A 287,290-nucleotide genomic window follows, 5' to 3' on the forward strand; every position below is an offset into this window, starting at 1 on the left:
GTTGCCTCCATCATTCAGTAAGGGGCCCACACTTTCCTTGACTTTCTTCTTGTTGCTAACATACCTGAAGAAACCCTTCTTGTTACTCTTAACATCTCTTGCTAGCTGCAACTCCATGTGTGATTTGGCCTTCCTGATTTCAACTCCTGCATCCCCGAGCAATATTTTTATACTCTTCCCTGGTCATTTGTCCAATCTTCCACTTCTTGTAAGCTTCTTTTTTGTGTTCAAGATCAGCAAGGATTTCACTTTAAGCCAAGCTGGTCACCTGCCATATTTACTATTCTTTCTACACATCGGGATGGTTTGTCCCTATAACCTCAATAAAGATTCTTTAAAATACAGCCAGCTCCCCTGGATTCCTTTCCCCCTCATGTTATTCTCCCAGGGGATTCTGCCCATCAGTTCCCTGAGGGAGTCAAAGTCTGCTTTTCTGAAGTCCAGAGTCCGTATTCTGCTGCTCTCCTTTCTTCCCTGTGTCAGGATCCTGAACTCAACCATCTCATGGTCACTGCCTCCCAGGTTCCCATCCACTTTAGCTTCCCCTACTAATTCTTCCTGGTTTGTGAGCAGCAGGTCAAGAAGAGCTCTGCCCCTAGTTGGTTCCTCCAGCACTTGAACCAGGAAATTGTCCCCTACCCTTTCCAAAAACTTCTTGGATTGTCTGTGCACCTCTGTATTGCTCACCCAGCAGATATCAGGGTGATTGAAGTCTCCCATGAGAACCAGGGCTTGCGATCTAGTAACTTCCGTGAGTTGCAGGAAGAAAGCCTGGTCCACTTCATCCCCTGGTCCAGTGGTCTATAGCAGACTCCCACCATGACATCACCCTTGTTGCTCACACTTCTAAACTTAATCCAGAGACACTCAGGTTTTTCTGCAGTTTCATACTTGAGCTCTGAGCAGTCATACTGCTCCCTTACATACAGTGCAACTCCCCCACCTTTTCTGCCCTGCCTGTCCTTCCTGAACAGTTTATATCCATCCATGACAGTACTCATATTCAGTTTGCTGAATGAGAAACTGAGGGCAAAAATCCATCCCATTGCAGAAGACCTGCACGTGCTTTATGCCCCAAGACTCCTAGTCCTATTTTCTAACCACTAGAGCATGCAACTTCCAAATTTGTAACAGAGGCCCTCATAGCTTCCTCTTGCAAGAAAGCCTGTAGCTGCAGGGAGTTAAACTGGAAATACTTTGTTTGAGAGTTTCCTCCCAGATATTTCTCCCCAATTGTTTAGGGAGGAAGGTGTGGCTTCATGCTGGCTCTGGGTCTCTAGTCAATTCCCGTGCTATGTAGACAGACTACTGCAATCAAAAACTATGCCCACGTATCCCACACCGCACAGATCCTTTAAAGGGATTCCCAGCAAGGCTTGGACTAGAGCTGGGTAAAAAATGGTTTTCTCTATATTTTTTTTGCCATTTTGCATCAGGATGAAACTGAGACCTTTCAAAAATTTTCTCAGTGAGTGCCCTAACCACTGGGTTATTGGCTGTTCTGATCTCTCTCTCACACTTGGTCCTTGTGACAAGAAATTCAATTCTGGAGCTGAGGAACCCTCCCAGAGAAACTGATATATTGCCACAAAAAGTTTTGGTTTTGATGAATCAGCATCTTCCAACAAAACAATATTTTGTTAGAAAATTCCCGACCAGCTCTAGTTGGAACCTGCCCAAAACTGTATTACCTTTTTGCCCTGACTGTTACAAAGGGGAAGTGGGAGGATGCAATGCATCCCCTTGACTTGCCCACTCCTCGTCTGACTCACTTGCTGCCTCCGCTCATCCCCAGAAGCCAATGAATTCCTTTCCAGGGCCTAGGGAAGGGGGAAACAATGAAATAGAGGTAGCTGACCCCTCCAACCTCCACAGAGGAGGAGGAAATTCATGTGCAGAAGGTGCACAGAACTAGGGGATACAATTGGGTTAAATAAAGTACCTTTTAAAACGCTGCATGATTTTCATCTCTTTTAACCTTCTAAGAGGATATTACAAACAATGGAGAGGAAAGCAAAGTAAAAATCTAATAACAAACAAACAAAATAACCCTGATAGTGTCTTGTACATTTATGTTCTTCAGCAGATTAAACTGATCTCAATAAAAAACATGTGAACTTTATATTTTTAGTAATTATAGATTATTATTAATATTATTGCTTACTGGCCTGGCATCCTCTGCTTTCTCTCCCTGAGTCTGCTCAGTCTTCCAGGAATGAAGTGTGATTTTTACAGTTTACATTGCATTGCAATGATTTATATGTGGGTCCTGGCCTGTCACATGATGTCCTTTGACCTGTACAACATGATGTAAGTGTAAGAATCACACCCATTCTCACAGAACCAAAACACAGTTTTCACCACACCACCCACAAACTGGGGTACATGCCTTTTTATTTTATTTTTGGCAGCTCCCTGAATTACTTTTAGGTACCTCTGCACGTTCCTACTTTTCATTTAACGAGGTGCAAACACTCTGTATAAATAAAATAAAAAGCTCCCTGTGGCTAACAGACTGCTGCTGACTGCCACACACTGAAAAATGTTTGTCTCCATTGCTGTTGCTTAATAATTCAAATTTTATAAACAAAGAAATCATTCTCTCTTTCTCTCCCCCTCATCCCTCTCATCTGGTTTTGGGGGTTAGAAGCTTGGATATAGCTGCAAAAAAACCTTCAGCTGACAGTATACAGTGCTATCAATGCATACAATAGTTGTACAGTACTACCAGAGTTTTCCGAGTACCTCAGGCACACAGGCTCCACATCCCTTAGGATCCATATGTCCACCATTGCAGTGCTTGTATGTTAATGCTGCATTGTCTGTCGGATATTTCAGTTCCCTTTACATAAGATTTGCCATCCAAGGCCAGGCACTTTCATTATTGTCTCATATCCTGTTTCTGGCATCAGCTGATGCTGGAGGCTTCAGAAGGTAAAAATTTGCCACAATAACAATGTAATATTACTGAGTTATCGATTAAGATGCCCAGACAGGTTACATGAAGTTACACTGAGAGTCAGTGACACAATCAAGAATAGAATCCAGCTCTTCCGGGCTTCTATTCCTCTAACTACTAAAAACTACTATTTCTCAAATCTCCTCATAGGTGATTAGGGGGACCAGATGTCCTGATTTTTTAGGGACAGTCCAAAATTTTTTTTTCTTATATAGGCTCCTATTACCCCTGTCAGGGTTCCCTCCCCACTCTGAACTCGAGGGTACAGATGTGGGGACCCACATGAAAGACCCCCTAAGCTTATTTCTACCAGCTTAGGTTAAAACTTCCCCAAGGCACAAATTCTTTGCCCTTGGAGGGTACACTGCCACCACCAAGTGATTTAACAAAGAATCAGGGAAAGGACCACTTGGTGTTCCTATTCCCCCAAAATATCCCCCCAAGCCCTTCCATCCCCTTTCCTGGGGAGGCCTGAGAATAATATCCTAACCAATTGGTTACAAAGTGATCACAGACCCAAACCCCTGGGTCTTAGGACAATAGAGAAATCAGTCAGGTTCTTAAAAGAAGGATTTTATTTTAAAAAAAGGTAAAAATCACTTCTGTAAAATCAGGATGGAAAATAACTTTACAGGGTAACAAAAGATTTGAAAACACAGCAGGACTTCCTCTAGGCATAGTTTCAAAGTTACAAAAATGGGAATAAACCTCCCTCCAGCAAAGGAAAAATTCACAAGCAAAACAAAAGATAATCTAACACGCCTTGCCTGGCTTTTACTTACATTTTTTGTAATATGAGAGACTTTTAGGATGGTTTATAGAAGGAGTTTTCTGACCTGATGTTTCTCTGCTTCCCAAGAGAACACACAAAACAACCCCCCCCCCGCCCACAAGATTTGAAAGTATCTTCTTTCCCCATTGGTCCTTTTGGTCAGGTGCCAACCAGGTTATCTGAGCTTCTTAACCCCTTACAGGTAAGGAGGAATTCTAGGCTACCCTTAGCTGTATGGTTATGACAACCCCCTATTCCCATCCTGATTTTTCACACTTGCTGTCTGGTCACCCTATTGGTTATCAAATCTCTCCATCCAAGGACTAGAATCTTTCACAGGCCCTTGTTTTCAAAGGCATCTATTTTCTAGATAACATTTTAATAGGTCTTCAGCTCTTGCTACCATATGTTAGCACTGAGATTGCATTCCAGTTGAAAATTCTGTTTTGTTTTGGTACTGTGTATCTTTCATGTCCATATGTTGTTGAATTTACTGGATGCTGTGGATGCCTTTCCTATTCTTAATGTCACTTCTTTCTTGAGGTCTCCATTCACTAATATAGTAATGACCAAGTAAATGAACTGTTTCAGCCTTCTTGATGTTTTTGCCTTCTATCTTCCCTTTTTGAGAAAGGTTATTCAGAAGATGGTGATTGAGCAGCTTCAGTCCCATCTGGAAACAATTATATTTTCTGACACCTTTCATTCTGGATTAGATCATCCTACACCATGTAGAAAGACCTTAACATGATGGATCACCTTCTCCTAGCAATGGACAAAAGAGATATGTCTTTGCTACTAATGCTATATACAGGCTTCCACGGGAGGTTGTGGAATCCTGTCACTGGAGGTTTTTAAGAACAGGTTGTTAGACAAACACCTGCCAGGGATGATCTAGATATATTTGGTCCTGCCTCAGCACAGGGGCCTGGACTTGATGACTTCTTGAGGTCCCTTCCAGCCCTACATTTCTATGATTCTATACCAGCAAGAGAGAAAATCATAGGGTTTTGATATATAAAGGCTGCCCAATAAGGGGGAGAGAAGGGCTAGAAGGTACAAGTTATGACATGCCCTAACACAGTGGCTCTTAACCTTTCCAGACTACTGTACCCCTTTCAGGAGGCTGATTTGTCTTATGTACCCCAGGTTTCACCTCACTTAAAAACTACTTGCTTACAAAATCAGACATAAAAATACAAAAGTATCACAGCACAGTATGATTGAAAAAAATGCTTATTTTCCCATTTTTATCATATAATTATAAAATAAATCAACTGGAATATAAATATTGTACTTACTTTTCCATGTGTAGTATATAGAATAGTATAAACAAGTCATTTTCTGTATAGAATTTTAGTTTGTACTGACTTCGCTAGTCCTTTTTATGTAGCCTGTTGTAAAACTAGGCAAATATCTAGATGAGTTGGTGTACCTCCTGGAAGACTTCTGCATACTCCCAAGTGTACATGTAACACTGGCTGAGAACCACTGCCCTAACAGATGTGTGCTGGAGATAAAATTTCTTGACAATAAAACAATATGCATGTGTTAGGACATAGTGAAGCCTAGCTTCTTGTTTCCTCCAGATGTGATATGACTCTTTGCATTGCCCAGAGACAAGCCAGGGCCCCTTACCAATGGGACATCCTTAACATTATTATTATTACTAATAATAATACCTAGTTCTTATATACCACTTAAGCACTGTATATTTGCATGTAGCTATATATGTGAATCATCACTGTCGGTATACTGTTCTGGAATATTTAAAAGGTTAACAGCACACTAAACAAGTAACACCTCAATTCTGCAGGTCTGATGGATGATCTTCAATTTAGCATTTTAAAAGAGTAGCAAACTCCTCTTTTGGAGGCAGGAGCCAGGAAGGAATTTTTTACTGATCTTGTTTTTACCCACCCACAGACTGGCGTGCTTATTCTCCTTTGGCACAAAAAGATTTTAGAAGTTTAATAGAATGTTTGTTAAGGACTTAAAGATTTTAAAATTAAAAATGTACAGGATACCATTTAATTACTATCTCATGCAGATGTAAAATTTAATACTTTCTAATGAATTTTTTAAAAATTCCAGGCTGCGAAACTAGTCCCCAAGAAGGCAAATATACATATACACGCTCCCCCCTGAAATAATTTAAATAGTTTATACCTAAACATTGGTGGTCTGTCTTAAGACAGATGGCCAAATCCTGCACACTGTAGTTATGCATGTATTTTGGGGCCAATAGGATTTTTTTTTTTTGCATGAGTAAGACTACCAAAATATAGGCTCCTTTAGAAGGTTAACAAATAGCAAATATCAGGTTTGTTTTATTTCAGTAGCTACATCATTAGTAAAAGAATCAAATGAATAAATCCAAAGAACTCCAAAAGGTTCTTTTTCCCCTTGCTATCATGTTGTACATTAATATCTGTTATATTTAGCACACATTTGCTGTAATAAATAAAGTTATCAAATAATGACATTAGGCCAAGGACTGAATGGGCAGGAAACTGACCTAACTTCTAACCCCTAGTAGTGGTTGTCCTTCCAGGTTAGGTTTGAGACAGCTTGGCAGAGCAATGTAAAGAAGCTCCCTTCTATGTGTTTTCTGTGCATAAATAGAAGACTTCAAAGCTATCAATCAAAACCCTTTGCAAGGATAAATTCACACAAGCCAGAGAGAGAGAGAGAGAATGCTGAGGGAGAGCATTATGTATCTAGATTAATCAAATCCATTCTATTTAAGATATTTCTAGGGCATCCAGCACCAAAGTCTCCTTTGAAGCTCACACACAGAGACTCTTGAGCTTGAGCCATTCCAACTAGACTGTGAAAATAACTTGCTGCAGGTTCAACACAGTAGCAACGTAGTCTGCACTGCAGCTAGGTATCAGCCCCCTTTCATTTACTACACTGGGGGAGGGGGAAGGCAGCGCTGGCCTCCGCTTGCTGTTTCCTCTCTCGATGGCTCTCCGTTTCTCCAGCAGGCTGGCGCGTTCCTGCCCAACCTCACATGTCTGGGGGGGAGGGGGGATCTTAAGAAGCCGAAAAAAACCCATCCCCAAACGAGACTATGAAAAACAACATTTCTGAGCTCTGCTCAGTTCCAATAGCAACACGAAACTATGTGCCGTTTATGTATTTCACGAAATGGCTCCTGGCACAACTGTCAGTCCCTTTCGGTCTGCATCCATTCCTGGGGGCTTCCTTTTAGTCTTATTTGGGCACGTGCTAGGGTGCGGGAGAATAAGGGACCGAGGAGTGCTGACAGAAGCTGCAATCTTCCCACACAAAGCTCTGTGAGTGCCCTTCATTCCCCAGCGGCCCTAACCCGTTAGTCTGTGCATAGCTGGCTGATATACTTCTATCTTGATCTGCAGCCCTCACCCCAACCTCCCCTCCAGACCTCCAGCCAATGCACCTGGCTCCTGACCTGCACTAGCCTCTGCTCTGCCCTTTCAGTCCTGGGTTCCCACACAATTTAATCAATTCACCTCAGCCTGACCTGCAGCATCCCTCCTGCTATTCCAGCCCTAGGAATCCACGGTGCTCAGCCCAGGCACTCAGCCCTGATAACAGCACCCCTTGCTATCCCAGACCTGGACCTCTTCTGAGCTGAGGCTGCCAAACTGCGTGGTGATGATTATGCGGTGCCGACCACACAATCTCCATACATTTGAACCCAAATCTCCAGAGATGAAAGGCCCCTCCGTGAACTCACCACTCACAGCACCACCCGCTATCTAACTCCCCTTCTCCTTTCAGGCAGGGATTTCGCCCGCTTGATGCTTGCAGCTTCCCCCTTTCTCTCCCTCTGGGCTTTTATATTTCTTCCACTCTGACCCATTAAGTATTTACTGACAGCGCCATGTGACTTTTAACACCGGTCCTCCATGTGCACTGCCCTGCAGAATTGGGCCAGATAAAACCGCTCCCCAAACCCAGCTGGCGGGACATTTTCCTCCCCCTCCACTCTCTCACTGTAGCAGCCAAGCGAAGGATTCCTCTTTCTTTCCCTCTTTCTTTTCCCATCCCTCCCTCCTTTCGTGCAAGCCCAACACGCAGGATCCTGCCGAGGAAAAGTGCCCATTGAAATCATCACCACCACCGATCCTGCGCCTGAGGCTCATAGAAGAAATAAAACCCCTTTATAGCCAACCTCCTGCGGCTGAGGACTTAATAGCATGGCAATGGCTCCAGGCTCTAAGAGATTCACACTCACCTTTGTCCAGTACATGGGATCTGTCTGTTTCCTCCTCCAGATCGTCTCTGTTGAGGCTGATGGTGAGTTCAATGCAGTTCGGGCTGAGTTAGTATTAGTGGAATCCGATTGGTATGCTGTTATTGAAACAAACAAAAAAACAACTTAAATATACGCCCCATTCCGGGTTAAGGAACGTCTGATTCTATTTTTTGAAACTCTCCAAATATCCTGGGGTTAAACAGAGAAAGGAATTAAGATCTCATAAAGATGAGATTATGGTATTAGAACAAAATTATGTGACAGGGAACTTGTCCGGGGGAAATAATAATAAAAAGGCAGGATAAGAAGAAGAAGAAGAATTAGTTAAATTTTAGAGAGCTTCTCCCACAACCAGTAATGTCTCCCCAAATACCGAACTTGACATCTCAGTACAGGTCCCTCTGGGTTGTAAGCATCAGGTACCTGAAAAACAGGAAGACAAAACTCAAAGACTTTCCCCTGTACCGTCTTCTCTCCGTTACTACACACGCTCACGACATCTGCCAACCTTACTGCATGAGCGTAAATTGCTTCATTTCACTGCGAGGTGATTTCAATGGAACATGAATTTGGCTGAAAGCACCAGCTACTAGCTACCCTGAAATGATCCGTTTTGCTGTCTGACAATAATCTGAATGCACTGTACGCTTTTCCTTCCTAAAAGCCTGTACAGTTTTAACTATTTCACCTTAATTAATGGTGATCAAACTGCCTTAACAAGAACATGATTTATTTTAAAAACAAGTCTGTTTTCCTGGGAGAGAGCAGTGCTGAATGGCTACGCTTGTTTCTTCATGCTCAAAATCAGGGTAGAGTTATGCCTGATTTCAGTTTTTTAAGTACACTAACCTCATTCCACTGATGTTTGCTATGTGATTACAGAGGATGTTAAGACAAACATTATTGAATAACAAGAATGTTTTCATTTTGCTCCGAGAATATTTCGTCTCAGTTTTTTGTCTTCGATTTTCATTTATTTCATTTGATAATCGAAATAAGAGAAGGAAGAAAAAATGGAGACAAACTTTCCTTGCATGTGTACGTTTATTGCATGCGGTGTATAATAAAGGTTTATGTAGCAGAACCCACTGTCATAAATTTGGTGACAATGAAATTGAGTTAAGAATGAAGAAGGAAAGGTCACATCCTTTCAAAGCACTGCAGCTTGCAAAACTGCAATTCCAGTTTTAGTGAAGGAACCTCTTATAGCAAAACTGCTTTGTGGGGAGAAAAAATACTTCACTATATTTGGAAACATGGAGACAGAGAAAAGAATAATTATTTTGCTTGGTTAAGAAAGCTTTTTCTTAAGTATCCGTCAGTGGTAGCTATCCCAGAGACCTTCTGGTTCCATCCTAAACTGACCTCCTCTGAGATAGCCAAGAGAAAAGGTGGGTGAGATAATATCTTGTATTGGACCAACTTTTACTGGTGAGAGAGACAAGCTTCGGAGCTTTTACACAGAGGAAAAAATGTTGTTGAACAGTATTTCAGTGACCATTTCTAAAGGCTTACTTAAGGGAGTTCATGACATATTTTAATGGGCATTCAATAGTTTGTCACATTCATCTTACACATGAAATGTACACAGATATGGTAAAATAATTAAAAATTACAGGGAAGAAGATGTAAAGAACAATATAAGTGCAAAGCATTATTATAAAATGATAAATAGTCTCCATTTTTATTTAACTTCTTCTAAATGACATTCTGGAAAACTTGTTGGTTCATTATTACCAAGCTATTCAAAGTGTTTTCTTAATATCGTGATTTAAGCCAACTCCTGTAATGCTGAGAAATCACTTTATGTGAAGTTATGTCACTATGTAGAATTGCCAGGTTTAAATAAATCTGAGAGTATAAACCAGGAACAATATTTCCTTTCATAATAGATTCTGAACTGGCCTGAACAGGAAACCATCTTCTCATTTGTGAAAATTATAGATGAAAATTTAATTTTGCAGACAATTCCTGCTCTGTAAGGTTTGCAGATGTGAGTGGTGACATGACAAGGAACAATTCTGGATAACATATATATTTGTTACTTTTAACAAAAAATAACAATGTTTTGCAAACTGCTCAGGGGATTTAGAGTATACTTTGTAAAAACCTCATGAAACCAAGCCTGGTCTCTGTATAGGCAAACCTCAGAAACTTGTTACAATATATTACCCTAAGGGAGACGCTGGCTTTATTCTCTGACATGTAAATAATGACATAGTGTAGACAATATAACTAGAGATCATACAGGCCTGGTAGAGGTGTAAAGCCTCAAGCATTTTTTGATCTCTTTTGACTAATAGTTTTCCACAACACACATGGACGTGGTGTAGCTAGAATCCATGAAGATGTAGGTAGAAGCTAAAATAAAATATAATTTAGGATTTCTGTGTGACTTTTATAAGTTGAGGCTATGTCTACACTGGCAACTGAACAACAAAACTTTTGTCTTTCAGAGGTTTTAAATACCTCCACCTCCAGAAAGACAAAAGTTTTGCTGACAAAAAGCACCAGTGTGAACAGCTCTTTGTCAGCAGGAGCACTCTCGTTGGGGATGGAAGTTTTTTGTCGGCAGGAGAGTGACAAACAGCGGCTACACTGTGTGCCATTTAGCGACACGGCTTCAGTGACACAGCCCTGTTGCTAAAAGCTGTGTAGTGTAGACATAACCTAAATGTGTCTGCTAATGGCACCTGGACTGAGGTCAATCAGCTAGAAGCTTCCCTAAGACCATTTATCCTTTAATTTACACTGGTGTAAATCAGGAGTATTTTAACTCCATTAGAGTCAGTGGAGTTACTACAGAATAAAACAAGGGTAAATAGAGAACTAAGCCCTAAGGCTGTTCATCCATGACAATCACAGGTAGATTCCAGATTTGTACATGGAGGGAACGTATATTCACAAGGATTTACATGGATAGCTTGCATTAGTACAACTACCTGCACATCAAAATAAACTCTAACCCTCACCCTTGTAAAGACGGAGATTCTAGCTATGTCATTATGATCATGACTGGCCTCAGCTATACCAGTATAAATGGGGAGTAACTGGAGTTTGCATTTACACTGAGTTAAATGAATCAGGCCCTGTGGAAGCTGTATAAGAATTAACACTTTTACTCTGTTTTACCTTTTTCAGAGCTGCCAAAATGTCCATATGTACCAACAGTAGTTTTCCATAGAACATTGGTCAGATGAACAAAATGTTGTAACAGTGTGACAATAATTAATCAGTACAATTAATATAATATTGAAGTGAACATCAGTAGTTTACTTTTGGCAAAAGCTTGCAAAATTGCTCCAGCAAGAAATAATTTTATTTTTTAAGTTTTGTGTTACATGCAAAACATTTTGCCCACTCCACTAATTGGGTCAGTACATAGACTGCAAGTGGAAGAAATTCCAGGAATTCTGAATCCATAAAGTTAGACACAATTAGACACTGGCCTGAGCTACAAAATTCTGACCTCAAACCATATCTAATGTTTCTAAAATTAGGCTTTGTGGGACTCAAATATGGGGTTTTGGTTCATTTCTCAAATACAATTGAGAGTATTCTCATCTCAATATGTGCTTACAAAACTGTCATTAATGTTCACACACACACAGAGAGACAGAGTGCAGGTTAGACCCCACTATTTCAAATGTCAGGTTTCTTCTTATGGAACCATCAGTAAACAAAAAAGCCAGAGGAACTAATGGACAGATGAAAAACTGATACATTTCAAAGAATAAGGGGAAAGTAATAAGAAGCAACTTCCTGTACTGAAAATGGATTAAGAAAGCTGTGACAAAGGCAGCTTTCAGTTCCCTCCTGAGCACTTGGTTCCTGTTGCTTTTATCTATTTAGATGGAAGGGGAAATTATTTTTAAAAAAGGTAAAATAATAATAATAAAAAAAGTGACACTGATTCTTTACATTTAGGGTGTAAATCAAACCCAAGAGAATGAATGGGAATTTTCCTTTATCCTATTCTAGATGGTTTAGTGGTCTCTTCTGGCCTCAAACTCTATGATTCTATTTTTGTTTTATTATCTCCAGGCACCTGTGCATGAGCAGCACATGCAAGCAATTCAGGTTTCCATTTACAAAGCACAGAAAATAAGTTTGTCAGCTGCATCAATAAATAAATAAAAATCCAGCCCTTATTATGGTAAAACAGAAGGTAAAATTGAATTTACCTGAGTAAGAATTGCAGAGTTGGTCTCCCACTTTGCTATTTCTCCAATTATGCAATATTTTAAGCAGTTTGAATTAAATAAGAAGCAATCAATCCTTTTAGATCCTTACAGAAATAAACTCTCCATTCATGAACAAGCACAGCTGATAATTGCCAAAATCTTGCTGTCTGTATTTGAACGCTCCACCCTTGCTATTACAGCCAAGGCCATTGTACTCCATAGCCATAGAAACAGCAATAAAATTGCTTTCTCACTACAGATGGAATAATGACCCCCACAAAATGTACCTCTCTCCATTTCCAAATGGTCACCACCTCTGGTTTGGTATATAACTTTAGGGGACCAGTCTGCCGGCATCAGGTCATGGGGTCAGCAAACTAGGTGGGCATTTTTGGGGAGTCAGCAGGTCTGCATTGGATAGGCACAAACTGGGGGTGGGATTGGAGGAATCCATACCACTGGCCTACTGGTTTTTGGAGATTAAGCAGGAAAGGGGCTGTATTATTGTTCAATGGAACTGCTCTATGGTTGGGAACCCTCTATAAAAATGAGCTGCAAAGGATTTTTTGAATGCTAAGTTTTCGGCTTTTCTTGCTTTGCTTTTCTCTAATGCATAAAGAAAGCCTGAAAAGTGTTGGTCAAAGAAACAGGGTTTTTAATTGTTGTTGTTTTATTTTTGGCTTTTTTTATCTTGGAAATGTTAGGAATGTAAAGTCTGTTCTGGCCTTAAGTCATACCCAAAAGAGCTCAATCTATTTAGCTCATCAAAGAGAAGGTAAGGGCAATTTGATCATGTCTGTAATCACCGGCAGAGGGAGAAGATGTCTGGAAGTAGAGAGCTCTTTAATCTATCAGACAGAGGCATAAAAAGGTTCAGTGACTAGAAGTTAAAGTCAGCAAATTTCAAATGGAAATAAGGTACAGTGCATGTAAGGACCATTGGAACAGATTACTAAGGAATGAGGTGTAAATTCTTCATTTCTTGGAGCTTTGAATCAAGGTTGGATGTCTTTCTAGCTGACATATTCTAGTTCAGCCACAAATTATTGGTCTGGAGACAGGAGTCACAGGATGAAAGCTACATTTTGTTACACAGGAGGACAGATTAGATTATCATAATGGTCTCTTCTGGCCTTAAAATCTATATATCTCTGGATACTCCAAGGCATCTTGTCTTCTATATATCAGAATGCATTATTTTTATTGTAAACTATTTGGGGCAGATATTATCTTTACATTTGTGTGCTACAGGGTGTTGAATATATTATTCATGCTAATCAAATAATAAATAATAACTTTCATAAGAACATACATAAGAATGGCCATACTGGATCAGAACAATGGTCTATCTAGCCCAGTATCCTGTTTTCTGATAATGGCCAGTGCCAAATGCTTCAGTGGGAATGAACAGGGCAATTCTGAGCGATCCTCCATTCCCTGTTGTCCAGTCCCAGCTTCTGGCAAAGCTTTTCTTTTTCCAACAGATCAAAAGCTAAAAACAGAATAGTGTAATAATATCAGTACATTTACAGTAGAGGCTAAAAAACCAATGCAATGACTGTGAAAACGACTCACTTACCTTTGCTTTATAAGATGCAAAGTGCAGCAAATTAATCAAGCATCAAGAACACTACAATTGTCAAAAACAAAGGCCATTTACAATACTTAATAATTTTGATACATATGCTCGTGTTTTTGTGAACTGTGTTGTCTTATGCATTAGGACAGAGAAAACAAAAAATCTGAAGCAGAAATCAGCATCTACTACAATGGGATTTGTTATGTTTTACATACACAAAGAGAGACGTACATCACAGAATCCAACAATACCTGCTATCAGGATAGACCTTTACGTGCTGTGAAATTCTAAAGGTCCTAGACATAACACCTTTTCTTATAAAATGCTCCCAACTATATCTAACTGGCTGCTCTTACTATAGAAAAATATTGCCTGTAAATGGAAAGTCATTAAATATTAATGTCTTGCACTGTTTACTAAGGCTAGACTCCTACTGGCTTCAAGAAGGAATCTTGCCTGAGTACTAAAGCACTGAGCCCATTACTACTGATTAGTGATTGGAAGAAGAGACCCAAATTTTTGCCCAAAACTTGAAATCAGCTTTTTGAGGTTAGAAAAAGGTTGGTTTATGTCTCTACTCCTACTGGTTTCAGCTGGGACCTGAAGAGGAAGTACCAAAATACTGCAAGAAAGACTATTCTCACGGTATTTCTGAACTTGCCAGAACCAAGAAGTACATGAAATCTCTTGAGAAAGTCTCACAAGAATTCCAGATCAATTTCTAGGCCAAAGAGGGGTGACTAGTTTGAACAGGCTAAAAATAAGCATGCAAAATTTAGGGAGGGATTCTGTCTCCACACTAGTCCCCCTGGCTAGCCCTGGTGTGGGAGCATGGTGGGACAGAGATCAGATGTGAGGAAGCATGTTAGGGGTAAGAAAGAGTGGGGGAATAGCACCAGAATGCTAAGAGGAGTTCTGGGCTGCTCTAAGTGCACAGAACACCTTGTGGCTAACTAACTGATGCCAGAGCCATATTGATGGCTTAAAGCCACCTTTGCCTCCTCAGCCCATGGGCTATGCCTTTTGTGCTGTACCTCCAGGAGGCTATCTAAAGCAGAATGAACATGTGAACCTCCTGAGGTTATCAATTCAAAAGGATTAACTCCATCTATCTAGTACTTCTGTCACAATATTTTAAGCTCTCAGCCCTAATGTCAGTATACGTGCCCCCAGAACATTAATGTTTTCCTCATTTACATTTTATGTGCATATGAATTTGCCCCTGATAAAAGTGAAGGGCTCATAAGCAGTTACTACACTGGTGTAAAAATCCTCAATGTAGATAAGCCTTTTCAACCAGCAACCTGAAAAAATCAAAATTTCATTAATTATTAATTATTAATTATTATTATTACTCTAGTGCCCAGTAGCCAGAGCCCCGCTGTGCTAGGTGCTGTATAAACATATAACAAAAAGGCAGGCCACGCCTTAAAGAGCTTGCAGTTTCAACAGGTGAAGATGCACTTGAAATTCTATTCATATATATTTTGCAAGCCCTCCATTAGAAATGTTTCTAGGCCAGATTCTGTCTTGGGATATGTGCAAAAGCCATCCACTGATTTAAGAGCTGCAATTTTGTACTTGAGGGCTGAATTTGACCAAAAGCTACTTTTACAATTTTGATTATTCATTTCAGTTATCAAATGACGAGGCTCCCAAGAATGCCCACCTATAAAATAAAATTATATGTTGATAGCCCCAAAAATTTTTGTAACACCATTATAAGACGTGGAATTCAAAATCAATATCGTAGTTTTGATTTATATAAGGGAACTTACCAAGTAGGTGTACTAGTATATTTTTTCTTTCATTCCCCAAAACACTGCTCTAATGTGACACTACTGTGAATGATGTAGACACATTGGAAATGCCAACTGTCTTGCAAGTCAAATACCAGAGGATTAAAGCTTATTCATTTTATTTCATTTTAAATGAGAAAGCAAATAAAACTGAGAACGCTTGTTGCAAATTAGGCAGATAGCCATAATGTTCTTGAAAACTTTAGAAAAAGTATATAGGTCAATCTGGTATCCAGGTCAGTCTTGTTTATTTGTACCCCATCTAACCAAAGCTTCCTAGTAACTTTCCCCAACACAATGGATCAGTCCCATGTCCCCCATAAATCTATTTATCCAAATATTTTGGACATCCACAAAACCTTTCAGACAGGTAGGACTGTATTATATTTAAAAAAAAACAAAAAAACTAAATAGGCTGTCAGAATCTTCAGAATTTTCAATAAAGCCTCATTGAAGAGCAGTGCTTGATTAGCCATAATTACCAGCACACTAATAACAATAAATAAGGAAAGTTGTCCTTTAGCTCTCAGTCTTGGTTGGCGGAAAAGGAAACAACCTTTGCTGCAATCCTGCAAAGCTGCAATTGATAGGGACAGCTGGTAAAAAAATTAACGATGAGCGGCACTACCTCAGATTACATTTTGATGGAGCCTGATCACTTACCAACTTAGTCTTTTCCCTTATTCATTTAATTAAAATGTTTGTGGATGAAAGTAGTGCTTATTAAGGAGGAGGACTAACACTTAGTGCTCAAGCCAGATGCTGCATATGATTGCTCCAGACAACTCTGCTGGTGTACCTCAGTCCTGAACAGAGACCTTCAACTATGCTGACCTGTGTGATGGCTTGTAATGTGGACAAATTCCCTGCTGGAGGAGAGATCCCCGATGGTGAAAACATGCTCTTCTTCCCTTTGGAGGTCTCACTGGAGACATTATCACTGCTAGATTTTCAGGTGGCAGCTGTGGCACCTTTTTTTCAGGCCATAGTTGGTCGCAGGTCTGCCAATGTCTCCTCTGACCAAGACCGTGACACAGTCATCTGCATATTTGTGACCATCAGGCTACATTACTGCCATGCATTCTATCTGTTGCCTTTGAAAAGTATTCAGAAGTTTCAGTAGTAGAAAATATAGAGGCTTGCTGCCGTCTCTGCTCTGCCCTGGCTCCAGCTCATTTCTGATGGGAATTCAAGGTGTATATACAGTGCCTATCACATTAGAGACCAAATCTTTGATTGGGGTCTCTGTGTGTTACCTGAAACATAACTCAACATTTCTCATTGCAGGAACTGTGATCCTGTTGATTGATCTCATTGTCAGTTACTGAGTTAAAATCTCTGCTGCTGATGGCAGGATGTTGTCAGTCATACAGCCACATCTCTGGAAGTTATTCCCGCCAGCAGTCTGCTAGAGCCAAAGTTTCGTTAGATCCAGGTTGGGGTTATCTGTTTGCTAAAGCCAGAAGTGCTTGAGGAAGGTGATGGGCCTGGCATACAATGTAGGATGGATCACCTGAAGGATTCCTGATTTAGTTTAGTCAGGGCCCATGTAATCTGGGATGAGGGAATTTGCTACCTAATGCCCCAATTGCTGTCGAATTGTGCAGCAGAATCTAAGATTTTATTTAAATAAAATGTTACTTACGATAACAAAGAAGCCCTTCCTGACATAAACTGTTGTAATCTGATGTACTGCTGTCTTCCTGGGTCTGCCGACATCCAAAAACAAATGCTCCGAGACTTGCGTTAACTCAGTGGGGTGTTAACTTCAAAACCTAATTATGAAAATGTAAATGTCAACATTGTTAATTATTTTGCTGCTTATCATTTTTTGCGGAATCATCTAGCAAATATGCTTATTCTACAAATCAGTCATGACCTAGGCTGCCTTTGATGCAAAACCCTACCTGCCCTCTGCCCAACTGCTACAACCTCCAGCTACTACCCCGATAAAGTCCACAATGCAGGAGTGAGTTGTAAGAACAAAAATCTACAGTGCACTGAAAATTTAAAGTCAGGGTAAAATAAACTGAGTTTAAAACAAAATCAAACAGTAAGGAATACTCTGCTGATTCTATTAGTCATTTTCATATTTCATTCAATAAAAGCCTTCCACTTTTTAAAAATGTACTTGAAAGTTCTGCATAATTTCCAGTCTGCAGCTCCAGTATGATATGAAAACCATGGTGATTTGCAGCAGAATTTAGGTCCAGGTTATTGCAAAGTATATGAAACCTTTCCTTTCCTAGCAGAGACTGGGAATTAATTTGTTGCTGATATGGAAGAGCGAGTTACATTGCTAGCTTTTTAAACTGGTATTTGTTATTTTATAAATTTGATTGATTTTATAAATTAAGTGTAAGGCATCCAGGTGCCTTTGTAATGGTTTCCGTTACCAGTTCCTATGGGATAGATTCTGACTCTGACTATACACCCATATAAGGGATTAAGAACCCCTATTTACACTTCAAGAGCTGTACAGACTTTGGATCCAGGCATGTAGGAGTAAGGGGAGCCACTCACCTGGATCAGAAATATGTGGAAACTTAGCCCCACTTCTCTAATTACTGACCAAGGTAGCTAAACCAAGCTATGTGTATGTGTGCGTGCACACGCTTGTATACAGGAGTAGTAATTTACTAGTGGTACAGGCCAGAAGCAAGGACCAGATCCTTGAAGGTGTTTAGATGCCCAGTTCCCATTGATTTCAATAGACATTAGGCACTTAAATATCTTTGAAGATCTAGGCCTAAGTTACTAGCTCCCAAGATCAAGGAGCTCAGTTAAAATTAAACTGAGATCATAAAAGAAAATAAGTTTAATTTTGCAGTTGATAGGTTTGTCACAATCCACAATATATTTGTGTATTTATTTAATACAACACTGTGACATGTGACACATTTTGTTGTTATGTATGTCTGTCTTTGGTGCTGCAGGGAAGTTGTTCACAGTTGAATCCAGAAACAGCTCTCAGGGTCTGGACCTAACCGCAGCTCAGAAATTGTGTGCTGACCTGGGCGCTCGCTTAGCCACTGCAGAGGAACTGAGACGGGCTGTAGTGGACTGTTCTTTTGCCGCATGCACCAGAGGTTGGCTGGCCGACGGTACCATTGGGTAAGGAGAATGGAAGCAGCAAAATCCACCCTAACCAGCATGAATGATTGCTCTCAAACAAGCTTTCCCACTTTGGGTAATATTATTACCGAGAAACACTGGGCACAAAGAAATGCTTATGTAACCAAGTCTCGGGTGTTTCATTCAGATAAGCTAACTATGCTGTTACCTTGCACAAAATCAGTCACGTACAGCTGATGCTGCAGAGATGTGAGTGTACATAGATCACCTAATACACAGTTCTAAAATATATTCATCTTCCTTTTAATCTTAGAAATACATTGTTTCAATCAAATTCCCTGTGGCCCACAAAATATCTTGTTTAAATCCAGAAAATATTGAGTAGCTAGCTGTCAATATCTTGGATGTTGTCATTCGCTATTATTTGTTGAATACCAACAGTGTACCAAGCTCTAAAGGAATGTAGGCCCAGATCCTCAATTTAACTCCCATTCTGAGAGTTAGGTTAGGTACCTAAATGCTTTAGAGGATATGAGCCTTACACTTTACAGGCCCAATCCTGCGGCCACTGAAGTCAATGGAAAAGCTCTCATTGACTTCAGTAGTGCAGGGTCGGGCACCCTGTGGACAAAATAAATAACAAACACAGGGTCTGATCCAAAGCCCATTGAAGTCAATGGGGGCCATGCAGCGTAAATTTATTAGTTATTATTAATTTTTATAGTGCCCAAAGGAGTGTTAGGTTCTTCACAAAAACAAATTGAAAGACATGTTCCCGTCATAGGGAACTTACACTTAGAGCTGACGTGATGAGTGCGGTTAACAAACCGGAGGGAATTGGATGAAAAAGGACATTGCTTCAGCTATATGATCACACAGTGACTCAGTTTAGGCATCTTGATGGTTTAGATAACTGTGATAATTGATGGACTTCTTGTGGGCACTGGGAAGAACTACACAATTTTTGATCAGTGGACCAAAATTTACAGGTGTAATTTATCTAGATGGTAAAATTGTTGGGGCAAGGGTGCCAAACTATTGGGCCTAACATAACGGGGACATTATCTCACTTGAGGTCTCTGGGTGTTCATGTTTAAATGGAGTCACTGTGTGATCATACTGCTGAAGCAATGTTCTTTCTCATCCTATCCCCTCCTGTTTGTTACCCTCACTGGTCACATGATATCTAAGTGTAAGTTCCCTATGACAGGACCATGTCTTTTTATTCATTTCTGTGAAGAACCCTAGTACACCTTTGGGCACTATGAAAATAACAAAACAAATAATAAATATTAAGAAGGGTGTATTAGGGAGAGACTCTCAGAAGAATGTTGAATGCATGGTGGATGAGGTCAGGGAGCTGGTCCCAGACATGGGAAAGCCATATGGAAAAAAAAGCACAAAGACAAAAATGGAAGAAGGGGAAAGACTGGATAGTTATGTCAGGGACAGGCAAGCTGATAAAAATAAAATAGAGTTCTCAAGTGTCAAATAAGTTTCTTCAGGAAACAAGAGAGCAGTAAGTTAACACTTCAAAGCCTTTGAATTTCAAGGTGCTTTGCAAACATTCAGGAACCTTCCCAACACATGGTGTGAGGTAAGGAAGTATAGTTACCCTCATTTTATAGTTAAGAAAACTGAGACATAGAGACTTATTTAATGGTACATATCTATGTAGTCATTAGCGACATGGGAACAGAGGCCAGGTTTTTTGGCTCCAAATCATGTGCGTTAAGCACAAAGTCATTCTTTCCTTCCCTCATCTAGTAAACCATCTGGCCTTCATTTTCAGAGGTCCTGAGCACTCACAGTTCCCATGGACTTCAACAGGAGTTGTAGGTGCTCAGCACTTCTGAAAGCTAGACTTTGAGTGTTTACCATCTTCACAACAAGCAAAAAAGTGTATTTTCCTGTATGATGTATGGATTGGGACACTTTAAGTTAGGTTTGGTTTAATCTAGAGTGTTTTACTATAGTTCTATTGTATACAAAAATAACTAAAATTGACACATGGGAACAGGGACCGATGTACCTGACTGAATAAAACAGGCTGGTGTACAGCCAAGGTCTGCATGGTGGAGGCTCCCTAACAATCCCTCCCTACCCCAAAAAAACCCTGATCCATCCTTCACTCACCCACACCCAACAACCTTCAAGTTCACACCCAGGCTCTTTCGCAGCAATTACTTCCCTCTCCCTCAGCTCCTCCATTACCCCTGTCTCCCCTAAGCCTTTGCACTGCTTCTGAGGGGTGCAGGAAATATATTTCTGTATTGTAGTTTAAATGAATTATTACTCAAAGTTCTGTATTAATATGCCTAGGTTGGAATCTATTTGTCAAAAAATATTTCCTGAATCTTTTTTGTTGTCTGTATTGTTACAGACATAGTTGCTGACAGGTATTTTGAAATAAATCACCAAAATGATTGAAACTGGCATAATTATATTGTGCTATTTTGACAAATGAAATATGCAGTATTTTAAAATATTGTGCACAGAATTTTTAATGTTTTGGTGCAGAATTCCCCCAGGAGAAGATATAGGTTAGTCTTATCCCTATTTTACAGATGCAGAAACTGAAGCACAGCAACATCAACATGATAATCCCACTTAAGAAAATGGAAGAGTGCAAAATTCTGTCCTCCTGGACAGAAACATAGCCACATTTATTTTTGCATGTGGCACATATCAGTAGATACAATACTATGGCCAGTGGTGCATTATAACAACATAGGAAAGAAACAGTGACTTGCTCAAAGTCACACAGCAATTCCATAGCAAAGCCAGGAACAGAATCCAGGTCATCTGATTCCTAGTTTTGAGAGTTAACCACAAGAACATCTTTCCAACTTGTGAACTCTGCCTTCAGCTGGTTTCTCACCTCTTTAACCTTGCTCTACTCTACTGCTTCCTTCAATTTGTATTTGCAAAGTTCACTTGAATAAAGTACATTAGCCCATTTACTGTCAGTGTCTAGTGTTGACAAAGTTATGTTTTTCCACAGAATACTGTCCCCTTAAAAATTCTTAAACTTTAGGGAATTATTAGCTTTGGTGACTGTTATTAGTTATTTTAGATAGCATTGGGCTATATGCATTTTTAATGATAAAATACAGTTTCCAATTATTTTTTTCCAAAGGATAGAAAATTTTACTATAAATGAAAAAAACTTCAAATGAAAGTAATTATTTCCGGCACTCTTTTTTGTCCAAATGAAAGTATTTAAAATTAATTTTAAAGTACTTTTGAAATTAAAAAAAAATCCAGTTTAAAAAAAAAAGGAATAAGATAGGTTCCGTCACTCAAACTTTCTCTTTTTTTCTCTTACCAACCCAGTCCCTGAAATAGGTTGCAGGCCTGAAAGCCAAGAAAACTATTTTCATCCCGACAATGTACATGGCAGGATTATTAAACGGGTCCTTTTATACAACTTTTCAGTAGTATTAAATGAGGAAGTGGGGTGCGTGGGGTGGGTGAGACAAGAAGTGTCCCCATTCTTCCCTCTAAGCACTGTCAGCATTTTAAAGGTGCAAGAAGACAAAAATATTTTCTATTTTCTGAGCCACAATAGGCTGACAGGCTGATCTCAACTGCTCATTGAAGACAATGGTGCTATGACAATTTACACCAGTTGGGGATTTGCCCTGAGTACGTGATTATGAAGAATGCTAAACTATTCATAATTAACAGCAGTTTGCTGCAGCACATCAGAATGCAATAGCTCTGTAGGACTGAATACCAGCAGCTCCCATTAAAATTACTAGGAACTGCTGGATCCTCAGCACTTTTGAAAAATTAGGCCACCTGTTTAGATGTTTAAATAATTTAGGCACCAAACCTTGGTCTCACTATGTAAAATATTAAGAATACAAAGAACCCCCAAAACAACAAAAGCATGTCTTGAAGCATGTAACTCTTATTTTATGAGGGAAAATAGGACACTAGGGTCATATGGCAAACCCTGACAGAAAAGTACAATTAAGATGTGTTTCTTAAGAATTAGAGAAAAGAAAACAAAAAATGCAAGTCCCAATGAAGTAAATGGTCGCTCTTAAAACCATTACTCTGCTTTATACCTGAGGGGGGCTCTTTTTTGGTGAGGACTCCCACTGTGTTAGACACTGTATAAAGACATAGTAAAAGACTGCCCCTACCTCAAAGAGCTGATAAGAAAGGGGAAAGAGAGACCCAGAGAGGTGAAGTAACTTGTCCAAGCTCACCCAGCTAGTGAGTGGCAGAGCCAGGAACAGAACCGAGGTCTTCTGCATAGGGCTAGGTGGAGTGGAAAGGGTCTCATTCTCTTCAAGAAGACAATGAAAATTAGGGAAGGAGATGACAGCTCTGGTGGGGATGAAAGGCAGCTGTGGAGAGGGGCTGGGAATGAGTATATTTGCCCTGAGAACTTCAGTACAGAACACCGAGAATGATTATAGGGTTTTCACTATAAAGAATAGCTATTTTATAATATACTGTATGTGAGCCCCACCATGCTTGATCATCAGAGATTCGAGGAAGACAGAATAATCTGTGGGATGTTCATTTTCCAACTTTCAGAAACCTAAAAATAAACACAAAGAAGAGGCTGGAATGAAAACCTAAAGAACATACTGTACCGTGCTGGAGGGCTTCACACAGGGCTTTCAGATTGAATGTTTAAATCCAAAAAGTAGTTGCAAAAGATCATCATGCCTTCAGAAAGCATTGCACCTCTTTCTTCCTTTCATTCACTGGCAGCTCACTTACTGCTTTTATTGGGTCATTAATCTGACAAGCAAATATGTCACAAGAGTGTCATTTTGTTGCAAATAGCTATTAGCACTTATTCCAAGATGACAAATGAGAATTACAGCAGGGAGGCTGGAAAACTTAACACCACTTCACTTCCTAAAATATAAAAATGTATACTACCTTATTTCCAGAAGGTGCTAAATATTTTAGAATTCATTTTAGAAATGTTTGTGAGCTTTTCCTTTGAACCCACCAAACACCACTCTAAATCTTCACATGTGAAAAACGGATTTTCAAAAATTAAACTGACAGTAACCTGAAAAGCATCGGCTTGATCTCTCTTAAAACCAAAGTCCTCTATTTATCCACACAACAGGTAAAAGGCAATGGCAGTGCAAGCTCCCCAATGCTGCCCTGCTGATGTGCCCCAGTCCTAAAAAGAGCCAATTTTGGGAGTGAGAGGGTTTCTGTGAGCTTTGAATCCTTGATACATATCTGCTGAAATTACCAATTTCAATTGTGGACATCAATTTACTCGGAACTGAACTGTGACCACCCATTAAGATTGCAGCATTGCTATCAGATGGCAACAACTTTTGGTCACTACCAACCTGGGCTAAATTTGAAATAGTGATCTGGAGATGAAAGGATCCACATAATATTGCTTGATGTAATGTTCTGGTATGTGTGTGTGTGTGGTAGAAGGAGAGAAGGATGTGTCACGAAACCAATGACTTTTTTATTTAAAATGAAATCAGTCATTCAGACTGTTTCTTTTCTGCTCTGGCTGCCAATATCTAATCTAAGTATTTCCCAAAGGAGCACTAGGCACCAAATAAATATGTAAAAATATTTTCTTTCCAAAAATAGGACCTAGACTTTTCACTCTGCCCTCACATCATGTTCATTGTTGTTGTCTAGAAGGCTAAACCATTTTGTATAGCTCCACTACTGGAAGGCTTGACTATACAGAAGGGTCTTAAAAGTAGTAAGGTTTGGGATCGTCCAGATCTTTGTTGGCAGGGAACACTGCAGCTCGGGCTCCCCCTCGAGAACACCCTGCCTCCAGCATTTGAATTTCATCTCTGGGACTCCCAGCTGCAGTACCTTTCGTGATCAGAGTTATCCCGTGTCACAGAATCAGTGCTGATCTCTGAGACAGATCAGACCTAGACCCACCAGGGATTTAAAGATTAGGACAATACCTTGAATAGAATATTGAACTGGCAGTTAAGAGGGCAGAATGTGTGAAGCAGAAGATCCTCCCGAGACAGGATTTTACAAAGTTGGTCAGCAATAGATTGAGGTGTTCCCTACTGGCTTTCACTATCAAGAAGGACATGGCTCTTTTTGACCATGATGGCACAGTTTGTCAGGAAATTCACATCACCCAGGTGCCCTGTTCCCACACCCCACCACCAGGGAATTCAGTCTTTTTTTTTTAATCCGAGGTGAAGGGATCATGGTTGTTGACACTTCTCTCTGGTTGAATTTCCCAACTTGGAGTGGTCTGTGGAAGAAACAGGACAGTCAATGTGGTGCTCCTCGTCTGATAGATCAAGGAGTGTTCTGTCAGAAGTTTGGACAGGACCAGCCATCACAATTTCTGAGGTCAGGGTCATATCAGCAGATGGTACATGCTGCATCCTCTGACTAGCAAATGAGGATGGCTCCATTCAGATATCCTCACTCTGTCCCCATCTTGGATGTCAAAAAATGTATTTCTCAATATAAGAGTGAGAGCATAACAGGAATAACTGGCAAATAGGTAGTACTCCATCTGATCACCTGCATTTCAACATCATCAAAACTATTCATGGCATCCTACATACTGAAGTCCTCCTCTTGCAACAAGCTCATGCCTGTTCATGTTAGGGTATATGTACACTGCAATTAAAAACCGAGGGCTGGCCCATGCCAGCTGACTCAGGTTTGCGGGACTCGGGCAAAGCGGCTATTTAATTATGGAGTAGACCATCAGGCTCAGGCTGGAGCCTGGGCTCTAGGACCCTGCAAGATGGGAGGGTCCCAGATCTAGGGCTGCAGCCCAAGCCCGAACATCTACACTGCAATTAAACAGCCCCTTAGCTCGAGTCCTGCAAGCCCCTGTCAGATGGAATGGGCCAGCTGTGGCTTTTTAATTGCAGTGTAGACATACTCTTAGTGTCTCAGACCTACCCATTGCTAAACCCTAGCCTCCTCCAGTAAAAGCTGCAAGATTAAATGGGCATTATTTGGCTACACATAATCTTGTTTCAGGGTTAAACCCACTTCCACATGCTTCCTTCTACAGTCATTGATATTACAATACTGTATCTTGTATACTGCATACAACTTAAAAGATTAGATTTCTTTAAATATATAATAAAACAAAGATGAAGTATAATTATACTGCAATATAACATTAAAATAATCATTATTACGTTAATCAAACATTCTTAACTATTCCCAGACAAAAAGCTAAGGCAAGACAGAATGAAGCTTGAGGGTAGTTTGAAGGTAAAAAGATCACCACAGGAAGTTTTCAATTATCCTAAAAGCAAGCATTACTAACCCAGTGAATTCAAAGGTAAGGTTAAACTATTAAAGATTCCAAACATGTTAAAGTATGGAAATACAAAATTAAGATCCTCAAACAATTCTGATTCTCCCCTATAGTGATACTATGAAGGGAAAATATGGTGAAAAAAAGCTGTACTATCTTTAAAAATAAGTTATGTCTAATTTGAGGCCACAAACACTAAAATGTCTTAATCATAATTGTATGATTATTGAATGGCATCAAAACTTACTAGCATTGCTCTTGGGACATTATTTCCACCGGGTTGATCATTTGATACTTTTATGATATACACTACAACACAACCACAATAAAGTTAACATTTAACAAGTAAAAGAGGAGTAGAAAATACATATGTGCAATTTAGCTGAGTTAATACAGCAGAAGCAGCCTTAACTTTTCAATTTCTTGACTTGGGCGTGCTTGATTTCTCAAGCTTAACAATGAAGTATTTTTATATTTAGTTATCTTGTTTCCTTAAAGGAAAAATGAAAAAAGAAATCTGGAGCTATTTGGCATGGGGAGATTACAAGCTGCACTTGATTCACTTCAACATTCCTTGAATAGGGCAAGAACTATAGTTAGCACCACTGCCACTAAAAAGTCTTCATCTCATATGCATGTCTCAGCTAAACTCTCAGTTTAAGGGCACCACTAGAGCTGAAGGGCTGATTGGCAGAAGCAACATTTTAAAAGCTCCATGACAAACCTTAAATAAAAATTCTAATGCCTACGTGTGAAACCGGCATCTCTAAATGCTCGTAACTGTAAAACCACAGAACCATATTTTGTCTTCAAATTTGGCTTGATTTTTTTACTTTAATTGAGATGTACAAGACAACCACAGAGTGAACCTTCTACTTGAAACTATTTTGTTATTTATATAAGTGAGTTAATTATAACATATAGGAAAAATATATTTTTCACATTCGGGTAACTAAGGAACAATTAAAACAACTTTCCTTTGCAACCCAAAAAAGAATTTGTTTGAGAGAGTCATGAGCAACGGAAGAAAGTGGAATGTACATATGGAATCTGGATTTAATCCAATATGTTATTAGTGCCCTCCAGTGATGAGCTGCCAAAATCTGAAGAACCGGTTCCTTCAGTCACTCTGGGTCTTCGGCGGCACTTCAGCAGCATGTTCTTTGCTTTCTCTGGGTCTTTGGCAGCACTGAAGCACCCACTGCCAAAGTGCCGCCGAAGACCCGGAGCGTGGCCGGGTGAGTAAAAATTAAAAAGGGATTCTCAGCCAGGGAAGCCTCCCCAGCCAGGAGCTCAGGCGGGCTGGACAGGACGGTTCTGTGGGCCAGATGTAACCTGCGGGCTGGAGTTTGCCCACCCTTTAACAACCGGTTCTAAACCGGCTTCAAAATTTAACAACCGGTTCGCGCAAACTGGTGCGAACCGGCTCCAGCTCACCACTGGCGCCCTCTATATAATAATTGTATGGATGTTTTTTTCCCCTAATGATGATTGGAGGAACAGTTTTTCTGTATTCATGGTATAGTAAGAGGTTTTCAGAAATAGCTGACATCCAGGTCAGATGTTTACCAAAACACATAATTATTACAGCTGATCAGTATTCTCACTCATTCTGTTCCTTTTATGTATATCTAAGTGTTACACAGACCTCTGCAGAGAGAAGAAAAATTGTACCTACTTGTGAAATAAATGGGTACAATCACACAACAGACTGAACTAAGAAACAGACTAAAGGACATGCTAAAAAGATGTAGAATTCCACATACATCTGGGCTCAAATCAGAACTGAAATAATCCACTCAAATTCAAATCCCACAGGGTATGTCTACACTGCAATAAAACACCTGTGGCTGGCCTCAGTGAGCTGACTCGGGCTCATGGGGCTCAGGCTGAGGGGCTATAATATTGCAGTGTAGACTTTCAGGCTTGGGTTGGATGCTGGCCTCTGGGACCCACCCCCCCTCACGAGGTCTCAGAACCTGGGCTCCAGTATGAACCCAGATGTCTACGCTGCAATTTTATAGCCCCCCAGCCCGAGCCCTGCAAGCTGGAGTCAGCTGACCCGGGCCAGCTATGGGTTTTATTGCAGTGTAGACATATGCAGAGTGACCCCCCTCTTCCATTCTATTCCGTATTCAGAGTGTGGCATGCATTCGATGAAGTGAGCTGTAGCTCACAAAAGCTTATGCTGAAATAAGTTAGTCTCTCAGGTGCCACAAGTACTCCTTTTCTTTTTGTGGATACAGACTAACACAGCTGCTACGCTGAAACCTCTTAACCATTGTGACTCTTAAGCAGCAATAGTTCTAGGACTGGGAACGGTAAATAAAAAACATACTGTGTTTCAAGTTTTACCATCTCCTATGAAAGTGCTGGAGCTATTCCAAAAAAGTGGCAAACAATTAATGGGAAAAGTATATGATTTTCACACTTTCTGGCTCTGATTTCAGCAAAGCTTTGCTGTTTTTGCACAAACCCTTTAAAATAAATTCATATATTTTAGTCCCAAAGGGAAAAGTTTAACAAAGGTACAAGCATCTGAAAATGACCCTTTAGAATTGAGATACATGTACAGCTTTTGTTATCAGCTCTGCTACATGCTTCACCAATAACTGTTTCTATAGCAGTTGGCACTTTACAGACATGTAGAAAGACATATACCCATCTGTGACAGGCGTCGGTCGGTCCTCCGAGCCCCTAGGGGCGATGGAGAGCAATGGTCTCCGTGGCAGGCCTCGGCCCCACCTCCCGGGCATTGGGGAATTAGCGGGAAGGTGTGCCGGCCGGAGTCAGTAGCACGCCCCTCCGGCAGGGGCGTGCCGGCAAGAGTCAGTAGCGCGCCCCTCCGACAGGGGAATGCTGGGGTAGGGGAACGCAGGCCCACCCAACTCCACTGTGTTCCAGCCCAGGGCCCTGACAGTGGCGGGAGGCAAAGGTCCCGCCACTGGGTCAGCGGGGCAATCCGCACCCGCTGACCAAACACACCCACCCCACGGTGTAGTTGGGTCACTGGGCTACTTCCTACCCGGTCTCTCTCAGGCGGGTCGCTCCGGTCCCTCCATCTCCTCCGGGTATTCCGCTGCGGGCAGCTCCGGATCATCCATCTCCTCCGGGTAATCCGCTGCGGGCAGCTCCGGTTACTCCGGGTATTCCGTTGCGGGCCACCCCCACTCCCCCTCGGTATCAGACTCACGCTGGCCCGGGCTGCAGTCAGGCCCCTCCAGGTCCTCTGGGTATTCAGCGGCCGGCAGCCCTGGTTGCCACAGGCCTTCCCCCCGGTCAGGCTCCTCCTTGCCCAGGGCTTCGCCTGGGTCAGCAGCAGGATCGCGAGGGAGGAGCCAGCAGCCTGTGTCTGTCTCCCTCTCTGGTGCTCTCCTCATTGGGCAGAGGGCCCCGCCCTTTGTACTTCCTGTCCCACTCTTCCCCTTCCGGGGATTGGCGGAAGCTTAGCCTGGCCCCGCCTGCTCAGACTCAGAGGGTGGCTCTTTACCCTCTGGTTCGGAGGGGAGCCACCCTGGCTCCCTACACCATCCCAAAGAATTTACAGAAAAGGCCCTGATTTTGCTACTCTCACACAAGTAGGCCTATTGACTTCAAACAGTCAAGTAAGGCTTTATAGGCCAGCTGGATCCTTAAACCCAGTGGTATAAGGTGCTGAGCCCTCTCATTTGAAGGGCTCAGTGGGGGTTGAGTGCAGTCAACACCTCACAGGAAATGCTCAGCACCTTGCAGGATTGGGCTCTAGGCAGGAAGCATACAGACAGAGAATGTGGAGTTGGAAGAATCAAATAGGCTTTTGTTATTTCCCTATTTACATGAGACAGGATTTCTTCATTCCCAGAGAAATTGTATCTGGATGTTTTCAATTTTAATCAAAACAAATTCATAATTCTAATTTTATAATATACAGTACCAAGTTAAACTCTTAAGTGCAGTGTCACTTAAAATCTTGTTTGAAGCAGGAATGAATTAATCTACAGGAAGAGCATTTCATTTTTTAAATGTAATGAAGGAACATGGTTTAGCTATAAATCCAACCGTTTGGATCTTTTTGTAAGGGATTCAAAAGGTCAAACACACTGGAGTCTTACTTTGTGTATAATGGTAAAAATTACTTACTTCATAGCCTTTTTATTAAGTCTTATTTCTATCAACAGTAACTAATAAATGCTATTCTAAGAATTAACAAGTCAATGTACTATATTAGATTTCCATCACCTATATCCTTGCAATAGCAAACCACACAGGAACTTTATATGGCATCTGAAAAAAATTAAAAAGCACTTTGTTTTTTAAACACACAATCCTACATATGATTCACAGCATCCTATTTTGGACATGATAGCAAAATTCCAAGAATCCGTCAGCCAAAGAGAAATTTTTAGTCTATCCCAGAAATAGCACACTGACTAGTAGTGCTTTGGGCTGCAGTAGTGGATAATAGCTAGAACAGAGGATTAAAAGTCAGAAAATGCAGGCTCAAATTTTCAGAACTGGATGCCTAAGATCAGGCATTGAGTCCTTACTTAGGCACACACAGAGTACGCCTACACTGGAGATGTAAGGTGTAATTTCCAGCTGGAGCAGACATATCCGTGCTAACCAGAGTGGTGCAAGTGGCACTAATCACGTGAATATATATCTAGGGTCTTGGATGAGACTGTATTCCGGGCAGTGCCCATCCTGCCACTTGCACCACCACACCTACCTTCTGTTTTTAGTGCTCTAGCTTGATCAGAGCAAGCGCAGGTATGTCTCCTTGAGCTGGAAATTACACCTTCCAGCTCCAGTGCTGTCAGAGCCAAAGGGACATGGATTGATTTTCAGAGATCAGGAGTGACCAAAATTCCCACTACATTTACTGTGGGGCAAATTTTCACTCTCTAATTCTGATTGCCTCAGATTTTGGGCACTAAACTTTAGACACATAGATCCAGACTTTTAAAGATATTTAGACGTTTCGCTGCTCAGCATTGCAAAGCCTAAGTGATTTAGGCAGTTAAATCTAATTTTCGTCCCATTGACTTTCAGTGAGACTCTGTTTGCATATAAAATGATGCAAACAAATTGTTACAGTTGAAAGGAGCAAACAGCTAGGCACAGACGTTGCAAGACTAATTTATTACCATGAGTAATTCCATTTATTTCAATAGTAAAGTTAAGCATGGGCATAAGTCTTGGCAGGACCATGTCCTTATACAGTAGGAGGGAAAATCTAAAGATTTCCTTCCTACTCACACATGCATGTGTGAATGCACATGCACACGCACACATATGAATGCTTTTTATGTAAAATGAGCCCATTAAGTGCAGTATTGTTTCTCCAGGAGGAAAAAATGCATCAGAAGGGTGGGATGTGGGGTGTGTGTGAGGGGGACTTTCTGATGAGGTTTTCCAAGTTTTCATTTTTTTGAACTTCTGTATGATGAAATATTTACATGAACATAACTTGTATTTTGTTTATGGTGCCAGAAATTAGATTCTGATATCAACTCGTAAATGACATTTTTAACTATTCTAGAAAGTTAAAAGGAAGTAATGAGACCATCAATTTTTGTGATGTAGTATATTTGAATAGTTCATTAATATTGTTTTAAGTTTGTAAGCATTCAAAACAATTTTTAAGAATAACAATATTTTGAACACGTAAAAACATATACACATATAAGTATGATAGGAAGACTTATCAGTCTCCCCTCAGGCTTCCTTTCTCAAGAATAAATATAGCCAGTTTTCTTTTTAACCTATCCTCATAGGTCAGGTTTTCTAAACCTTTTAGCATTTTTATTGCTCTCCTCTGGTCTTTCTCTAATTTATCCACATCCTTCTTAAAGTGTTGTGCCTAAAACTGGACACAATACCGCAGCTGAGGTCTCACTAGTGCCAAGTAGAGTGGTACAATTGCATAGCCCCTGCATCTTTGGGATGGAGCATACTCAGTGAAGATGGAGTCTTTGGAGAACTTAGCTGCCAAAGTCTAACAAGTCTCTGCTAAGCATATGGGAAAAGATTTTTCAGAGGCTTTCAACTTGGCCAAATTCAAGCAGATTTTCAAAAGAACGGCAAAAAACAGAAAACAAAACCGACCCCTGCCATCTAGTGTATCCTTGCCAAAATGTCATGTCCCTTCTCTAAAGCATGAAGGTGCTACAGTTTCTCAATGATTTTTTTTAGCTTGGGCAAAACAGTGTATTTTTCCCTAATCTAATCCTTGGAAATGTCTGAACCAATTTTTGCTGAAATTTTCCAAAAAAATTCAGCCTAAGGTAGACACCAGCATGGGAAGTTTCAGCCTGAACAGGTAAAGTTAATCAAAATTATAAGCAACTCAAAATAGGATCTTATAATGGTAAGTGTTGGGTAGCCATAAGTATAGGCAGTGCTAACAGCTTCATCTATAATATACTACTGATTGCTCCTCTTAGTTCTGTAGAGACACCATATCTAAGAGGGAGAGAGATGGATTCTATGCCCTTTTTTGTTCAACATCAACATAATTGTATACTTAGTTCGAATTTGTCACTTTTGTTAAAACTCATTTAAGGCAATAGGATGGAATAGGTGTTACTGAGGGCCTAACTGGAAGATGGTGGGATTGCATAAGTGCCAATGAGGACATAATTTGTTCTACAGAACCTTAATTGTTGGTGAGGAAGATGTATAAGGAAAAAAAGAGATTAGCTTGACTACAGGGTCTCGAGCTGAGTTTTCAAGGCTTGCAGGGAGGGAAAAACAAAACACATATTCTGCTTGTAAATGGAGCATATTTGATCTGAAATCACAGACACTAAAAATGTGGGTGTCAGTTTTCAAGAGTCACTTTTCACAGTAGAAGTGCACTTTGTACCATTTTTGTGCCTATCCACTCACCCAGTAATGGCCCCTAAGCACGTCTTGTATCAGTCTTAGAAAGGTTTATATTGTTTCCCAGATTCACAGCTGCAGTACAATAACAACTACTTGTCTTTACTTTTAAGACCCTCCTTTGACTATTCACCCTATTTATCATTTTTCATATTCTATCAGATGTATATTCCCATCTCCACTGTCTGATGCCAGACTTTATTGCCTAATTGTCTAATTTTCCACTAAGCACCTTCATGCTCTTCTGTCCCCCATTACACTTAGAAAGAGCACCCTGTAAAAATCTGCAAAACCACCACGTTGCTTCCTTCAAATTGCTTCCTAAAACTCACCTCCGCTTCAACACCTACAAAAAACTCAACAATGGTTAGCTGGTGTGCTCTGACTGCTGCTTATCACGTTGATCATAATTGTCTCATTGTTACCTTTTATTCCTCTATTTGTTTGCTTTCTCCCCCTACTGTAGGATAATCCAATAGTTAAAGCATTGCTCTAGGACTCAGGAGATGTGGATTTAATTTTCTACTCTGCCACAGACTTCTTGTGTGACCTTGGGCAAGTCACTTAGCCTCTCTGTGCTTCAGTTCCTCTTCTATAAAATGGGGATAATGGCACTGCCCTACCTCACAAGGGAGTTGTGAGGTGGTCAGATACTACAGTGAGGAAGGCCAGATCTACTTAAGATAGATTTTGACCATCAGCTTTTCGGGGCAGAGATCACATTTTTGTTATGGAGCTGATGCCTTTAGACATTAGAGATTAATTAATCCTCACAACACTTCTGGGATATAGGTAGGTGAGTAAATATTATTGCCATTCTATAGGTGTAGTAACTAAGGTACATATATGCTGCAGCTGGAGGTGTAATCTCCAGTTTGGGTATACAAAAACACACTAGCTATAATCCAGGTAGTGCATTAAAAACAGCAGCTTAGCCAAGGCTGCACAGCTGGTGGCATGGGGCAACCTTGTGAGTATACACAAAGGATCTTGGAGGAGATTATACTTGGGCAACTAGCCCATGCTGCTGCTTGCGCCACTGTGACTACATTGCTATTGATAGCATGCTGGCTTGATCAAGGCTAGTGTATATACATCCACTTGAGCTGAAAACTGCACAGTGTAGATATACCCTGAGACAGAAAATTGAAGTGACTTGCCTACAATGTTGCAAATCAGTGGCAAACAGGGATTAACTGAACAAACATGATAAAATCCTAAAGGTATTATTTTAATAAATTATTTTGAATTATTGGTGATAATAGGAAATCCTGGAATCTTTACCTAATTTGTACTCAGACAAAACTCCTATTAAAGCCTATTAAACTCCCACTTTAATAGGAGTTTACTTGAGTAAAGAACTAAAAAAGACAGAAGGCCAAATTCTGCTCTGATTTAAACTGTTTTCAATCTGGAGCACACTGTGGAAGCCAACATTGTTGCTGTGGATTTACACTGTTGTAAGTGAAGCAAAATATGGTCCTTAGGCAGGACTTGGGATTTGTCCCAATGTTTAGACATACTGTGCACAAACTGAAATGTGCTATCACTCTTTCAAATGCCAGTCCTAAACTTTTAGTGCTTCCTGTGGCCTTGAATTAATATATGACCCGGCATTTTAAAAAATTACTTGTCTCTCTTATCTATTCTTTCCCAGAATGGTCTTTTCCACATTAGTACCCCAGTGCAAGCCCCTCAGAAGTTCAGTGCTGACAATATAAAGACGGATGCAATGCTATTCCCTGACTGAAGTGATATAAGGCCAACCAATTTCACCTATATGTGCAGTACACTTCCTGCAGAACTTCTGATTTTTTTCTCCTTCTTCTCTATTTTAGGACAATGGTGTGCAGTAAGACAGGCAGCAACCAGCAGAGTGTGAAAGCTATCGATGTTAACATTGAAAATGATCCCTCTCCAGGTGGCAGATACAATGCACTTTGTGTGAAAGATCAAGGTCAGCACTAATATGTCATTGAAACAATGTACTGTCACCAGTAAAAAGGACTTTTTTCTTAAATTTTCCTATTAGTGGGAGCAATGATGGGAAATTTTACAAAATAAATCCTTACAGTGTGTCTCCATTAAGTGAGGAATCTGTTGCAAGGACATGAGTTGCATGACATGATGGTCAAACTTATTCTTGCAGGAATTTAGCAGGTTCACACAGCAACAAAGCTTCTGACAGAACCATTTTGGTGTTCACATAACACATCTTACAACCTGAGCTGGGCTAGTTCTTTCTGTCCAAAACTTTTTTCTGCCAAAAAAATTCAGATTCAGCAACACAAACACTTTGCAAAGTAGTTTGCTAAATTGTTCATGTCAAAAAACAAACAAAATCTCAAGAATCTGAACATTTATTTACATTTGCAAAATTAAATGTTTTGATTTTTTGGTTCCTTTAGAAATTGCCTTCCAACTTATTTTTAAAACACTCAAAATTGAAATTACACTTTTCTTTTCAGTATGAACAAAATACCTCCCCCACTTTTTTCTTCTTACTTTTTGATTTACTGAAAATTTCAAAACATTTTTTCTGTTTGACCCAAAATGATTTCCCCCCCCCATTTTTTTGGAATTACCCATGAACAAGGGCTGGCTCCAGGCACCAGCATTCCAAGCAGGTGCTTGGGGCGGTAGTGCAGCAATTCGGCGGCAGCTTCTCCTCTTTGCCGGCTGTGGTGGCAAATCGGTGGCAACTTCTTCCTTTTGCCATCCGCGGCAGCAGTTTTTTTCAGTGCTTGGGGCGGCAAAAACTGTAGAGCCGGCCCTGCCATGAACCAAAACAAATAATTATTCACACAGCTCTACTTACAAGCATGGTTGTACCAATACGTTCTGGGATTCCTGAAGCACTAGTAGTGCTCAGCTGTGTTGTTGGCAGCAGAGGTTTTTGGATAATTTCCCAACACAAAACATTGCATTGTTGGTTGGAGTTAGTCTAGGAAGAAATCATCCAATACTACACAGCTAAAGACCTCATCTCAGGTATAGCAACAAACCAGTACAACTAATATTTATGAAACACTTATGATGGCTATTATGTGTTGGCATGAGGTGCTGCACGCATGTTATGATTACAAGGTATGCCAGTCAGTTGGTATAGACCAGGCCTGCTTTGGGGACTCTGGATGTCATGGTTCATGCTGAATGTGAAACTAAAGTACTGTGCTAGAGGTTAACCTCAGTTGTAGATACTCAGATCCCAGGGCCCACCAGTAAAGATGTATTATGAGAAAAATATTTTTATTGATAGTAAACTTATCATACTTTCAAAAACCAGTTTCCAGAATGGAAATTCAGTCTAATTCAGCAGTACACGGAACTGGATAAACTCAGGAATTCAAATTCTGTGCAGTTGGGAGTCACACTGGCCCTTACAGCTACTGGAAGACTTTGGAAGCTAGGGAGTCAATATTCTGAACTCAGCATGTGGAATTAAATCTAAAATCTGTGTTCCTCATTCAGACAAAAAACTGAGGGACAAATTGTGCTCTCAGATACACCCTGTACATCCAAACTAACTCCATGGATATTAGTGGATTTTCTCTATACATATGCTTGTGTAACAGAATAATTTGGACCAGAGAATTCTTATGTAAAATATAGACTGTACAGTTGAGATGACGGAATAGTGGGGATGACCTGTTAAGCCCACAATGAGGTTTTGTGTGCCACTTCAAAGAAGGACAGAGCTAGGCAGATGGCATTGACTGACACAGTACTTGAAAAACAGTAAACTCACACAGCACTTAGGGTGTTTTAACAAATCTTTAGTAGGGCTATTGATTAATCGCAGTTAACTCACACAATTAACTCAAAAAAATTAATTGCGATTAATCGCACTGTTAAACAATAGAATACCAATTGAAATGTATTAAATATTTTGGATGTTTTTCTACATTTTCAAATATATTGATTTCTATTACAACACAGAATGCAAAGTGTACGGTGCTCACTTTATATTATTTTTATTACAAATATTTGCACTGTAAAAATGATAAACAAAAGAAATAGTATTTTTCAATTCACCTCATACAAATACCGTAGTGCAATCTCTATCGTGAAAGCGCAATTTACAAATGTAGATTTTTTTTGTTACATAACTGCACTCAAAACCAAAATAATGTAAAACTTTAGCGGCCACAAGTCCACTCAGTCCTACTTCTTGTTCAGCCAATCGCTAAGACAAACAAGTTTGTTTACATTTATGGGAGATAATGCTGCCTGCTTCTTATTTACAATGTCACCTGAAAGTGAGAACAGGCATTCGCATGGGACTTTTGTAGCTGGCGTTGCAAAGTATTTATGTGCCAGATATGCTAAACATTCATATGCCCCTTCCTGCATCAGCCACCATTCCAGAGGACATGCTTCCATGCTGATGATGCTCATTAAAAAAATAATGCGTTCATTAAATGTGTGACTGAACTCCTTGTGGGAGAATTGTATGTCTCCTGTTCTGTCTTACCCACATTTCATGTTATAGCAGTCTTGGATGATGACGCAGCACATGTTCGTTTTAAGAACGCTTTCACAGCAGATTTGACAAAATGCAAAGAAGGTACCAATGTGAGATTTCTAAAAATAGCTACAGCATTTGACCCAAGGTTGGACTTCAGTACAAAATCTGAGAGGGATGAGTGTGGAGCATGGTTTCAGAAGTCTTAAAAGAGCAACACTCCGATGCGGAAACTACAGAACCCGGACCACCAAAAAAGAAAATCAGCTTCCTGCTGGTGGCATCTGACTCAGATGATGAAAATGAACAGGCATCAGTCCGCTCCGCTTTGGATCGTTATTGACCAGAACCCATCATCAGCATGGACACGTCCTCTGAAATGGTGGTTGAAGCATGAAGGGACATATGAATCTTTCACGCATCTGGCACGTAAATATCTTGCTATGCCGGCTACAACAGTGCCATGTAAACTCCTGTTCTCACTTCCAAGTTACATTGTAAACAAGAACCAGGCAGCATTATCTCCTGCAAATTGTAACCAACTTTTTGTACATAATTCTACACTTGTAAGTTCAACTTTCATGCTAAAGAGATTGTACTACAGTACTCGTATTAGGTGAATTGAAATATACTATTTCTTTTGGTTTTTACAGTGCAAATATTTGTAATAAAAATAAATATAAAGTGAGCACTTTACTCTTTGTATTCTGTGTTGTAATTGAAATCAATATATTTGAAAATGTAGAAAACATCTAAAAATATTTAAATAAATGGTATTCTATTATTTTTTTAATTGCTTGACAGCCCTAATCTTTAATCAAGCCTGTGAATATAATGACATGACAATATCATGCTGAAGTGACAAAAGGTGTGCAGCATATCTGATCTATTGTTAGACAATAATATATTGCAACATTTGACTTGAAAAGGGTCCAGTTTTCTATCTATTCAATAACTTCTGCAAAGATCATTGTGTACTTCATCACTTTGACCATGTCAATCCTGTCTTTGAATCCTTCCACTGGCTCCCCCTTCTCAATGGCACCAAACACAAACTACATGTCTTCACTTTCAAGGCTCTTCACAGCCTATCCCCAACCTTTCCTATGATTTGTCATGGATTATCACAATGTCAACTTTCACCTGCCGCTCATTGATGCCATTTTCCTCACCCAATTGTTGCATTTTGAAACAAGCACCTTTCTCCCATGCTGCCTGTCACACAGAGAAGCTCTCATAAATATCCACCCAACCATCTCATCTTCCTTCTTCAAATCCCTCCTTAAAACTCTCCCTTGCTGTGTGGCCTATAAAAACTGGGCAATGGTTAAGTAGTTGGGGTACTGATACCACTGCCTGTCATGCTGGCCAATACTGTCTTATTGTTTCATTGTGCTCTGCCTGCCTGTCTCCACCTGTTGTCCCTTGTCTATAGTAAGGTCTGTGGGGCAGGGAGGGACTCTGTTTTGTGTTTGTAGAGTGCCTAGCCTAATGGGGTCCTGGCCTGTGACTGGGGCTCCTAGGCCCTACTGCAATACAAATACATCATAAAAACGATTTTTCAAAACATGGAAGAAATTGTTTTAGGACACTGTGGAATTGCACAATGAAAACTGAGGGAAATGAAATATTTATACAGAAGAGACCATTTCTGAGCAGCTCATTTGTGCGGGGCAGGGAGGCTCCTGATGAGAGAAAGGAGGACTATAACAACACACTCATCTAACAGTGTTTAATTCAACAATATTTCCAGATGACCACAAGGTGCCCTCATGCTTGAATATTCAACAGATATTGGATAAACAGTTTATGTTTTAACAAGCACTCTTAAGTAAAGGTTGGCTGGCCTGAGACCTAAGCCTCTTCATAACAAATTGTTCCACTTGGCTGGTTGCCTGTGAAGTTCTTTTCAAAAAGTTGAAGCCTTTTCACACACAATACCCTTTGTGAAGTATATTAATTAGCATAAAACAGGGCTGCTCACTATATTTCTGCATAACAGCTGTATGGAGCCAATCACTGTTTCAGTCTGTTGCTAATTGTCTGAAATGTAATATCAACATTCTAATGCTTATATGATTTTTACCTCTTTTTGAAAAAATGATTTTAATATATGTTTGCTATGGGAGAGTTACAAAAAAATACTAAAAGACAAATCCTGATCCTATTAAAATAGGGCAAAAGCCCACTGGCTTCAATGGCTTTAATAATTTAGCTCTAACCTGTGGAGCCCTCTTTTTAATCTCCTATCCTGAATATACTAGATGCACAGAGTTGCCCAGAGCTGGGTTTAGTGTTCGTATAGTTTTTTGTGGATTGATGCCCATCAATCCTCATCCCTGTGCTATTTCATGTTTTATCTAACCCTAGGCCCAAACGTATATACTCCGATTCTTTTCTCACTTATGCTGGTGTAACTCAGAAGTAACTCCACTGAATTCACTGGAGTTAGAATGGTGTATAACTGGTGTAAAATGAGAGAAGAATGATGCCTGTAGGATATGGGACCTGAGTACTCACTGACATCAATGAAAGTTGAGCACCTTCTGTCCTCCCAGGAGGCGCTCAGCACTTTGTAGGACTGGACACCTACAATGTAAGATGGGACTGTATCTTTTATTTGCATATAAAGCATTATGCACATCTGTGACACTGTATAAATAATAATGATAGTAGTATTAAGTAACTGAATTATTGCTAAAAGAATATCCTAGATTTCAGAAGCAGCAGTTTCACCCCAGGAGAGTAAAAACACTATATTTATTATATTATTAATTATTATTATTATTATTATTAAGCTCCTACAAATATGCTAGGTACCTCACAGTAACAACTACAGACATGGCCCAAGACCAACCTGTTTTGCAGTTTTGTCAAAAAGACTAACTACAGGTCTAAATGTTTCAATTATTTTACTTTTCACTGAAACCTATTAACTAAGGTTTTGTCTACCCTAACACTTTTGTCGGTCAGAGATGTGAAAAAAACCACATCACTGACTGACAAAAGTTTCACCAACAAAAGCACTGGTGTGGATAGCACTATGCCAGTGGGAGACGCTTTCCTGCAGACATAGCTACCCCCACTCACTGGAGGTGGTTTAATTATGCTGGTGGGAGAGCTCTCTCTCACTGGCATAGAGCAGCTACATGGGAGACCTTACATCGGTGCAGCTGCATCAGTACAACTGTGCCGCTCTAAGGTCTGTAGTATAGACATAGCCTCACTTGTTAGAGAAATATCATCATCACCTTTAATCAACAGGATTTTAATAGTGTTGAGGCAATATAATCATTAATGTTAAATGAATAAATCTGGCAGACTTTTAAGCAGAGTTCAACCTTTATGGATTAAAATAAAATCTTTAAAAATAAGGCATTTTCCAACCCTTAATGCTATATAAAACGCATTTGAGAGAGTCACAACAGATTCCAGTGTAAACCATTCCAAAATTTTCTTCTAAGACCCTGATCCTGCATTCACTTATACATGTGCTTAACTTTAAGCACGTGACTAAGTTCAGTAGGACTGCTCACATGCATGAAGTTTGGCCCATGTATAAGTATGTATTTGCAGGATTGAGGCCTACGGACCATAATGCTCCATTCCTTGCACACTCAACGCTCATTAATGAACTCAGTAACAGTGTTCTCTAAAATTGAAGAGGAGTTTTGAGTGTAGAAGGAATGCAGAATCAATTACTAAAATTTTCTGAATCAGCACCTTTCCCTCTGCACTTCTAGAATTCAGATCTATTAAATTGCACAAAGTCAGGTGGCAGTCTTTGACACTGAAGGTTATGTTTTACCAGTGAGAGATGTAGCTGAAATATTTTAAGAATGCTGTTTTCACAGCAAAGTGAGGTATATCTCATCATTGTGGCATTTGCTGTCAAAAAGACCCCTGTATGGAATGAAAAAGACAAACGTAATAGTTTGAGGTTTACTGCAGCTCTGAACACAAAATATGTTTATGTGTATCTGCAGACAGCCCCAAAAGTAAATTTTAAATAAGTACAAAAAATAGGTGTTAATGCAAGAAAAAATAATATATTGTAATGGCTAGAATGGGAAAGAAAAGAAAAGCCAAGAAGAAACAGAAGAGGAAAAAATTACCACCCTCGTGTTATATTTCTTTATATGTACTTAGGGTCTTGTCTATACTGGCAAGTTTCTGCGCAGTGAAGCAGCTTTCTGTGGTGTAACTCCCGAGGTGCACACACTGCCAAGCCACTTAGTGCGCAGAAACTGTGCAGTTGCAGCGCTGTAAAAAAACCACCCCGACGAGAGGCGTACGGCTTTCTGCGCCGGGCCTTCAGCACCACGGTGCCAGTGTAGACACCCTGGTCGATTACAGCGCTGCGATTGGCCTCCAGGAGGTGTCCCACAATGCCTGTTCTCACCTCTCTGGTCATCAGTTTGAACTCTATTGCTCTGCCCTCAGGTAACCAACCATGAGCCCCACCTCTTAAATTCCTTGGGAATTTTGAAAGTCCCCTTCCTGTTTGCTCGGTGACGCATGCAGCGGTCTCAGCGCATCGTTCCAGGTGGCCATGCCTGTTCCACGCACCAGGCGATCCCCCACTTGGAGTAATGCCGAGCTGCTGGACCTCATCAGCATTTGGGGAGAGGAGGCTGTCCAGTCCCAGCTGCACTCCAGCCGTAGGAATTATGATAGCTATGGACAGATTTCACGATGCATGACAGAAAGGGGCCATGACCGGGACACACTGCAGTCCAGGGTCAAAGTGAAGGAGCTGTGGAATGCCATCCAGTGCTGAGCCCACAAGCTGCTGGTTCTACTAAGAGCTGGACACAATACTCGGTGGCAACCCACCTCCACTGCAAAGGCCACTGGATACTTCAGTGGCTCACGGGCCAGTCAAGGGTTGACTGAGCCAGGAGGAGGAAATCTTGGACGAGGATGTGGAAGGGGACCCAGAGTCAGAGGACAACTCAGAGGTCAGAGATGCATGCAGCCAGGAGCTCTTCTCTACCCTGGAGGAGGTTAGCCAGTCACAGCAGTTGGAGCTTGGTGAAGCGCAAACAGGAGAGGAGGCCCCTGGTAAGTGGCTTTGATTTTAGGAATCGTTGAAGCAAGTTGTTGGAGGCAGGAGGGTTGCAGAAAGCAGGCTTGTGTCTGTATGATGCGCATACCACCACATGCCTAGTTGGAGCGGCGGAACAGGGTGTTGGTTGACTCACTCACTTCACAGGAATCTGCCTCAGAGATCTCCACGAAACTCTCATGGAGATACTGGGCAATCCGCTGCTGCAGGTTCTTTGGCAGAGCTGCTTTGTTTCTTGCCCCATTAAGAGTAACTTTCCCACGCCACTTTGCCGTCACAGGGGTGGACGGTCCATTGCTGCACATAGGCGAGCTGCATAAGGGCCAGGGTGGAAGCCGCAGTCTTGGAGAAGACCCTCCCTTGATTCCCTGCTCACCCTCAGCAGCGAGATATCTTCCATAACGAACACAGCCTGTGGAAAATGTGGGGACAGGAATGATTATAAGGCCCCACCCTACAGTGCTGGCTCTCCCCAAGAGCCATGTGCCCAGTGTACAGTTTGGTCCTGGAACTCTGAGTTCCCCTGCCCCTGCAGTTACTCACCATTTTCGGGGTCTTGTGGCTCATGTGTGCTTGCCTGGGTCAGCCAGTTAGTGACAAGTATGTAAATAGTGGCTGTGTTTTAAATCACTGAATCAGCAGTCTGCTTCTGTAAAATGTTGCATTTTGGCTTCACAGAGAGGACCTTGGGAGCCCAGCCTCCCATTTTGTTATCGCTGGCTGAATGGCTGCGTAGAATTAGAAAGAGGCCACAAAAAACTAAAGAGGACTTTCTGCGTGATGTCATGCTGCATTCTGTGGCCGAAAAACAAGAATCAAAGGAGTGGAGGGACAGCGAGAAGAGAACGCGGCACACCAGAATGAAGCCATGGAGCGGCTTTTAAACATTATGGAGCCCCAAGTGGACACACTCCAGACACTACTAGCACTGCAAACCAAGCAGCTCCGCACCCACCCTCCCCTGCAGCCACCGTTGCAAAACTCTTTCCCATGCGCCCCCCAGACCCTGCCAATACACTCTTATCAACCTCCTGGCTCCAGTCTGTACCCGCTGCATTCCACTCCTCCCCCATCACAGTCCAGCCCTGCGGACTCCCAGTACCTACTGCACTCAACACTCGTCCCTCTGCAGTTTAGCCCTGCTGAAGTACAGTACCTGCTGCACTCCAAAGGACAAGATTGAATATGATCCCTGGACATACATAAATCTTTAACCGTCCCGGGACTCCACCTCTGCCTGGGACCCTCCCTTCCCCCATTCCCCATAGTGCTGATGTGTTTTTTTATTTGTCTCTGTGCTCCGGTTGTTGTTTTTTAATAAAAGAATTGTTTTGGTTTGAAAGCAACCTTTATTCCATTAATTGAAAGCAAACAGAGACCTGCAAAGCAACAGGCAATTTTCTTACACCTTCATAGTGCATCATCTTCACCAATCACAGTCACCTCCTAGCATTACAAGTACTGCACTCCCGAGCAGAGCAACAAATATTAGTGGCTTTCAGCTTCAGATTGCTGCCTCAAGGCATCCCTGATCCTTATGGCCCCACCCCGCGCCCCTCTAATAGCTCTGGTCTCTGGCTGTTCAAATTCAGCCTCCAGGCACTGAGCCTCAGCAGTCCAGCCCTGAGTGAAGCTTTCAGCCTTCCCTTCACAAATATTATGGCGTGTACAGCACGCGGCTATAAGCAAAGGAATATTATCATTGGCCAGGTCCAGCCTCCCATATAGGCAGCGCCAGTGGCCCTTTAAATGGCCAAACGCACACTCAACAGTCATTCTGCACTTGCTCAGCCTGTTGTTGAACTGCTCCTTGCTACTGTCAAGGTTCCCCATGTATGGCTTCATAAGCCACGGCATTAAGGGGTAGGCAAGGTCTCCCAAGATCACAATGGGCATTTCAACTTCCCCTACAGTAATCTTCTGGTCCGGGAAGAAGGTCCCTGCTTGCAGCTTCTTGAACAGGCCAGTGTTCTGAAAGATGCGTTTGTCATGCACCTTTCCAGACCAGCCTGCGTTAACGTCCATGAAATGCCCACGGTGATCCACAAGCACCTGGAGAACCATACAGAAATACCCCTTCCGATTAATGTGCTAGGTGGTCTGGTGCCAGAATTGGAATATGCGTGCCATCTATCACCCCTCCGCAGTTAGGGAAGCCCATTTGTGCAAAGCCATCCACAATGTCACGCACATTATCCAGAGTCATGTTCTTTTGGAGCAGGATGCGATTAATGTTCCTGAACACTTCCATCAACATGAGTCCAACGGTCGACTTTCCCACTCCGAACTGGTTAGCGACTGATAAATAGCAGTCTGGAGTAGCCAGCTTCCACATTGTAATCGCCACGCGCTTCTCCAACGACAGGGCAGCTCTCATTCTCGTGTCCTTCCACCGCAGGGCTGGGGCAGGCTCATCACACAGTCCCATGAATGTGGCTTTCCTCATCCAAAAGTTCTGCATCCACTGCTCATCATCCCAGACATGCATGATGATATGATCCCACCACTCAGTGCTTGGTTCCCAAGCAGAAAAGCAGCGTTCCACTGTGGTCAGCACCTCCGTGAATGCCACAAGCAATCTCGTGCTGTAGCTACTACATGTGGCGAGATGAATGTCAAACTCCTCTCTTGCCTTTGTAGTTTGAGGAATAGCTCCACTGTCACTCGTGATGTGTTAGTGAGAGCGAGCAGCATGTTGGTCAACAGTGCGGGATCCATTTCTGCAGACCAAAGAGGCAGAGTGCACAGTACACAAACCATTGAAAGATGGCGCCAAATGTGGACGGAAGCACAGGGATCGCTCGGATGCGAAGCAATGTATCACGGGGCATTGGGAAAGGACCCAGGATGCCACGCAACCCCCTCCGCCTTCCCACAACTCTTAGCGGCAGAAGAGGAAGAGATGCTCTGTGGGATAGCTGCCCAGAGTGCACTGCTCCGAATACCGCTGCAAGTGGTACAAGTGTGAACACACTATTGCGCAGGCAGCTGACAGTGTGAAAACACAACAGCGGTTTCCCTTCAGCACTCTCTGAGAGGTGATGTAACTGCCAGCGATGTAACTATGCCAGTGTAGACATACCCTTAGAGTACTATTCAGGGTGCTTAGTTTAGTAAGGGTATCTGAATTACATTATTTACATCACTGCAGGTTGCTGGTATTTTTAAAGCTTCAAGGGTCAAATCAAGCTCACACCTCAGTCACTGTTTCACGCTGTCTGCAGACTCAGGATGGCAGCTCATTGATTTATATTCAATTCACATTTGAAAGGTTATCTTCTCAACACTTAGGGATAGAAACTTCTTTATTTTTTTTTTAAAAAGAGATTACATTCTGCGGGTTCCAGATATGCCATGTGATCCTCATGCAGGCCAGATCTGGCCCAGGGGCTGTATGTTAACACAATCTGTTTTAAGCCATTCCACAGCAAAGTTCACAAGAATACACATAAATACAGAAGAAATAAATAAAACAGGAATAATCATCGTAGGGTTCTGCTATCAAGAGGACTTTTCCCCAGGGAAACATAACATGAATTTTCAATATCATATTTAAATAACAGTTTTGGTTCACTCTAACTTTCCTGTGTAATTAAAAAACAACAAACAACAACAACAATAGAAAGACACCACCACCTCCACTACCTCCTATCAATAGTTCCTGAGCTTTACTGGTTCCTTCCTTGTTTGAATCATTGATTTTATAAGCAATGAGTGAGATCTCTGTAGTGTTCCACTGCAGACATGCAAATCAAATTTTGTTAGGCATAACCTCTGACTCCAAATATTCATCAAAAGTTGATGGATTATGTAGTTATTTCAATTTGTTTTTTCTTCTGCAATAAAGGGAAAATGAAGTTTTGGTTGGAATGTTCTAAGGCAAACATTTTAAAGTTTACTTTAAAAGAGTAAACTGTAGATTGCTGTGTGTTCATGCTATTTCATTTTATTTTCTATGCTTTACCGTGAATATGGAGGTTTTTAAATTTCTGTAGTTTTCTTTTCCAAAGCTTTGCATTTAGCTGCCAGTGAATTTCTAGCTACCTGGTGATATCATTTAAACTAATAAATGAAGTTATTTTTACCAGCCATTCTCTGATGAAAGAGGTATTGGCATCCCAACAGCAGTAGCTTACAAGGAACACTTATATTGGTTGTGTTTCGGTTCTTTGCATTTCATTTTATCTCAGTGTTTATCTGGAAAAAGGAAAATTCTCCATTCTTAAGTATCTCCAAGATCAAGAAGGAAAGTAAAGCAGCCACCCTCATCTTTCAAAGAGATTTGGCATCAAGAGTGAGCTCTTCTAAACTCTTAATGATAGGACAACTCATCACAAACCCCAGAGAGCTCTCTGGGAAAATTCTCCTGGCTGATCTTCAAAGAAACCAGAAGACAGATGTTTCATGGTAGCCTCCAGAATCTGGGAATCAGTGAAACATATGGAATGGTAACTGGAAAGATTACTAATCCTCCCAAAAGGAGATTTACTTGTACGAGGAAACTGAGGTTTGTGTCTTTATTGAGTTATTTGTTTGTTTATTTCAGATTGTTCTTTATTTGCATATTTAAGTTTAGTCAAGATGTCTCAGAAAACCTTTACAGATTCAACAGTTGCATCTAATTTAAGTCAAGAAAGTTTCTTCACTCGAAACTTGGGATTTCTTTTACCCTATAGAGACTTACATGAATGCTACTGAAAAATCACCTGCCACTAACCTCTTCCCAGGAATGGTTTGGGGTTAACTTTCTTCAGATGGTCATTACTCCTGAGGTGCAAGTCAAGACTGAGTATGCAGTCTGAAGTAATTCAGGTCTCTTAAACCTCTTTGTAAAGAAAAGGCTACTGAATCTATTGCGTTCTGTAACCAGAGCTATCACTGGCCTTAACTGATTTGTTGGTGCCAAACAAACACTCTTAGGGTATGTCTACACTACGAAATTAGGTCGAATTTATAGAAGTCGGTTTTTTAGAAATCGGTTTTATATATTCGAGTGTGTGTGTCCCCACAGAAAATGCTCTAAGTGCATTAAGTGAATTAACTTGGTGGAGCGCTTCCACAGTACTGAGGCTAGAGTCGACTTCCGGAGTGTTGCACTGTGGGTAGCTATCCCACAGTTCCTGCAGTCTCCGCTGCCCATTGGAATTCTGGGTTGAGATCCCAATCCCTGGTGGGGCTAAAACATTGCCACGGATGGGTCTGGGTACATATCCTCAGGCCCCCGTTCCCTCCCTCCCTCCGTGAAAGCAAGGGCAGACATTCGTTTCGCGGCTTTTTTCCTGAGTTACCTGTGCAGACGCCATACCACGGCAAGCATGGAGCCCGCTCAGGTAACCGTCACCATATGTCTCCTGGGTGCTGGCAGACGCGGTACTGCATTGCTATACAGTAGCAGCAACCCATTGCCTTGTGGCAGCAGACGGTACAATAGGACTGGTAGCCATCATCGTCATGTCCGAGTTGCTCCTGGCCGTGTCAGCCAGGAGCGCCTGGACAGACATGGGCGCAGGGACTAAATTTGGAGTGACTTGATCAAGTCATTCTCTTTAGTCCTGCAGTCAGTCCTATTGAACCATCTTATGGTGAGCAGGCAAGCGATATGGATTTCTAGCAGTCGTATTGTACCATCTTCTGCCAGGCAGGCAAGAGATGAGGATGGGTAGCAGTCGTATTGTACCATCTTCTGCCGAGCAGCCCTGAGATGTGGATGGCATGCAGTCCTTCTGCACCGTCTGCTGCCAGCCAAAGATGTAAAAGATAGATGGAGTGTATCAAAACAAGAAATAGACCAGATTTGTTTTGTACTCATTTGCTTCCTCCCCCTCCCCCGTCTAGGGGACTCATTCCTCTAGGTCACACTGCAGTCACTCACAGGGAAGATGCAGCAAGGTAAATCTAGCCATGTATCAATCAGAGGCCAGACTAACCTCCTTGTTCCAATAAGAACAATAACTTAGGTGCACCATTTCTTATTGGAAGCCTCCGTGAAGTCCTGCCTGAAATACTCCTTGATGTAAAGCCACCCCCTTTGTTGATTTTAGCTCCCTGAAGCCAACCCTGTAAGCCGTGTCGTCAGTCGCCCTTCCCTCCGTCAGAGCAACGGCAGACAATCGTTCCGCGCCTTTTTTCTGAGCGGACGCCATACCAAGGCAAGCATGGAGGCCGCTCAGCTCACTTTGGCAATTAGGAGCACATTAAACACCACATGCATTATCCAGCAGTATATGCAGCGCTAAAACCTGGCAGAGTGATACCGGGCGAGTAGGCGACGTCAGTGCGGTCGCGTGAGTGATCAGGACATGGACACAGATTTCTCTGAAAGCATGGGCCCTGCCAATGCATGCATCATGGTGCTAATGAGGCAGGTTCATGCTGTGGAACGTCGATTCTGGGCTTGGGAAACAAACACAGACTGGTGGGACCGCATAGTGTTGCAAGTCTGGGACGATTCCCAGTGGTTGTGAAACTTTCGCATGCGTAAGGGCACTTTCATGGAACTTTCTGACTTGCTTTCCCCTGCCCCGAAGCGCATGAATACCAAGATGAGAACAGCCCTCACAGTTGAGAAGTGAATGGCGATAGACCTGTGGAAGCTTGCAACGCCAGACAGCTACCGGTCAGTTGGGAATCAGTTTGGAGTGGGCAAATCTACTGTAGGGGCTGCTGTGATGCAAGTAGCCAACGCAATCAAAGATCTGCTGATATCAAGGGTAGTGACCCTGGGAAATGTGCAGGTCATAGTGGATGGCTTTGCTGCAATGGGATTCCCTAACTGTGGTGGGGCCATAGACGGAACCCATATCCCTATCTTGGCACCGGAGCACCAAGCCACCAAGTACATAAACCGCAAGGGGTACTTTTCAATAGTGCTGCAAACTCTGGTGGATCACAAGGGACGTTTCACCAACATCAACGTGGGATGGCCGGGAAAGGTACATGACGCTTGCATCGTCAGGAACTCTGGTCTGTTTCAAAAGCTGCAGGAAGGGACTTTATTCCCAGACCAGAAAATAACTGTTGGGGATGTTGAAATGCCTGTATGTATCCTTGGGGACCCAGCCTACCCCTTAATGCCATGGCTCATGAAGCCGTACACAGGCAGCCTGGACAGTAGTCAGGAGCTGTTCAGCTACAGGCTGAGCAAGTGCAGAATGGTGGTAGAATGTGCATTTGGACGTTTAAAGACGCGCTGGCACAGTTTACTGACTCGCTTAGACCTCAGCGAAACCAATATTCCCACTGTTATTACTGCTTGCTGTGTGCTCCACAATATCTGTGAGAGTAAGGGGGAGACGTTTATGGCGGGGTGGGAGGTTGAGGTAAATCGCCTGGCTGCTGGTTACGAGCAGCCAGACACCAGTGTGGTTAGGAGAGTACAGGAGGGTGTGGTACGCATCAGAGAAGCTTTGAAAACCAGTTTCATGACTGGACAGGATACGGTGTGAAAGTTCTGTTTGTTTCTCCCTGATGAAAACCCCCGCCCCTTGGTTCACTCTACTTCCCTGTAAGCTAACCACCCTCCCCTCCTCCCTTCGATCACCGCTTGCAGAGGCAATAAAGTCATTGTTGCTTCACATTCATGCATTCTTTATTCATTCATCACACAAATAGGGGGGTGACTACCAAGGTAGCCCAGGAGGGGTGGTGGAGGAGGGAAGGAAAATGCCACACAGCACTTTAAAAGTTTACAACTTTAAAATTTATTGAATGCCAGCCTTCTTTTTTTTGGGCAATCCTCTGTGGTGGAGTGGCTGGTTGGCTGGTGGCCCCCCCACTGCGTTCTTGGGTGTCTGGGTGTGGAGGCTATGGAACTTGGGGAGGAGGGTGGTTGGTTACACAGGGGCTGTAGCGGCGGTCTGTGCTCCAGCTGCCTTTGCTGCAGCTCAACCATACACTGGAGCATACTGGTTTGATCCTCCAGCAGCCTCAGCATTGAATCCTGCCTCCTCTCATCACGGTGCCGCCACATTTGAGCTTCAGCCCTGTCTTCAGCCCACCACTTACTCTCTTCAGCGCGCCACCTCTCCTCCCGGTCATTTTGTGCTTTCCTGCACTCTGACATTATTTGCCTCCACGCATTCGTCTGTGCTCTGTCGGTGTGGGAGGACAGCATGAGCTCAGAGAACATTTCATCATGAGTGCGTTTTTTTTTCTTTCTAATCTTCACTAGCCTCTGGGAAGGAGAAGATCCTGTGATCATTGAAACACATGCAGCTGGTGGAGAAAAAAAAAGGGACAGCGGTATTTAAAAAGACACATTTTATAAAACAGTGGCTACAGTCTTTCAGGGTAAACCTTGCTGTTAACATTACATACATAGCACATGTGCTTTCGTTACAAGGTCGCATTTTGCCTCCCCCCACCGCGTGGCTACCTCCTCAACCCTCCCCCCTCCCTGTGGCTAACAGCAGGGAACATTTCTGTTCAGCCGCAGGCAAACAGCCCAGCAGGAACGGACTCCTCTGAGTGTCCCCTGAAGAAAAGCACCCTATTTCAACCAGGTGACCATGAAATGATATCTCACTCTCCTGAGGATAACACAGAGAGATAAAGAATGGATGTTGTTTGAACGCCAGCAAACATACACTGCAATGCTTTGTTGTACAATGATTCCCGAGTACGTGTTACTGGCCCGGAGTGGTAAAGTGTCCTACCATGAAGGACGCAATAAGGCTGCCCTCCCCAGAAACCTTTTGCAAAGGCTTTGGGAGTACATCCAGGAGAGCCGCGAATGCCAGGGCAAAGTAATCCTTTCACATGCTTGCTTTTAAACCATGTATAGTATTTTAAAGGTACACTCACCAGAGGTCCCTTCTCAGCCTGCCGGGTCCAGGAGGCAGCCTTGGGTGGGTTCGGGGGGTACTGGCTCCAGGTCCAGGGTGAGAAACAGTTCCTGGCTGTCGGGAAAACCGGTTTCTCCGCTTGCTTGCTGTGAGCTATCTACAACCTCATCATCATCATCATCTTCTTCGTCCCCAAAACCTGCTTCCGTATTGCCTCCATCTCCATTGAAGGAGTCAAACAACACGGCTGGGGTAGTGGTGGCTGAACCCCCTAAAATGGCATGCAGCTCATCATAGAAGCGGCATGTTTGGGGCTCTGACCTGGAGCGGCCGTTCACGCCTCTGGTTTTCTGGTAGGCTTGCCTCAGCTCCTTAAGTTTCAAGCGGCACTGCTTCGGGTCCCTGTTATGGCCTCTATCCTTCATGCCCTGGGAGATTTTGAGAAAGGTTTTGGCATTTCGAAAATGGGAACGGAATCCTGATAGCACGGATTCCTCTCCCCATGCAGCAATCAGATCCCGTACCTCCCGTTTAGTCCATGCTGGAGCTCTTTTGCGATTCTGGGACTCCATCATGGTCACCTGTGCTGATGAGCTCTGCATGGTCACCTGCAGGTTGCCACGCTGGCCAAACAGGAAATGAGATTCAAAAGTTCGCAGTTCTTTTCCTGTCTACCTGGCCAGTGCATCTGAGTTGAGAGTGCTGTACAGAGTGGTCACAATGGAGCACTCTGGGATAGCTCCCGGAGGCCAATACTGTCTAATTGTGTCCACAGTACCCCAAATTCGACCCGGCAAGGCTGATTTAAGCGCTAATCCACTTGTCAGGGGTGGAGTATGGAAATCGATTTTAAGAGCCCTTTAAGTTGAAATAAAGGGCTTCATCGTGTGGACAGGTGCAGGTTTACATCGATTTAAGGCTGATAAATTCGACCTAAAGTCCTAGTGTAGACCAGGGCCTAGGCCTTGTCTTTGATGCACAGTTGACTGGAGTTGACACTTGACTGGTGCCTCTGACCCAAGTTCCGTCCATACACAAAAACCTCTTGTTCAAGCATGATAGTACTTTTCACTGAACATCAGCTGGCCCAAGAGGCAGTATAGGCTCTAGTACTGCTAACACTTGAGCTATGAACATAACCACTCTGCAGTGTGAACATGGGCCTAAGCCCTCGAGTGCTGTTAGTTCTCCAACGTCTTCCCACAATTCCACCTGAGTTTAGGGTTGCCAATTTTAGTTGGATGTATTCCTGGAGATTTAATCACATGACATAATCTTTAGTTAAGGATTAATCTTTAATTCCTGGAGACTCCAGACCAATCCTGGAGGGTTGGCAACCCTATCTGAGCTGCATTTTCTTGCCAGATATTCACTCCCTACCTGTGCACCAGAAGTCACCTACCAACGTATTTAGCCTGGTTTGGTGTTTGACCCCCACATTCACAGGCAACTCACTGCACCAGTATCATTGCTTGTACAGGAAATGGTGTCCAGGAGGTTGTCTTCCAGCGTGCTGCCAGCTGGTGACATGGGGGTTCTTGTGGATCTCTGGTGGGAGGCCCGCAAAGGCTATGAATTCAGGACCAGTACTTGAAATTCACAGTTCGATTATGTGCTTTCTAGGAAGCTGGCAGAGCAAGGGATCCACCAGACAGGACCTCAGGACAGAAGGGAAATAAATATCAAGTCCATAAAGATCACATATGGGAAGACCAGGGACCACAGTGCTCAGTAACTCACTGAGAACAGGCCAGTTCTATGAGGAGATGGACTAGGTGATCAGCAATGTCCCAAGCACACAGTCCTATTTCAGAACTGCCAGTCAGCATAGGGAGATTCATCGGCTATTAAAATCTGCAACAGCTGTCCCCACTCCTCTATTTCTACATCCATCTTCCATGATCTCCTTAGTAAGGCATATTGCTGCTTTCTCCTAGTGACCCCCATTCTCTCACTGAGACAAGCTGCTGCAGAAACACCCTCTACCGGCTTTCATGCCCTATACCTGCGTCCTCTTTCCAAAATGAAATTTGCATTAATGCCAACATTTGGTACAGACCATTGTTCCAAGTTGAACCCAGGCCTTCCCACCCGCTGGAACAGTGGCCACAGAGAGAAGTCTGAAGCATGCCAAGCTGCAGTGGTTTACTTTAATGAGTTGCTAGCCAAGACCACTTCTGCACAGGTGCCCAGAAAGGACAGACAAGTTATCTCACAATACAATGAAAGAATTCAGAGGAAGCAGCTCAGATTAGTGCAGCTAGAAGTCCTGCTACCTCACACAAATGAGTGCAGCACCTTTATGGATGCAGTAATTCAAGTTTGTCTTTGCAGCATTGGCTCTCTCACTCAAGCTAAGCGAATTTGAGTGGTCACACTCAGATGCCCCATCACTCGAGTGAACTGGCCAGTGAAGGCAAGACCATGGAGCACAGTCTCATTCCAAGGGTTCACATATTCCACATCCAGGGTTTGTGCATCAACATCACCAAGATCTGCCCCTTTTCTTTCCATTCCTACAGCCAATTCTTTCATGAGGGCCCTCATTATACTCCACGTTGACTACTGCCGCCTCCTTTGAGGTCTGGAAACCCTGCTTTACAGTGAGAGATTAAGGGCATGGCTACACTGGAAACTTTCAAAGCACTGCGGCGGGAGCGCTCCCGCGGCAGCACTTTGAAGTGAGAGTGTGGTCGCGCGCGAGCACTGGGAGAGAGCTCTTCCAGTGCTCCTGGTAATCCACCTCCATGAGGGGATTAGCTCAGAGTGCTGGGAGCGCAGGTCCCAGTGCTCGGAGCCTGTCCACACTAGCTCTTTAAAGTGCTCAGACTTGCTGCACTCAGGGGGGTGATTTTTCACTCTCCTGAGCCAGCAAGTTAGAGTGCTATAAAATGTAAGTGTAGACAAGCCCTAAGAAGCTCAATCAATTTAGTTTAACAAAGAGAAGATTAAGAGGTAACTTGATCATGGTCTCTAAGTACGCACACAAGGAGAAGATTTCTGACAGCAGAGGGATTTTTAACTAGCAGACAAAGACATAGCAAGATCCAATGGCTAGAAACTGAAGCTAGACAAATTCAAACTAAAAATAAGGAACAACGTTTTACAGTAAGAGTAATTAACCACTGGAATTACTGACCTAGGGATGTGGTAGATTTTCCCTCACTTGAAATCTTTAAATCATGATTGATGTCTTTCTAAAAGATATGCTCTGACTCAAATCAGAAATCATGGGCTTGATGCAGGAACTACTTGGTGAAATTCTATGGTCTTTTTTTATACCAGAGGTCAGACTAGGTAATCATAAGGGTCCCTTCTGACCTTAAGATCTTGAATCTATTAAGCTTGACCCCCCGTTCTTAAACAAAGAAAGGTGTTTTTGCTGGTGTTAATGTGCTTTAACATCTTGAAAGGCTGGTAGAACTCTCTCTAACTTTACTCTTCAGGAGCAAGGTAAAGTATAGAAAATTTCCCCATAATAAAAAGAGTTACTGACCTGTATTTAAAAAGGTCTTTTAAAGTTATGAATGATTGCTGGATGTACACTCACTTGTATTATCCTTTTCTTTGGGAGTTGGTTACCAACTGCTTAAGGTAGGATGTAGAGTGACATCTCAGTGCATCTATCTTAGGTATTTCTAGGGCACCCATCACTATAGTAATTTACTTTTACATAGCATTGCACTTGGACGATATCACAGCTGACTGTGCTCTTCAAGAACCTTGCCCAGGTTCTTGAAAATTCTCTCCTTTTTTTTTCCTTTTAAATTGAGTGTCGACTAATTCTTTGTTTACGGTAGACAGGTTACGGGAAACAAGCAGACTTTGCAGCATGCTCTGAAGAAGGACAGGCTCCATTTTATCTCCTCCATTAGGCTGTTCTGTAGCTAGGGCTGTTTTTAGGGTTGCCAAACTTCCAGGATTGGCCTGGAGTCTCCAGGAATTAAAGATTAATCTTTAATTAAAATTATGTCATGTGATGAAATCTCCAGGAATACATCCAACCAAAATTGGCAACTCTAGCCCTTCAACTCTATCTCCTGGAAGGATATAGTGTGCATATCAAATATGTTAAGCATAAGGTATATTTAAAGTATGGAGATGCTAATTCTCCCTCCGCCCCATGCCCCTAAATTAAGCAACATGACTGTAGGTTAGGATACCTTCAAATAAGTAACTCTATTACTAGAATGCTTTGGGATCAATTCTTTTCTCAGTGCAAACACATAACTCTCTTCAACATTAATTAATGTAACTACACAAATAGAGTACACCTATTCCAGTGGTCTGTAGCTTTCCCATATGACAGCCAAATATTTTTTATTCCTTTCATCCATGTCAATCTAATCACTCTTATCAGTTCACAGGAAACACATTAGCTGCTAACGGCTCTGTACTTCCTCAGGCGCTAAGCCTAAATGACACAGAGCATAAACTGAGCCTTGTGTGGCTCAAAGAGGTAGGTGTTCCTATCAATAGATGTATATATAATTCCCACTAACTTCTGAAACTTGAATGCTGTATGTGTGTATTATAAGGGAGAATAAATTCCAAAGCTTTAACCTTGCTCATGTCTCCTCTAAATTAGTGGCTGATGGTCTTGCAGCACACCTGATTCAGAAAGATTTAGTGAGGGCCATAAAGCATCCCCATACTGAAAGAAAATGCTGTCAAAGGAGTATCCCTCCACTGAATGCATCTTCATGTAGCAATAGTATTTTCTGTATGACATTAAGTTCCACAATAAGGCTAATAATTCTCAACATAAAAATTATATATCATTAATAACAATGTATTTCCCTATAGCCTGTATCATAACCTGGATAGCCAGTAGAAATACCCATGGGAGTGGATCTAGGGGCAGGAAAACTCAACAAGGATCTTGTGGGATTTTCCTAGGATTGTTGAGGTGTCTTCTCCTGCAGGATAACCAGTGGTCCTGGCCCCACAGGCTACAGGTCCCATAAGATCCTCAAGAACAGTGCCATCTGCACCAGCTCCTTGATAATGTGGTTTCAGAGTAACAGCCGTGTTAGTCTGTATTCGCAAAAAGAAAAGGAATATAATGAGGGCCTGCATGAAAGAATTGGCTGTAGGAATGGAAAGAAAAGGGGCAGATCTTGGTGATGTTGATGCACAAACCCTGGATGTGGAATATGTGAACCCTTGGAATGAGACTGTGCTCCATGGTCTTGCCTTCATTCCACACAAAGATGGACTACAAGCCGTCAAGAACACTATCCCCGATAATGTCACGACTAACCTGGTGGCTGAACTTTGTGACTTTGTCCTTACCCATAACTATTTTACATTTGGGGACAATGTATACCTTCAGATCAGCAGCACTGCTATGGGTACCCGCATGGCCCCACAGTATGCCAACATTTTTACGGCTGATTTAGAACAACGCTTCCTCAGCTCTCGTCCCCTAAAGCCCTTACTCTTCTTGCGCTATATTGATGACAACTTCATCATCTGGACCCATGGAAAAGAAGCCCTTGAGGAATTCCACCATGATTTCAACAATTTCCATCCCACCATCAACCTCAGCCTGGTCCAGTCCACACAAGAGATCCACTTCCTGGACACTACAGTGCTAATAAACAATGGTCACATAAACACCACCCTATACCGGAAACCTACTGACTGCTATTCCTACCTACGTGCCTCCAGCTTTCACCCTGACCACACCACACGATCCATCGTCTACAGCCAAGCTCTGTGATACAACCGCATTTGCTCCAACCCCTCAGACAGAGACAAACAGCTACAAGATCTCTGTCAAGCTTTCTTACAACTACAATACCCACCTGCGGAAGTGAAGAAACAGATTGATAGAGCCAGAAGAGTTCCCAGAAGTCACCTACTACAGGACAGGCCTAACAAAGAAAATAACAGAATGCCACTAGCCGTCACCTTCAGCCCCCAACTAAAATCCCTCCAACGCATTATTAAAGATCTACAACCTATCCTGAAGGATGACCCAACACTCTCACAAATCTTGGGAGACAGGCCAGTCCTTGCCTACAGACAGCCCCGCAACCTGAAGCAAATACTCACCAACAACCACATACCACACAACAGAACCACTAACCCAGAAACCTATCCTTGCAACAAAGTCCGTTGCCAACTGTGCCCACATATCTATTCAGGGGACACCATCACAGGGCCTAATAACATCAGCCACACTATCAGAGGCTCGTTCACCTGCACATCCACCAATGCCATCATGTGCCAGCAATGCCCCTCTGCCATTTACATTGGTCAAACTGGACAGTCTCTACGTAAAAGAATAAATGGACACAAATCAGATGTCAAGAATTATAACATTCATAAACCAGTCGGAGAACACTTCAATCTCTCTGGTCACGCAATCACAGACATGAAGGTCGCTATCTTACAACAAAAAGCTTCAAATCCAGACTCCAGCGAGAAACTGCTGAATTGGAATTCATTTGCAAATTGGATACTATTAATTTAGGCTTAAATAGAGACTAGGAGTGGCTAAGTCATTATGCAAGGTAGCCTATTTCCCCTTGTTTTTTCCTACCCTCCCCCCCCCGACGTTCTGGTTAAACTTGGATTTAAACTTGGAGAGTGGTCAGTTTGGATGAGCTATTGCCAGCAGGAGAGTGAGTTTGTGTGTGTGTGTGTGTGTGTGTGTTCCCCGGGGGGGGGGGGGGCGTGAGAAAGCCTGGATTTGTGCAGGAAATGGCCCAGCTTGATTACCATGCACATTGTAGGGAGATTTCAGAGTAACAGCCGTGTTAGTCTGTATTCACAAAAAGAAAAGGAGTACTTGTGGCACCTTAGAGACTAACCAATTTATTTGAGCATGAGCTTTTGTGAGCTACAGCTCACTTCATCGGATGCATACCGTGGAAACTGCAGCAGACATTATATACACACAGAGGTCATGAAACAATACCTCCTCCCACCCCACTGTCCTGCTGGTAATAGCTTATCTAAAGTGATCATCAAGTTGGGCCATTTCCAGCACAAATCCAGGTTTTCTCACCCTCCACCCCCCACACAAATTCACTCTCCTGCTGGTAATAGCCCATCCAAAGTGACAACTCTCTTCACAATGTGCATGATAATCAAGGTGGGCCATTTCCTGCACAAATCCAGGTTCTCTCACCCCCTCACCCCCTTCCAAAAACCACACACACAAACTCACTATCCTGCTGGTAATAGCTCATCCAAAGTGACCACTCTCCCTACAATGTGCATGATAATCAAGGTGGGCCATTTCCAGCACAAATCCAGGTTTTCTCACATCCTCCCCACCCCCATACACACACAAACTCACTCTCCTGCTGGTAATAGCTCATCCAAAGTGACCACTCTCCCTACAATGTGCATGGTAATCAAGGTGGGCCATGTCCAGCACAAATCCAGGCTTTCTCAACCCCTCCCCCCTTTTTTTTTTCCCGGGGACACACACACACACACAAACTCACTCTCCTGCTGGCAATAGCTCATCCAAACTGACCACTCTCCAAGTTTAAATCCAAGTTAAACTTGATCACTTTTTAACAATGTGGCTTCGTTGAAGCTATTCTGTCAGCGGTATCCCTGAAGCCATCAATGCCTCTGGAGTGAGTGAAGGGAAGTGTGGAAGGGGCTATGGAAGAGTTAATATGTCCTGCGGCTGTATTCACTGTCCATTGTGGTTTTGGTAGGGCTTGGCCCGACACCTTTGGCCTTCCAAGGGGGGCCTATGGAATCTGAAGCAAGAAGGGATGGTGACATGGATGTGACTAATCCTTCTCTTACAGGATGTTCGTGAGGAGGGGAGAATCTGCAAGGAAAGGACACTCTGTGTTCTTATTACTACCTGAATAGTCTGGCCCTATGCTATTGACACCTTCTTAGATTATTAAAACTGTATAAATTTTTAAAATGCAGTTTGCTTTTCACTATGGCTGTTGTTTATTTACTGTTTGCATTTCTCTCAGGTAGAAAAAATAAATTAAGTCAATTTCATGTATGTTTATACTGTATTCATTTTCACTTTCAGGTTCTCAGTGCTGCATACACAAGTACTGTCAAATGAGTTATCCAATTAAATGCATTTTATATTTTATTTCCTGACAAACATGTTGATTTAGCATCTCAGCTTTCTCACAGGAGAGTTCAGCGCTTTTTTAACCCAAACTGTCTTTGTGAATTTGAGAACACAGGTCACTGCTTCACAGGTTAGGTTTCCCCTTTGGAAGCCAATTTGAGATTGTAAATGAGTTCCCGTTATGAGAAGGAAAAGGTTAATGAGAATCCTGTAGATTATGTATGCTGTTTGGTAGGGGACTGGATGGCTCAGAAGACTGCAAGTGGCCTATTGAGCTTGTCATTGCAGGTTTTAACTTGGCTCAAGTCAGATCTCACCAACTGACAACTCTTTAGAGGACTATATAGAATGAACTGGAAGTCTCAGTCCATTTCCAAGACTTTGTCTTGACTCAGAAAAAAATGGTTGAGTTTATGTCAGGCTTAACTAACATGCTATCTAGGCCTGACCAAAATTAGTGTTGATACAGGATAAGACTTTGTAACCTTGATTTAGTTGGTTGATTTATAGTGTAGGCAAAAGCCCTACTAGATATGGGTCCACACACATCGCCATCCCAACAGGTACTGACACGTCCCCAGCAAAGAACCCAAAATTGCATGGACATGAAGATCAGACTACTCTTTTAACTCTACATATGCCTGTCCAGGGCATGACTGAAGCATAATTATGAAGTACTGTGGGGAGCGTGTACCATATGTGGTGAACAGTGTATGTGTTCTGTGGATATACAGGCGATGGTATCTAGACTTACCAATCTAACACCATTCTTAGCAACATACTTCAATATATTACATTTTCTCCTAACGATACTTGTTTCTTTTTCTTCTCAGACAAACCATGTGGAGACCCCCCATCCTTTCCTCACACGATCCTGCATGGTCACACTGGGTTTGAAATGGGGGATGAGCTGCTTTATGTTTGTGCTCAGGGCTACGTCATGGGCAACAAAGAGGCTGCTTTTACGCTGCTCTGTGACAGCTGTGGGGAATGGTATGGGCAAGTTCAGGCCTGTGTCAAAGGTAAGCTTATCTAGCATACACACCAAGACTCCTCTCAACCAAAGCTGTCAGCAAGTCCTGGTCTGGCTGATAGTATCCCAAATGGTACCAGACATTTTCAGTCCCCAGGACTTGACTTCAACTGTTGAAGGTGTCTATAGCACTGCTGTGTAACAGTGCTTCTCCAGCTGCTTATGCACCAGGTGATCCTCCACAACTTGCTCTCCCAGTGGCCCTCAGAGCCTTTAACCATACAGTAAAACCTCAGAGTTACAAACACCAGAGTTACGAACTGACTAGTCAATCACACATCTCATTTGAAACCAGAAGTACACAAATCAGGCAGCAGCAGAGACCAAAAAAAGCAAATACAGTACAGTACTGTGTTCAATGTAAACTACTAAAAAATAAAGGGAAAGTTTAAAAAGAAGATTTGACAAGGCAAGGAAACTGTTTCTATGCTTGTTTCAGTTAAATAAAGATGGCTAAAAGCAGCATTTTTCTTCTGCATAGTAAAGTTTCAAAGCTGCATTAAGTCAATGTAAACTTTTGAAAGAACAACTATTACGTGTTGTTCAGAGTTACGAACATTTCAGAGTTATGAACAACCTCCATTCCCGAGGTGTTTGTAACTCTGAGGTTCTACTGTACCAAGCCAGTCACCTCTTGGATATTTTCAGGGGGAGCTCAGGGCAACTGCTTTCACTGAAGCTGTGCAGCATAATGTAGGTGCTGGGCTGGAGTGGGGAATATACACTCTATACTAATATCAGAAGGCTGGGCTCAGAGCTACATTAGGCAGCAATAGGATACTCCTCCAGAGAGGAAACAAGGGTGTGGGGAGCACAAAGTAAGGGCTAGTGAGAAAACAAATTGAGCACAGCAGGGGTGCTGTGTGGAGGGGAGCACAGAGGAGTGCTATGAGAGAAAGTATGGGAAGCATTTGAAATAATCAAGGGACAGTTTGTCAAATAAGCTGGTGGTCTGGAAGGTCACCTCAGCATTCCACAACACATTGGTTGTTTTCTCTGCCTCTATCACCCTTATACAAGGAATAATTAGGAAAAATGATATAAAATTCCCCAGGATGCACACAAAGGTCTACAGCAACTCCCAGACCCTACCTACCTACCTCAAGACCTCCACCGTATCACTTTATCATCAGACCATAATAAAATGCATCATATAAGCAAGATAAATGGAAAAATGGACTAGTGGATGCACTCAAACTTAACAACATAAAGTATAAGCAGCTAAATAACTTAATTTTCCCAGGCAACACTTTAAACACAGAGTTCCATATCACTTTATAATATGTCAAAAGTTCCAGGGTGACCATGTCTTCTAGTGTTTGTTCAACAACCAGGCACTGTGGGGCCCCCAGTCATTATTAGGGCCTGTGGGAACTACTGTTACACAATTAATAGATAATAACAGTAACAAGGCAGAGTGTTAAATATACTAGTACCAGTATGCTCTGAAGTCATCAGCAGAAGCTTCCTTTACGGGAAGCAAAGACTAATTAAAATTAAATATTTTAATCTTTAGTGCTATGTTTATCCCCGGTGCATAGCCTTTAAAACCAATGGAGCTACACCAATGGTGAATTTGGCCCTACAACTTACCATCTATGTATTTTTTGCAAAAGAGTCTGGATCAAACTCTTCATGCTGTTGCACAGCGAGGTGGAATGGGTGTAACTAAGTGCAGGATTTGGCCCTACATATTGTTGGGATTCCCTCCAAGACATCTTTCCATTCCGCTTCCAAAGAACTCAGTTTGACTCCACCCTTTGTCACTCAGGTATCTTTATTTGGCATACAGCAATGCTACGTTGAGTTGATCAGACTCAAACACAGGGGGGAGGGAGGGTGGCGGTGGATGGATGCAGGGTACATCACAGCTCCAAAGTTACAGAGAAACCTTTTCCCTTTTTATACATTACACATCTCGTTGTATTTACAATACATTGCTTCACACATTTTTGGCTTGGCTTGGTTACTTTGCAGGAACCAATCCCTGTGCAGCACATACTGACCATTATTCAACTTCCTCTTTACCTCATCTCTACATTCCTTGTCCCTTGTTATCTAGTTCATAGTAAATAGTTCCCTGCATGTTCTCCCTCTTATCTTAGGCTATGTTTACACTACAAACCTTACAGTGCACAGTTGTACCTCTGCAGCTGGGCTGCTGTAAGGTCTCCAGGGTAGCCGCTCTATGCCAGCAGGAGAGAACTCTCCCGCCAGCATAATTAAACCACCCCCAACGAGCGGCGGTAACTATGCTGGCAGGAGAGCACATCCCACTGACATAGCGCTGTCCACACGGGCACTTTTCTTGGTGAAACTTATGTCAGTCAGGGGTGTGTTTTTTGATGTTAGAACCAGCCCCTTAGTAGTGATCTGCTGTTTATTATTTTGTATTTGCTACTTCTGATGTGGGACGTGACTCATAGGTCTTTAACATACTTGTTTTATTTACTTAAGGAAGGGAATTAACTGCTGATGTTATAACAAAATCAGAGGTTCATTTTTCAAAGCAGTTCAAGGTAGTTAAGCCCAGAGACTGTTAGTGAGCCAAATACATTGTTTACCAGATACAGTGCACAAGATGTGAATGCAGTGTTTTGTATGTCTTGTGCTATGTTTATTTTCCACACTGAGCACCAGAGTTGCTACAGCCTGGGGTACTGGAATGAAAAACTGGATTTTGCATGTGCCTTTGGATACTTAAAGGAAGTGTACAGTACATATCTGAAAACCCTATATCCTTTCATAGTAAAGTTGCAAGAGTTGCATATATAAAACATGGTTCTCTCAACTATAGATATCGCTGTGTTATCCATACCATTATTATGTTGTCACTGTTCTAATATGACTCCATCTTGAAGCCTGTCAGAAATTTGTGCAGAATTTGTGTGAAATTTGTGCAGAATGCACCTGTCTGCTAATTTTTTTGGCCCAATCCTGCAAAGTGTTCAGTTTCTTCTATAAAGAGCTTAGTGCCTTAGCTCCCATTAATTTTAGAGAGACTTGGGGCCTGATCCTGTGAAGTGTTTATTACCTTTTTATTACTCTCTAGAAAGACCTGGGCAAACTGGAGGGAATTCAGAAATGCTCAGAATTAAATCCTACAGTCTAGGTTTGGAATCGCCAAAGTTGAGCAGATTCTCTCTTTGAATACATCCCAAAACCACATCCATCACATTTGTGGTGTTATATTACATTGCAATTTTATTTTAAATTTGTTGTCCAGTATCACCTCTAGGTTTCTTTCAGGATTACTGATTTCCAAGTATCAACCTTCTAATAAATCTGTGTTCCATATTGTTTTTTTCAAGATTAGCTTGCTTGCATTTGTCCAAGTAAAATCTCATTTTGTTATTTCTTTCCTGTACTTTTACCTCATCTGTGACACTTCACATAATTTCTCTGTCCTCATCTTCCAAATGAGTCTTCACTGCAAAGCTAATTAATACACTTTACTCCTTCTTCCAGTGCATTAATGAAGATGCTAAATGAGACCAGACCTAAAATTGATGCATATCACCCCTCTTTAGACATCTCTCCTGCAAAAACAAAGAGCTCACAGTTAGACCTGGTCTACACTAGGATATTTGATCTAAAGTTTCTCAGGCTTTGTTTACACTGGCAACTGAACAACAAAACTTTTGTCTTTCAGAGGTGTTAAAAAAACATCCCCCTGAAAGACAAAAGTTTTGCTGACAACAACCGCTGGTGTGAACAGCGCTTCGTGGGCAGGAGCGCTTTCCTGACGACAAAGCTAAGGCTTCTCGTTGAGGGTGGAAGTTTTTTGTCAGCAGGAGAGCCGACAAACAGCAGCTACACTGTGCACCTTTTAGTGGCATGGCTGTAGCGACACAGCCGTGTCACTAAAAGCTGTGTCATGTATACATATTCTCAGATATTCAGCTCCACCAATGATAGGAGCACTAGTGTAGACAATGCACCATTGACATCTTAAGCATTTTGTCACATATTTCTGCTTCCAGCAGGCTTAGACAACACAGTTCTTAAAATGCTTGCAGCCCTTTCTACTCTAATGCTTTCATTATTGCCATTGCCAGTGGGAAATTTTGGGGCAATATACACACCTGTAGACAGCCAACCAAAGCTGGGGAAACTGAATTAGTGTTTGGGAAGGCTGAGAAAGAAAGGAGGGTAGAGGCGCAGAGAGAGAAGAACCAGGCATCTTCCACCAATAGATTTTGAATAAAGTTTGCACAATTTTCTGAATTTTAGAAAAGTTATAAAAACTTTAAAACTTGGAACCAAAAAAAGTAAGCTTATCTATATCTGTACTTCAATAAATTGCCACGTGGCCAAAATTTGTTCCTTTAAAATGCTAATTTTCCTGCACCAGAACTAGCACACCCACAGGGTTCTTAATACTATCATACATTTCTCATCAGATGCACACAGAAACACAGAAAAATATACTGAAGAAGTCAGCATCATTGTTAACAACAAAACAAAGCATGTTACCCCCATACATAGGATACTGGGGTTCTAATACCCATAGAACCAGACCAACCAAACACCCCTGCTTCCGTACAATCATATCACGTGAGGGTTCCTGCTATATAAAAATCAAAGTGTTTTCAGGTAATCTTCTGGCACTAAGCTTTCTTTAAACTTATAGTAATAAATCCAAACAAAACGTCAATTGTATTGGTTTTCGTCACTACTTGTTTTCCTTCAATTATACATTGCCTGTGTAGTCTGTAAGGTCTTTAGGGCAGGCACCTTCAATTTACACCAGTCTGTAAAGTGCCTTGCAACTATTGGTGCTAGCCAGATAAGAATAATAACTTACTGTGTCTCCTATGATTTATCTTCTATTCCTTTTCAACTGTCATTCAACATTTTTATTTCCTTCTGTCTCTTCATCTGTCTCTTTCTTTCTGTTATTTTCAGCATTTGTTTTTCTGCTGATTAATTTTTCTGTCCTTCCCTCCATCCCTCCTCTCTCTTGCTGCCCTATTCTCTTCCCTCCCACTAGGTTGCGTCACTGTGGTCTCACTCCATCTCTTTCCTCCTGGAATCTCTCTCTTCACTGACAGCCTCTTACTGGAGTGTCTCCTCTTCTAGGGGTCTGCCCTAAGTCCCCTTCCCCCACCCACTCGGTTTCATTCCTCTCTCCCTCCTTGGGTACTTTTCACCATTTGATCATCTGCTTCACTGCCTCATCCTTGTGGGTCTCTCCACTTCCCTCTCCCATTGGGTGGTGGCTCTCACCTCTCTTTTCCCCCTTGGGGCTCTTTTTGCAGTTGCTCTCTTCCTCCCTTTGTAAGTGTCTCTCCTTAGGTCTGATTAGAGGTTCCTGTCCCGCTCTGGGGTCTCTCTCCACTGTCTTCATACTTGGCTCTCCTCATGGCATTCCCCACTGGGGGCAGGGTCTCTCTTTTCTTCAGTGGAATCTTTTCCCACCCTGTTCCACACACTTGGCGGTCTCCATTTCCCTCTCCTGCCCCCCTATTCTCCTTAGAAGTTTGTTTTATTAGCAGTCTCATGACTCATTCACAGGTGCGGGGAGGGTCTCTATTCCCCTTTCTTTTGCTCCTGAGGGAGGTGTCTTATTCCGCTTCACTGCCTCCACTTGAGAGGCACTAATGCCCCATCAGAGGGTACCCAGCTTCACCTCCACCCCATGGGTCATGTTCCTCAGCTGCTCCCTTGTTGGAGAAGATGGAGAGAATTTCTGCATTTTTCCTCCCTGTTCTCCCTTCCCTCTGGCACTCCCCTACATTTAGCACCCTTTTACTGTGGGATAGGGAGCCTCCCTCAGTCTCTTATTCCTGGGGGTGGGCTCTCAGATGTACCCCAGACTGTCCCTCTTTGCCGGGGGGGGTCACTAGGTCCTCTCGTCCCATCCATTCTTCTCTAGCTGGGAGCAGGTGGTCACCTTGTGGTGCTGGGTTGCCCTTCTCTGCTTTTCACTGACAGGAAGCAGAGGGAAGAGTCCAGGAAGGAGCAGCACCACAATGCCCCCTGTTGCTAGGAGGCCGAGGAGCCGCATGCTCAGTGCTATCTGCAGGACCAAGGCAGCTAAGTGCGGTTACAAAGCGAAGCAGCAATGGCCAGACTACACCCCTAGAGCTTCTGTCATAGGAACAACCGTGCACCCACCTCAGTTTCCCCTCTCAGGTAACCCAAGAGTTCTACACCAGGCTCTCTTGCCTCCACTGAACACACCAGTGCATGTAGTCATGAAAATCCCAAAACATCTCACCCTTTGATGCCTCACGTACCACACATCAGTGCCTCCTACCACACCTGGACTCTTTTTCAGTCCTCTTCTGTCTTTCTGCTAGGGTAGCCTCCCCCCAGCCCTTCCAAATGGAGCACAACCCCACTGGGAACCACCATAGCCTCTCTGCTGGGAGATCATCCTAACCAGGGGAGCATCCCCCACTCCTCCAGCCCTCTTACTGTTACTCTGGGCCCAGCTCTCTGGTGTGAGACATCAGCAGGTAAGCCCCTCCACTGCCCCTCTGCGTTCAGTCCTTTCTGGCCCTCACCTTCAGCCTCGGTATATACGGTAGCTACGCTTAAAATGCATCAGTGCCACAGCTGTAGCACTTCAGCGTAGGAACTTACTACAGTGACCGGAGGGATTCTCCCATTGTTGAAGGTAATCCTCCTCCTCCTCCTCCTCCCTGAGAAGTGGTAGCTAGGTCAACAGAATGGCTAAACTCGAGGTTAGGTCATCTTAATGATCTCTCTCAGGGGTGTGGATGTTTCCATGTTTCTCAAAATAAATGAGTTTTCAAATAATAATAATTTGCAATTATTCAGCACCTTAGATTGGAGGAGCTCAAGTATTAGTCATGCCAAATATTCCTGTGGATATGCTTTATTCCAATTTTATAGGTTGGGAAAGCTAAGACACGGATAACTTAACCTATGTGCCCAGGTCTCACAGGAAGTCTGGGGCAGAGTCTACAGTAAAACCATTCCTATAATACCAGGCCTAGAGAAAAGGGGGGAAAGGGGTGAAGAAACCCTAGAGCCACCTCCTCCCAGGCCTGGGAAAGGGGAGAAAAGCACCTGCAGTGTCCCCCCCTCTCCCTGGACTGGGAAGGGGGTGAAGGACCCCAGAGCTGGTGTGGGGCCTGGGGGGACAGGCAGATGTGGGGGCTAGAAGTGTGTAATTAATTACTGGGCAGATGGACAGATGTGGAGATGACGGGGTATGGACTTAACTAGAATGTTGGGGTTTGAGGAGAAGCTGGAAGCTCTGTGCCATCAGGCAAATAGGGATTGGTCCTGAAGTGGGAGCCAAAGTCACTTTACTCAATACATTTGAGAGAGTGGGCAACACTAATTCTCTCTCTCAGATATAGTGGGTATGGGTATGGGGAGTTCAGAAATCAACAGACACCCCTCATAAAAAAGACAACAGTCTTTTTTTAAAAAAGTCTTGTGATTTTTGGGGTCTGGCTCATGATGTTTTAACTTTTAGGGTTGACAATGCTGCACTAGTAAAAATCTTGTCTTAAGTGGGAGCAGAATTAGGCCAACACTCATCCCTCTTGGAAATCCCATCCTACACATCCTTGCCCCATTAAAGTCATTGGGAGATATGCCATTTACTAGAATGGAGCCAAGATTACACTGTTGGCTTTTAACCTTTAGAAAATGTATGGTGTCTCGTAACTAATACTTTCAACTAGTCTACATAGTATCTTATCTCAACCCCTCCACCATTCCAACATGAAGTTAACATACCCCCACCTGCAAAAATCATGAAATTAGTGCAAAAATCATGAACTTTTTTAAAATTAGGATTCTTTTTATTTTCCTATTTTCTTAAACATTTAGAATAGACTTGGGACATGTTTTCAAAGCTTTTCTGTGCAACCACAAAGGCTAGATATTTCCTTTTTTTCAAAGTGAAAGTGGAGATTCTCACTAAGTGACATTACTCCAGGAATTAGTGCTTTAAGAAAACAAATGAAACATTGTAAAACTCATGATAAAATTATAAGAAGTGCTACTGATTTAATTTATTCTAGCTGAGGATCTGTCCCCGCAACCAGCTTTATTTCTAATTTAGATAAAAATAACTCAGCCAAAGTGACCCACTGCATACAATTTCTGACATAATTTTCAAATGAGTTCCTTTGCTTTTTTTCTCTACTTTTGTACATAATTCCATTCAATAACTAAAGCTTGGGACTGGAACAGTATTCAGAATTTCCTTGTCAACATTTCACTGCTTGTTCAGAGAAGTATCAAACTTCTAAGAAATTATTTCTGGCAGAACTTTCCACTTCTTTAAAAAAGGATTGGGCAGTCATGACACAACTGGGACCAGACAAGTAAAACAGAAAGAGCCTCTCAAAATTCCAAATGGAATGAAAATGGTCTACACTGATTGGCATTACTGTCCCCATTTCAGAATACACATGTCTGGAATGTTTGGGATCTGCTCCGTTATTTAATGTCATGAATAGACAGCAGCAAATACTGGGTAAAAAGGAGGAAAAGTCAAAGCAGTTTTCCGTAAAAGTGAGTCATCACTAGTACTACAGCTGTTACATTTTTGAAGGTGCCCAAGTGATTTGGGAACCCAAGGCCTTGTTTACGTGAGGAAACTTTAGTGAAATAAACTAGGATGTGATTGTAAAGTGCAATAGCTATTCCTCACTAGCTCTGCATGTAGACACTCTTATTCTGGACTGAGTGCTTTCTTGTGGATTAACTTAATTCACAAAGGCTCTTTTACTGTGGAATAAGAATGTCCACATGAGGAGATAGTGAGGAACAGCTATTGTGCTTTACATTCACATACTACCTTTTTTCACAATAGCTTCCTGTGTAGACAAGCCCTTAGGCTCCTATATGCATAAGTCACTTTTGAAATGTAATTTAGGCTTCTGGGATGCCTGTTTTGCAACCTTAGAATTAACTATAAAAAAATTGAGAATTTAGTATAAAGAATTAATCAAAAGAATTGAATTAGAATTAAAAGGAAGCTGGGTTATATGTGGTTGTTGATATTTTCTGGTACAGCAGAGAAAAATAATCACTAAATGTTTTTGGGGAACATGTTCCAGCGGAGGACCATGAACAGAGCTTTTCAGATGCTTTGATGCTGGAAAGTGATTCTATTTCAGTGAAGGTTTACTTTTGGAAACATGTATCACAACTTTTATTGCACCTGATTCCTGTCAGAGACAGGAACCACAAAAAAGATACTGTAATGCATATCTAATTCCTGTGTGGAAAAACTGTTACATTAAAATGACATTTCCCAAACAACTGGCTTGATTCTGAAACTGCTCTGAGTGACTAGATACATAATCAGCCTTAATGCTTTTACACATAGAGGCCACATAGACCAATAGGGAGGACACAGGTCTGATAATCAAAAAAACAGGTTGTTAGTCCCAATTCTGCCAATGACTCACTCTGTGAGTTTGGGTAAATGACTTCACCTCCTTGTGCCCTTTTTTTGCCTCCATCTGTAAAATGAGAATAAATTATTCTCACCCAGCTTTGCAAAACATTTTGAGATTTCTAGACAAAAAGTGCCATGTAAGAGCTACATAATATTATGATTACTCTACAAGCTTTGTTTGTCATATATTACTATTGCCCAGCTTAAAAATAATTAATTAATAAGGGTACAATCTGAAAGATTTTGGAAGAATTAGCACAAGCGCATTGAACAAAATAATCTTAAAGTTTGACATTTGGTTGTCGTCAATGGATTATGGATACAATGAAGTACATCAAAAATTAATAAAGAATATGCTGCAAGAGGCCTAAAATGTTTTACACACTTGAGGTAATGCACTATACTTTTTAATCAAGATATTCTTGAGGGAAAAAATGCTTCTATATAGTTACTGTTTCTTGCCATTTCCCACTATGAAAGGGCACTGTGTTAAAACTGAAAACACAGGAATTTCAACCCAAACAAAGCAACCTTAGGCAGAGAACAGGAAAATACATTTTTGCAGTTTATTATTTTTTCTTCTGCAGTGAAGAGAATGTATTTGTTTCAGAAAATATATCCTGAAGCTTGGGATTGTAATAAGGATCTGAAAGCTGGTATTGTGTGACATACTCTGGCTGTCTTAAAGGGGGAAAAGGAAACCACCACTTGCTAAGTGACAATGTTCCTTTTTTCTGCCCTAAACCATTGGTTTATTATAGACCAGTGGTTCTCAAACTGAGAGTTGGGACCCCAAAGTGGGTCACGACCCTGTTTTAATGGGGTTGCCAGGGTTGGCGTTCGACTTGCTGGGGCCCAGGGCCAAAGCCTGAGCCTATTACCGGGGGTCAAAGCTGAAGCCCAAAGGCTTCAACCCTGGGTGGTGGGGCTCAGGTTACAGGTCCCCTGCTTGAGACTGAAGCCCCAGGCTTTGGCCACCCAAGCCACAGGCAGTGGGGCTCAGGCTTTGGCTCCCCAAACAGGGTGGTTGGGCTTGGGCTTTGGTCCCTCCACCCGGGGCAGCAGGATCTCAGGCGGGCTCAGGCTTTAGTTACTCCTGCTGGGGTCATGTAGTAATTTTTGTTGTCAGAAGGGAGTCACGGTACAATGAAGTTTGAGAACGCCTGTATACACACAAAACTGATACGAGCATTAACATTTACATTGTGAAAGCTCCTAGAGGCCTCATTGTACCTGGCACTGGTCAAACAGAATAAATACCTCCAAAAGCTTATGTTCTAAAAAACAAGTCATAACAGATATATGAGAAATCATATCAATTCCCTGTCCCCAAATTTGAACTAAAATGATGCTTGCCAGCCTTTACTTTTATCCTTTTGCTTGTATATTTTATTGCTTTCCCTGGTCTGTTTTTTTGTCCTTTTAGACTGTTAGCTCGTGAGAGCAGAGATCACATCACCTCTGCTTGAAAAGGACCCATGCTGGGCACTAAAAGAAACATACAAGGTGGGGTTTTCAAAAGCATTCATCTTTGACCTGGCTTTGTTCCCTTTGGAGTAAATTTTACCATTGACTTCAGTGGAAGCCGAATGAGGCCAACACTAAGGGTATGTCTTCACTACCCGCCGGATTGTCAGGTAGTGATCGATCCAGTGGGGATCGATTTATCGTGTCTAGTCTAGATGTGATAAATCGACCCCTGAGCGCTCTCCCATCGACTCCTGTACTCCAGCGCCACGAGAGGTACAGGCAGAGTTGACGGGGGAGCGGCAGCAGTCGACTCACCATGGTGAAGACACCACGGTAAGTCGATCTAAGTACATCAACTTCAGCTACATTATTCACGTAGCTGAAGTTGCGTAACTTAGATCGATCCCCCCCTCTAGTGTAGACCAGGGCTAAGTGTTTTTGAAAATTCCACTCATAATAAATATCTGTAACAGCTTTCATCCCAAAGCACTATGGGCCAGATTCTACAACCTCACCCTTTCTAGCATAGTCCCACTACAATCATTTTTAAAAACTAAGATTGTTATCAATTCACATTAAGGCAGAATAGGATGATGAATAAAAGTCAGTACACTTTTTTATTACTATTATTTTGGGACATGTTGGGACAAAAGTCTATTCCTTTGTGGGGGGGGGTGCATAGGGGGAACAGGGTGGTATAATCTCACAGGCAAAATATTTCACAGGCCTGTCAAAAAATAATGTTATCCATGGTTCCTGTTTTCAGCTCTGCACACCCTCACTTTGTGGCCTTAGACAAATCACTTCACAGCTCTATACCACAGCATGATCACCTGTCAAACAGATATCACTATACCCATTTCAGAAGGATTGTAAGAGACTTAATTCATTAATGTTTGGAAATCAATTTGGGATTTAGATTAAAGGTACCGTATAGAAATGGAAGGTATTAATTATTATGATTTCCATAGGGTGAGATTCTGCTATCCTTAGTCACATTAAGTAGTCCCTTACTCTCATTAGTCCCTGAGTCCCCAGCAGTAATGTGGGGGGCAGGCGTTTGGGACTCTGAATAAAAAAAGACTTGGATCTTGGACCAATGCTTTTCAATGCGAGCATTTTTAAAGCCAAGTCTGCCTAAAAGGAAAGGTACAGCCACTTTAAAACCAGCTGGTAATTGGTTTAAATGCAAGTAAATAAAGGCTACAGCTGTTTAAATAAGGGGTGGACTTTGGTCACTACTCTTCAGTTATGATCCTATAACCAGGAAGGTAGAAAGCTCCAAAAAGTGTTTAGGTAGTGGGCAAAACTGAGTGTAAAAAGTAAGCTCCAGTGCCGGCAACATAGGGCCCACAGCTGCTAAAAAGGCTGTCCTCATAACATTAACTTGCTAAATACCAAATGCAGGCCTCATCTAGAGGTCTAAAACCAAGAAGAAAGAATGGGCTACTACTACTACTACGGGAAGCAATCCAGGACTATGTGAGGCCAAAGCTTCAGGGCAATGCTTCCTTTGATGTTTAAAGAGATTAATAGATCCTTTCATTCTGGCATCCCCTAAGCTAACATTAGTTATGTATATAGTCTTCTTTGCTATAAACTGTACAAACACCAGACACTGCATATGAGAATATGCTATAGCAGCTTTACAACCTGGACCACAATGATTATCTAAGGGCTTGTCTACACTGGCAATTTACAGTGCTGCAACTGGGCCCAAAGAGAACAAATTCTGGGTCCTTGATAGGAGACCAACATTTTATCAAGAGCTCATGCTATTACTTGGCTTAGATATTTCAGTAGGAAAATCCTTCTAAAGAACAGAAAATGTATTTCAAAAGAGATTCTGAAAAGACAGAATTTCACTTTATGTAGCAAGGCCATTTATTACTATTATTTAGCATTGACAAAGTGATCTGTCAATACACAAAATAAAGCTGTTCAATACACAAAATAAAGCTCCTGGCCTGAAGAACTTCCTATCTGAAAAACAGATAATGATGCTACACCACCCACAGAAAAAGAGAGAGAGAGAGAGAGTACAGAGAGGGTGGCAGATGGGTTGGTTAAACACCAACATATAAAATCAATGTTACACCCTCACCTCACCTGGATTACTGTGGTCCCCCTATCTCAAAAGGGATATTTTAGAAATAGAAGGCTTTCAGAGCCAGGTGTGAAGACTGATTAGACACTTGTAAAAATTTCCATATGAAGAGAGATTGGGACTGTTTAGAGAAGAGATGAGTGAGAGGGAATACAGGCTTCCAAAATAAATAATGGCAGACAAGGTAAACTGTGTGCTCCTATTTGCCCTGTTTCATATCACAAGAACACGGGGACATAAAGCGATCAAGCATGCCAGTGGAGCACACTGCAGAAAGAGACAGATTGTGTGGAAGTGCTTCTCTCTCTGTGTGAATCAGAGCCATCTATCTCCACGGGCCAGCAGACTGGGCTGGAAAGAGAGAGAGAAGGCAGGAGGGACTCTGCCTAGCCTGAAACACTGACAGGACCTGCTCTGCCTCACAGAATGGGTGAGATCAGACCGGGGTGGAGCAGGAGCTGCATCTCAGGACTTTTATTTTGCAAAAATCTGTTAATCTCTAGTGCTTTTTAAGAACAGGTTAAGAAATTCCCTTATAAATTTGTTAGTCTCTAAGGTGCCACAAGTATTCCTGTTCTTTTTGTGGATACAGACTAACATGGCTGCTACTCTGAAACCTAATAAATTCTGTGTTCCTTGCCTTCCTACCACACTTTCCCCAAAAGAATTAAACTAGAAGTCAGAGTGGATCTCTGGGGTGGTGGGGGAGCATGTGCAGGCAAAAAGGAGGAAGTCTATACAGCGTTTTGGACCCCCTGGGAGCAAACCTGAGAACCTGCATTGACAGACTCAGATAAGCGGGCCTCTAAAAGTAGTTGCATAGACAACGTTTTGAAGTTTAGTGTTGGGGTAGAGCTTAGACTCTAAAGCCCACACCCTTCCCTATGCTTACGGGTTGCCAACCCTCCAGGATTGTCCTGGAGTCTCCAAGAATTAAAGATTATGTCATGTGATGAAATTTCCAGGAATACATCCAACCAAAACTGGTAACCCTGCTAGGCTTCAGAACTCCATCCCAACCTGCAACTTCAAAGTGCCGTCAATGCAGCTACTTTTAGAGCACCCAGCATGAGTCTCTGGGCTAGGAGGCGCATTCCCACATGCTCCAAAACGCTGTGTAGACAGGCCTAGGGGGCTCAGAAGGTCTGAGGTCCTGGTTCCAGGGTCTGGGGCATGTAGGGTTGCCAAATTTCTGACTGAACAAAACCAAACACCCTTGCCCTGCCCCTTCTCCGAGGCCCCAGCCCACTCACTCCATCTTCCTGCCTCCCTCTGTCGCTCGCTGCCCCTCATCCTCACTGCAGTTGGATTGTGTAGTCTACAGTGGCTTAGAAGCATGTTGGGTCTACTTACAGAGGATGACTGGGCCAGGTTGTAACAGGCATCACACAGAGATTTTTTAGGAGGGATTTGAATAAGTAGGAGGTGGTGACTTGGCAAGCTGGCGTGAGGCATTCTTTCCAGAGGGCACTGTGGTAAAATTCATGAGTGGGAGAAGGGAATTAAGGCATCGAGGCTGGCATGTTGTAGCTGTTTTATATTTTGTTGACAGTTTATATGTGATTTTATTTTACAAACCTGTTGATTAAATATTCTGGTAATCTTCCAAATACCAGTTAAGATATGAAAGATTGCACGAGCACATTTTTATGAATAGTTAGAAGAATTTGTGTCCTACCAGAAATGTTTGTGCTTCAAAGGGCTGAATTCTCCTGTCTGCTAAATCCACTCTGCATCGCATGGAAGTTTTCCCATGTTTTCAACTGACCAGAGAGGGCCATTGGAGAAGTTTCTCTGTCTGGGGAAAATTCTCTGCTGGTGTATCGGCTTCCTACACCAGACACATCCTAACCCTTTGTTATGAGGGGAAGCAGGGAGCGTGTTGGGGGAAGGGGTTCGGGAGAGTGAAGCTACACATTACCCTCATAGTGTAAGTCAGCACAAGGGTGCAGCTCTCTTACATGCTTTGGGTCCAGGGATGGAGCCCATGGAGATTCTGTCACTCAGAATCTGAGAGAGGCCCCAGTCAAGAATCTCACCCGAAATTGTTAGCCTATAACAAGACAGTAAAAACACAAGACTTTGTACATTATAGACTGATGCATTGAAAGTTTCCTGTTATTGATTTCTTTCCTGCCTCTCGCTAGGCTCAGGTTCATTGCTTCAGTATCTCCACTGAAGGTTAAACAGTCTCTGGTTTTTCTGCTTCAGTTTAGTTTCCAGGCTTGTATGCCAGCACGAACCAGGAGCAATTGCATCTACTTTCAGTTGAGTAAAACTGATGTGAGCTCAAAATCAGGCATCCTGCCTAGATAGCAAAATTTTCATTGGACTGTAATTATTTCTCAAATAACAGCAGAAATATAAATAGTAATGCAGTCTTCTATTTTTTGTCTTTAATTGAAACTTTTGTTTAGTGTTGTAAGCCTTGATTATTTCAGGCTGTTGTGCAATGAGTAGTGGGGATGAAAGGGCTGGGGGAGTGTCTCTGTATCAAACTCAAAAATGATGTTATTTCCTCCATACTGCACTTGATTGTTCTTTGGTAACCATAGGTGCTGGAACTAGGAGTGCTGGGGGTGCTGCAGCACCTCCTGGATTGAAGTGGTTTCCATTATGTACAAGCTTTAGTCTGGTTCAATGGCTCTCAGCACCCCCACAGTAAAAATTGTTCCAGCAGCCCTCTTGGTAACAATCTATTTATTGAAATAGATGTGTAGTCCAAATGGTGATGGCTGAGGGTATTATTCTGAATTCTAGGTATCAGTATTTAAATACCTGGCACCATAGTTTTACATCCCAGCAGGCAAGCCTTTCATTCTTCTGAGGTGCATAAATACAGCTCCATATCACATACAGTGAGTGTTTTCCAGATGAGGTCCTGTCTGCTCTGTATTGGACAAAGTCCCATGGCACATATCAGAAGATCAAAGGTTTCTCTGTGTATCCCTAGCCAGAATTTCCCCTACTCTGTTATTGTGCAGAATGCAAAGGGCCCCAGGGCTGCTACCCTTCCACTAAAGAGCTGACTGTATTTCAGTGGCAATATCGTTCCTCTGTGTTTATAGGGCCTAATCTGGTAGTCCTTTTTGAGGCACACTCCCATTGACTTCAATAGTCAAGACTTAGTTTGACTCTTCAGGTCAAATACATCAAATACTACACCTCTTCAAAAGTAGATTTTTAGCAATGTATTCTAGAAATTGTTTTAGTCTTTCCTTGAAGGATACCTTGATAGGAGCAAGCTGTTTTTATACAATCAGCAGTTATATACTTTTTGTTGCATACGGTGGTCTAGCATTAGAGATTCAGAGTGAAATCCTGACCCTTTAGAAGTCAATGGCAAAACTCCGATTGACTTCAACAGGCCCAGGATTTCAACACCATCCCTTTGTCTTGTTGATATTTGGTATAAAAACAGCATCAGGTTTGACTTTTATAAATTTGGCAGTGCTAATCATTGGGAAGCAGTTTCTGACAATGGAATATAGTTCCCAGAAAAAAGCTTTAAAGAGGTATTATGGTTGGTAATATTAAATCCCAACACTAAGAGAACATTTAATTGAAATATCAGTGTTGGCAGTGTAAGGCTTCAAAGTAAAACACTCAGGGATCAGGAAATGCCTGTAAACCTTAACTTTACCTCTTTGCATGTATACATCAGTCAATTTCCAGATCACATATGGATGAGAAATTCCTACCAATTCACATATGCACAAGCACAGTGTCAGTGGAACACTGGGACGTCATTAAAAAAAATGATAAAAATTATGCATAATAGACGACATTATACACACACATATATTTAAACCTTCATAAATTGGGCAAATAAAAATTAATTTTCACCAGACCACTGGAAGGCATGTGTCCCAGGGAATATTTTCCTGTAAATATTTAGGACTATTTTTAAAAATTTGAAACTTTTGAAACAAAAGCAGAACAGTCTCTTTTCCTCCCATTTTCCCCTCTGCTTGAAAATGGCTGAACTGTTTTGCTCAAATTTTTAAAAATGTTGCCCTCAGGGAGCAGAGTTGGAAAACAGTCCAAAAGGTGAACACTTGATAAAATTATAAGCAACTGAAAAGGCTCTTTAGAGTGGAAACATGTATGCAACTTTAACTGGGGGCATAATAAATTGTGTGTGTTTTTTTAAGAGTGTTGGAAAGTCAGTAAATTTAAAGTTAAAATTGTAGCAACTTTATCCACACTGTATATAACTTGCTATAATATATCAGAGTTGTGGTGATCACTTATATTTCAAGGAAAGGCAGAACTACATGTAAAATATGGTAAGCCATGTTTTAAAGGACACCACTGCACAACACTTAATTCAAAGCATAACAACAAGTCCTCATTCCAGGAGCCCAGTGTTTTTTCTACCAAATTAAACTTTTTTAAAAAACTTTTTCAGATGAAACTGAGGCACACATTGACTATGAAGATAATTTTCCTGATGACAGATCGATGCCTGTGGCTGAGCATGAGGAAGAGCATGGCGAAGAGGAAGGGGTGGAGGAACAAGAGCAGGAGTTTTCCCACCCTAAAGATACAGAGGCAGAAAGAGTTGGAAGCAGCAAAGATGTTACTCAGGATATAGATTCTACTGAGAAAGGAAGCAAGGCATCAACTGAATCACCTGTGTCACTGCTGAGCCAAAAACACTTGTTTTGGTTCCCTGCAGAGTCTTTCAATGAGCCTGAATCTGACAAAGACACAAACGATGCCACTAAAACACAATTTTCTGATGGCAACAACCACATTGTAGTGAAAACCATCTATAATGAACCTGGCAACAAAATGATTTATGACAGCAAGGATTTCCCCATTGGACCTGTTCTTGTGAACAATGATACAAAGGCAATGAAAGATACAGTCACCAATACTGATGAATCCTGGTTAGATGGTTACCCTGTAACTCAGGAAGCAGTGGAGGATGACGAAGAGGAGGATAAGGTTGATGGATCGATGGGAACAGAAGATGACATTATCCTTACAACTGATCAACCAAATCATGTTGAAGTTAGAAAAGCAGGCAACAGTAATCCAGCTCCAGACAAGGACTTAACACAGATCATGGCAGCCCCAAAAAGGATACGTGATTATGGGATCAAAGAAGTACCGTTAGTACTAACACCAACAAGTGCTCCCGAGAACGTGAGTGCTAGCAAGGGCTCTGAGGATGTGATCAGGTATCACCCAACTACATCTTTGGGATTTGTGACTCAGGAGTCTACTACAACAACTACACAGCATGACTACCCCACCTTGAAAACTGCTACATTGAAAACCTCTACAACAGTCAGTCCCATTGACCACATTCCATATCCAGAGGCAGAAAAAACAACAGCATACCCAACACAAGCAGCAACCACTACACCAACTCGGGATGTCTTTTCTGACTCATTGTCTAATGAATTACTTGAGCAAGAAAATCTCACTTATGGCACAGGAGAAAAACTTCTCCCCACTTCTGAACCTTGTGTAGGAGAGGATTGTCCTAGCCCAAGTAAAGGTCCCATGATAGCTATCACTGTGATTGTTCTATGTTTATTACTGTTTGCATGTATACTGGCAGTGTGGTGTTTCAAAAAACGGCAACAGAAGAGTTCTGTATATAAATTGAATGGAAAAGGTCAGGCTAGACATCCCCATCACCACCAACAGATTGAAATGCAGAAAGTCTAACCTGCTACCTGTTTTTGGGCAGACACTACAAAGCAAGAAAAAAAGTCACATGAATGGTGGACACTAAAATCCATCAGTGCAGGAAACAGGGGGCAAAAAAAACCCAAACAAAAAAACCTGTGTGGGACATAAGGAAGTTCAGCTGTTTGAAATAACAACTTAATATATCTTGACATTTCAGTGTTAAAGAAACTGTACATTTTTACCACAAGGGTCTTTTTGGAGATCTCAGCAAAAAAGAATGTGTTTGGTAGCGCAACTGGAGATCATTCAACATTTACATTTTGCTCATATTAATTAATAAAAGCAAATTCTTTGTCTATGACATTGTCTGGTTACAAGCCAATGGCGTGACTGGTCAGACCTTTCTGCTTTACTCTCAATGAAACAAAAGAGATGGGGGGCAAAAGTCTCTCTTTGAGCTACCACATATGTTGGCATTTGTTATTTCTTTTAGAACTAACCAAATTTGTCAGGGTAGACCAAAACCAATGATTACATGGCATATCATGTGAGGAAAAATATTTGGTACAGTATGTTAATGTAATGGGTGATATTGCATTTGGAGAGATGATCACTAAGGTACTTTTCTTCAATGTTGTGAAATTTTCTTGAAGCACATTAACCAAACATGTAGGACATTAGGATACTTTGGGGTTGGTGGGTGTTGTTTTAACCTTAGGAAAGAAGTGCCTTTTTTTATATTAATCTTTTTTTGTGGAAGTAATGCTTTCTCACTGGAATTGAGATAATACAAATACTAGAAAACTCCATTCTTCCTTTAAAATAAGTAAGCACTGTGATAGTCAGTGCACTCCTCCTTTCAGGTGCTATGAGTAGCCCCTTACTCATCAAGGAGTCAGACAGGAATAAAGCCCTTGGCAGGAAAATACATCAAAAGTAATTTGTTCTTCTGAGTAATAGTGCTTTAAGACCAACTGATCCAGATGTTGAATTTAAATACACAGTCTATAACGTATGAATTAAAAATGTTATGTAGAATATATTTGCCACATTATTCTGTGGGATGACTGAAGTACACTTGTATATTCAAATATGGTAAAAAAAAAAAAAGATCTTGGGGTCATCACGGATGGTCCTCTGAAAAACTTCTGTTCAATGTGCAGCAGCAGTCAAAAAACCTAACAATATTAGGTACCATTAGGAAAGGGATAGATAATAAGACAGAAAAATAATGTCATGATATAAATCTATGGTACTCCAATACCTAGAATACTGTGTGCAGTTCTGGGCATCCCATCTCAAAAAAAATATTACAATTGGAAAAAGCATGGAGAAGGGCAACAAAAATTATTAGGAGTATGGAACAGCTTCCAGATGAGGAGAGATTAAAAAGACGAGGACTAGTCATCTTAGAAAAGAGAGGAGTAAGGTGGGAGATGTTAGAGGTCTATAAAATCCTGAACGGTGTGGAGAAAGTAAGTGTTATTTACCCCCTTTACCTAATACGAAAACCAGGGATCTCCCAATGAAATTACGAGACAGCAGAGTACTTCTTTGCACAATGCACAGTCAACCTATGGAACTCATTGCTAGGTGATATTGTGGAGACCAAAAGAATAACTGTTCAACAAAGAATGAGATAAGTTCATGGAGAAAAGGTCCATCAGTGGCTATTAGCCAAGATGGTCAGGGAGGCAACCCTGTGCTTTAGGTGTCCCTAAACCCCTGACTGCCGGTAGCTAGCACTGGACAATTCAATAATTGCCCTGTTCTGTTCATTCCCTCTGAAGTATCCAGCACTGGCCACTGACAGAAGACAGGATGCTGGGCTAGACGGACCACTGGTCTGACCCAGTATGGCCATTCTTATGCTTTTATTCTCTGATGAACTGAAGGGGAGTAGAAAGTGGTCAAAGAGATTATGTGGAACAGTGGGAGATACATACGTTCATAAAAACTGCTTATTTGGTTTGAAATATAAAAACAAACCTAGGCAAGAAAGATCTTGCCTAATTGTTACAATGAAAACTCTTGCCTTTTAGATTCAATGTTGTTTCAGTTATTGCAAACATGGAGGCTCTTCCAACATAACATCCTATTTAGAATTGTTAAGAATAAATATGGGAGTGAGAGAGATAGAATATGGTTTCTATCATCCCTGGAATAATTTTGCTTATTTAGGAATGAAAAAAATTTTACTGTTTGTTCTTACTTGTCCTAATGACAAAAGTAGTACTTGTAACTATGAATAATCTGCAGGTAAGAAATGAGCTTGTCTTCTACTCCTTACAGTGCAGTCTCAGCCAAAATACTCAAGTTATTAAATAGATCAAAGCATGAAGGGGGAAAAAGGTGAAATATTGAAAGATTAATCAGTGGAGATCATATAGGACCAAATTCTGTCTTCAGTTACAGTGGTGTATATTCTGAGTAATTTTGGCCCCATGTTGGGTAACTCAACCCCTATATACTGGTAACAAAAATTAAAAACAGGATTTTAAAAATATAGCTACACATTTTGTGAAAGAATATGACTTTATAGAGAGCAAGAGGAGTTGAGTATTGTTGCCTGGATATAGACAGCAAGAACAGAAACTGTGTAAATAGTGTGTTTCCTGTTATACTGCATGATTTTAATGTGTTCTAGAATATGAAATAAACTAGGATTACAGTTGTAAAATATTTTTATGAGGTAACTTTTTTTAAACAATGGATTTAGCACTAAGTAACTTTATGGAGTCTGTTAACTCAACTAAAACATACTGTGTTATCTGTGTGGAAATATACTGCAAAATAAATGCAAAAAACATAAATTTTTAAACTTTTTTTAATCTTAAATTACCAAATCAGTGTTACAGTTTTGCATAGTGTTATTTGAATGAAGTACAGCTCAACAAGCTAAGTAACAAAGTCAATACTGTTAGTGTCAGGAAACGTACATGATGTAAAAATCATACACAAATAAAGTTACAAACACAAACTGCATGGGGCTCTTGTGAGACTCTCAGATGCTTGTTATTCATGAAAAGGAACAAAATGTACATTAACATAGTACTCTGAGGTATCTACAAAGGCAGGGAGGAGAAGGATGGCAGTGTGTGGTGTTGTTCAAATAACTGACTAAACAAATTTGTTTGTAGAGGAAATACTGGTCTATCTATCAAGGATTTCTTGGAGCAGATATTTTGATATTAGAATTAGTCAAAAAGTGTTAAGTCCAGGTCATCAGCCCAATTCTATTCAGCAAAATGGCTTTTCCTCCTGAAATTTACATCCTGAACTAGAATGCTGTTTGCACTTGTGGGTACTTAATTACCAGAGAGATACTGACCAAAATAATGGGGGGCGGGGAGTAGGGGAAGGGGAGGAGAAGAGGAAATCAAACTTTCCTCTCATGTGTAGCTTGGCTGATCAACTAAGGCAGGGTGTGGAGAGCATAATAAATACAAATACTGGAAGGATGAAAAGGCAAAAGTGAGGGGAGAAATTACTTAGCATAGTAAAAGTGTATAACTAGCAGCAATGGGCTGAAATTAAGACAGGGAAAATTGAGGTGGAATATCAGGAAAAACAATGACAGTGATATCTGGTAGCTGGCAGAGCAGTCTGTCTTCTTATGTGACCATCGCTGTAGTGTTTTCCTTAAAGGAAGCTCTACAATTTGACATTTTAAAACTAGATTGGACAAAACACTAGAAGATTTACACAAGGGAAACTGGGAGGGAAACTGAATAGATGGCCTATAAATCAATCTCCCGCCCTCCCTTATCTTTAGACTCTATAAGGGTATGTCCACACTGCAAAGAAAAACCTGCAGCAACAAGTCTCAGAGCTTGGGTCAATTCATCGGGGCTCAGGGTTAAGTGCAGACGTTCCCACTTGGGCTGGAGCCTGGGCTCTGAAACCTGGTGAGGGGGGAGGGTCTCAGAGCCTGGGCTCCAGCCCGAGTTGGAACATCTACCCTGCTATTTTTAACCCCGCAGACCAAGCTCCGTGAAGACGAGTAAATTGACCTGGGCTCTGAGACTCAAGAGCTACAGGCTTTTCTTTGCAGTGTAGACATAGCCTCTGAGATCTACTTCTTGTCCTCCATTCTATAAAAAACAACTCCCAAACAGTAGAGGCAAGCTATCCTGAAAATATTTACCACCACGAAGAGAGGTTAATACTTTGAGGTGTTCCACTGAAATTAATGAGGTTCCTCACAGGAGCAAACCCTAGTTCTGGTAAGGTTTGTGGGATCAGTCTCTTTAGTAGAAAGGGTCATGCTCTCTCCTCCCCTAAACAAACATATAAAAAAACCCCGATCTCTGGACTCTCTCTCTGTAGTTGTCTTAACATTTACTGACCATGTCACAACACATTATTTACCTCATTGCACAGCTTCATGGAGTAGTAGGAATCCCCCAATATGTACCCATATCTACAGAGAGATTTTTATGGGCTTCTTGCTAGGGATGATGGATTGATAAACTGCATCAGTTTTTAAACTGTATAGACCTGGATTTACATATTCACTAATTTGTAATGCTAAGAAACAACATGGTGCTATCAATGGAAGATCATGTTAAAATAGTTAAGACAAAAACTGATGAGGCAAATATATGACTCGTCATTTTACAGGATTATGCTCCAGACTGCAAATAAATGTCCCAACACTTTTTGCAGATAAATGGTAGAGAGACTGACACATAGGAACAAAGCCAATTTTAAAACAGTAGTTAACAGTTATATGCAGTTACAGCTCTGACTCCCATAATCCCATTATTTTAAAATAAGTAAAAATTCCATGGCTTTCCAAATGTAAAAATTAATCATATTAATCACTTAATGCCATTTAAACAGACCAATCCAAAAGCTATATTAAAGGGGGTAGGGAGGAGGTCAAAAATAATCAAAGAAACTTCTACCCAAAGGTTAGCATTTATAAGCTTTAAAAACCAAGAACTCAACAGAATTTTGTTTCCATATATCACCAAACGCTTTTAGAGAGGAGAGGGGGAGGAGAGTCTAAGCAATTTAATATCTCCTTTAAAAAAAAGTCTCCATTTATTACATTTTTCTGTAGGCACTGAAGAGGAGTTAAGATACAAAAACCCGATCTGCTGGTGTGTGTAGTCTGATTTACAAAACTTTTGGCTATTTCTTACTAACATCTCTTTTTGTATGTAGCTTAAACTCTCCACACTAGGTCATTCACGCATTGAGTCACCAGAAAAAAGAAGTCGCTGTTTAAAGGATGGCAGACAACCAAAAGTTCAGACAGCAGCAATGAAGGATTAGTTGTGGGTTTTTCTCACTGCCCTGCTGCAAACTGCATCACAGCTCTATGTTCAAACATTATTAAATGAGTATGTTTTCTCTGGCATCAGCTACTTCTCTCCACAGTTTAAGTATTGAATTTTTTTCTGAACTGAAGTAGTTTTGGTTTACAGCCCACATTAGAACTTAAAAAACATATTTCCATAGTAGCTGGCATATGCAGGCAACTGTTTACCCTCAATTGCAGCCATCATAAACATGAGTACATTTACAGTCCAACACATCTTTGTCTGTTTGTAACTCAGTATTTAGAGCTGTAAGAAGTGCAGGTTATTAAAAATCACTTTTTAATGTAACCCCTTTAAAGGGACAGATTTCCTGTGTTCGCCTTTGCTGTCAATATCCACCAATATTAACTTTCTTGAATGCAGGGATATGCAATGGAGGTTAGTTACAGCAATGGGGTAAGCCATTTAAAGCAGAATGTTCTAATATGGTTTTAGACGGAATAAAGGAATAGTTTGTTTGTGAGGAACATCTTTAGTTATATCTGTGAGTGTGGGTCTATTCTGTAAAACATGAATGTAAAAATGGCACTCTCTTAGTCAGAAGTATTTCCCCAGAGATATTCAGAATCACATCTGCTTTAATTATTAATTAATTTTTTAGTCTTGGTAGCATTGCAAAGCAATACAGCTCAGGGGGAGAGAGAAAGGGAGAGAACTGGATTCTGTTTTGCCTCTGAATTGCCCAACAGAATCATTAATTAAGGTTTCATGGCAGAATCTTTATTGCTGGCAGTGTGAGAGAAAGAACCCAGCTTAACTTTCAGATTCCAGGTTGAATTTGCAGGAACTGACAGTTAGAAAAAGGTTTTTTCCTTCTAAACTGAACATATTTAATACAGAAATCATTGAGACACAGTAAATATGAAATCCATTATGCCATTGTATAGTAGCTTTTCAGAACATAACTACTCTAATGTTTGAACAATACAAGAAACCACCACCACCATTATCTATTTTATTTGAATGAATGTTGAAGCTTATGAAAGTAAGTTACTTAGAAGCAAGTGAGGCACTGTAGTAGCTAGAAAGAGTCCATGCTAGAATACTCATTACAGCTCTGCCAAATAAACTCACTCCCAACTTGCAATACTGCTAATAGTCCAGTCCTGATTCACAGTCTACAGATTAATAGAGATTGTCACTATACCCAACTGTCTGATAGTTTAGACATGTGGACAAATACCCATTGGGAACTAGACTGTGAAAGCCAAAGTCTGTGACCCAATTTGAGCTAAAACTTCCAGGAAACTCACTATCCTGCAAAAGGCCTGTGCAAAGCCCTCTGTCCAACATAAGATCTTAACATAGAGCTTAAGTGGGGCAGAAGGCCTGGTGCTAACCATACCCTCTGGGATCAGTTTCATTCAGCGTTCACCAGTAAATGCTGACTACATTATTATTTGTGTAATCCGCAACAGGCTATTACATAACTGCTTGTGGGCAGCAGGAGGCGGCTCAGAGAGACTAAGAGCAATCATCCAAATATCTTGCTGGGTTATTAGAAAAAGCAAGCAATTATAAAAGGCTTGATACTACAGTTCTGTCACAGGCAAGACCACCACAGAGGTCAGTTGAGTTATGCCCACATATGGGTGGTAAGATGAGGTGCAAGATGGCTATATGCACCAATGCCACATGTTAAAGTGATATGGAACACACTTCTGTCAAAACTCCCACATGTACACAGTAGCTTGAATGAGATGCAGTCCAAGAGAAGGAATGGAGCATAAAATAAGCCTTGAATAAATATTAAAAGAAAATGAAGATAAAACACCAAAATCTCACCAACTAGGCAGAAGCTGCTAGGACAAAGGCATTTGCAGGAATTTTTTGTTGTTGTTGTTGAGAGCAGGAGTGGAGGGAGGGGGCACTGCCCTGCCCACCTCCTGACCCCAAGAAGAAATGCACAGATTTATTGCAGTAACACAGTGTTGGCATTTACCAATAGAAGCAGAGGAAAAATCACTTGAAAGAACATGAGAATGCTGAAAAAAGCTGCATTAAGTACTAAAGGACTGGAAGAGCAGCTATTTCTCATTAGAAAAGAGCTGGAGCTTGAGAACTCCCTGTACTTGTTAAAATTGAACTGGCTTGAGACCATATGTAGTGGAAATTACTAAAGTCATAAAAATGCACATGAACGAAATGAAAACAGATCATTGCCATTTTAGAAGGGTACATGCATTTTTACATACCTAGTTTACAGTATAGAACAACACTCATAGATAAGGCTCAGATTTTGTCATGGATATTTTTAGTAAAAATCAGGGACAGGTCACAAGTTTCCATGAATTGTTGTTTATTGCCCGTGACCTGTAATTTTTACTAAAAGTATTAAGGACAAAATGGGGAGGGAGGAGGGTCTAATCCCCACCTGCGCAGCTGGGCTGCTGTGGAGGAGTCCCCCACTGTGGCTGGACTGCTGCAGGGTTCCCTGCTGCCCGCCATGAGTGGGCAGCTGCATGGGAGCTCCTGCCTCCTGCTGTGGCTGGGCAGCTGCGGCAAGCCCAGCCTCCCGCAGCAAGTGGGAACTGCTGGGGGCCTCTGAGAGAGAGAGAGCTGTTGCCTGCCGACAGCAGTCTAGCCCCGGGGCAGAAAATGCCACAGAGGTCTCTGGAAGTCACGGATTCCGTGACATAATCATAGCCCTACTCATAGATAGAACTAAAGATGTACATCATAAACAAATAAATTGTGGGGAAAGCTAAAGGGAAAAAGACCAAAATGATCACTTAGATGCAAATAAAATTGGAAAAATCAGTCCCAATAAGTCAAATTGTGGGCATCCATTCCTGAAGAGGTCTTTAAGGCACTTTATTATTTATTTATTTTTGTATTACAATAGCACCTAGAGGCTCCACTCAAAGATTAAGGCTCACTGTGCCAGGCATCATACAAACAAGTAACAGGAAGACAGTTCATGCTCCACTGACCTCACAATGTAGGTTTATGAAAAGACAACAACAAGAGGGAGAGAAGAACTGAAAACATAATTAACAAGAACAAGACAACATGCATGGAAGTATCTATCCCAGAACAGCCCCATATGACTCACATGTGATTTCTGAAGGAGAGGCTGAGAATCTCACTGAGGAGAAGGTATTTGGGCAGATGACTTTAACCTTGGATGTCAAGTTTCTAATAGGAGAGATTGGAAACTCTCCTTCCATACATCTTTGAGAGTCAGAGGATACGAGATAACTCCAGAGTAGCAGCCTCTCCTCAAGATCTTGTACTAAGCATACATAAATTTTCTAGGAGATAAAATATCCCAGTAGGGTACAGGCACTCATATACCATCAGGGGTATATTTTAGTGTGGAATGAAAACTAGCTTATAATAAGCTGCTACATATTTTAAAAGCAGAGTTAAATTCATGCATAAACATACAATAAATAAACCCTAACATTGTGAAGCACAAGAAGAAGTGTATGGAAATCTGAAACATTCCACATATGCTAAAGCACCCAGGCAAAGAGTGGGCCAAATTCTGCTCTCTTTACAAGGGTAGCTGCACTGAAATTAATGGGGCTATTACGCTGGATATACAACTGTGTAACACAAAAGAGAACTTGGTCCATTGACTTCAGTGGATTAAATTGGGAATAAGGGATTGCTTAAAAGAACATTCAGCAACAAACTGGGGTATGAATCTACTTCACCAGCCTGCTGTGAACTAACTGTTCATGTGGACCCTGCTGAAAAACTTTGATTGAGTCCTCTTTGAAATGAGACTATATCAAAGTGCATTAACTAACTGTTAATACAGGTCAGCAGGGTCCAAACAACAATTAACCTGCAGCAGATTAGTATGAGGATTCACTCCCCAGATTGCAGCAAACTAAATGTGCTTGTAGAAAAGCAAGAGAAACAGCAGACAGAATCTGACCCTATACATCTTTGGTTATATTTTAAGGGTTTGGTTTTTTTGTTTTTGTTTTTTTTATGACTAGGGATTGCCGGACAATCTAAAATGATTCCTCAACTGTGGATTTCCTTTTTTATTCCTGATACAGCTTGGAGCTAGCGTATAGCTGGTAAATGTGCAGTAATGACTGTTCAGCTAAATAGCAGGGTTCAAGTTATTTTTACTGACCATGCTTCTCCAAATTTACTAGCACATACTGGAACTCCATAGTTGAGTTAGGGCTCAGCCATAAAAGGGGCTGAATGCCCATGCCTCCCATTGAAGTGAGTAGATCTCAAGCACTTGCAGGTTCTAGCCCTTAAAGAAAGACCTGATATCCTGGCTTCACTGAAGTCAATAGGACTTTTGCCATTGACTTCAATGGGGCCAGGATTTCACCTATTATCTTTAAATACAATATTTTTCATGGTCTTCAAAATATTTATTTATAGGGCAGGATCATATACATAACAAGGAAAATACACTAGTGAAAAAGATAGGAGTTCAGTTTCCCAAATAGTCATCACACCTATGGTCAAAAGTTGGTATAGATGTATTCTTCATGATCACATCCCATCTACCATCAACAATGGGTACAGAGATTATGATTACATCTCAAGTTTGCTCTTAATAAAGATAAATGGTTCTTCAAACAGATACCTTTATCTCTACTTCCTTTTGGGTATGAAAATATGCACATTGCCAATCAAACTAAAGAGCATGAAAACCCTTATCTAGATGAGAGAATACAAAAACCATATTTTTTTACCTGATTAGCTCTTACTCACACAAGAAGAACCATTTTAATTCAGTGAAACTACTCACATGGACAAGGACTACTTGTGAGAGCAGAGGTATGCAGGATTGGGCCCTAAAGGAGCAAAAATTGAGAAAGAGAAATTTAACTACTTATTGCATTAATTCTGACTGATCTCCTGCTTCATACCATCGAACCTAGTGCAATTTTCAAGACAGATCAAAACTGCTGACAGAAGGAACTTCTCAGAGCAGTTTTTAAAAGGCCATTAGTTAAGTCAGTGTAGTTGTAGCCCAGTCAGTCCCAGGATATTACAGACAAGGTGGGTGAGGTAATATATTTTATTAAAATAAAAAAAATACTACCTCACCCACCTTGTCTCTCTAACTAGCTAAGTCAGTTAAACAAAGCACATTTCAGTTATTTTTTTATTATTATCATATTGCCTGGGAACGCTAGGTATGATCCAAGACCCCACTCTACTAGGGATTGTACAAACAGAACAAAAGGAGAGTCTTTGCCCAAAAAGTTTACAATCTAAATTATGGAGTAGTCTGTTTGATGCATTAGCATCTTCTGATTCACTGAAATTTAGTGTAAGTTTGTTACTCATCATGGGGAAAGCCATATACAAAATACCATTACATGCCTCAGAAAAATCTGGAGAGTTGGTATGCCCTATTCAATTGCTTGGTCCATATTCTGGCAAAACCTCTTCAGAATTTAGCCAAGCTGTTACAATTTAGCTGAGCAGACTGAAGGAGGCTCAGTGACAGGTGAGAGCATCTGAATAGCTCTCTTTTTTTAAAGTACCATTTTAAAGAAATCAAACACAAGATTATACCACATATGGCTCAACTTTGAGAGCATACAATGAAAAACCACACTCATGAAAAGATCAGTGCAGTGTAGCAGTGATCTCACAGGAAAGACTCATGACATTTGACTGAGGTTAAAGATACAGATTTGAGGTATCTCTAACCTGAGCTACAAATGATTATATGAAGGCACAACAGTGGGTCTTTATTTTTTAAAAACTATGCCTTGTTTTTGTTCATCAGGATTCACTGTTTTCATCCACTTCAAGGAGTTCATCAAGGAATTCCACAACTTCACCCTAAGAGAGATTAAAAGATAGCAGGACACATGTTAATTACTTACAGTGGAATGGATGGAAAAGGCTTTACATCTTAACCTAGAATTAGATTGTAGCAGAAATTGTCAAGAACAGACTGATTTTATATAGTACCTTTCATTTGCTTAAGATAGTGCAAAGAGCCTTCAAAAGTAATGAGATAGCCTATTTAAGTGTAGAGCACATGGCTGTAGTAATGACTCCATAGTTATGTGCCAGATTTTACAAACTCAGGACCCTGAGTAGTCCACTGACAGATCCAGATTAGTTTACTCATTAAGGTCCTGATTGAGCAAAATACTTAAGCATAAACTTAATTTTAAATATGAGTAATTCCACTGACTTCAACAGAACTACTTGCATGACTAAAGTTAGGCATGTGCTTAATAGTTTTTGGAAAGATGGGTAGTTAATTTTACAGTTATATCAATCTTTGGACTTTAGAAAAATACCTCAGATCTTAGCAGAGGTAACAAATTTCAAAAGCCTAGTGGAATTAGAAGCTCTGCCAACCAGACCACTTGGGTTCAGAAAGGTTACAAACCCCTCCGCGCTAAATCATTTATTAGAATACTGTGCCGTCTTGTTTTTCATTTAACATATGTTGTTTTTACACTTGGTCTATAATTACAGCAAAATATAGACCTTATCAGAAGAAAATATTACAGTTCACAGCAAGTTTTCATAAATAGTTTTCTGTAGTTAAACACACCTGGGATACGTCTACACAGCTGCTGAGAGGGTGCTTCCCAACACAGGCTGACAGTCAGGCACTAGCTCTGCTCACACTAGCATACTAAAAATAGCAGTGAAGGCAGTGTAGCATGGGTGGCGGTTTGGACTAGCTGCCTGAGTTGGTACTCAAGGGGTCCAGGTGGGTTTCTACTCAGGTGTCTACTCCAAGCTGCTGATAGACTGCTATTTTTAGTGCACTACCTTGAGTGGAGCTAGTCTGTCTGTCTCTACGTGCACTGGAAAGCATCCTCCCAGCAGCAGTGCAGACACACCCTTAGGAAACTCAGATTAAAAATGCAGCAGAATGTTCTTTAAGGATGCATTAAAATATCCATTAAATTTGGACGGACGCATCAAGGATTCTCATATGCTGCTCCTCCTCCCCACCTCTCTTGCCTTGTTTTCCACCACTGACCTTTGTTCCTGCACGACCTACTCTTCTTTTTACCTACCTGCTAGAGCTGGTCCAATATTGGAATTTCTGTTAGGTGTGAAATTCCAACTTATTTTTAGAAAAAAATATTCCGAATCAGAATGAAAAAGTTGAAATTTCCCATAAAATGAAATTTCCAATAAATAAATAAAAACATAATTTTGGGACAATCAAAACATTTTGATTTTGACTTATTTAAAATTTTAAATACAAAATAAAAAATAAAATAACTTTCTAAACAAAATGTTGTTTTGAAATGAAAAATCTGAACACTTTGTTCTGATCAGGTTGAAACATTTAGTTTCAATTTCCACCTTCTCCCCCAAAAATGAAATTTTGTTGAAATTTACACATTCCTGTGGAACATGGTTTTGATTAATGACATTTTCCAACAGAAAAACAATGAACTGGAAAAAATTCTGACCGGCTGTGCCTCGTTCTCAGTTTTTAAAAATCAGAATTTATAAGATTTGTTTTCAACACATTTATTTGAATTCTCCTCTCTCTTTTTTGTATTCCCATTCTTTGTTCACTATGTTCATTTTCTAGTTTGTCAGATGTAAACTTTAAACTGTTTGGGGCAGGGACTGTTTTTCCTTCTCTCTGTGAAGTGTCATGCTAAATTATGGTACTACAAAATAATAGTTTAAAACCTTAACTAGATTTTAACCAAGTTTCTGTCTGGGAATTTATGCATTGGGCACACAGCACACCCAAGTTTGTTTCTCAGCCTGGATATTGCTGCAATCTTCTGTACAGATGGGAAAAGGGCATTATATCCTCTGTGGTCAGTGAAAGGAATTTAAAGCAGAAAGAGGCTCTGTTTATTTTTAATGCAATAGTCACTGTGGCCAGGATTAAAAAAATATCAAGTTCTTCAGAAGTGTGAATTACTAAGGACAAAAAAACCTCCAAAAGTGGGATGACAGCTAGCTGGAATAACTGCTGCTCCTATTCCCAAATTCACAGTTCCTTCTTACAGCTGTGTTGGCGTTCAAGCAAACTGTGAAGTGATTTCAGCAGCTTCTGAAGGAAGACAGTTTATTTTGCATTTCGCTCACTTGAAACATAAGTATCCAAGTCAATAAAGGTGCAAGAAACAAACATTGCCAGTTCTTTTATATTCTCTATTTGTCTTTCTGTAGGCAAGCAGTTTGGAGTTATGGAAAAGGGCATTAAAAACATCTCTGCATAGCAAGGAACTAGTTATTCTTTGTTAAAAATAATAATTTGCACTTCTGTAGAGCCTACCATTTGTGGACCTCAAGATACTTTATAAATGTGAATGAATAAAGCCCCACAACACCCTTATGGCGTGAGCATTATCATCTTCAATATGGAAACTGAGGCACAGAGAAGTTAAGGCCCAAATCTTTAGGAATGACAACACTACATAATGTATTTGTATCTTTACTGTGGAAAACTCAATAATAATATATAATAAGTAATCTTTTTTAAAGAAAAGAAAGTACTTTGTAGCAAGTTGGCGTTAATATTTTCTGTCACTCCAAGTACATAAAATATTTGAAACAGAGGTTTTCATTTCCTTGTGTAAAAGCATTAAAAAAGTAACATGAATGAGGCAGTATTTCTTGTAGTGACATATGCAAAAATTATTAGTGCATATTCAGGCCTCTAACTATTGCATTATATTGTTAAACAAAACAACATGTTTGCACTTGCTTTACTACTAGGATTTAAGACGTGCTTTGTTTTGGACAGGAGAGCACTGCAGAATCTAAATAAAGAGCTAAACGATTTGAGAGAAAGAGCACAGTCCATCTAGGAAGAGGCCTACACCCTATTAATCCCTTTGGCTGGGAATCATTCACTCAAGGACTGATGAAGTGGTTTTCTTCCAAGGTTACAGTAGGGGGTTGGTGGCTTATAGCTCACTATAAAGACAGCAAGCTTGGTCCAGTACACTTCACAGAGATGTGGTCCATGTCATAAGACACTTGCAGATGAAACAGATGGACAAGCGCAAAAGGAAGATTCGTTCCCCCAGCTCAATTTTTAATATAACGATTTTTCCTGTAACATATCCCTATTTAATGTTGTCTTCTACTTTACAATGTTTGTATAGAATAAACTGTCCTGTCAATACCGGGTGAAGTTTTTGAATTTTCCCAGCCTGCTTGTTTCCAAGTTCTCTTTTTTTTAAGGACTTCCTCACTCCCATCCCAGCCATCCTTAATCAGGTGGGCAAGACATGGAGCACCAGAGGCCTTGCATCTGTCCTGACCAGCTATTTTCTTTAAAAACAGACTGTTTGCAAACAAACTCTTTGGCCTGGATCCTCCCAGAGACCTGTGCACAGAGGGGACTCCCCACATGCAAATCAACTCCTCCTGGCATGGAAGGTGGATTCAGTCACCTGTACCGCACCATCTCCCTTTCTCTAGACCTTGCAGCCTCTGTCCTAGAATCTGTGTAGGTGGAGAAGTGGTGACTGGAGGGGTTGGAAGAAAACATAACCCTCCCCTTGACAAGCAGAAATGCTGTTTTATCTTTTCCATATGATCTCTTCTGGGGATCTCAGAAGCAGCAGTGACCAGGGAGAGCTCCTGGTAGCCAAGGACATAAGGGGTAAACCAGTAGAGGCCAGAACCAATGCAAAAGCAAATGGACTTCATGTGGATGGCCTTGGCCCCCTGTCGGTTCCTCAAAATCTGTAAGGGAAAAAACTGAAGGGTTTCCCGGTCAACCATGGAAGGAAGGGAATGATGGCCCATATTGTACAATGAGGATGTATTCATTTATTTGGGGATAGCGGAGGAAGACATCTTTGAAGTGATCTTCAGAGATCACATGGCCCTTGATGGTGCTGGTTTTTACCCAAAATGTAATGCCCACTAAGAGTTTAAACTAAGGTCCTACTGCACCTGCCAACAAAGATTGGCCTGACCACCTCCTACAGAACCCAAATGCAACCAGAAAAAGGTCATTCACTGTTTTTGGATTCATAGATGTCAGGGGCAGAAGGGACCATTTTGATCATCAGCACAAGCAACAGAACTTCCCAAAGTAAGTTCCTAGAGCAGATCTTTTAGAAAAACATCCAATCTTGATTTTAAAATTGCCAGTGATGAAGAATCCACCATGACCCATGATAAGTTGTTCCAATGGTTAATTACCTTTACTGTTAAAAATGTACCCATTATTTCCAGTCTGAATTTATCTACTTCAACTGTTGGTACATGGGATCTGTGATCAAGTCGCCCCTTAACTTTTTCTTTAAGATAAATAGATTGAGCTCCTCGAGTCTATCACTATAAGGCATGTTTTATAATCCTTCAATCATTCTTCTGGCTCTTCTCTGAAACCTCTCCAATTTATCAATGTCCCTCTTGAACTGTGGGCACCAGAACTGTACACAGTATTTCAGCAGCGGTTTAACCAGTGCCAAATACAGAGGGGTAAAATAACCTACCTACTCCTACTCAAGATTCCCCTGTTTATGCATCCTGGGGTTGCATTAGCCCTTTTGGCCATAGCGTCACATGTTCAGCTGATTATCCACCATGACCCTCAAATCTTTTTCAGAGTCCAGCTTCCCAGGAGTCCCCTATCCTGTAGTATGACCTACATCCTTTGTTCCCAAATGTATACATTTACATTTAGTGACATCAAAACACCATTTGCTTCTGCCCAGCTTCTCAAGAGATCCATATCCCTTGAATCAGTGACCTGTCCTCTATGTTATTTACCACTCCCCCATTTTGTCGTCACCTGACAAACTTTATCTGTGATTATTTTTATGTTTTCTTCTGGACATTGATAAAAATGTTAAATAGTGTAGGGCTGATCCATATTGGACCCCACTAGAAATGCACCTGTTTGATGACGATTTCCTGTTTATAATTACATTTTGAAAACTATCAACCATCTTTTAATCCATGTACTGTATGCCACGTTAATTTTATACTGTTCTAGGTTTTTTAATCAAAATATTGTGCGATACGAAGTCAAATGCCTTACCGAAGTCTAAGGACATTAAATCAACACTTGCCTTTATCAACCAAACTTGCAATCTCAGATTTCAAATTAGTTTGACAAGATGCATTTTCCATAAACCCATATTGATGGACATTAATTATATTACCCTTCTTTAATTCTTAATTAATCGATTCCCATAACAGCTGCTCCATTTTCCTGCCCAGGATCAATGTCAGACTGACACGCCCATAATTACCAGGGTCTACCCTTTTTAAAATACTGGCACAACATTAGCGTTTTTCCAGTCTTCTGGATCTTCCCCAATGTCCAAGACTTATTGAAAATCAACATTAATGATCCAGCGAGCTCCTCAGTCAGCTCTTTTAAAACTCTTGGATGCAAGTTATATGAACCTGCTGATTTTAAAATGTCTAAGTTTATTGGTTGCTGTTCAACATCTTTCTGAATGGAAAGAGTGTTACTATCATCAGTCATATAAACTGCATCATCTATTTTTTTCCCAAATAGAAAAATATTTATTGAACACTTCTGCCTTTTCTGCATTATTATTGATAATTCTACCATTTCCATCTAGCAATGGTCAATACTACTCTGCAGATTCTTTTTGTTCCTGATATACTTTAAAAACTTCTCCTTATTGTCTTTAACTCTGTTGGCCGTAGATTTCTCCTTGTGTCCTTTTGTATCCATTATCAATTTTCTAAAATTCCTAGCCTGATTTCTATTCGTTACTGTCAACTTCCCCTTTCTTCCATTTTTTTTTTTTAATAGCTGCCTTCACTTCTCCTCTAAACAAGGCTGGTTTTCTAATATGGCCTTCTTCCTTTATTGAAGCTTTTTGAGCATCTAGTAAAGTGCTCTTAATCAATTTCCAATTATCACTCACATTTTTCAGCTCATATTCTTCCTCCCAGCTGATTTACCTCACAATTGTTTATCCAGCTTTGTGAAATTGGCCCTTTTAAAGCATAAAGTTTTAGGGGAAAATTTAATGAATATATTACATTACTGAATGAATTCAAGGAACAACAGTCAACAACTATTCACTCCCATTTATTCTATGTACTGTGCCTAGGGTGATAGTTTGTCTCCATAATTTCTGCTCTAAAAACACACCTTGAAGACCATCATGGAGGAATGCTTCTCCACCTCCTTCATTACCCTTCCTTTCAGTTATAGTAGCAGATGCAAAGTGAGAGAGAAATTACAAAAGAAATTTATTTTTATGTCCAACATTAAACTTTATGGGCTAAGTACAGTATTTTACGAGTCAGCTGGGAAACATAAAAAGTGCCCAAATGTTTGCAATCTCTGAGAAAACCAAAAACACTCTACAGATACAGGAAAAATACCTTTTGAAATAATATATTAACCAAGCAAGATCTCTAAATCTTACCTAAACTTAACCCTATAGAGAGCCTTACCAAGAACACATCACAGAGACAGATCACAATAGAACAGTGGTTCTCAAACTTTTGTACTGGTGACCCCTTTCACATAGCAAGCCCCTAAGTGCTTATAAATTAAAAACACTTTTTTATATATTTAATACCATTATAAATGCTGGAGGAAAAGTGGGGTTTGGGGTAGAGACTGACAACTCACAACCCCACATGTAATAACCTCGCAATCACCTGAGGGGTCGTGACCCCCAGTTTGAGAACCCCTGCAATAGACATCTTCTGGGCAGTCTTTTCAAGCTTTCTACAGTCCAATCTTGGAATGGAGCTTTACTTCTAGTACAGGTTTTTAGGTCACTCATATAGGTGGCATTGCTTCTAAGATGTAAAATATTTATCCTTTCCTTTGTGTCACACACAGTCAAAATCACAAGGTAACAATTTCATTTTATAAAATGGTACACCTTCCCTCCATTTTCAGTTCTAATGAGGGCACACCCTAACAGTGGTCATTGCAAGGAATATTTATCCTAGTTATATGATAGGTTTCAACCTAGTCCTAGGCCAAATATTTTATACACTGCATTTATTTTGATGCCATCAGTGGGCCGTTCCCTAACTTTAACAGAAAATTAAAACAAACATATCCTTTCTGCCTGAAGGGTATCTTCTTTAAACACATGATTTATACTTTAATTCCAGCAGTGGGGAAGAAAAAATTGGTCTCTCAACAATTTAGCCATTTTTCCTGCACTGAAGAAAATACATAAATAATTTCATACCTCATAGTAGTCAATTATGTATCATTTGTTCATGAACTCTAAGCAATTAAGAAATAAGACTTGATGACCAAAATTTAATGGTGTAATAAGAATTAGCAAAGATAACAGGACTATCTGCTGAAGAAGAGTTAAATTTTAAAAAGTGGTTATTTCTAGACAAAAATTAGAATAATAATTTTTAAATCTAGTTTTAAGTAGATTAAAAAAGACTAAGAAAATGTCAAGTTTAGATATACAAGCACCAGCGGCGTATTAATGCCTAGGCCAACAAGGCCTTGGCCTAGGGTGGTAAATTTGTAAGAGCAGCCAGAGGCACCAACTTCCCCTGGCAGTGGTGGGTGCTCATGCCCCCCCGGCCCAGCCCCAACTCCACCCCTTCCCTGCCCCTATTGGTCCCCTTCCTCAAATCCCCGCTCCGGCCCCACCTCCTCCCCTGAGCATGCCACGTTCCCGCCTCTTCCCCCCTCCCTCCCAGCTATGCAAAGCTGTTTTGCGCACAAGTGCTGGTAGAGAGCATGGAGAAGCAGGACCCGGCGGCGTGCTCAGGAGAGAAGGCAGAGGCAAGCTGGGGTGGGGAACTGCCGGGAGGTGGGCGGCAATTATTTCAGGGCCTAGAGGCGGCAAAATCATTAATCTGCCGCTGACAAGCACCACTTTTGTGCCCCCTGGTGCTCCTGTTTTGAAGAGCAGAAAATCTTAAAGTCATTTTTGTCTGCTGAACATATATAACTTCTACATTTGTGTCAACAGTGTTACTTTCCCATATTATTTAAAAAGATACATATATACACTAGATTTTCTGGGTCTTTTTCTATTTTCACTTGTCAAAGAACACTATGATAATCTGGATAATTACTTTCTTTACAAAAGAGCATTTTGTCATATCCTATGCATGCCACAGAATTATATCTATGATACCTTATAAATATGTCACATATCACATTTATTTTAGTGTCACTAGTGGTATATATTACTATACCGTCAGTGCTCAAACACTCACCTCATCATCATCCATTATATGCCGCTTTGCAAATTCGTACATTTCTGTCTGAAGTGTGGTTATGTTATAATATCGAACTGCTTCCTATCAGAACAAAATGTCCAGATTATTTTTTAGGGCAATAAGACATTGTGAACTTATTTCTGAATTTCTCCCAAGGCATCAGACATCACCTGTGACTCTTCCAGCAAAGCCAGTTCCAAACTCAGCACTATTCTGGATTAATTTCAAGATTGCCCCATGTTTGTGAAAGAAAGATGGAAGTAATGAATGAACAAATATGCTAAGCAGAATATATAATATTTTCTGTGAATCCTTCAAATTGTGTCATCCTTTTGAATCTTCTTGCTGTCTTAAAAATTGGCCAGTTTGAAACTAAATGAATGAGATCTCAAAGTAAGCAGCTATAGGGTCAGAACATACCTGGCCTTAGTGTACGTGTTCATGAAGAGACACAAAGTGAGTGGTCAGTGCGCTTGACGAAGCCCAGGTCTCCTTCCACATCATTCTATATAAAAAAGAAAAGGAGTACTAGTGGCACCTTAGAGACTAACCAATTTATCTGAGCATAAGCTTTCGTGAGCTACAGCTCAGTTCATCGGATGCATTCAGTGGAAAATACAGTGAGGAGATTTATATACACACAGAACAAGAAAAAATGGGTGTTATCATACCCCGGGGAGGGGGGGAGAAGAAAACCTTTTGTAGTGATAATCAAGGTGGGCCATTTCCAGCAGTTAACAAGAATATCTGAGGAACAGTGTGGCCCACCTTGCTTATCACTACAAAAGGTTTTCTTCTCCTCCCTCCCTGCTCTCCTGCTGGTAATAGCTCATCTTAAGTGATCACTCTCCTTACAGTGTGTATGATAACACCCATTTTTTCTTGTTCTGTGTGTATATAAATCTTCTCACTGTATTTTCCACTGAATGCATCCGATGAAATGAGCTGTAGCTCACGAAAGCTTATGCTCAAATAAATTGGTTAGTCTCTAAGGTGCCACAAGTACTCCTTTTCTTTTTGTGAATACAGACTAACACGGCTGCTACTCTGAAACTTATCATTCTATGGAGTTGGCCAACCATGGAGAGAGATGCATGCTGACAGTGGCTCTGGAACACTTTTTATAGTTGGCGTACCGAAAGCCAGCTAATGAAGCTGCAAACCATGTGTGTTCAAAAGCAACTTGAAAAGCGCAATTCCTGCTCATACCACACGGGTGCAGCACAGCTCTGGGATTCTCAAGAATCACAAAATAATAGTAAAAAGAAAAGGAGGACTTGTGGCACCTTAGAGACTAACCAATTTATTAGAGCATAAGCTTTCGTGAGCTACAGCTCACTTAAGTGAGCTGTAGCTCACGAAAGCTTATGCTCTAATAAATTGGTTAGTCTCTAAGGTGCCACAAGTCCTCCTTTTCTTTTTGCGAATACAGACTAACACGGCTGCTACTCTGAAAATAATAGTAGCTTTGTTCTGACAGCACCAGCAAACTTTTCACAGTGAAACCTGGGGGTGCTGCAGCACCTGCCACACCCCTAGTGCTCACGCCTCTGCATGTTGAGGTATAGTGCACTGCCCTCTACTCAGAGTGGTGGCTGAACATCACAATCTATCTTATAGTAAACAGTTGCTATGTTTGGTGGTATTACCAGCATCTGCAATGTTTGTTCCATATAACTCTTTCAGGCAGGGTAACAGGAGAAAGGATTCCTCCTCCTTCACAAGGGTGTCCAAAGCATAGCGTAAGGTCAAAATGCAGCCCCAGGCCAACTTAACCCTGTGCAACTCCTAGGGGAATGCAAAGCAGGTCAACTGTGGGATTTGCTGCTGGGCAATTCAAACAAAAAGCAATTTCTAATAATTTTTGGAGGATCAAAGTACAAGCACAATGTAGTGGTATACATTTAAAATAGTACATAAACATAGAGGTGCTGCAGGATTTGAGCTCCTGGAAAGCAGTCAATGAATCCTACAGTCTCAAAGTATGGGTGTCTGTGCTTCTTTCTCTGCATTCCACATCCTAAATGCATTTGCAGGTGGCTAATTTCTTAGAAATTTTACTTTTATGGCCATTACATAAGTCACTCCCTATGGATCTCGCAGCCATGTTGAAGACCAATGCTGAAGTTCACGTCTACTTTGAAACGGGACTACATAAAAATGGCACCTTCTCACTCACCAGATCTGTTCCCTGTGTGAGCTGAGACTCATATTTGCTGACTGTAGAGACAATGAGATTTTACTGCATTTTGCTCCTGTTAGCCCTGCAAAGCCAGCACAGTTCAGGGCTTGTCTTAACTACGAAGTTAAGTCGAGGAATAACTCGCGTGTTGTTCCAACTCAAGTCTCATCCACACACAAAACCCTTAAACTCGAGTGGTCATGCTTTTAACTTGAGTTTGTTGACCTGAGAGGAGATATAAGCTCAAAGTTCAAGTGAACACAACTTGTCAGCTGCTAACATGATCACTCTACAGTGTGGATACAGGCTAGTGTCATTTGAATACCGCTTTTCCTCCAATGCCTTCCCACAATTCTCCCCTATGTGCCCAGAAAGGACAGGCAAATTCTCCTACAATTCACGGAGCGGTTCAGGTTATTGCAGTACTAAGAATCATATGACATGCACCTAGATGTCTAAGTGACACACATGAATGAGAGCAGCACCAGTGTGGATGCAGCACCTTGATTGTTGTTTCAGTGTGGCTGCTCTCACTCCAACTAGACTAACCCAAAGTAACTGCAATGAAGACAGACCCTAAGTGAGTGTGAGCCAGATTCTATTCTGGATCATGCATCATCAACAGAAATGTTAACTGAATTCCAGTCAGTTATACATATGCAAACCCACTGAAACTGATGTGGTTGTGCACGTGTCACTAATGATGTATTTTGCATGCAGAACCATTGTACTGGCAAGAAGGCACAAGAAAGAACCAAGCTTCATTCTTGGTTCCCAGGCTGAGTTTGCAGAGCAAACAGTTTACAAGTAAAAAAAAAAACACAACAACAAAGTTTTTTACTTGTAAATTGGGAACATTGGATCTGGAAGTTAAGCTGAAGCTAACAACACAGAGCCCCATTATACCATTTTTACAGAGTCACTTTTCAAAGTATTGCTGCACTTTATCTTGGTTCCTTGCTAAACTGAATTATAACATGGCTTGGCTGCCCTGTTTGGAGGAAAGCCACGTTAAAAGGTTTTTCAGAAGGCATTCTAGGTTAGGTGGCTAGGTGTAATACACCATAGGTATATCCCAGCCACCCTGGCTATAAAACTGCTTTCTGAAAAACCTTTTTAATGTGGTTGTTCCTGTCCACAGCAACCAGACAAATGTGTTCTGAAATGGTTTGTGGAAAATGGTGTAAATATGGTTATTAAATATAGCTACATTCCAGTGCTTACAGAACTTAGAAGAAAAACAGGCAGCCTTCATGACCTGGGAGTGATCTGTTGACAAGCAGTAAGTGACCAACAAGAGTCCCAATGCTGTTGTGGTGCCACTTAGTTTGGAAGTCTCCAGATCTTCAGTGACTGGTTAGGTAGCCCTCGCAGGCAGATAAAATAAACAAGTGTAGATAAGGTGGTAAACATGCATGTTTGATATCTCAGTGAATTAATGTGTACCTCACTATACTCCAGCAGAGAGGGAAGAATTGTAAAATCCCTTCTCTACACAATATACAGATATTTTTACAACTCTCTGATTCTAGTAAGTGAATTGTGTTCGACACAAAAATCTCTAAACAATCCTTCTCTGCCATAACTTCCACTCTGTTGGATTCTGGGTAACATTAGGAGACATCTTGCAAGCAATTTACCCACTCAACTTACTGGTCTGGGCTGGAAATCTTCCTCTGTGAGTCCCCATTTGTCTTTATGGTATTGATAATAGACCATGTTCTGTTTCATCACTTCATCTTTCTGGTCGAAGAGCATGTAGCTAGCAACACAAGGGGCTGCATTCTTCATGTCATTCACTGAATTAACAAAACAAACATAAGCCTGCAGAGAAGGTAAATGAGCAACAGCCCACATTTCCCTTTATTATCCAAACTCAGGAAATTCAGGTGACAACAGGTGCAGTATTTCTCCCAAATCTTCCTTCTCAACTGTATAAAATAAACAACCCCCCATAAAGGACTTAAAACACAAAAACAAAAAAATCCCCATCCTGGCTGACTCTGAAAAGCTTTCACAGAACATTACCTGGCTACAACTTTGCCCAGTAACAGGATGAATGATGTGTACCACTCAGAGGTTATTTCATGAGATGACAATATGCAAGGCATGCTCCAAAGAGCCCACTTCTTAACTCTGGAGATTGTTTGAAAGATTTACAATTCTCTCACCATAAAAATACAAGAGATAATCTTAAATCAAAAGTCTACGATCAACACAGAAAAAACTCTGCCATGATTTGATTTTTATTTTTTAATATTATATAACAACCAAAAACTCTTCCCTGCATTCCAACAACCAGGGCAGTATTGACCCAGTTTGGTCATCTTCCCCATTTTGTGGCATTCTTTATGGTAAAACTGAGTTAAGAGGGTGAGGGAAGAGGAAACAGGAAGGTGGATAATCAAATGGCAAAAGACCTCCTTTTGTCATGGGGTGCGTAGCCCATGCAGATAAGGAATAGATTAATGTGGGCCTGCAAAGCCAATTATACTACCTGTTTGCACCCAGAGGATGGGCCTGTCTTAATTAAAGCTGAAGCTCAGCTGGGGAAGGAGCTGGTCACGGTGATTATAAAGAGTGGAAGCATATCTTAAAAGGAGACTTTCTTGGTGTTAGAGAATGGAGAGACCAGCAAGGTCACAGGTGAAGGCCAAGGGAAGAGTTAGCCCAGGGGATCCTCTCCTGAGTAGCAAAGTCTAGCAAGAGGCCAGGAAACATACAGAGCAGCCATCAGGCTGGCACAAGCTCTGGTGAAGAGGTCTGATAATAAGGCAGGATCTGGACTTCCACACAGAGAGCCCTACAAGGTATCCCACTGAGGAACAAAGAGGGATGGAAAGTCACACCTGAAGAGGGCAGAAGGCGATTTAAGTTGGTACTTTTAGCTTGGGGATTTTGTTGTGGGATTCTGGGGTGGGAGAAAGAGTCCTGCAAGTCCTGGTCCTGAGAGAAGGGTAAACCTGGAGAAGCCTGCTGACAGGCTATGGTAAGAAGAAGTCTAATGAGGCAGCATGAAAGGAATTGGATAGAGCAGACCTTGGCTGCTGGTTACAGGGTCCCTGGAATGAAACTCACAGTAGTGGGAAGGCCTGGGTTCCTCTACCAGGTCCTGGGGAGGATAGTGACAGGCACCTGACAACCCCAAGAGAAGGGTGGTGAGGACTACCAGGGCCCACTGGGGCCAAAGCCCTTTTGTAAGGATGCTGAACTTTTTCCATTGGACTTTGTTACTCTGGAAATGGTGAAACTAAAGCATGACCTGGCTGGAGGGCTGAGTCACAAGAAGAGGCAGACTACTACAAGGCCAGAGTGGCTGTCAGCAATGAGCACAAAAGGAGGAGTCTGCTGTGCCATATCCAGCCATGACTGGGTGCACAGTATGTCAACCCTTCTACACCTTTTCACATATCCACAGCAATAAAAGTTCAGCTGGTCAAATTAGGATTTTGTTACACCTGCCTTCAGAGGGCTGCAAAGGTGTAATTGACTGGAAATTAGTAAACAATTTTCTGAACAAAGAACAGAACCTAGCTCAGTCTCTCAGCTGCATTGTCTCTGCAGAGTTGGCAGAAATTTAAAAAAAAAAAGGCAAGGAAAATTCTTCTAGTCACTGAGTCAGCAGATGTGATTCTGAATACATGCAAGGAGAACATCTGCTGAGAAAGCAGGGGCAATGTTTACAAAATCACTTTTCAGAATACAACTGCACTTTAATAATTGAGGAGTATTCACAGAGTCCTCCAAAGACAAATGAAAAAATATCCATCATAGAAAGTGTGCAGGGAAGCTTCCATACACAATTGCGGCCATATCAGCAGTTCCCATACCAAGTACACCATATGAATACCTCATTTACCCAAATGCCTTTATAAGAACTATCATTCCTGATACACAGTTTTCAATAATAGGTTTCCTCTTTATGCATGTCCCCAGTTCTAGTCAGATGAATGAGGTCCTACTATGAAAAGAAAAATGTATGGAACAGTTTACAGTCCCTTGTGATGGAAAAAATACTACTTGTATAATTAATTTTCAATGGTTTGCATTATATTTGATGCACTGCCTCTAGGTCATAATTTCTCTTCTTCCTAGCTGTAATAGTTGGAAGTCCCTATATAACAAAAAAAGCTCTCTTGTCTTGGTAAAACAGCACATCTCTCTATTTAAAAAGGCTTTGCGAGCCACAGTGTGGGACTGAAGGCGTGTCTGTACTGTATAACTATAATAATCTAGCTGTACCAAGGCAAATGCCTACTGTACATGCGCTGCACCTGTGTAAATAATAGACTGCACTGAGGCAGTTTAACCCAGAATGCACCAATGCCAGCCACTGTACATTAGAGAAGCTTGTCTACAATAGGGGGAGAGGAAAGAAAGGATAGTGAAGTGGTCGGGACAGTGGCTTGACTACTCAGAAGACCTGAGCTCAACTCCCGCTTCCCCATACACTGCCCATACTACCTTGGGAAAGTCGCTTGGTGTCTCTGTGACTCAGTTCCCTATCTGTAAAATAAGGATAACACTATTTCCCCACCTCACAGGGGTACTGAGAATAAATACATTAATGATTGTGAGCTGTTTACGCACATCAGTAATGAGGGCCATATAAGTACCTAAGATAGATTGGTACAGAAGTCCGCAGTGTAGATAAGTGCTGAGAAGGACCAGTAGATTGTACCAACAGGAGTCAAAGGGCTTGTCTACACTGGCACTTTACAGCACTGCAACGTTCTTGCTCAGGGGGGTGAACCCCCTACCCAAGCGCAGCGAGTTTCAGCATTATAAAGCACCTGTGTAGACTGTGCTGGGAGCCGCTGGGAGCTCGTCAAGGTGGATTTTTTACTTTCTCCCAGCGCTCTGCTGCAGCCACACAAGTCACATTACAGCGCTGTCACAGCAGTACTTTAGTGTTGCCAGTGCAGACTAGCCCAAAGGACTGCAGCAGAATGTGACAAATCAAGTCATGCTTATTCTGTAATTGTCTAAGATGCAAGTCTTCATTTCTCTAATAGAAACCTGATTAGAGACCATTAACAGCCAAGCACCTCCTACAATTTCTGTCACTTCAGTGGGAGTGGAGCGGGCTCCGCACTTGACAGGATCAGGCCATAAAATGCTTTTCTCCCAAATCAATTTCATATGGGGGCTATTCACCTCTCCTCACATAGGTTTGTCTCGCATAGATATCAATGGCACTTACACATGCCCGGGGAGAAAGAGGAGACTAGAGGTCTCTGACTTTTAGGTTCAAAATAGATTAATTGCAATTTCAAGATGCTATAAATAAAATATTCTAAACCATTGTCACTGGAGGAGGCTTGCCAGTACCATCCTAAGCTTATTTTTTAAAAAGACCCAAAACACTACTTACATTTATAATAGGCAAACTGTAAGTAATGGTACATGGTTGCCACAAACTTCTCTACAACAAAGCCTCCTATGACCGGAGTCAGGCTACTTTCACACTGCAGTTTGCACTCAAGGACTTCAGTGTAGTGATCTAAAGGAAAACAGAGATAGAACACAGTTAGCTGTTTCAGAAGCACTCCTGCAGCCAGCTCCCCTATACATCATGGCTCCATATCACTCCCCTGGGTCCTGGACACCAAGATCCTGATGTTCAGAGATCCTGAGCCCTCACAATTCCAGCTGAAGTCAATGAGAAGTGTTTGTGCTCAGCACTTCTGGAATGCAGGCCCCAATGACTTCAGACCAAAAGCTTCAGTCAAAGTAAACAGCTATGTTATGTTTTACAGACACATACAGGCAGCCTGTGTTGACACATTTTATATACAATGATATTTATATCTATTAAATTATTGAAATGGAGTACTGCTGTATTTCTACCTGTGACCTTAATAGTGATTTTTTAAAGTAGTTGATACCTTTGCAGTCTTATTTGTTTTGTCACAAAATAAAAGCTGATACTACTGGATATTGTCATGCCAAGGAGAAAGGTAAAAGGTATTCCAAAACAACCTTACAGTTTGTAGCTTTTTGCCTTTCTCCGGTATTTGGTCTCAAGAAAATAGATGCAAATATGGTAACTTATTCACAGAACATCTTTCATCCTATAAGATCCTAAATTCAAGTTCACAAACTCAATTACAAACCACTCAACAGCTCAAAACAGGTTAGAACCAGAAGTAATAAATCATGTTGAGATATACTTCTTACAGAGCCTTTTAAAGGATCTCAAAGTCCCAAACATTAATAACTCTTTAAAACTCAACACCCAGGTAAAGTAGATATTAGCACTTCAGTTCCTTTGTCAGCAAAATGGAAGTGACAGGTAATACAGTGAGTCAATGACAGACGGTAAAAGATCAAGAACTTGGCCCCTCAGTTCCTTTTCTCTATCCGCTAAGCCCCCTTTCCTCCCAGAAGTGAAGACTACTGTATCCATTGAAAATACAGGATGAACATGGGAAGGCAGAATGTAATTACCCACATCAGAAATTGATTAGGACATCAGGGCTTATCACTCCTACTTTCACAAGAGATATGGTATCTCTGAACGCAGTGGTTAGCAATTTGGTGTTATGTCTTATCTACACGACTTGAGGCAATCAGCAAATTGATTTCTGGGGCGCATATCTGTATACAACATATCTGTATGCACATTCATGCATCCGATGAAATGAGCTGTAGCTCACTAAAGCTTATGCTCAAATAAATTTGTTAGTCTCTAAGGTGTCACTAGTACTCCTTTTCTTTTTGTATACAACTATTATCCATAAAGTCCTCCTTTTCTTTTTGCGAATACAGACTAACACGGCTGTTACTCTGAAACCTGTCAATATAAAAGTGTTACTAATAAAATTAGGAACCCACTTTCCCATACTTGTTGTCAATTATAATTCAATTAAAAACGTTATCTTCACTGGTGGTGCTGAGACATTTCAGGATACAAGGTCAAGCTAGCAATCCTTTTGGCAATTTAGAAATTCTGCTGCATTTCTAGTGCTGTTACCAGACACCCACCTTTAAAAAGAAGCATGTCTGCAACCACTTTACTGAGGTTCACATAGCTCTGGGGATGGTATTTATTGCCATTGTTACTGAGAAGCAAGGGAAACTTACATATGCCATTCTGATAACACAAAAACTGTGGCTTTTCTAATTATATCCTGTGAGATGCAGCATTTTAATTTTTTTTCAAAATTATATGAGGAAAAATATTCCTCCTCAATGAACAGTCCATATCTCTACTGCAGAGCATGCAACAGAGATTCACAATACAAACTCGAGAGGAGAAATTTTCCAGGTCAAATGTTGAGGCTGTGATGTTGTCTAGCAGGTTTCCAGCTCAAATCAGAGCTAAAGGTCAATTCACTTGTGTTAGCTGAGTTGAAAGGGAATGTTAATGGCATTGTCTTCACTCATCTATAAGTGGTTGATTGCAATCGCATTACATTATGTATGTCCCTGTAATTAAATAACCCCAGATTAAAGTGTATGTATATTCAAGTGTCAGAACTTCCTGAATGCTAATAAACACTTGTATTGTTTCATTTATCTATCCCTATTATAATGTAATGGCAGGCAACTGCATTATGTATATCACTGTATGGCTTTGTCTATACTTAAAACTTTTGTCAATCAGGGGTGGGAAAAATACACACCCCGACCAACATAAATTCCACTTACAAAAGTGCTGCTGTGGACAGCGCTATCCTGCCAACATAGCGAATGCCACTTGTTGGGGTGGTTTAATTAAAGAGCAGCTACATGGGAGACCTTACAGTGGCATAGCTGTAGCGGTACAGCTGTGCTGCTGAAAGGTCCGTAGTACAGACACAACCTGACTAAATTACTTGTGAATGTCAGGAAACAGAATGTTGACTTGAACACAATGACCCTTGCTTTGAATAATGGAAATTCAATCTGCAATTGCTACTCATCAAAACCCACTTGGGTGAGGACACTGTTCAGGTGGTCTTCTGTGAGCAGAATCTATAAATACTGGTTAAAGGGAATGATACTGCATCTCTGGATTGATGGATTCTGACAGGGTGGAATACTGAGTGACTGGACAGAGATCCCCAAAGTTATTTTGGGTAACCCTGAGAAACTTATAGAAAATTAGCAGATTACTACTTCTCTGCTATCACCTTGAACTTACAAACTTGGACTCACCTATAATGTATTTTATCTGCTTTAACCTCTCAATAATTCTAATTTCTTTTCCTTAGCTAATACATCTTTAGCTGGTTTACTAGAGAAATTAGCTGTCGGTGTTGTCTTTGGTGTGAGATCCAGAGTATCCACTGACCTGGGGTAAGTGACCAACCCCTTGGAGTTAGAAGTAACCAAAATTGAGGTGACTTTTTTTCATTTCAACACAAAGTCTAGTTTGCCTGGGTGGTAAGGGGACTGTCTGTGGTTCCATGGTAAAACTAATATAGTGATCCAGGAGTGCACATTTGTTACCGGCTTGGAGAAATCTAATGATAGAATATACTACCAGTTTGAGGTGTCTGCCCTGTTTCTTGACAGTCTGACCTGAGACTGGCACTCTGAGTTGTAAGCCATACCAGGCAGGGTGACAGAGGCTCAACAGCAAACAAAGTTACTGGTGAGAAATGGGTCTGGATTAATACTGCTAATTAAACAGAGAAATTCCTACCATTTCCTAGAAGGCTACTCAGATATTTAGAAACATCAACACATTTCACTTTAATATTTTTCTCTATATTAACGCCGTCCATTATGGATTTCCTATAGTACCTATGTTTTCCAAGGACAAGATAGCCTATTGATGAGGCCAACTATAACTCTTCTTTAACATAGGCCACAATCTAGCATTGATGAGGCATCATGTTGTGTATGTCACCATGCAGAACAAGGAGCATGAAAAGCAACACCAACGACACTCATTTAGAAACTAAAATACGTATTCAAGACTCCTTGTCTGAGAGCAGGGGTGAACAAACTATGGCCCGTGGGCCAGATCCGGTCCGCAAGCTCCTGCTCCAGTGCTCCAACCGGGGAGCAGGGTTGGGGCTGCTCCACATGGCTCCTGGAAGCAGCGGCATGGCCCCCCTCTGGCTCCTATGCCTAGGAGCAGCCAGGGGGCTCCGCTCTGCATGCTGCCCCTCCCCCAAGTGCTGCCCCTGCAGCTCCCACTGGCTGGGAACCATGGCCAATGGGAGCTGCAGGGGCAGTGTTTGTGGACGGAGCAGTGTGCAGAGCTGCCTGGCCATACCTCCGCGTAGGAGCCGGAGAAGGGACATGCCGCTGCTTCCGGGAGCCGCTTGAGGTAAATGCCACCTGGAGCCTGCACCTCTGAGCCTCCCCCCTGCCCCAGCCCTGATCCCCTCCTGCCCTCCAAACCCCTCGATCCAAGGCCAGAGCACCCTCCTGCACCCGAAACCCCTCATCCCCAGCCTCACCCCAGAGCCCGCACCCCCAGCCAGAGCCTGCACCCCTTCCTGCACTCCACCCGCCCCTGCCCTGTCCCTGCACCCTGAACTCCTCATTTCTGGCCCCACCACGGAGCCCGCACCCCCAGCCACAGCCCTCACCCCCTCCTGCACCCGAACCCCAATTTTGTGAGTATTCATGGCCTGCCATACAATTTCTATTCCCAGATGTGGCCCTTGGGCCAAAAAGTTTGCCCACCCCTGTCCTAGAACTAAGGTGCTGCCGAACACGAACCTGCTATTGAAAGATAAAAGTCTTTAAAATCTTTGATCTCCCGGGAGCCTTCACAGGCTGCAAGGCAGTCTTCATAGGCTTTGAAGAAATCAGGAAGTGCCAGCTCCATATCGGAGATGGAGGTCCTCCAGTTATCCCCATTGTATGCCCTCACAGCCCTGACAAAGAGAGTCTGAAAAACAAGCAGGAGTGAGAAGTAGCAGTTTTTAACCTGTGGAAAAAGTAGTTGCACTATGGGCTCCAGTGAATAAAAAGAAAATGTTGAATTATGGGGATTCAAATACAATGAATGCCACTTATTTCTCAATCTTAATACAATCTCATTTATCCAAGTAACACGTGGGAATAAGTAAGTAAATGTAGATAATCAAGAGAGATTTCAAGGTATTTACTAGAGTGAGGGACATGATCCTATTTCAGATAGCTGATAGATAAGTTTGTGGAAGAGAGATTTCAGTGTGACCCTGATGTTAGAATACAGATCTTTAAGCCTGTTTGTAAAGGCCTATACTTTAAGAATTTAGGTATATGTTTATTATTTAGCTAGTTATAGAGGTATAAAATAGAGAATTTGTGTAAGGGCCTTTTTTTACTGTGACAGTTTGAGGCCCCGTTTTTAGACCCTGTTAGGCTAATCCCTTTGGCCAAGCAGCAGAGGCAGCCATAAGCTGGGAAGTGTATAGTTACATTTTTACATTTTAAACTAGTTATATTGAAATAAGGCAATCTGGGGTTGTTAGGAAGGTGATTTGATTTATTACCTTTAGAGAAAGGGAAGAGCCTAGAAGATGTAAAAGGAAATTTAGTTTGATAGTTTTTTTATTTGGTAAGAACTTACTTATTAATAGACACAGCTGGGAAACCCTATGTCTTTATAGATGTAGTTGTGAAATTTTTACTTTTGTATTGTTTTGTTATTATAGTTTTTACTTTTCTATGTTTATAGTTTTTCTCTGGTTTTGTGATTGTTTTTGTTTGCTGTATAATTAATTTTGCTGGGTGTAAACTAATTAAGGTGGTGGGATATAATTGGTTAGCTAATTATGTTATAATATGTTAGGATTGGTTAGGTAAATTCAGTAGAATGATTGGTTAAGGTATAGCTAAGAATATTACTATATAAATTAGGGGCAAACAGGAAGTAAATTGGGATTTGAAAATAAAGAAAAAGGAACTTGGATTTAAGCTTGCTGGAAGTTTACCCCAATAAACATTGAATTGTTTGCACCTTTGGACTTCAGGTATTGTTGCTTTTTGTTTAAGTGAGAAGGACCAGGGAAGTGGGAGAATGAAAGTATAAGTTCTCTAACACCTGAGCCACAATCAAATTTTAAAAATATATTTTTTCAGCAGGGTCCAAATGACCTAACGAGAGTTCTAGGATATGTCTACAGTGCAAAGAAAAACCTGTGTCATTGTGTCTCAGAGCCCAGGTCAACTGACTCCTACTTGCAGGGCTCAGACGGCAGGGGTAAAAACACCAATATGGAGTTCCTACTTGGGCTGGAACTTGGACTCTGAAACCTGGCAAGGGGGGGAGGGTCTTGGAGCCCCAGGTTCAGCCCAAGCGAGACCATCTACACCGCTGTTTTTAGCCCCACAACCCATGCCCAAATCAATTGACCTGCGCTTTGAGACTCGGTGCTGCAGGTTTTCTTTGCAGCATAGATATATTTCCTAATTGTTTTAGGCCCTGATCCTGCACTTACACACCTGAATAACTTTGCATACTTGCCTAGTCCTGTTGAGTTCACTACTCACATGCACAAAATTAAATGGTGGTTAAATCTTAGCAGGATCTGGCCCTCAGCTTGCACACTATTATATAAAGGCTGCTTTGACTTCATGGTTTACTATAAGAGAGTTGGATGACACTCCTACGGGCATAAAGTTCCAGGTCAAAAGGAGCAAGCTTTCAAATCAATGTACTAGTGTTGTAGCTACATTAACTGTAATGAGGTGAGGGTACGAGACAGCATGCTTGAGATAAGTTATAAAAAGGGATTTGACAGAGGAGAAAGGAGATTTTTGGCAGATGAAAAAAAGGAGACTGCCCCAGACACAAAGGATAATATAACAGGATGTGAGGAACAGAAAGTAGCAAACGGGTGACTGGGAAGATGAGAGGGAATGGGATGGAAAATAGAGATAGAGTTAAGAGCAAGATTATATAGAAGAACGAGAACCTTGAATCTAATGCAATGAGAGAGAAAGTCAATGGAGGTATTCAAGGAGAGCGGACTGCAGGTAGAGAACTTACTTCATATGGCTTTGTCTCCAAGTCTTTAATATGCTCCTCGGCATCAGGCATGCTCTTGTAATAAGCCATATTCCTCTGCATCATCTCGTCATTTGGGTGCTTCAGCAGAAATGTATGAGCTGCTGCAATGGCTTTTGGAAAGTTATTAGCCTAAACAGGAAGAACAACACACAACAAGCTGCTTTTTTAAGTTATTTGATTTTTGCCAGCAAACTTTCCTTCCATCTCATTGTACATATATTTATTTCCACTTTGCAGAATCGATGAATGACCCCTGGAGACTTTTCACTCTGCATGCAAAGCAATACAACTCCAGAATCAGCAAGTTCATATAACTGACTGGCTACGAGAACCAGAAGGTAGATTTAGTGGTAAATACCGAACAAAAAGATGTATTTATTTAAATAAAGAGAACCAACTTCAACTCTGAAGGAGAATAACACACACATTAAACATTTTCTTTGCAGGTCTGAAGAGGAATTGTACCCAATGTTCTTTTTCAACAAAACTGTGTGGTGTGGAGTTACACTATTTAAAAAAAAAAAAAAAAGTGACTGATTCCTGGCATAAACTGGAGGAAAAAAAATGTGCATTTACCATGTGTATTTACCATGAATTCACACCCTAAGTGTTGCAAGGCACTAGAACATGCCATATTGCTCAATTACAATAAATCACTCCACTGTTTGACTGCTTAAAAGCCACGTACTCCAGATCATTAGATTTCTGGATGCTATTTTGTAATTCAAGTTTTACATTTGCTCTGGTGTCTTACTTTTTATTTCTTAAACACCAATAATCTGCTCTACAATCTACTGTACAAAACCCAGAAAAAAAAAAAACACTGTCTATGAGCTAAGGAGCTCACAATCTAAATAAACTGCAGTAAGGTGTTACATTGTAGAACATGAAGAATTTAATCAGACACCCACTATGCAGAGAACAAAAGATAATGGTGGGAAAGGAGGGCAATTAGTGAGGCCACAGCTCCAGTGGGTCTGCTCTGCTACTCGAAAGCATTGCCAAGCATCAGCAGAGTAAAGGTGACATGATTCTGGTGAGTTTTACTGCTACCAACACAGTTCTGAACTGTTCATTCTGTCTTAATGGTTACTACCTATTGTTACAAGTAGCAGCTATGATTATTATAAATCAAAGAGACCGGCAATTTAAAAAAAAAATGTTTTCTCCCAATTCATATAACGGTCAATGCATAACATTAACAGTTTCCTTTGCATAGGGCTTAATCCTGCACCACATTTGTGCATAAATGGATGCTGAATTGGGCTCAGTCTGCCAGCTTCCTTGGCTGTTTGTGTAATCATTCACACAGCAACAGGGGACAGAAAAATATTAAAAAACAAACAAAAAAAAGCACCTAGGAAAATCCTGTTATAAACCCACAACAATTGGGTAGTGGACTGATAGGCCAATACACTACCTGGTCATTTCTTTAATTGACCAGATTTCAAACTGACATTGTCCCTTTGAGCCACATCAGAGATATTTAGCTGGAAATGGCCCACCTTGATTATCACTACAAAAGGTCCCCCCCCCCACCCACCGCCCGCCCAGCTGGTAATAGCTCACCTTACCTGATCACTCTCATTACAGTCCGATGAAGTGAGCTGTAGCTCACGAAAGCTTATGCTCAAATAAATTTGTTAGTCTCTAAGGTACTGCAAGTACTCTTTTTCTTTTTGTGGATACAGACTAACATGGCTGCTACTCTGAAAACTCTCGTTACAGTGTGTATGGTAACACCCATTGGTTCATGTTCTCTGTGTATATAAAATCTCCCCACTGTATTTTCTACTGCATGCATCCGATGAAGTGAGCTGTAGCTCATGAAAGCTTATGCTCAAATAAATGTGTTAGTCTCTAAGGTGCCACAAGTACTCCTTTTCTTTTAGCAAAATATGCATTTGGTACCTAGAACAATTTATATGCCAAGTTAGCTGGAGGCGGGGTGCGGGGGAGGGAATCATCTCACATTTCTGGAAGTGCTAAACCATTTTCTCCCCATCCCATGCTATGATAAGCTAAGATCCTGGCCAGCACAATCCAGTGGGCTCTTCACAATGTCTGAAGTAGCTTATGCAAATATACTTATGAAAAAAAAACCCAAAACAAACATGCACAAAACCCCAACATTTTTGCTTATAGGAAGAAAAATTTCATTCCTACTGACTAAAACAAGAGGAGAAAGGGCACAAAATTGCCAGTCCCACCGTTAAGTATATCCTGGCTGCTGTGAAGCTATAACTGTCAAGGAGCTGGAATGTTGCCAGTAGCATTTATTAGCCTTCTCCACATATTATATGTGTAATCAGGCCAGACATAGCAAAGGCCAAGAATAAACTCAGCTGCACTTTCGTCAAATGTCCAGTTCTGCTTTGTTTCTTGTGCTTTACTCTTCAAACCTGTTTGGTGGTTAGGCTGATCTTTATTTCTCTTTTGCTTAGTCCATGATTTATTTGTAATCTCAGTGTGCTTCATTTAAAAATAAAGTTATATACATATTGAAGAAAGTAAACTCAGCAGAAATGAGAAAGACAAACCTGACCCTTCAAAGGAGCAAATGCGGGAATAAGAATATCTGCTCCCAGGAGCTGAGACGTGGCAAAGTTTCTTTTCTACACTCACATGAATAAATACTAAGTCACCTGAAAAATTTCATCCAAAGTTTCCCGTCAGTGGTGTTATGGAGAAAATAAATGACAAACATTCCTTCCTTAACAATCAGTCAAGAAATGGCTTGTGGGGCCTTCAGTGATCTTTAGCTGCAAGATGCCTAGAATGTAGAAGCCACGTAAAGCTCTTAAAGCTGATGACTGAATCAAATTGCAAATTATAATATTTTCTGCAAATGATCTCTCATATACTTTTGTTGTTGTTTGAGTTAAGGCACTGACGTTCTCTAGGAATTTACTGAATACTTTATGCATAAACATTTTATGAATCAGGCATGCTTGCTATCGTGATCAAAAGCACTTTGTAAAGACTGCATGCTCTGTAAAGGGAATGGGTGGTGAAGACAGGTTGGGGGGACAGGTGGATAAATTAGGCCTGGTATGGTCAGGTATATATTGGTTTGGGAATTAGGAGTGTGAATATGAGTTGAGGGAAGAAGAAAAGGAGTACTTGTGGCACCTTAGAGACTAACAAATTTATCTGAGCATAAGCTTTCGTGAGCTACAGCTCAGTTCACTCCCCATTCATTTTTAAAGAAATGTATTCGGTACCTCATGTCCTGCAACTTGTATCTAATAAGGAGTTACTACGTTACTTCTCTACACTTGAATTTCTGTTTGTTTGTATTAGGTATGAATTTAAATCAACCTAGTTATGTCAAAATAGCTCCCCACCCCTGCATGAACACTCTTATTCTGACATAAGCGTTTTGTTTTTTGCCAGTTTATTTCATGACAATTCGGAAGATTTCTGGTTTAGGTTGTTACTTCACAAGGGGTTTAGCTTATACTAGAAGAAGCCATTCTTATAATGGAATAAGAGTGTGCACACAGGGTGTTATGCTGGTGTAAATGGTAGAAATTTCCCATGCAGACGAATCCTAAAAAGCACTTTATCAGATAAAGAATATGCTTTCAAGCAGCAACCACCAAAAAAAAAAAAAAAATCATATCATGTACTACAAGTGATCCTCCTGAATAAAACATTATAGGGCAGGGGTTCTCAAACTGGGGGTCGGGACCCCTCAGGGGGTTGCAAGTTGTCAATCTCCATCCCAAACCCCGCTTTGCCTCCAGCATTTATAATGGTGTTAAATATATAAAAAAGTGTTTTTAATTCATAAGGGGGGGTCGCACTCAGAGACTTGCTATGTGAAAGGGGTCACCACTAAAAAAGTTTGAGAGCCACTGTTATAGGGTGATGTCTCTGAAAAATAAGCTCCTCTTTTTGATATTGTTGTCCTATTTCCTTGAAATAGGAAACGTGAAATAGCCGCATCTTGCCCAGCACAGGACAGAATGTGAGCATCCTGGCTCTCGCTGTATTTGGCCAAGGGAATGAGAACTTGGAAATCCACTCCCCTGCCCCTGCCCCCACCCCTCTCCTCCCTTGGGCCCTGCAGCCAGGCCTGGGTCTGCTGTGCTGCCTAGCTTGGGGTGAAGAGTGGCGGGGACAGGGATGCCCAAGGGGGTGGGAAATCAAAAATTCTTCAAGAAAAAATAAAATTCTGCGAGGAACATGAATTTTGCACAAAGTCTGCATTGCGCAGTGGTGCAGAATTCCAGCAGGAGTAAGGCAGTTGGTGAGAGAAGACCTGAGTGGTGTAATGCAGGTGGGGTGATTTGGGGGAAGACTGAGAAAATATGGGGTTGTGATGAGAGCTGCATTATATTATAGGGGCATGAGATGGGAGCATATGGGAGTAGTGGGCTACAGGATTTGAGGGTGAGATGGCACAGGGAAGTCAGAGAGTGGGGACAAGGGATAGGATGGCCTGGGGAGCCAGTAGGGAGATAACATGTAGGTAAGGCAGTGAGAAATGGAGCAGGATAACCTGTGGGAGAAGAGAATTGTGGGGACTGGGGTGGGATAATCTGAAATGGTGGGGGGGAGGGGGGAAATGTATGAGAGAGTAGACTAGGTTATTTGAAGTTCAGCTGGCCTGGGGGAGGCAGTGCAAATTGGAATGGGATGGCCTGGGTGAAGGCAGCGAAGAATGAGATAATGCAATAGACGGTAGGATGGGATGGCCTGGCAAAGGCAGTTGGCTGAGATTGAGGTGTAACTGGTAGGATATTGGGTACACATACTTGGCATTGGGGTGTACAAGAAGCCAGTAGTAGGATATATATGGGGAGATAATGGGCAGGGGGTGCAGTATTACCTTCAAGAAGGTGATTGGGTGAGGGGGACAGGCAATAGGTAGGAAGCAACCCAAGTACAGGGAGGGGTGTGTGGGGGTGTGCATCCAGGGGCACATTGAGGTGTGCAATGAGGCGGTTGGACATCCTGGGAGAGGGAATGTACAGAGGGCGGGTGCAGCATTACACTGAAATACAGAGTGGAGTACATGAGATAGGAAATGGGAAGGGAGGAATGTGAGTTCAGGCAGAGTGTGCGTGTTTGGAGGAGGGTGTAGAAGACATTACACTGCAAAATGAGACTGTGGTATAGGGTTGGGGGAGGTAGTGGGGTGCAGGGCCAGGGAGCACTGGGGTGTATGACAGGGTGGGGAGGCAATGGGCACAAAGTGGGGTGAGGGCAGTGGGGACACTAGCTGGATGGTAGGGCAGTAAGTGCATGACACAGCAGCGACCATGGTGTGTGTATTGTGGCAGTATAAGGTGGTAAGCAGCACTGAAAATATGATGGGGCAGTGGTCATGGGCGGTAGTGAGTCTGTGACGGGTGGGAGGCAGTGCAGGCACTGTGGGTGAGATGGGCACTCAGGTGGGGGCACAGTATCTGTGATGGGGCAGAGGGGGCAGTAAGTGTGTTGGGACACTGGGTGTGTAATGGGGCAGTGAGGGACAGAGGGAACACTGGAGTGTCATGGGGCAGCAGGTGTGGGGGCAAAGGAGGGGCCATGGAGGTGCAACAGGGATGGTGGGTGTATGATAGGGCAGTGGGCACTCCAGGTGCACAGGGTTGTAAAGGGGGCAGAAAGTGTGTGGGGCACTGGGTTTATTCTAGGGCAATGGGGCATGGGTGGGCAGTGGGGCACTGGGTGTATGACAGGGCAGTGGGGCACTGGGTGGCAGTGAGGCAATGGGTGTATGATGGGGCAATGGGACACTGGGTGGCAGTAGGGCATTGGGGTATGACGGGGCACAGAGCACTATGGGGTAGGGTAAGGCAGTGAGGCACTGGGTGTATGACAGGGCAGTGGGTCACTGGGGCACTATAGGGTAGGGTAAGACAGTGAGGCACTGGGGGTATGACAGGGCAGTGGGTCACTGGGGCACTATAGGGTAGGGTAAGACAGTGAGGCACTGGGGGTATGACAGGGCAGTGGGTCACTGGGGCACTATAGGGTAGGGTAAGGCAGTGAGGCACTGGGGGTATGACAGGGCAGTGGGTCACTGGGGAGCAGGGGGCAGTGAGGGTACGAGAGGGCAGTGGGGCACTGGGGGGCAGTGAGGGTATGACAGGGCAGTGGGGCACTGGGGGAGCCCCGGGGCGGCCTCACCTTGTAGTAGGCGTACTGCAGGAACTTGTAGGGCTCTCGCCTCTGGAACTCGTCGAGCACCTCGCGGCTGGGCTGGGACTGGCGGAAGGCGGGCAGCCCCTGCTTGCAGCGCTTGAGGCACTGCGCCCGATGCAGCACGTCTGCGAAGAGGCGCAGCTCCGGGAAGCCGTCGAAGCGGGCCGGGGAGCCGCGTGGCGGCAGGCGGGCGGCGCTGCAGTTGAGGTGGCAGAAGGCCTCGCTGTCCCGCAGCAGGCGGTGCAGCCGCATGCTCACCTCCAGGTAGCTGACGCTCTCGGGCCAGTTCTCGCTGCTGTACTGGTCCAGGCCGTAGCGGTACGCGGACTCCAGCGGCATCAGCTCGTCCCGGGGAAAGCTCTTGAAGCTGTAGCGCTCGTACTGCGCCCGCGCCCCGGCCAGCAGCAGCCCCAGCAGCAGCCCCAACCCCATTGCTCCCGGCCGCTCGCAGCCCATCCTGCCCGCCGCCAGCACTGCACCCCGACCCGGCACCACAGGACAGCTACCAGCCCGGGCGACGCTCGGAGAGCGGGCGAGGCGGAGCCTAGGAAAAATGGACAATAGGCCGTCCGCCCGCTTTGCACGGGGGGAGGAGACGGGCCGGTAGGCAGCAGGGGAGGGGAAAGAAGCACTGCGCCTGCCCGTCCAGCGGATGAGGTGTCAGAGCCAAATATGGGAAGGGAGAAGAACCGTCAGGCACCCTACTGCTGATCCTACACAGCAAGAGACACCTTAGCAGTACCAGGTTTACAATGGCACCAGTGGCTCTATGGAGCCTTGCCCATGCTCAGAAAAGGCCCTGGTCTGCTCCACTTATACTGCACCCTGAGACCCTGCTGGCTCCCCGCCCTACTTGCTCCTCTGAGCCTGGCCGCCAGCTGGTCAAGGCCTCCTAATCTCTGCCCCCCTGGCCTCACGCCGCTGCTCCTCTCTGCCCCCTCGCCGGACCCCAGTGAACCTCTGGCTCCAAACAGTCACTGCTACCTACCACTTGTGGGACAAACCTGTCTGCCTGGAGCTGAGCCACCTCGGACTGCTGCAGACGCCTGGCCAGTCTCAGCCAGGTAGCGGGTGGGGGGCCAGTGGACAGTGTGGGGGGCTTGGCTAGGCACCTCCAGGTAAGAGCGTCTTGAGGGAGCTGAGCCCAAAGCAGACCCACGCTCAGACCGCTGCCCGGCTGCAGGTCTCCCTGCGGCACAGGCTTTTGCCGCCTGGTCCTCGCTTGCTTGCGCAGAGGTCTCGCAGGCCGTAGCCACCTCGCTCGCCGCAGCCCAGGGCGAGGGCTTGGGGCGCCCGGCCCCGTGGCGTCTTTGTTTTTCTTACCAGGCGGCGCTCTTGCCCCCTTGGCAGCAGGTGTGGGAGGCCAGGTGGCCGAAGCGGCGGCAGGCGCCCCAAGGCCTGTCTGCCCTCGCGCTCCCTGCCCGCCTCTGGAGGCTGGGAGAAAGGAAAGCCAGAAGCCTTGCCGTGCGGCGCAGCCCGGGCCTTTGGGCTGGCTGGTTGAGGGAAGCCCTTTGCCAGCCTGCCTCCTTGGCAGCTGGCCCTTTGAAAGTGAGGGGAGGGAGGCAGCCGCTGTCCTTTTGGCCGGGAAGGCTGCCTGCGGGCCTGGAGCAGTCCCTGCCTCGGCTTCGGGGCCGGTAAGTGGGAAAGGTGGGTGCTGGTCGCCTCTGGGCTGGTCTCCCTGAGGAGGCGGCGGTGGCCCATCCTGCCTCCCCCGGGGCCTTGCGAAGCGGGAGACGGGTCAGGGGGAGGCCCCCGGGGGGCGCGTCCCGGGTTTCCCGGAGCGAGCAAAAGGCAGGCCAAGTGCGGGAGGGCGTCCCCAGGGAGGCGTGAGAGCTGTGGCGAGGACCGGGAGCTGTGAGGAAAGGCGAGCGGGCTGTGCGGGAGCTGCCCCTGCGAGGTGCGTGCAGGTGAGGGGCGGGAGCGGGCGTGCGGGCGGGCGGCAGCCCCGTCCCGGGCGGTGCGCTTCCCCTGGGGGTTTTGTGTCGGGGTGTGTGCGTGCGTGTGTGTGCGTGCAGTTTGTGAGGGCGTCATGTGAGGAGGGAGTGCGTGGTGAGAGGGGAGCGGGGGTGTATTTGTGGGGGGTGGGGAGGAGGGTTGGTCGCGGTGCGTGTGGGCCGGGGGTCGTGGGGTGCGTATGGTGCTGCGGGGCGTGAGCCTGGGTGTGTGGAGGCTGGGGTGCGAGGCCGGTGTTGCGTGCGTGCGTGCGTGCGCGCGTGCGTGAGCGCGTTGCGGAGCCGGTGTGGGGGCGGGGGGTGAAGGCGTGGAGCAGGCAGGGCGGTGTGTGTGGGCTCGCTTAAAGGCAGGCAAAGCGGCAGGCAGCAGCGTCTACGGCCATACCACCCTGAACACGCCCGATCTCGTCTGATCTCGGAAGCTAAGCAGGGTCGGGCCTGGTTAGTACTTGGATGGGAGACCTCCTGGGAATACTGGGTGCTGTAGGCTTTTGCCGGCCCCTGCCGCTGCCCGGCTGCAGGTCTCCCTGCGGCACAGGCTTTTGCCGCCTGGTCCTCGCTTGCTTGCGCAGAGGTCTCGCAGGCCGTAGCCACCTCGCCCGCCGCAGCCCAGGGCGAGGGCTTGGGGCGCCCGGCCCCGTGGCGTCTTTGTTTTTCTTACCAGGCGGCGCTCTTGCCCCCTTGGCAGCAGGTGTGGGAGGCCAGGTGGCCGAAGCGGCGGCAGGCGCCCCAAGGCCTGTCTGCCCTCGCGCTCCCTGCCCGCCTCTGGAGGCTGGGAGAAAGGAAAGCCAGAAGCCTTGCCGTGCGGCGCAGCCCGGGCCTTTGGGCTGGCTGGTTGAGGGAAGCCCTTTGCCAGCCTGCCTCCTTGGCAGCTGGCCCTTTGAAAGTGAGGGGAGGGAGGCAGCCGCTGTCCTTTTGGCCGGGAAGGCTGCCTGCGGGCCTGGAGCAGTCCCTGCCTCGGCTTCGGGGCCGGTAAGTGGGAAAGGTGGGTGCTGGTCGCCTCTGGGCTGGTCTCCCTGAGGAGGCGGCGGTGGCCCATCCTGCCTCCCCCGGGGCCTTGCGAAGCGGGAGACGGGTCAGGGGGAGGCCCCCGGGGGGCGCGTCCCGGGTTTCCCGGAGCGAGCAAAAGGCAGGCCAAGTGCGGGAGGGCGTCCCCAGGGAGGCGTGAGAGCTGTGGCGAGGACCGGGAGCTGTGAGGAAAGGCGAGCGGGCTGTGCGGGAGCTGCCCCTGCGAGGTGCGTGCAGGTGAGGGGCGGGAGCGGGCGTGCGGGCGGGCGGCAGCCCCGTCCCGGGCGGTGCGCTTCCCCTGGGGGTTTTGTGTCGGGGTGTGTGCGTGCGTGTGTGTGCGTGCAGTTTGTGAGGGCGTCATGTGAGGAGGGAGTGCGTGGTGAGAGGGGAGCGGGGGTGTATTTGTGGGGGGTGGGGAGGAGGGTTGGTCGCGGTGCGTGTGGGCCGGGGGTCGTGGGGTGCGTATGGTGCTGCGGGGCGTGAGCCTGGGTGTGTGGAGGCTGGGGTGCGAGGCCGGTGTTGCGTGCGTGCGTGCGTGCGCGTGTGCGTGAGCGCGTTGCGGAGCCGGTGTGGGGGCGGGGGGTGAAGGCGTGGAGCAGGCAGGGCGGTGTGTGTGGGCTCGCTTAAAGGCAGGCAAAGCGGCAGGCAGCAGCGTCTACGGCCATACCACCCTGAACACGCCCGATCTCGTCTGATCTCGGAAGCTAAGCAGGGTCGGGCCTGGTTAGTACTTGGATGGGAGACCTCCTGGGAATACTGGGTGCTGTAGGCTTTTGCCGGCCCCTGCCGCTGCCCGGCTGCAGGTCTCCCTGCGGCACAGGCTTTTGCCGCCTGGTCCTCGCTTGCTTGCGCAGAGGTCTCGCAGGCCGTAGCCACCTCGCCCGCCGCAGCCCAGGGCGAGGGCTTGGGGCGCCCGGCCCCGTGGCGTCTTTGTTTTTCTTACCAGGCGGCGCTCTTGCCCCCTTGGCAGCAGGTGTGGGAGGCCAGGTGGCCGAAGCGGCGGCAGGCGCCCCAAGGCCTGTCTGCCCTCGCGCTCCCTGCCCGCCTCTGGAGGCTGGGAGAAAGGAAAGCCAGAAGCCTTGCCGTGCGGCGCAGCCCGGGCCTTTGGGCTGGCTGGTTGAGGGAAGCCCTTTGCCAGCCTGCCTCCTTGGCAGCTGGCCCTTTGAAAGTGAGGGGAGGGAGGCAGCCGCTGTCCTTTTGGCCGGGAAGGCTGCCTGCGGGCCTGGAGCAGTCCCTGCCTCGGCTTCGGGGCCGGTAAGTGGGAAAGGTGGGTGCTGGTCGCCTCTGGGCTGGTCTCCCTGAGGAGGCGGCGGTGGCCCATCCTGCCTCCCCCGGGGCCTTGCGAAGCGGGAGACGGGTCAGGGGGAGGCCCCCGGGGGGCGCGTCCCGGGTTTCCCGGAGCGAGCAAAAGGCAGGCCAAGTGCGGGAGGGCGTCCCCAGGGAGGCGTGAGAGCTGTGGCGAGGACCGGGAGCTGTGAGGAAAGGCGAGCGGGCTGTGCGGGAGCTGCCCCTGCGAGGTGCGTGCAGGTGAGGGGCGGGAGCGGGCGTGCGGGCGGGCGGCAGCCCCGTCCCGGGCGGTGCGCTTCCCCTGGGGGTTTTGTGTCGGGGTGTGTGCGTGCGTGTGTGTGCGTGCAGTTTGTGAGGGCGTCATGTGAGGAGGGAGTGCGTGGTGAGAGGGGAGCGGGGGTGTATTTGTGGGGGGTGGGGAGGAGGGTTGGTCGCGGTGCGTGTGGGCCGGGGGTCGTGGGGTGCGTATGGTGCTGCGGGGCGTGAGCCTGGGTGTGTGGAGGCTGGGGTGCGAGGCCGGTGTTGCGTGCGTGCGTGCGTGCGCGCGTGCGTGAGCGCGTTGCGGAGCCGGTGTGGGGGCGGGGGGTGAAGGCGTGGAGCAGGCAGGGCGGTGTGTGTGGGCTCGCTTAAAGGCAGGCAAAGCGGCAGGCAGCAGCGTCTACGGCCATACCACCCTGAACACGCCCGATCTCGTCTGATCTCGGAAGCTAAGCAGGGTCGGGCCTGGTTAGTACTTGGATGGGAGACCTCCTGGGAATACTGGGTGCTGTAGGCTTTTGCCGGCCCCTGCCGCTGCCCGGCTGCAGGTCTCCCTGCGGCACAGGCTTTTGCCGCCTGGTCCTCGCTTGCTTGCGCAGAGGTCTCGCAGGCCGTAGCCACCTCGCCCGCCGCAGCCCAGGGCGAGGGCTTGGGGCGCCCGGCCCCGTGGCGTCTTTGTTTTTCTTACCAGGCGGCGCTCTTGCCCCCTTGGCAGCAGGTGTGGGAGGCCAGGTGGCCGAAGCGGCGGCAGGCGCCCCAAGGCCTGTCTGCCCTCGCGCTCCCTGCCCGCCTCTGGAGGCTGGGAGAAAGGAAAGCCAGAAGCCTTGCCGTGCGGCGCAGCCCGGGCCTTTGGGCTGGCTGGTTGAGGGAAGCCCTTTGCCAGCCTGCCTCCTTGGCAGCTGGCCCTTTGAAAGTGAGGGGAGGGAGGCAGCCGCTGTCCTTTTGGCCGGGAAGGCTGCCTGCGGGCCTGGAGCAGTCCCTGCCTCGGCTTCGGGGCCGGTAAGTGGGAAAGGTGGGTGCTGGTCGCCTCTGGGCTGGTCTCCCTGAGGAGGCGGCGGTGGCCCATCCTGCCTCCCCCGGGGCCTTGCGAAGCGGGAGACGGGTCAGGGGGAGGCCCCCGGGGGGCGCGTCCCGGGTTTCCCGGAGCGAGCAAAAGGCAGGCCAAGTGCGGGAGGGCGTCCCCAGGGAGGCGTGAGAGCTGTGGCGAGGACCGGGAGCTGTGAGGAAAGGCGAGCGGGCTGTGCGGGAGCTGCCCCTGCGAGGTGCGTGCAGGTGAGGGGCGGGAGCGGGCGTGCGGGCGGGCGGCAGCCCCGTCCCGGGCGGTGCGCTTCCCCTGGGGGTTTTGTGTCGGGGTGTGTGCGTGCGTGTGTGTGCGTGCAGTTTGTGAGGGCGTCATGTGAGGAGGGAGTGCGTGGTGAGAGGGGAGCGGGGGTGTATTTGTGGGGGGTGGGGAGGAGGGTTGGTCGCGGTGCGTGTGGGCCGGGGGTCGTGGGGTGCGTATGGTGCTGCGGGGCGTGAGCCTGGGTGTGTGGAGGCTGGGGTGCGAGGCCGGTGTTGCGTGCGTGCGTGCGTGCGCGCGTGCGTGAGCGCGTTGCGGAGCCGGTGTGGGGGCGGGGGGTGAAGGCGTGGAGCAGGCAGGGCGGTGTGTGTGGGCTCGCTTAAAGGCAGGCAAAGCGGCAGGCAGCAGCGTCTACGGCCATACCACCCTGAACACGCCCGATCTCGTCTGATCTCGGAAGCTAAGCAGGGTCGGGCCTGGTTAGTACTTGGATGGGAGACCTCCTGGGAATACTGGGTGCTGTAGGCTTTTGCCGGCCCCTGCCGCTGCCCGGCTGCAGGTCTCCCTGCGGCACAGGCTTTTGCCGCCTGGTCCTCGCTTGCTTGCGCAGAGGTCTCGCAGGCCGTAGCCACCTCGCCCGCCGCAGCCCAGGGCGAGGGCTTGGGGCGCCCGGCTCCGTGGCGTCTTTGTTTTTCTTACCAGGCGGCGCTCTTGCCCCCTTGGCATCAGGTGTGGGAGGCCAGGTGGCCGAAGCGGCGGCAGGCGCCCCAAGGCCTGTCTGCCCTCGCGCTCCCTGCCCGCCTCTGGAGGCTGGGAGAAAGGAAAGCCAGAAGCCTTGCCGTGCGGCGCAGCCCGGGCCTTTGGGCTGGCTGGTTGAGGGAAGCCCTTTGCCAGCCTGCCTCCTTGGCAGCTGGCCCTTTGAAAGTGAGGGGAGGGAGGCAGCCGCTGTCCTTTTGGCCGGGAAGGCTGCCTGCGGGCCTGGAGCAGTCCCTGCCTCGGCTTCGGGGCCGGTAAGTGGGAAAGGTGGGTGCTGGTCGCCTCTGGGCTGGTCTCCCTGAGGAGGCGGCGGTGGCCCATCCTGCCTCCCCCGGGGCCTTGCGAAGCGGGAGACGGGTCAGGGGGAGGCCCCCGGGGGGCGCGTCCCGGGTTTCCCGGAGCGAGCAAAAGGCAGGCCAAGTGCGGGAGGGCGTCCCCAGGGAGGCGTGAGAGCTGTGGCGAGGACCGGGAGCTGTGAGGAAAGGCGAGCGGGCTGTGCGGGAGCTGCCCCTGCGAGGTGCGTGCAGGTGAGGGGCGGGAGCGGGCGTGCGGGCGGGCGGCAGCCCCGTCCCGGGCGGTGCGCTTCCCCTGGGGGTTTTGTGTCGGGGTGTGTGCGTGCGTGTGTGTGCGTGCAGTTTGTGAGGGCGTCATGTGAGGAGGGAGTGCGTGGTGAGAGGGGAGCGGGGGTGTATTTGTGGGGGGTGGGGAGGAGGGTTGGTCGCGGTGCGTGTGGGCCGGGGGTCGTGGGGTGCGTATGGTGCTGCGGGGCGTGAGCCTGGGTGTGTGGAGGCTGGGGTGCGAGGCCGGTGTTGCGTGCGTGCGCGCGTGCGCGCGTGCGTGAGCGCGTTGCGGAGCCGGTGTGGGGGCGGGGGGTGAAGGCGTGGAGCAGGCAGGGCGGTGTGTGTGGGCTCGCTTAAAGGCAGGCAAAGCGGCAGGCAGCAGCGTCTACGGCCATACCACCCTGAACACGCCCGATCTCGTCTGATCTCGGAAGCTAAGCAGGGTCGGGCCTGGTTAGTACTTGGATGGGAGACCTCCTGGGAATACTGGGTGCTGTAGGCTTTTGCCGGCCCCTGCCGCTGCCCGGCTGCAGGTCTCCCTGCGGCACAGGCTTTTGCCGCCTGGTCCTCGCTTGCTTGCGCAGAGGTCTCGCAGGCCGTAGCCACCTCGCCCGCCGCAGCCCAGGGCGAGGGCTTGGGGCGCCCGGCCCCGTGGCGTCTTTGTTTTTCTTACCAGGCGGCGCTCTTGCCCCCTTGGCAGCAGGTGTGGGAGGCCAGGTGGCCGAAGCGGCGGCAGGCGCCCCAAGGCCTGTCTGCCCTCGCGCTCCCTGCCCGCCTCTGGAGGCTGGGAGAAAGGAAAGCCAGAAGCCTTGCCGTGCGGCGCAGCCCGGGCCTTTGGGCTGGCTGGTTGAGGGAAGCCCTTTGCCAGCCTGCCTCCTTGGCAGCTGGCCCTTTGAAAGTGAGGGGAGGGAGGCAGCCGCTGTCCTTTTGGCCGGGAAGGCTGCCTGCGGGCCTGGAGCAGTCCCTGCCTCGGCTTCGGGGCCGGTAAGTGGGAAAGGTGGGTGCTGGTCGCCTCTGGGCTGGTCTCCCTGAGGAGGCGGCGGTGGCCCATCCTGCCTCCCCCGGGGCCTTGCGAAGCGGGAGACGGGTCAGGGGGAGGCCCCCGGGGGGCGCGTCCCGGGTTTCCCGGAGCGAGCAAAAGGCAGGCCAAGTGCGGGAGGGCGTCCCCAGGGAGGCGTGAGAGCTGTGGCGAGGACCGGGAGCTGTGAGGAAAGGCGAGCGGGCTGTGCGGGAGCTGCCCCTGCGAGGTGCGTGCAGGTGAGGGGCGGGAGCGGGCGTGCGGGCGGGCGGCAGCCCCGTCCCGGGCGGTGCGCTTCCCCTGGGGGTTTTGTGTCGGGGTGTGTGCGTGCGTGTGTGTGCGTGCAGTTTGTGAGGGCGTCATGTGAGGAGGGAGTGCGTGGTGAGAGGGGAGCGGGGGTGTATTTGTGGGGGGTGGGGAGGAGGGTTGGTCGCGGTGCGTGTGGGCCGGGGGTCGTGGGGTGCGTATGGTGCTGCGGGGCGTGAGCCTGGGTGTGTGGAGGCTGGGGTGCGAGGCCGGTGTTGCGTGCGTGCGTGCGTGCGCGTGTGCGTGAGCGCGTTGCGGAGCCGGTGTGGGGGCGGGGGGTGAAGGCGTGGAGCAGGCAGGGCGGTGTGTGTGGGCTCGCTTAAAGGCAGGCAAAGCGGCAGGCAGCAGCGTCTACGGCCATACCACCCTGAACACGCCCGATCTCGTCTGATCTCGGAAGCTAAGCAGGGTCGGGCCTGGTTAGTACTTGGATGGGAGACCTCCTGGGAATACTGGGTGCTGTAGGCTTTTGCCGGCCCCTGCCGCTGCCCGGCTGCAGGTCTCCCTGCGGCACAGGCTTTTGCCGCCTGGTCCTCGCTTGCTTGCGCAGAGGTCTCGCAGGCCGTAGCCACCTCGCCCGCCGCAGCCCAGGGCGAGGGCTTGGGGCGCCCGGCCCCGTGGCGTCTTTGTTTTTCTTACCAGACGGCGCTCTTGCCCCCTTGGCAGCAGGTGTGGGAGGCCAGGTGGCCGAAGCGGCGGCAGGCGCCCCAAGGCCTGTCTGCCCTCGCGCTCCCTGCCCGCCTCTGGAGGCTGGGAGAAAGGAAAGCCAGAAGCCTTGCCGTGCGGCGCAGCCCGGGCCTTTGGGCTGGCTGGTTGAGGGAAGCCCTTTGCCAGCCTGCCTCCTTGGCAGCTGGCCCTTTGAAAGTGAGGGGAGGGAGGCAGCCGCTGTCCTTTTGGCCGGGAAGGCTGCCTGCGGGCCTGGAGCAGTCCCTGCCTCGGCTTCGGGGCCGGTAAGTGGGAAAGGTGGGTGCTGGTCGCCTCTGGGCTGGTCTCCCTGAGGAGGCGGCGGTGGCCCATCCTGCCTCCCCCGGGGCCTTGCGAAGCGGGAGATGGGTCAGGGGGAGGCCCCCGGGGGGCGCGTCCCGGGTTTCCCGGAGCGAGCAAAAGGCAGGCCAAGTGCGGGAGGGCGTCCCCAGGGAGGCGTGAGAGCTGTGGCGAGGACCGGGAGCTGTGAGGAAAGGCGAGCGGGCTGTGCGGGAGCTGCCCCTGCGAGGTGCGTGCAGGTGAGGGGCGGGAGCGGGCGTGCGGGCGGGCGGCAGCCCCGTCCCGGGCGGTGCGCTTCCCCTGGGGGTTTTGTGTCGGGGTGTGTGCGTGCGTGTGTGTGCGTGCAGTTTGTGAGGGCGTCATGTGAGGAGGGAGTGCGTGGTGAGAGGGGAGCGGGGGTGTATTTGTGGGGGGTGGGGAGGAGGGTTGGTCGCGGTGCGTGTGGGCCGGGGGTCGTGGGGTGCGTATGGTGCTGCGGGGCGTGAGCCTGGGTGTGTGGAGGCTGGGGTGCGAGGCCGGTGTTGCGTGCGTGCGTGCGTGCGCGCGTGCGTGAGCGCGTTGCGGAGCCGGTGTGCGGGCGGGGGGTGAAGGCGTGGAGCAGGCAGGGCGGTGTGTGTGGGCTCGCTTAAAGGCAGGCAAAGCGGCAGGCAGCAGCGTCTACGGCCATACCACCCTGAACACGCCCGATCTCGTCTGATCTCGGAAGCTAAGCAGGGTCGGGCCTGGTTAGTACTTGGATGGGAGACCTCCTGGGAATACTGGGTGCTGTAGGCTTTTGCCGGCCCCTGCCGCTGCCCGGCTGCAGGTCTCCCTGCGGCACAGGCTTTTGCCGCCTGGTCCTCGCATGCTTGCGCAGAGGTCTCGCAGGCCGTAGCCACCTCGCCCGCCGCAGCCCAGTCGCCCGTCGCTGTCCTTTTGGCCGGGAAGGCTGCCTGCGGGCCTGGAGCAGTCCCTGCCTCGGCTTCGGGGCCGGTAAGTGGGAAAGGTGGGTGCTGGTCGCCTCTGGGCTGGTCTCCCTGAGGAGGCGGCGGTGGCCCATCCTGCCTCCCCCGGGGCCTTGCGAAGCGGGAGACGGGTCAGGGGGAGGCCCCCGGGGGGCGCGTCCCGGGTTTCCCGGAGCGAGCAAAAGGCAGGCCAAGTGCGGGAGGGCGTCCCCAGGGAGGCGTGAGAGCTGTGGCGAGGACCGGGAGCTGTGAGGAAAGGCGAGCGGGCTGTGCGGGAGCTGCCCCTGCGAGGTGCGTGCAGGTGAGGGGCGGGAGCGGGCGTGCGGGCGGGCGGCAGCCCCGTCCCGGGCGGTGCGCTTCCCCTGGGGGTTTTGTGTCGGGGTGTGTGCGTGCGTGTGTGTGCGTGCAGTTTGTGAGGGCGTCATGTGAGGAGGGAGTGCGTGGTGAGAGGGGAGCGGGGGTGTATTTGTGGGGGGTGGGGAGGAGGGTTGGTCGCGGTGCGTGTGGGCCGGGGGTCGTGGGGTGCGTATGGTGCTGCGGGGCGTGAGCCTGGGTGTGTGGAGGCTGGGGTGCGAGGCCGGTGTTGCGTGCGTGCGTGCGCGCGTGCGTGAGCGCGTTGCGGAGCCGGTGTGGGGGCGGGGGGTGAAGGCGTGGAGCAGGCAGGGCGGTGTGTGTGGGCTCGCTTAAAGGCAGGCAAAGCGGCAGGCAGCAGCGTCTACGGCCATACCACCCTGAACACGCCCGATCTCGTCTGATCTCGGAAGCTAAGCAGGGTCGGGCCTGGTTAGTACTTGGATGGGAGACCTCCTGGGAATACTGGGTGCTGTAGGCTTTTGCCGGCCCCTGCCGCTGCCCGGCTGCAGGTCTCCCTGCGGCACAGGCTTTTGCCGCCTGGTCCTCGCTTGCTTGCGCAGAGGTCTCGCAGGCCGTAGCCACCTCGCCCGCCGCAGCCCAGGGCGAGGGCTTGGGGCGCCCGGCCCCGTGGCGTCTTTGTTTTTCTTACCAGGCGGCGCTCTTGCCCCCTTGGCAGCAGGTGTGGGAGGCCAGGTGGCCGAAGCGGCGGCAGGCGCCCCAAGGCCTGTCTGCCCTCGCGCTCCCTGCCCGCCTCTGGAGGCTGGGAGAAAGGAAAGCCAGAAGCCTTGCCGTGCGGCGCAGCCCGGGCCTTTGGGCTGGCTGGTTGAGGGAAGCCCTTTGCCAGCCTGCCTCCTTGGCAGCTGGCCCTTTGAAAGTGAGGGGAGGGAGGCAGCCGCTGTCCTTTTGGCCGGGAAGGCTGCCTGCGGGCCTGGAGCAGTCCCTGCCTCGGCTTCGGGGCCGGTAAGTGGGAAAGGTGGGTGCTGGTCGCCTCTGGGCTGGTCTCCCTGAGGAGGCGGCGGTGGCCCATCCTGCCTCCCCCGGGGCCTTGCGAAGCGGGAGACGGGTCAGGGGGAGGCCCCCGGGGGGCGCGTCCCGGGTTTCCCGGAGCGAGCAAAAGGCAGGCCAAGTGCGGGAGGGCGTCCCCAGGGAGGCGTGAGAGCTGTGGCGAGGACCGGGAGCTGTGAGGAAAGGCGAGCGGGCTGTGCGGGAGCTGCCCCTGCGAGGTGCGTGCAGGTGAGGGGCGGGAGCGGGCGTGCGGGCGGGCGGCAGCCCCGTCCCGGGCGGTGCGCTTCCCCTGGGGGTTTTGTGTCGGGGTGTGTGCGTGCGTGTGTGTGCGTGCAGTTTGTGAGGGCGTCATGTGAGGAGGGAGTGCGTGGTGAGAGGGGAGCGGGGGTGTATTTGTGGGGGGTGGGGAGGAGGGTTGGTCGCGGTGCGTGTGGGCCGGGGGTCGTGGGGTGCGTATGGTGCTGCGGGGCGTGAGCCTGGGTGTGTGGAGGCTGGGGTGCGAGGCCGGTGTTGCGTGCGTGCGTGCGTGCGCGTGTGCGTGAGCGCGTTGCGGAGCCGGTGTGGGGGCGGGGGGTGAAGGCGTGGAGCAGGCAGGGCGGTGTGTGTGGGCTCGCTTAAAGGCAGGCAAAGCGGCAGGCAGCAGCGTCTACGGCCATACCACCCTGAACACGCCCGATCTCGTCTGATCTCGGAAGCTAAGCAGGGTCGGGCCTGGTTAGTACTTGGATGGGAGACCTCCTGGGAATACTGGGTGCTGTAGGCTTTTGCCGGCCCCTGCCGCTGCCCGGCTGCAGGTCTCCCTGCGGCACAGGCTTTTGCCGCCTGGTCCTCGCTTGCTTGCGCAGAGGTCTCGCAGGCCGTAGCCACCTCGCCCGCCGCAGCCCAGGGCGAGGGCTTGGGGCGCCCGGCCCCGTGGCGTCTTTGTTTTTCTTACCAGGCGGCGCTCTTGCCCCCTTGGCAGCAGGTGTGGGAGGCCAGGTGGCCGAAGCGGCGGCAGGCGCCCCAAGGCCTGTCTGCCCTCGCGCTCCCTGCCCGCCTCTGGAGGCTGGGAGAAAGGAAAGCCAGAAGCCTTGCCGTGCGGCGCAGCCCGGGCCTTTGGGCTGGCTGGTTGAGGGAAGCCCTTTGCCAGCCTGCCTCCTTGGCAGCTGGCCCTTTGAAAGTGAGGGGAGGGAGGCAGCCGCTGTCCTTTTGGCCGGGAAGGCTGCCTGCGGGCCTGGAGCAGTCCCTGCCTCGGCTTCGGGGCCGGTAAGTGGGAAAGGTGGGTGCTGGTCGCCTCTGGGCTGGTCTCCCTGAGGAGGCGGCGGTGGCCCATCCTGCCTCCCCCGGGGCCTTGCGAAGCGGGAGACGGGTCAGGGGGAGGCCCCCGGGGGGCGCGTCCCGGGTTTCCCGGAGCGAGCAAAAGGCAGGCCAAGTGCGGGAGGGCGTCCCCAGGGAGGCGTGAGAGCTGTGGCGAGGACCGGGAGCTGTGAGGAAAGGCGAGCGGGCTGTGCGGGAGCTGCCCCTGCGAGGTGCGTGCAGGTGAGGGGCGGGAGCGGGCGTGCGGGCGGGCGGCAGCCCCGTCCCGGGCGGTGCGCTTCCCCTGGGGGTTTTGTGTCGGGGTGTGTGCGTGCGTGTGTGTGCGTGCAGTTTGTGAGGGCGTCATGTGAGGAGGGAGTGCGTGGTGAGAGGGGAGCGGGGGTGTATTTGTGGGGGGTGGGGAGGAGGGTTGGTCGCGGTGCGTGTGGGCCGGGGGTCGTGGGGTGCGTATGGTGCTGCGGGGCGTGAGCCTGGGTGTGTGGAGGCTGGGGTGCGAGGCCGGTGTTGCGTGCGTGCGTGCGTGCGCGCGTGAGCGCGTTGCGGAGCCGGTGTGCGGGCGGGGGGTGAAGGCGTGGAGCAGGCAGGGCGGTGTGTGTGGGCTCGCTTAAAGGCAGGCAAAGCGGCAGGCAGCAGCGTCTACGGCCATACCACCCTGAACACGCCCGATCTCGTCTGATCTCGGAAGCTAAGCAGGGTCGGGCCTGGTTAGTACTTGGATGGGAGACCTCCTGGGAATACTGGGTGCTGTAGGCTTTTGCCGGCCCCTGCCGCTGCCCGGCTGCAGGTCTCCCTGCGGCACAGGCTTTTGCCGCCTGGTCCTCGCATGCTTGCGCAGAGGTCTCGCAGGCCGTAGCCACCTCGCCCGCCGCAGCCCAGTCGCCCGTCGCTGTCCTTTTGGCCGGGAAGGCTGCCTGCGGGCCTGGAGCAGTCCCTGCCTCGGCTTCGGGGCCGGTAAGTGGGAAAGGTGGGTGCTGGTCGCCTCTGGGCTGGTCTCCCTGAGGAGGCGGCGGTGGCCCATCCTGCCTCCCCCGGGGCCTTGCGAAGCGGGAGACGGGTCAGGGGGAGGCCCCCGGGGGGCGCGTCCCGGGTTTCCCGGAGCGAGCAAAAGGCAGGCCAAGTGCGGGAGGGCGTCCCCAGGGAGGCGTGAGAGCTGTGGCGAGGACCGGGAGCTGTGAGGAAAGGCGAGCGGGCTGTGCGGGAGCTGCCCCTGCGAGGTGCGTGCAGGTGAGGGGCGGGAGCGGGCGTGCGGGCGGGCGGCAGCCCCGTCCCGGGCGGTGCGCTTCCCCTGGGGGTTTTGTGTCGGGGTGTGTGCGTGCGTGTGTGTGCGTGCAGTTTGTGAGGGCGTCATGTGAGGAGGGAGTGCGTGGTGAGAGGGGAGCGGGGGTGTATTTGTGGGGGGTGGGGAGGAGGGTTGGTCGCGGTGCGTGTGGGCCGGGGGTCGTGGGGTGCGTATGGTGCTGCGGGGCGTGAGCCTGGGTGTGTGGAGGCTGGGGTGCGAGGCCGGTGTTGCGTGCGTGCGTGCGCGCGTGCGTGAGCGCGTTGCGGAGCCGGTGTGGGGGCAGGGGGTGAAGGCGTGGAGCAGGCAGGGCGGTGTGTGTGGGCTCGCTTAAAGGCAGGCAAAGCGGCAGGCAGCAGCGTCTACGGCCATACCACCCTGAACACGCCCGATCTCGTCTGATCTCGGAAGCTAAGCAGGGTCGGGCCTGGTTAGTACTTGGATGGGAGACCTCCTGGGAATACTGGGTGCTGTAGGCTTTTGCCGGCCCCTGCCGCTGCCCGGCTGCAGGTCTCCCTGCGGCACAGGCTTTTGCCGCCTGGTCCTCGCTTGCTTGCGCAGAGGTCTCGCAGGCCGTAGCCACCTCGCCCGCCGCAGCCCAGGGCGAGGGCTTGGGGCGCCCGGCCCCGTGGCGTCTTTGTTTTTCTTACCAGGCGGCGCTCTTGCCCCCTTGGCAGCAGGTGTGGGAGGCCAGGTGGCCGAAGCGGCGGCAGGCGCCCCAAGGCCTGTCTGCCCTCGCGCTCCCTGCCCGCCTCTGGAGGCTGGGAGAAAGGAAAGCCAGAAGCCTTGCCGTGCGGCGCAGCCCGGGCCTTTGGGCTGGCTGGTTGAGGGAAGCCCTTTGCCAGCCTGCCTCCTTGGCAGCTGGCCCTTTGAAAGTGAGGGGAGGGAGGCAGCCGCTGTCCTTTTGGCCGGGAAGGCTGCCTGCGGGCCTGGAGCAGTCCCTGCCTCGGCTTCGGGGCCGGTAAGTGGGAAAGGTGGGTGCTGGTCGCCTCTGGGCTGGTCTCCCTGAGGAGGCGGCGGTGGCCCATCCTGCCTCCCCCGGGGCCTTGCGAAGCGGGAGACGGGTCAGGGGGAGGCCCCCGGGGGGCGCGTCCCGGGTTTCCCGGAGCGAGCAAAAGGCAGGCCAAGTGCGGGAGGGCGTCCCCAGGGAGGCGTGAGAGCTGTGGCGAGGACCGGGAGCTGTGAGGAAAGGCGAGCGGGCTGTGCGGGAGCTGCCCCTGCGAGGTGCGTGCAGGTGAGGGGCGGGAGCGGGCGTGCGGGCGGGCGGCAGCCCCGTCCCGGGCGGTGCGCTTCCCCTGGGGGTTTTGTGTCGGGGTGTGTGCGTGCGTGTGTGTGCGTGCAGTTTGTGAGGGCGTCATGTGAGGAGGGAGTGCGTGGTGAGAGGGGAGCGGGGGTGTATTTGTGGGGGGTGGGGAGGAGGGTTGGTCGCGGTGCGTGTGGGCCGGGGGTCGTGGGGTGCGTATGGTGCTGCGGGGCGTGAGCCTGGGTGTGTGGAGGCTGGGGTGCGAGGCCGGTGTTGCGTGCGTGCGTGCGTGCGCGCGTGCGTGAGCGCGTTGCGGAGCCGGTGTGGGGGCGGGGGGTGAAGGCGTGGAGCAGGCAGGGCGGTGTGTGTGGGCTCGCTTAAAGGCAGGCAAAGCGGCAGGCAGCAGCGTCTACGGCCATACCACCCTGAACACGCCCGATCTCGTCTGATCTCGGAAGCTAAGCAGGGTCGGGCCTGGTTAGTACTTGGATGGGAGACCTCCTGGGAATACTGGGTGCTGTAGGCTTTTGCCGGCCCCTGCCGCTGCCCGGCTGCAGGTCTCCCTGCGGCACAGGCTTTTGCCGCCTGGTCCTCGCATGCTTGCGCAGAGGTCTCGCAGGCCGTAGCCACCTCGCCCGCCGCAGCCCAGGGCGAGGGCTTGGGGCGCCCGGCCCCGTGGCGTCTTTGTTTTTCTTACCAGGCGGCGCTCTTGCCCCCTTGGCAGCAGGTGTGGGAGGCCAGGTGGCCGAAGCGGCGGCAGGCGCCCCAAGGCCTGTCTGCCCTCGCGCTCCCTGCCCGCCTCTGGAGGCTGGGAGAAAGGAAAGCCAGAAGCCTTGCCGTGCGGCGCAGCCCGGGCCTTTGGGCTGGCTGGTTGAGGGAAGCCCTTTGCCAGCCTGCCTCCTTGGCAGCTGGCCCTTTGAAAGTGAGGGGAGGGAGGCAGCCGCTGTCCTTTTGGCCGGGAAGGCTGCCTGCGGGCCTGGAGCAGTCCCTGCCTCGGCTTCGGGGCCGGTAAGTGGGAAAGGTGGGTGCTGGTCGCCTCTGGGCTGGTCTCCCTGAGGAGGCGGCGGTGGCCCATCCTGCCTCCCCCGGGGCCTTGCGAAGCGGGAGACGGGTCAGGGGGAGGCCCCCGGGGGGCGCGTCCCGGGTTTCCCGGAGCGAGCAAAAGGCAGGCCAAGTGCGGGAGGGCGTCCCCAGGGAGGCGTGAGAGCTGTGGCGAGGACCGGGAGCTGTGAGGAAAGGCGAGCGGGCTGTGCGGGAGCTGCCCCTGCGAGGTGCGTGCAGGTGAGGGGCGGGAGCGGGCGTGCGGGCGGGCGGCAGCCCCGTCCCGGGCGGTGCGCTTCCCCTGGGGGTTTTGTGTCGGGGTGTGTGCGTGCGTGTGTGTGCGTGCAGTTTGTGAGGGCGTCATGTGAGGAGGGAGTGCGTGGTGAGAGGGGAGCGGGGGTGTATTTGTGGGGGGTGGGGAGGAGGGTTGGTCGCGGTGCGTGTGGGCCGGGGGTCGTGGGGTGCGTATGGTGCTGCGGGGCGTGAGCCTGGGTGTGTGGAGGCTGGGGTGCGAGGCCGGTGTTGCGTGCGTGCGTGCGTGCGCGCGTGCGTGAGCGCGTTGCGGAGCCGGTGTGGGGGCGGGGGGTGAAGGCGTGGAGCAGGCAGGGCGGTGTGTGTGGGCTCGCTTAAAGGCAGGCAAAGCGGCAGGCAGCAGCGTCTACGGCCATACCACCCTGAACACGCCCGATCTCGTCTGATCTCGGAAGCTAAGCAGGGTCGGGCCTGGTTAGTACTTGGATGGGAGACCTCCTGGGAATACTGGGTGCTGTAGGCTTTTGCCGGCCCCTGCCGCTGCCCGGCTGCAGGTCTCCCTGCGGCACAGGCTTTTGCCGCCTGGTCCTCGCTTGCTTGCGCAGAGGTCTCGCAGGCCGTAGCCACCTCGCCCGCCGCAGCCCAGGGCGAGGGCTTGGGGCGCCCGGCCCCGTGGCGTCTTTGTTTTTCTTACCAGGCGGCGCTCTTGCCCCCTTGGCAGCAGGTGTGGGAGGCCAGGTGGCCGAAGCGGCGGCAGGCGCCCCAAGGCCTGTCTGCCCTCGCGCTCCCTGCCCGCCTCTGGAGGCTGGGAGAAAGGAAAGCCAGAAGCCTTGCCGTGCGGCGCAGCCCGGGCCTTTGGGCTGGCTGGTTGAGGGAAGCCCTTTGCCAGCCTGCCTCCTTGGCAGCTGGCCCTTTGAAAGTGAGGGGAGGGAGGCAGCCGCTGTCCTTTTGGCCGGGAAGGCTGCCTGCGGGCCTGGAGCAGTCCCTGCCTCGGCTTCGGGGCCGGTAAGTGGGAAAGGTGGGTGCTGGTCGCCTCTGGGCTGGTCTCCCTGAGGAGGCGGCGGTGGCCCATCCTGCCTCCCCCGGGGCCTTGCGAAGCGGGAGACGGGTCAGGGGGAGGCCCCCGGGGGGCGCGTCCCGGGTTTCCCGGAGCGAGCAAAAGGCAGGCCAAGTGCGGGAGGGCGTCCCCAGGGAGGCGTGAGAGCTGTGGCGAGGACCGGGAGCTGTGAGGAAAGGCGAGCGGGCTGTGCGGGAGCTGCCCCTGCGAGGTGCGTGCAGGTGAGGGGCGGGAGCGGGCGTGCGGGCGGGCGGCAGCCCCGTCCCGGGCGGTGCGCTTCCCCTGGGGGTTTTGTGTCGGGGTGTGTGCGTGCGTGTGTGTGCGTGCAGTTTGTGAGGGCGTCATGTGAGGAGGGAGTGCGTGGTGAGAGGGGAGCGGGGGTGTATTTGTGGGGGGTGGGGAGGAGGGTTGGTCGCGGTGCGTGTGGGCCGGGGGTCGTGGGGTGCGTATGGTGCTGCGGGGCGTGAGCCTGGGTGTGTGGAGGCTGGGGTGCGAGGCCGGTGTTGCGTGCGTGCGTGCGTGCGCGCGTGCGTGAGCGCGTTGCGGAGCCGGTGTGGGGGCGGGGGGTGAAGGCGTGGAGCAGGCAGGGCGGTGTGTGTGGGCTCGCTTAAAGGCAGGCAAAGCGGCAGGCAGCAGCGTCTACGGCCATACCACCCTGAACACGCCCGATCTCGTCTGATCTCGGAAGCTAAGCAGGGTCGGGCCTGGTTAGTACTTGGATGGGAGACCTCCTGGGAATACTGGGTGCTGTAGGCTTTTGCCGGCCCCTGCCGCTGCCCGGCTGCAGGTCTCCCTGCGGCACAGGCTTTTGCCGCCTGGTCCTCGCATGCTTGCGCAGAGGTCTCGCAGGCCGTAGCCACCTCGCCCGCCGCAGCCCAGGGCGAGGGCTTGGGGCGCCCGGCCCCGTGGCGTCTTTGTTTTTCTTACCAGGCGGCGCTCTTGCCCCCTTGGCAGCAGGTGTGGGAGGCCAGGTGGCCGAAGCGGCGGCAGGCGCCCCAAGGCCTGTCTGCCCTCGCGCTCCCTGCCCGCCTCTGGAGGCTGGGAGAAAGGAAAGCCAGAAGCCTTGCCGTGCGGCGCAGCCCGGGCCTTTGGGCTGGCTGGTTGAGGGAAGCCCTTTGCCAGCCTGCCTCCTTGGCAGCTGGCCCTTTGAAAGTGAGGGGAGGGAGGCAGCCGCTGTCCTTTTGGCCGGGAAGGCTGCCTGCGGGCCTGGAGCAGTCCCTGCCTCGGCTTCGGGGCCGGTAAGTGGGAAAGGTGGGTGCTGGTCGCCTCTGGGCTGGTCTCCCTGAGGAGGCGGCGGTGGCCCATCCTGCCTCCCCCGGGGCCTTGCGAAGCGGGAGACGGGTCAGGGGGAGGCCCCCGGGGGGCGCGTCCCGGGTTTCCCGGAGCGAGCAAAAGGCAGGCCAAGTGCGGGAGGGCGTCCCCAGGGAGGCGTGAGAGCTGTGGCGAGGACCGGGAGCTGTGAGGAAAGGCGAGCGGGCTGTGCGGGAGCTGCCCCTGCGAGGTGCGTGCAGGTGAGGGGCGGGAGCGGGCGTGCGGGCGGGCGGCAGCCCCGTCCCGGGCGGTGCGCTTCCCCTGGGGGTTTTGTGTCGGGGTGTGTGCGTGCGTGTGTGTGCGTGCAGTTTGTGAGGGCGTCATGTGAGGAGGGAGTGCGTGGTGAGAGGGGAGCGGGGGTGTATTTGTGGGGGGTGGGGAGGAGGGTTGGTCGCGGTGCGTGTGGGCCGGGGGTCGTGGGGTGCGTATGGTGCTGCGGGGCGTGAGCCTGGGTGTGTGGAGGCTGGGGTGCGAGGCCGGTGTTGCGTGCGTGCGTGCGTGCGCGCGTGCGTGAGCGCGTTGCGGAGCCGGTGTGGGGGCGGGGGGTGAAGGCGTGGAGCAGGCAGGGCGGTGTGTGTGGGCTCGCTTAAAGGCAGGCAAAGCGGCAGGCAGCAGCGTCTACGGCCATACCACCCTGAACACGCCCGATCTCGTCTGATCTCGGAAGCTAAGCAGGGTCGGGCCTGGTTAGTACTTGGATGGGAGACCTCCTGGGAATACTGGGTGCTGTAGGCTTTTGCCGGCCCCTGCCGCTGCCCGGCTGCAGGTCTCCCTGCGGCACAGGCTTTTGCCGCCTGGTCCTCGCATGCTTGCGCAGAGGTCTCGCAGGCCGTAGCCACCTCGCCCGCCGCAGCCCAGGGCGAGGGCTTGGGGCGCCCGGCCCCGTGGCGTCTTTGTTTTTCTTACCAGGCGGCGCTCTTGCCCCCTTGGCAGCAGGTGTGGGAGGCCAGGTGGCCGAAGCGGCGGCAGGCGCCCCAAGGCCTGTCTGCCCTCGCGCTCCCTGCCCGCCTCTGGAGGCTGGGAGAAAGGAAAGCCAGAAGCCTTGCCGTGCGGCGCAGCCCGGGCCTTTGGGCTGGCTGGTTGAGGGAAGCCCTTTGCCAGCCTGCCTCCTTGGCAGCTGGCCCTTTGAAAGTGAGGGGAGGGAGGCAGCCGCTGTCCTTTTGGCCGGGAAGGCTGCCTGCGGGCCTGGAGCAGTCCCTGCCTCGGCTTCGGGGCCGGTAAGTGGGAAAGGTGGGTGCTGGTCGCCTCTGGGCTGGTCTCCCTGAGGAGGCGGCGGTGGCCCATCCTGCCTCCCCCGGGGCCTTGCGAAGCGGGAGACGGGTCAGGGGGAGGCCCCCGGGGGGCGCGTCCCGGGTTTCCCGGAGCGAGCAAAAGGCAGGCCAAGTGCGGGAGGGCGTCCCCAGGGAGGCGTGAGAGCTGTGGCGAGGACCGGGAGCTGTGAGGAAAGGCGAGCGGGCTGTGCGGGAGCTGCCCCTGCGAGGTGCGTGCAGGTGAGGGGCGGGAGCGGGCGTGCGGGCGGGCGGCAGCCCCGTCCCGGGCGGTGCGCTTCCCCTGGGGGTTTTGTGTCGGGGTGTGTGCGTGCGTGTGTGTGCGTGCAGTTTGTGAGGGCGTCATGTGAGGAGGGAGTGCGTGGTGAGAGGGGAGCGGGGGTGTATTTGTGGGGGGTGGGGAGGAGGGTTGGTCGCGGTGCGTGTGGGCCGGGGGTCGTGGGGTGCGTATGGTGCTGCGGGGCGTGAGCCTGGGTGTGTGGAGGCTGGGGTGCGAGGCCGGTGTTGCGTGCGTGCGTGCGTGCGCGCGTGCGTGAGCGCGTTGCGGAGCCGGTGTGGGGGCGGGGGTGAAGGCATGGAGCAGGCAGGGCGGTGTGTGTGGGCTCGCTTAAAGGCAGGCAAAGCGGCAGGCAGCAGCGTCTACGGCCATACCACCCTGAACACGCCCGATCTCGTCTGATCTCGGAAGCTAAGCAGGGTCGGGCCTGGTTAGTACTTGGATGGGAGACCTCCTGGGAATACTGGGTGCTGTAGGCTTTTGCCGGCCCCTGCCGCTGCCCGGCTGCAGGTCTCCCTGCGGCACAGGCTTTTGCCGCCTGGTCCTCGCTTGCTTGCGCAGAGGTCTCGCAGGCCGTAGCCACCTCGCCCGCCGCAGCCCAGGGCGAGGGCTTGGGGCGCCCGGCCCCGTGGCGTCTTTGTTTTTCTTACCAGGCGGCGCTCTTGCCCCCTTGGCAGCAGGTGTGGGAGGCCAGGTGGCCGAAGCGGCGGCAGGCGCCCCAAGGCCTGTCTGCCCTCGCGCTCCCTGCCCGCCTCTGGAGGCTGGGAGAAAGGAAAGCCAGAAGCCTTGCCGTGCGGCGCAGCCCGGGCCTTTGGGCTGGCTGGTTGAGGGAAGCCCTTTGCCAGCCTGCCTCCTTGGCAGCTGGCCCTTTGAAAGTGAGGGGAGGGAGGCAGCCGCTGTCCTTTTGGCCGGGAAGGCTGCCTGCGGGCCTGGAGCAGTCCCTGCCTCGGCTTCGGGGCCGGTAAGTGGGAAAGGTGGGTGCTGGTCGCCTCTGGGCTGGTCTCCCTGAGGAGGCGGCGGTGGCCCATCCTGCCTCCCCCGGGGCCTTGCGAAGCGGGAGACGGGTCAGGGGGAGGCCCCCGGGGGGCGCGTCCCGGGTTTCCCGGAGCGAGCAAAAGGCAGGCCAAGTGCGGGAGGGCGTCCCCAGGGAGGCGTGAGAGCTGTGGCGAGGACCGGGAGCTGTGAGGAAAGGCGAGCGGGCTGTGCGGGAGCTGCCCCTGCGAGGTGCGTGCAGGTGAGGGGCGGGAGCGGGCGTGCGGGCGGGCGGCAGCCCCGTCCCGGGCGGTGCGCTTCCCCTGGGGGTTTTGTGTCGGGGTGTGTGCGTGCGTGTGTGTGCGTGCAGTTTGTGAGGGCGTCATGTGAGGAGGGAGTGCGTGGTGAGAGGGGAGCGGGGGTGTATTTGTGGGGGGTGGGGAGGAGGGTTGGTCGCGGTGCGTGTGGGCCGGGGGTCGTGGGGTGCGTATGGTGCTGCGGGGCGTGAGCCTGGGTGTGTGGAGGCTGGGGTGCGAGGCCGGTGTTGCGTGCGTGCGTGCGTGCGCGCGTGCGTGAGCGCGTTGCGGAGCCGGTGTGGGGGCGGGGGGTGAAGGCGTGGAGCAGGCAGGGCGGTGTGTGTGGGCTCGCTTAAAGGCAGGCAAAGCGGCAGGCAGCAGCGTCTACGGCCATACCACCCTGAACACGCCCGATCTTGTCTGATCTCGGAAGCTAAGCAGGGTCGGGCCTGGTTAGTACTTGGATGGGAGACCTCCTGGGAATACTGGGTGCTGTAGGCTTTTGCCGGCCCCTGCCGCTGCCCGGCTGCAGGTCTCCCTGCGGCACAGGCTTTTGCCGCCTGGTCCTCGCTTGCTTGCGCAGAGGTCTCGCAGGCCGTAGCCACCTCGCCCGCCGCAGCCCAGGGCGAGGGCTTGGGGCGCCCGGCCCCGTGGCGTCTTTGTTTTTCTTACCAGGCGGCGCTCTTGCCCCCTTGGCAGCAGGTGTGGGAGGCCAGGTGGCCGAAGCGGCGGCAGGCGCCCCAAGGCCTGTCTGCCCTCGCGCTCCCTGCCCGCCTCTGGAGGCTGGGAGAAAGGAAAGCCAGAAGCCTTGCCGTGCGGCGCAGCCCGGGCCTTTGGGCTGGCTGGTTGAGGGAAGCCCTTTGCCAGCCTGCCTCCTTGGCAGCTGGCCCTTTGAAAGTGAGGGGAGGGAGGCAGCCGCTGTCCTTTTGGCCGGGAAGGCTGCCTGCGGGCCTGGAGCAGTCCCTGCCTCGGCTTCGGGGCCGGTAAGTGGGAAAGGTGGGTGCTGGTCGCCTCTGGGCTGGTCTCCCTGAGGAGGCGGCGGTGGCCCATCCTGCCTCCCCCGGGGCCTTGCGAAGCGGGAGACGGGTCAGGGGGAGGCCCCCGGGGGGCGCGTCCCGGGTTTCCCGGAGCGAGCAAAAGGCAGGCCAAGTGCGGGAGGGCGTCCCCAGGGAGGCGTGAGAGCTGTGGCGAGGACCGGGAGCTGTGAGGAAAGGCGAGCGGGCTGTGCGGGAGCTGCCCCTGCGAGGTGCGTGCAGGTGAGGGGCGGGAGCGGGCGTGCGGGCGGGCGGCAGCCCCGTCCCGGGCGGTGCGCTTCCCCTGGGGGTTTTGTGTCGGGGTGTGTGCGTGCGTGTGTGTGCGTGCAGTTTGTGAGGGCGTCATGTGAGGAGGGAGTGCGTGGTGAGAGGGGAGCGGGGGTGTATTTGTGGGGGGTGGGGAGGAGGGTTGGTCGCGGTGCGTGTGGGCCGGGGGTCGTGGGGTGCGTATGGTGCTGCGGGGCGTGAGCCTGGGTGTGTGGAGGCTGGGGTGCGAGGCCGGTGTTGCGTGCGTGCGTGCGTGCGCGCGTGCGTGAGCGCGTTGCGGAGCCGGTGTGGGGGCGGGGGGTGAAGGCGTGGAGCAGGCAGGGCGGTGTGTGTGGGCTCGCTTAAAGGCAGGCAAAGCGGCAGGCAGCAGCGTCTACGGCCATACCACCCTGAACACGCCCGATCTCGTCTGATCTCGGAAGCTAAGCAGGGTCGGGCCTGGTTAGTACTTGGATGGGAGACCTCCTGGGAATACTGGGTGCTGTAGGCTTTTGCCGGCCCCTGCCGCTGCCCGGCTGCAGGTCTCCCTGCGGCACAGGCTTTTGCCGCCTGGTCCTCGCATGCTTGCGCAGAGGTCTCGCAGGCCGTAGCCACCTCGCCCGCCGCAGCCCAGGGCGAGGGCTTGGGGCGCCCGGCCCCGTGGCGTCTTTGTTTTTCTTACCAGGCGGCGCTCTTGCCCCCTTGGCAGCAGGTGTGGGAGGCCAGGTGGCCGAAGCGGCGGCAGGCGCCCCAAGGCCTGTCTGCCCTCGCGCTCCCTGCCCGCCTCTGGAGGCTGGGAGAAAGGAAAGCCAGAAGCCTTGCCGTGCGGCGCAGCCCGGGCCTTTGGGCTGGCTGGTTGAGGGAAGCCCTTTGCCAGCCTGCCTCCTTGGCAGCTGGCCCTTTGAAAGTGAGGGGAGGGAGGCAGCCGCTGTCCTTTTGGCCGGGAAGGCTGCCTGCGGGCCTGGAGCAGTCCCTGCCTCGGCTTCGGGGCCGGTAAGTGGGAAAGGTGGGTGCTGGTCGCCTCTGGGCTGGTCTCCCTGAGGAGGCGGCGGTGGCCCATCCTGCCTCCCCCGGGGCCTTGCGAAGCGGGAGACGGGTCAGGGGGAGGCCCCCGGGGGGCGCGTCCCGGGTTTCCCGGAGCGAGCAAAAGGCAGGCCAAGTGCGGGAGGGCGTCCCCAGGGAGGCGTGAGAGCTGTGGCGAGGACCGGGAGCTGTGAGGAAAGGCGAGCGGGCTGTGCGGGAGCTGCCCCTGCGAGGTGCGTGCAGGTGAGGGGCGGGAGCGGGCGTGCGGGCGGGCGGCAGCCCCGTCCCGGGCGGTGCGCTTCCCCTGGGGGTTTTGTGTCGGGGTGTGTGCGTGCGTGTGTGTGCGTGCAGTTTGTGAGGGCGTCATGTGAGGAGGGAGTGCGTGGTGAGAGGGGAGCGGGGGTGTATTTGTGGGGGGTGGGGAGGAGGGTTGGTCGCGGTGCGTGTGGGCCGGGGGTCGTGGGGTGCGTATGGTGCTGCGGGGCGTGAGCCTGGGTGTGTGGAGGCTGGGGTGCGAGGCCGGTGTTGCGTGCGTGCGTGCGTGCGCGCGTGCGTGAGCGCGTTGCGGAGCCGGTGTGGGGGCGGGGGTGAAGGCATGGAGCAGGCAGGGCGGTGTGTGTGGGCTCGCTTAAAGGCAGGCAAAGCGGCAGGCAGCAGCGTCTACGGCCATACCACCCTGAACACGCCCGATCTCGTCTGATCTCGGAAGCTAAGCAGGGTCGGGCCTGGTTAGTACTTGGATGGGAGACCTCCTGGGAATACTGGGTGCTGTAGGCTTTTGCCGGCCCCTGCCGCTGCCCGGCTGCAGGTCTCCCTGCGGCACAGGCTTTTGCCGCCTGGTCCTCGCTTGCTTGCGCAGAGGTCTCGCAGGCCGTAGCCACCTCGCCCGCCGCAGCCCAGGGCGAGGGCTTGGGGCGCCCGGCCCCGTGGCGTCTTTGTTTTTCTTACCAGGCGGCGCTCTTGCCCCCTTGGCAGCAGGTGTGGGAGGCCAGGTGGCCGAAGCGGCGGCAGGCGCCCCAAGGCCTGTCTGCCCTCGCGCTCCCTGCCCGCCTCTGGAGGCTGGGAGAAAGGAAAGCCAGAAGCCTTGCCGTGCGGCGCAGCCCGGGCCTTTGGGCTGGCTGGTTGAGGGAAGCCCTTTGCCAGCCTGCCTCCTTGGCAGCTGGCCCTTTGAAAGTGAGGGGAGGGAGGCAGCCGCTGTCCTTTTGGCCGGGAAGGCTGCCTGCGGGCCTGGAGCAGTCCCTGCCTCGGCTTCGGGGCCGGTAAGTGGGAAAGGTGGGTGCTGGTCGCCTCTGGGCTGGTCTCCCTGAGGAGGCGGCGGTGGCCCATCCTGCCTCCCCCGGGGCCTTGCGAAGCGGGAGACGGGTCAGGGGGAGGCCCCCGGGGGGCGCGTCCCGGGTTTCCCGGAGCGAGCAAAAGGCAGGCCAAGTGCGGGAGGGCGTCCCCAGGGAGGCGTGAGAGCTGTGGCGAGGACCGGGAGCTGTGAGGAAAGGCGAGCGGGCTGTGCGGGAGCTGCCCCTGCGAGGTGCGTGCAGGTGAGGGGCGGGAGCGGGCGTGCGGGCGGGCGGCAGCCCCGTCCCGGGCGGTGCGCTTCCCCTGGGGGTTTTGTGTCGGGGTGTGTGCGTGCGTGTGTGTGCGTGCAGTTTGTGAGGGCGTCATGTGAGGAGGGAGTGCGTGGTGAGAGGGGAGCGGGGGTGTATTTGTGGGGGGTGGGGAGGAGGGTTGGTCGCGGTGCGTGTGGGCCGGGGGTCGTGGGGTGCGTATGGTGCTGCGGGGCGTGAGCCTGGGTGTGTGGAGGCTGGGGTGCGAGGCCGGTGTTGCGTGCGTGCGTGCGTGCGCGCGTGCGTGAGCGCGTTGCGGAGCCGGTGTGGGGGCGGGGGGTGAAGGCGTGGAGCAGGCAGGGCGGTGTGTGTGGGCTCGCTTAAAGGCAGGCAAAGCGGCAGGCAGCAGCGTCTACGGCCATACCACCCTGAACACGCCCGATCTTGTCTGATCTCGGAAGCTAAGCAGGGTCGGGCCTGGTTAGTACTTGGATGGGAGACCTCCTGGGAATACTGGGTGCTGTAGGCTTTTGCCGGCCCCTGCCGCTGCCCGGCTGCAGGTCTCCCTGCGGCACAGGCTTTTGCCGCCTGGTCCTCGCTTGCTTGCGCAGAGGTCTCGCAGGCCGTAGCCACCTCGCCCGCCGCAGCCCAGGGCGAGGGCTTGGGGCGCCCGGCCCCGTGGCGTCTTTGTTTTTCTTACCAGGCGGCGCTCTTGCCCCCTTGGCAGCAGGTGTGGGAGGCCAGGTGGCCGAAGCGGCGGCAGGCGCCCCAAGGCCTGTCTGCCCTCGCGCTCCCTGCCCGCCTCTGGAGGCTGGGAGAAAGGAAAGCCAGAAGCCTTGCCGTGCGGCGCAGCCCGGGCCTTTGGGCTGGCTGGTTGAGGGAAGCCCTTTGCCAGCCTGCCTCCTTGGCAGCTGGCCCTTTGAAAGTGAGGGGAGGGAGGCAGCCGCTGTCCTTTTGGCCGGGAAGGCTGCCTGCGGGCCTGGAGCAGTCCCTGCCTCGGCTTCGGGGCCGGTAAGTGGGAAAGGTGGGTGCTGGTCGCCTCTGGGCTGGTCTCCCTGAGGAGGCGGCGGTGGCCCATCCTGCCTCCCCCGGGGCCTTGCGAAGCGGGAGACGGGTCAGGGGGAGGCCCCCGGGGGGCGCGTCCCGGGTTTCCCGGAGCGAGCAAAAGGCAGGCCAAGTGCGGGAGGGCGTCCCCAGGGAGGCGTGAGAGCTGTGGCGAGGACCGGGAGCTGTGAGGAAAGGCGAGCGGGCTGTGCGGGAGCTGCCCCTGCGAGGTGCGTGCAGGTGAGGGGCGGGAGCGGGCGTGCGGGCGGGCGGCAGCCCCGTCCCGGGCGGTGCGCTTCCCCTGGGGGTTTTGTGTCGGGGTGTGTGCGTGCGTGTGTGTGCGTGCAGTTTGTGAGGGCGTCATGTGAGGAGGGAGTGCGTGGTGAGAGGGGAGCGGGGGTGTATTTGTGGGGGGTGGGGAGGAGGGTTGGTCGCGGTGCGTGTGGGCCGGGGGTCGTGGGGTGCGTATGGTGCTGCGGGGCGTGAGCCTGGGTGTGTGGAGGCTGGGGTGCGAGGCCGGTGTTGCGTGCGTGCGTGCGTGCGCGCGTGCGTGAGCGCGTTGCGGAGCCGGTGTGGGGGCGGGGGGTGAAGGCGTGGAGCAGGCAGGGCGGTGTGTGTGGGCTCGCTTAAAGGCAGGCAAAGCGGCAGGCAGCAGCGTCTACGGCCATACCACCCTGAACACGCCCGATCTCGTCTGATCTCGGAAGCTAAGCAGGGTCGGGCCTGGTTAGTACTTGGATGGGAGACCTCCTGGGAATACTGGGTGCTGTAGGCTTTTGCCGGCCCCTGCCGCTGCCCGGCTGCAGGTCTCCCTGCGGCACAGGCTTTTGCCGCCTGGTCCTCGCTTGCTTGCGCAGAGGTCTCGCAGGCCGTAGCCACCTCGCCCGCCGCAGCCCAGGGCGAGGGCTTGGGGCGCCCGGCCCCGTGGCGTCTTTGTTTTTCTTACCAGGCGGCGCTCTTGCCCCCTTGGCAGCAGGTGTGGGAGGCCAGGTGGCCGAAGCGGCGGCAGGCGCCCCAAGGCCTGTCTGCCCTCGCGCTCCCTGCCCGCCTCTGGAGGCTGGGAGAAAGGAAAGCCAGAAGCCTTGCCGTGCGGCGCAGCCCGGGCCTTTGGGCTGGCTGGTTGAGGGAAGCCCTTTGCCAGCCTGCCTCCTTGGCAGCTGGCCCTTTGAAAGTGAGGGGAGGGAGGCAGCCGCTGTCCTTTTGGCCGGGAAGGCTGCCTGCGGGCCTGGAGCAGTCCCTGCCTCGGCTTCGGGGCCGGTAAGTGGGAAAGGTGGGTGCTGGTCGCCTCTGGGCTGGTCTCCCTGAGGAGGCGGCGGTGGCCCATCCTGCCTCCCCCGGGGCCTTGCGAAGCGGGAGACGGGTCAGGGGGAGGCCCCCGGGGGGCGCGTCCCGGGTTTCCCGGAGCGAGCAAAAGGCAGGCCAAGTGCGGGAGGGCGTCCCCAGGGAGGCGTGAGAGCTGTGGCGAGGACCGGGAGCTGTGAGGAAAGGCGAGCGGGCTGTGCGGGAGCTGCCCCTGCGAGGTGCGTGCAGGTGAGGGGCGGGAGCGGGCGTGCGGGCGGGCGGCAGCCCCGTCCCGGGCGGTGCGCTTCCCCTGGGGGTTTTGTGTCGGGGTGTGTGCGTGCGTGTGTGTGCGTGCAGTTTGTGAGGGCGTCATGTGAGGAGGGAGTGCGTGGTGAGAGGGGAGCGGGGGTGTATTTGTGGGGGGTGGGGAGGAGGGTTGGTCGCGGTGCGTGTGGGCCGGGGGTCGTGGGGTGCGTATGGTGCTGCGGGGCGTGAGCCTGGGTGTGTGGAGGCTGGGGTGCGAGGCCGGTGTTGCGTGCGTGCGTGTGCGCGTGCGTGAGCGCGTTGCGGAGCCGGTGTGGGGGCAGGGGGTGAAGGCGTGGAGCAGGCAGGGCGGTGTGTGTGGGCTCGCTTAAAGGCAGGCAAAGCGGCAGGCAGCAGCGTCTACGGCCATACCACCCTGAACACGCCCGATCTCGTCTGATCTCGGAAGCTAAGCAGGGTCGGGCCTGGTTAGTACTTGGATGGGAGACCTCCTGGGAATACTGGGTGCTGTAGGCTTTTGCCGGCCCCTGCCGCTGCCCGGCTGCAGGTCTCCCTGCGGCACAGGCTTTTGCCGCCTGGTCCTCGCTTGCTTGCGCAGAGGTCTCGCAGGCCGTAGCCACCTTGCCCGCCGCAGCCCAGGGCGAGGGCTTGGGGCGCCCGGCCCCGTGGCGTCTTTGTTTTTCTTACCAGGCGGCGCTCTTGCCCCCTTGGCAGCAGGTGTGGGAGGCCAGGTGGCCGAAGCGGCGGCAGGCGCCCCAAGGCCTGTCTGCCCTCGCGCTCCCTGCCCGCCTCTGGAGGCTGGGAGAAAGGAAAGCCAGAAGCCTTGCCGTGCGGCGCAGCCCGGGCCTTTGGGCTGGCTGGTTGAGGGAAGCCCTTTGCCAGCCTGCCTCCTTGGCAGCTGGCCCTTTGAAAGTGAGGGGAGGGAGGCAGCCGCTGTCCTTTTGGCCGGGAAGGCTGCCTGCGGGCCTGGAGCAGTCCCTGCCTCGGCTTCGGGGCCGGTAAGTGGGAAAGGTGGGTGCTGGTCGCCTCTGGGCTGGTCTCCCTGAGGAGGCGGCGGTGGCCCATCCTGCCTCCCCCGGGGCCTTGCGAAGCGGGAGACGGGTCAGGGGGAGGCCCCCGGGGGGCGCGTCCCGGGTTTCCCGGAGCGAGCAAAAGGCAGGCCAAGTGCGGGAGGGCGTCCCCAGGGAGGCGTGAGAGCTGTGGCGAGGACCGGGAGCTGTGAGGAAAGGCGAGCGGGCTGTGCGGGAGCTGCCCCTGCGAGGTGCGTGCAGGTGAGGGGCGGGAGCGGGCGTGCGGGCGGGCGGCAGCCCCGTCCCGGGCGGTGCGCTTCCCCTGGGGGTTTTGTGTCGGGGTGTGTGCGTGCGTGTGTGTGCGTGCAGTTTGTGAGGGCGTCATGTGAGGAGGGAGTGCGTGGTGAGAGGGGAGCGGGGGTGTATTTGTGGGGGGTGGGGAGGAGGGTTGGTCGCGGTGCGTGTGGGCCGGGGGTCGTGGGGTGCGTATGGTGCTGCGGGGCGTGAGCCTGGGTGTGTGGAGGCTGGGGTGCGAGGCCGGTGTTGCGTGCGTGCGTGCGCGCGTGCGTGAGCGCGTTGCGGAGCCGGTGTGGGGGCAGGGGGTGAAGGCGTGGAGCAGGCAGGGCGGTGTGTGTGGGCTCGCTTAAAGGCAGGCAAAGCGGCAGGCAGCAGCGTCTACGGCCATACCACCCTGAACACGCCCGATCTCGTCTGATCTCGGAAGCTAAGCAGGGTCGGGCCTGGTTAGTACTTGGATGGGAGACCTCCTGGGAATACTGGGTGCTGTAGGCTTTTGCCGGCCCCTGCCGCTGCCCGGCTGCAGGTCTCCCTGCGGCACAGGCTTTTGCCGCCTGGTCCTCGCTTGCTTGCGCAGAGGTCTCGCAGGCCGTAGCCACCTCGCCCGCCGCAGCCCAGGGCGAGGGCTTGGGGCGCCCGGCCCCGTGGCGTCTTTGTTTTTCTTACCAGGCGGCGCTCTTGCCCCCTTGGCAGCAGGTGTGGGAGGCCAGGTGGCCGAAGCGGCGGCAGGCGCCCCAAGGCCTGTCTGCCCTCGCGCTCCCTGCCCGCCTCTGGAGGCTGGGAGAAAGGAAAGCCAGAAGCCTTGCCGTGCGGCGCAGCCCGGGCCTTTGGGCTGGCTGGTTGAGGGAAGCCCTTTGCCAGCCTGCCTCCTTGGCAGCTGGCCCTTTGAAAGTGAGGGGAGGGAGGCAGCCGCTGTCCTTTTGGCCGGGAAGGCTGCCTGCGGGCCTGGAGCAGTCCCTGCCTCGGCTTCGGGGCCGGTAAGTGGGAAAGGTGGGTGCTGGTCGCCTCTGGGCTGGTCTCCCTGAGGAGGCGGCGGTGGCCCATCCTGCCTCCCCCGGGGCCTTGCGAAGCGGGAGACGGGTCAGGGGGAGGCCCCCGGGGGGCGCGTCCCGGGTTTCCCGGAGCGAGCAAAAGGCAGGCCAAGTGCGGGAGGGCGTCCCCAGGGAGGCGTGAGAGCTGTGGCGAGGACCGGGAGCTGTGAGGAAAGGCGAGCGGGCTGTGCGGGAGCTGCCCCTGCGAGGTGCGTGCAGGTGAGGGGCGGGAGCGGGCGTGCGGGCGGGCGGCAGCCCCGTCCCGGGCGGTGCGCTTCCCCTGGGGGTTTTGTGTCGGGGTGTGTGCGTGCGTGTGTGTGCGTGCAGTTTGTGAGGGCGTCATGTGAGGAGGGAGTGCGTGGTGAGAGGGGAGCGGGGGTGTATTTGTGGGGGGTGGGGAGGAGGGTTGGTCGCGGTGCGTGTGGGCCGGGGGTCGTGGGGTGCGTATGGTGCTGCGGGGCGTGAGCCTGGGTGTGTGGAGGCTGGGGTGCGAGGCCGGTGTTGCGTGCGTGCGTGCGTGCGTGCGCGCGTGCGTGAGCGCGTTGCGGAGCCGGTGTGGGGGCGGGGGGTGAAGGCGTGGAGCAGGCAGGGCGGTGTGTGTGGGCTCGCTTAAAGGCAGGCAAAGCGGCAGGCAGCAGCGTCTACGGCCATACCACCCTGAACATGCCCGATCTCGTCTGATCTGGGAAGCTAAGCAGGGTCGGGCCTGGTTAGTACTTGGATGGGAGACCTCCTGGGAATACTGGGTGCTGTAGGCTTTTGCCGGCCGCTGCCGCTGCCCGGCTGCAGGTCTCCCTGCGGCACAGGCTTTTGCCGCCTGGTCCTCGCATGCTTGCGCAGAGGTCTCGCAGGCCGTAGCCACCTCGCCCGCCGCAGCCCAGGGCGAGGGCTTGGGGCGCCCGGCCCCGTGGCGTCTTTGTTTTTCTTACCAGGCGGCGCTCTTGCCCCCTTGGCAGCAGGTGTGGGAGGCCAGGTGGCCGAAGCGGCGGCAGGCGCCCCAAGGCCTGTCTGCCCTCGCGCTCCCTGCCCGCCTCTGGAGGCTGGGAGAAAGGAAAGCCAGAAGCCTTGCCGTGCGGCGCAGCCCGGGCCTTTGGGCTGGCTGGTTGAGGGAAGCCCTTTGCCAGCCTGCCTCCTTGGCAGCTGGCCCTTTGAAAGTGAGGGGAGGGAGGCAGCCGCTGTCCTTTTGGCCGGGAAGGCTGCCTGCGGGCCTGGAGCAGTCCCTGCCTCGGCTTCGGGGCCGGTAAGTGGGAAAGGTGGGTGCTGGTCGCCTCTGGGCTGGTCTCCCTGAGGAGGCGGCGGTGGCCCATCCTGCCTCCCCCGGGGCCTTGCGAAGCGGGAGACGGGTCAGGGGGAGGCCCCCGGGGGGCGCGTCCCGGGTTTCCCGGAGCGAGCAAAAGGCAGGCCAAGTGCGGGAGGGCGTCCCCAGGGAGGCGTGAGAGCTGTGGCGAGGACCGGGAGCTGTGAGGAAAGGCGAGCGGGCTGTGCGGGAGCTGCCCCTGCGAGGTGCGCGCAGGTGAGGGGCGGGAGCGGGCGTGCGGGCGGGCGGCAGCCCCGTCCCGGGCGGTGCGCTTCCCCTGGGGGTTTTGTGTCGGGGTGTGTGCGTGCGTGTGTGTGCGTGCAGTTTGTGAGGGCGTCATGTGAGGAGGGAGTGCGTGGTGAGAGGGGAGCGGGGGTGTATTTGTGGGGGGTGGGGAGGAGGGTTGGTCGCGGTGCGTGTGGGCCGGGGGTCGTGGGGTGCGTATGGTGCTGCGGGGCGTGAGCCTGGGTGTGTGGAGGCTGGGGTGCGAGGCCGGTGTTGCGTGCGTGCGCGCGTGCGTGAGCGCGTTGCGGAGCCGGTGTGCGGGCGGGGGGTGAAGGCGTGGAGCAGGCAGGGCGGTGTGTGTGGGCTCGCTTAAAGGCAGGCAAAGCGGCAGGCAGCAGCGTCTACGGCCATACCACCCTGAACACGCCCGATCTCGTCTGATCTCGGAAGCTAAGCAGGGTCGGGCCTGGTTAGTACTTGGATGGGAGACCTCCTGGGAATACTGGGTGCTGTTGGCTTTTGCCGGCCCCTGCCGCTGCCCGGCTGCAGGTCTCCCTGCGGCACAGGCTTTTGCCGCCTGGTCCTCGCATGCTTGCGCAGAGGTCTCGCAGGCCGTATCCACCTCGCCCGCCGCAGCCCAGGGCGAGGGCTTGGGGCGCCCGGCCCCGTGGCGTCTTTGTTTTTCTTACCAGGCGGCGCTCTTGCCCCCTTGGCAGCAGGTGTGGGAGGCCAGGTGGCCGAAGCGGCGGCAGGCGCCCCAAGGCCTGTCTGCCCTCGCGCTCCCTGCCCGCCTCTGGAGGCTGGGAGAAAGGAAAGCCAGAAGCCTTGCCGTGCGGCGCAGCCCGGGCCTTTGGGCTGGCTGGTTGAGGGAAGCCCTTTGCCAGCCTGCCTCCTTGGCAGCTGGCCCTTTGAAAGTGAGGGGAGGGAGGCAGCCGCTGTCCTTTTGGCCGGGAAGGCTGCCTGCGGGCCTGGAGCAGTCCCTGCCTCGGCTTCGGGGCCGGTAAGTGGGAAAGGTGGGTGCTGGTCGCCTCTGGGCTGGTCTCCCTGAGGAGGCGGCGGTGGCCCATCCTGCCTCCCCCGGGGCCTTGCGAAGCGGGAGACGGGTCAGGGGGAGGCCCCCGGGGGGCGCGTCCCGGGTTTCCCGGAGCGAGCAAAAGGCAGGCCAAGTGCGGGAGGGCGTCCCCAGGGAGGCGTGAGAGCTGTGGCGAGGACCGGGAGCTGTGAGGAAAGGCGAGCGGGCTGTGCGGGAGCTGCCCCTGCGAGGTGCGTGCAGGTGAGGGGCGGGAGCGGGCGTGCGGGCGGGCGGCAGCCCCGTCCCGGGCGGTGCGCTTCCCCTGGGGGTTTTGTGTCGGGGTGTGTGCGTGCGTGTGTGTGCGTGCAGTTTGTGAGGGAGTCATGTGAGGAGGGAGTGCGTGGTGAGAGGGGAGCGGGGGTGTATTTGTGGGGGGTGGGGAGGAGGGTTGGTCGCGGTGCGTGTGGGCCGGGGGTCGTGGGGTGCGTATGGTGCTGCGGGGCGTGAGCCTGGGTGTGTGGAGGCTGGGGTGCGAGGCCGGTGTTGCGTGCGTGCGTGCGTGCGCGCGTGCGTGAGCGCGTTGCGGAGCCGGTGTGCGGGCGGGGGGTGAAGGCGTGGAGCAGGCAGGGCGGTGTGTGTGGGCTCGCTTAAAGGCAGGCAAAGCGGCAGGCAGCAGCGTCTACGGCCATACCACCCTGAACACGCCCGATCTCGTCTGATCTCGGAAGCTAAGCAGGGTCGGGCCTGGTTAGTACTTGGATGGGAGACCTCCTGGGAATACTGGGTGCTGTAGGCTTTTGCCGGCCCCTGCCGCTGCCCGGCTGCAGGTCTCCCTGCGGCACAGGCTTTTGCCGCCTGGTCCTCGCTTGCTTGCGCAGAGGTCTCGCAGGCCGTAGCCACCTCGCCCGCCGCAGCCCAGGGCGAGGGCTTGGGGCGCCCGGCCCCGTGGCGTCTTTGTTTTTCTTACCAGGCGGCGCTCTTGCCCCCTTGGCAGCAGGTGTGGGAGGCCAGGTGGCCGAAGCGGCGGCAGGCGCCCCAAGGCCTGTCTGCCCTCGCGCTCCCTGCCCGCCTCTGGAGGCTGGGAGAAAGGAAAGCCAGAAGCCTTGCCGTGCGGCGCAGCCCGGGCCTTTGGGCTGGCTGGTTGAGGGAAGCCCTTTGCCAGCCTGCCTCCTTGGCAGCTGGCCCTTTGAAAGTGAGGGGAGGGAGGCAGCCGCTGTCCTTTTGGCCGGGAAGGCTGCCTGCGGGCCTGGAGCAGTCCCTGCCTCGGCTTCGGGGCCGGTAAGTGGGAAAGGTGGGTGCTGGTCGCCTCTGGGCTGGTCTCCCTGAGGAGGCGGCGGTGGCCCATCCTGCCTCCCCCGGGGCCTTGCGAAGCGGGAGACGGGTCAGGGGGAGGCCCCCGGGGGGCGCGTCCCGGGTTTCCCGGAGCGAGCAAAAGGCAGGCCAAGTGCGGGAGGGCGTCCCCAGGGAGGCGTGAGAGCTGTGGCGAGGACCGGGAGCTGTGAGGAAAGGCGAGCGGGCTGTGCGGGAGCTGCCCCTGCGAGGTGCGTGCAGGTGAGGGGCGGGAGCGGGCGTGCGGGCGGGCGGCAGCCCCGTCCCGGGCGGTGCGCTTCCCCTGGGGGTTTTGTGTCGGGGTGTGTGCGTGCGTGTGTGTGCGTGCAGTTTGTGAGGGCGTCATGTGAGGAGGGAGTGCGTGGTGAGAGGGGAGCGGGGGTGTATTTGTGGGGGGTGGGGAGGAGGGTTGGTCGCGGTGCGTGTGGGCCGGGGGTCGTGGGGTGCGTATGGTGCTGCGGGGCGTGAGCCTGGGTGTGTGGAGGCTGGGGTGCGAGGCCGGTGTTGCGTGCGTGCGTGCGTGCGTGCGTGAGCGCGTTGCGGAGCCGGTGTGGGGGCGGGGGGTGAAGGCGTGGAGCAGGCAGGGCGGTGTGTGTGGGCTCGCTTAAAGGCAGGCAAAGCGGCAGGCAGCAGCGTCTACGGCCATACCACCCTGAACACGCCCGATCTCGTCTGATCTCGGAAGCTAAGCAGGGTCGGGCTTGGTTAGTACTTGGATGGGAGACCTCCTGGGAATACTGGGTGCTGTAGGCTTTTGCCGGCCCCTGCCGCTGCCCGGCTGCAGGTCTCCCTGCGGCACAGGCTTTTGCCGCCTGGTCCTCGCTTGCTTGCGCAGAGGTCTCGCAGGCCGTAGCCACCTCGCCCGCCGCAGCCCAGGGCGAGGGCTTGGGGCGCCCGGCCCCGTGGCGTCTTTGTTTTTCTTACCAGGCGGCGCTCTTGCCCCCTTGGCAGCAGGTGTGGGAGGCCAGGTGGCCGAAGCGGCGGCAGGCGCCCCAAGGCCTGTCTGCCCTCGCGCTCCCTGCCCGCCTCTGGAGGCTGGGAGAAAGGAAAGCCAGAAGCCTTGCCGTGCGGCGCAGCCCGGGCCTTTGGGCTGGCTGGTTGAGGGAAGCCCTTTGCCAGCCTGCCTCCTTGGCAGCTGGCCCTTTGAAAGTGAGGGGAGGGAGGCAGCCGCTGTCCTTTTGGCCGGGAAGGCTGCCTGCGGGCCTGGAGCAGTCCCTGCCTCGGCTTCGGGGCCGTTAAGTGGGAAAGGTGGGTGCTGGTCGCCTCTGGGCTGGTCTCCCTGAGGAGGCGGCGGTGGCCCATCCTGCCTCCCCCGGGGCCTTGCGAAGCGGGAGACGGGTCAGGGGGAGGCCCCCGGGGGGCGCGTCCCGGGTATCCCGGAGCGAGCAAAAGGCAGGCCAAGTGCGGGAGGGCGTCCCCAGGGAGGCGTGAGAGCTGTGGCGAGGACCGGGAGCTGTGAGGAAAGGCGAGCGGGCTGTGCGGGAGCTGCCCCTGCGAGGTGCGTGCAGGTGAGGGGCGGGAGCGGGCGTGCGGGCGGGCGGCAGCCCCGTCCCGGGCGGTGCGCTTCCCCTGGGGGTTTTGTGTCGGGGTGTGTGCGTGCGTGTGTGTGCGTGCAGTTTGTGAGGGCGTCATGTGAGGAGGGAGTGCGTGGTGAGAGGGGAGCGGGGGTGTATTTGTGGGGGGTGGGGAGGAGGGTTGGTCGCGGTGCGTGTGGGCCGGGGGTCGTGGGGTGCGTATGGTGCTGCGGGGCGTGAGCCTGGGTGTGTGGAGGCTGGGGTGCGAGGCCGGTGTTGCGTGCGTGCGTGCGTGCGCGCGTGCGTGAGCGCGTTGCGGTGCCGGTGTGGGGGCGGGGGGTGAAGGCGTGGAGCAGGCAGGGCGGTGTGTGTGGGCTCGCTTAAAGGCAGGCAAAGCGGCAGGCAGCAGCGTCTACGGCCATACCACCCTGAACACGCCCGATCTCGTCTGATCTCGGAAGCTAAGCAGGGTCGGGCCTGGTTAGTACTTGGATGGGAGACCTCCTGGGAATACTGGGTGCTGTAGGCTTTTGCCGGCCGCTGCCGCTGCCCGGCTGCAGGTCTCCCTGCGGCACAGGCTTTTGCCGCCTGGTCCTCGCTTGCTTGCGCAGAGGTCTCGCAGGCCGTAGCCACCTCGCCCGCCGCAGCCCAGGGCGAGGGCTTGGGGCGCCCGGCCCCGTGGCGTCTTTGTTTTTCTTACCAGGCGGCGCTCTTGCCCCCTTGGCAGCAGGTGTGGGAGGCCAGGTGGCCGAAGCGGCGGCAGGCGCCCCAAGGCCTGTCTGCCCTCGCGCTCCCTGCCCGCCTCTGGAGGCTGGGAGAAAGGAAAGCCAGAAGCCTTGCCGTGCGGCGCAGCCCGGGCCTTTGGGCTGGCTGGTTGAGGGAAGCCCTTTGCCAGCCTGCCTCCTTGGCAGCTGGCCCTTTGAAAGTGAGGGGAGGGAGGCAGCCGCTGTCCTTTTGGCCGGGAAGGCTGCCTGCGGGCCTGGAGCAGTCCCTGCCTCGGCTTCGGGGCCGTTAAGTGGGAAAGGTGGGTGCTGGTCGCCTCTGGGCTGGTCTCCCTGAGGAGGCGGCGGTGGCCCATCCTGCCTCCCCCGGGGCCTTGCGAAGCGGGAGACGGGTCAGGGGGAGGCCCCCGGGGGGCGCGTCCCGGGTTTCCCGGAGCGAGCAAAAGGCAGGCCAAGTGCGGGAGGGCGTCCCCAGGGAGGCGTGAGAGCTGTGGCGAGGACCGGGAGCTGTGAGGAAAGGCGAGCGGGCTGTGCGGGAGCTGCCCCTGCGAGGTGCGTGCAGGTGAGGGGCGGGAGCGGGCGTGCGGGCGGGCGGCAGCCCCGTCCCGGGCGGTGCGCTTCCCCTGGGGGTTTTGTGTCGGGGTGTGTGCGTGCGTGTGTGTGCGTGCAGTTTGTGAGGGCGTCATGTGAGGAGGGAGTGCGTGGTGAGAGGGGAGCGGGGGTGTATTTGTGGGGGGTGGGGAGGAGGGTTGGTCGCGGTGCGTGTGGGCCGGGGGTCGTGGGGTGCGTATGGTGCTGCGGGGCGTGAGCCTGGGTGTGTGGAGGCTGGGGTGCGAGGCCGGTGTTGCGTGCGTGCGTGCGTGCGCGTGTGCGTGAGCGCGTTGCGGAGCCGGTGTGGGGGCGGGGGGTGAAGGCGTGGAGCAGGCAGGGCGGTGTGTGTGGGCTCGCTTAAAGGCAGGCAAAGCGGCAGGCAGCAGCGTCTACGGCCATACCACCCTGAACACGCCCGATCTCGTCTGATCTCGGAAGCTAAGCAGGGTCGGGCTTGGTTAGTACTTGGATGGGAGACCTCCTGGGAATACTGGGTGCTGTAGGCTTTTGCCGGCCCCTGCCGCTGCCCGGCTGCAGGTCTCCCTGCGGCACAGGCTTTTGCCGCCTGGTCCTCGCTTGCTTGCGCAGAGGTCTCGCAGGCCGTAGCCACCTCGCCCGCCGCAGCCCAGGGCGAGGGCTTGGGGCGCCCGGCCCCGTGGCGTCTTTGTTTTTCTTACCAGGCGGCGCTCTTGCCCCCTTGGCAGCAGGTGTGGGAGGCCAGGTGGCCGAAGCGGCGGCAGGCGCCCCAAGGCCTGTCTGCCCTCGCGCTCCCTGCCCGCCTCTGGAGGCTGGGAGAAAGGAAAGCCAGAAGCCTTGCCGTGCGGCGCAGCCCGGGCCTTTGGGCTGGCTGGTTGAGGGAAGCCCTTTGCCAGCCTGCCTCCTTGGCAGCTGGCCCTTTGAAAGTGAGGGGAGGGAGGCAGCCGCTGTCCTTTTGGCCGGGAAGGCTGCCTGCGGGCCTGGAGCAGTCCCTGCCTCGGCTTCGGGGCCGGTAAGTGGGAAAGGTGGGTGCTGGTCGCCTCTGGGCTGGTCTCCCTGAGGAGGCGGCGGTGGCCCATCCTGCCTCCCCCGGGGCCTTGCGAAGCGGGAGACGGGTCAGGGGGAGGCCCCCGGGGGGGCGTCCCGGGTTTCCCGGAGCGAGCAAAAGGCAGGCCAAGTGCGGGAGGGCGTCCCCAGGGAGGCGTGAGAGCTGTGGTGAGGACCGGGAGCTGTGAGGAAAGGCGAGCGGGCTGTGCGGGAGCTGCCCCTGCGAGGTGCGTGCAGGTGAGGGGTGGGAGCGGGCGTGCGGGCGGGCGGCAGCCCCGTCCCGGGCGGTGCGCTTCCCCTGGGGGTTTTGTGTCGGGGTGTGTGCGTGCGTGTGTGTGCGTGCAGTTTGTGAGGGCGTCATGTGAGGAGGGAGTGCGTGGTGAGAGGGGAGCGGGGGTGTATTTGTGGGGGGTGGGGAGGAGGGTTGGTCGCGGTGCGTGTGGGCCGGGGGTCGTGGGGTGCGTATGGTGCTGCGGGGCGTGAGCCTGGGTGTGTGGAGGCTGGGGTGCGAGTCCGGTGTTGCGTGCGTGCGTGCGTGCGCGCGTGCGTGAGCGCGTTGCGGAGCCGGTGTGGGGGCGGGGGGTGAAGGCGTGGAGCAGGCAGGGCGGTGTGTGTGGGCTCGCTTAAAGGCAGGCAAAGCGGCAGGCAGCAGCGTCTATGGCCATACCACCCTGAACACGCCCGATCTCGTCTGATCTCGGAAGCTAAGCAGGGTCGGGCTTGGTTAGTACTTGGATGGGAGACCTCCTGGGAATACTGGGTGCTGTAGGCTTTTGCCGGCCCCTGCCGCTGCCCGGCTGCAGGTCTCCCTGCGGCACAGGCTTTTGCCGCCTGGTCCTCGCTTGCTTGCGCAGAGGTCTCGCAGGCCGTAGCCACCTCGCCCGCCGCAGCCCAGGGCGAGGGCTTGGGGCGCCCGGCCCCGTGGCGTCTTTGTTTTTCTTACCAGGCGGCGCTCTTGCCCCCTTGGCAGCAGGTGTGGGAGGCCAGGTGGCCGAAGCGGCGGCAGGCGCCCCAAGGCCTGTCTGCCCTCGCGCTCCCTGCCCGCCTCTGGAGGCTGGGAGAAAGGAAAGCCAGAAGCCTTGCCGTGCGGCGCAGCCCAGGCCTTTGGGCTGGCTGGTTGAGGGAAGCCCTTTGCCAGCCTGCCTCCTTGGCAGCTGGCCCTTTGAAAGTGAGGGGAGGGAGGCAGCCGCTGTCCTTTTGGCCGGGAAGGCTGCCTGCGGGCCTGGAGCAGTCCCTGCCTCGGCTTCGGGGCCGGTAAGTGGGAAAGGTGGGTGCTGGTCGCCTCTGGGCTGGTCTCCCTGAGGAGGCGGCGGTGGCCCATCCTGCCTCCCCCGGGGCCTTGCGAAGCGGGAGACGGGTCAGGGGGAGGCCCCCGGGGGGCGCGTCCCGGGTTTCCCGGAGCGAGCAAAAGGCAGGCCAAGTGCGGGAGGGCGTCCCCAGGGAGGCGTGAGAGCTGTGGCGAGGACCGGGAGCTGTGAGGAAAGGCGAGCGGGCTGTGCGGGAGCTGCCCCTGCGAGGTGCGTGCAGGTGAGGGGCGGGAGCGGGTGTGCGGGCGGGCGGCAGCCCCGTCCCGGGCGGTGCGCTTCCCCTGGGGGTGGGGTTGCCTCGGGTGTGGTGACGGTGTGTGTGAAAATGGCATGCTGAAATTGCCAATGTTTGGAATCGTAGTTTCGTTTCTTCTGGTGTATACCGGGGCCGGAGAGGTCCTGGGTTTGGGAATACCTGTTAGGGGAGGGGAAGGAAGCGAGGCCTTGGAAGTGTGGTGCTGTTAGCAGCTCCCGCCTTCCCTTTCCTTTCGATCAGGAGCTGCAGTGTCCTTTGGGCCACGTGCGGGGAGGTGCGGATCCCCCTGTCCCGCCCCGTGCTGTGCGTCTGTGCCGGGGGCTTTTATAGTCCTGCCCTGGGTGAGCGGCGTGGCGCGGCGCTGCAGGCAGGGGGGCGGCGCAGCCGCGTCTCCCCGTCAGCTGACTCCGGGGAGTCCGGAGACGCGGCTGGGATGGGGCGGGTCCCAGCGGCCGGCGTCTCCGGACGACCATGCTTCGCCTTCTGCTCCGCGCCGCCGCGCTGGTCGTGCTGCTTCCCGTGGGGCTCGGCGGAGCTGTAAGTGTTTCCCCGGGGAGTGAGCGCGCAGAGCTGCCGTGCTGGGGCGCGGGGCTCCCGTCCCTGGCTGGGCTCCTGCGGAAGCGGGCACGGCCCGTGCCGTCCCCTTGCGCTGCGGGAGGTGGAGGGCGCCTTGCGGGTGCTGAGTTGCTTTGAGGGCGTCCGTGGCTGCGCAGGGGGATCATGTGTAGAGACGCGGCTGGGGAGCAGGGGAAGTACTCCCTGGAGAGGAATTTGGAGCCCCATCCCCTCCCATTTCTTTTTATTTACACGCACTGCAAATATGGAGGGGGCTGAGTTGGGGCCTAGGTACAGTTGTTTGGCTCCCCACCACCTCCTCCTCGGGGCTGACTGCAGGAGGTGGGGTGCATGAGTTGGATGTGTGGCAGGCACTCCTCGTGTCCTCTGAGCCCAGATTCCATTCTCTACCTGGTGGGTTGGCTAGAGGGTGTAAAGCATATGGAGCAGGGTAGTGTCTCGGGGCAACCAGGTCTGTGTTTCCCGAGAACAGGTGTGTCTGTGTCTCCCCACTCCTCAAGCTGTGCAAATGTGCAAGGGGCTGTCTAACTCTCCACCCAAGTCCAATAGGGACCTGATGCCTGAGGAGATGGCTGGAGCCTACTGCTCCTTTATTCAGCTTGGTTGGTGGACAGGACAGATGCGGGTTGCTACGGCCTTGTCTACACTGCCACTTTACAGTGCTGCACCTTTCTCGCTCAGGGGTGTGAGAAAACACCTTGGTGAGCGCTCCAAGTTTCCGTGCTGTAAAGTGGCAGTGTAGACCATACCGCAGCGCTAGGAGCTGCTCCCCTTGTGGGGATGGTGTTTTGGTTTTGTTTTCTTACACAGCACTGGGAGAGCTCTCTCGCAGTGCTGGTGCTGCGACTCCACAGCCATGTTAAAGTCCTGCTGTGGCACGGCTTTAATGTTGCCAGTGAAGACATATCCTTAAACACTGTTACTTTTCTTAGTAGAATCCTGCCCACTTTCTCCTCGCTTGGTTATGAAGCTTTGAGGCTGACCTTTTTTGAGGCAGTGTTTGCAATTTTTTGTCTTACAGCAAGCAGATTTTGTGGCACCTTGTTTAGTGATACATTTAGGGTATGCCTACACTGGCAACTTTCTGCGCAACAAGTTATACGACTTTTATGAAAGTGCTGGAATTAAACCTCTGTTGTGTGTCCACACTGTGCTCCTTGTGATGGTGGAGCGCATCCACATTAGCAGTTCTTGCAATGGCAAAGAGAGCAGTGCATTGTGGTAGCTATTCCACTGCGCAACTGGCCCGCAGGGTGCTTTGGGAAGGGTTTCCAATGCCTCATGGGGCAGGCACAGCATCACATGATGCAGGTTTCCCAATCCCATTGTTCCATGGGCATCCGACTACATTGTGAGCTGCTTTTCAACTGAAGGCGGGGCTGGGGCAGAGTGTGACAGGGAGGGGGGGTGTGTGTGTGTACAGAGGTGGGAGGAGAGACAGTGTGTTTTGGGGGACAGTGTGTGTCAGCAGACAGCGGCAGGAAGCAAGCAGTCCTGAGGCAGGGGGTGGGGGAAACCTTGATATCAGCCCCCGCCTCCCTCCCCAGCTTGGGAGGGGTGCAGGTCTCCAGCAGAATTCAAAACAATGAGCAGAGCAACCACAACACTTCTGGAGGCCAATTGATTGCTTTGTGCGCTGTAATGTGTTTACACTGCTAATACAGTGCAAGAGCTTCTGAGCTTTAAGGCTTACAACTCTCATCAAGGTGGGTGTTTGTGGGTGGGTTGTGGGGTTTTCTTTGTTTTGTTTTTCAACGCTGCAACTGAGGAACTTCGGCGCACAAAGTGGCTTGGCAGCGTGTGCACCTCAGGAATTACACCGCAGAAAGTTGCTTTACTGCGCGGCGACTTGCCAGTGTGGACAAGGCCTTAGCTTTGCTCATTGCTTTCTGAACTCTCATCCAGAATAAAGAAAAAATCGAGGATATCCTGAAAGCCATGAATTGTCATTAAAAAAGCCCCCTGCCTCTTGGTAGGCATATTTTAGCCTTTATTATTCAGAATCTATCGTGACAAGTTATACATTAGATGACTCTAGATCTTTAATTGTCTGTCTTGAATTTGTTTTTGTGCTGTTCTGCACTTGTCTGATGGTGTCAGAGTTCTGACAATATACCAGGTAGAAAACATTAATTTACTAGCGTGGGTTGAGAACGGGGAAGGGTATCTGCCTTTTCTCTGCCTTTTTTAACATGCTTTATCATGCTACTTGCTCTTTCTATATAGATTTGCATCAGATTGCATCCAGAGTTACACAGTCTTGCTAATGGCCTATATGAGTTGCAATACTTAAGCTTAAGGCCTGAGTGAAGAGTACTATGGGAGTTCTAATGCAGCATTTCTTCTGGGTTTATGCATTTGAAGTAAACCCTTAGCATTTTTTTAAATAATCGTCTGTTTTAATGTTGTATACATATTCTAAAGAATGTTAACACACAATAAAAAGCAAAGTAACTCCATGAGAAGTTCTGGTTTAAACCGACAGCAGCTTCTAACACAGTATGTGGTCTTTTTAATTATTTTGAAAAAGCAAACACTAGTTTAAAACTTTAAATAATCAGTGTCGTGGCCTCTTGGCTTAAAAATAAAAAGGGGGTGGGGGAGAGACAGAATATCATCAGAATGCATATAAATGGGGTTTATTTATTGAGGCTGCAGGGTATAGACAAGGATGGTCTAGGTCTCAGTAGTTCTTTAGCTCCCAGACCAGACCAGGTTGATACAGAGTCTCCATAAATCCTGGCCTAGAATATGCAGGTGTGGAAGGGACTGGTGACCGTACTAATTATATAATTTAAACTAGCTTTCAAAATTCTGCTCACCATAAATGAGTAAACTATCATCTTGAGAAGTGCAGGGCTGTATATTTTTCGGCCTGGGCTGGCAAATTTTCATAACAACTTTACCAGGCTGTCTCATAGGGATTTTTGTGCATGTGCAGGTCTCATTTTTTCCCCTATGGCTCATCTGAAGAGCAGAAGTAAGGGATGAGCTGTGGGAAGTGGTTTGCATGCTCTGTGTTTGTGCTCCAGTGATCCTGAATGGCTGAAGGCTGGAACTGAATGATTGATGGTTATGTCATTATTCTGAGGTGAATGTAGTCACCATCATGGGTCAGTGATGATTTTTTTTTTTGGTTGGGCTCTTGAGACCGCAACATTATGTACCAGTGACACCTACTCTCATGGAATGGTGTCGTGTTGGAATGGAGATGGTGTTGTGCGAGGGAAGCAGATTAGGTAGTGAGTGCAAAGTGTTAATTAACTGTAGCTGTGTTTCTTGGATGGAGTAAGCAGGGTTTGGTAATATTTTATTGGTTATTGGAAAGCAATCATCACTGTATGATTTGTGAGACAATATCCCGAAATTGTGAGGAGAATTCGTATTACTGGTTTAGTATTCACAGGTTTTTGTGCTAACTTATCAATGGGAATGTTGAGGATGGGAGACTATAGAGATCAGGACTGGGTTGTCAGAGTTCTAGATGCTTTTTATTCTAAGTTGTTAAATCTTTTATAGCTATCCTTGATAGTGATAGTGGTCTCTCCACCAGCCTTGGTGTCCTGGGTGGTGGGTGCCAAATAATATCTCTCTCTGGTTTCTAGACTGGGAAGGGGGGATTGTATGTCTTAATATCAAAAAGCTGTTGTTGGTTCCTGGTTGCAGGCCAAGTTGACCAAGAAGTCCCTTCACAACCACATTCTTACCTACTGGAAACTCAAACAGAACAGGAAGGTGCAGGGACTGTCAATCGGTAGAGATGATCTCCTTCAAGCAATTGCCGCTTGAAGCAAAGGCTGCAGTGGCTGCTGGAGTTGTCTTCTTCTCCATGATGATATCCCAGACCTTCCTGGCAGAGCAACTTGAGTTCGGTACACAGAGGTGGCTGCGGAGATTACAGATGGCACTGTTTGTTAATGCGCTGATGCTCATAGGTTCTCTTTACATCTGGAGATGTATAGTGACCACATTCTACAGGCTTTCAGCTGCTTACTCCTATTGTTTCCTACCATGGAAAATAGCTGTGCTAACGTTTCTAGCTTTGGCACACTCAAGCTTTTTTACATTGCTGTTTCTTGTTGCAGAAGAGCCCTATTTCTTTTCCTTAGCTTCTTACACATGTCTAGGAGCCTATATAATCCTTATTTTCTTTCTCTTCACTCTGGGCTCTGTAGAGCAAGTTTATAAACTCTTGGTCAGCAGAGGTGCTAAGACAAGTGGTATCAATAAGAGTAGTAAAACTGTGATGAAACCTGTTTTGGTTGTTATGGTGACAGTTGCTCTGACTGCTGTTGGGTTGTTGAATGCCTCCCAGCCTCCTGCAGTGACCTCAGTGGTGATTCCTGTTCACAAACTGCCTTTGTCCATGGATGGCCTGAAGGTGGTGTTGCTATCAGATATCCACCTGGGACCCACTGTAGGGAAGACTAAACTTGCAATGGTTGTGCAGATGGTCAAAGCTTTAAAACCCGATATCACTGTGATTGTAGGTGATCTATCAGATTCTGAAGTGATGGCCATCCGACCTGCTGTTGAACCTCTTAGTGAGCTTAATTCCCCATTGGGAACTTACTTTGTCACTGGAAACCACGAGTATTATACTTCTGATGTCAACAGCTGGTTTGAATTACTGAAGTCATTTAACATTCATCCACTCCACAATGAGAATGTGAAGATCTCTTCTCCAAGGAGCAGCAATGATTGGTTCTGTCTGGCTGGGGTTGATGATATTGAAGCTCAGGTTATGCGCTATTCTGGGCATGGCATGGATTTAAAAAAAGCCCTAGTTGACTGCAGTGCTGATCATGCAATAGTACTTCTGGCTCATCAGCCACTGGCTGCAAAATGGGCTCTCCAAGATCACCCAGACATAAATTTGATTCTTTCTGGCCACACTCACGGTGGGCAAATATTCCCTCTGAATGCTGGTGCCTATTTGCTGAATCCCTTCTTTGTTGGCTTGTATAAAGTTGGGCAGAGCACTTTCGTATATGTCAGCCCGGGGACTATGTATTATGGAATTCCAATGAGGCTGGGCAGCAGAGCTGAAATAACGGAGATCATCCTGCACTCTCCCTGAATGGTCTGCCAACTTAAAAATTCTGTGTCATCTATCAGCCAGTATAACTGACGGTTTGATTCATAAGTCCCCAAGCCAAGTCCATCCCTGATGTAACTCCGGGGAAGCCAGTGAAGTTAGAGCAGTGATGGACTTGGTTCTGTAAGTCTGATGCTGATCTTTGTGCAGAAAGCACTGTTTCTTCTGCCACATAGTAGTAAGCTTATCAAACACCCATCACAGATGAGTGGAAGCGATGAATAAATCAATCAGATGAGTTATTTGTGCTATTGATATCCTGCATTTTAAAGAGATCACCATGAGATCAGTGTTTCGTTTTAAGTGTGCTTACTGTGCATGTTTAATATCTGTAATCTGTTATTAGTTCACATTCCATTTTTCACTTGTTTATTGGTGGAGTGCCGCCTAACTCATGATGATGATGTAGAGTTCACCCACTGGGAAGTGTGGTGAAACTGTGGATGCAAATTTTGCACAGTGCTCTACAAAGTCTTCATTGAGGTTTATCGAGTTGTCCTACAATGGGAAGTGAACGGGGTATTTTTAGGTGATAACAAGGATTCTGTTTAAAATTTGTATGGGGTGCCTGTAGGTGCTACTGCAAAATGACCAGTAAAGTACGATGCCTGTGCTAGGGTTGCCAATTTTGGTTGGATATATTCCTGGAGGTTTCATCACATGACCTAATCTTTAATTAAAGATTAATCTTTTAATTCCTGCAGACTCCAGAAAAATCCTGGAGGGTTGACAACCTTAGGCCCTGTGCATTTGCTCCTTTAAAATCTAGATAAAAACCTAAATCATAACAATTGGAGAGACTTTTATAGTGGGGCCGGGTGGAAACAGCTTCCTTGTTTTGCCTAAATGTAACCGGTCATCTAGTGAGTATCTAATAAAGGTCTTATAAAAGGGACATTGTTAACTTAAAACTCCCACTTCAGTGTGAGCATTCAGTACTTTACCATTGGTATGAGTAACACTTACGCCATGTCTACACTAGCCCTTTTGTCGGTCAGGGGTGTAGAAAAAAATACCCCCGACCAACATAAGTTTCACCAACAGAAGCTCCAGTGTGGACAGCGCTATGTTGATGGGAGACACTCTCCTGCCGACGTAGCTATCGCCACTCGTTGGGGGTGGTTTAATTAAGCTGACAGAAGAGCTCTTTCCTGTCAGCATAAAGCAGCTACACAGGAGACCTTACAGTGGCACAGCTGCAGAGGTACAGCTGTGCCACTGTAAGGTCTCTAATGTAGACATAACCTTAAAATCTACAATTGAAAGAATTAGTGGTGGGGACGGGACTTTTTTTCCCCAGTTATATTATTTGGGTAGGTTTAGTTAGTTTCTTTCCATTGTATATAGTAAGTTTCTTCTTTCTGTTTTGGGTAGGTTTTTTTTACCCAGCAACTGGGGAGAGAGAGAACTTAAAAACAAAGCTGCTGTGACTCAAAGGAAAGGTACTTGAAACTTTGAACTTACTTTAACATTATCTAGATTGTAAATTAATGTTTTCCCTTGACCAGAACTAGATTAGATAGCAAGTACAGTAGAACCTCAGAGTTATGAAAACCTCGGGAATGGAAGTTGTTCAAACTCTGAAATGTTCAAAATGAACAAAACGTTATGGTTGTTCTTTCAAAAGTTTACAACTGAACATTGACTTCATACAACTTTTAAACTTTACTATGCTGAAGAAAAATGCTGCTTTTATCCATCTTAATTTACATGAAACAAGCACAGAAACCTTTTCCTTACATTGTCAAATCTTTTTTTTAAACTTTCCCTTCATTTATTTTGTAGTTTACATTTAACACAGTATGTATGGTATTTGCTTTTTATTTTTATGTTTTTGTCTCTGCTGCCGCCTGCTTGTGTACTTCTGGTTCCAAAATGAGGTGTGTGGTTGACTGGTCAGTTCATAACTTTGGTGTTTAGAACTCTGATGTTCTATTGTAACTTCTGTTTGTGTATAGACTTCCTAGCACCCTGACCTCTAATTGTTCTGCTATGAAAAAAATGGCCTTTTTTTGTGTGTCTCTTTAAAGAGCACTGTCTAGAGTTTGAATCCGTACTTCAGTCTGGCATGTTTCTTAGTGCAGTTTAATATAGATAAAAAATTAATATTTGTTTGGTTTTTAATATAAATAAAACCAGGTTGTTTTGGGTTCTCCCACATTTTTCTAGGGCATGAGAATCAAAAATTGAAGTAGAATTAATTTATATTTACTGTCCAAGCTGACTGAAGTGCAAAAATAAATAAGACTTTTTTTCACTGTTTTCCCAGGTATTCTAATCTGAGATGCTATTAGTAAGTATAGATAAGGGATTTTTAATTTTTTTAAAATCTGACAGTGTCCCTTTAATTCTTTAAGCTGATACAGGATTCTCTCTCCTCATATAAACACTGTCCAGCTATTTCTCTATTCTGTTCCCACCCACCAAAACTGTGCACCCTCTTGTTCTTGAAAATTGGCTCTGGGCAAACCAACATCTTTATTAAATGGTTCTGTGCCTCTGTCTAACTCAGATGGCCCTCGTTATTGGGGTATCTGAAACACCTCACAATCTTCCTCACATCAACCCTGTGAGAGTAGAGAAGTTCTAGCAGATGAGGAACCGAGACAGAGGAAACTTGTGGCAGAGATGGGGAATTGAATCCAAGTCCCAAGCTAACCCCCTAACCACTGGACCACTTCTCCCCAGTTTACCAATGTCTAAAACAGTGATAATACACTGCACCTTCACAAAATGCTTTGTATTCATAGATTCATAGATACTAAGGTCAGAAGGGACCTTTATGATCATCTAGTCTGACCTCCTGCGCAACGGAGGCCACAAAATTTCACCCACCCACTCCTGTGAAAGACCTGGAACACCTTTCATCTGAAGGATCCCAAAACATGTCTGGGGCTCAAGTTATATCATACACTTTTTGTGTGTGTGCCTTATGTTTCTCTGACTGCTCTTTCCCTGGCTGACTTAGTGTTGCTGCTACCTGACCAGCATGAGATATGTAGATAGCCCCCAATGATAGCCTCCAGCCCCTGTTGTTTAACTCAGTGAAAGACCTGAGTTAAAATCCATATCTCCCCCTTGGTAGTGCAAAGCATTCTCTCTTGACCACTTTTTTCTAATCATTAAATTATTTGAGGATTATTGCTATGTTATGCAGCTAATTGTCTAGCTAATTACCTCCCATGGGAGGTGGGCACTGTGGTTGTTTCTGTGTTTGACATTTCAGTGCTCACTGAGAAACTGTTTATCTAGATTCCTCTCTTGCCCTTCCCAAGAAAACACATATGTGTACAAAAATCAGTATGGAAAATTGACTCCTACCACAAATAAGTAGGTGATTTTTAAATTGTTCTGTGAATATTTTCACCATTTTTTGAACATTTTTCATCTATTTTTGTTGTTTTTAATTGTGACTGTATTTCTTTGGGGTTTAATTAAATATTTTTGTTGATCTTGATTTCTTTTCTACTAGAATGCAAAATTATTGAAAAGGCTACTCGGAGCACCATTGCAGCTATACCCAAATCCTACAATCAATTTTTGTGAAAGTTATATTAGAAACCATATAAATTGGAGAATCAGTATGCATGTTTATAAATCCATAGTACTGATATAATGAATGCATTTGTTATGCTTATAAAAAGCACACGGGATCTTTTCAGGGGAGAAGGCAATATGCCGCATTTACTGAAAATATAACAGTTCGCATATGCATGCACACGTCCTGCAGATGGTCTTAATAGTTACCAGGCTGTCAATCTAATGGCCAGTTAGATTGGGCACGAGTGAGGAGTTGGGTTTTGTCGGTCGTGATCCAAAGCTCCGAGGCTTTGGGGAACTGAACCCAGAATTTCATGGCAAAACTTCCCATCTTTATAGTTGTAAATTCCCACTTGAGACCATGCATTTTGCAATGTCATCCTGTAACAGCAGACAACCCCAAGATTAACACCATTTAAGGACTAATGATTACAGGATGACATTGCAAAATGCATGAACTCAAATGGGAATTTACAGCTATAAAGATGGGGTGTTTTGCCATGAAATTCTGGGTTCAGTCCTGCAAAGCCTCAGAGCATTGGGTTGTGACGGACAGAACCCAGCTCCTCACTCGTGCCCAATCTAACTGGCCATTAGATTGACTTGAGGTACAACAGCCTGGTAACTATTAAGACCATCTGCAGGACCTGTGTGTGTGATTGAATGCATATGCTGACTGTGTTATTTTCAATAAATGCGGCGTATTGCCTTCTGCCCTGAAAAGATCCCATGTGCTTTTTATAAGCATAACACATTGAATGCTAAGATTGTTACTGTGCCAAGCAATTAATAAAAAGTTAATATTGTTCACTGGTGGAGACAAGTGTCTTCTGTAATGATCATTCAATTTACTTTGGAACTGCCTACTGATATCTATTTAGGAGTTACCTTTTTTAAAAATATTTTTAGTGCTACAATTAAACTTAATCAAGCACAAATGCAAAGTAATGTACCATGTGTCCAGGCCACTCTATGTGCTGAAGGTTTTGATATTCCTGAGTGCAAGTGAAAAGGGAATGTCACTGTATTAAACCTGTGTGTAACATGGAACATCCAAGCTGAGAACAGTGAGTCCAATGTTATCAGGTTGAGGAGATGAGTCATGTAATGTGATTGCAGGGACGGAGATGAGGAAAATTGAAGATCAAGGGGAGGGAGAGCAGAATGCATGAGTGGTTCTTAGTTGGGTTTTATATTTGAGTGGTGGTGGTGAAGACAGGCTGAGGGGGAATCTCTCTGTTGTTAAGGAGGGTATCTAATGTGTTGTGCCTGGAGTTGGATCATATGTTGTTTGATGGTCATAAAAAAGATGGCTGCATCCTCTTACCACACCTCAGAGCATTAAACAGAACAGTAGGAGAGGCAGATCAACATGTCCATGTTGATTGATATGGTAGGGGCCATATTCTGCAGGAAAAATTCCATGGACTTAAATGAGAGCTATGCCTATGTAAGGACTATAGGATCAGCACGTAAGAAGATCGTCCCCATTAATGGAATAGCTCACGTGAATAAGGTTAAGCATGTGCTTAAGTGTTTTCAGGATCAGGGCCTAAATAGCTTCCATTATCCAACTATTCATTGTCTCCTTGTCTATAGTCTTGCTTTAGAGGGAGATGAGGTGGGTGAGGTAATACCTTTTATTGGACCAAATTCTGTTCACATCCTATGGATGGGTTTTTGATTGATAGGAGTTAGATGGGAAAAAGACCCATTTGATCGTCCATTCCAGTTCCCTGTCAATACAGGATCACTTTAGCCTATCTAGTTTTAAATCTTCTCTCAAGTGATGGGGCTTCAGCTACTTCCCTTGGGAGGCTGTTCTAAAGCCTGGTCTACACTGCAAAGTTAGGTTGACATAAGTTACCTTGCGTCATGTTATTTGTGCATGTGTCCACACTCCAATTTGTCTCCAGCTGACATAAGTGCCCTGTTATATCAACACAGTCAAACCACTTCCCTAGATGGTGCGGAACCATGGTTGTCCTACTGAGGTCAATGCAGTGCGAGTGTAGACACTGCATGGCCTGTGTCAACCCTAACAGTCTTTCAGCATCTGTCCCACAATGCCCCATTCTCTGCAACAGTGACCACTCTGGTTACAATTTCAAACTCCACTGCCTAGGGGTCACAGAGACCAGAAGCCACCCCCACCTTTCAACATCCTCCCTCCCCATCCCATGTTGTTGAAATGCCTTTTCCTGAGTGCCGATGTTGGCAAACGCACCTTGTGTTAGCCCAAAACAGTTTAACTGTGGTCTATGCAGATCAGAAGATGGGCTGTCTGCAGATGCCACCCCCTCCTGCATCTATCATTGGGTGATTTATTAAGACCGAGGCAGAATAAGATGTAACACACAAATATTTATTATGCTACTAGTCAGTAAACTAGACAAGGACACCCTTCAGACAAGCTAGCTTGAACTGTGTGGGCCACTGGCTGCCACTCAGATGGACAGTCCTGAGTGACAAGCGTGCCACTCACTAAATAACTTGCAGTTGCGAGGCAGATTATGGCTGTCACATGACTCTAATTTCCCTGACCTTTCCCCTCCTTGATTTGAAAAAGGCTGAAAGGGCACTAAATCATCCGAGGAGAAGGGTATCCAAGATGGAGGCTTAGCTGTCCTTTTTACAAATCCAAGATGGACATTACATAAAACAGATCAGAAACAGATTTTACCCAGCACTAGCAGCTCTCCCTTCTTGTGTGCAGCTACCCAGCCGACTGTGCTGGCCCCACACAGACTGAGAGGTACTAGATGCACTCCAGCCTGGAGTAGACAGGTGCTTTGGATCTCCTGGGCCTGTGGGGAGAAGAGGCTGTGCCGTGTGAAAGCAAAGGAACTTCACGGGATGCCAGAAGCCCAGGGAGCACCACAATAGATCTGGTGCTGTGCCTCAGACCTGCTGCTTCTACAAGTTACTGCATGGCATACTTGGCGGAGACCCCACCAGCATCCCACAGACCTTTGTGGGTACCGCCAAGGAACCCAAGACTGAGACCCATGGTGTGTACAGCATGGAGGAGGAGTGTGGAGGAGACACAGCAGGGGATTCCAGCCATGCCGCAAGCCAGGACCTGTATGAGACTCTGACGCAGTATAGCCAGTGCCACCAGGTGAGCGTTGATGAGCCTGATGACGGGGAAGGGAACTCGGTTAAGTGTGTACATGCATTTTTCTGTGCATTCTTTAAATTTAATGATGGGACCTGGCCCAACCCCAAGTTAACAAGACACCGGTATTGACTTTTCATTTGCTCATACAAGAGCAAGTAGTGGTACAAAAAACATAGGTGGACTTCAGACTAGCAGCCGGGTTAGTCTGTATCCGCAAAAAGAACAGGAGGACTTGTGGCACCTTAGAGACTAACCAATTTATTTGTGCATAAGCTTTCGTGAGCTACAGCTCCCTTCATTGGATGCGTTCAGTGGAGTTATCTACTTGTCATTACCCTGTAGGGTTAGGCTGGGACATGTGGAGCACCTTGGTTTTGTGCATAGGGATGTCCCTTTTATCCCCCTGAGAGATCTTGATGAAACTTTCATGGAGGTACTCTGCAGTCCTTTTCCAGTGATTGCTAGGGATGGCAGCCTTATTTTGTCCTCCATGGTAGGACGTTTTCCCATGCCATTCTGTGATGACTTTGGCTGGGACCAGTGGTGGGCTGGAGCCTGTTTGCTGGAACCGGTTGTTAAATTTGGAAACCCTTTTAGAACTGGAGGGACAACCGGAGCTCCAGCCCCGGAGCACTCACGGAGTCGGCGCCTAAGGCGCCACTTTCGATGTGATCAGTGGGGGGAGCGGTCGCTCCGCCTGCTCCCCCCCCAGCTACGCTCCCCCGCCCCTAGGAGCCAGGGGACCTGCTGGATGCTTCCTGGGAGCTGCCCCAGGTAAGCACCGCCGGGACTCCCCACCTCGCTCCCTGGCAGGTCCCTCTGGCTCTTAGGGGCGGGGCGTGGTGGGCACCCACTACGGTGGCCCACAAGACCCTCCTGCCCGGTTCTGGGGGCAGTCAGGGGACAGAGAAAGGGGGTGGATGGGGCAGGGGTAGGGGGGGCGCCAAGGAATGTGGGGGGTTGGATGGGGAAGGGGTCCCAGGGGACGGGCGCGGGCCACGACCCCCTTGTGGGGTGAGGAGGGAACCGGTTAAGATTTTGGCAGCTCATCACTGGCTGGCACCATTGCAGTAAACAGGCTAGCAACATACGGGTCTGGGTCGCTTCAGGAAGCCAGTAGTAGCTGTGCTCTCTGTGCCTTTGATACCTTCCAGAGTGAGACATCCGCTTAAATCACCACTGCCTGTGGAAAATAGTGCCAGTCGCTCGGTGCCCTATACTCCTACTTAGGGAACAGGGACCAAAATTATATAGCTTTATACGACAGAATGTCCCCCGCCCCTGACAGGCCACTATGGCTGGGATTGGAGAGTGGTGCTGTGCAGAGGTGCTCCACAGCCGAAGGGCCAATAAGCATGTATTTTAAAAATGTTTATGGAGAATAAGGGAAGGGAGTTTTGAAACTTATCTTTCCCTTTCCCTTGTATCTGTAAATCCAGTGGTACATCTGTCTGTTTTTATCAGCACCTTCTAGGGTGGTGGTCTTGAGGAGTTCCCCCTCCACACCTGCAGAACGCGTGATCCTGATGAGGAGGAAAAAGAAGAGGACTGGGGAAGACATATTCTGCAAGATCCTGCCAGCCAGTGCTGCATCGGACCACAAACAAAGGGCTTGGAGGGCTCATACAACCAACAACATGGAGAAAGACAGAGAGGACAGGAAAAAGGCCCAGGAGTCTAAGCAGGATAAGGAGTGGGAAATGCGCTAGGACATAACTGATCTTCTCAGGCAGCAGACTCAAATGCTGCTGGTTGTCCTACAGGTCCCAAAATCTTGGATTCTCCATCCTTTGCACTATTTGGAGAACTCCATGGTTACTGTTCCCTACACCCCACAATGTATCATGGTGCGGATCATTGCCTCTATCTTTCCACACGGGGGAGGAGGGAGGTGGGGCAGCAAAGGAAACAATAGCTTCACATACACTGACCTATGAGAACCATGACTGGTATGCATGTTTCCACAATGGACTACATTTGTGCATTCAAATGGACATAAAATTAAAAAGGAAGTAAGCCTTTGTTTTCACCTCGTTATGTTACACATTTGTATTGCATTGCTTGTGGGGATTTTTTGTACATACTTTTGTTATGTTTTTCCCACTTAATAAATGTTTGTTTTTGGGAGAATCAAATGATCTTTATTAGTTCGCAACAAATATTGCAGAATGCATAGCGGTACTCAAAGCAAACAGTCCTTGTAATTGTACAGCAAGCACCATAGAATTCACAACTTCAGGAAAACACCCAGTCATATTTATAACTATACAGCAAGCACTACACAGTTCTGAGCAGCACCTAAGATTCGAGGCCCAGAGAACGCTATATCACAGAACACCACTGTGACTGATTGCTAAAGGGCTCTTTCAAAGCCACCCTCACTCCATAGTGCCATGTTGAGCTCTTGTAATAGCCCTTGAATCTGGCTGTTCAAATTCGGCATGTAGCTGATCCCCGTCTGTCCTCCACCCTAGCAGCAGCTAATTCCCCTTTGTCTCACAGCTATTATGCCAGACACAACAGACAGCAGTAACCATTGGGATGTTTTTCTCACTGAGATCCTATCTAGTGAGTAAACACAGCCAGCATTCCTTCAATCTACCAAAAGCACCTTGAACTGTTGTTCTCCGTCTGCTGAGCTGGTAGTTGAATCTTACCTTAGTGCTGTCCGGGTGGCCTGTGTACGGCTTCATGAGCCAGGGGATCAAGGGGAAGGCTGGGTCCTCCAGGATCGCTCTTGGCATTTCTGTATTGCCAATGGTAATCTGCTGATTGTGAAAGGAAGTCCCTGCTTGCATTTTTCAGAATAGTCCTGTGGTTCTCAAAGATATGAGCATCATGCCCCTTCCGTGACCAGCCCACGCTGTCAGTGAAGCTCTCCCCAGTGATCCACTTGTGTAACCATAGAAAAGTAGCCCTTTCTGTTGATGTACTCTGGCAAGCTGGTGCTGCCAAAGTAGGCATGTGTGTGCTGTCTTTGGCCCCACTGCAGTTTGAATTCCCCATTGCTGCAAATACATCGGCTGAGTCTTGCACATTGCCAGGAGTCCCTGCATAGCAGGACGTGATGCAACTGTGCAGGGCCATGAATGACAACTGTGTATTTCCCAACTCTAAAAACTATTTCCCACTGACCTGCAGAAATCCAGCACTGCAAGCTTTTAGAGCGCATTCGCTACTCAATTCTCCACTGTCAATTCAGCACTCATTCTGGTGTCCAGACGCTGGGGGGCTGGGGCAAGCTTGCCACACAGATCCAGGAATGTGGCCTGGAATTCTGCAGTCATCCCAGATTTGCATTATGATGCAATCCCACCAATCAGTGCTTGACTCTCAGGCCCAGAAGTGGCACTCCACCCTCTGAAGCTTCTCCATGACTGCCGCCAACAAGCTTCAATTGTTTTTCGCTCTGTCCCTTGGCAAACTGTCCTCAAAGCCATCCTCATGTCTGTGGTGGTTGTGGTACCTCTTGCAGATCTGCAAATACAGGAGAACCATGCGTCCTGTATTTGCAGCCTTCATGAGAATAGCGCAGAGCTCTTCAGGCTCCATGCTTCTGTCAGAGATGGCAGACACCAATAAGTGCCGTGGGGGTTTGTGGGACTTAAAAAAAAAAAAGGGGGGGGGTGCTGAAAATTAGAGCATAGGGATGGCATTATGGAATAATGCATTTTGGAAACTTGACCCCTAGCTTCCAGAGAGCCCTGAGTGAGTCATTTCCATCCCACAACATATTGTGAAAATTTCCCCAAAGGCATTGCACTGGATAGCAGTGTTTGTCACACTGAAATATTTACCTATAGTGCACTGCACTTTACATCAACACAAGCACTACTGGTGGGTAAGCGCAGCAGCAACACAAGCAACAAAATGTGCTCCTGCCCCAGCGATACACAAACTTCAGTGGTTGTACATCAAGGTAACTTTCATCAACCACAGTTTGTAGTGTAGGCATGGCCTCGTTCTGAAGTGCTGCCCGGATGTTTTTCCTCAAGTTCATTTTAGATTTTCCTTATTTGCACTCTTTTATCCTACAGCACCTCACTACATCCTCCCCCACCCTTGGAATTTTGCACTCATCACATTTCCCACTCCCTAAGTGGTACTCTTGAACTGTGTGTGTTTGCCTCTCAATCTTTCCCTTTAGCATTCTGAGAGTTCTTGTTGCTCCTCTGAGCTCCTTCCACTTCATCTTTGTTGCTCAGTTGCACTTCAGCTCATCTACTACATGGAGTTGTTCCTGATTAACTGTGAAAGTGGTTAAAACTAAATGGGAACAAAGCACTCTAATTCCATTTGTGGGCACTCTTTTTTCTGGAGTGATTTAGGAAGAGTGATTTAGGAAGAGCTATTGCACTGTAAATTCACACCCTACCTTAATCCCCGTTAATTGTAAGTGTGGCTAGGCTCTTTTTTCTTTCTAGTAATATTGTGTCCTGCACTGAACATACTCCAGGCGCTGTCATACCAGAGCCATGTTAATTGTTACCTTTTTGGTCTGTGACATGTTGTTTGTGTAGACAGCCTGAAAGCGCATTGCCTCCTTTTGCTGTCATGTTGCATTGCAAATACACATTTAATTAGCTGTTCATTATTATCCCACCCACTGTCTAGCCTGTGGACTCCTGGAAGGTTGGTTGGCTTTTAAATAGTGACATGCAGGGATCCCAAAGTACCCGCCTGCACCCACAACAATGGGATCCTAGAACTGGCCCAGTCCCTAGGTTTCTTTCTCTAGTGCTCCCATCACCATAGTCTCTCAGCAGCTCTGTTTCCAGGTTACTCCTGCCCATTGAATGTACATATTTGACTCATTCCCTTCCTTCCCCTCCCCAGTGTACTAGATTTCATTTGATGCTCTCTCTCTCTTCCCTCCCCAGCCCCCCAAAACCCTTTTCCTTCTTATTTCCTTCACTTCCTGCTACAGTCTTCTCTCAAAATAGACTTTTAGGATTTTTTTATTTAGGTAATATGGTCCCTTATTTCCTGATAGCCGCAGTAGAGAATTTTAAAACACAAACTACACTTAAAAAGAAATTGGTACTGCTCTTGATTGGAGAGAGTTTGCTTGTTGGAGAACTCTAGAGCCAAATGCCAACAGGGAGAAGACAGCAGTAACTTTTGAGAAGCCTGCAAAGGTTAAGAATCCATCAGATATCCACACCAAATGCACTTTAGTTCCCACAGATGTCAGCCATGATATTGACACTGTTTTTGTGAAGTTCTCTGGCAACTGCCCTGTTTTGCAGCATGGGGAAAACCTTAGTACATGCCTACCTGCACCAGACCCTTGTTCTGCCTCCTGCTGAGGTGCTGGCTGCACTTCCCCACATCTTTTCTTTTATGGATTCCTTGTCTGTGGCCACACAAAGTCATGGGACCACCACATTCACCTCCTGGCATTGGCCGGGATGGCCATCTATGTCTGGGAGTGGATGCTCAGTGGGGAGGTTTTCTGTTGCTGTGGGGCCTATTTCTGTTCCCTAATTGTCTCTCACGTCTGGGCAGAATTCCACTATCTCCTTTGTGGAGCAGTTCGTGGTGTTTAGGGTTCACTACTTGGTGCCCCCATCCAGTATCCTTTTTTTAATCTCTCCTCTCTCCCCCCTCCCCCCACCAGCTTTCCTGATCTACCATTTATTGTTCCACTGAATCTGTTTTCTGTGGTCTGTGGCCCCTCCCTCAGTTGAGGGTGTGAGCATTTTGTCCTATGATGACTTAGGCCCATCCTTCCAGAATTAAAGTAGGCCATTGCCTTTCAGCTGCATTAAATTCACTCAATTTAAAAGGTCTGTTTCAACTGGACAAGTATGCTGCTTATTTGTCCATTTTGTGTTTTGACGATTTCTGACCTACTACCTGATGCTACATGAAGATCATATTTTGTGTTTGTGTGCGTGCATGTGTGCAGAAATGTAGAAAGGGTCATGCTTGAAGGTGAATGACCTAAAAACAATACCCTCATGCAAGGAAACTGGTTGAAAGAAGGAAATAGGCGTACGTGGGAACAGGAAAGCGTCTGTCTAGTGGTTAAAGTGGCACTGTTAACTCAAAAGTAATATGTTGTAAACAAATATCTGTATCTTGGGGCTAACAGCTTAGACTATTAAAAGTGAAAATTATAAAAATCCAGTTCATTGGTCAGTTTGTTATCCTCTGCTTAGAGAATGGAAATAAACTCAGTATCATTTTTATGTGCGCAGTCAGTTTCTCTTTCAGGTTCTCAGTGTTGCAGGGTTTCAGACACTCTGGGGAGGCAAAGTAAAGGGGTTGATAGCCTTAAAAATATTTTTAATTGATTCCGCCCCCCCCCCCTCAAAAATACAAAATTTAAAATGCAGTGTCTCTTTACAAGCACAGAAGTAGGATTGTAGAACAATCTGGATTCTGTTCCTGGCTCTGCCAATGACTTCCTGTGTAATCAGTTTTTGCCAAGTCACTTAAGGTCAGATTCTAGTACCCTTTCTGAAGCTGGGTAGCACTTCACTAAAGTCAGTGGAAGCCCTTGAGGAGTGAACCTATATTTATGGAGTTAAGGTATCAGAATCTGTCCCTTAACTCTGCTCTAGTTTTTCTGTCTGCTAGATGGAGCTATTACCATACAAGGGTGTGATAAGGCTAAGCTCACTGCTTGTAATTGCTTCGAGATCCTCAGGTGAAAGGGGCTACAGAAGTACCCAATATTACATGGAGTGCTAGTGGAAATGTATTAGTAATTGTATAATGTAGGGGTTTGGTTGCAATATACATTGCTTTGTCTTTCTAATTTCATAGATAATATATCTTATTTGGCAGAAATTTGCTGTCTTTTTTTGGCTGTGTGTCTGAACAACTCTCCTTCCATCACCTCTCCTGAAAATTGATTAAATTGTTTAATATAGAGACTAATAGAAATTTAAGAGCATGGGCAACTGAACAGCCCCCGACCTATTAGAAACTAAGCTCTTAAACCCTTCAGATAACATATTCTTGCACATGGAGTTTGTGACATGTCTGTGTCAGTACTCGGGGTGGTTGTGCCTTTTAGTTTTCAATGTGAAATTTAGCAGGTGAAGGGTCATTGCAATTTGTTTCCTTTCCAAAGTGTGAATGAATTGATCAGTGACTCGATGTGTTGAACGAGTCTTTAGAAGTCTCTGAATCAGTTCAGGTTCCTTGATCCTGACTCTTACTGTCCTGTACCTTGTGCAGTCCGGTAGACCTGTGCAAAGTGATGCTACCAGCACAGAGTGGTGATGCTTTACGTTTGCTTCATGCAAATGAAAGACTATCCAAGGTGTAAGGCAGTAGTGGAGAACCAAACCACTTCAATGCAGCATTAAATATTGCCATCACTGCTTGGCCTACATGTCTGCTATGGTTCCTTTGATCATGCTTAGCTCAGCTCATTTGGCATGTGCTGGAAGCAAATCTTGGGAGCTTCATATTAAAATTCTGTTGCCAACTGGAAGAGAGGGGTGGGATGGTTTGTCAGCCTCTGAAGCAGTCCCTTGAAATAGTACTGACCACTGAAAGGTCTTAAAATCGTGTCCTACTGAAGAGCAACATCTTGCCTTTTTGAAGTGGATCAAATTGCACCAAATGGGGCGAGTAGTCCAAAAATGCCCCCCAGAAATGGAGACCCAGGAGTGACCATTCCCCCCCCCCCCCCCCGATCTCTGCAGAACATGTGCCCTAACAGGCTGAGTCCACTAGGTGAAAGTGGATTTTTTTTTTTTTTTTTTTTAGCAAAGGTGGGGTGGACAGGATCTTGTATTGTCAATATGCTATCCCTGCAGGTCATGCTTCAGAACATTCCAGAGACCTAGAGTACTGAAGAGTTTAATAAGCAGGATGTTTTAACAGAAAACTATTGTCCTTTTCATGGAGGTTGAAGCTCACACCTGGTAATCTTCTTGATACACAGAATGCACCCCAGAGGAGTTTTGGGATCGATTATGACAACAACTATTTCCTCAAGGATGGGAAACCATTCCGCTACATCTCGGGCAGCATTCATTACTCCCGTGTGCCCCGGTACTATTGGAAAGACCGTCTGGTGAAGATGAAGATGGCGGGGCTTGATGCTATTCAAACGTAAGTAATTATTGACTTTTGGGAGCAGTCTTAAACTAGAACAATGAGGGAGTGGTAGGTAAGCTAAGTGTACAAGGCAACCTCTTTTAGATTATAGCTGACAACACCCTAGAGAAATATGGAGCTGAGCTGAGCTGACAAATGCTCCACTTCAAACTCTGTGTTTTGAGATATGGGTGCAGGCCTTCTGTAGGCTGAATTTTAATTTTTGTTTAACTCAAATATGAGCAATGTTGATCTGGAAAGGAGTAGTTGGAAGCTACATACATTTGTTTCTTATTCCATAATTCTTGTCTGTCCTACCTCGCTAATATTGCCTCCATTGTAGGTCAGGCAAGGTCACAGAACATAACAGGCCCGGGGAACGGGGCTAAGACTTGTGTGAATCCTCAACAAGGGAAGAGGTGTTGTGGAGCGATTTATGGCATTAGGTTAAATCCACTTGAGACTTGCTTAGTTTTGGGGATCATTTGTACCTAGAACTCAAGGATTGTGAGCCCCCTGCAAACTGAAACAAAGTTATATAGCACTCTACTTCTAATCTACAAAGCTTTTTATTATTTGGATCCTGTATCTTAAACTGCTTCTCTCCTTGTATTACAACTTGGCAGTTGAGATAAATTATGACACTCTAGCAGACAGCCAACAGATATGTTCATGAGCAGGCATGGTTTGCTCAGTGGGGAGTGCCTGCATATCTGGAACTTACTCCCTCTCATCTGAGTCCGATAGTTTGTTGACACTGCACAGCTTGTCTGTTTTCTAAGGAGCCCTCTGAGGGGGATGGGTGAATGAGTGTAGGTGAGTGGATGAAAAAAGAGAGGATTTGTTTGATGGTTCCGGACTGTCTTGTTGGGGAGGTTGAGTCCATCTTTATTTTGTGAGTTACAAAAACATGCTTGTGCTTCCAGAGCCGTTGGACTACTACTCTTTTATTAATCTAAGCCAATAGCCAATGACTCCTGTCACGCAAAAAAAGAGGGATTAGTAGAGAAGTTGCTGGGTGGCTCCTGGAGATGTTGCTTCAAGGTGTACGAATAGTTACTTTTAAATTTGGTTCTAAACTGCAATAACAGTAATCTCAAATTGTTAAATTAATCTATACAATGTCAACAGTTGGTCTGATTGCTCTTCTTTTCCTCTGTTTCCTAATCTTGACTACCAACCTAGGTGTAGTGCTATGCACTGTCTCTACAGTTCATGATCTCCAGAGTTTCTTATATGTTCCCCTTTGATTCTCTCTCACTTTTCTGCTCTGTTTCTTTCCTTTAAACCTTTTTGTTTCTTTCCTGTTCTTTCAAATGCTTTCTCTTTCCTGTTCCTTTGAGATCCTTTATCTTCTTTCTATTATTCTGTACAATAGGTCATTGGTTTTTCTGGTGGCTCTTCCTTTGTGTGATGGACTGGCAGATGGGTGGCTCCTTCATACCTCTCCTCATAGACTTTAAGGTCAGAAGGGACCATTATGATCATCTAGTCTGACCTCCTGCACAACGCAGGCCACAGGATCTCACCCACCCACTCCTGCAATAAACCTCTCACCTATGTCTGAGCTATTGAAGTCCTCAAATCATGGTCCTCAATAAGGATAAGTGCAGGGTCCTGCACTTAGGATGGAAGAACCCAATGCACAGCTACAGACTAGGGACCGAATGGCTAGGCAGCAGTTCTGCGGAAAAGGACCTAGGGGTGACAGTGGACGAGAAGCTGGATATGAGTCAGCAGTGTGCCCTTGTTGCCAAGAAGGCCAATGGCATTTTGGGATGTATAAGTAGGGGCATAGCGAGCAGATCGAGGGACGTGATCGTTCCCCTCTATTCGACATTGGTGAGGCCTCATCTGGAGTACTGTGTCCAGTTTTGGGCCCCACACTTCAAGAAGGATGTGGATAAATTGGAGAGAGTCCAGCGAAGGGCAACAAAAATGATTAGGGGACTGGAACACATGAGTTATGAGGAGAGGCTGAGGGAGCTGGGATTGTTTAGCCTGCAGAAGAGAAGAATGAGGGGGGATTTGATAGCTGCTTTCAACTACCTGAAAGGGGGTTCCAAAGAGGATGGCTCTAGACTGTTCTCAATGGTAGCAGATGACAGAACGAGGAGTAATGGTCTCAAGTTGCAGTGGGGGAGGTTTAGATTGGATATTAGGAAAAACTTTTTCACTAAGAGGGTGGTGAAACACTGGAATGCGTTACCTAGGGAGGTGGTAGAATCTCCTTCCTTAGAGGTTTTTAAGGTCAGGCTTGACAAAGCCCTGGCTGGGATGATTTAACTGGGAATTGGTCCTGCTTTGAGCAGGGGGTTGGACTAGATGACCTTCTGGGGTCCCTTCCAACCCTGACATTCCATGATTCTATGGTTTAAAGACTTCAAGGTGCAGAGAATCCTCCAGCAAGTGACAAATGCCCCACGCTGCGGAGGAAGGTGAAAAACCCCCCAGGGCCTCTGCCAATCTGCCCTGGAGGAAAATTCCTTCCCAACCCCAAATATGGCGATCAGCTGAACCCTGAGCATGTGGGCAAGACTCACCAGCCAGATACCCAAGAAAGAATTCTCTGTAGTAACTCAGCTCCCACCCCACCATTGGGCCTATTTACCACTAATAGTCCAAGATCGATTAATCCTCATGCTGTGTCCTGGCAAAATTATTGCATTTTTATCCTGCCATTTTCTCTTTCGTCCGTGTTCTTTTTCCCTACTTATCTTTTTAAAATTTCTCTGCATGTTGGTTTTTTTCGCTGCTTTCTTGTTTTGTGCCTCCCATCCCTCCCTTTTCCCTCACTTAGCAAAAGGTACACAGGATGTTTGGAGTGCTAGTGTCCATTGGTGGCTCTATGAGGCATATGCTCTTAAAGAAAGGGAAGTAGGGCTGCAGAGGTATTGTCTGAGTATGTAGCGGTTGCTGCTAGTTCAGGGATGACTGATAGGTACCTTCTTAAAGTACTTTTCTTACCTGTGCCGCAGGACCACGTTTACAGTGGGATGTGGGGTCACACACAGGTGCTGACTTCTGTTTTTGCCTGTGGGTGCTCCTCTCCGCTCCCTCTGCTCCCTTCCCCCGGTGCGAGTGCAGGCCTCAGAGCGAAGAGGCCGAGCAGAAAAAGAGGTTGGCGGGGCCATGGTCCGGGCTCTGTAGCCCACGAAATATTAATCCAGCTCTGCAGATGCTGAGTACCCCCTGAAGCACCCATGGAGTTGGTGCGTAAGGGGGTCACATAATTTTACTGCTCTTTTCCATATGCTTTCCTTGGACTAGCCTCAGGTGGGTGGGGCTGCTGCCTTTTAGGTTGGAGGATGTCTGCAGTAAGTCCCAGGAACTCTGTTGCCGTTGTCTGTGTGTGTGTGTGTGAGTGTCTGTGTGTTTGTGTGTTTATATATACAATCAATCAGAAACTTTGCAGTTAGCCAGGCAAGCAGATTTTGATTAACGGGACTTGGTGGTAACTTTTCACACTGACCAAGGAAAACTTGGATATGGCTTCTGTGGGTTTTTAGTTAATGGGAGGGTGGGGAGGAAGATTGAGTGGATTTCTTTTTTTCTCCACTAATAAAACTTGGCTAAGATGAGTAAACTTCAAACAGATTTTACAAACTGTCCCCCTGTGAAAATTAGTGCTTAGTTCTAGTTTTACCATTAAGTAAGTACTTTACTGATTTAGTTAACAATGTAGACTGTGTGGAGAATTATTTTTATGGAAGCTCAAATTCTAAGGGATGTAGCTGTCCTCAAGGAACTCCTTGCACGCCCAGCAGAGCTTCCATGTTTCATGGGAGGAATGGCTGCAGCTTGATTCTTGGAACTTCAATATTCCATGGAGATTGCAATTGCAGCTTGACATTGATCCCATAAATTACAATAGGTGCTAGATGTGCTTGTTTTAGCTTTAGGCCAGGGGACTTGGCTGGTCCTGGCTACAGAGCAACTCCTAATGCAGCTCACCAGGGAAGAGGAAACTGAATCCTTGTGCTGTGTGGTTCCTCATGAATCCCTTTCAGTGAAAGTAAAGCAGACCTTCCCTTCTTCTCATTCCTTTCTGCCTCCCTTCAGAAATGGCCAGCCAATCCTTGCTTTCCATCTTGACCATGACTATGCAGGTTAGCTGTCTGAGGCTCTCAGAGAAGAGAGAGAGTTTAGTAAGCCGCTAGTGTACCTCCAACCTGTAAACAATGACAACAGGACATAAGAGAGCACCTGATTCTGCAAGTAGATTGGTCCTGTAGTTAAGGTTTTAAATCTCCATGATAAAATTTCAAAAATGCTTCCAAAATAACTGATTAAAGTTGGATGCTATAATCCTGGTGATATTTCAAAATGTAATGGTGTCTGAAGGGGTGAGAGGGTAGGGAGAGTTGAAGTATAGATTAGTAACACTATAGTCAAAGGTTTAAAAAGGTCCAGTTTAATTGATATTAACTTAAACTGACTATTTCAGACTCTGTAGTGTGATGACTGGTGTGCCATAGAGAACTGCCTAGCCACATGTGCCCATTGTCTTTGTTTCCGGCTGTATTCAAAGACAGCTAAAAATAAATACTTTCCTGACATTGCCTTTCTGTGTAAACTGTTGGTGTAGTTGCCAAAGGGTTGTTAGATGATCGTGAACTGGAGAGAAGATAGCATGTGTATTCATGCATTGGAGAAATATTGGTCCATAAGACAATCTCTCTTACAGTGTTGTTTGCACTATAAAAAACAGGAGTTTGAAAATCCCTGGCTGAGACTACAGGTGATTTTTCTGAAGATGCAGTTAAGTAACTAACCACTAGATGGAGCCAGATATTTACAACACAGGATAAAAGAAAAGGAGGACTTGTGGCACCTTAGAGACTAACTAATTTATTTGAGCATGAGCTTTCGTGAGCTACAGCTCACTTCATCGGATGCAAGGAAACACAGGATAAATTAGTAGCAAAAAGGCTTCTTTGAAGAACCAATGGATACTGTTGGCTGCTCTGAATTTATATGACGGATGTTTGAACATTATAGTCTGTTTTTTTGGGTTTTGTTTAAATTTTGTTAGCTGGTGGGCAGATACATTTATACCTTTTGGAAACTCTTTCTCCAAGAAACAGCTGCCTCTAGGAACCTAAAGTTTCAGTACTTTTTTTTTTTTTAAATGTAGATATTAGTTCTTAAAATAATTCCAGGAGTTTTGTAAAAACCCTTGTAGCCTTTTAAGGGCTTTAATGTTGCTCTGTTGGTTTTTAAAGTGACTACCCCACTTTGTAGGCAACTGGAAGAGAGAACATAGAACAGATATTATGTGGCTGGTTCAGCAACCTGGGATGTGCTACTGTTCTCCACTTCAAAAAGCATATAGTCTAAGCGACAGCAAAGTGTTTTAATGTAGAAAGCAAAAGAACCCTTTTCAGCAGTAGTAGTGACCTTGTAAACGATGAAAAAAACACTGATTCATCATGATAGTGGTGGTGGTGTATGTGTTCTTTCAGTGGCTTTCACTTGTGGAATGGTGGATGTGTTTTAAAAGGAAGGGTGTAACTTTTTATTTATTTATTGTAATTGTCAGCTTTAATGATCCTATCTTAAATGGAAGCAGTCAGCTTGTACCTCACTTGCCTTTAAAATCCAGGCAAGAAAACAAAACTGACATTGAACGTGTTTCCATTCATATTCAAATCCTTGGCTATAGAAGAGCCAGGTAATAAGGATATTGGAAACATTATAGATAGGTTGGGAAGGCAATTAAAATTACTTTGCAAAGCTGAAAGGATGGAGCTCGGCTGCACAGAAAATTGGGCAGATTCCTCCCTTGTGTTACAAATCTGAGAATTTCTGTATCCGAACACAAGACAGTGTCTGTTATAGCATCTGGACACCTGTGAATAACTGCTTTAATTAAAATGCTTGAAATTGTTGAAGATTTTGATATTTTGTAGGTAGCATGTAACTTTTAAATACATACATTTATGTAATCCACGCATGTACTGGTTCTTGTTTTTCCTCTATCGACAAAAGGTATTATTGGCACTGCATTGTTCTCTTGTCTTGTTTTAAAAAACATAAAATCTCTTTTAAACTTTTAAAAAAAAATCCTAGAAGTGCTGTGTGAGAGGCTTTCTGCTTGACTACCTACCACTTCTGTTTCACAATGACTTTTCAGAGTTATGAAGCAAGATAACGAAGCACAACTAATTATTTTTGCCTTTAATATGTTTTTATGACATTGATGCTGTTAGAAAGGAAGAGTGTATGGAAAAAATACATGACTACAAGAAAAAATAGAGACATCTGTTTCCCGTCTAAGTGTCTGATCATACTTGGTGCTAATCTTAGCACCTTCAGCTTCTAGAAGTGCCTTACAGGAGCTAGGTCCTAAATTCATTTTGTATTCCATTAGTTTGGAAGTAAATGCACCTCAACTTTACAGTTCTGTAAAGATGTAAATAGTTTGTTTCCTTGGAATTAGATTAAGTCATTATTTGGAGTTCCTTTTTCATTCTAGTCTAAGTCACTTCTTATGGATGGTGTTTTCTTCACAGGTATGTGCCATGGAACTATCATGAATTCAAACCAGGAGTATATAACTTCTATGGTGACAGAGATATAAAATATTTCCTGGAGCTAGCTAATGAGATTGGCTTGTTGGTAATACTAAGAGCTGGACCTTATATCTGCGCAGAATGGGATATGGTAAATTTGTATTTAAACTTTCTAATTTCTAGGCAGAATTAACATCTGATCTCTGTCTAATGTAAGTGTCCTCCCATTTATGGGGGGAAGTAAGGGGGGTACAGTAGTAAAAGGATTCCCTACCGCTGAACATATGGCACAAGGCAGGATTCTTCATCTAGAATACTAAAAGTTGTGGGTTCAAGTCCTGCTTAAGTGACTTCCCTTAGCCTCAAGCGCATTGGTCCTTAAATTGTGATAATTTTTTAATATGATCTTGGGTACTATAGGTCCCCAATGACTAGTACTTAATTGGTAATATCTATATAGTTCTGGGATAGCTGGTTAAACTTATCCTTCTAATTCATGAAAATGGTAATTGAAATGGTTTGCTTTCCCTTCATAGGGGGGTCTTCCAGCATGGTTATTAAAGAAAGAATCTATTGTTCTCCGATCTTCTGATTTAGGTAAGGAGCTCAAAAGGATTTATAAAAATGTTTCAAGGACAAGCAGACTTGGTGGCCAGACTCTCGGGTCAGGCTGTATTTTCAAGAATGGTATTGTGTTACTGTTTCTACTAAAAGTTTGGGAATAACAAATGTGAATGCTCTCTGAATAAGGTTTTCTTACTCCTTTTGCACTGTGCATAAATATATGGACAGAATAAGGTTGGAACAGGGTGGAAAACAGCAAGACTACTTGTGTAAGGATTTGCAGGGCTGGACCCTTAAATTGTAAAGGATAATGTTCTTGAAGGTAACTGTATATTTTTCTGTTGTGTGGGGACATTACCACCTGTTTTAGATTGTACTATATTGGAATGATTTGGGTGTGGTCTTTGAAGCCACTTGACTTCCCTACATACCGAGAGGCTGAAGTTATGAGCAAGTACAGAATGTCATCAATTCATTTTTTGTTGCTCTTATACACATTGTGCATACCCAGTGTACTGGTTACAAAAATATCCCATTTGTAGTTTGTTTTTGTTTTTAAAGTGGATAAACTCTGGTCTGCCCACAACTTTCTCTTTGTATATTCCAGATTACCTGGAAGCTGTAGACCGATGGATGGGCGTCTTGTTACCCAAAATGAAGCCTCATCTCTATCAGAATGGAGGGCCAGTTATTATGGTGCAGGTAATCCATTTCAAAAATCAAACAGGAACACTAACTATGTGAATGTAGAAGGCCTTTTGGTCACCATTATTGAATTATTAACAGTGCTTCCACAGGTATGTTTCCAGTAATGTACATGGGTGCTCTTTAAAATTTAAATCATATTTGCTCTCCATGATAACTGGAATTAAAATTAGTTTAAACTATATCACAAACAAAAGGGTCTGGTGGTGGTGTGAGGTACCTGGAGATAATATTCAATTTTAGTATGTTATCCTTGCATCTCCAACATTTTAACAAGTGCAGCTTTGAGTTTCAGCTTTTAGTCCTTAGTGTAGATGTCTCTTTACCACTTGGAAAGAGACTGTGCGTGAGGCTGAGGTGAGCATGGCTACTCACACAAGTGATGTATTACTAGCCAACCTGCTTGCCTGTATTGTTGATACATAGCTCATGTTGAAGCAGCTCAGCTGAAGCCAGCACTTCCTGAGACTCAGGGACTCTTGAATCCAACAAATTTCTTAACATCTCTTCTGCTTCCCCCTCTCCTTGTTCCCCTTTTCCTTACTACATACAGAATCACCTGCAGGGCTTCCCTGCAACTCCCCACTGAGAGTATGAAATGCTGGCTCCATTGAAGTCACTGGGAGTTTTGCTGTTCACATCAGTGGACCCAAGATTTCACCCCAGGTCTTTTTCCCCTGAGGCCTGTTGGAGATTTTCTTGCCAAATCTTCTGTGCACTTGCAATCCCTTTATCTTAAGTCACTGTGCAAAGCTGGATTAGTCATGTTATCACCATTCTACAGGTTGGGTAGATGAGGCCCAGAGAATGAGTAGCAGAGTACGAGTAGAACCTAAATCTCCCAGCTTTGTGATCAGTCCACTTTAATGGGTTTGTTTGTTTGTTTCTTTCTCCTCATCTTGTAGTATCTACAACTTTGCTAAGTGCTTCACAGAGAAGACTAAACCACAGCTGCCCTTCCCTTCCCTCTTCCTTTGCCTCCTGCCACCCTCCCATCACGTATTCCCTTGCTTCCTCCCATCCCGCCCTGCATGACTTTGTCATTGTTTGCAAGAATTGGCAGTCCCTGTTTAGAACAGGAGTCAAGAGTACAGCAAGCCTGCCTCAGGGCATGTCTACGCTTACCTCCGGAGCAGTCTATCCACTGGGGGTCGATTTATTGCTTCTAGTGAAGACGCGATAAATCGACCGCAGAGCGCTCTCCTGTCGACTCCAATACTCCACCGGAGCAAGAAGTGTAGGCGGAGTCAACAGGGGAGCGTCAGCAGTCAACCTACCGCAGTGAAGACACCACAGTAAGTAGACCTAAGTATGCTGACTTCAGCTACCTTATTCACGTAGCTGACATTGCGTAACTTAGATTGATACCACCCTCCCCCCACAAAGCGTAGACCAGGCCTTAGAGTGCTGTGGTAAAGCCATGTGGGGAGACAGGTATAGGATAATCCCCCACAATGCTGGGTTCTAACCAGTGCCATCTGTTTTAGTAGCCCCGGCACCACAAGTTACTCAAAAAAAGAGGCTGAAAGCTACACCGTGACACAGTTCAGTGCTTTTTATTGCCATTAAATGGAACATTCTCTTTACTTAGCTTGCTAAAGGTCTAGAGCAGCAGTTCTCCACCCACAGGCCGCATGCGGCCCAATGAGCACACAGCTGCGGCCCAGCTCAGCTGTGTGCTAAAGGTTGCAGGCTCCGGGCTCTCGGCTGACTTGCCGCGGTGCCCTGGCTGCCCTGCCACGCAGTGGGCTCCAGACTCCCAGCAGGGTCTGGGGCCTGGGCAGCTGGCTGCCACATGCTGGGGCTTGGGGTCTGGGCAGCCAGCTGCTGCCCGGTCCCACACAGTGGGGGGGGGTCAGAGTCCCCATGCAGAAGGGTGCAAGGTCACGGTCCCTGCCCTATGCCCAGCTCTCCACACCTGGCCCCACTCTGTGGCGGGGTCTCTGGGTGGAGTGTGCTGGGCATAGGGGTTTGTGTGTGTGGGGCGGGGGTTAGGAGGGGGACACCGTGGTTCTCAACCTGCAGCCCAGCTAATACTTTCTGTGCCACATCTGCATCCCACAATGATAGATAGGTTGAGAACCACGGCTCTAGAGTATCTAGCCTGACAAGACCTGCTGTAGCTAGGAATGAAAGAAGAATAAAATACCTTAAATATTTGGCCCTGGTGCTTCCATTGGTTATTACACTGAACAGATTAAGCATTAAGGTTCAGATTTTGAAAGAAGGTTTCAAAGACTCACTTTCAGGGTGGATTGACTTAAATCAGCAATTTAAATCATGATTTAGCTCACCCAGTGGAAAACCTCGATTTAAATCATCCAATTGAATCAATTTTTCAATTTGTACTTCAGTTATTTTCTAAAGAAAGGTGCATTTTCATTGGTTGATATAACATAAAACATGTTGATTTACAACTAAATTTGGTCCATCTTTTTGCTACCTAGGTGGGTACACTATAACTCTATATATTTATTTATGCAGTTATGTAGCTTAACATTTTCAGATTCTTATTAACTGTACAGTTTTAGTATGTTAGAAAATAGTGAATGATAATTAACTTTTTGCTCATGATTTGTGTTAAGCCGCATTAGGGTGGAAACTGGAATTTAATTAAGGATGCAAAACAGCACATAACATTTATTTTTATTAATCAAAACAACCTTTAGGTGGTTTGGATATATAAACTTCACTTCTCAAAACAGGTTTCACATTTACAACTAAATTATGTTTAATTTACCCTTAACATATTTTGTATTATATTCAGACTTAATTTTAAACAGGTTTATTTTTAAAAATATGGAAACATGGAAACTCTGCTCCCACCCCCCCGACCCCCACTGGCTTCAGAACTCCTCCAGAGCTCTGTTGTGCAGAGGTTTGTACTCCAAGTTGTCCAAGTGTTAGACCTGCAGCAGGAGTCTCCCTACGAGATAGGGGAGCAGGCAGATAATAGATACAGTGTTGGTATATAATCCACAAATACTCTTTATTGCTTACAAAATAAATTACTCACTCCACATTCATAACCCAAGCAGACTACACCAGAGTCTGAAGATCAGAATTGAAGTCCTGATGGCCAGTCGACGTTCAGTCTGATCACAAGATGCGGGGAGCCAGCATTACCACACCTTAATCTAAACAGGGCTCTGGATCCATGAATGACTCCAAATTGCAAGTGTATCGAACATCATTTATAATCCACTCGGTCACGTCATCAGTTTTGTTGGCAATTTCAAAGAAACGGTTCTGGGCAAATTGCCAAAACCCAAGATGTTTAGAAACAGTCCCAGGCCCAAGATGTTCTTCTTTGGTTAGTTCTGCTTTACAACTGCAGCGGATACATTGCAACAGATGCATTGTCATGGCAATACCCCCAGTATTTCCTTATCTGGTATTTCTCCATCTTTCTCATTGTAAAGTTATTTTTCACAAACAGCTCTTGACCACCTAAAACCTCAGATTCTTGCTTTGGTTGTCAACATGCAGCTCACATCAAGCATACTTCATCTACAATAGGCCTATAACATATTACATGGATATATGGATTATGTATATATATATATATCCCAACATTTGGTAACAAAAATTCAAATCAAACTGTTATAAAGAGTTGTTTTTATAAAAAAGGTGTAAAAGGGTGACAAAAATACTGAGTCAGACTAAACAAAAAAGTCTAATACCACCACCCAAGGACTGTGTTAATATCATGATTGGTAAACAAGAGGCGAATGGAACCAGAAATGAATTAACTAAAACTGGTTAGGCCTAATTGGTGAACAAAATCATGAGGGGATGGGTTACTCCACCGTTTACTCCCTTTTGGAGTGCTTAAAAAGAGACTTTGGGGAGGCTCAAATAGGCTAGAAGATGGGTTGACTGAAAGGAGCGAGCTTTGTTATCATGACTGCCAACCCCACCATCTCCAGGGACCCTGGAATGTGCCATGACGCTGTTAGACCTTCACCGTCCTGATTCTGAGAGAGGTCCTGACTAGACCAGGCCAGAGAGGGGGACCCAGATGACATCACCACCTCTGGCTAAATCCCTAACGCTACCTGGCACTAGGAATTTTGGTTTCTGCTGTCACTGCGCTCTATGTGTCCTTTTCCTTCCCCACCTTATTTCTTCTTTTCCCTATCTCTCTCCCTTTGCCTTCTGTGAGTTTGGCTTAGCCAAACAAGACAGCATCTCTTGCAGCAATGCTGTGAGCTTTTTCCCAGTAAGGCAACCAAAAGCAATGCCTTAAACAACCCACTGCTGGTACAAGTTTTCCAGATCTTGGAGTGACTATGTGCTGTGCCTGTGTTTCTCCAGTAGTGAGGTTGCAAGTGAAAATCAGCACCAGAGACAGAAGTTGCATTTTCTATCTTTGCTGTTCCTTTCACTCCCATTTTGCATGTGTGCCTTGTTTTGTCTTTACGAAAACAGGATTGGACTTCAGCAACAGCAGTAATAACAACAGCTGCAGCTCATCTCAACAAGCTTCTCTTTTCCTCAAAAAGAATAGTTGATACCATCTAAAAACTGGCAAATGGGTTTTTTCCCCTATAAAAGCTCTGTACAGGGAATAAGGGATATTGTAAAGTATTAAGTAAGGCTTTAATTTGGACATTTCAAATGCTATTACTTTTTTTTCCTTTCCAGTATCTTTAATACTGAAGATTTTTAATATTGGTGTATTTGCCACAGAACTAAGCAGGCCGAGATCTCTGTACTTGAACCCCCGAACCATATTTAACTCTCTAGTGTTGTGCAGTGACAGGATCGTGTTAACTTCTTTGACTCTCTAGGCCCATTTATTCCATCAAAATTAATACAACATCTCCCATCCCCATGTTAGCAGAACTACAATAGAGCTTTGTCTGTTGTACTTGGGGCACACCGTTTACGAGTGAGATAGTGCTTAAGCTAACATTGTTGAAGCCAGCATTAACTGAGGCAGGGCATTCTTGTGGAACTAGGAGGCTGATGCTTTGGAATACAACCCCTCTCCAGATAGGGGTGGAGCTCCTGCAAGAGAGGCTTCTGGGAGGTGAGAAGAATGATGCTGTCGGTGTGGCATCTTCTCCCCACATCCCATGCATCTTCTCTGGACTTTCTGTTGGGCTTTCATTGTCTCTCTGCAAGGAGGAGGCAATCCAGGTTAGGCTTTTATGGTGTCATGTTGAGTGGCTTTTTCCATTTTCAATACGAAAAGTCTTCTCCCTGTGATGGGTGCAGGCCTGGTTATCAGATGTCAGCTTTGCTGCTGATCTATTATTTTTATTGCATAGGTTGAAAATGAATATGGAAGCTACTTTGCCTGTGATTATGATTACCTTCGTTACCTTCAGAAGCTCTTCCATCACCATCTTGGAGATGAGGTGGTACTGTTTACAACAGATGGGGCAAGCAAATATTACTTGAGATGTGGAGCTCTGCAGGGTCTTTATGCAACGGTGGACTTTGCACCAGGTTAGTGGCAGCGGTTCTGTAGCAAGATAACCAGGCCAATGTTTGTTTGCTTGTAGCAAAGTTGATGGTCTCCCTGACTCCTGGGTTTAAGTGGTGATCTACATATTGCCATTTGATATATTCTTAAACACATAGAAGGAACCAGCTGGTGCTATTCACTAGGTAGTCACCTCTGGGACTATCAGTGGCCAGTTTGGTCTGTTTACAGTGCAAACCTACTGAAAAAATATAGCCATGCTCAGCAGTTTTTCAAGGGCTCTTAGTCCAGCCCAAATTCCAGCTCCATCAGATTATCACCGTGCATTCCTCTGAAGAAAATCTAGAGGCAGAACATAGTTAAAATGGGACACATTGCCTCAGTCTGTGGTACTGTAAGCATGCAGAATTAAGTGAGTGTCGTGCTTGTGAAAAGTGCCCCGTCCGAATAGGGGACTTGATGTAATTTATCCCTAGAAATGGCACAGTGTGGGAGGTTTCCTGGGCCTCAGTCCAACATGAGTGTAGTCCAGTTTCCAAGTGCCTTCAACCTGGGACCTCCCTTGTGAATTGTCCTTTGTAGTAAGGTATGTTTGTAGTCTCAGTCCGTTTATTAATGGAAAAAATCCACATCACACACACCTCCTACTTCCTGGAGGTCATCCATCAAATAGTAATGACTTTCAGTCACTCTTGGCTTTCAGACCAATGACTTAGAGGTGAAACTCCAAGTCTGGTTTGCCAGTTCCCTGACTTTTACACTTCCCACAAATAAATCTACTTTAAACTAAGGCCGACGTTTTCCAAAATCACGAGTGATTTTTGGGTGCCTTCGTTCTTGGTGTTCAGCTTGAGGCTCCTGAAAGGGGCATGGTTTTCAGAAAGCACTGAGCACCCACACTCAGATAACTAGGCCCCTTTCTGGTGTCTCAAGTTGGGCACCCAGAATCATTAGCCTCTTCTGAAAATTTAGGCCCAGATTTCCACCGAGGTTGTTGCTGATACAGGAGGGGAGAGGTACAGCATCCCAGCTTCTGTTCCTGAAGGCAAAGGACTGAAATAGGATGGATATTACAGCTCAGTTTTGTGTTTTATTTGCAGGTGGTAATGTCACAGCAGCATTTTTAACTCAAAGAGGCAGTGAACCCAGAGGCCCCTTGGTATGGTGTTTTTTTTTTTTAAATTTCCATATAGTCTTAATTTTATGATAGTAATGAAAACCGAGGGATTGACAGCAGCAGTACATTGTGCTTCTTGGGGTGCCTGGGTTCATGGGACATTGGAACTCTTCTTGCTTCATGGCGAGGCAGAGGTTGGGGACAGTGTGTACATGTCTGTGCCACGCTGCTGTTCTGTGATCCCTGACTGCTGTTCTGTGGAGTAATTTTTGGCCTCAGAAGATCCCAATTTGTCTTGATTTTACCCAGCCTAGGAAAGTACGTAGAAAGCAGCCAAAGCAGTAGAGTTGCTTAGACGAGTGACTCAAGTGTGTGTGGGAGTGGAAGTTAGAGGCAGAATTAATAGGGTAGGTTAAAAATCTGCATCCTGTTTTTAAGTACTATAGATTTTTACACAAGTTAATGGGATGTGAGCTGATTAGGAGCCATTTTGATGCCTTAGCCGCTCTGAGAGAAGGACTTAATCTTAGCTAAAGGGCTACCTCATCTCCTGTGGGTGGCTAGCTTTTAACATATTTCACTGTATTTATAGTAATTATTTGAAAATGATTCAAATGCACTTAGCTGATTTTTTTCTTATTGCTAGTGACATAAATTGAGTATAAAATAACTTAACCTCTAATTCTGATATTACTTCCTTTTTATATTCCTCCTTCTCCCCCGCTTTTCATGTTCTCTCCCCAACTCTCCACATTTCACCCTGGGCAGGTAAACTCTGAGTTCTACACTGGCTGGCTGGATCACTGGGGTCACCCTCATTCTGTTGTGCCAACAAATACGATAGCTAAAACTCTTGATGAAATCCTGGCACGTGGTGCTAACGTTAACATGTAAGTGCATGTTCATGAGAGGATTTGTTTTTAATGAAAAATGTGAGTAAGGTGGCAGTCAGCAAAGCCTGGTTTGAGTGGCTTTATTTGTTTTTCTTTTTAGGTACATGTTTATAGGTGGAACCAATTTTGCCTATTGGAATGGTAAGAAACAATTAGAGAAAAGTGACTTGCTTTCCAATTACAGGTGAGGCCTACACCTGTCATTTACAGTATATTACAAATTACACACACTCTAAACTTTCAGCCTTTAGGTCTGCCATGTCCTAAATCAGTTCTGTATTCATTTTCTCAAGACACACAGATAAGTATTCTAAATGCCAGTGGGGAAGGAGGATTGGGTGCCAAGGAGCCCTTGAATTAAAAAGTTCCAGAGCATATCACCTCCTGTACTTCAGCAGCATTACATCTCTGCTAATCACCACTTCATTATCCAAAGCCCTCATTCAGGAACACACTTAAGCATATGCATAAATCCATTCCAACTGAGGGTGTTTCTTAAGCATGTGCTTAACTCCAACAGACTTCAATGAAATGTAAGCAGGTGCTTAAGTTCTGTCCTGATTAGGGATGGTTTCCTGAAGGGGACCCAAGCTGAATCACTAGACTTAGAGATGCTATGAACAAAGAAATTTGTGGGTGGAAAGAAACACGTCTAAAAAACTATCCCATTGGGGAGGGGACTGGAGAAGCTCCATCAATTGTTTTTGATTTCTTAATTTTTGATTTTCACAGGGGCAAACATGCCATATTCATCACAGCCTACTAGTTATGATTATGACGCTCCACTGAGTGAAGCAGGGGACCTCACCGACAAATATTTTGCTCTGAGAGAAGTCATTGGTAGGGTGAGTGTTTGTAAAAGACATGGCTTTTAGAATGTTTCTTTAAAACCTCACTAGCTTATTGTGTGAGCTCTCCTGGTTTTGCATTGGTGTGGATTGCCTAATGCATCCTGATTTATTACTAGGTTTGGAAGGTTTAGGTTTTTTATCAGTAAATGTTGATTTCACTGAGCACACACAAACCAATGAAAAAAGATAAGAACAGAAATGTACAGATAGGCAAAGTTAGAAAAGTGCTACTTGAGGACTTATTTAGACTTTGATTTAAGGACGTTTACTTTGCATATTTTGACAGATGATGTTGACGATCTGAGATTTAGAGGTTATAAAGCTTTAACCTTTTGAATCTCAATCTCTGCTGTCTTTAAATAGTTATTGTCTGACTCTTCCAAAATGCCCCCAAGTGTGAAAAATTTAAGTAGATAAAAATGGGGGGAAAATGCTTAAAAACAAACATGGATGTTATCTGTCAAAATTATAAAAAAAAATTCTGCCAATTTATTTATTATCCACTTCAGGCACTGAAATATGCTGCTGGTTTTTGCTGCTGCTGAGTTCTTTGATTATTGTATAAAAAATCACCCAAAGTCTGCTTCCAAACTTTATGTTGTGCACTCTGGTGTTTGGGGTCTCTAAGAGTGGGAAAGCTAACTCCGATGAACAGACTTGCCCTTCATAACTTTACAAACAAGAGATGAGGCTGAGCTGCGGAATTTGAATCTGGTCTTTGAACACCCCAAAATTCAAGACTGTTCAATCCAAGTATTTGCTTTGGGCCCCTCTCTGTGTTTAAGCACAAGTCAAGTTGGGTTTATTTTTGTCTCCATTGAAAGGCTACTGTAGAACATTCTCATAACCTTCTCTATTGTTCCCAAGCTTAACTTGCCAAGTCTCATCATAGTTTGATAGCTTTATATTGCCTCCCTTAGAGTATAGTTCACCTCAGTCCTCACATCTTTGTGGCTTCCCTTGCCAATGAACTTCACAAAAAAAGTACTGCTCTTGAGTTCCTTAATTAAAGCGAGTGCCTATCTGAAATGTGAGCTTTAGTGTTTGCATGCATGTGAACCGAGGGAGATACGACTTCATGCAGAGAGCTGGTTTTGATAGCATCTGAAGTGTTGGCGTAAGCACTGCCAATTTCGGTAGGCCAGACTGGTGTATGCAACTTTTACACTGTGGTTTGTTTAGCTTTTCCCTGCATATCCAGAGCATCTAAACAAAGTCTTCCTGTCTGTGCTGTGGGTTCTAAACCAACAAGAGTCTGTCTGCTCAATCACATTTTGAGGTAAAGTTATGTTTAAAAAGCGAGTTGTCCTGTAATGAATACCTGCTTTCAAAATGATAAGATTTGTTGTAAGCTGTCAAGGTTCCTTCCCCACTCTGAACTCTAGGGCACAGATGTGGGGACCTGCATGAAAACCTCCTAAGCTTACTTTTACCACCTTAGGTTAAAACTTCCCCAAGGTACAAACTATTTTACCCTTTGCCCTTGGACTTTCGCTGCCACCACCAAACGTTTATCTGGGTTTATTTATTAGGAAAGCGTTGTTTGGAAACATCTTTCCCCCCAAAATCCTCCCAACCCTTGCACCACTTCCTGGGGAAGGTTTGGTAAAAATCCTCACCAATTTGCATAGGTGACCACAGACTCAAACCCTTGGATCTTAAGAACAATGAAAAAGCATTCAGTTTCTGAAAAGAAGGATTTTAATAGAAGTAAAAAGTAAAAAAGAATCACCTCTGTAAAATCAGGATGGTAAATACCTTACAGGGTAATCAGATTCAAAACATAGAGATTCCCTCTAGGCAAAACCTTAAGTTACAAAAAGACACACAGACAGGAATATCCATTCTATTCAGCACAACTTAATTTCTCAGCCATTTAAAGAAATCATAATCTAATGCATATCTATTTAAAGGTGTTTACCCTTCCCTTTATATTTATGACATAAGCATAACATGTAGTGAGCCCCTATAGGCTTTTTTGCGGGGGGGAGATCATTGTCTGTTTTCCTGACCTAACAGGCCTCTTTCAGTTTGCTTATAACTTTCTGCTTTTGGACTGAAACGATCCATGTTTGGTTTCTTTCCTAGTGTGAAAATTGTTTGGAGTGGATTTTATGAAAGCTTGAGCAGAACTGGTTGAGCCATTTTCAAGTACAAAGAGTGAGGAAGAATTGGAGTTATGCCATTATCTAGGGATCTAAATAATTCTTTTTTTAACAGCTCTACCAATTAAATGGTTGAAACTTGGCAGGGAGATATGTCAGATGTAGGGATTGCTTTGTCATGGTCTAGTAGACAAGCTGCTTCAGTTTGGCTTTTAAAAACAGGCTACTTGTTCTGACTGTCTCCTGGCTTTTCTGCCCCTGATTCCCTTGGTCTGTTCTGGTGCTTCTTTGCTACCATTGCTGGCCATGTCCATACTATGGTGACTATAGTGGCACAGCTACAGCACCATAGCTGTCCAGCAAAAATGTTATGCTTATAAGAAGAAGCACATGTTTTTTTCAGGGGAAAAGGCAATGCACCACGCTTATCGAAGATACAACAATTAGCATATGCATTCAATCACACACCACACACACACTCTCTCTCTCTCTCTCTACCCCCCCCCCCCCCCCCCGCCAGTCAATATTATACTTACCGGTCCAGAGTCCGGATCAGTGTAGTGGCCAGCTAGGTTGATCACGGGGAGGTAGGAGCTGGGTTCTGTCAGTCGTGACACGATGCTCTGGGGAAGTCTTGGCAGATGAACCCAAAGTTTCATGGCAAGGCCCCCTGTTCATGTTGTGATTTTTCTTCATTGGGACTAATGAGTTTTGCACCAGCATGCTGTAATCAATTGTTGTTTGACGAGTGGTTGTTTTCTTAAATTGTCCTTCTCATCCTTTATCTTGTTGTTTCATCAAGTCTCTCAGGGAGTTATCCCAGGCTGGTTTTGATCACAGCTATCCTGTCGCCATTGATAGGTGCCTGTCTCATCTTTAGAGTCATCAATCTGCCCTCCGCTGACATTTCAACAGGGGCGTGTTGCAGTCTCCTGGCGCCCTTGCATCTGTCTTCAGTTTCTCCCTATACCATCTGGCTCAGCGATGGCCTTCACACTTAACTCTCACGTTCCTCATTGACACACAAAACAGAATTAATTTACACAGAACATTTTGAACAGGAGTATCCAATTGCAGTGCAAAAGAAAACAACCACTGCATTCTTTTGCTTATTTTAAAATGCTAAACCTACAACTAAGTGGTGACCCTAAAAGGTCTGTCACTGCCTTGAAATCAGCACAACCACAGATTCTGGTTGATGCATCTCTCCCAATGACCCATTAGGCCATTCCTTTCTGCTTTCAGAAAGGATGGCTGGCAGGATATGGTCAAATCATACACCAATACATGCTACATTATTATTCTTTATCCTTCATTCTAAATTATACAAAATACTAACATAAAACCCTACTATTACATAACATAGCTGCAGACTGCATGGACGGAAGGAGTTTTTCCATCGCTGTATGAGCTCTGTCTCTTTGAGTAGCAGTAGTTCAATTGACGGAAGCATTCTTTTGTCAATATAGGTGTATCTGTACTGGGAGTTAGTTCGGTTTCAAACCCACTGAGTGCTATAGCTATGTCAACCTAACTTTTCAGAGGAGACCAGACCTTGGTCTCTTTCTGTGGCATTACTCCCGCTCTTTGAGAGACACACAGACCTTCACAGAACAACAGCCAGCGCAGCTTCTTTTGCTTACCTGTGTCTTTGTTTTGGGCAGTAAGGTGTGCCTTTGTGGCGGAGGCCGCCATTGTTTCATTCATCTGGTTCCATAAAGGAACTTAACTGTTTATTACAACTATCTTAAATGAAGGGCAGCAATTCTTCAAGTAATGTCCCTATAGGTGCTCTACTGTAGGCATATGTGCAGGTGCGTCCCCGCGGTTCTGATCAGAGACCTTTGGTAGAGGTGTCTGTTTGGCCTGCACATGCACTCCAAACTCTCCCCCGCATGCTCTGCCTCGAGGCTAATTAGTATTTTGCAGGCAAACCCCCCTCAGTTCCTTCTCAACTGCCCCTGGCTAGAGATGGCGCAATTAGCAGTCCGTTCACGGATACTTTACTTTAGAAATGCTTTCTGAGGTGGTTTTTAGTACTTTTGTTCTTTTCTTACTTTCTTTGTGTTTTTTTCTTCCCCTGTTTAAAAAAACAAACAAACTTAAAATAAGTTATTTACTTTAACACTCCCACCCCCACCCCCCCACCCCATAAGAGACCTTCCCGGTTTAAGAATTCTCTCCAGCAGGGAGGCCATTCCAGTATGGGACAGCCATTCCCCCTGTGTCTTTTGCCTTGTTGAGAGCTGCGTTCCACAGACATGTCAGCAGCTGAAGGCCAAATTCTGAAAAAAACGGAAACTGAAACTGCTCCTTATGGAGGGAGCTCTTCATCCTGCGACTGACCCGCGGCCTGTCTCTCTCAGGTGATGTGAGTGATCTGTGCAACCTTCCACTTCCAAGGACGGTGAACCAAGGAAGAAATCCTCAGATTCCCTATGTAAGACCTCTTAAAAAGAAAGCTTCGAGCCCCCAGAGAGAGAGCCCTGAACCAGCCAGAGGAGATCCCTGGCACGTTCAGTCTCCTTGATACTGAAGGTGTCTAAGCACGGTACCCACAGATTGTGTGGGCCTTCTCCTACGGATGCCGCTGGTAAGCCTAAAGAACCTATGGGCACAGGCACTGAAGCACTGGTACTGCAGGTCAGGAAGAGAAGCCTAGATCATACCGCCTCCGGACAGATGGCACCAGTAGGGACGCCCCCGGTACCAATGACTCCAAGACCATCATAATCGGACCATTTCGTGTGGCCAAGGTTTCTGGTCCCTTTGGTACCATCGACTCAACACCAGCAACTGGCACCAGTTACTGCTGCACTGCAGGAGTTTAGATTCTCTAAGAACCTCATGGTATCTGAGGCACCAGAGTCTCCTCTGCTTGGTACCAGGGCCCCGGCATTGGCTCCACCACTTTCCAGTGGAGATTCGGACAGTGTCCAGGAGGAGGTTCTCTCTCGTCACTCCCACTATGCTCCCTACCCCTACCTGCTGGCCCTTCCCCATCATATCCTCACTCTGGATAACCCCCATGGTATGACCAAGCATGGGGATCTGCCACCCCAGTGGCCCTACTGGGATCTGTGGGTGGCCTATAGGTATCATGCCTCCTGGGCGTCTAGTGGCACACACCAAGAGTCTGTGAGGCGTTCTCCCACAGCCACCACATCTATGGCTTCAGACCCTCCTGAGGAGATCCTGGAGGAGCAGGAGGTTGGACTAGAGGGGGATGTTAATCACATACTAACATCTCTTCCTCCCCTTCAGAAGAGACAGTTATGCTCCCTCCACTATCTATGGCAGATGATTTTAAGCTCTTCCAAGACCTTACGAAGAGGGTGGCAGATACTTTACTAATACTTCTGGAGGAGATAACAGACACTCACCATAAGCTGCTGGATATTTTACATACATCCTCCTCTTTGAGGATAGCTTTTGGACCCAGTTAAGCTTGTATGGCAACCACCAGCATCGGCCACACCAATAGGCAAAAGGGCCAATTAAAAAGTACTATGTACACCTCCTCCCCCCCACCCCCCCCGATACAGAATTTCTTTTTTCCCACCCTCCCTCTAATTCCATCGTGATATAAGCGGTTAACTCATGTGGCTGCCAACATCGTTCCAGATCCACCCCTTATGATAGGGATTGGAAGTGCCTTGTCTTATTTGGAAGGAAGGCCTGCTCTTCTGCTACTTTGCAATTCAGAATTGCAAACTACTAGGCCTTAAGGACAAAGTACGTCTATATGAATTATGCCAAATTCAGCATCTGTATTGACCATCTACCGGAGTCACAACGGGAACAATTCTGAGCCATTATCAATGTGGGGTAGGTGGTGGCCAAAACAACACTGCAGACAGCACTTTATGCAGCTGATACAGTGTCCGGTTCCATCTCAATGGCAGTTGTGATGCGGTGAGCTTCATAGTTGCATCTTTTGGGTTTCCCAAAGGAGATTCAGACAGTTGTGAAAGACCTCCCCTTCAAAGGCTCTAAGTTGTTTGCTGAGAAGACCAATGAGTCGCTCCACACTCTAAAGGACTCCAGAACCACACTTTGGTCAGTGGGGATCAATGCACCCGGACAAAAAAAGACTGTAGCCCTCAGTCTTCTCACAAACTGCGTACACCGCAGTTCCCCACCACAATGCTATTATGAACCACAGAGGAAAAAGGTCCAAGTTTCTGAGGTGCAAACCATCAAGCCCTCAATTTTCAACATTGCAGTCTTCCACCTCAAAACATCAGTTTTGACACCTTGGTCAAGGCCCTGAGAGATCACTGCCTTTGACAGCAGCTGCCACTTTCCAGGTTCTCTCGTCCTTCTGGATACGGCCTTGCTCTGTTCCGTCCCAACTGGGAATCCATCCAACAGATGGGTTTTGGAAGTAATCTCCCATGTGTATTCAATCCTCTTCAGGGATGCTTCTCATGAGAGACTGTTGTGACTGGATCACCTCCTCTGCTTAGAAGCCATAGAATCCATCCCACTGCATCTCTGAGGCAAAGGTTTTTACTCTCGATATCTCCTGATCCCCGAGAAAACTGGAGATTGGAGACCCCTACTGGATCTCAGAGCACTGAACAAATATATCAAGGCTCAAAAAGTCAAGATGTGTCACATTAGTGGTGATTATTCCATCTTTGGAACAGGGAGATTTGTTCTCGGCCCTCAAGTTTCAGGACATGTATTTCCACATATTGATCCTGCCGTCCTACAGACAATTCCTCCAATTTACTCTGGGTCAGGATCAGTACCAGCACAGAGTACTCCCTTTTGGCCTCTTGTTGGCTCCCAGAGTATTTTCCAAGGTCCTCTCCATAGTGGCAACCCACCTGCGTACTCAGGGGATCATGATCTACCCAGTCTTAGACAACTGTCTCCTTCGAAGAAACCCTACGGGCCACCCATGGAACTATGGACGTATTCACGAAACTGGGCATACGAGTCAACATCCAAAAATTGACTCTAATTCCAGTGCAATGCTTGGAATTTATAGAGGGCGATCTCGACTCACTGGAAATGAGAGTGCTCCTTCCACAGCACAGATTTCCCAGCTTGTCGGCACTTAGAGAGACAGTGCAAACTAGCCCTCAAACATCGGCCAGACATTGCCTCCAGCTTCTGGGGCACGTGGCGGGGGGCATGTTTGTAATATCTCCTGCCAGACTTCACTTGAGGTGCCTGAAGACGTGGTTCAGCTCAGTTTACAGGCCAAGCAAAGGCAGGTTAGACAAACCTCTCTCAATGTCTTTCTGGGTCAAACACTCCCTGGATTGGTGGAAAGACTCAACAGCCGTTTGCACGGGGGTCCCACTCACACAGTGCCCCTGATACTACTAGTCACGACGGAAGCGTCCCTGATAGATTGGCATGCACATCTCAACAACCTCATGACTCAGGGCAAATGGTTGCCCATGGAGGCGACTCTCCACATCAACCACCTCGAACTCAGAGCCGTCAGGAACACTTATGTTCATTTTCTTCCACTGATCAGAGGTACACGCACAAAAGTCATGACAGACAACATCGAGTGCACGTACTATATAAATTGCCAGGGAGGCACCAGATTGTCCTCCCTCTGTGCAGAAGTGCTAAAGCTCTGGAACTGGTGCATTTCCCATAATGTTCTATTATCCGTGGCCTGTCTACCGGGAGTGCAGAACGCAACAGCAGACAGTCTCAGTTGCAAGTTCTCACACGACCACAAGTGGTAAATGAACCCAGTAGTACTTCACAGCATATTCAGTCAATGAGGCACACTGACGATATACTGGTTTGCCATTTACCGGAACAAGAAATGCACACGCCACTGCTCCAGGGCTGGCCTTGGGCAGCACTCATGAGGGGACACTCTTCTTCTTCCAAGGGATGAGGGCCTTCTATACACCTTCCTCTCGTTCCTTCTGCTGCTGAAGGTCCTGTCACACATAAAAAGAGAAAAAGCAAACATCATACTGATTGCTCCCAACTGGCCAGGACTGATGTGATACCCATAGCTGTCACAGCTGGCGGCGTGTCCATCAATCCCTCTTCAACCCACTGCTTACCTCCTCTTGCAGAATGAAGGATGCACTCTCCATACCAACCTGTGGATACTCCGGCTCTAGGCTTGGCTTCTTCAGGGTTCCAACACATAGAGAGCTTCTGCTCTGAGGAGATACAGAAAGTGTTACTATACAGTAAGACATTGACTGCCCATTGTACTTACCTGCAAAAGTGGACCAGGTCTCAAGTTTGGTGCAATTCCAGGCAAATTGTCCTGGTATCTGCTACTCTCCTTGTGGTGTTAGACTACATACTCAAGATGTCAGGGTTATCTCTGAGTTCGCTCAAAGTATGCCTGGCGGCCATACTGGTTTTCCATCAACCAACAAAGGGATACTCAGTTTTCTCACACCCAGCTACAAAGAGATACCTCCAGGGCATAGCGAACCTCTTTCCTCAACCCAGACATCCCATATCAACATGGGAACTGAACTTAGCTTTAAAGAGCCTGACTAGACCGCCCTTTGATCCTGTGGCCACTTGTTCGCTTACACACCTGGAAGACAGCATTGCTGGTCACCATCACCTCAGGGAGGAGAAATGGGGGAGATAGCAGCACTGATGGCGCACCCCCGTTTACAGGTTTCTTTCATGACAAGGTTACACTCAGGCTGCACACAAAGTTCATACTCAAGGCAACCTCATCTTTTCACATGAACCGCCCGATTCACCTCCCAACCTTTTACCCTAAACCTCACTGCAATAGCAGAGAGTCCATACGTCACACTCTGGATGTTAGGAGAGCCCTGGCCTTCTACTGGGACAGGATGAATGCTTTTAGGAAATCTAAACTCTTCCTTTCCATTCCCGATAGGTCTAAAGGCACAGCAATATCGGCGCAAAGACTCTCCAAATGGGTCTCGAACTGTATCAAACACTGCTATGAGGTTTGCAGTGTAGTACCTCCATCTGGAATCCCCACACACGTCACGAGGTCACCTTCCTCCTCGGTCACCTTCCTCAAGAATGTCCCTATCTTGGAAATCGGCAGAGCAGCCACCTGGGCATCCATGCATACCACTGCAGAACACTACATGATTACTGGGGACTCTGCTGCCAATGCTAGCTACAGCTATGCGGTATTACTATCCATAACAGACTTGATTCCGAAGCCCCAACCTCCCATCTGGGATACTTCTCGGGAGTCACTTCTAGGGACACTACTCAAAGAAGAAGAAGGAGAGGAAGCTATTCACCCTGTGCAGTAACGATGGTTCTTTGAGATGTGTGTCCCTATGGGTGCTCCACAACCCACCTTCCTCCCCTCTACTTTGAAGCTCTGAACAGAAGGAACTGAGGGTGGTTTGCCCACTCAACACTAATTAGCCTCGAGGCAGAGCAGGGCGGGGTGTGTCGGGGGGAAGCGTATGTGTGGACCAAACAGACATTGCTACACAAATCTCTGATCAGAAGCGCAGGGACACACACCTATGGTGAAGCACCGATAGGGGGACACATCTCGAAGAACCATCGTTACTGCACAAAATGAGTAACTTCCTCTTATGCCCACCCTATACCAACTAGGGTGCCTGGTGTCTGGTTTTCAACAGGAACGCCCAGTCGAAAAGGGACCCTGGCGGTTCCGGTCAGCACTGCTGACCGGGCTGTTTAAAAGTCTGCTCGGTGGCACAGCAGGGCTAAGGCAGGCTCCCTGCAGCTCCCAGAAGCTGCGGCATGTCCCCTCTCTAGCGCCTAGGGGCAGGGGCTGCCTGAGGTAAGCGCTGCCCAGAGCCTGCACTCCTGACCCCCCCACATCCGAACTCCCTGCCCCAGCCCTGATCACCCTCCCGTCCTCTGAACCTCTCGATCCCAGCCAAGAGCACCCTCCTTTACCCCAAACCCCTCATCCCCAGCCCTACCCCCAGCCACAGCCCTCATTCCCCCCGCCACCCCTGCCCCAACCCGGAGCACCCTCCTACACCCCAAACCTCTCATCCCCAGACCCACCCCAGAGCCCGCAGCCCCAGCCACAGCCCTCATTCCCCCCTGCCACCCCTGCCCGAACCCGGAGCACCCTCCTACACCCCAAACCTCTCATCCCCAGCCCCACCCCAGAGCCTGCACCCCCAGCCACAGTCCTCACCCCCAGCCCCAGAGCACCTTCTCGCACTCTGAACCCTTCAGCCCCAGCCTGGAACCCCCTCCTGCACCCCAAATCCCTCATCCCCAGCCCCTCACCAGAGCCTGCACCCCCAGCTAGAGCCCTGATCCCCCTCCCCCGCACTCCAACCCTCTGCCCCAGCCTGGAGCCCCCTCCCGCACCCTGAACCCCTCATTTCTGCCTCACTGCCTCACCCCGGAACCCCTATGCCCAGCCCAAAGTCTGTACCCCCTCCCACACTGCAACCCCCTGCCTCAGCCCAGAGCCCCCTCCCGTACTCTGAACCCCTCGGCTCCACCCTTCAGCCCAAAGCTACTTCCTGCACCCCCAGCCGGAGCCCTCACCCCCCATGCATCCCAACCCACTTTAGACCTCAACCCAGAGCCCCCTCCCATACCCTGAACTCCCCATTTCTGGCCCCACCCCAGAGCCCGCACCCCCAGCTGGAGCTCTCACCACCTCTCGCACGCCAACTCCCTGAGCCAGCCCGGTGAAAATGAGCAAGTGAGCGTGGGAAGAGCAAGCGACAGAGGAAGGGGAGATGGAGTGAGCGGGGGCGGGGCCTCAGAGAAGGTGCAGGGTCTCGGAGAAGGGGTGGGGGAGGGGGGTGTTCAGTTGTGTGTGTGTGTGTGTAGAAAGTTGGCAACACTAATACCAACATTTTGTGCATGTGCAATTATTGTGTTTTTCAAATTCCATGAGCTATTTTAGTATCTCCCAACAGTCTATTAGTATTGTGCATGCAGAAGTAGGTGATATGAATGAATTTTTACCTCCACAAGTGCATAAGAGATGAGGCAGAGCTTTGAGCATGCATCTTGTGCAAGACATAACAGCCTGGTGCTGAATAGCAAATAGGTTCACAAGATGGAATTTTTTATTTAAAAGAAAACAACAAACCTAGGAAACTTAAAAAAAAAAAAAAAGGTATTAAGAAATTTAAAGATGCAAAACTAAGGACTCCAAAGTGAGGAAATGGTTAAGGCTGTGCAGGCAATCGTAATGAGGCCCCCTCGTGCACATGTAAGTATGCATCTCTTCTTCTGGAGTTCTGCCTCTTCAGTGCACAAGACAGGATCTTGTTCAATGAACAAGGCAGGGATACAAAGTGAATGAAACGGGTTCTGCAGAGCTCTGCCTTATTTTTGAACAAAGTCTGTTTGCAGTTGCCACTGTGCTTGTCTGGAGTAAATAAGAACTTGTCTGGTGGCACTGAGAGTGGATTTTGGCCTTTAGTGGACAGAAGGCGTGATGTGTATTGGATGAGGCAGAGACTTATAGAGACTCTGGCAGGCCCAGGCTAGGTATCATAATGTACAAAAACCTGCTCGGAAGACTAGATGGTTTCGCAAACTGGGAATGATTTACATGAGATTTGAAGAGAGGCTGTCTCAGACAACTATTTGTCTATTTATCTAGGTTCTTATGAAGGCTCCCATTTCTGAGTTACTGTTGAAATCATGTGTAGTATGTAACTAAATCAGGTGGATTTTAACACTTCTGTTTTAAGATCTACTGCAAATGCATTCCTACAGCTCTATGAAAAATTTTACTTTTGACCAAATCTGTCTTTAGTTTGCTGTCTTTATTCCCCTTAAGTTACAAAATGTTAGATGAGAATTTGGTTACAATGTGTTTCAGATTCAAGTTTCATGTGGTCTCTTTTATTTTACTAGTATAAGCACTTACCTGAGGGCCCTATCCCGCCAACAACACCCAAATATGCATATGGGCAAGTGGCAATGGAGAAGGTAAATGTTCATTTGTTACCCTGTAGGTGTATCTGTGCATGCATACTTTTTTCTTCGTAAGGAACATTTCTATGAAGTTGGAATGTCCATCTACGGGCACTATATAAAGGAGCAGGGAGGAGAGAATAGAAACTCATAGATAAAAGGCTTCTTAACCCTCTTGAGGAGAGGAGGATATAGGGCATGAGACTAGGAGAAAGGCTTTCTGACTTCTCTTCCTGGCTCAGCCATTTTCTTGCTGTCTGACTTTGAGTAAATCAGTGAACCTCTGCCTCTGTTTCCCCTTCTGTAAAATGGGAGGATGATAATTTTGTTAACCTGTTTGAGATCTGCAGATGAAAAGCGCTACGGAAGTGCTAAGCCATAGGACTAACACTGCTTTGCCAAAATTAGCTGTGTTAAAATCGGGTTTATTCAGTTTGACAAGCATTTTGACTAATAAAATGCAATATTTATAATATACACTGTGCTGTGTGTTAAGTCTCACTAAAATGAGTGATATTTGTATAGCTGTAGTTATCCAGCCTTTGGATAACTCAAAGTTTGGGTAAGCCCTTGGGGTTTATTTCACAGCCTGCTGAAGAGAAAAGTTTAAGGAGAGGCTGCTTTAGCTGCTGGTGGATTGAAAAGAAAGAGAAGGATGGGAAGAGAGGAGGTGCTGTGTGTTGCAAATAAATACTCTATATGCCATAACAGACATTTTTTTTGTTTGGGGGAGTTGGTAAGTTGGATGTAGTAATTCGTAAGTTTGGATGGGGCTCTGTAATTCTTTAGTTTTGGCCAGACAGCATTTTTGATTGATAAGCCTGATCCATTTGGCTATGGCATATGAAGTGTTGCAACATTCAGTACTGATAACAGATAATACAGCACAGCCTGTCTTAAGTCATCCAGCTCAAGTGGTCTGCAGAAGTGAAATTTTTCACAGAAATGACTATCCAGTGAAGGTGAAGCAGAACTGCCCCATCTGTCTAAGCATACTTTAGGGTGGTCCCAGAAGACAAGAGGCTGCCTTATAAGGTTTCTCTGAGCTAGTATATATTCAATAGTGAGTAATATTACACATAGCTATGTGTACATCGTGGCGGGCCGGAGAAGCCCCAGCACCAGCCTCGCCGGCCGGAGCAGCCCCATGACCTGCTGGCTGGCCGGCCAACGCCATGGTGATGTGCATGCCATAGAACTGGTAAATTATAAAATTTTATTGTATGAATAACCCACTTATATCCAGACTACTGTCTTTGAGTAGTCACTCTATTTTTATGTACAAAATAGGCCCAATGGCCTGTGATGGGATGTTAGATGGGGTGGGATCTGAGTTACCCAGGAAAGAATTTTCTGTAGTATCTGGCTGGTGAATCTTGCCCATATGCTCAGGGTTTAGCTGCTCGCCATATTTGGGGTCAGGAAGGAATTTTCCTCCAGGGCAGATTGGAAGAGGCCCTGGAGGTTTTTCACCTTCCTCTGTAGCATGGGGCACGGGTCACTTGCTGGAGGATTCTCTGCTCTTGAAGTCTTTAAACTACGATTTGAGGACTTCAGTAGCACAGATATAGGTGTGAGGTTTTTTGCAGGAGTGGTGGGTGAAATTCTGTGGCCTGCGTTGTGCAGATGGTCAGACTAGATGATCATAATGGTCCCTTCTGACCTAAATATCTATGAATCTATGAAAATCAGTGCTCGCACGTGAATAGATGGTTCAGGTTATCCTATGGCACGTGTAGGAACGTGCATACATAATGTTGATGTTTGTTTTTAATGTTGCATTCTCATCTTTGAATGTGCCTGTGCAAAAGCTTGCTCTTTTCTTATTTTGAAACACCCAGCATTTCATTGTTGTCTTTTTACTGTGAATTTGTATAAAATATATATCAAATTCTACAACATTTGAAGTGCTCTTTTTTGTAGTGGCTTTTCTGCAGCACTACTTGAAAGCAAATACTGACTTTTTGGAAAATATTTGGAATCACCAATGTACAATTTACACTGGGCCCGTGGAGACACTTGTGTAAAATAGACTAAAATTCTGATGCTCTTATTCAAAAAATCCCAAAACACTTGAACCTTTGAGCCTATAGAGGGTATTATGCATATTGTGTGCCTCCTGACTAATACATAGAATCCACAGCAAATGTTGAGAGAGAAACATAGTCTGAAAGAGAGCTCTTATCTCAAAAAGAGATCAGAGGGCACCATAGGTATGTTAACCTGCAGTATAGTTGTGCCTATTGGACCGATTCAGAAAGGTACTTAAGCACATGTTTAACTTTAAACTTGTGCATTGTCTTAATAAAGTCAGTAGACTGATTGCATGCTTAAATTTCAACTTGTGCCTAAACATCTTGCTGAATTGGGGCCTTACTGCTTCAAAAATAAATGTGGGTTCAGTTATTTTAAAAGTCCTCTTAGATGATACTTGACAGAGCCAAATTCTGCTCCGAGCTACCTCAGATAATAAATTTGGAGTAATTCATTGGAAGTCAATAGTTACATCAGATTTACAACAGTGTAACTGAGAGCAGAATTTGGACCATATTGTTGTCTTATTTAGCTACTAATTAAATATTGAATTTTATGACCAGTCTAAATCTGCTTTTCCTGCATTGCAGCTAGGCACAGTAGCAGAGCTTCTTGATGACCTGTCACCCTCTGGGCCAATAAGAAGCACTTACCCCTTATCCTTTGTTCAGCTGCAGCAGGTAAGACTTAGAATCATAGGCTATCAGGATTGGAAGGGACCTCAGGAGGTCATCTAGTCCAACCCCCTGCTCAAAGCAGGACCAGTCCCCAATTTTTGCCCCAGATCCCTAAATGGCCCCCTCAAGGATTGAACTCACAACCCTGGGTTTAGCAGGTCAATGCTCAAACCACTGAGCTATCCCTCCCACAATAACTCCTCATGTAACTACTAAGTGATCATTTTCCAAATCTTATTACATGAAATTTAGCCTTGATATCACTGCATTGGGGTGAAAGGTCTTAAACCAAGTCTGAACGTGGTCCTTTAAATCTTGCAGTGTTGTACTTCTTACAATAGTTGTTCCCAAGTTCCTTGGGTTGGAGACCCCTCCGCATTTGTGACGCCATCTGTTCCTGCGGCCACCATATTTTTGGCTTCACTGCTGAATCTCACTCGGGGTTTTTTGGCTCATTTTCTCTCTCCCTCTTTCTGTATTTTTGTTATCTCTACTTTCCATTTTTTATTCATCCTCACTATCTTCCTCCATTTCTCTTGCTCTTTCTCCCCCTTTATAGTCTCTCTGTGAAGCACTCGGTTTCAAAGATCCCTTCCACCTTGTTCCTCCCTGTTTTCTAGATTTTCCCCACTCTTCCTCTCTGTCTGTTCTTTCTTTCTCTCTGATGTATAGTTGATGCATCAAAACATCTGCCAGGGACAATTTTCTTGATAAACAGGGCAGGAGATCTGTGGGGGCGGATGGGAGGAGGGTCACAAGGTTAATGTTTTGTGGGTATCTTATTCATTTTTACTTCCTTTCCTCTTCAGAATGTAGGTAGAAAAAATTCTGAGAGTAGTCACCCAGAACTCATCAGAGTGCACTCATCCCATTCACCAGGGGGCCTCTACACCACTGGCTGATTTAGAAAAATACCCCTTGAAAAAGCATCTTGCTCCAATCTTCCTCTTCTTGCCATGGCTTCCTCCTCCTCCTCTCCCCACATCTTTTGCCCCTTCTCCCCGACTTCTTTTCTGTTCCCCTCCTGGCTGCTCAGTGGCCCCACCTTTCCGCTGCATGCGTCTGGCTCCCAGATCACCCCTTCTGCTGAGCTATGTACAGATTAGGAGCCAGTTACCTGCAGCTGAAAGAAGCAACCACTAGGAAACGTGTGGTGGGCGGGACTGTTGAGCAGCTACCTGCCCCATAGTCCCAGGACACTGGATGGGATGGGTTCAAAACCCAATTCTGAACGTTAGCTGGGCTGGGTTCAAAACCCAGATCTGCCCTGGCCAAGCTACAACTACTGGCCAGTAAGCTGGATGTCTTTCCTTCTCTGCCTCTACCTGCACATACCAGAGGGATCCAGCCAGGAGAGAGAGGCTCAGGAGCTGTCCTGCTACTTGTGTGCTTATGTGGGAGCAGAGAGCAGGCACTCTAGTCAGCTGCTGAAAGACCCTATGAAAAGAAACCAGGCAGGCGGTTTAAAAGGAGCCCCTGACCAATCAGCTCCCTGGTTTCAGCATCCCCGCTCATGGGGTGATGTTTCAAATAGTTCACCCTCCATGCATTGCTTCTCTTCTCCACACTCTGCTGGACTTTACAGCTGTTACACCCTGTCACCTGCCTTGGTCTCATGGGAACCTCAGAGACACGTCAGGAAAAGGGGCGGCCCAGAATGGTCACAGCCTCCTCTGTTTTGTTTTTTCCTGCCATCTGTGCTGCTGGTTGAATGCATTGGTGGTCACATGTGGCTGGCTCGAACTGCCATGCTCCCACCTCTTCTTGCCCCAGAGGCTGGGAACCAAGTTAAAATCCAATTCATGTCAGACAGTGGTGTTATGTTAATGCTACTGGGGAAAAACCGAATGGTTTCAATGTGTTTGTTTCATTTCTTACAGGAACAAATCCAGCAGCTCTGATTTTATTGTCCCCTGATGGCAATATGTCACATGAGAATATTCCTAATTGTTCCAGTAACATAGCAGCTGGTTCTCCTATACAGGCAGTACCGGCATCAGTTTTTGGCTATAGGGTGCAGTTTTTTAGCTTGTTATCTAAGCTTCAGTTGCAACGTTTTTTCCAGTTGTCATTTTTATCAATTTTCAGTGAACTAATCAATGGATTCAGTTCATGACCCTTTACTCTTATTGAGGTGCAGAGGAGGAGAAATCTTAACTGAGATCTTCATCTTTAAGGTCATGTAAAGATATGTAGGAAACTTTACGAAATTTACATTGAGTATTAAAAATTGAAATCACTTGACAAGGTATTAACTAGGACATCTGAAACCTTTTGTGATTATCGCTCCAGACAGGGTATGAAAATTGAAATTACTCTTCCAGTGTGTAGGCCGAAATTCTGGTTATTGGTTTCCATTGTGTGACCTCAAGTGTAGCCTCAATGACTTGGTTCTCTGATTTTTTTCTTCCAGTATTTTGGGTTTGTGCTGTACAAGACTACCCTGCCAAAAAATTGTAGTGAGCCAACACCACTCTTTTCACCTTTAAACGGAGTCCACGACCGTGCTTATGTCTCTGTAGATGGGGTAAATATTGACCTTACAACTACCGATATCCATGTCTGTCACTTGCCTTCTTTGGGTAACTATGATTAATAATTGTATTGTGTACTTTGTGGCTTTTTTCCCCATGTACACAAATACAGTTTAGTTTATTTAATTTAATATGAAATGTAAAGAGAAAGAAAGGGATCATACAGTTGGTACATTCTACACTTTAGTAAAGTTTTTAAAACATTCAAATCTGTGCACACCATTTCTATGGTCTACTTGAAAGTCTTATAATTCGTATCAAGACAATTGAAAATTGGTCTAGGGTCTTCATACAAGTAGAAAAAAAAATCTGTAAGCTGGGTTTGCTTACTACTGGTTTGATACAAATTAGAAGTTGACTGTATTTGATCAGCTCCTGCAGGTTGTTTCAATTGATTATTGCAGGAAACTTGAGTCTACATCTTTGCTTGTGACATTGGGTTATTGACCACAAATTTAAATTTTTTTTTTACAGGATGTAGATTCCTCCCCCGCTTTCCTTCTTGAACTGTGTACAGCACAGCTTCGTTCCTGCTCAATAAGGAGAAAAATCAATTTATGGACTGTCAAAGCGCAGCTTTCATTCTTTATTCCGGCATATTGCTTTAATGAACTTTGTTTTCTATATAATACATCAAGGATGTATTGTATAGTAAGCAGTAGAGTCTCTATTGGCAAAACCAAATTATTGTTTGGTTTTCTATTCAGAATCTTAGTGTTTTTACAAAAAAAATGCATCAGAGCTTAATCTGAGAATGAGTCATATTTCACCTATAAAGCGTGCAAACTGTTTTCAGTCATCTGAACAGACCTTGACAACTTGAGTTTTTTAGGAATGAGAAGCCTTGCAGAGCTTTGAAATTTAAAAACCAATAGAATTAGTGAACGAAGTGTACCACACTTTTGAGGAAACTGATAATTTTCCATTATTTGAATAACTGAAACACTACTTAGCTGAATATCTTACTGATCAACTTAAATGATAGTTGAAGGGGTTGAGGTGAGCAGGGCAGCAGGGGGATATTTTCCTCTGTATAAGCCAGTAAGTCTCAAAAATGAGTAATCCAGTTTTGTCCTCTGTTTGAGCCTTACATTATTTTCTCCTTTTGGTGTTATGCTTACAGGTTCCTCAGGGAGTCCTTGAACGAGGCAAATCATACATGATAAATATAACCGGGAAGGCTGGAGCAAATCTGGATGTGTTGGTAGAAAACATGGGTCGAGTAAACTATGGTAGATACAACAATGACTTTAAGGTAAATTTAGTCACTAATGATTAGACAATGGAACTTGTCAAAGCACACCAGAGATCAGCTTTTCTTCTATTGGTAAAAGAAAATCTTAATGCAATAGTAAGAGCAAAGGGTTCGGGAATATGCTGGTGCAACTCTACCTAACTCAAAATACAACTAATACTTTTCTTATGAGTCCTGCTCTCATTGAGGTCAAAGTGGCATTAAAAGCAGACAGACACCCTTTAACTTTTGGTGGTTTTATATCACCCACAGGTCTCTCAAGAGGTGTTGAGTCTTCTAATGTATCATCTAAGGATGCATGAACCAGTTCAAATGAATTAAAAACAGCTGAAACATCATCTAGAACTGAAGCTCACTGGAGCAGCTTGATTTTAACGCTGTTTTCTAGTCTCCACGGTTGCAGAGAAAAGCTTGAAAATGTGACCTAAGTGTATCCTAAAGGCTCAAAACCCAGAAAGCAAATAAAAATGAGGGGTTCCTTTAGGGGTTTTTTGTTTTGTTTTTGCTTTTTTAAAGCTAATCCTTAATTTTGGGGGACCTGACACATGCGTTTTGAACACTTGGGGTTGGCAATACTGGTGACTACTGTAGTTCAGCCAAGTTTTTATTTCTCTTATCTGTTTTGTACTCAGGACAGTTGGAGATAAATAACTGTAATGAGATGAGATTATTGATTTTGTTAACACATTTAATTTCTTTGCAGGGTCTAGTGTCAAATTTATCTCTTGGCCAAGTTACACTCGTTCATTGGGAGATCTACCCACTAGACATAGACAGTGTGGTGGGCCAAGGCTTAAACGGCAAAGGTGGTGAATCAAAAATGTCTGGTGGTAATCCCTCAAGCTATGCAGCTCCTGCTTTTTACACTGGCAGATTTTCTATTCCCAGTGGAATACCTGATTTACCTCAAGACACCTATATCAAGTTTCCTGGCTGGACAAAGGTAGGTTTCTTTTTCTAAGATGTTTACCAAAAAACCTGAATCTGATTCTAAAGTCACCTTAAAATTGCTATTAAAGGTCAAGAACAGTCCTTTATTAGGGGTGGAGGACTATATAACAACCGTGTGGTCGTTTTGAAGGGTCACTCACATATATCAAATGATATTCAGAGATGTTGAGATCTTATAAGTGACTAGTCAAGATTTTAACTAAATCTTGAATAAATCTGGGGATAGGAAACTAAGATGAGGGAAGCTCATATTAAGTAGTCATTCAGTGACGTTGGCTAGGCAAATGGTGTGCCACGTAAGTATGCAGCTATTATAGATATAGTGAGTAGGACACAAAGATATGTTTGGTCAGGCCTGTTTAGAATACGGCATTCAGTTTTTGTCTTTTTTTCTTGCGGGAATGGAGAGAGAGCTGCCCTCTGGAGAAGGGAAGTGAATACAGGCTTTTTAAAGGCTGCTTGTTCTGGAGAAAGTGTGGTACTGGAAGTTGGCCTTTTGGGGAAGAGTGGAGTCAGGCTGGCTGAGCAGAAGTAATAAAGGACATAATTGATGAAGTGGTGCTAGGAAAACTCTTCATGCCGAAGAGTGGAGAAAATTAGCCAGTGTCTTTGTATGGAGAGTTTAGCTTTTTAAAAAAAATTAAAAATTGCTCATTAACAAAGGACACAATTCTGATGGAGTCAGAAGATGAGACTTGCTAGCTCAGAGGAAGGGTCCCAGCAGGAACAGTCATGACCTAACTTGTAACAAGGTTGCCTAAATGATTCTAAAACCTGTCGTCCCACCCACAGTACCCACAAAAAAATCCCGTTGGAATGCAAAAATCCCTAATTGTGTGTCACAACTGGACATTGGCATGGCTTCAAGTTCTGAGCCACATTGCTCCCCCTTCCATCAGGTTGGTGATTGCAGCTGGTAAGCTGCTTTATAAGATAGGTGCTGATCCCTTGTTCAATGATCTTTTAGCCCACCACCTACACATCTTTCAATGACCTTTTAGCCCACCACCTACCACTGTGGTTGAGGCTGCCACGCCAAGATGTGACAGCAGAATCCCTGTGGTGGGAAGACTGGTGCTTAACACCAACCAGTTCCTCGTCACAGACCCTACTGCTCGCCTGCCCGGCTTCCACCTGCCAGTCGTCAGGCCCTTCTTATCTGATTCCTGACTGGGCAAAGCCTCTGTGCAGCCAGCAGCACCACTGGGGTCTTCGAGACAGTCCAAGCTGTGGCACAGGTTGAACAATGATACACGTTGTCGAGGAGCGGCCACTAACCAAATTCAGCGGTGGGCTCCGAGAGCTGCACTTGGCCACTAAGAATGCTAATGCTTGGCTCGGTGAGTACACAAAGGCTAAATAAATAAATTGGCATGGTTAAATCTGAATGGGTGGGATTTCCAACAGCTCTCACTGCTGGCTTCTCTCTGCTTCCATTGAAGCCAATAGTAGAATTTACATTGACTTCAAGGAGTGCGAGAGGCCAGTGTTAAGTGTTTATGGAAATTGCACCCATAGCATAGCTGGGCCCTTTTGTTTTGATTACAAGCCCCAATTTCTATAGGGATTTAGAACTCCATTTTAAATCCCCATCTAGCTGAGATTGTATGTGAGCTGGTGGCATGCAGCAGTTATCTATCTTCTCAAGGAAATCACTTGGATTGGTTTAGCATCCTCCCCCAACAATTATTTCCCCCTTCTCCCCCATAGTTCAATTTTATGTCCCCCTCCCTGACTGAGCAGGCCCCTCACTTTAAAAATGGACTCTGCAGATAGTGAGGCTTTCTCTGTACCTAGGAACAGCAGTTCAGTGATCCCAGGACATATGAATGGCCCAGTGTGCCTGCTCCAAGGTTTGGCCCTTCCTGGCCTGCACAGTTGGTTTGGGTTGTTTTGTACCGATTTGTTCGATGTGATATTTAGACTATCCAAGTAGCTGCATCAGACCCAACTCCCTAGTATGGATGCACCTGTAGCTGTATAAAGATGCCTTATACCAGTACATCTGATTCCCCTTCCCATATGGGAATAAGCTATACTGGTATAATCACCTTTATACCACTATAACTGCATCCATGCTAGAGGGGTTGTACCACCTTAGAGGTCTGCCCAGACCTAATTTTCAAGCCTGACCTGGACTTGAACCCAGCCTGAGCACAGCCAAGCCAAACCTGATCCAAAAGGGTTAAGTCATTTTCAGGCCCGACCCACACCCAACTCTCACTCCATCCCGCTCCCGAATCTGTTTCAGTGCTGTCGTGTGGGCTTGGTGGGTCATCCCGGGCCTGCAGTCTGTTGCCAGCCACCTCCTGCCCTTAGGGTTGGTGCAGCAGCAGCTGCGTGAGCTGCTCCTGCCGGCCGCCACCTGACTGTGTGCTGTGGAGTGAGTGTGACAAGGAGTTGCAGCACCTCTTACCTGGCAGCACACAGAGCAGTGAGGTGGCAGGAGCAGGGCATGCAGCTGCCACCGTGCCAACCCTGCAGGCAGGAGGAAGTGATCAGAGCTGACCCGAGCCTGAGAGTGTGGGCTGGTTTCCAACCCAACCCGAACCCCACACTTGTAGTTGGGTCCTGTTGGGTTGCAAGGCTCTGTATCACTTTACCTATATTGGTATAGTTAAAGCAGTACAATTTTGTGTGCAGACAAGCCCAGAATTTCTCCCTAGCTGAGGGGAATGAGTCCTGGGGATGGCAGTCAACTGACCAGCCAAAGTACATAAGGAGAGCCAATAGCCCACTTTGAGAGTGGAGGTGGGGAGAAAGCATGTGCAGGGTGAAGGTTCCCCCTAACTCCCAGGCAGAGGGCCTGGGGAGCGAGAGTGCTGGGAGCAGAAGCCTGCTGGGAGAAGACTCAGCTGAGAGACCCTGGGAAGGGGGTTTATATAGAGGGGAAGCTAGAGGAAGGCTTATGGAGGAATATGGCCTGGGGAAAACTGAAGGACAAGGCTAGAGCTTGAGTGACTAAAGGCAAATAACCCAATTATAAGATGGAACCTTAGGGCATTAGTCCCCTTCTGTGCTGCTACTATGGGATGTGGGAAGATTAATTAGAGGCAGGAAGCTGAGCCTGGTGGAAGGGCTGAAGATTGCCTAAGACCCTCGGGGAGAACTGCTGTGACCTGGAAGAGTGTAGGGCAGAAGACTGTGAGTTGCCACTGGACTTTGTTTTTGATGCTCCGGAAGTGGTGAACTCTGACTTAGCCAGAGAGCGAAGTCACCTCAATGCTGCAATGCAGTAAAGACTCCTGCATGCAAGCACTGCAGCAGCCTACAGGTTTCTGAGAGGGGAAACTGGAGCAGTGGAGATGCCTAATGCTGAACTGGTTAAGCCCCAGCTATCTTGGGATTCAGCCATAGCAACCTGTGTAGCTGCACCAGCACAAGCCCTAATTGTAGTCAAGAAAAACAGTGATTTGCATGGATTGAGGGTTACACAGGCAACTGGTGCAAGTCATGGCTCTCCTTGGCAACACTTGGGGTTTGCACGGATGCAGGTATACCAGTTGCTGATTTGGAGCTAATCTCGCACCTAGAGGAGGGCATGTAGGGTGATATGTTTTCAAAGAAGGAAGCAGAATGACCACAATGATGCGTCTTTATAAAAGAAAATGTGGATCTTCATTTTTCACTCTTCAAAGTTCAGGCCATTCACAGGTTCCAGATCCTTTGTTTATCCCACAAATGGAAACATAGGCCAATTGCTAAATTCTGATTTGGATTCTAAAACCTACTAACTCTCAAATTTTGGATGAACTTAGATCCAGGGTTTTTGTTTGGAACAGAACCATTTAAAAGTGCCGAAACCTAATGCTTCTTAGGTAGTTTCCACAACCTTTCTGTCTTTGCCATTGAATGACATGAATGTGATTTGAGAGATTCCTGCAAATTCAGTAGAATTAGCATCATGGCCAAAGATTCCACATACCCACCCTTTACAATGTCATGGTTCACTATATATGCATAACCGTGAATTTGTTAATGAAGGACTGTAAGGATTTTTTGACATTTTTATCAAGTCCACAGGAGCCTTCAGAATAATACAGTATTGGTAGAAGTTGAAAATAGTTTTCTGCTATGAAATTTTTGTATACTTCAGAGCCATTATTGGGCAATCTTAGTCTGAATGAATAAAATTTTAAAACTTCATTGAAAACAAGTAGCAATTGTTCATCGTGAGTGAGATTTTGAAATCGCTATGAAAATAAGACAAAATAAAAGTACCTCCCTCCAAATGAGTGATAGTTGCAACTCTGTGCTATATCAGTGTACTGTGCATGGTCAATCATCATTACACTGGCAGTCTTTTTCTTTCATACAGTACTCTTGAGAATTTTTTTTTTTAAATGTGTAAGACTAACATTAAGAAACGGATTGCAATAACTGTATTAGTGGCCAAAAGAGTTATTTTGAGAAAATGGCGCTCTGCAATTCCTCAGTCGTACACAGACTGGCTTAGTGAGTTCTCTATTACTGCATTCATGGAAAAGATGACTCTGTCTAATAGAAATGCTTGGAAAAAATATGAGGCTGTCTGGTTACTCATGAAACTATTGCATATTTGTGCAGTTTAGTATATATTAGTCCTCAATACTCATAGGTTATGTTCTCACTTATTTATCTATTTAGTCACTTTAATAATTGATGCCCTGCATGATCTCTACAGGTTGTTTTTGTTTTGTTTTGTTTTGTTTTTTCCCATGTTTTAGAAATAATGTTGTATTTTGTTCTTTATATGCTTGTGCTTGTATTTATATATGTTTGTTTTAATATTTTATATAAAAACAATAAAGATAAAGTTTAAAAAAAGTCTAAGACTGTCAATCTAGCACTGTCAGTGGTATTGAATTTACTCCTAAAAAATTGCACAGGCTTTAATTGACCGAGTGCAAAGTTAAGTTGTTGCTGTGTTGTAGCATATCAAGGGTGCTGTATCTTGTTTAAAAAACAACTACAGTGGTTTAGAGACTCCTGTCTGTTGCAGAACTTAATGGTATGGTCTAAAAAAGGGTTTTCAGAGTTGAGATAGTTCACAACTCAGCAGAAGTTTCTAGTTCAATATCTAGTCATATAAAGGAAGTTTTCTGTTTCTAATTGCTGGTTCTTCCGTTTTTATTTTGTATAACATATTATTTAGTCTATATGGATGTTATAAATTAGTAGATTTGGGGGCATATATGGACATATGATTTCATAACCATGCTGCATAATCTGTAAACTTAAGAACAGCTCCTTGCAAATTAACCTTTGAGCTCATATTTTCCAAGAAATTGTATGAAGTAAACAGTCAGACTTGAAGATCAGAAGGGATCATTATGATCATCTCATCTGACCTTCTGTATAGGTCTTAGAATTTCCCCCACTAAGTCCTGCACCAACCCACAAGTTCTCATTGAGCTAGAGCATATTTTACATTACAGGAATGAATTCATCCTGTGTGTGGAACAGTGACTTATAGCAATTCTCATGCCCTCTTTCACTCTAAAACGATCACAGAAGTAAAGCACTGAGGCAGAATATTTTCTTTCTCCCTGCAGACCGCAAAAACAAGCCACAGAATGAGATTAATTTGATAAAAAAAATGTTTGGGGTTAAAGTTTATTAACACCTTGAGCAAGATAGGATCTTAGGCCACAGAAGCAAATGGAAAGTTGCACTCACCCTCATTTGCGAATTTACCGGCTTTTTGAGAAAAATTATGAATTTGACATAAATTGATTTATAAAGATTTTAAATGAATTTACAGAAACACAACTGCAGTATAACCTTTTTCTTTTTAATATTCTACTAATGATCAATGTTTGAGAGAATTTGCCTTTCATTTTTCATTGCAATTTCACCTACCCTAAGTTTTTCGGAAGCCACCAACGATGCTGTTAAAGTCCTACCTTCCCAATGCCTTATAGAAACCCTTTTATTTAGTCATCATTCTTCCTTTGTGCCGTGCATCTTATATTTTTTCCCCCTGGTCTTAACTTAAGAATATTTTATATGGGGGAAAATTGATGCTTTAATTCACCTGCTCCTGTTGAATTCTCGTCCATTGAAGTCCCAGTGTTCTGAGCCAGTAGCTGACTAACACAGAAAGGGCGTTCATGAGACAGTGGAGCTGGGTGGCATGTTAAACCTCAAAAACACGTGGAACTTTCCTTTTTGTTATGAACTCAAAACAGCCCAGTTCAGTCGAAACGTTCATGAACCGAGATTCAGTTTTGAGTGAATGTGGGTCCATTTACAATTCCAGTGACATGGTATGAAATGTCACAGTTTTAAAGATGACTTACAAAGATTTTTTTCTAAAAATAATGAGCTTGGGGGTATTTTTTTTCTGCTTTATGATGTGTTTAAAAGATGAAATATTTTGAATGGCTTTCTTAAGCTTGTTTTTTTTACGTTAGAAACATCAACAATGTCAAGTCATCCCTCTTTTTGCAAGAGGGCTTCTTGGAGGTCTCAGATGCTTGTGTGAGATCTTGCATTACCAGACGCGGTCTGGGTCTTTCAACTTTAACAAGAGTATTATTTTTTCTCCTAAGTCTTGGTGGTCACTAGAACCTGTCTTTAACCAAACAACAACAAAACCCACCGGAAACACAGTTTAACAGTCTAACTAAAAGTTTAACTTTTTCTTCACAGTTGCTCAGGTTTCTCTTTTGTGATGTTATTTGTCAAGTTCTCCTGTTGCCATAGAGACTTTGAGGGTAGGAAACGTCTGAATTTCTGATATCCAAAACAAGCTGCAAATAAATACTTTTTTTGCACAAAAACTCTCAGACCTTTGTTCATTGCCCTTTTTCAACAAGTCCCCTCCCCCCTCCTTTACCAGTTACCTTTAAGCAAATATAATTTTGTTTTCAGGTTTGTTTTAACCTGAAACTTAAAGCAAAGTCAGGGCTGGGAGAGGGGAGGACATTATGTAGCTCCCTCTTGAAATAAAACCAAAGGGAAGATTTTCCAGAAGCTCCTGACGACTAAAATGTTGAGCTTCACAGAGCTCTGCAGAGAATGGCTTCAGGTGAGACACAAACTCAACAGCCAGAAATTCTGTTGCTCCCAAATGTCTCCAGTTAAACTTGCCAAGAGTCACTTTTTCAAGCTTCCCAAGAAGTATTGGCTGGCCTGGGACACCGTTGTTCTCTGTCTCCTTGGTCTTTTATGCATACTGCTAATTTATTTTCTTGGCTTGCAAGTCTTCATTTTTTAGTAAAGGTAAATTTTCTTTGAACATCTCATTTTTAAATGTTGATGCTGTTTTTAATTAATCAAGGAACTATGATTGTTTTGCCTGTTTTTAAAGTATGTTTTGATCAGGATTTAAATCCCAGCATATTTTATCCTGATCAAAATATAGTGTTTCATTATATGAAACATGAAGGCTCAATTCCTGTCCACAGTATAGTAGAGGTTAAATAAGCTATTAATTTAATAATTTTTATTTGACTTAAAAATTTTTTTGTTTCTCTTTTGGCAGGGACAAATTTGGATCAATGGCTTTAACCTTGGTCGTTACTGGCCAGTCCGTGGTCCTCAAGTGACCCTATTTGTTCCAAGCAACATCCTAGTTTCATCGTCACCAAACAATATCACAGTGTTGGAACTGGAGCGGTCTCCTTGTGGCATTCAGAAATGTGCCATAGAATTTGTAGACAAACCTGATATCAATGCAACACTGCAGTATGAAAGCAACACCCGGAAGCTGTTCACTAAAGATTTATGGCTGGACCCTCTATGATTATTTAGGAATGTGTCCCCTTACCTTCTCCTGTTTTTCTTCCCCACACTCTCAAATCCTACATTCTTCGGGGGGAAAATCAGTGTTAAAAATCGATAAGTATGTTTAACTGTGGAAATTTTTTCAAAGCACTGAAAGAATAGCTGTTTGGTAACAGGAGATACTAAATACAGGGTCTCCTTTAAAAGTGAAGATTCTAGCGTAAGTTGTTGTGCATGAGACTTGACTTAGATGGAAGATAATATTTAACATCAAAGTCTTAGTAAACTGATAGCTTTGGGAACTATGACAGCATGAAAAGGAACCTCTTAAACTAGTCATTTTACCATCTTCTGTGAACATAGAGAAATTTACCTTGCTAAGAACTGAGTGGCCCCACTACCATGCTTATAAACATTTAATGTCCACAAACAAGTATCCAGAGGGTTTGTGTGTGCTAAGTACCATTTGGATTTGACTTGTTTCCCTCCAGGCTTAAATACCTGGTTAGTGTAGCTACTGTTTCAGTCTGCAGTAGCTTACTGCCAGCATGATCAGTCCTCCCCCATTCCCACACCTTTAGAAACCTTCCCAGTGACCTTTAGAATTCTCCCAGAATCTGCTGCTTCTGGGACCTGTGACAGGAATTGTGGGGTAGATACCTAGAGTGCATTGCAACTGAAATGGTGAAACAGCACTGATGTGGATGTTAGCGAGTGGCTTCTGGTCACAGGTCTGCCTCAGTTTCCCCTTGGGCTAACTCACTGACTCCCCTGCAGGTCCCCCAGCTCCAAGTCCTGGCATGATTTAGCTGTTTGGCTAAGTGACAAAGTCCACTCCTTTTGGAATTAACAAAACAAATCCACAAACAGGGTTTTTGAACCAGTTAGTCTTACCTGACCTTAGCATTCAAAAATCATGAGTCAAAAATCATGATATTGGTGTAATCATGAGACTTTAAGAAAAAACTACTTTTTCTCCCCGTTTTGGCTTCTGGTTTTTGACCTTTGAGGTACACTTGAGTCACGTTCTCAAGCTTTTCTCTGCCACCATGGGGGTTAGATATCTTGAAACCTGAGCTTCATGTAATAGTCTCCAGGAGCGGAGGCTCTTAGAAAAATACCCAATAACATAAGAATTGTGATAAAATCACAAGAGTTGGGACTCGCTGGGGCTCAGTAGTCCCCTCCCTGGAACTGGTAGTCCTCCTCCTGGAGGCACTGCAGAGTTGAAGAGGAATTTCCATGCCACCTCTAGTTCCATGCCACCTCTAGGCGTTCTCTCTACTCTGGGTTCTAGTTAGGTGACCATTCGACAAGCAGAGAAAGTCCACTTACACGCCTTGTTTCATCTCCCTGGGCCTCTCTCTCTGTCTTTCCTACTGTCCTTTCCTGGACTTGCTCTCACTGTCTCTCTCTTTCTAGGTCTCCTCCTTGGGCCCACGAAGGGTGGTGACCCCCTCCCAGGTTCTCTCCCAAAGCCTGGTCTCTGCAGGTCCCAGCTGGTTTGTCAGTCAGCCTTCTGCAGTTTTTTCTAGATTGGCTTAGCCTCTAGACAGCCTTTTCCTGCTCCTGTCTCCACCCATGACTATCCCCATACTATCAGCCCCAGATTGTTTGTTATGCTGTTGTAGTTGGTCACCTGACCCACCTCCTTAATCCCTGGGGTAATGAGGTCTGCTTTTAAAGAGGCTACTTGGCTCTGGTACAGTGGACATTAGGAGCTGGTTGGCAAATTATGACCTTTGTCTTGTCAGAAAAATTGACAAAAACAAAATTAACTTTTCTTTGTAAACCCCCAAACTGATTTTTTTTTTACATAAACCTGAAAATGTTGACAAAAGCAGGGGCGGGGGAAATCCACATAGTCAAAAAGGCATTTTCTTTCCAAAAAATGTGTCGACAGAACATTTTTAAGCGGTTTTAATGGGCATGAAGCAAAACTGCAATGGTTCAGAACACAAGTAAACATGGCTAGTGTGAATTCAATAAACTGTTTATGCTTAAACCAGGGCAAGCTGGTCAATAAAAATAGGTTCCGTTCTCCAGGGCGCGCACAGCTTATGGGCCTCTTTCTGGTATCCTTTACGCTGGTTTCATGTCCGTGTAACACTGCTGACCTTAAGGGAGTTGCTTCTAACATACAGTAGTGCAAGGGAGATCAGATCAGGGCCCAAGTGTGTCATTGCTGTCCGGATGGAACATCCATGGCGTTGTGATGAGACACACTGTCACAATGAAACCGATGACTGACTGGAAATGTAAAGAAAGAAATTTTTAAATAGGCCTGAAACGTGATTGTGTTTTCCATAGTCTGATGCCACAGAAGATGAAGATTTTGCGTCCAATAGTTTTCGCTCTTCCTCTGGGAACATATTACAAATCACTTGTTGGGGTCTTCCATTCTCTTCCAGTTAATTACTAATCATGATGTAAGCCCCTGATTTTTGTTTGCAGCCATGCAGAATCTTTTCTTGTTGCTGTCAGTGAAAGCTGGCTTTCTATAGCAGTCTATGTCTCTACTTATTGCTCCCCTTTGGTTTTAATTCAGTCTTGCAAACTCTGTGTGAAAGGAGGAGCCTTAAAGAACAAAGGATTGAGATAGTGACTTTAAATGTTTTAATAAACTATCAACTTGCTTCCTTTGAATTTATCCAAAGTGAGTCAAGTCTCTTTCTTTAAAGAGGGAGTCTTCCCTCAACTGTAGGCATGCTGAGAGCAGAGAGAAAGCAGAAAGAAGATGAGGACATGATGACTTGTGTAATCTGCACAATTTATGAATTCTGGTTCATCTGATGAAATTGCTGTATCATTGAATCCCTCAGTGTATATGAAGTCAGCCATATGGTGTTGGACTGTGTCACATATTCCCTGGACCAGGGACAATGGAGAGTTGTTAAATCTTGATGAGATGGTCACATAGGTAAATCCAATTTTCTCCAGCCTCACTGCCTGGGGACTAGGGTTTGGAACAGTGGAATTTTCCCACAAGCAGAACAAAGAGATCAGGTGTTAACACTGGATCTTAAAAAAACAGAAATTAAGGGTAGGTCTACACAGCAAAGAAACCCCACTGCAGCAAGTCTCAGAGCTCAGGTCAGTGGTCTTGGGCTCCTGCTGCAGGGCTAAATATAGCAGTGCAGCTGTTCACACTTGGGCTGGAGCCTTTTAGAGCACTGAAAGAATAGAACAGCTATTCTTTCAGTGCTCTGAAACCTGATGAGGGGAGTCAGTTGACCCAGGCTCTGAGACTTGCTACAGTGGTGGGGTCTTTTGCTATGTAGAAGTACTCCGAGCAACTTGGATGGAGAGACTCGCAGAGACAAGGAAGCTTGGGCAGGAGCAGAGGGGCATGCTTTCATGGCAGAGGGGTCCTCCTGAACTGCAGGACCATCCGAGGAAGAGGGAACCTGACTGCAGCAGACTCCATAATTGAGAGAAGCCATGTGCAGGAGGAGGGATCCTGGATTCTTTGGACTCCGACCTAAAACCAAAGAATGCTCAAGCAGGGAGGAAACTGAGACAGGGAAATGCATACAGCTGTACTATTGTGTCTAGATTTGTCTATTTCTTGCGCTAGCTAAAGTAAAGAGCAGTTGTATTTTGAAAGTCTTACAAAGCATATGTGTCTGTCTGCTTCCACTATCATGTGTCCTAGAAGAGGTGGAGTGTAAATGCAGCGTACCCACAAGGTTGGAAATGGTTTGCTTACTCTATTGGAGAATCTGGGGGTCAGCAGTGGTCCTGGAGACCTAAGGCAACAGGGTTGCAGGGTCCCGTTTCTTTGAAGGGGTAATAGGCAAGAGAGTCTGGTCCTCAGAATCATGCCAGAGAGACCAAGAAAAGATATAGTGCTATAGCCTACTCAGTTGAAGGGAAGCTAAGGAGCACCCAAGCACAGCAGCCTGGTGAATGTGCAGCTGGGGGAACTCTGTCAGGGCTGTGGCAGGGCCCTTAGAGTAGTGTGGGAGGAACTAGGTTTAGTATATCTAAATATAAGGTGCTCAAGGAACATTTTTGATTAATAGCTGCATTTATAAGATTTGTCTAAAGCAAAGAAGAACAATCAGACTGGGCTGCGGAGGTCCAGGAATGGTTGCTGTGTCAGGAGAATCATAGAATATCAGGGTTGGAAGGGACCTCAGGAGGTCATCTAGGCAAACCCCCTGCTCAAAGCAGGACCAATCCCCAACTAAATTATCCCAGCCAAGGTTTTGTCAAGCCTGACCTTAAAAGCATCTAAGGAAGGAGATTCCACCACCTCCCTAGGTAACCCATTCCAGTGCTTCACCACCCTCCTAGTGAAAAAGTTTTTCCTAATATCCAACCGAAACCTCCCCCACTGCAACTTGAGACCTGTTCTGTCATCTGCTATCACTGAGAACAGTCTAGATCCATCCTCTTTGGAACCCCCTTTCAGTTAGTTGAAATGCAACTATATGCCCTCTCACCTAGTGGTGATGGCTACCGATTTCAGTTACTGTCTTCTCCTCTAGTCAATGGCTCTGTCCTGTCCCTGCCCAGAGATGCATGTGAAGAGAGAGCAGGAACGGAATGATGCGTCTCCTAGTGAAGGTCCTCTAGTCCTCAGTGTTCTAGTTTTGTAACAGTCCTTTTCCCTTCACTAGCAGTTGACCTTCCTCCAGATACTCTGGCCATTGTTGCTTTCAAAGTTCAGAAGGCTCCAGATAAGGTGGGCTGGATAGAGAGTCCCTAAAGTTAACATAGAAGGGGTTAATCCCTTTATGTGCAGTCCTTCATATGCAAAATACAATGGTTTAGGGACTGTTTCACATGTTGGCCCCTGGAGTATTTAATTTTGGGGATACAGTGTTCCCAGTGTTTTTTGTGGCACCTGTGTCTGTACAGGTCTTGGAACATGTACTCTGAGTTAAAGAAATGGTTAAGTGTTATTAATACATCAGAGCCACATTTTGAGAGTACGGAATGGAACAGAATGAGTTTCACACCGGTTGTGGGTTTTGTGGGTACAAGTGTTCACAGAATTGCACTTCCATTTAAATATATTTTCATAGCGATTCAGCACTTTAACTATATGACAGCCATATGGCAAATCATTCCCAGCCATGAAAGAAAATATGTGCTGGGACATAAATGTTGGGAGGCTAATGGTGAATAATTCCAACACCTAGCTCTTGTAATGGTTGCCACTGGAGATACTGTTAAATCTCTCAGATTATTTGGCTTCATTTTATATGCTGTGTGCGAAGCATAATGTAATACCTATTACCTTGTGCCTTTACTCAACATGTGGCCTCACACAGGCATTGCCCCAATGACCTTACAATCTAATATTGACAGATACAAACAAGTATTAGGTGTAAGGGAGGGTATGATGTTTTACATGTAGGAAATAGACATAATTTCAGCTATTTACCTGCCCCACTCATTGCTGTTTTCAGTGTGGACTGTGATTTGTTGTTAAAGAAGGGAACTGTAAAGGGGGGGCCCTGGGTTCTATTTCTACTTCTCTTGCATGTAACACTATTAGGAGACATCAGATGGTGCTGTTACAGATAGTAGTACAAGTTTTATTAATCTGAACATACAGAATTTAGACCGTGATGAAATGCCTATTGTCAGATGTGGTACAGTTTTCCTTTCTAGTGATATGCTCAGAACAGATTTTAGGAGCTGCTTTAATGTCTCTTTAAGTCAGAATCACTTTCTTAACCTATAGGCAGAAAGTATACTTATGTCCACATACATAACTGAAATATTACGGTCCTCAAAAATTACATCACTGGCTTGCTATGTGACCTAGTCCAAGTCCTTGTAGCCTCTCTCTGCCTTTTGTTACCCTTCTGTAATACAGGGATACCTACCTAACTACCTCATAGTGGTGTTGCGATGTTTACTTAATGTGTCTTAAAGCTTTGTGCAACCTTTGGATTAAATGGTGGTTGTTCAAATATGTCTGTGTGCTCCACTTCAGGTGCACGTGTGCCCCATACAACTTTGATCAGAGATTTTTGCTAGCAGTGTCCTTTGAGCCCGCACATGTGCCCTACACAGTCTTGTGTCCCACCCTTAGGCTGTGTGGCAAACCGCTCTGTCCCTTTACAACTGCCGTGGCTTGAGATGGAGCTTTAGTGTGTCTGCTTTGAACCTGCCTCAGCTAAAAGTTTTTTTTCTCCTGGTTGTTGTTTAGTTTTAATTAGCTAAATTGAGACAATCCATTTTATTCCTCTCCCCTCCCTCCAGGAGTCTTGCCTTCATTGGAAGGGCATACTCAGCTCACTGGGGTTGAAATGCTATCTCACTTGCTGGAAGCTATCCCGATTAGTGACACCCACCCCAAGTGCATTCGCTGCCTTAGAGAGTCACACATTCCTCAGAAGTGTAATTTAGGTCCGGCCCTTAAATCCAAAGCAAGGAAAAACTGGGAGATTAAGTTGAAGCTACTAATGGTGGAGCGCTCCCTTAAGCTCACTTCAGAGCCAGGTGAGGAGAACCGCCCTGAACACTGGTCTCTGGGCAGATCCAATATCTCTGTGACCTTGGCTCACCTCTCCCTGGTAAGGGAAAGACTCAAGGGACCTCATAAGAAGAGGAGCTCTGACTCACTTCCTAAGGAACCTCCTCCTAAAAGACCGCTTACAAGCTTAAAACGTCTCACCTTGAACGTCCACCAAGACCCACTCGATCACCATACTCCCATCTATCTCTGGTACTGCCTGATTCACCACCCTTTTCGTCTGGGGCTCCTCCACTGGACAACACATCTAGGGGACAATGATAGAGAGCTCCTTTTGGTCTCTTCTGTCTCAGTGCAGGGCTCTCCTACCTGTCCATACAGGAAGCCACTCTTTGATACCTGCAGAGGGAAACAATACTTTTGGAAAAGACATCATAGGTAGAGGGACTAGCCTTAGATGCCACCTCCTCTCCCATATGGCCCCCCACAATGGCCATACTGGGACCCTGGGTGGCATACAGACAACAAGTTTCCAAGGCTCCAAGTCTTGCCCACCAAGAAAAGAGAGAGATACACAATCCCCCTTCACCCCAGCCCATTCTTCAGGATAAGATATTTGAGGAGCAGGAATCCAGGGCAGATAAAGAGGCTACCACTCCAACTTCTATATTCTTGTCATCTCCATATGAGGTGGTTATGCCTCCACCACTGTTTGTGGCCGATGATTTCCAGCAATTTCAGGTCCACATAAAACAGGTGGCAAATGTTCTGCAGATACCACTTGAAGAGTCAAAGAATCACAACATAAGCTGCTGTACATTCTACAGCCGGCAACATGCCCCAGAGTTGTGTTACCTATCAATGAAGTGTTTTTGGATCCAGCAAAGCCAGTTTTTGGCAGACCCCAGCAACAATACCGCCAAGTTATAAACACACAGATAAAAATATTATGTCCCCACCTAGGACTCCAAATTTTTATTCTCTCACAGCTCCCTCTTCCCCCGACACCTAATTCTTTGGTGGTGGATGAATAAGGGAAGCAACCCACACCAAGGTGACCCTCTGTGAGAAAGACCAGGAGCACTTGAACCTTTTTGGATGGAAGTCCTACTCATCTGCAACCCTATAGTTTCAGAGTGAAGTACAAGGAGATCATGAAAAATGTAATTACATAAGTTAGACAAAATTTACTGCTTTTATTGAGCACCTTCCAGTGGTGCAAAGAGAGCAATTTCAGGCCATCATTGCTTAGGGACGGTTACTGGGCTGGACATCCCTTCAAGCAGCCCTAGATGCAGCAGACACCTTAGCATATTCCATTTCTATGGCAACGGCAGTTATGCACAGGGTGTACTGGCTCCAACTGTCTGGCTTTCCCAGAGAGGTCCATAGCACTGTAGAGGACCCTTTGATGGTCTGAAGTTGTCTTAAGAGGCAACAGATATGGCCCTGCATGCTTTGAAAGACTCCATGGCCACATTATGATATCTGGGAATTTACACCCCTGTGAACAAAAGAAAATTCCTGTCTGGTTCAATTCTCTGAGTTCCAAAGACTCAGGGTCGTTTTCTGGGTTTTTTTTCCTATCAATCTCATTCACCCAAGTTGCCTTCCACTTTCAAAGTCTCAAACAATTCCTCCTATTCGTAAAAATCACATCTAGAACAGTCTTTCCCCTAGTATCTTTCTCCACCTTCTGAAATAAAAAATCATCTCCAATACATTCCAAGAGCTTGTTGGATAATCTGTGTTCTGCTGTGTTATTTTCCCAACAGATGTCTGAGTAGTTGAAGTCCCCCATCACCACCAAGTCTTGTGGTTTGGATGATTTTGTTAGTTGTTTAAAAAAAGCCTCACCCACCTCTTCTTCCTGGTTAGGTGATCTGTAGGAGACCCTACCATGACATCACCCTTGTTTTTTACCCCTTTTATCCTTACCTAGAGACTTTCAACAAGTCTGTCTCCTATTTCCATCTCAACCTCAGTCCAAGTGTGTACATTTTTAATATATAAGGCGACACCTCCTCCCCTTTTTCTCTGCCTGTCCTTCCTGAGCAAGCTGTACCCTTCTATACCAATATTCCAGTCGTGCATATTATCCCACCAAGTCTCTGTGATACCAACTATGTCATAGTTGTGTTTATTTACTAGCATTTTGAGTTCTTCCTGCTTATTCCCCATACTTCTTGCATATACAGACATCTAAGATACAGATTTCCCCCCAAGTTTTCCATTTTCTTAACTTACCTGTGGTCTTTGGTCATCTGCCCCCTTCAAATCTAGTTTAAAGCCCTCCTCACTAGGTTAGCCAGTCTGTATCCAAATATGCTCTTCCCCTTCCTCGCTAGGTGGACCCCATCTCTGCTTAGCAGTCCTTCTTCCTGGAACAGCATGCCATGGTCAAGGAAGCCGAATCCCTCCGAGCAACACCATATTCGCTGCCAGGCATTCACCTCCAGGATTTATCTGTCTCTGTCTCTTCCTGGGCCCCTACCCTTGACTGGAAGGATCGAAGAGAACACCACCTGCACTCCCAAATCCTTCACCCTGATTCCCAGAGTCCCATAGTCATTTCTGATCTGCTGAGGGTCATACCTCACAGTATCATTAGTGCCCACATGGATGAATAGCATGGGGTAGTAATCATAGGGCTGGATGATCCTCGACAATCCCTCTGTAATGTCTCGGATATGGACCGCTGGCAGGCAGCATACCTCTGGGGAGCCTCCGTCCCCCTCAGAAAAGAGTCACCAACCACCACTACCCTATGTTACCTCCTGGGAGTGGTGGCTGTGATCCTCCCAACCTTGGGGGTACATGTCTTCTCCTCCTCCACCTTTGGGGTAATTTCTCATTGCTAGTTGCCAGAGCAGCATATCTATTTTCCATCACCATCGTGGTTGGGTTGGGAGTAGGGGTTGAACATTGCCTGCTGCCAGAAGTAACCAGCAGCTGGTATCCTTCCTGTGACAGAGCCATATCCTCCTGCCCCGGTGGTGTGACAGCAATCCTGGATTGTAGCTGGATAGCTTCCTCATCCTTGGATGTCTCTATGTGAGGAATTCCTCATGGGCATGGATGCTCCTCAGCCTAGCCACCTCCTCCTGTAGCTCTCCCACGTGCTTCCTGAGAGATTCCAGCAGCAGGCACCTTTCATGCTGGATGGTCCGTGTCCCCCTTCCCCCCCACCCCCCGGCTTCCTGAGAGTGGGAAATGCAGGCCACAGTCTCTGCAAATCCACACCAGGATCTGGGTAGAGGTATCCATGGTTAGGTTGTCTGTCTGGATGCAGGTGGAGGAGACAGGAGCAGCGTTGGCACTGGTGATGCGGCCCTTCCTAACCATAGCGATTATATTACAACTCCCTCCTACAAACTCCCTCTCAAACTCCCCTGTTGGCGGTCCCTAGTTGGCTAGTTCCCTTTGGTTGCTTATCCTCTGGCTTTTAAGGCCTTCTCTCCTAGGTCAGCCCTACTCCCTCGTTAATCACACAGGGGGAGGGTGATCACAAAGCTGACTGAAGCTGATCAAAGATGATCAAGGATGATCCAGGGAACAAAGGCTCAAACAGTCCCCAGACACACAATCCCAACTGACCCAGTAACTGAAATAACCTGAAAGAGAGAGAAAAAAACAAACAGCCAAGCAAACTCGCTCACTCCAAAGTTAGTACTTGCGTCTTGTTAGTGCAGCAGGGGGATCTCCTTCTCTCCCTCTCACACGTGCCTGTTTGCGGTCCCCTGTTCGCTCTGTTGAGGTCTGGCCGCTCAGAACTAGGGGCTGTGTCTTGGAGTAGGTTCCAAAGAACTTCCTTTTGGACCTTCCTTTGTGGGACTTTGTAGTAGAGATGAAAGTAATGGCTGTTTGCCTTATGTAGGCTTGGTGCGGGGCACGAGGCTGGGTAGGGCACATGTTTTGGCTAAAGGGACACTGCTAGCAAAGAACTACAGTTACTGCACAGATGAGTAACCTTTTCTTCAAGAAAAGGAGGACTTGTGGCACCTTAGAGACTAACCAATTTATTAGAGCATAAGCTTTCGTGAGCTACAGCTCACTTCCTCAGATGCATCTCACGAAAGCTTATGCTCTAATAAATTGGTTAGTCTCTAAGGTGCCACAAGTCCTCCTTTTCTTTTTGCGAATACAGACTAACACGGCTGTTACTCTGAAACTTTTCTTCAAGGGTGCACACATGTAGGCCCACAACTTTAACCTTTTAAAACCCGTGAGACTTGGCCAGGGGTGACAGAAACTCCCTTAAAGGTGGGAGAGCCACCAGCGCCCGAAACGTGGCCCTGCCCTCGCACTGTCCCTTCTCTCTGAGGCCCTGTCTCTGCCCCATCTCTTCCCCCAAGACCCTGCCCCCCGCTCACTCCTCTTCGCCTCTTTCACCCTGTCGCTCAGCCTTTTGGCCAGTAAAAAGTGGTGGAGCCATGGCCCCTGGTCCCCTGTGTTCCGGTGCCCCTGAGCTTGTCAGTAATCACTGCAGTCCAGACAGATGGCAGCTTGGACACTTAGAGAATGGCTGTTACCAAAACAATAATCTTTGTCAATTAAAAGCTCCAAGCCACATGATGTCAGTATTGCCAAAACTGGTCATATGGAAAGCTGAACACACACATTTTCCTTCAGCCAGTAGTTTTTGTGCCTAGAGAAGTCCATGTGAAAAGGGGATAGCTCACTTTGTTATAATGAGATCACCAGCTAGAATATTGGAAACGTGGGATATTTTAATGTTTTAGTCATGTCAAAACCATAAGTGTCAGAGGTAAGTCAAGTATCAGGGGGTAGCCGTGTTAGTCTGTATCCACAAAAACAACGAGGAGTCCAGCGGCACCTTAGAGACTGACAGATGTATTTGGGCATAAGCTTTTGTGGTTAAAAAACCACTTCTTCAGCTGCATGGAGTGAAAATTACAGATGCAGGCATTATATAATGACCCCCCATGTGTCATTATATAATGCCTGCATCTGTAATTTTCACTCCATGCATCTGAAAAAGCTTATGCCCAAATAAAAGAGGTAAGTCAGCAATTCTCAGTTGTGTATCATGTGAACATTCTGCTTTTTATCCTTTGGAGCCCAGTCCAGACAGAGCTATCTCTGTTTAAATCTGAGTACATGATCCAAATTTTGAGCCAACAGACTGCGTATAGTGCTGATGGAAGCTAATCAGATGCTCTGTGGGTGACTTGTGCTTGCACTGGGCACAGTTCTCTTTACCCACAAGAACGGATATTGCACTTGAAAGTAGTATTTGTTTGTTTTGGTCCTGTGGCTTCATAATCACACTTCACCCTCTCCTCTCCATCATGGCTTACGAATACTACAACAGACCATTTCTAAAAAAAATTAAAAAAAAATACCAGGCCAAAAATGTTACTGAAGCCTTGATTCATGCGCTCTCACGTTCTCCTTTACTGGTGTATGGTGATGTATAACTTCCTCCTTTACTAGTGACTTAGTGTATGTCTACATGTATTGATGTTGAACTGCAAACTCAATTTTGTTTTGTGAGCACCATTTTGGTTGTGGGACTGTCCTGGGCCTTCTCTGATGTCTTTTTGCCTCCATCTTGGACTGGAATTCCACGAGGTGTTGAGAGAGGGTGAATAATGCAGCGTGTTCAAGGTCACTAACGATGAATGACTTTGCCCTGGCAATACGACTATGCTAAAGAGGGTGGCCAAGCTGCAAGAATCCAGTTTTTCTTGTCTGGACTTTAAGTGGGTGGTAATCAAGCAATGAATTACCTGATAGTAGCTTTGGGGCTCACCAGGGGGTCCAAGATAGAGGGGCCTGGAAGTTATAAAAGGACATGGCTTGCTCTTAGTAGGTATCTCTTACCAACCAGAAGAAGGAGGCAAGACTAGGCAGGAGAAGAAGAGAGACTTGGAACTTCGAAAAGACTGACCCAATCTCAAAGGGCTCTTAGAGTGGTGAGGACACTAAAGGGAAGAGTTTTATGTACATTTGTTTATTTTTGCCTGCATCTGTAAGGCTCTCATGCTTTATCTCACTAAAGTGTGTGTTTAGAAATCCGTTTCCAGAATCTGTTACTTGCTTTCATTGTCACACAGTCCCCAAAGAGGGAAACAGTAACCGAGTGGGTCCACAGCTTTGGTGGAATTCAGGAGCATGCCCCAGCTACTAGGGAGGTTTGGGAGAGCTGGCACTAGTTGCAGGACCCAGGCAATTTGACCACATGGTTCCCACTGCCAACAACTGGGTCAGATACAGGGTCTGCACTTGGAATGTGTGCCTAGAGGTCCAGAGCCTAAACTCTGCCCAGCCTCAGTACGTCCCTCGGCCCGTGCCGCTTCCAGCAGCTCCCATTGGCCTGGAGCAGTGAACTGCGGCCATTGGGAGCCGCGATCGGCTGAACCTGCAGATGCGGCAGGTAAACAAACCAGCCCGGCCCGCCAGGGGCTTTCCCTGCACAAGCAGCGGAACAAGTTTGGGAACCACTGCTCTAATGTATTTCTATTAAGTACCCTTACAGTCATTGTAATGGTTCTTAGTCCTGTATTGTACCATATGTTTTTACTCAACATCTTGTCAGATCTCCTACCTTCCTAGTAAATCTAGCTGAGAATTCACAGTGGTTCCTGAGGAACTGAGCAAAGAGAGGGTCTGAGCACAAATTGCACGTCAATATGCCAAGTAAGATGCCGAGCAAAGGGATTAAATTAGTGAAAGAATCAATTGCCAGTGGTCTCTTCTTCCCATTTCTCTTTAGAGAAGCTGATTCTTCCCATTGCTTTTGGGAATGAAAAAACTGATTTGGGAAAAATGAAACTCTTTTTTAATGTTTTTCAGTCCTACAAACTGAAACTGAAGCTATGCCTACCCCTACCCTATCCGTTTGTATTTGGTTGGCTAAAGATCTCTTTGATCCTTTCTCCCTCACTCCCTGCATGCCTGTGGCCCCTTCTTTCACCCTCAACTCAACTCTCAGGTCCTAATATGCATTCTCACAACTCCCCTTACCCCTGGAGATCTCATGGTAAAGTCCAGCATTTGTTAGCTAGTTACTGGTCTCTGGATCTACTTTGGGGTATACAAACTCAGCATGCAAAAAATTCACTCCCTAAGCCTAGTAAAAAGGCTAACCAAGCTATAGTGCTTTGCAATGGGTTTTTCAAAGGTGTATGGAATCTCTAAGTGGAAAGTGTTGAACAGAGGTGGGAATAGTGAAGGTGGGGAATATGTTTATTGCAGGATTATCAGGGGCAGGAATGTAAAGTCGGAACAGCTGCGAGGCATTTCTTGATTAGGAGGAAAACTAAGTGGTTTTAGCTTATTCAGCACTCCTCATGCCATGCCTCAGCTTTCTGGACATGGGATCACTGAGCTTAAACAACAATTCTCTGCTTATTTTCTTCTCTGCATGGAAAATTTGGAGCTAGATACTATGGGACGCTTCCCTCATGGTAGCCTGAATCAAGTTAGCAAATCATGTGCTCTTGTGGACATCAGGAGGAAAATTCATATAGACTTTTTTGGCCATCTACATTTTTATGTAGCACTCACTTGAATTTTAACTCTGGACACTATTTTCCTTTATACCAGGAAAGTCTGCCATTGGATCATTGGTTCAGAGAGCTGGAGAATTGTCCTACCCTCAACAGCCTGTAGGTGGCCACTGCAGACTTTCTAGCTTTTTTTTTTAAAATGGCCTTTCAGTTTTAGGATGTGGTTTGTAGTTCTCATGAATATGCAAGTCTGATAGCAATGGGTACAGCCAAGCATGTGAACCCAGAGCTCAAGTCATGCAAGGTTAGTGCTACTTTCTGCACTATTTAGCTCTACTGGTGAAGGTTACTTCAGGGATTTCTGCCGCAACAATCCCTTCCTATGATACTATTCTTGCACTTTTGATCCACAGCCCTATGCACTTTAAATATGAAGGACAAGGTTGTATAAACCATTTAATTAAAGCCATATTTGGACACCTGAATAAATGGCCTGATGTTGAAAGTTATTGAGGTCAATATAATTGTCTGGCATCTGTTGGGGCAGCCTCTTGTTTAGTGCCTAACTTTGCCCATCCAAGTTTGTCCAGTTTGGTTTAAGCTCCTAGGTATGGCAACATTTTCCACATCTAAAGGGATGAAATATTGCAAAAAGCCTGATTTGAAGGTTCTGATCAGTTCTAGCAACCCTACATTTATCCTTCAACTGTTTGTCATAGACTTTATGGTCAGAAGGGACCATCATCATCATCTAGTCTGACTTCCTACACATTGCAGGTGATAGAACCTCACCCACTCACTCCTGCAATAGACCCCTAATCTCTGGCTGAGTTACTGAAGTCCTCAGATCATGATTTAAAGACTTCAAGTTATAGAGAATCCACCATTTACACTAGTTTAAACCTGCAAGTGGCCCGTGCCCCATGCTGCAGAGGAAGGCAAAAAAAAAACCCCAGGGTCTCTGCCAATTTGACCAGAGGGAAAATTCCTTCCTGACCCCAAATATGGCAATCAGTTAGACCCTGAGCATGTCAGTGTAACCCTTCTGCCCGTCAGAGTTGGCAGCAACAAGGGCCGGGTTCAATATCTAGGGGTTCCATTCCAATAACACAATGCAAACCGGCTCGAGCCCCCACCCAGTGACCTGGGACAAATATATACCACCCCCGCTGGGCGCCTCCAAGAGGCAATACTTCCCCTCTCGCAAGCACATAGTCTGAGTGTAGCAAAAGTCTTTTAATAACAGAGAGAAACAATGTGGCATTATGTTGGGGAAACACCACCAACAGGATTCATAACACAACCCATGAGCAAAAAAAACCCACCCCAGGCAAATTGGGGCATGCCCTTTTCCCTTTGGTTCTTGAGTCCAGCAACCCCAAATCACCCAAAGTCCCAAAAGTCCAATGCCCCAAAAGTCTCTGTCCCTGGTCAGGGCAGCCCCAGAGTTCGAAAGTTTATCTGCAGAGCTTTACCTCCCAACCTGGGTGGAAATGGGACAGGGGTAAGAGGCACCTTACGTGATCTGAAGCTGACCGCCCCATAGCTCCATAGTGGCGCTCCACTCCGCCAGCCGCCCCACAAACTCCTTCGCTCAGCTGCGCTCCGCTCCGCCAGCCGCCCCACGAACTCCTTCGCTCAGCTGCACTCCGCTCCGCCAGCCGCCCCACGAACTCCTTCGCTCAGCTGCGCTCCGCTCCGCTCTGCCAGCCGCCCCACGAACTCCTTCACTCAGCTCCACGGCCCACAAGCAGCTCCTGCCATCCACACACTGCGCCTCATCGAACTGCTCCACAATATATCTTCAGGCTCCCCCACTACTTAACACAACACTCAGTGATTTCAGCTCTTAGGTGAATTCAGCTTATAATAGGGGAGCCCCAGTGCTGGTGCACTGTCAGCCCAAAGCGAGCTCAGCAGCCTATAACTAGACTTCTAATAAAATCAAAATTAGCTCAGATATTCCACAGTGGAGAGAGGAGGAAGTGCAATTAGCATGTAAGGCCCTCACCAAGGGGCCCATGCCACCAAGTATTACTACTTGTCCCCAGCCTCTCTCCATTCACACAGTTTTGGAACCCATGACCCTTGCCTAGCGAGTGCTACTTAGTTGATGGTGAATCCCTCCATCATAACAAAAGGCCACATGCAGTTCCAAGCACAGTTCCCATAATCAGGGTAATAACAATTTATTCTTCCTGCCCCAATAACAGAGACACTGGGGATCCCACAGCAGCCAAAGTGACCATTTGGGCAGCTATGGTCTCATTCTAGGCGTGGTGGGTGTGCCTATGCAAATGAGATCGGCCCCTGAAGTTCTTTTTCACAACTTGCCACACCTCACCACCAGATGTCAGGGTGGAGCTCATCCTGACACTGCTTACATCAGCAAGGCCCACTAGCCAGACACCTGGAAAAGAATTCTCTGTAGTAATTCAGAGCTTTCCCCATCTAGTGTCTCATCAATGGTCACTGGCAATATATGCTGCTAGCAGTTGCAGATCAGCTACATGCAATTGTAGGCAGTCTCATCACACCATCTCCTCCGTAAACATATCAAGCTCAGTCTTAAAGCCAGTAAGGTCCCTCCGCCCCCACGTTCTCCTTGAAAGGCGGTTCCAGAACTTCACTCCTCTGATGGTTAGAAAACATCATCTAATTTCAAATAAACTTGTTGATGGCCAGTTTACATCCATTTGTTCTTGTGACCACATTAAATAATTTCTCTCTCTCTCCCTGGTATTTATCCCTTTGATGTATTTATAGAGAGCGATCATATCTCTCCTCAGCCGTCTTTTGGTTAGGCTAAGCAAGCCAAGCTCTTTGAGTCTCCTCTCATAAGGTAGGTTTTCCATTCCTTGGATCATCCTAGTAGCACTTCTCTGCACAAGTTGCAGCTTGAATTAATCTTTCTTAAACATGGGAGACCAGAATTGCACACAGTATTCCAGATGAGGTCTCACCAGTGCCTTGTATAATTACTCCTGAGGGAATTCTGTGCCACTGTGCACATGCAGAATTCATGTCCCCCGCAGATTTTTTTTCTCCACGGAAAATACATTCTGCCAGAGAGGTGCTGTCATTATGCTTTTTACTCATCAGGAGCTGCTGTGGTGCCAGAACAGAGATGGCTGGAACAGCCAGCAGCTGATAGAGAGGAGGAGAGGCTTCTTTCCTCACAGGTGGAGGATGAACAGGATATTGGCAATACTTCCCAACTTTGTGTCATCTGCAAATTTTATTAGCACACAACCACTTTTTATGCCAAGGTTAATAATAAAAATGTTAAATGAGATTGGACCCAAAACCGATCCCTGAGGAACTCCACTAGTAAACTCCCTCCAGTCTGACAGTTCACCTTTCAGTATGACCTGTTGTAGTCTCCCCTTTAACCAGTTCCTTACCCAACTTTCAATTCTCATATTAATCCCCATCTTCTCCAATTTAAGTAATAAGTTCCCATGTGGAACTTTGTCAACTGCCTTACTGAAATCCAGGTAGATTAAATCTGCTGCATTTCCTTTGTCTAAAAAAATCAGTTATCTTCTCAAAGACGAAGATCTGGTTGGTCTGGCATGATCTACTTTTTGTAAAACCATGTGGTATTTTATCCGAATTACTGTTCACCCTTATGTCCTCAACTACTTTCTCTTTCAAAATTTGTTCCAGGAACTTGCATACAATTGAAGTCAAACTAACAGGCCTGTACTTTCGTGGATCACTTTTTTTCCCTTTCTTAAAAATACGAACTATATTAGCAATTCTCCAGTCATAGGGTACGACCCCCAAGTTTACAGATTAATTAAAAAGCCTTGCTACTGAGCTTGCAATTTCATGTGCAAGTTCCTTTAATATTCTTGGATGGAGATTATCTGGGGCCCCTGATTTAGTCCCATTAAATTGTTTGAGTTTAATTTCCACCTCAGATGTGGTAATTTCTACCTCCAGATCCTCATTCCCATTAGCCATCTTGCCACTACCTCTAACACTTAGCCTTATTAAAAACTGAGGCAAAGTATTTGTTTAGGTCAGTGGTTCCCACACTTGTTCCGCCACTTGTGCAGGGAAAGCCCCTGGCGGGCTGGGCCGGTTTGTTTACCTGCCGCGTCCGCAGGTTCGGCCGATCGCAGCTCCCAGTGGCCACGGTTCGCTGTTCCAGGCCAATGGGAGCTGCTGGAAGCGGCGCGGGCTGAGGGACATACTGGCTGCCACTTCCAGCAGCTCCCATTGACCTGGAGCAGCGAACCGCGGCCACTGGGAGCCGCGATCGGCTGAACCTGCAGACGCGGCAGGTAAACAACCCGGCCCGGCCCGCCAGGGGCTTTCCCTGCACAAGCGGTGGAACAAGTTTGGGAACCACTGGTTTAGGTGTTGGGCTATGCCTAGATTATCTTTAATCTCCACCCCATCCTCAGTGGTTAGCGGTCCCACTTATTTCCTTGTGTTCTTTTTATTTATATGGCTATAAAACCTTTTACTATTGGTTTTAATTCCCTTTGCAAGTTCCAACTCCGCTTGGCTTTTAGCATTTCACACTTTATGACCTCCAAGAGGTAGCTTTCCTTGCTGATCCATCCCATCTTCCATTCCTTGTAGGCTTTCTGCTTTCTCTTAATAACTTGTTTGAGATGCTTGCTCATCCAGGTTGGTCTGCAACCCTTCTCTATAAATTTTTTCCCCTTTCTTGGGATGCAGGCGTCAGATATTTTCTGCAACTTTGACTTAAAGTAATTCCGAGCCTCCTCCACATTCAGATCCTTGAGTTCTTCAGTCCAGTCCAGTGCTAACTAATTCCCTTAATTTTTTTAAGTTTGCCCTTTTGAAATCAAGGATCCTAGTTGAAGACTTATTTTTGTTTATCCTTCCATTTAGTTTAAACTGAATTAGCACATGATCACTCGAGCTAAGGTTGTCCCCTACAACCAGTTCTTCTATGAGGTCCTCACTACTCACCAATACCAAATCTAAAATGGCATCTCCTCTTGTTGGTTCAGTGACTGTTTGGTGAAGGAATCTGTCAGTGATTACGTCCAAGAAAATCTGAACCCTACTATTATTAGTAGCACTTGTCCTCTAATCTATACCTGGGAAGTTAAAGTCTCCCCTAATCACACAATTCCCAGTAGTATTTATTTCCTTAAAAATATTAGAGGTCTCTATCCATATCCAAATCAGATCCTGGGGGTCTGTAGCATACCCCAAGCACTTGCCATGGGGAACCTCTAGTAGCTTTCTTCCCCAAAGTGATTTTGGCTCAAGCAGACTCTGTCTGATCCATTCCATCACTTCTAATTTCTTTACAGTCTATCTCATCATTAATATCTAGTGCTACTCCACCACCTTTACCTTTATTTCTGTCTTTCCTGAACAGCACATACCCTTCACTATCTGTACTCCAGTATTCCCCCATGTTTCTGTTATCCCTGTAGTATCTGGTTTCACTTCATGCGCTCCTAACTTTACTATTAATAGACAGGCATGTTGCACTCTCTTACCTTTTATGCCACCTTCTTTATCCTTGTGCTGAAAAGAGTATGAAACCCAAACACTATGCCATGGGAAATCTGTGGTATCAAAGGTAGAAAATGAGGTAAACTTGGTTTGAAGCTGTCAGTAATTCAAGTGCACAGGCACAAGCCGATGACGGGTGACTCTCCAAAAGATTAGTTGCTGTAACTTTTCCAAATGAGCCTGTGCTGCGGACATTGCCATCTGCCTGCATCCACCTGTTGGCTCTAGGCTCCTACTTGGAGTGTAAGCATTTTTCAGTAGAGGCCATCATTTTGTTCTGAGTTTGTACAGCACCTAGCACAGTCAGGACCTGGTCCAGGACTGGGGTCTGTAGGCACCTCTGAAATAGAAACAATTATTAATTTTCATGGCTCTAGCTATAGTCCAGATAAGAAGGCATGTGAAGGTTTTTTGGTGGGTAGAGGGGAGCAATGTATCAGGATGTGATGGGGTGTCCACCCCACAGAGGACTGGAAGGGGTTAAGGTAGCCAGGCAGGCCTATTAACTCCACAGGCTGCACCTGGTGGAAGAGCCACGAAGCAGAGAATTGACTGAAAGCATGTTTAGGTGTGCAAGAAGAGGTGGGGGCTACAAAGCCAGGAAACTGGCAACAGATGTTCTGTGAGTGGGAAAGTCTGCAGTCACTCCCTAGGATAAGGCAGGTGCATTTGGGCTGGCAAACCCAGAGAGGGAGAAGCCAGGAGAGTAGGACAAGGCTCAGGGAACAAGCCTTGATTGCTGGCTAGAGGTTCCCTGAACTGAAACGTGGGGTGGAGGTAGGGCTCGGGTGCCTCTGCCAGCCATTGAGGGAGTGGCACTATATGTCCGTGAATGGGAAGACTACCCAGGATTGCTGAAGGAAGACTTTGATACCCTGAAAATGGACAACAGAGATAGTGACCTGGCTGGAGGGCTGAGTCATGAAGAGGCAGCAGCTGCTCACATAGTGAGAGAGGAGCTGCAGACCCCCAGAGAGAGGCTGAGAGACAGCGTGCAACGGGTGTTGACCTTGTGAGCTATTGACCAGGAGGAGGTGCCATCCTAGCGGTGAGTGGAGCACCCTGTCACACAGGGGATTAGTAATGGCTTAGAGATTCCTTTCCCTTTAGTCTGCTGGCTCAAATCTAGTTCAGGTTGGGATTGAGCAAAAATCAGTGACCTTTTCTGATGCCTCCTACTTACATAAGAATGGTCCTACAGGGTCAGACCAAAGGTCCATCTAGCCCAGTATCCTGTCTTGCGACAGTGGCCAGTGCCAGGTGCCCCATAGGATATGAACAGAACAGGTAATCATCAAGTGATCCATCCCCTGTCGCTCATTCACGGGTTCTGGCAAACAGAGGCTAGGGACACCATTCCTGTCCATCCTGGCTAATAGCCATTGATGGACCAATCCTCCATGACTTTATCTAGTTCTTTTTTGAGCCCTGTTATGGTCTTGGCCGTCACAACATCTTCTGGCAAGGAGTTCCACAGGTTGACTGTGCATTGTGTGAAGAAATACTTCCTTTTATTTGTTTTAAACCTGCTGCCTATTAATTTCATTTGGTGATTCCTAGTTCTTGTGTTAAGGAAGTGTTGTTTACTCCTTCTCATCTCTACTTTCTCTACACCAGTCATGATTTTATAGACCTCAATCATATCTCCCCTTAGCAGTCTCTTTTCCCAGCTGAAAAGTCCCAGTCTTATTAATCTCTCCTCATATGGAAGCCATTCCACACTCCAATCATTTTTGTTGCCCTTCTCTGAACCTTTTCCAATTCCAATATATCTTTTTTTGAGATGGAGCGACCACATCTGCACGCAGTATTCAGGATGTGGGCATACCATGGATTTATATAGAGGCAACATGATATTTTCTGTCCTATTATCTATCCCTTTCTTAATAACTTCCAGCATTCCACATTGAGTGGATGTTTTCAGAGAACTATCCACAATGACTCCAAGATCTTTCTTGAGTGGTAACAGCTAATTTAGACCCCATCATTTTATATGTATAGCTTTCCAATGTGCATTACTTTGCATTTATTAACATTAAATTTCATCTGCCATTTTGTTTCCCGGTCACCCAGTTTTGAGAGATCCTTTTGTAGCTCTTTGCGGTCTGCTTGGGTCTTAACTATCTTTAGTAATTTTGTATCATCTGCAAATTTTGCCACCTCACTGTTTACCCCTTTTTCCAGATCATTTATGAATATGTTGAATAGGACTGGTCTCAGAACAGACCCCTGGGGGACTCCATTATTTACCTCTCTCCATTCTGAAAACTCCATCTATACCTACCCTTTCTTTCCTATCTTTTAACCAGTTTCTTCTACCCAACTCCCAGGGGGTGGCCCTGAACACAAGTGAAAGGTCGAGGGTGCATGCTGTTTGGCTGCTGCTTTCTGATAACATTTTCATGGCCAGAAAGGGGGAATTCAGGCTAACAGAAGAGCGGTGGGTTACGGGTGAACAGTTCAGGGCTGTAGGCTGGATGTGGGATGGGGAAATTTATTCAAAATGTATATAAACTACATTTGTGTGGATATGAGAACCTTCTCTCTGTAATAATCCTACTTCTCTTGGGTCTTGGCTTATCCAGATTGTAAATTCTGGTGTAGGGAATGTACCTTTCATGGTTTTAGGTGTTCAAAAACTAGCTAGACTGGCTGATGCCTTGTACCAAAATGAGTTGGTCTCACTCCAATACCCAGTCAGCGTAATCAGAACCACAACTGGTGAATCACTGGCTCTCTCGTTAGAGAGGTGACAGAGTGAATGGGTGTGGAGCCTGAACTGTTCTCTCCAGTAATTCCAAGTCAGGTTCTGACACATTGACGGAAGAGTGTGAGGTTGCTTGCACATGTATCTGTTTGGATAGCGGACTTCAGTACCCAGATACTCTGTTGATAAGAGTGACGGTAAACCCTAAGAAAGCCAGACTACAGCCTTGAGGGCGGACTGGCATTTTCTGTGGGTCTCTCATGCATGCTTAGAAGGGGGGAAAAAGGCTCGTTTTTCAAAGATACTAAGCACTCACAATTCTAGGTGAAGTCAGTGAGCGCTCTGTGCAGGGCTGGATGAACTTTTTGTGGGTCCAGCGCCAAACATATTTGTGGGCCCCCCCGGGGAATGGAGGGGACAGGGGCAAGAGCACAGCAGGCAGGGTGGATTTGATTTAAATCACTAGTCAGGAAGACTCAATTTAATCATGATTTTCTACATAAAAGTGCATTCTTGTTGGTTGTTGTAACGTTAATACATATTCTTCAGAACTCAGAGATAGATGTAGAAGGTACACACAATTCATTTTTAAACAGTGATTTATTTTGAAAACTTTTCAGATGAATTTTACAGCTATTTCAGAAAATGAATGATTGTTTGGTTATTTCATTTACCAAAGATAATTGAAACAGATATTTATGAAGTCATTGAGAGGTGAACTCCAGTATCTCCAATTCAACAGGTTAATCATTAATATTTGGAGGATTTTCTTGCCAGGCTGTATTAGGAGGAGAACATCGCCAGACATTTAAATTGTTTTATTTAACTAAAACAACAACATTAAGTATTCTGGATTTTTTTTTCAACAGCAAACATAATATTTTATCAAAAAAGCATATGTCCCTCACTTCTCACATTTATCTCCAGACTTCTTCTCCTTGTCCAGATCTGTTCTGCCCTCAATAATCTTCTATTCATTAAACTTTTTGAAACTTTTCACTTTTAAAGAGAGGTAAGGGATTGACTCTGTGTACACAAATTTGCAGAGGGACAATAGAGTTGAAGTCTGTTATTTCTCACCTCTGTATATTTATTTAAAATATTTTTGCTGTTAACAAGCCTATTACCTCTGGAGACACAAATCCACAGTTTGAGAACTGCAAAACTAATCATCTCTGATGGTATCTTCTAGACTGAGCACTGAGTCCCATTGGGTAGATAGAAAGATTAACCTAAATAATCTATACGGAAGCCTGTGGAATCCCATAAAACTGGGTCCCTAATCCATGAACTATTAGAACTCATTTACGAAACTTTTCTTAAGCATTGCATGAATATATTATCTCATACTATAGAATTAGAATTTATAATCCCTATTGCATGATGAGACCTAGTTTTTAATTAAGATACATTATCTTTATATAGGTGTTTTCCTCAAATCCGATTTAAATAAAAAAATTGATTTTTATCCACCCTGACAGCGGGGCATGGTGAGGGGGAAGGATTGGTCCCCAGCTGGAGCAAGGCAGGGGCCAGGGGCAAAAGCACAGCAGGGCAGAAGCTAGGGTTGGTTCCTGGAGCAAGGGAGGGGCTGGGGGTAAACTGCAAGGGCAGCAGGGCTGGGGAGAGGGTAAACAGGATCCCCCCCGCCCCTGCCCACATAGAGTGGGTACCTACCTTCTCCCTAGTTCTAGCCCATTCTCTTAATCTCTCTCTGCACTGAGCTGAGGGTGGGAGTGCACTGAGCACAGGGCTGGGGGTGCAGGGTCTGGGAGGGAGTTAGGGTGCAGGAGCAGGTTGGGGTGCAGGGTCTGGCCAGGAGCTAGGGTGAGGGAGGGGGCTCAGGGTTGGGGCAGGAGGTTGGGGTGTGGAGCACTTACCTGGGGCAGCTCCCATTTGGTGTGAGGGGTGCAGGTGGGAATGTGGGGGTGTTTGTGCAGGAGCTCCCATTTGGTGCTCATGGTAGGTGTGGGGATGTGAGGGGGTGCAGGAGTCAAGGCATGGGCTGTGGGGGAGCTGGGTATGTGTGGGGGGGTGCAGGGGTCATGGCTTGGGGGTGTGAAGGGGTGCGGGAATCAGGGCACGGAGTGGGGGGCTGGGTATGTGTGTGAGGGGGGTGCAGGAGTCAGGGCAGGGGTCGTGGGGGTGCTCCCAGTCCCCTGTCCTGAGTGGCTCATGGCAGGGGGCTGGAGGGGGTATGCCCCGCTCCCACCCCCCTTCCTCAAGGCCCCGCTCCGCCTCCTCCCCTGAGTGGGGAGGACGCTGCGGCTCCGCTCTTCCCCCTCCCTCGCGCGGGCGATCAGTGGATCGATGGCAGGGAGAGGGGGAGGGGCGGGAACGCAGCACGCCGGGGGGGAAGAGGTGGAAGAGGAGCTTGGGCTGCCAGCGGAGTCTGCCCTGCAGCAGCAGAAGCCCCAGGAGGGGGCAGCACCAAGCTTCTGCCCCCGCAGGCGGGGGGCGGGGAAGAGCAGGCCGGGCCGGGGTAAATCTGGCACTGGCTCTGTGCTCTCACTCGCTTCAATGCTCTCAGCTGCCATTCAGCGGGGGATACTCCGCTTCTGCAGTTTCCACAGTGTGCATCCAATGAAGTGAGCTGTAGCTCATGAAAGCTTATGCTCAAATAAATTGGTTAGTCTCTAAGGTGCCACAAGTACTCCTTTTCTCTTTCCGCTTTCATTGCTGATTGAGCTGTGAGGGGTTCCATGGCCATGACTGAGTTGGCAAAGCCCTAGCTGGCCTGTTCAGGAATAGAGTAGCATACTCAAGTGTTTTCAACCCTGACTTTTTTTCTAAAAGCCGAGAGCTGTGTCACCCAGCACATTCTGGCTTTCGCTCATTTCTGTGTTGGTGGCTTTTGAGATTTCACAGTGAAAATGACACTGACCTGATTCAAAGGGAGACAACCCTGAGGTTCTTAGTAAGTGCTCAGTTCTTCCCCGTTACCTGTTTAGTGTGGTCATGCAAATTGGCAAAAACCCCTGCTGATAACAAATGTCAGACGTTGAGCAGTACAGCATGCAAGTAGGGTGAAGAGGATTAGATATTTATGTTAAAAACATCCACAGTTACATTAGACAGGATAAAACTGTTATGGACCTTCATGCTTCAGGGCACAAGCCAACAATTAACTGATGGGAGGTGGGGGGTGTTAGGAAGAAACTTCCTCAGTGGGAAGGCTCTTATAGTTAAGGTGACAAGATAGCAAGTGTGAAAAATTGGGATGGGAGGGGGGTAATACTTGCCTATATAAAACAAAGCCCCTAGTAGTGGGATGGTCCCAATAGTATTGGGATGTCTGGTCACCCTACTGGTAATACTCCAAGATGAAGTTGCTTGCACTTTCCTCTGAAGCATCTGGTGCTACTCATGACAATCTGCACCACAGGTATGACTTGGCATGGCAGCGTCCTTATGTTCCTAAGTAGTGAGATGGGATAGTCTAGCCCTGAGCACACAGATTTTGCCCTTTTAAAGGAACTTTAGACCAGGAATGTGTAAAGAATGTAAGTGAATGTGCTGCAATCTTTTTCTCAAAGTGCAGCTCGACTCTAGAGAGTGACTGTGTAAAAATGGCACCTTCCTGCTCCCAACTGTGCTCCCTGTATATTTGGAGTCCTGGCTATTATTTCTGTTACAGTAGAACCCAAATTGTGCTCGGCACGGTACAGACATGTAGGAAGATACAGTTCTTGCCCTAAAGAGGTTACAACCAAAACACAACCGACGATGGCTGGGGAAAGATTTGCACAGCACAGAAGCAGCGCGGTCAAGGTACTGCCTGGCACTAGGCTTGTTAGTGCCACATCTTAATGTCTTTTCAAAATGTTCTCTGCTTTCACTTCAGCTTTTCTCCTTTTTTGGGGGTGCAGCAGATCCTGAATGTTGCTTAGTCCTGTTTGTACTTGCAGTTAAATTGCAGCGCTGCTTCAGCGTCACCCTCTTCTGTTACCTATTGTCAGCAGCAAGTAAAAAGTGCTAATATAGACAAAGATTAGAGGGTCCCTAATGGAGATCTAAAAAGTCCATGTCTGTTGCATTGATTCCCTTCAGCTGATATGCCCTGCTTATCTCCTCTTTACTGACAAGAATATGTTGCTCTTTTGATTTTGTGTTTTTAATCTTCTTTTCCCTTAGTTACACTGATCTTTTTGTCTCTGATTTTGCTAGACCAGATTTTCAGTTAGACACATGCAAATCTTTGTGCATTTAATGACGACAGGTTTCAGAGTAGCAGCCGTGTTAGTCTGTATTCGCAAAAAGAAAAGGAGGACTTGTGGCACCTTAGAGACTAACAAATTTATTTGAGCATAAGCTTTCGTGAGCTACAGCATCCGATGAAGTGAGCTGTAGCTCACGAAAGCTTATGCTCAAATAAATTTGTTAGTCTCTAAGGTGCCACAAGTCCTCCTTTTCTTTTTGTGCATTTAATGTATGTGCACAGATATCTGATACCCATGTATAAATCAGACACACCCAACAGACATTCAGGTACATACATCAGGCAGATATTTTCACATACCTAACTGGAAATCTAGTCCATGTTTAGTCATAGTGTTGGGTACTGTACAATATAGACAATACCAATAATTTTGTTGTAAAATGGTTTACAATAAAATTATCAAAATCATGTTTATAATATTGTTTGTGGTTTCACTGTACATGTGCAAAGGCATTCCTGCAATAGAAATTTCATATAAGGAAAATAAATTCTGCATCAGATCTAGTAAATAATGAAATATCACATGGGGATTATTGACATTTTACATTGTGGCTCTAACAAAATCACCTGTTAAATGCAAAGCCATCTAACGTTTTAATATTTCATGTAAATTTGAGGTTTAGATCACTTAAATTTTCTGCACACAGTATCATTTTTTACATAATCTTCAAAGCGGAGACTTTTCAGAGCAGCAGCAAACAAAGTTAATTTGCTTGGCAGATTCTTTTGAACAAAAACAGAGTGGGTGGCTTTTGGTAAAATGTAACAGTCCTAAATCTGCTCTCTGGGACTCTGCTGGTTCTTCAGCTCTTCCACATGAAAAATCTATAACTCAGTTGAAAAAGATGTGTCCGAAAGAAATTTTTTATCCTATGAGTCATCTTACTGCTGTTCTATTACTGCAGGCAGATAGAACTGACTGCTAATGCATTCACAGTTTTATGCAGTAAAATTATTCCACCACTGTATAAATTGAATAGCAACAATGAAAATATAATTTCCTTTTTTAAAAATTTGTTTAGTTAAAAATTTTTACAGGCTCACAAATCAGTGCCATGTAAATATCAGAGACAAAATGATGATCACTGTAACAGGGAGCTTTGGTTTGTGGAAACATTTTACGTTAACGTACATCAGATATCTCTGTTTAACAAGTTTACCATATTGCTGAGTGAGCCTCTGTGCTATCCAGAATATGTTGTTTCTGCTGATTTAACTAAAATGAGTAAAACTTCTGATTACTCTCTTATCAAATGTTAATATTAAAAAAAATTGGACAGATGTTCTGGGTTTTTTTTCCAGGTGAATGTGTTTTGTTTGAGTATTAAATAAATGGTAACCAAATAGCTAAGTATTTGTTTTCTGTCTGTTTTGCTGGGTACATAATTGGGACATTAATTTTTTCATAACCTCCCAAAGTTTTGTTTTTTAACCATTCCTCTAGGGTCAGACCTACTGGGTTTCTTAATGTTCTTTACATATTTTTAAAAGTGAATTTAACGTGCAATTGGCAACACTAAAATCCTCTAGCCATAGTACTGTCCTCAGTTCCCAACCTGGCATCTTTTCCTCCTAGGTTTCCAGCTCCCCTCCTTCCTAAATGAAGGGGTTTCACTTGTGAGTTTTTTCCCCCCGTAGGCATGAAGAGAGCTATCAGTTTTGAGAACATATCCATTTTATGTGGTCCTCAGGCCATCAACACTGCCTGCTTTGCCTATTTGTAATCTTTGATCTTCCCTTGAAACAGCCTGGAATGAACATTGGTAAACATTATTATGAGATTGCGTCCCATTTTGGGCCCCCCCACCACAGAAAGGATGTGGATGAACTGGAGAGAGTCCAGCAGAGGGCAATGAAAATGATTAGGCGCCGGGGGAACTTAGTCTGCAGAAGAGAAGAGTGAGGGGGGATTTGATAGCAGCCTTCAACTACCTGAAGGGGGGGTTCCAAAGAGGATGGAGCTTGGCTGTTCTCAGTGGTAGCAGATGACAGAACAAGGAGCAATGGTCTCAAGTTGCAGTGGGGGAGGTTTAGGTTGGATATTAGGAAACACTATTTCACTAGGAGGGTGGTGAAGCATTGGAACGGGTTACCTAGGAAGGTGGTGGAATCTCCATCCTTAGAGGTTTTTAAGGCCCAGCTTGACAAGAGGTTGGGCCTGCTTTGAGCAGGGGGTTGGACTAGATGACCTCCTGAGGTCTCTTCCAGCTCTAATCTTCTATGATTCTATGATAGTAAACATACTGTGGGTAGAGCTGGCACGAAAATGGAATTTCCATTCTGCAGGCGATTCCAATGCTTGAAATTTGTTTTGTTCTGCAGGAAATTTTTACTTTTGTACCAATTTAGAACAGAAACTCCAAAACAATTATTCTGAGAAACATCAAAACGTCTGGTTTTCATGATGTCACAACATTTTATTTAACATTTGATTATATATTGAAATATGCAATATTATAACACTGATACCAAATTAATCAAAACAATAGCCAAGTTAAATGTTTTGACGTTATCAAAAGAGGAAATGATTCTTTTTACTTTCTCCCATTGAAAATTTGGCTAAAATCGGCACGTTCCTGCAACATGCTTTGATTTTGATGAAACTGTATTTTCCTACAGAAAACTGTTCTGTCAGATTTTTTTCAACCAGCTTTAACTCTGAGTAAAAAGGTTTAAGGGCCAGTGGCTGATGCCTTGTAGAGAGAAAGGCACTACTGATAAGTTGTGGAATGCTGCTGGAGAAGCATGTAAGTCAATGTTACATTGGCATGTATGCTCCCTTACCTCAACCTCCCCCCCTTTTTTTAAACACATTGTTTTCTGCTTGTAGTGTTGAGAGGATTTCTTGCCCATATCATTGTATTTTTTGTTTTACCCTCAGGTGGTTCTATTCTGAGAAATGAAGAAAGGGAGATTGCACTGATAGGGAAGCTGCAGAATATGAAGCAATTCTTGCTCAGCGTTGGGGTGCCAGCAGTCATGCTTATAGGAGACTAAGAGTTCGTTATTCTTGTTCCTTTCAGTCTGTCGTCCTTGTTTCTTCTTTTCCTGTAATCCCTCTTCGGTGTTAATTCCCCATTTGCTTTCAGTGAGTACGTGGATCATAAGCATTAGGGAACGTTATCCCCTCCCCCCAATACTCATGCTCCTTCCCCAGGTGCTTTTAGTAGCAAAATAGCCACTCTTCCTCATATGCAGGTTATGTTTATCAGCCGTACACTCAAAGTTGTGTATACTGGTATACTGGAAGGACCAAGCACAAGTGTCCACCCCTGGCTTTATCTTGGTTAAGTCCCTCTAAAGGCTTAGCTAGCCAGTGCTGCTTTGTTGGTTCCACAGTGTTTACTTAAGGTTGCAGCATATTTTCAAAACGAAATAGAAACGAAACCAAACCAAACAAACCCAGGACATTTCTGTGGAGATATTTTGAGGGTCAAGCAATGCTCCCTAGGAGAGTCACATACTTTTATAAGGCTATGGCTACACTTGCAGATGTAGGGCTCCGGGAGTTAAACCAGCCCTCGGACAGAGCAGCAGTGTGTTCACACTGTCAGCTGCAAGCGCACTGGCGTGGCCACATTTGTAGCACTTGGAGCAGCATTAGGAATGGTGCATTATGGGCAGCTATCCCACAGAGCCCCTCTTCCCATTCTGGCCCTGAGGCTTGTGGGAAGGAGGGGGGGGGCACCGGGCATCCTGGGTCCTGTCCCAGTGCTCCATGATGCATCGCTTCGTATCCCAGCAATCCCTGTGCTTCCACTCGCATTTGGAGCCACGTTTCAGCAGTTTTTGTACTGCGTGCTCTGTCTTCCCTTTCTGTCTGCGGGACTGGAGCCCGAACTTGTGAGGAATATGCTGATGGGTCTCGCCAGCACATCACGAACTGCAGTTGAGTTACTCCTTAAGCTACAAAGTGACAGTGAGGAGTCCAATGATGATGTTGACACGCATAACACATACGACACGAGATTGCTTGTGGCATTCATGGACAGGCTCACCACCGTGGAATGCTGCTTTTGGGGTTGGGGTAGGGAGGAAAGCACTGAGTGGTGGATCACATCGTTCTGCAAGTCTGGGATGACGAGCCGTGGCTGCAGAGCTTTTCGATGAGGAAAGCCGCTTTTATGGGACTGTGTGCTGAGCTCGTCCCCACCCTGTGGTGCAATGACACGAAATTGAGAGCCACCCTGCTGGTGGAAAAGCATGTGGCGATTGCAATCTGGAAACTGGCTACTCCAGATAGCTACCGATCAGTCGCTAACTAGTTTGGAATGGGCAAGTCTACCATTGGAATTGTGTTGATGCAAGTGTGCAGGGCCATTAATCACATCCTGCTCAGAAGAACCGTGACTCTGGGCAACATGTGTGACATTGTGGCTGGCTTTGCACAAAGGGGTTTCCCTAACTGCAGAGGGGCGATAGATGGCACACATATTCCAGTTCTGGCACCAGTCCACCGAGCCTCCAAGTACATAAATCGGAAGGGGTATTTCTCGATGGTTCTCCAGGCACTTGTGGATCACTATGGGCGTTTCACGGACATTAACACAGGCTGCTCTGGAAAGGTGCATGACGCACGCATCTTTTGGAACACTGGCCTGTTCAGGAAGTTGCAAGCAGGGACTTTCTTCTTGGATCAAAAGATCACCTTAGGGGGAGTCAAAATGGCCATTGTGATAGTTGGAGGCCCCACCTACCCTTTAATGCCGTGGCTCATGAAACCCTACACAGGGAGCCTTGACAGTAGCAAGGAACAGTTCAACAACAGGCTGAGTCAGTGCAGAATGACTGTTGTGTGCTTTTGGCCATTTAAAGGGCCGCTGGCACTGTCTGTATGAGAAGCTGGACCTGGCCAATAACATCCCTACAGTTATAGCCGCGTGCTGTACCCTCCATAACATTTGTGAAGGGAAGGGTGAAAGCTTCACTCAGACATGGACTGCTGAGGTTCAATGCCTGGAGGCTGAATTTCAACAGCCAGAGACCAGGGCTATTAGCGGGGCACAGCACGGGGCCGTAAGGATTAGGGATGCCTTGAGGGAGCAATTCGATGCTGAACGCCACCGGTAGTGTTTGGTGCCCTGCATGGGAGTGAAGTGTAGTGGTTCTAATGCTAGTAGGCATCTGTGTTGGCTACATATGAGGAGGCACTGACTAGCAGCGCCTGTTGCTTGCCTGGGCTATGCTATCTTTTACTTAAAGCAATAAAGAATGTTTCCAAAGCCAAAAAATAATTTACTGAAAAGAAACCCAACTACTTGAGAAACACACATGGCATGACAATCTGTGCTGTGTGGGAGGAGGGAAGGGGGTGGGGTGGGGAATGGAACAATCACAGATTTGCGTATGTCCTGTTATCGTATTCAGCCTTCCTGTCTGGAGCGCTGTGCAATGAGTGCTGCACTGCAGGCTGGCTAAAATGCATGGTGATGGGGGTTGAGCGCAGTGGGTAAGGATTGTAGTCTGCAGGGTGGGGCGGTGAAGCTACAGGTGTTGGAGGCAGCTGGTGGTGATAAGAAACAGGATGTTGGGGAAACTGGGTTGGCGGTGACATGGGGGGTGCAAGGGAAAGAGTTTTGGAACAAGGGCTGCAGGGGTGGGTAGGTGCGGATCTACTCCGTATGCAGAGCTACAAGCGCCTGCATCAAATCCACTTGGCGCTCCATAATGCTTAGGTGCCACTCTATGGTTTGTTGCTGGTGATCCGCATTCTCCTGGTGGACCCTCCTTTTGGTCTCCCACTACTTCTGTGGTTTTTGATTTTCAGTAAGGGACAGCTGCATGACTTCATGCAGAAGGTCTTCCTTGCTTCTTCGCGGCCGCTTCCTGAGTCTTTGCAGGATTTCAGCCATTGATAACAGGGACGGCTGGGATCTCAAGGTTGCATCTGTAAAGCCAAAATGCAACATTTAATAGAGTCAGCATTGTTAACACTAGACAGAGGAATGATTCTGCCAAACTTAAAGACCAGCACAGTGCACACAATAGCACAAGCTGCCTGTCCCAAGATGAACGCACATAACCCACAAGAGTCCCGAAAAGGTGAGTAACCACAGGGGCGGGGCAGAGGGGGACTGATTGTTCCAAGGCCGTACTGTCCTCTGGGGTCCTGTGTCTTGGAGAGAGCCAACAGCTGCAGGGGGCCCTTATACTCAACACTGTTCCCACATTTGCAAGAGGATGGGTTCGTCCTGGAAGATATGTCGCTGCTGAGGATGACCTGGGAAGCAAGGGAGGGTTTTTTGTAATGATGCAGTTTCCACCCTGGCCCTTATGCAGCTTGCCTGTGTGCACCAATGGTTCCTCCACCCCTCACGGCACAGAGGTGTGGATATGTTAGGCTTACTGGGACAAGGAGCACAGTAGCTCTCCCAAGGAACCTGCGCAAGTAGATTGCCCAGTTTCTGCATGAGACCTTCGATGAGATCACTGAAGCAGATTACTGCGATGTGAGAGCACATCAACGCCCTATTCCGCATCTAGGTATGCACACAGCCCTAACCATTCTTTCTGCAATCCTCCTCGCCCCAACAGCCCGCACCCAGCAACTCCCTTCTCAAAGTAAAAGCTGCTTAGCAGGCACCTCCTCTGCTGTTTGTTCTTCCCCAAGCACCGTCTGCTGCAACTGGCTACCTTCTTCCTGGCTTGAAAACAGCTCCTGGCTGCATGCATCTATGGATGCTGGGCCATCCCCTGATTCTGGGTCCCTCTCCTTCTCAGCACCCTTGCTCCCGCTTTCCTCCTCCTGCCTTTTTGCACTCTGGGCTGCCACAGCCTCTGAAGTGTCCCATGCGCTCTTCAGAGTGGAGCTGGGGTCGGCCCCAAGTATTTCGTCCAGCTCTTTGTAGAACCGGCAGGTCACAGGGGCAGCACTGGAGTGGCTGTTTGCCTCCTGCGCTTTGTGGTAGGTGTTCCGCAGCTCCTTCACTTTAACCCTGCACTGCAGTGTGTCCCAGTCATGGCCCCTTTCTATCATGGCCCCTTTCTATCATGGCCCTTAATATCTGCCCGTAGGTATCGCAATTCCTATGGCTGGAGCGCAGCTGGGACTGGACAGCTTCCTCCCTCCAAACACTGATGAGGTCCAGTACCTCGCCATTGCTCTATACTGGGGATCGCCTGGTGTGTGGAGGCAAGGTCATCTGGACAGATGCGGCGAGCACTCCATGCCTTGCTGAGCAAACAGGAAGGGGACTTTCAAAATTCCCAGAGAATTTAAAGGGCGGGTCTGACAGTTGGTCACCTGAGGGCAGGGCAGTAAAATTCAAAGTGATGACCAGAGTGGCTAGAACAGGCATTGCGGGACACTTCCTGGAGGCTGATCAGAGTGCATTATAGAGCAGGGCATCCACACTGGTGCCGGGGCACAGCAAGCTCTGTTCTCGTGGAGGTGGATTTCCAGGAGTGCTCTAGCCGCAGAGTCCAGGTGCTCTATATGCCTTGCCAGTGTGGACACCTCAGAAGTTATGGCACCCGGAGCTGATTTAATGCACTTTAACTTGCAAGTGTAGCCAAGCCCTAAATGTCTGCAGGTGTTGACTGCCTGGCTTCTGACTTAGTAGCAACATGTGTGAATTTCTCAGCATAAAGAGGGTTTTCCTCCAGTACTTTAGTATCTATGTTTAACATGAAATCCTGAGTGGGTGTCACTGACATACATTTGAAGCAAAATAAAAAAGCAGCTTTGGTAATGTCTATACTTATTCAGCTTTTCTCTTCACTTCACTTCAGTCCCTGCTGATGACACTAAGCACTCACTGCACTAGTGACTGTCCCTGGTAAACAGAGAGCATATTCTTCTCTTTGTAGCAATATATCTTAAATAGTTTTGCAGTTATTTAAAAAACAAACAAGCAACCAAACAAAAAACCCCCAGTCATTTTTGATAAAATGAAAAACTGACACATGTCAGTAACCTGGGAATTTTGGGGAGTGGGTGTGGGGGGGGCGGGGAAGAGTGTTGGTCCACCTGAAATCATGTGAAAAACTGAAATGTGTGGTTACTGTACACAAACTGCATCCTCTGTATTGCTCAGAAGCAAAAAGTTAACACCTGTCAAAACTTCAGAAGCAGATTCTTCAAGATTAGTTGAAACGGAACCACCAAAACAAAAAGATAAGCTCTTTCATACTATTAGCTGTGATAATTGACTCATGCATAGAAAAGAACTGGCAGGTGCTCCGTACTGAGCAGAGGATGAAATGATCTCTATCCCATATACATACATGCAACAATCCTGGCCCTGGCTTACTTGTACATTCTAAAGTCAGGCAATACCAGTAAAACACACTCAACACTGATTTTAGTGGGAGGTAGGTTTACCCAGGGGAGTGGGCAGATTTTTTCCCTGCCTTTTTTTTTAAAAGCATGTTAAATGTAACAAGAAAGTGGCCGTAGCCACAAAGTTTGGCTTCTGAGTTCAGGGAAGCTCAGATTTGTGGTACCAGTGAGGGTTCGTTCTAGAAAGAGACCTGATCAGCAAATTTTGGTGTCAGGGGTCCAGATCTGAATCAACAATGCCCTGTTGTGTTCTTGGTTGCCTACGTTTCTGGCAGTGGCATGTGCTTTCACTGTTTGCTGTGTTACAATAAGATTATCAGCATTACTATGGCTATGATGTGGTGACAAGATTTTCTGCGCCTGCAATTTTATAATGCTTATATCAACCATTCCTTTCCAGTCTTGTGCTTATAATAAGCCCTTAGTGTCTTTCTCTAATGAAATCATTGAGGTGCTTTTATGCATTTTAAGTGCTTTTCTCAATAGTTTTAAATGCTGTTGCCAAATAACTTTTAATTTATAGCAATAATGGCACCTAACTGGCTTGAACAAATAACCGTATGTTTAAACTCAAGCTAAGAAACCGGGTGGTGGAGGGGGGAGATGCTGCTCTAAACGCAAGTGTTAGGAGTCCTGGTAGAAAAGGACTATGTATGTCCTGGAGTTGGGGCATGTCACAGTTATGGGTCTCCTGCTGATGACGGAGGAGCACTGATTTTGCTGAGGCAGCCATGCATCCTCACAATCTAGCTAAACAGATGACAGGACAAAGGCAAGAATATGGGCATAAAATGAGCAATCTAGGACAAAGAATTGGATAGAAACTTTGGCTCCCAATGCTGGAATTTCCCCTGGCTGACTATAAGGGCTTCATCGCAAAATCAAAAGGGACAGATACAATGTAATTTGGTTGTTCAGAATAAAATTTATATTGCTGTAACTTTCCTTTGGTTTCTGTATAAAGAGTGCCTGAAATGACGCAAGCTTCTGGAAAAACCATGCCAGAACCCCCTGTTTCTAAAACCACTGCACTTAGGTTTCTGTACCTTCTTCACATGGTCTTCAAGTCAACTAAGGAGAGGATTAAATACTACATAAAATACCAGATGAGTGTTCTGTGGAACTGAGATGTAGAAACACCAGTCTAAGAATAACTCACTCAAGCATCTGCTATTGTCCTTTGTGGTTCAGTAGCTCTGGACACAAAAGAATGAACTGCTTGGAAACTATTGTGCAGTTAAAGTGATTCTTCATTCATGTTCTTAGTGATAGTGACACATTGAAAGCCACGCTTTATTTTCGGAGCTGTTCTTAATACCTAGCTCTTATATGGTGCTTTTGAGGTGCAGGTTGCCAAGTGCTTTACGAGGAAGGTCACCATCATCATCCCTATTTTGCCAATGGGAGGGATGATCATCTAGCTGGGACAGAGCCAGAAATAGAACTCCCGTCGCCTGAATTCCAGTTCAGTGCTCTATCCACTAGGCCACTCCCTCAGCTGTACAGAACTCTGGCTGCTGATCCAGCTGGTGCAGTGAATAATTGACTCTGATCACATCATTCAATGGTGCCCTCAACACTCTCCAGTCATCCTCAAGAAAAGCTGACAGTGCCCAGCTTTCACATATGTAGGTTTCTCTAGGATCAGTTTTACAGTGCTTAAAATTCTCTCTCCACTGAACAGTTCGGTGGTTGTCAACTTCATTGGCACCTGTGGTCCATTAATTACTGTGGCTGACATTCACTCCAGCAGGGAGATTGCACACAAAGCAGTCTCTGTGCCAGCTAAACCCTGTCATGCCCCGAGTGAGTGTGTGAGGGGTCAGACTGAACTGCCATGGAAGTGGTTGCCTCTGAGTTCTGGAAAAAAAAGGCTCTATTCAAGTCAGTGTTGAAATGGGAGGTCGGTGCAGGCCTAGGGAAGGGGTTGCTGATTCCACATGTGTGGATCCAGTGTTCCAAACTCTCCAGAAGAGTGTGTGCAGAGGGACTGTTGCCCGTATTCTGCTCATAGGCTGGAAGAGCAGCTGTTGAGCGCCTGGATTTCATTCCCTGGTGGAGCTCTGGGCACAAGACCCTTTGATTTGGTGATTGCACAGTGATGAAGGAACTTCAGTCTGTGTGAATAATAATCCCACATTGACTGAGTGTTACCATCCATTGTCATCTGCTTATAGTCCATTGATTTCACTAATCCTTATTTTACTATGAAGGGTAGCAAGTGCATGATTTTTCTCAGCAATAAACAAATTCCATTATCAGCCCCAGATTATTTACCTTTCCAAAGAGCATGCTCACCCTTTTTTCACCTGATTATAAGGGTTGCAGAGTTTGGTCCAGAGAGAATAATTCTATCTTGCAGTCCTGCTTGCAGGCTAGTCTTATTACAAAACTGGTAAATGAATGTATGCAGATCAGCATTTACCGTGGAGTTAATATCATGGAACCAATGCATCATTGGTGTCTTGCATGTGCTTAGGAACATATGAGTTGCCCAAGTGGATCAGATCCATGGTCCTTCTAGCTCAGGATACTGTCTTTGACAGTAGCCAGCATAAGATGCTTCAGAAGAATGTGCAAAAAACTTACTGCTGGTCACTTATGAATTAACTTGCCCATAGTGGAGGTTTCTTCTTAACCCAATAGTCAGTGGTTTGCTAATGCACTGAAGCATGAAGGGCTACAGCCTTTGTTCAGGAAAAACATTCTATCTAATGCGCAGTAACATACTACATGGAAATTCTCATTGTCCATATGATATTCTAATCTTTATGTGGAGATCTTGGTTTCAGTGGTATCTGATGGTATCACAGGTTAATTCTGAAGTGGTTTTTTTTTTTAAGTCTTTTAATCAGTTTAAAATCTGTTGCTGTTGAATTTAACTGAATAGCCCCATGCTACAGGGTGTCACTGGCCCTTTAAAAGGGAAGAGACCAGCGCCTATGACAGTCAACTGACCTCCTGTTAGACCTCAGGCATCTGGGCCCTGGAGGGAGGAGAGCTGGGTGAGTCAGACAGGAAATGGGCAGAGAGAATTGCTGACATGGGGCTCCCAGTGCTGCTCCCTGGGAACAGGGAGACAGGCCAGAAGCCAGGAGACCTGGGTAGTGGGAGAAGGAAGCGCTGGAGCAAGAGAGGCCACTGCCCTGCTCAAAGGGCAGGGAGCTGGGAAGGCTCCCAGGAGAGATGTGAGACTTCTATTATGCCCAAGGACAGAGTTTGCATTAGTGACTTGTTTGAGCTTTTGCACATTGGTGGATAACCCTGGGAGCCCTCCAGCCGAAAGGACAAGTGAGACTGATGAAGAGCCTGGTGTCGCAGAAGGTGGTGGAGCCAGAATCCTTTGAGTCATGGTATTGAGCTTCAATTTGTGATCTGAGGTGTCAAAATTAATAAATTAACCTGTTGCAAGTTCCTGTTGAAGCTGGAGATTCTTGAGGGGCCCCAAGAAGGGGAAACTGATGGTGGGATGCCTGCAAGACCACCCCACACCAGAAGAAGGCCTTTCCAGGTGGTAATCCTATGACAGCCTGTCTTGTGAGAGAGGATAGATAGTAGGGAGGGGCGTTGTCCCCCAAATTGTATAGCTTGATGGGGGGGGGCAATGTAAAGGTTCGGCTGCCCCTGAACAGCTCGAGTCACATACAGGCCCCGCCTTACCTTCAGTCTTCCCTCCTGGAAAGCAGCGTCCCCTCCCTGCACTGCCCAGCTGTTGCTTCCCACAGGCAGCTCGCAGCACATTTCACCCAGTCTTCAAGGTCACTTATCCCATGTCATTTTATTATGTTTATTACAGTAGTGCCTAAGGGCAGCTCCAGAAGGCTAGGCACTGTGCAGGCAGAGTAGTGGAAGGTCTCTGTCTCTAAAGAGAGGGTAGGAGAAGGATTCTAGCCCGCCAGCAGAAGGACCCATGTGATGGCAGCAAACGCCAGGTTAGTGGCACCATTTTTTTTAATGGTTAGGTTTAGTTAGTCGGGGATCAGCTAAATGGAAAGGGGATGAGGGGGGCAGGGCAGGGGAGAAGGGGATAAGAGGGGCATGTGTGAAGTCACGCTGAGGTGAAGAGACTGTGAGGGAGAGGAAGGGTTGGAGCAAACAGCACAGGGCAGAGAACGTCCAGTCAAAACTGCAGAAAGTTCTCTGAATGTCTAAAGGTCCCTGCTTCGGAGCAGAAGCAGCCAATTAGCTGTGCCAAGGCCACACTGGGCCGGGGGGGGGGGGGGCAGGGAGAGGCATCCCCTAGGTCCTGGTCTCTCCTGCGCAGTACTGGGTCCAGGGGGATGCTCGGAGGAGGGGTGACCCTGGCTGGGCCCTCTTTTCTCCCTCACCCCTAATGCAGTGGTCCCTACTTTGGCAGCTTCTCCCCCTACCAACTGGAGACTTTTGTTGCTTGCTGTCTTTTTGTGAGGGGGCATTTTTCAAAGGCTTCTTAGTCTTGTTTTTTAAAAAGGGTGTTTAAAGTAATTTCACTTAGAAATGTGACTAGGAACAAGATGTTTTAAATGATGTGCATAGGATGCATTGTAGGTTTTTAAAAAAAGCCTCATTTTTTATTTAAAAATATTTCTGACAATGTCCATGTTAATTATTATATAAAACTGCTATTCTAGGTAACAACATGATGGCAGGTTCATTCAAAATGTCTATATATGTGTGAAGACTTGTATAAAAAAGTATACATATGTGGTATAACATACTGTACAATTTAGGTCTTGGTGAACAGCAAGATTTTAAATATATCTTGTTTCCGTTTTCTTAGACACAAAGTATGTATTATCTAGGAAATATTCACCGAGAAAGCGTGCTAAAGAGACAATTATACTCTAGGACTCTGCTCTAACAAACCCTATGCCAATAAGTGGATTGGGCCCAGTACACTAAATATGATGATCCCTGAATATGCCAAGATTTCCAAAGCATTTTGTTAAGACTGTTGATCTCCGCCCCCTCCCCTTTTTCTCCCCCTAGTGGGGCTCGCTGTTGGTGCTGATGAAGAGCAAAAGGCACAGCATAGCACTGTAAATGCAGGTGGTGTTACCACTTGTTGGCACTGATTTGTAATATGAAATGAATTTTACATTTCCAAAAGCCTAGCCTAGGTTCCACTTCTCAAACATTTTTCTCTTTTTTTCTCACTACATTCAAAAAATTCCAGAGGCAGGACTGAAAGCTTATGGTCCATTTATTTTAAGGTGCTGGCTTATTTTTAAATGCACATCTTTTCAGCTTAAATGAGACCCTTTTTAATGTTGTGGTGATTGTTAGTTTTTCTTGTAACTGTGGTAGACACTGCAGGATCTTTACAGAGCATCTTGATCCCTAGTAGACTGTGTGTGGAATGAACTGGTTGATTCGGCGTGGTAAGTGGTGAGAAGTCCACAGCGTTTAAAAAACATTCTAGGTACCCCCCAGCTCTTAAAGAGCAACTTCACATACTTCTTGAATTTTTCCCCCATAAAGAAATAGATAATGGGATTGAGACAACAGTGGAAAAAAGCCAGTGTTTCTGTCCCTTGCATTGCATAGTCCAAATCTTTGCTGATTTTACACTTTGTAATGAAACCCAGGTCTAGCAACAATTGTAAGAAAAGCACAATGTTGTAAGGGGTCCAAAAAACAAAAAACACAATCATGACAGCAAAGATCATCTTCACAGCCTTATTCTTTTTCTCACTTCTACAGTACAGCAAGGTTTTAATGATCATTGAGTAGCAAAAAATCATAACCACTGAAGGTATCATGAGCCCTAGGACATTGACTTCCAAAGAGGAGAAAATCCTCCAGTTTGTGGAATTACCAGGGTACCGTGGTTTGCAGGTGGTATGATTGCGTTCCTTATAGGATTCACTAAATATCAGCTCTGGAACTGAGGCTGAAATGGCTACTAACCATACAATAAGACTGGTAAAGATGCCATAGGTGACTGTTCTTGCTCTCAAGGCAAGCACAGCATGAACTATTGCCAAGTATCTATCTATGCTCATGAGCATAATAAAAAATATCCCACTGTAAAACCCAACCAGATAGATCCAAGAAACGATTTTACACAATCCGTTCCCGAAAACCCACTGATCTGCTGCATAATAAGACCAGAAGGGAAGGGAGAAAACAAACAGCAAATCTGAGATTGCGAGGTTGAGCAGATAAACGTCGGTCATGCTCTTCAGCCTCTTGTATTTTAACAGGACCAAAATGACTAGAGAGTTCCCTACCAAGCCAAGCAGGAATACCAGAGAGTAAAGAGTGGGCAGAAAATGTGATCCAAACTTCTTGATGCCTTCTTTACTGCAAGGTTTTGAAGAATCATCATAAATGTCAACATAGACATATGGAAACGAATAGTCATAGACTGTTGGGGTTGTTCTTTTCATTTTCCACTTCCTGAGAAGAAGCAGATACAAATGTTAATAGATTCTCAAGGGGGAGTTAAAAATCTTTACCTGAAATAGAGGCAACTTTGAAACAGTATCACCAAAAACAAAAGGAGTACTTGTGGCACCTTAGAGACTAACCAATTTATTTGAGCATAAGCTTTGCTCAAATAAATTGGGTTAGTCGCTAAGGTGCCACAAGTACTCCTTTTCTTTTTGCGAATACAGACTAACACAGCTGTTACTCTGAAAAAAGTATCACCAAAGAAGTCTTTGAAAAGAACTTGAATAAGAATGAAGTCTTTGCAGTTCTAATGCATGTTTCGTCTGAGGTTTGAAACTCTAGGTTTTTGGTGGATCCAGATCTCAGTTAGCATTAAAGATTTACAAATCCATACTGGACAGAAATGGGGGCCATTCCCTGATATGTTAATGGACACTTCTAGCACTATTTAGCGCTACATAAGAGTTTAGGGCAGGGGTGGGCAAACTTTTTGGCCTGAGGACAATTTGGGTTTCAGAAATTGTATGGAGGGCTGGTTAGGGGAGGCTGTGCCTCCCCAAACAGCCACACATAGCCCAGCCCCCGCCCCCTATCTGACCCCCCGCCGGTTCTCGCCCCCTGGTGGCCCCCCCCCAGGACTCCTGCCCCATCCAACCCCCCTGTCCCCTGATGGCCCCCCCGGGACCGCTGCCCCATCCCTCCCTCCCTCCCTGTCCCCTGACTGCCCCCCACCACCCCATCCAACCCCTCCTCTCATCCCTTGACTGCCTCCCGGGACCCCTACCCCATTCAACAGCCCCCCCATTCCTGACTGCCCGGACCCCTATCCACACCCCTGCCCCCTGACCACCAACCCGAACTCCCCTGCCCTCTATCCAACCCCCCCACTCCCTGCCCCCTTATCACGCTGCCCAGAGCACCAGCACAGGCAGCCGTGCCACCTGGCTAGAGCCAGCCACGCCACCGCGCAGCACAGAGCCCTGGGTCAGGCTGCAGCTCTGCAGCTGTGTGGCCCAGCAAGAGCTCGTAGCCCCGTCGCCCAGAGCATTGCACTGGCAGCGCAGTGAGCTGAGGCTGTGGGAGAGGGGAAACAGCGGAGGAGGGGCCGGGGGCTAGCCTCCCGGGCCGGGAGCTCAGGGGCCGGGTTGGAGGGTCCCGCGGGCTGGATGTGGTCTGCGGACTGTAGTTTGCCCACCTCTGGTTTAGGGCATGCAGTGGGGCTGTTTGTTTTCAGTTGAAACTGCAGCTTGAAGGGAGGCAGGTGGAGTTTAATTAGCAAAATAAGTGACAGAAATCCTTCAAACCTTGGAACCAAATCATAAGAACTGAAATCCTAGTCCCAATGAAGTAAATGATAAAACTCCAATTGACTTCCACCCACTGTATTTACTCAAGCAAACGTTGACTAAGGACGAGTGAAAAATAAATGCAAAAAGAAAAGGAGGACTTGTGGCACCTTAGAGACTAACCAATTTATTTGAGCATGAGCTTTCGTGAGCTACAGCTCACTTCATCGGATGCAACTGTAGCTCACAAAAGCTCATGCTCAAATAAATTGGTTAGTCTCTAAGGTGCCACAAGTCCTCCTTTTCTTTTTGTGAAGACAGACTAACACGGTTGTTACTCTGAAACCTGAAAAATAAACAAGGACCTGAGCATCTGACTCATTTTTAAAGCACTACTCCTTTTTAATGCAATGTTTATGCAGTTCCTGAATATCAGCAATAGGTCTCTCTTACGTAACAGTACCAGCACTTAACTTGCTGTCCAGAAAATATATATATGTATTTTCAGTAGTCTCTTTCTTCAGTGGCCAAGTGAATTTGTCACATTAATATGCATGTTCTGTTTTAATAGATGTATTTTAATTGGCATTATTTTAAAAAGGCTACACTGCTCAGTTGGTGAACACAACATAAAAAGACTGCATGTGAAAAGGTAACAATAGCATTATTCATCCAAGCATTTCCTAGCTTTTTGCCAAAGTGAATTAAGTCTCTCCACATTTTTGGAGGTTGGTAAGTATCCCCATTTGTAGAAAAGGAGAAAATGAAACTGAGTAGAATTAAGTGTCTTGTCTAAGGTTGCACAGTAAGTTCGTGCTAGGACCAGGGACAGAATCTGTAATGGCTGTTTCCAAGTTTTATGCTCCAGGCAGAAGAGATAACTCCTGTCCACCCTGTAGTTGTGTTATATTGCAGATAGATATTGACTTCTTAAGCTGAAGTACAAATTTCATTAAACACCAATAAGGGGAAAAAAGAAGGACTTTTAAACCAGTGGTCTATAATTGCTTTTAGTGCCAGAGTATATAAACTGAACAACTCACAAGAATTAGTTAGGAGTCATTGCAACTAGATTCAGACATTTTAGTTAATTTTAAAATGCAAATTCTACCCTTTTGTAATAAAATAAAAACTAAACATGAAAATTTTGATTATGCCCATGTTTGAAAATTGTTCAATTTCAAAGTAAGCAATAGCAGAAAGAAAACTCCTTAAAGTATATGAATACTTGCATAATCATATATACAAAACAAATGTATAAAATATACAAAATCACTGTTTCTGAATTGCATTTTGTAAATTGTACCTTTTTTCTCCCCCTTCACAATTGATCTGAAGAAACCCTTTGCCTGAAAGTGCAGAATCTCCTGTTTTCTGGGTAAGTAGGTGGCTTGCTCACTGCAACAGTGAATGTGATGTGGCATAATCTGAAAGGAAGTTCAAGGTTTTCGTTGGGGAGTCCGTCCCAGAGCAGAAACATCTAATTCTTGTGATAATGAGATGAGATAATGTGCCTTTAAAATATATGTATTGAAACAACCTTCACTTCCCTGTGAATGCCGTGAGGCAGGGATTAGTGTGTCTTATTCCTTCTAGCTTTCTCCATTTCCAACTGGTGATTGGTCTTCTGCTTGTGTCTCTTTCTGAATTTACTTGAACACAGTTGCTCCCTTGTTTTCATTTCTCCCAACTATTCCTCAAGGACCTGAGAGGTCATGAAAGTTTTATGGGATCTTCCTGATGTGAGTAGTTCATTGACTCCAGTGTAATATCGACCCAAGAGGATTACTCCTATGAAAAGAGACTAAAGGATGAGTTAATTAAAAGCTGAGAAATATATACACTTTGAGCTGTTTAATAATCTGTTTGGTTTTATTTTTGCACTTGGGCTTTCCACATTTTGCTTTAACATAATTCTCTAAAGCAGGGGTTTTCCAATGCCTTCCATGTGTGTACAATGTCTTAATAGGGAGATTGCCACCTGGTTCACCTAGCATGGCATTGAAAAAGCATCGATCGCCTCCCTCTTATTTATGGTGGTGTGGCCACTTTTCCCTCATTTACAAACACATCTAATTCCTTTGGCAGCTGCAAGAATTGCTTAAATGGAAAATAATATCAAGAAATTACTGTGTATTTCTAGCTGGCTTTAATGTAATACGTCGTGACTGAATGCTCCCCTGTATTCACACCCTAGTCACTATTGTAATAATCTTTGTACAAAATATGCCTTGTGAGGTAGCATTTGAAAATGAATAATGTGTTGGTCAATAATATCATGGTGAAATGTACATTGTCATTGTCATCATGTTCCTATTACGCCTCTGGAGTTTAGGGCAGTGACGAAGCTCCTCCACGGCTGTCGGTTTCTGGCAAGTCTTTCAATGGTTACCCAGCTGTGCCCCAGGTTTTTCAGCTCAGCTTCCACAGCTCTTCACCATGTTGTTTTCAGGTGGCCTTGTTTTCGCTTGCCTTCAGGTGTCCATCTTATTGCTAGTCTGGTGATGGAATCAGTTTCCATCTGAAGCACATGACTGATCCATCTCCAACGCCTCCTGGCAATGATGGTGCTCAGATCCTCTTGGCTGCATTGTGTCAATAGATCTTGGTTTGAGATTGGTCTGGGCCAAAAGATACGGAGGATTTTTCTGAGGCAGGTTGTATGGAATGAAGACAGTTTGGACATGTCATACTTTCTCATTCCTTAGCATTCTGCACTATAAAATAGTGTTGAAAGTACGCAGCTCTGATAAATCTTGCGTTTGGTTTTGGTGTTGTATTTTGATGATTTCCAGACTGTATTTGAGCTCCTGAAGGTGTTCCTGGCTTTATTGATTTTGTTCCAGATGTCCTGTCTTGTCCTGTCGTGGATGATGGTGCTGCCCAAGCATGTGAATGTTTCCACACTGGTGAGAACATAATCATCTATCCATACTGGTGATGGTAAGGCAATATTAAAAGTCATGATATCTATCTTCTTATTGCAGTTGATTTTCAGTCCAATTTACTGGCTGAATGCATTGAGTCCAGTTGTTTTTTCTTGTATGTGGTGTTGGGTATGTGATAGGAGAGCAAAATCATTTGCGAAGTCCAGGTCTTCAAGGGATGAGAAGGGTGTCCATTTAATGCCTCCTGGCATGTCTTCTGTTGTACGCCGCTGTGACGTTCCCCTTTGGCGTTATCTGGTCCGGTGATCTACTATACCTCTACAATCCTTGACTCTGGGAGCCAGCCTTACCCTGCTCTGCTGTGAGAACTCCCACTCCTGGGCTGTTCATGCACAGCCTCTGGCATATAAGCTGCTCCCAGCTACTTGCAAACGACACTAGCCAATATCTCTAGTCCCAGTTACAACCCAGTTATGCCTGCTGGACGCTGCAAGCTTATATGAGTTTGTCAATTTAATAAAGAAATTGATATATACCAGGCTTGTTACCCTAAGGGGAGCCTCTGGCACACTTCAAACCAAATGCACTGCTTCAGATAGAATAAAAAACAAATGTATTAACTGTAAAGATAGATTTTAAGTGATTATAAGTCAAAGCATAACAAGTCAGATTTGGTCAAATGAAATAAAAGCAAAACGCATTCTAAGCTGATCTTAACACTTCCAATGTCCTTAAAAACTTAGATGCTTCTCATCACAGGCTGGCTGGTTACTTTTCAGTCAGACTCTCCCCTTTGATCAGAGTTTCAGTTGCTTGGTGGTGGTGGTGGTGCCTGTAGATCTAGGTGGAAGAGAGAGAGCATGACAAAATGTCTCTCCCTTTATTATGTCCTTTCTTTCCTCTTGGCTTTGCCCCCACCCCCACCTTCAGAGTCAGGTGAGCATTACCTCATCACAGTCCCAAACGACCAAAGGAAGGGGGTGACTCCCTCAAGGGTCTAACAGATTCTTTTGTTGCTGCCTAAGCCAGTGTCCATTGTTTCTGTGAGGTTGGGCTGGGTTTGTCCCATCTATGCCCTGATGAGGTGTGAACTGCCTCTCTTTTCTTGGAGAGTTTTTGCATGGGCTTGCTTTAAGCCATGAGGATACATTTTCAGCCTCGTAACTATATATATAAAATTATAACCTTACTGTAACAATTACTATAACATCACTATAAAAACCATGCTCAGTGCATTATAAGCTTTCTGAAGTCACCCAGCATGACAAACTTTGCATTGGATACCATACAATCATTTTATAAAGATGAACATGGGGATGTAGGATGTTCCCACGAGGTACAGAGCATCACAGCTGCATTACCCAATTGATGGCAATGTTGAAGAGGATTGCAGACATGACACACCCGTGATGTATTCCTGTTTTGACTTCAAAACTGAGCTCACTGTGATCAACACTATATGTAAAGTTGAAATAGAAGCTGTCAAGGTTCCCCCTCTGAACTCTAGGGTACAGAAGTGGGGACCTGCATGAAAGACCCCCTAAGCTTATTCTTACCAACTTAGGTTAAAAACTTTCCCGAGGTACAAACTTTGCCTTGTCCTTGAACCGTATGCTGCCACCACCAAGTGTTTTAAACAAAGAACAGGGAAAGAGACCACTTGGAGATGTCTTCCCCCAAAATATCCCCTCCCCCCAAGCCCTACACCCCCTTTCCTGGGGAAGGCTTGATGATAATCCTCACCAATTGGTACAGGTGAACACAGACCCAAACCCTTGGATCTTAAGAACAATGAGAAATCAATCAGGTTCTTAAAAGAAGAATTTTATTTAAAGAAAAGGTAAAAGAATCACCTCTGTAAAATCAGGATGGAAAATACTTTACAGGGTAATCAGATTGAAAACATAGAGAATCCCTCTAGGCAAAACCTTAAGTTACAAAAAGACATAAAAACAGAAATATACATTCCATTCAGCACAACCTATTTTACCAGCCATTTAACAAAAGGAAATCTAACGCATTTCTAGCTAGATTACTTACTAACTTAACAGAAGTTCTGAAGAGCATTCCTGATCTGTTTCTGGCAAAAGCATCACACAGACAGACAGACCCTGCAGTAGACCTCCACAGACTACCAACAAATGATCCGCGGACCACAGTTTGGGAAACTGTGCTCTAAAGTGAGCTGTAACCTAAACCCATCCAATGGGTCTATGTACACTGTGTATTCATCGTTGTGTATAGCTTTAATGTATGTGTAGGTGATTAACTGAGTTTAGAAGCTACTGTACATAGGGGCATGAGAGGTATAGTTTCAATAAAGGGAGGACCTCTTTTAGGAGCAGGATGCTATCAATCCCTTCTCCTCCAGTTATACTCTGGCTGTGACTTCACTAGGAAAAATGGTTTGTTCTTAACTCGAGTTAGATTAATATAACTAGGGCTATATCTTTGCTGCAAAGTTAACTAGAATGATCTACACTGGAGTTACTCCTCTCAAGTCAGTCCAGCATCACTGAGAGTGGCCACATTGTGACATAACACTCAGGTTTCTGTGTTTACACTGGCACTGACTGAACTCACTTGTGTGTGGCACTAAGACTTCTGGGGACACACCCCACAATTCTTAGCACTGCAGTAAGCTGAACTACACTATGACTCATTTCCCAGTAAATTATGAAGGAACTTGTCTGTCCTTTCTGGGCACACGAGGGAATTGTGGGAAGGCACTGGAGGACTAGCAGCACTGGTTGTGGAGCTAGCTTGCGTCCACACTACAGAGTGGTTGTGTTAGCTGCTCATAAATTGTGCTAATTTGAACTTTAGAGTATAAGCCAGATGGGTCAGCTAACTTGAGTTAAAAGCACTACCACACTCAAGTTAAGAGGATGGGACTCAAGTTAGGGGCAACACTTGAGTTAAAACCTGAGCTAACTTTGCAGTGAGGACAAGCCTAACACAAGGTAAAATCCTAGAGAAGATAAGGCAACTTGCAGTTTTCACACGAGTTAACAAATCAAGTTGAAGACTGTGGAGGAGCTTAGGGTTTATCTTACCCTTGTAACTCATACTTAAAATTTTTATTAAAGCTAATGTTAAAAAAATTATATCATACATAAAAAAAGTGTCTGTACGCTGAGTATAGTGCTTAGATTATCCACAAATACAAAGTTTGTTTTTAAAGTCATTAGATACATATAGTGCATAATCAGCAATGACCCAGATGTAGGTGAATGAATTTAAGGATACAGTTTAGATATTTAGCATCCATGCATTTGGATATATTACTCATGAAAAAAGTTATACAGAGAGTTGGTTGTGGAAAGCACATATATCAATGAGTGAAGATTGTCCCTCCGTAATTGAGAATTTAGGGTTGGTTGTCCATTTAGAAAATACAATCTGTCAGGAAAGTATATGAGTTACTTTCCCAAGTGCGCTTCTCATTGGCATTCCAGCTCATCCCTTCTGGTGTTGCCAATGTCTGGTGATGTGTTCTATGTAGATGTCCCTTGACCATGTGATGGCGTCCGACATCATGAGTTGCCGCATCAGCCGAGCATAACGTTGACTGACTCCACATTCTCTCAGCACTCACTCATTACCAAAGTGCCATGCACCCAGGGCTCTGACGATCAGTGCATGTGTCTGAACCTGGTAACTCTTACGTCTCAAGGTTTCGGCCAGAGTGGCGTATTTCTCCAACTTTTGAGACTGGGCTCGTGGAAAGCTAGGGTCCTGCTTTCAAAGGGCACTGTGGCATCCACCATGATGATCTTCTTCCGGTCCTTGTTGGTGATGACGATGTCTGGTTGCAGTTCGCTGTCTGTTCCAGGGATGGTAGAGTTTATTAAAACTACAAACTGACTTCACTAGGATTTTACCTTGTATTAGCTAACACAAGTTAAGAACACACCCTTTTCTTAGTGAAAACAAGGACCAAAAGTTTTTGTTTCATTAAAGAAAGAGAAGATTGAATTGGTGGTTCACTGGCCCATTGGCCCCTCATTTCGAGTCACAGAATTAAGGAAACTCAGTAAAACCTGTGACTTTGGGAGTTGACCGTCTCAGATTAAAGAGAGAATCATTTGTGGCCTTAAAGATAATGTGTTAAGAGAGAGACTGCTCTGTGAAGGAGATCTAATTTTAGAAAAAACTTTCCAGACATGCAGGGCAGCAGAAACTGTGAAAGCACAAGCCAAAGAGCTGAATTCACCAGAAGGACTTATTCGTGTACTGAGTACAGAAAAATATAGCCAGAATAGGTCAAATCAAAAAGTCCAACCACTTGCTACTAAAACAATTGCTAGGGTTATGTGGAAGGTGTGGATCACAGCATGGCCCCAAACAGTGTGTTGCCTTTGGGAAACTCTGTCATAAATGTGGGGGAAATAATCAATTTTCAAAATGCTGCAGATCCCAAATGCAGAAAAGATAAGTGCATTCAGTTGAAGACAACCTGGCTGAGGAGTTTTTCATAGACGTACTGGGATCAAGCAGTCCTGGTGAGAGGCACTGGATACTGCCCATGAAAGTGAATGAAACAATTATTCCACTGAAACTGGACACAGGAACTCAGGTTAATATTCTGACTGAACAAGATTATGAGAGACTGAAAATAAGACCAAAACTGGGACCAACAAAAATAAAAGTAACTGGTTATTCTGGAATAAATATACCAGTCAGGGGGAGGTGCGTTGCTAGCATCCACCATAAAGACACTATGTACAGGTTCCTGTTCATTATAGTGCTAAAGGAGGTGACACCAGTTTTAGGCCTGCCTGCTTGCATGTGGAAAAAACTCAGTCTGGTAAAACAGGTGTTCTCACTACAAGGTCATATTGAATCTGGCTATGAGGCACTCATTCGGGAATTTCATGATCTGTTTCAAGTGTTGGGTTGCTTGCAGGGTGAACATAAAATCCAGGTAAACAAGCAGGTCCCTCCAGTTATCCATCCATGTAGAAAGGTCCCATATGCACTCAGAGATAAACTCAAGGCTGAGTTTACAAGATGGAAGCGATGCAAGTAATACAAAAAAATTGAGGAGCCAACAGAATGGGTGAGCTCCCTAGTCATTGTGGAGAAAAGTAATGGCCAGCTACACATATGTTTAGATCCAGAAGACCTCAACAAGGCTATAAAAAGAGATGTTTCAAAATACCAACCAGAGAAAAGACTATGGCTCAATTTGCAAATTCACAATATTTTAGTAAATTGGATGCATCTTTGGGTTTTTGGTAGCTAAAATTAACTGAAGAAAGCTCAAAACTATGCATGTTTGATACCATTTGGAAGGCACAGATTATTAGGCTTACCCTTCAACATAACTTCAGCACCAGAAGTGTACCACAAAACCATACATATGATCTATGACCAAATTAATGTTTTTGATGCCACAATGGATGACATCATCATCTGAGGCTCAACAAAAGAGGAGCATGATTGTAGACTTTGGGAAGTCCTGGATGCAACTAGAGCTGCAAACCTCAAAGTAATTATAGAACTGACTTTTGTTGGGGACATTATTTCCAACAAAGGTACAAAACCCAATAAGAGGAAGATTTCAGCCATTGAAATGATGCTACCTCCCCAGTCAAAGAAAGATGTCCAACAGTTACTGGGAATGGTTAATTATCTTGCAAAATTCATACCCAAGCTATCTACCAAAGCAGCGGCTTTGAGAAAACTTTTAGAGAATAAAATTGAATGGTAGTGGGGTGCAGAACAGGAGGAATCATGGGAAGGCTTAAAACAACAACTGATACAAGAACCAGTGTTGAAGTTCTATGCACCAGGAAGGCCTATTAAAGTCTCAGCAGATGCTTCACAGTTTGGGTGACATGCAGTGATTTTATAGAAGCATGAGGATTGTTGGCAACCAGTAGCGTATGCATCCAAATCACTGATTGAGGGAGAAACCAGATATTCACAGATTGAGAAGGAGCTTTTGGGAATATTTGCCTGTGAGAGATTCAATCACTATATTTATGGCCAGACAGTGGCAGCTGAAATGGACTGCAAGCCCCTGATAGTGTTATTTAACAAACTGTTCAATGACTGTAACTTAAAGATTCAAAGAATTATGATAAAGCTGCAAAAGTATGATTTGGTTGTGACCAACACGCCCAGTAAATTCATGCTCACTGCAGAGGCACTTTCCAGAGCAGTGACTCCCACTATGAAATTAGAGAAGACTTTAGAGATAGAGATGCAAGCCTATGTTAAGTCATTTCCTGTAGCTAACAGGAAACGGAAACAAATAAGAGGGGAAGTGAAGACAGATGACTCTTTGGGGATCATTGAAGAAGTGATAATTAAAGAGTGGCCTGAAGAAATAAGCAGTTGCTGTCCAAGTATAAGAGACTATTGACCCGCAGACATGAACTTACTGTGATAAATAGGTTGATTTTCAAGGGCAACAAGGTTGTAATTTCAATGAACCTCCAAAAAAGAAATGCTCCAGAAGATCCATGAGGGTCATTTAGGAATTGGGAAGTGCAAACAACGAGTATGAGAGGTGTGGTATTGGCCGCAGATCAATCACAACATCAGCGGCACTGCTATAGGTACCCGCATGGCTGCACAGTATGCCAACATTTTTATGGCTGACTTAAACAATGCTTCCTCAGCTCTCGTCCCCTAGTGCCCCTACTCTACTTGCGCTACATTGATGACATCTTCATCATCTGAACCCATGGAAAAGAAGCCTTTGAGGAATTCCACCATGATTTCAACAATTTTCATCCCACCATCAACCTCAGCCTGGACCCGTCCACACAAGAGATCCACTTCTTGGACACTACGGTGCTAATAAGCGATGGTCACATAAACACTACCCTATACCGGAAACCAACTGACCGCTATACTTATTTACATGCCTCCAGCTTTCATCCAGACCACACCACACGATCCATTGTCTACAGCAAGATCTACGATACAACCGTATTTGCTCCAACCCCTCAGACAGACAAACACCTACAAGATCTCTATCAAGCGTTCTTACAACTACAGTACCCACCTGCTGAAGTGAAGAAACAGATGGACAGAGCCAGAAGAGTACCCAGAAGTCACCTACTACAGGACAGGTCCAACAAAGAAAGTAACAGAATGCCACTAGCCGTCACCTTCAGCCCCCAACTAAAACCTCTCCAGTGCATCATCAAGGATTTACAACCTATCCTGAAGGACGACCCATCACTCTCACAGATCTTGGGAGACAAGCCAGTCCTTGCTTACAGAAAGCCCCCCAACCTGAAGCAAATACTCAACAGCAACCACATGCCACACAACAAGAACACTAACCTAGGAACCTATCCTTGCAACAAAGCCCGTTGCCAACTGTGCCCACATATCTATTCAGGGGACACCATCATATGGCCTAATCACATCAGCCACACTATCAGAGGCTCATTCACCTGCACATCTACCAATGTGTTATATGCCATAATGTGCCAGCAATGCCCCTCTGCCATGTACATTGGCCAAACCGGACAGTCTCTACATAAAAGAATAAATGGACACAAATCAGATGTCAAGAATTATAACATTCAAAAACCAGTCTGAGAACATTTCAATCTCTCTGGTCACTCAATTACAGACTTAAAAGTCGCAATATTACAACAAAAAAACTTCAGAAACAGACTCCAATGAGAGACTGCTGATTTGGAATTAATTTGCAAACTGGACACCATTAAATTAGGCTTGAATAAAGACTGGGAGTGGATGTGTCATTACACAAAGTAAAACTATTTCTCCATGATTATTTCCCCCCACCCCTACTGTTCCTTAAACGTTCTTATTAACTGCTGGAAATGGCCCATCTTGATTATCACTACAAAAGGTTTTTTTTCTCTCCTGCTGGTAATAGCTCACCTTAACTGATCACTCTCGTTATAGTGTGTATGATAACACCCATTGTTTCATGTTCTCTCTCTCTCTGTGTGTTTGTGTGTGTGTGTGTATATATATATATATATATATACATCTCTCTTCCTACTGTATTTTCCACTGCATGCATCTGATGAAGTGGGTTTTAGCCCACGAAAGCTTATGCTCAAATAAATTTGTTAGTCTCTAACATGCCACAAGTACTCCTGTTCTTTTTGCGGATACAGACTAACACGGCTGCTACTCTGAAACCTAACATTACTAATGTGGTAGGAAACTGCTTTTCATGCTTGAAATACAAGCCATGCCAAAAAGCAGAGCCACTAAGACATCATCCAGTTCTACAAAGACCTTACAAAGTGCTAACTTATTTACTTGGCAATCAAAGGATTATTTAGTAGTCACAGATTACTATTTTCTGTATCCAGAAGTTTGCACACTGCTCAGTACTAATAGTAAGTCAGTGATCGCCGGCATGAAAGGAATCTTCTCCAGACATGGAATTCCAGATGAAGTCTTTAGTGATTGCGGGACACAATTTTCCAGTGCAGATTTTAGGCAATTTGCCATAGATTGGGATTTTCATCATAAAACATCAAATCCAAATTATCCTCAATCAAATGGACTTGTGGAAAGATCTATTCAGACAGCAAAGAACCTTATGAAAAAGATTTTCGACAGGGGACATGATTTGTATAAGGCTTTATTGGTTTACTGAAGTACACTTCTGGAGAAGGGCTTTTCTCCAGCTCAGCTGTTAATGGGCAGAAGGATCAGATCTAATTTACCAATCACTGGTAACTTGCTGAAATTTCATGACAATGAAACCATATGGATGATGAAAGAAAATTAGAAGTGCAAGCAGAAATATTATTTTGACAAAGGGGCCCATGATCTCTCCATCTCTTACCCAAGGAGATAGTGTGCCTGAGGAATATCTTGTCTAATATTTGGGGCCAAAAGGGTACCATTAAAGAACAGCGGCATTTAAGGTCTTATGTAGTAGAGACAAATCAGGAGGACACATTAAAGGGGTCTAAGAATAATCCCAGAGTAGACTGTGGCATTTCTCATTTGACTGATCCTTTATCATCGACACACAGAGGAGAAACCATCGAGGAACAAGAGAAAAACTCAGGGTATGTCTAAACTTACTGGGGATCCATGCTGTGGTGATTGATCCACCGGGGGTCGATTTAGCAGGTCTTCAGTAGACCCGCTAAATCGACTGCAGATTGCTCTCCCGTCAACTCCGGTACTCCATCAGAACGAGAAGCATAAGATAAATCAATGGGAGAGTTTCTCCTGTCGACCCAGTGCGGTGTAGACACTGCAATAAGTCGATCTAAGCTACGTCAACTCCAGCTACGTTATTCACAACTCCAGCTACGTTAGTCACGTAGCTGGAGTTGAGTAACAATTTAGGTCAATTTAGCCCCATAGTGTAGACCAGGCCTCTGACTCTAATGAAAGGCTGATACTGAGACAATCAGAGTGAAAGATTAAACATCCTGAAAGATTCATAGAGACTTGCTAACCTGCCTAGAGAAGGAGTATTGAAGAATGTGAGTGGTAAAGACTCAGGGCTTGTCTACACTGGCAATTTACAGCACTGCAACTTTCTCGCTCGGGGGGTGAAAAAACACTCCCGTGAGCGCAGCAAGTTTCAGTGCTGTAAAGAGCCAGTGTAGACAGTGCCCCAGGGGTAGTAGCTACTCTTCTCATGGAGGTAGGTTTTTTTTTTTTTTTTAGAGCTCTGGGAGAGCTCTTTCCAGTGCTCTGCCGTGACTACACAAGACACGTTAAAGTGCTGCCGGTGTAGACTAGGCCTCGCTCCAGAGTGACGTGCTGGTAACCTCTGCTCTCTAGGTAGTTGATACATTGGGTTCATGGAAATGTACTGGATGGGTTGAAAATTTCACTTATGTGTTGTTAGATACTTGTTAGCTGTTTATATAAGAGCTAGTTGGTTTTTCTATAACGGGGGGATGTAGAGAGATGTTTGTGGAAGATTATAATTTAGAGACACTCTGTCAAAAGGGATAATATTATGAATATAGGAATTTAGAGATGTGCTCTGGAAGCTGAGGGGGTTGTTGTTTAATGACCCCCAAGGTCACTACATTGGGTAGTAGAGTGGCACGGGGATGAAAGGGGTAGAGAGGGGTAGTGTGCATGACCCAGCAAGGGGAAACTGCCTGTTCATTTTCAGGAGCCAAGGGGTGGTGGTCCTGTTGGGGGAGGGGAGGAGCCTGGGATTAATAGATTTTAGGGGCAAAAGGGACTATTAGATCATCTAGCTAGAGCTCCCGTATAACACAGGCCATAGAATTTCATCCAGTTAGTGAACTCGATAGCATCCTGTCTTCATGTGAAGTCAGCAAGAGATGGAGGATCCATCACTTCCATAAGTAGTTTGTACTGTGCTTAATCACCTTTATTGCTAGAAATTTGTGCTTTGTTTCTAATTGAAATTTGTCTGGCAAGAAGTCCCACTCCTTGTTATGCCTTTTCCCCACTAGATTAAAAGAGCCCTTTAGTACCTGGTATTTTCTCCCCATGAAGATTCTTGTGCACTTTAATCAAGACACCTCTTAATCTTCTTTTTGACAAACTATGCAGACTGAGTCCTTTAGGTTTCTCACTGCAAGGCATTTTTTCCAGCCCTCATATCATTTTTGTGGCTCTTCTCTTCACCATCTCCAATTGTTCACTCTTCTTTTCAAATTTATGGACAACAGAGCTGTACACAGTATTTTAATCTCAGTCTCACCAGTGCCACATACAGAGGTAAAATCATCTGCCTACTCCTATTCACTACTTCCCTGTTTATACACAGGGATGGCTCTAGGATTTTTGCCGCCCCAAGCAAAAAAATTTTTGGCCGCCCCTGCTTTTTTTTTTCATGCCCCCCCCCCCCGGCTCCACTCCTTCCCAACCCCTTCCCCAAATCCCCAGCCCCGCCTCCTCCCCCAGGCATACTACATCCCCCCCCCCGCGCATTGCTTCCTGGAGCTCCCCCCCTGCAACCCCCCAATCCACTCCACCTGCTCCCCTGAATGTGCTGCCGCTCCGCTTCTTCCCCCCTCCCTCTCAGGTGAGGGAGAAGCAGCGCGTTCAGGGGAGCAGCGGAGCGGAGGTGAGCAAGGGTGGGGGGGGGAGAAGCAGGAAGTAACGGGGGGGACGGGGAGAGGAACCGCTCCCCGCCCCAGCTCACCTATGCTGCACCACCACCGCCGACTCCCCCAAGCGCGCCGCCAGTCGGCTTCTCCCTCCTTCCCTCCCTCCCAGGCTTGCTGCGCAGGAAACAGCTGTTTCGCACGTGGCAAGCCTAGGAGGGAGCGGGGGAGAAGCCGAGCGGCGGCGGTGCGCTCAGAGGAGCAGGCGGAGGTGGAGTGGAGGCGAGCTGGGGTGGCGGGGGCACATTTCTAGGGGCAGTATGGCTGGCGCCAGAATGCCGCCCCCAGAAATGTGCCGCTCCAAGCACCTTCTTGTTTTGCTGGTGCCTAGAGCAGGCCCTGTTTATACACCCCAGGATCACATTAGCCCTTCTTGCTACAGCATCACACTGGGGGCTCATGTGCAGTTGCTTGTCCACTATGACCCCCTAATTCCTTTCCAAAGTCCGACTTTCCAGGAGACAGTCTTTCATTCTGTAGGTATGGTCTTTCTTTGTTCGTGGGTGTATGATCTTGCAGTTGGCTACATTAACTCACATTTTGTTTGAATGAGCTCAGTTTACCAAGAGCTCCACATCACTCTGTATGACTGCCCAGTTCTCATAATTATTTATCACTCTGCTAATCTTTGTTATCCACCAGTGTTCTGCTGATAAAAATATACAGGATCTTTTCAGGGGACAAGGCAATATGCCACGTTTATTATGAGAACACAATTTGATTTATAACCAATAGCTAATACCTACCTACACACACACACACATCAGATGTTGTGCAGCTGCTGTATAGGTACTAGTCCTGAATGTAGCTTGAGTCCGTAGCTTGGGTTTGCAGTTCGTGGTGGCTAACTGGCCAGGAAGGCTGGGCACAAGGAAGAGCCAGGACTCTGTCGGGCGTGCGTCAATGCCTTTCGATGTTGGCAGCAGAACATTACCCAAAATCTTCCATCTCACCCATTCTTTTTATAGGCTTTAGTTTGAACAAGAGTCTGTGGGTCTTGCTGTGTCATGCCACTTCTGGGTACTGTGTGATTGATCACCCGTCAATTGCAGCCGTAACTTTCAGCCTCGGGTCCGACTTTGATCTTGTTTCAATTGCACCTTTGTTCTTTTCTTCTAGGGTGGACTCTTCTCACTTTGTCAGGGCTTTGTACTGTGTCTGCATCTTCAGCCATTGGTGTTTGCACTTCACTTTATCAGGACAGGCTGGGGCTGGAGGTTGATTCCATTATCCATGCATACCTCATTCACACATCTGAACTAAGTTAATAAGGTTACAGCAGGGCTTTGCAAAATGGAGTAAGCATTTCAAAATGGAGTTTTAGTTACAATATAGAGTCTTATTAAAACAAGTGTAATGAACAATTTACAATGTTGGGAGGCAAACAATAAACGTGTTACAATGTTTCAATAAGCGTGAACTGTGGGAACTTAATGAGCGGCTTTATTGCCATTTAGCTGGTTATTGCAATAGCCGGTTTTATGAATGAACGCTGTTTCATTCATAAAACTTTACTCATGAAGTTCTGTTTGTTCATTTGATACAAAATAAAGTCATATTAATAAAGTCTTAATAATAATAGTAATTAAAAAGGAACAATTTCATTCTTCAGCTCTACACCAGTTTGTCAGCAGTAATTTTATATTTCCTTCCAGATCACTGAAGAAAATATGGAATAGAGTTGGGCTTAGAGCTCATTACTGTGGAACCCCAGTAGAAACAACCCCATTCATTGCTGATTTTCCACTGACTACTACTTTCTGAGCTGTCAGCCAGTTCTTAATCCATTTAACATGCTTTATTTCATAGTACTAATTTTGAATCAGAATTCCATGCGGTACTGAAGCCAAATGTCTTACAAATATTAAGTATATTACACCTACGCAGTTGCCTTTGTCAGCTGACTTGTAATCTCATCAAAGAAAGAAATCAGGGTTGTCCAAGAAGACCTATTTTCCATAAAACCAGGTTGACTGGCACTAATTATATTTCCATCCTTTAGTACTTTATGGATTGAATCCTGTCTCAGCTTTTCCATTATTTTGTCCTGGTCTGATGTCAGGCTAACTGGCCTGTTGTATCCCACTTGCCCGTTTAGAACTTTTGGCACAGCATTACTTCTCTTCCAGTGTTCTGGAACTTCCCCAGAATTGTTTAGTTGGTTGGCTGATTGTATTTGGTGGCAGTGTTGTAATTTCTGTGGGGTAGGGATTTGGAGGATGGAAGGGTCTCTTGTCATCCGTCCCAGTTCCACCACTTATTTTGGCACCAGCCACCACTGGGCTGTGGAAGATAAGCCAGGTGGCAAAAGTAGTGAGAGAGGCTCACCCAGATATGGAAATCCTCCATAGAAATAGATACTAAAGATGTCCATGACCTTTGATAAGAGATGATAAGCCTGTGGGTGTGTATTCAGAGTTCTTGAAAGAAACAAAACACCCCTCCCCGCCAACTCCCCTGAAACGTAATGTCCTACACAAGATGTAAACAGTGTTTGTTTTTGCCAAATTTTACTAAACATACAAATTCACTGATGCAAAAACACAAGCTGTACTCTTGTGAAATGCCTTTTAACCACATTAAGATCTTTATTTGTGGTTGCTCACTGAGGCTGTATCTACAGAAAGATAAAAGCTACACTACCTCCCACCCCGACAAACTATTGACAATAAACACCTGAGATACAGGCTCTTTTCCTCACTGGACACTGCCCAAAAGCTACTATTTAGGTCTGAGGGCAGTCTACTTCATTCGCTGTTTCCTTTCTCTTTTTCTACAGAAGAGTTTAATTCTTTGTCAGGAGGGGAGCTGAAATTTTTTTGGATACAATAGGCTGCTGGTGTTAAAAAAACAAACAAAAAAACCCCCAAACGAAAAACAACAACAACAACAACAAAAACAGGTGGGGCTCAGGGTGTGGTGGTTTTTTATTATTTTGCAGTATTGAGTAGGAATCCTAGGCATGGAGCAGGACCTGATAGTGCTAGGCATTGTACAAAAAGACAATCTCTGCTCTAAATAGCTGCACAATAGGTGTCTGTATTAACTCCATGTACCCGATGTTCAGTGGGGACTTGAGCCAAGATTTCAAAAAAGTAACTAATGTGAATATTTGTATTGAATCAAAACTGATGGGGATCCCAGGGCATCACCTTGGCGATACCAGTTATTGGTGGAACACTTTGGTATGTGGTAATGCAGACCTAATTACTGTAATATAATGTGCTAAAAACCATTTCAGTCTGAGCTCTACTAGTGTCAAAATGGGGTAGATAATATGCACACCAGTTTATTTCACTTTACTATAGAAGAAGCAAACCACACAGTACTGTATTGCATAACTGTGGAATCTGGTAGGAACAAAGGGAAATGCTTTGTGTGAATGTGTTGCCTTTTAATGCAACTTAATTCGTTTGTAATTCCTAGGAATTTTCAAGTGCTAAATTAGCTGCAAGTGGACTCCCCAGTCATCTGCAGAACAATAGAAATTTTCTACCTATCCAGCCTGGCATCTATAGTGAGCCCTCTCGCCTTGGTTAGTAACCAAAGACTACACGAGTGAATGACAATGACCACTTTAAATCTGTTAGAAATATTAATTCAAGTTCAGTTGTAACAACTTTTTCTTCCATTGGTGAGATTTATAGATTAATTCTTCCTACTTGTATAAAGACAAATATTTTTAAAAATAATAAAGCTGTGCAAAAATTACTCTCGCCATAAGACACTCCAAATCCAGCTGTCCTGTTTGTTAAGGGATTACTATTAACTACTGTTGTAGTTGGGTAAGAACACAGTCAGGTCTGCCGGAGTTTAGCAGCACCATCTTGTGGAAAAGCACAGAAAATAGCAGCACTAGAGGTGACCACGGTGAACCCTCAACACAGCAAAGATGTGGTTTGAGCAAACTTGAAACAAAGGGTGGTGAAATGAGCAAGATGAACTCCAAGAATGAGGTGAGATTAATGAAAGTAGGTGTTAATGCTGGACGGCCTGTAATAGCTTGAACTCTTTGGCTCTAAAATGAAAAGAAAAGGAGGACTTGTGGCACCGTAGAGACTAACAAATTTATTAGAGCATAAGCTTTCGTGGGCTACAGCTCACTTAATCTTTAGCATTAGATCAAAAGGGTGCTTTTGATGGGATGCACTAGTGTCAGCCCCTGGTCTCTCTGCTGCTCTGAGGCTGCATCACTTCTTCCACTCCCTCAAACTAGCAGCTTTCATTCATTTCATGTTTCCCTCTTCTGGCTCCATCTCCCATGTTCTCCCCACTAGCAGTATCCTTGCTTTAGCTCACCCCTCTCTAGTTAATTCATAGAATCCTAGAAATGTAGGGCTGGAAGGACCTTGAGAGATCCCCTAGTCCATCCTCCCTGAGAGGCAAGAACAAGTAAATCTGGACAGATGTTTGCCTAACCTGTTCTTTAAAACCTTCAGTGACAGGGATTCCACAACCTCCCTTAGTCACCTTTTCCACTCCACCCTACCCTCACCTTAGCTACCCTTCTAGCTAGAAAGTTGTTCGAGGTATCTACACTAAATCTCTTTTGCTGCGGAATAAACCCATTACTTCTTGTCTTACCTTCAGTGGACATGGAGAACAATTGATTACCATCCTCTCTATAACACCCCTTACCCTATTTGAAAACTGTTCTCAGGTTCCCCCCTCAGTCTTCTTTTCTCAAGACTAAACATGCCCAGATTTTTTAACCTATCCTCAGTTTTAAACCTTTTATTATTCTTATTGTTCTCTGGACTCTCTCCAATTTGTCCAAATCTTTCTAGAAGTGGGGCACCCAGAACTGGATACAGTACCTCAGCTGAGGCCTCTCCAGTGTCAAGTAGAATGGGTCAATTACCTCCTTTGTTTTACATACAGCACTCCTGTTAATATACCCCAGAATAATATTAGCCTTTTTCGCAACTTCATCACATTGTTGGCTCATATTCAGTTTGTGATCCACTATAACCCACAGATCCTTTTCTGCAGTACTACCGCCTGTCCAGTTATTCCTCACTTTGTATTTGTGCATTTGATTTTTCCTTTCCTCCCACTGTTCTGCTCCATTGTTCACAGGCCTGGACCACAGTCAATCTTCATTCTTCATTGGATCCAACACTCCTCACACTTGGCACTCCATACAACACTGCTGTTCTTTCTGATGAAGTGAGCTGTAGCTCACGAAAGCTTATGCTCAAATAAATTGGTTAGTTTCTAAGGTGCCACAAATACCCCTTTTCTTTTTGCGGATACAGACTAACACGGCTGCTACTCTGAAACCTGTCCTTTCCTCAGACTCTCAAGAGTGGCCAGACCCAACTGCTCCTTCCATTTCCCCCAGGCTGAGGCGCCTGCAGCTAGAATCTCTTGCTCTATGCATCTTTACTCTTCCTTTCTCTGCAGACTGCTGCTTAGGGCTCCCTTTATATGCCTTCTCCTGTTTTTCCATTGCTGCTGTCCCTCTTCTTAGGTCTTCCATGTCCCACCCACTCACGTAACATTTCCCACTGGAGCTGGCGCCCATATAGACTCATCTGTATTAAATTCAGGAATGAGGGGGTTAATGAAACAAATGACAATTGGATGACTGCTTACCACAGGGTGAAACCTTTACAAGCCTAGTGAATGGCAGAGAAGTATTTGTGTATTCTCAGAATGGCTGAAAGATAACTGTGATAATGACTCTGTATAGTGGGTTATTAAGCCGCTATTACAACATGGCTTAATTTCTGAAGGAGAACTCTATTTATTCTTGGAATTCTGACCTTCTTTAGGAGCCGGTAGCAGGCTGAGTCTTCCCTAGTGCCCAGCTACATTTAAATCATGGAAGTAAAGTTTTATGATTGCTCTAACATTATCATTGAGCAAGCCAGTCAAAACTGATTGAAAGTTGTTCAGTTCAGGCTGGTATTTTAGTACAGAATCTGCCTCTCTGATACAAAGGTAATTCAAAGATGAAGATACTTTGCATGCCCCAGGAAGTCCTGTGGAGTCTCTCTAGGTTTCTGAGCCACCTTAGTGAGTTTTTGGTAGAGCTCTGGGCCTTTGTTTTGATAACGAATTTGAAGGATCAGTTGGGCAATGTGAGATCCTTGCCCTACAAGCAGGGCTTAAATTCAGCCAGAGCCATCTGGAGAGGAGCCATCTGGTAAATATTTTCAAACCCACGGGAGCCCAGGCATGCCCATCTGTGATTTCTGACCCAGGAAATCCCATCTTTGGTCCATTTTCAATTGCTATTCTAGACTTTTTTGGTCTAGAATTTTTCGTTTGTGGTAGAGTTACCAATATGCTCTGTAATTCTAGAATTTATTCTACATTATAATGGCAGGTTTGGTTGGATCTGAGACTGTTTTTTCTGTAATAGTTTCACTTTGAACAGGCTGTGTTGATTCAATTTGGGGCAGTTTAGCTTTAATTTTCTCTTTTTGTTGCAGAAACATTACTTGTTCCATATCCTGCCACTGTTATACCAATAAAATAAAAACCAGCAGGATCTTATTAAAGGGGAAAAGGCAAAATGCCACATTTATTGTGAATACAGAAAGAATCATAGTAAGCAGTTAGTTATAGCTATAACATTCCATTCAATTTCATATTTATTCACACATTCATTCATACACACACACACACACACAGAGGTTCTGCAAGGTTGTTATCATAGTTACCAGCCTTGGAGTTGCTCATGCCAAGCCACTGGTCAGGTGGCCTGGACATGAGGAGGGAGCAGGGCCTTGTCAGATGCTCATCTGATGGTCCTGGAAGTTGGTCTGCAGAATCAGACCCCAAAGTTCTCACTTTCTAGAGTCCATTTTTATAGGAATTTCTTCCTATGCCAGTCTATGGGAACTGCTTCATCATGCTGTTGCTGAATCAATCAGCAGATGGCACATTCCTGACGGCTCCATGCTGCCAGATGTTATCTTGTTCTTTGGTTCTCCCATTCTTGAGGGTTTTGGGTGGATTCCAGTCTTCCCTCCGGGGGTCCTCTGGTTATTTCCACTTGATGTCTTCTTCAGCCATGGACACTGGATTCTTAGGCTGCACCTCCCTGATCATTCAGTTATTATCCACACCAAGCATCCATCCACATACATCCTCTCTCTCTATTTTAATCACAATTGTTAACAGAGCGAGACGAATACAACAAAAGGGCAGGGAGTCTCTGGGTGCTGTTTCTGTTGTTACAGAGTATTGCTTTGAGTATCTCTCTGTGTGAGTAGTTGTTGTTACAAAGAATTGCTTTGAGAACAGACTCTATCTTAGAATGTACTAACACAATTAGCAGCTTGCAAGTTTCACACATAGAGGGAGAGAAACAGTACCAAAAACCAAGAGACCTCTTAATTAGTAATACCCTGGAATTTAAACTATGGGGAATCAAACTCATTTGTGATTTTAATACAGAACTTCTTTAATATGATCCAACATCATGCTAGCAAGTCTTCAGCCTACAATTGTTCCTGACCTCTAAGAACTTACACAGTTCAGACAGGAAGCAACAGCTTCCTGCAAGCTCCCTCCTCTTCCCCCTGACATTCTGTCCCTGAGCCCTGTGACTGTCCCCTCCTCCACTTTGTGGAGAGGGGGTACGGAGCCGGGGAGGGGGGGAAAGGCAGGAACAGGGGGACATTTTTTAAGGTCAGGCTTGACAAAGCCCTGGCTGGGATGATTTAGTTGGGGATTGGTCCTGCTTTGAGCAGGGGGTTGGACTAGATGACCTCCTGAGGTCCCTTCCAACCCTGATATTCTATGATATGATTCTATGACATTCTGACATTAGCATCTCTCTCCCACAGCAAGCAGGAAACTCCTGGGAGCAGCTCCAAGGCAGAGGGCAGGGCAGGAGCAGCACGGTGGTGGGGGGCGGGCCACCTGAACTGCTGCTGAGCAGCTGCCAAGCCACATACCTTACAGGGAATTTAGGGAAGCTGATGGCAGGGAGGGGGCTGCTGCTCCCCCCACCCCCCAGTTCTAATCCCCAAAAGGAGGGGCTGCTCTTCCAGAGAATCCTGCAAGCAGTGGACAAAGCAGGCAGCTGCCAAACGACGTTATAAGGGAGCATCGCACAACTTTAATGAGCATGTTCCCTAATTGATCAGCAACGAAACAACGTTTACTGGCATGACTTTAAGTGGGGAGTTCCTGGAGCACAGTCATTAACACCCAGTCAGGGTAAAGTAAGGCATGGTGTACCTGTAGGGCCACACCTGGCCATGACGGGGCTCTTGAGGGTGGCTCCTCCCTTTACAGGAGCCCTTTTCCTCCCTGCTTTGAATATGAAAAAAGTTAAATGTTCAGTTCAGGGATGGACAAAGGTTCAGGGCAGTTCTTATTTTGTGGGAACGGTTTTAACCATCCATGCTGTAGAGAATGTATAGGCTTATTGATGTGCATGTTTACCTCTGTAGGAGCCACTAACTCCCATCATGAACTTCCCTGGTGGTGGTTAGAGGAATGTCCTGCAGATATGCAGGACCTGTGAATATTCAGTGAGCAGTCAGGGACCAGCTGGCAACATCTCTCAGTAGGGCGTGGTGGGGTAGTTGGTGGCATGGCTACCTTTATAAAATGCCACTTACGCCCTGTCAAGGTAAATAAAGGTGAGGATGTCAAGGTAAATAAAGACTGCCTTAAAATAAACCTTTCTGGGGTGCGTGGGGCTTGTCAGCCTTGGCAAGAAGCTCTCCTAGGAGAAGGAAAACTCCAGCGTCAAACTAAACTTGTCAGGCTTGCACAGCCGACCTGTAACGTTCATCCAGTAGATATGCTCATGTGAACTGATGTGCAGGTAAAGTGTATCCCAGAGGGCTAGGGCATTCCCCACAACCAACCTACAACAGCCTTGCCTG

General features: G+C 46.8%; 5 protein-coding genes across 9 annotated transcripts; 3 read left to right on the forward strand and 2 right to left on the reverse strand.

Annotated features, from left to right (window-relative positions):
- The first annotated feature begins 7,769 nt into the window (after positions 1 to 7,769).
- Positions 7,770 to 86,807, forward strand: SUSD5 (sushi domain containing 5). Its single transcript, XM_084618673.1, has 5 exons — positions 7,770 to 8,018; positions 18,476 to 18,653; positions 34,590 to 34,708; positions 59,972 to 60,160; positions 77,557 to 86,807. Exons 1-5 carry the CDS (start codon positions 7,919 to 7,921, stop codon positions 78,828 to 78,830), a joined length of 1,860 nt encoding a protein of 619 aa, XP_084474799.1. The 5' UTR covers positions 7,770 to 7,918; the 3' UTR covers positions 78,831 to 86,807.
- Positions 86,808 to 86,917: 110 nt separating this feature from the next.
- CRTAP (cartilage associated protein) lies at positions 86,918 to 119,088 on the reverse strand. Its single transcript, XM_084618680.1, has 7 exons — positions 118,504 to 119,088; positions 112,342 to 112,491; positions 110,082 to 110,253; positions 105,793 to 105,921; positions 102,072 to 102,217; positions 98,234 to 98,317; positions 86,918 to 89,905 (listed from the first exon to the last, which is right to left on the reverse strand). The coding sequence occupies exons 1-7, from the start codon at positions 118,972 to 118,974 to the stop codon at positions 89,846 to 89,848; spliced, it is 1,212 nt and encodes a 403-aa protein (XP_084474806.1). The 5' UTR covers positions 118,975 to 119,088; the 3' UTR covers positions 86,918 to 89,845.
- A 36,037-nt stretch (positions 119,089 to 155,125) lies between these two features.
- On the forward strand, positions 155,126 to 224,838 carry GLB1 (galactosidase beta 1). Of its 3 annotated transcripts, none has more exons than XM_084620621.1 (16): positions 155,126 to 155,143; positions 178,804 to 178,973; positions 185,474 to 185,624; positions 186,010 to 186,070; positions 186,645 to 186,739; positions 192,019 to 192,199; positions 193,277 to 193,335; positions 194,062 to 194,183; positions 194,287 to 194,327; positions 194,919 to 195,031; positions 206,968 to 207,042; positions 209,652 to 209,741; positions 212,152 to 212,265; positions 213,396 to 213,527; positions 214,231 to 214,470; positions 221,947 to 224,838. In XM_084620621.1, exons 2-16 carry the CDS (start codon positions 178,942 to 178,944, stop codon positions 222,205 to 222,207), a joined length of 1,767 nt encoding a protein of 588 aa, XP_084476747.1. In that variant the 5' UTR covers positions 155,126 to 155,143; positions 178,804 to 178,941; the 3' UTR covers positions 222,208 to 224,838. The 3 variants fall into 3 exon arrangements, with proteins under 3 accessions (XP_084476747.1, XP_084476745.1, XP_084476746.1); XM_084620619.1 differs by lacking the exon at positions 155,126 to 155,143 and adding an exon at positions 158,985 to 159,099; XM_084620620.1 differs by lacking the exon at positions 155,126 to 155,143 and adding an exon at positions 165,611 to 165,678.
- On the forward strand, positions 158,979 to 165,678 carry TMPPE (transmembrane protein with metallophosphoesterase domain). 3 transcript variants are annotated; one of them, XR_014710428.1, is made up of 3 exons: positions 158,979 to 159,099; positions 162,805 to 164,359; positions 165,611 to 165,678. XR_014710428.1 is itself a non-coding variant. In XM_084620622.1 (2 exons), the coding sequence occupies exon 2, from the start codon at positions 162,899 to 162,901 to the stop codon at positions 164,216 to 164,218; it is 1,320 nt and encodes a 439-aa protein (XP_084476748.1). In that variant the 5' UTR covers positions 158,979 to 159,099; positions 162,805 to 162,898; the 3' UTR covers positions 164,219 to 165,599. The 3 variants fall into 3 exon arrangements, 2 of the variants coding, with proteins under 2 accessions (XP_084476748.1, XP_084476749.1); XM_084620622.1 differs by lacking the exon at positions 165,611 to 165,678 and having other exon boundaries at positions 162,805 to 165,599; XM_084620623.1 differs by lacking the exons at positions 158,979 to 159,099; positions 165,611 to 165,678 and adding an exon at positions 162,199 to 162,229 and having other exon boundaries at positions 162,805 to 165,599.
- Positions 224,839 to 262,117: 37,279 nt separating the features above from the next.
- On the reverse strand, positions 262,118 to 263,188 carry CCR4 (C-C motif chemokine receptor 4; the record flags this gene model as incomplete). The annotated part of the gene is made up of 1 exon (XM_084621065.1): positions 262,118 to 263,188. The coding sequence occupies one exon, from the start codon at positions 263,186 to 263,188 to the stop codon at positions 262,118 to 262,120; it is 1,071 nt and encodes a 356-aa protein (XP_084477191.1).
- Positions 263,189 to 287,290: the final 24,102 nt, after the last annotated feature.

The sequence above is a fragment of the Lepidochelys olivacea genome (assembly GCF_965140295.1).
Source record: "Lepidochelys olivacea isolate rLepOli2 genome assembly, chromosome: 2".
Lineage (NCBI taxonomy): Eukaryota > Metazoa > Chordata > Testudines > Cheloniidae > Lepidochelys > Lepidochelys olivacea.

Excerpts from the sequence above, each read along its gene's own strand:
- SUSD5 (XM_084618673.1), top strand. The coding sequence starts at position 7,919 with ATGGCAATGGCTCCAGGCTCTAAGAGATTCACACTCACCTTTGTCCAG. Across the intron at positions 18,654-34,589 it reads CTGGCCGACGGTACCATTGG|GACAATGGTGTGCAGTAAGA; the intron begins GTAAGGAGAATG and ends TCTCTATTTTAG. Across the intron at positions 34,709-59,971 it reads ACTTTGTGTGAAAGATCAAG|ACAAACCATGTGGAGACCCC; the intron begins GTCAGCACTAAT and ends TTTTCTTCTCAG.
- TMPPE (XM_084620622.1), top strand. The coding sequence starts at position 162,899 with ATGATCTCCTTCAAGCAATTGCCGCTTGAAGCAAAGGCTGCAGTGGCT.
- GLB1 (XM_084620619.1), top strand. The coding sequence starts at position 159,034 with ATGCTTCGCCTTCTGCTCCGCGCCGCCGCGCTGGTCGTGCTGCTTCCC. Across the intron at positions 186,740-192,018 it reads GGCCAGTTATTATGGTGCAG|GTTGAAAATGAATATGGAAG; the intron begins GTAATCCATTTC and ends TTTATTGCATAG. Across the intron at positions 212,266-213,395 it reads CTTATGTCTCTGTAGATGGG|GTTCCTCAGGGAGTCCTTGA; the intron begins GTAAATATTGAC and ends TTATGCTTACAG.
- CRTAP (XM_084618680.1), bottom strand. The coding sequence starts at position 118,974 with ATGGGCTGCGAGCGGCCGGGAGCAATGGGGTTGGGGCTGCTGCTGGGG. Across the intron at positions 112,492-118,503 it reads TGCAGTACGCCTACTACAAG|GCTAATAACTTTCCAAAAGC; the intron begins GTGAGGCCGCCC and ends CTTCCTGTTTAG. Across the intron at positions 89,906-98,233 it reads ATATAATGGATGATGATGAG|GGTGAAGTTGTGGAATTCCT; the intron begins GTGAGTGTTTGA and ends AATCTCTCTTAG.